At 36.0% G+C, this 288358-nt stretch overlaps 1 protein-coding gene across 1 annotated transcript; it reads left to right on the top strand.

Annotated features, from left to right (window-relative positions):
* The first annotated feature begins 49663 nt into the window (after nucleotides 1-49663).
* KLHL1 (kelch like family member 1) lies at nucleotides 49664-233012 on the top strand. The gene is made up of 11 exons (XM_033053069.2): nucleotides 49664-50186; nucleotides 107597-107779; nucleotides 115824-115960; nucleotides 130536-130732; nucleotides 166375-166587; nucleotides 183794-183980; nucleotides 199354-199578; nucleotides 210952-211114; nucleotides 222960-223172; nucleotides 228001-228172; nucleotides 229162-233012. The coding sequence occupies exons 1-11, from the start codon at nucleotides 49699-49701 to the stop codon at nucleotides 229219-229221; spliced, it is 2238 nt and encodes a 745-aa protein (XP_032908960.1). The 5' UTR covers nucleotides 49664-49698; the 3' UTR covers nucleotides 229222-233012.
* Nucleotides 233013-288358: the final 55346 nt, after the last annotated feature.

Genomic DNA, 288358 nt, shown 5'->3' with positions numbered 1-288358 from the left:
ATTATGATTCACTTGTTATGGGAGATAAAAAAAAGAAGAAAACATAAGCAAAAAACCATTTTGAACATATTTTACCATTCCAAGATGGTATAATGGTTTTATTTCATTTTGTTACTATGACTATTTAATATCTTATTAAATGTTTTACAGTAGAGAGTGAGAGTGTTCTCACCATACAGTTTTGACGGATCTCCTTTACTTTATACAGCATCAGATATGGTTTAGCACTCCTTCACAATTCAGTCTCCCAAACTGAATGAGTGTGGCAGATTTAACCTAACTGCCCAGTCCTCCAGAATCTTTAATTATCTTTAAAAAATGCTTTGCTATATCTCATTATCTGGACATGTCTCTGTCTCCACTTTGAACTCCTTGATCTTTCATCTACAGGATGAGATCCAATTTAGCCTACCAAGGATATAGCCTTTCTAAACCACATATTTAATCTCCTGTATTCTTACAAGTACATTTATACTGCAGGGAGTAATTTGGAAGATCCTAGTCTTTTTGTTTCTCAGATATGTTGCTATGTAAAATAGCTCTTATTTTAATTTTTTCCCTTCTAGGGTATAGGGTCTGTGCTTAAATTATTGAGATGTTAACCTATTATCATATAGTCTGTAGTCTTACAGAGTATCCAGCAAAATTTTCTCTTCTTCTGAGGACACTTTACTATTTTTAGAAGGAATGCTGAAGGTCTGAATTTAGTTGCAAAGGTCACTGATTCACAGATTGCAAAATTGTTAAGTCTAGTAACAGTAGGAAAAGCCTGTTATTGCTGTGTGTGTAAAAGTCAAGTCAGCTGCTGTTGGGATAAAAGCATGAACATAACCAAAGATATTTGCATGGGTATAAAAGAAACTAATAAGAAGACATTTATTGTGATTTCTGCACTAAGGAACAAGAATAAGTGTAAAGCACTAATTTCAGTGTCTAGACAACATCACCCTTGGGCCAGTTCTCTTCATCATCTTCTTTAACAACCTGGACACAGGACCCCAAGGAATATTAAGTATGTTTGTCAAAGACACAAAATTGGATAGAGCTGTGAACTAACTCCCTTGAGGGCAGAGAGGCCCTGTAGAGATCATGACAAATAAGGGAAATGTGGAATCACCAACCATAAGAAGTTTAACATGGGCAAGGGCTGTATTCAGCACCTGGGACAGAGCAATCCTGGTGTGTGTATAAACTAGGGAGCAAGAGGCCGGAGGGCAGCACTGCAGAAAGGGACTCAGGGATCCTGGCTGATGGCAAGCTGAATGTGAGCCAGCAGTGCCCTGGCAGCCAGGAGGGCAAACTCTGTCCTGGGAGGCATCAGGCACAGCATCACAGCCAGGCAAGGGTGGGCATTGTCCTGCGCTGCTCTCCACAGGGGCAGTGTCACCTCAAGCACTGGGGGCAGTTTTAAGTGCCACAACAAAACAAGACATTAAACTATTAGAAAGCATTCAAATGAGGTCTACAAGGACAGGACTCAACGAAATGGCATGCAGCTGAGTTAGGGGAGGTTTAGGTCAGATATCAGGAAAAAATTTTTTATCCAGAGGATGGTTGGGCACCAGAAGGGGCTCCCCAGAGGGTGGTCACAGCATCACTGCTGAGTTCAAAAAGCTTTTGGACTATGTTCTCAGGCACAGGGTGGGATTCATGAGGATGGTACCATGCAGGGCTGGGAGTTGACTCAATGATCCTGATGGGGCCTCCAAATCAGCTGATTCTATGATTCTGTGGTTCTATCCTGGCCACTAAAAGTGTATTGCTTGTCCTCACCAGATTTTGATTTTCTGTTGTTGGTCAGAATTTGTCACTAGTGATATTCTGTAGCATATACTGGGTATATGATATTTATCACAAAAGACAAAGTGCCTTTTCTCAACAGAAATTTGAACGCACACTCTATAATCTTAAAAAAATATTTTCCTTGACACAACACTGTCTCATTCCCAGTGTTCCTCACAGATCTTAAGAAAAGAGAAGGCAAAATGAGGGGACAGATTACAATGAAGCATTCTCAATTTTCTGGTTCTTTAGCAGTATATTTGTACTTCCACTATCCTTTTATAAAATATCATAGTTTTGTACAGCATGTAATTTTCTAGCAAGACACATTTTTGCAACAGACCCCATCAGTGTCTGTGAAGAAATGTTTTAAAAAGTGCAAAACCTATGAATAGGCAGTGACAAGTAAGGAAAAAAGTATGAGAAGCAGCTCTGTGATACTAAGGTGAGACAAGAAGGAGGAGGAGATGTTCCAGTTGACAGATCAGAGAATCCCCCACAGTCTCTGGAGGACATCATTGTGAAACAAGCTGTCTCCCTGCAGCCTCTGGAGAACTGTGGAGGAACAGACATCTACACCGCAGCCCATGGAGGGCTCCCTGCCACCACAAGTGGATGTGCCTTGAAGGAAGTTGCAGCTTGTAGAGGAAGAACCAGAAAGCCATCCTTGACCTCTTCTTTAGTGGAAGAGTATGTGCAAATTTATAAGAGCTGCTAATTCTCATCTATCTATCTAGGTAAGTAAGAAGACAATTTAAGAAATAGAAGCCTAAATACTTTAGCTTGAGGCTCCCATTCTTTCTGCCTTCCCTTTAAAAGTTAGTTTTATGTTTAAAAAAATTCAATATAAAGGTCTTAAGGCTTGATGTTCAGGTTTTATAGAAAATAGGGAGTGAAAATAACTCTTTTCACTGTACTTTTCATTTTCTTTTCACAGAACCAAAAAATAAAATTACTGTTTTCTAAGGACTTATGGAAATCAATTGGTAGAGGTAGTGAGAATGAAGAGTAAAATCTAAAATGAGAATAAAATTTAGGTACCTCAGTTGTGTACAAGTTCTTTGCCAGAAAGTCTAGATTTTTAAACAGACTTAGGACACAATATTTTTCTCTGGCACTATTTTAGTATGTGTAGTACATTAATCTTTAAATAGTTCTATCTATTTTACAGTTATGACTTACATTTTGAACTTTATTTGAAAAGAAATATTTGTGGTTCAGATCATTTACAATTCTGAAGCATTCCAGCTGTTGACAGTTTTTGCTGTCTCCTGAGGGCAGGAAAATAGTCTTTGTACCAATACTGAAACAAACTAGTTGGAAAAAATATTTTTCTTCATTCTTTTCTGTCTATTCCAACAGGCAAAACAACAAAACCACTGGTATGAGTCTGAGTTGCCCTACCACTCATGGATGGCAAACTTGTAGTGGTTAGTATTTTATTTGCACACATTTCTGATGCTGGTTGTTAACTGTTGTGCAGAAGGATCTGAAAAACTATTTTTGATAGGAGGACACTCCTGAATTGTTTCACTTGTCTCTGAACCAGAGAACTAAGCTAGCACTGAATTTTTGAGATCTTGCTGTACTATTCCCAAACTCATTTCCTTAAAATGAATTTTACTTTAAGCCAAAGCACTTCATTACTTCATTATATAATCCTGTTGTTCTTAATGTTCAGGGTACTGTTTAATAACCATAAAAACATACTCCAGTAAACAAGTATATCATCTGTCCAAAATAGTATACATCACTTGGCTTTGGTTCATGGATCATAACATCTGCAAGAAATCCCATTTACAATAAATATACAGGGTGGGGTAACTGGCCACAGGTTTAGGATTCTTTTTCAAATTAATTTTGCTTTGAAATTTAGCTCTTATCATTTCAAGTATGCTTTTGTTAAAGCAATCAACTATTTATTACCTGTACCACAATGAAGAACAATAAACAGTGGCTGACCATCATACATCAATTCTAATAAGAATAATGGTCTGAGCCCCTAGTGTAGCACAGGGGCCTGGTAATAATTCCTTCGCCCTCCCTTCTTCCCTCCCCTCCCCTCCCTGGAATTTCCCAGAACTTCCTGGATCTTCCCTTCCCTCTCTCAACTTGGATATTAATTTGCAAATTGTGAAGTAGTTACAATAAATTACTCTTCCCTATATACCATTTTGAAGCATAAAAATGGATAAATAACTAAACTTTGTGAAGACGGAGCATTTAAAATTGATTTTAAAGTGAGAATTAGAGTTAGGTGCTGAAAATTAAAAAAAAAATTAAAATCATTAAATTAATGGTTTTAAGAGATTTTCTTTGCATTTCTGTATACAGATTATGATCTCAATTTTTACAGAACATACCTTCTGAAAATGCATATTGAAATTTACTACTTTGGATAACAAAAATATCTCCAAAATAAGGAAATTTATTTATACAAATGAAAATATAATATTCTAAATGTTCAACATCCAGTACAAAGGATTGCCCTTACACAAGGCTTTATGAAGATTTCTAGTCTCCCACAAATATAGTAGGGTTTTTCAACTGACTAGAAAATCTTTAAAAGAAAATTTATCTCTGAAAAAAAATAAATAAAGATCAGAAAATTATATTCATCCACATTTACTATATGTTGGTTAATAAATACTAGATCTGTTTTGTGGGTGAATATGCTTCCCATTCACACACACAGATACACCTCTTCCCCTGCAAACAAATGTGTGATTTTGGGTCTCAAAGAGGGGAGTATATTTTTTCTATTAAATAGGTTTTGGTTCTCAAAGTCAAGGGGTATTCTTCCTGGATCTGAAGGTAACAAAATAATTAAATATTTGGTAAAAACTGTCCAAGCTACATCTTCATGTGAGCCATTTAGTCTAACTTGGGTTGCTTACATACAATGTTTCTTTCAAATTAGTATCACAACTAAATAGTTACATCAATGATAGGTCGTCTTTTGCAGGAAGACATCCATGGTATGTTTAGCATACACTTATGGCATAAATTTTTGATTAAAGGATTTTTTCAAGAAATCTCTCTACATTTAATTTTTCCAATTATTTAACTCTGGATTCATTAAAATACAAAACCCCTCTCATTAAAACCAACACCTTGCTTTCCAAATATTGGCTACCACAAATATACAGTAATTTCACGACCATAATGCACACCGGACTATAAGGCACATTTATTTTTGCAGCGAGGCTCCGCCCCCAGCTCCACCCCTGTGGTTGCTGGCCGAGGCCCCGCCTCAACCTGGCAGCCATTGGCCCCCCGGCCTGCCTGTACCCGATGGGACCGGGCTACACCCGCCGCCGCTCTGTGGAGCATCCCCGAGGCCGGGGCATGCCCTCCACTCCTCCGTGCAGCATCCCCGGGGCCCCACTGCTCCGGGAGTTCCCTGGTGCTCCGGGCGACCCGATGCCAGCAGGCTCGCCCTGCACTGCCGCTGACCCGATGCCGGCGGCTTTCCCCCCCCGCGCGGCCTCTGCCCCAATGCCGCCGGGTTCTCCTTGGCCCGGCACTGCCCCGATGCAGCCACCGGGCAGGCTCTGCTCGGCTGGGGACTGTTGCAGGTGGCAAATGTCGCAACTTTGCACATCAGATAAGGCGCACCGGACTATAAGGCGCACTTCTGGGTTCGGGGGAAAGTTTTAGTCAAAAGGCTGTGCCTTATAGTCATGAAATTACTGTACTTGGATTCGATCTAGATAATACAAATCAGTATAAGTAAATTGTAGGTATAACCTTGAAAATAGATTTTCTTTTATCAGAGTCTGTACCAATATCATTCTTATCAAACTTAGTTAAATTTTATATTATAATAATTATTTCTAGAGATTTTGACTTCTAATAAGATAAAAAAACTAGTATGGAAATTTACCTAAGCTTGTTTGCTTTACTAGAGGCTTGTGAGAAGTGAAATGTAGGCAACAACATGGTGAGAAACCCATTCCAAAATTACCAACTGAATGCCTTACCATGACTCGATTTGATGACAATTAGAAAATTCCTAAGTGTTATTAACAAAAACACAGTTTGTTCAAACAGATTTAAACTGAAGAAAGAACTTGAATTCTTTTGTTTGTTCATTTGTTGGATTTCTGGATGTTTATATTAGGAGCATAATCACTACAAATACAGTGAAATAAATATCTATTGATTCCTCAGCCCCATAAAAATGTCCAATAGAGGTTTGGTTTGTAAGTGGCATGTAATAAATACACGCTTAATTAAATTACAGACACATACTTTTGAATGGACAAATAATAAATTTACCCTCTTGAAAATCAGGACATCAATCACAATAGAAATTATAAGAGTAATAAATGAAATTGCAAGCTGGTTTTAATTAAAAGGCAATAGTGTAAATATGTCATGTATATTTTTTCAAGATCATATTGCAGTGCTTCTGCCAAGTATAAACACTATCAGAAAAGCTGAAAATAAGTACCTTTCATTGCACTTAGTTTAACTAGAGCAGTTTTCACAGGAAGCACTTAAATAATCAGCAGTACATCAAAGTTCCTATCAGACCTGTTGGATTAGTACTTGCAAGTTGCTAAAGTATATGAGCCATAGTATAATTTAAAGTAATTTGGTGTGAAAAAATATGTTGAGCATATATGGTGCCCTGTCCATAATTTCTAGCTTGCAAAATAAGAAAATGGTCATTATTATAAATATGCATATTACAGCATATGCAATATCTATGCAAAGCGTGTACCATAAATTCAGGTAGAAATTACCATCTATTAAAAGGCTGATAACTGAAGAGAACAGAGCAGAGGCTGTGCTGCAGCATGTCACAATCCTTTGTCCTCATCTGTCAGAACTCTATTGAGCTGGAAGCTCATTTTAACCTCAATTTAAGTAGTGACTAAGAACACATACATTTAAATAACCTCTCCAGATCTTTCAAGTTCTTCTGTTTTCTTTTAGAATATGGAGAACTTATGCTATAGACCGCAGAGGCACTAAATAGTGACTAAAGGAACTTGCCTATCAATTGCTTAAACGTAAGTAGTTTTCCCATCATCCTTCTTCCATTCTCCCTTGGAAAATCTATAATGTTTTCATCAGAAATAGTAAGATGGTCTATCACAATATCCAATACATGCTATGAATTATGTAGAATAAATATTGTTATCCACAATGTCCTTATTTCTCCCTTTTAAAACTTGACTTTCAGTGGGGAAATTTGGCTATTTAATCTTGGATATTTAGACTCAGTGAAAAATAAGTTCTCTGCTTTTCAAAAGTAAATTGTTAGGAATTGATTGTGAGGATTACTTCTTCAGCAATATGTTTTAAAAGTTATTGCCAAAACTTAGTAGTGGAATTTGGAGCATATGAAAAGTCTATTAAACAAATTAAACAAATTGAAAGAAACTGACCTGATTTGTTCAATAATGTACAGACATATGTATATACACATAAATAAACAGGAGTATTTTATTTCTGTAACCAAATCATCCTGCACAATTTAAGTTGCTTAAAGCCACAGAAATAGCTACAAGCAATTTTTTCAATTGCAACTAATTGAAGAAACTGCTACTACTTACTTAGAACAGAAAATCATATTAGAAACACAATTCAGGCCAAAATATATTCAGAAGCAATATTATTTCAAATTGATTTGGGTACTTTCTACTACTGAAACAGCCAAGAGCTACATTTACATTGGGGAAGATAAGTGAAAAAGTGGCAACTGAATAAAATACTTCATTTGGTAGTTTGTGAGTTGAGGGGGGTTGGTTTTTTTTTGTTTTTTTTTTTTTTTTGTTTTTTTTTTGGTTTGTGGTTTTGGGGTTTTTTTCCTTTCTTTTATTTTGTTTCTAACGTTAGATGTATTTATTAATTATAAAGTTAATTAACCCTATCAGGAGATGTTTATGTTTTGATTTGGGAAGTATATAAAATTTACAACAGTTTTTATAGAGGTTAGTGCCTAGAATGCAACATGAAAAAACTATCTGGAAAGACATTTCTAATGCCAGATTTTTCAAAAATAAACTAATTCACAGAAGGGTGTGTTTCAACCTGGAAATATAAGTTACTAGCTGGACATTTTTGGTTCCATAGCTGTAAATAAGATTTGATTTGGTGGAAACCCCATTGAAGAGAATGGTGTTTCAGAATATTTGATTCCCACAGGACACTATAATCTAGAATACTAGGGAAAAACTCACTGAAATTAAAATTCTCACCTTTTTCAGATGTAATCATCATACACCTTTGTTTCCAGATACTTGGGAATAACCATTTATTTACAGCAGAATTCTTTACATTGCTTTGTACAGGTGTCCGTCTTTTTTCTAAATATTTTTACTTTTACAAAGAATATTGGAAACCAAAATCTATAACAATCAGTATCAGAGCATTAAAAATTAATTTACATGGGAAAAGAACTAGACAGTAGATGAAGAGATGCACTTATTTTTCCAAGTCTAGATTCTAATTGTGAGGTAACTGGCCTTCGAGCAAGATGGCAGATATAAACATATAAGCATGTTGCTCTCAAAATCTGATGAGAGGCTCTGGTTTGATAAATTTTGACTGTGTTCTGGGATTCTGGAAATAATACAAAATGGTCTTTGATCAACAGTGGGAGAAATAGTGAAGTATAATGGGAATACTCTTTAATTAGTGGGTTTTTCTTCTATAGACAAGACCATAAATACTTTATAATATTGTACAAATGACAGAGTAGTTAATTGGACTAGTTCTGAAAATTTTTGCCAGTGTTCAAAAAAAAAAAAAAGCTCATGCAAATGTTAGCAAAAAAATGTTTATCAAAAAGTATTAAATTATAGATTGTAAAGGTTATTAAAAATGCAAAAATTGCCGATGGGAAGCTAATAGGTGGCTAAACATGTATCCACAGGATACATGTCTCTAAAGAAATAGTCTAATACTAAAAGACATTAATTCTTTATATCATAATCTTATCTTTCATATTTGAAATGTGAAAGAAAAACATAATTAAGGACTATATACATATATCTCAGATTCATCTTACATATAAAACATATTTTTTCACTGCTTTTAAGTTCTGCTGACTGCATTGCACATTTATTTGAATGCTTCTTTGCTTCTTTCTGCTGTCAATACTGTGCAATTCATGTCATCTACAAAAACTATGATTTCTCTCACCTGAGTAAATGTATTTAATATTTAGGGTCCCTTTATATTAAATTGACAGAAAAGTAATTTATTTGTTCCACCTAACATTGATTCTTTTGGCAAAGGTAACCTTGAGAAAACTTTTTCTGCTAGGATTCAACTCAAGGATTGGAATAATTGAGAAGACTGGTAGGCACTGGAGCATGGAGAGACCTTCAGCCTCTGTGGATATATATTACAGAACAAAATTATCAACTCTCTAAACTTTATTGACTGTACTGAACAGAATTCTGATTATAACCAGTTTCATATATAGATACTCATTTTAAAGAGACATGGTAAGATAAATCTCACCTCCTGTTCTGTGCGGGTATTTGTATTTCTATTGACTATTTACGAAACCTAGAAGAATTCCAGATGTCTAAAGTTTGGTGAGATGAAGCCCACTCTCAACACTTAGAAACTCCTCCCTGTATACTGCAAAACATACAATACAGCAGTTCTGTAAAATTTGCCAAAGTAATGACTATAGCATTAACTGCATGCAAAATACTTGCACACAGATATTTTCAAGATATTCACAAGATATTCTTCGCATAGGAAGATTTGAAGACTCCAATCTCTTCAGTGAATAAAACCCTGAAAATGTATTGCGTTTTTGAATTTAGCACTCTTACTGTTACAATTATTTAACTTTGCATGGTTTATTAAAAATCATCCAATTCAAAGAGATTGGTAAAGCCAGATAGGAAAGAAAATAAGAAACTGGTTACTCATAGTGTGAGTAGGTAGACAGTGAAAGATTTTTAAAAAGTAAGGAAACTAAACTGAAGCAGTGACAATGAGAGACATCCTGCAAGTTTCCTGCAGGGATTATGTATTATTTAATCAGTGACAAAATTATAAGAGCCTGCACATTTGATGTCTCACCATGGGAACACAATAGCCATTGTGCATGCTTGTAATTGCCAAAGTAACATGGCAAAGAGAAAGAAATACACAGAACAATGTAACTGAGTAAGTAATAAGACTTTTGCAATTATTGAAATTCAGGTGGTGAATTATTCAAATAACCACTTTTATATTGTAAAGCAGCAGATACAGTCTGGTAAACTGCATATATGTATCACTCGTACTCAGAAAATGATTCTCAGAAAGCTACAAATTCTAGTTTTGATCAAAAGTTACTGAATGTCACATAAGAAAGTATAAAAATGTGAATTAGAACATTTGGGTAAAGTATCAGGATCCAGAGATCAAGAAATTTGTCAAAGTTGAAAAAGCACAGCTGAATCTTTACAAAGTCAGCCGGTGCTAACAAATTAATATGAATCAGAGTTTTGTCTATTACTGAGGGCAACTCTGTGAAAAAACCTGCCTTCATACTATTAAACTCCATTGTGCTGCAGGGCATTATTAATACAACTACAGTGCCTTTTGGGGGTCATCCACAGTCAGTGTTAACTCCCCAGCTGTCCCAAGAAATGCTTTAGGAGACCGTAACTGGCACAAGCTCTTCAGGGACCATTCCAGCACACTAACGGAATATAAGATAGTATCCAGGAGCATTTCCAGGAGCTTTATTTAGAAATATGGATGCAACCAAAGGCTTCACTATTGACATTGTTTACCATTTCATTTAATTTTCAACTCTTGACTTGAGTTTAGGCAGTTTGCACAACTGTGCATTCAATAAACCTGTATAGCTGGTCATTCCATGATTTCTCAGTCCAATGCCCTTGAATATTAAGTGTGTATCTTGCTCTCATTAATAGCTTTCTTTCTGGCATGCTGCTTCTCTGTACACTGGGGTATACTAATTGGAAACCACTTCCTATCTATTACACCAATTCATAATCCCAGGCTTACTTGTGAGGTGTGAAGACTAAGGTATGGCTCAAGAAGGCTTCATTAGAAATGCCCAATAGTCCACTATATGATTTTCATTTTAAGTTGCTTAGCAACCTTCCTCTGGTATCCATCCCTGTGTTCAGGATGGCAAAAGGCTCTACAAAGGAAAAACAGATAATCAAGGAACAGGAGTGATATCTGAAAGAAAAATCTGCATGTAAAGGGATCCATTTATTAAACTTATTCTTGTGATTTTTTCATGCCTTTTCATTTGTTCACTGATTATTAATAGAAATGCAAACATGCCATTGAGGGTCTGTGCAACTCTGCAGCTTAAGATGATGCCAGAAATGAATGAATTTTTTAAAAAGAGAGAGAGAGAAAAGGATTTATGTATTACAGTTGTTAAATGCAAAACTCCACCCACTCTTCCCTCTAACTTGCTGGTGAGCTATTTAGTTATTACTGCATGATCTTTAGAAAAGAAAATTTTGAGAGATAATAATGGGCTCATATTTAATGCTGTCCAATTCTTTTTCTCATTGGTACAAGTTCCATAAATGGAGTTCTGGAAACTGGAATTGCTCTACAGCACAGACATACGTATTTACCATAGGATCGAAATTAAAGACACTTTTAACTTTCTTTAATTTGAATAATTATATCAAAAGCTGAATTTGTGGAAAATCTTGCCCAATTTTCTTCAAGCATATATATATCTGGATATAGATACTGTATTGTGCCATAGAATATTATCAAAATTATATCTTTATGCTGATGTATACTTACATCTGGAGTCTAGCAACAGAACCAACAGAATTAACTTACCCAAGACAGTATAAAATCAGTTGTTTCCAAATGAATATAAAATGTACCTCTCTTTGACTGCTTTCTGATAAAGACCATGTGTAGTTCCCTTATGCATTCAACTATAGCCTTCATGCTTTGAATTAGTTTTTTACAGGCACGGGAATGGATCCTTGAATGAACAGTTATAAAGCACAGAGAGCTCCCATCCACCTTCAAACACTTCCCTCTCAGTGACTCCCACGGTTCTTATCTCAGATGTCTTTTCGGTGTACTCACCAATAGTGTAGGGAAGATTAATGTGAAAATTTCTTTCTTATATTGTACAAGATTGAATTTGGCAACGGAAGGCAGTGATCAGAACAAGACACAATAATCTTCAACTATCAGACTCCAAAAATTTAGACTAATGGTATGGAAAGAATTGTGAGCAGGAGGATGAAAGCTATACAAATATTAAATCTCTCATGAACCCTCTTTTTTTTTTTTTATTCATTAGGTATTCCGCATGTTGGAGGGATATGGACTCAATTACTAATAGCTACTGAAAGAATAGGGATAAAATGGGATTTCTGTCAGTGACAGTTTGATTTCTTAGTCTTGTGTCTGAGTCTCTGACTTCTATTTCTCTATCTATTTAAATAAACCTGTAACTTGTGTTAGTATATATTTTGACTGCTTTTGCTGCAAGAAAAAGTGAACTCGTGTAAACTCAGGCTGATGATGAAGGACTTATGGTGCTGACCACCTGAATAAAACACTTCCTGCTTAGGTTAGATAAATCAGTGCTGGCTTCTTGTGGCTTGTGGGCAGCCATCCACAATGATGTGCCACTGGGACCTTGGTCCATATTACTGATTACTTACGGAACTTGAGATGTTTACCTGAACAGATGAATGAGGACACCACTACAGGAAAGGTCAGGCATTGCTGTCAGGTCTGTGAAGAGACTGTGTCCTTGTAGAAATCTGTCACCACTGAATTTTTGCAATATATGCTCTCAGTGAAGGCATTTATTGCATGCAGTACTTCTGGCTCCTATATTCTTATTCTGTGTACAATGTGATAACAGTCAAGAAAGAGGAAACTGTGTCTGTGTATCTTCCCAGGTCCACTCAGAACATCTTTTATATGTTTTTCTTTGACAATCCCATCTATCCCTAGTTAGCCCCTCTCCTTCAGCCAGCGTCTTATATTATAGGTCTTCTTCCACCTTACAGGGCAAGGTGGGAAAACACTGCCATCCTACATGTTTACTCAGGGCAATTTTCAGCTGCCAGCATCTGTGGACTCTTAGAGAAAGAAGTTAAGCATGTGAATCCTCAACCACACTGTACTTCATATAGCAACTGCAATATTTATTGGTTGAACATATGTGATATCTACATGATCTACCTAATTGGTTTTGGCTGTGACAGATGGGAATCACGGTGTTCAGATGTGCTGGGTTTTGCAAACTTACTTTTTCTGTAAGACTAGAAGCTGTAATTCCTCCCTCAGAAGTGTCTTAGAGAGGCAACTGCTTTTTGTCCATGAAAATTGAATCTTCTACTTTCTAGACAGTTCATCTGGGGTTAGGGGAAAGAGGTCTTGCTAGCAGAGAAGGAAAAATAAATCTCCAAGGTTTGTGGTTCTTGCAAAGCAGGGTTGTAGGCAGCTAGGGGGGTTTGTGGAGGTCTGATGCTCCGACCCGGGAAGCTGCCAATCTTCCCAGACAGAAGGTCCCTCAAGGGACTGCCTTCTAAGGGGGTCTTCTGGCAGGTCTCCTAGCCATCAGATAAACCTCAGCAAGATGCAGCCTGTGGCCACAAGTGATCAGCTCTCAGTTATTTCAGCTCAGTCATTTCAGTTCTGCTTGTGAGGCCATCCCAGGTAAGCTCAGGGACAGAGAGACAGGAGCATCATATGGCAATTCCACAGAGATTCCTTTATTATCCAGCAGCTCTGTGAAGGGGGCCAGGGCTGAAAGCTCTCTAGGGAACTGGGGAAAAAGCTGGGGTTTTTATGGGGGAAAGCAAGGTTGGTACCAAGGGGGTAAGACCTATGGGTTACAAAGGATTAACATGGGTACTAAGGCACGGTGGGATCACTGAAGCCTGGAGATGGATAGCTCACTATGATAAGGGAGGATGTTTTCCCTCCTAAGGGGCATATCTCCAGTAGGGTTGAGATAATCTAATCACCACCCCTTCAAGGGACATCCTGTCCAAGGGACATCCCTCCAGGTCAGGGTGGTGGCCAGAGCCGTGGCAGCCCCATTGGCCTCCACACTGGGTAATGATGGATTTGAGGAAAGAACAAGACTGAGCAAAAATGTGGAGGAATTGAGTAGGAGGAGGAGGTTTTAGTGCGATGCCCTGCAGCTTTTTTCCTTCATGTTGTATTGTCAACTTGATAAAACTGAGTCACCTGAATCACTTCAGCTGAAGGCTGTCTATCCATAATGTCTTCCATTGTGTAAATAGGGAAGTAAGATGTCTGCCTTTAGGCAGCTATCTCATGATTAAATGCAGTTTTGAAAAGGCACTAGCAAAAACTGAGATCTCTATTTTTAGGCAACTGAATCACATCCCAATAGAAACTAATGTGGAAGTAGGAGTGGTCATTGTAAGCAAAAGGACCACCATGCAATCTCTCGCAAATTTCCTACGATGATTATGAGAAGAATACTTTACAGGATCACAAAAATATATGATTGCTGTATTCTGGAACCTTCAAGGAAAAGAATCATGGGGAAAAAATAACAGAGGAAACAATCATTATGAATTTAACAATGAGCACCTGAGAGGAACTACAAAGTCTCTCAGTCCTGCTTGGATATTGCATGTAAGAAATGTTATAAGGTGATGTCAATTAATGCATTATAGATGCTGTACAGCCATCACATCTCTTATTATCACATTTTCATTTGCTGCATTTGGCTAGAGTCTGGAACACTGACATTTAAAACTAATCTATTGGGAAAAGTGCTTCTAAGTCTAAAATTAAAATTGTGTGTATATGTTTCAGGAGTTCAGTTGGGAAGCAAGATATTGTCTAGCATCTAAATATGTAATTAAACAAAGGCTCCTTAATTATACTATGCTCATTAACTCATACCTATAATAAATGCCCATCTTTAAATATTTATATGATTGAATTCATGTTGCTGAATAATGTACTTCAAATGATTTCTGTTTAAAACAAAACCATTACTGTGCATATTGGCATTGTAAATCTGGAGAGGTGGTAATAACTCAATGGATTGTGGAGCTTAGGGGTCCTTTTTTCAGATGGACAACTACAAATTATATCAGTGTAATTTTATGTCAAGTTTTTTAATAATGAGGATGACTGAGAATGACCTGCAATAGGGAACCAGGAGATTTATTTGAGGGGACTGTTCTCAATAGAATTTTGGTCAAAGCGAGCCTTGTCATTGCAGATCTGGAAGCCTCAAGGCAGGTAGGTGTTTCGCAGGTGTTATTTTTCAGTATATCCAATCTTGTTTTCAACTACAATGAGGAGATGTATTCAGTTATATGTATGATATATTCATATGATAACAGTTAAGTTCTTACCATTCTTCTATTTTTATGTCCACAGCATCAGCAGAAAACTTCATTTGTCAGTTTGTGTCTTGTTTATGAAAAGGTATGAAATACGATTTGCAAGTTAGACTCAAATTTGTTTTTCAGCTATAAGTGCCATATATCAGGGTATGAGTTCTGAGGTTTTGTGCACACTCAATGCACTTAAGTCATTAGTTCTTGGTGTGGTCTAGAAATTCCCTGTGAAGCTATCTGCAGAGTTGAGATAATGGACGCACTGACTGGAGAGAAGTTTATTACTGAAATTCTAATCATCTTCCCAAAAAAGCCTTAGACTAATTTGCAGAGGTCGTCTCCAGGTCAGAATTTCAAACTGTCCCTAAGACCTTGCCAGATGAAATATGTTGTCTGTATCAGTGTGTATGTGCAAAGTATTGACTAACTATTGGGTAAAAAATCCTGCCTTTTCAGAAACTCAAAATGGTTCCTGTGCAGAACTGACCAACCCTTGTGTAAACAAGACCCCTGTAAACAGTCACTGTAAAGTGTTTGTGCAGATACAGAAATGGTCACGTATGACAATCTCTTGTGGGTACCAAGGATAAGGAGGAGATGTTTCACATATTATTAGGATTGGATTGTACACATCCTGGTCATGGAGTCATGTATGTCAAGGAGCAGCAAAGAGCGGAGCTGTTCCCTCAGCTGAGCTAGAGCCCCGGGTGAGCCAGGCATAGGCTATGGACAGTCATGGACAGGGCCAGCCCCACAGCACCTGATCTAGGCAAGCAGGGCAGAGGTGGAGGCATTCATTGCTGGAGGATGCAGGTGAGGCTGCTGGGGTAACTAATGCACAGTGACTGACCATCTTGTTTGAGATTCCCCATGTAGTATAACTCAGTGCAAGGATCTCAATACTCAGACTTTTTTCTTTTATTTTTTTCTTTTTGTTTGTTTGTTTGTTTGTTTGTTTTCTTCCTGCACTGCTAAAAAAGTGTTCTCTGATAAAGTACTTTATCAGAGTCAGCACTGGGTACCAAGGAAAAATCACTGGAGAAAGCATGATATGCAATCAATAAGAGGCTAACTAGTTCTTGATATAACCCACAAATTTCTCTTTTATTTGAGCCATGTATGTTTTTACAGGTTGTCTTCTAGGTAAAAAAAAAAAAAAAAAACCAAACAAAAAACAACCAAGTCTAACCTGGGCAGCTTAAGGTACTTTTGTCCTTTCTTCTGTTTAGGTTTATTTGTTGCTAACTGACATCATTATCTCTTTGTATTTGCTGATTTTGTTTTTTCAATTTTTTTTTCCCTTATTTTTACATTTTTTATGAGAATGAGGAACTTACTCTTTTTAACCTTCTATTTTATTTTTACTAGACAACTTTTTTCCTATCCTATAATTTAAAAGATGAACTAATTTTTAATGTAAATTCTGTGAAGTATTCAGCAAATAAAGTATCCTATGAATGTATGACAGATGAGAAAAAGTTATTTCAACTTTTGAAACATAAACTGTTGGTAATGTAATTAATGATATATCCATAATTCATATTCTGGAAAAAATACACTGAGATGAGCTTGTTACATTCAATATTTTACTTTAAGACTTCAATAACGTATAAAATATCTAAGGTTACTAGTGTGCTGTATTACTAAGCCTGTTATAAAATTGTGCAAATAAAGCCCACATGGAATTAGAAAACCAAATAGTAATGAGATAGCACAGCCAAATTTCCTTCCAAACTTTTCCAGCAAAGTTGCATGTGCAGGTATCAAATATCAGAATATGTATTGCCTTCCTAGGCTATTGATTTTTCGGTCTCCTATATTTTAGCCCATAGAGTAAGAATAGAATTGAACTTCTGAAATAATAGCTTCAACTAACACAAACTCTGTGTTTGTTATGATGTAACCCTATCCTTCAAGAAAATTTTCATATTTATATCTCTATAATCAGCAGACTTGTTTCACCATTCACATAAAAAATACAAGCAAAATACAGAACTAAACTTCATTTTGTCTGTTTTGAGTTGTTTTGGTTTTTTGTTTGTGCTTTAGATTTTTAGAGTGATTGATTTCTACTTTATCTTTTCTTTCTGGCACTGAAAAAAGCATTAAACTTTTATCAGCAATAAATTATTTCTTTCAGTTGTCTTAGGGTATCTAAGTACAGGTCTGTACTCAGAATCATAGAACTCTTTAGGTGGAAAAGCTCTTCAAGATTCGAAGTCCAACCACTTAGAACACTGCCAAATCCACCCCTAAATCATGTCCCTAAGCACCATAGCTACACCTTTTACATACCTCCAGGGTTGGTGACTTGACCATTCTGTTTCAATATTGCTTGACAATATTTTTGGTGAAGAAATATTTCCTAATATTCAATTTTAATTTCCCCTAGTCCAACTTGAGGAAATTTAATCTTGTTATCACTTGTTATTTGGGGAAAAGAGACCAATCCCCATCTCATTAGATACTCCTTTTAGATAGCTGTAGAGGGCAATAAAGTGCCCCCCTGTCTCCCTTTTCTCCAGGTGAAACAACTGAAATTCGTTTAGATGCTCCTCATTTCACTTCAGCCACTTCACCAGCTCTGTTGTCCTCCTCTGGACATGCTTTAGCATCTCAGTACCTTTCTTGTAGTGAGGGGCTTTCACAGACAGAGTGATAAACTTCACTCATAAGAGCAAAGCAGCAATATACTTTACTGATATAAAACAGAGAGTTGAACAAATTTAAGTGGGAAGTTTAAAAAAATTTGATGGCAAGATACGTTTGATTACTTACTACATAAGGTCAGATACAAATATCGGTAAGACCCTCTCATTAAGTCAAGAGGTTTTGGAAGGAACCTTTTGCTTTTTAAATTCCTTCTCAGAGAGTGATCTAGGTATGGCTGGATTCTATCCTAGTCCCTAATTTGTTCAATGGCTTATGTCTAAAGGATTAGATGTGCAAAATCATTCATTTATAAAACTTGGGTAAAATTTCAAAGTTTAGCAAGCCATTAATCTCTTACCAAGGATCTGTTGTGGCAAGGAATCTCTCAGCCTCACAGAACAGCCTTGAGAGCCATCCCTACTAAAAGGGAGTTGTTCAGGAAAGCTCAGTGGGTCCTGAGTTGTCCACTATCTATAGAGTAATTATCATAATAATGACAATTATTATGTCATTTCTGCATACCAACAAGAGATCTGGGTCACTGTCTCCAGACAGCCCTTGACTACCATGTTGCTATTGGTCGCCTTATCATAGAAGGAGATCAGGTTGTCAGGTTACCTTTCATAAAGCCGTGATTCCTTAGTGTGATCAACTGGTTTTCCTGTATGTGCCATGTGAAGGCATTCAAGATGATCTTTTTATACTGAAATAAGTGCCAATATAAAATAGGCCATTTTTTATCTCAGCAAATCTGCTATTTGAAAGTTCAAATTTAGATATTAACTTTATTCATAGTCATTTCATGTCCATTTATTCTTGCACCAACATTTATCCCCTACCTTGGACAACTCTCCTTTTTAGTTCTGTCTTTTCAAGCTTCATTTTATCTATTTTAAGTGTTAGTAGCCCTTGTAGCTGCTACTCCTCAGTATAACTTTTATAGTCTCCAGTCAAGTCATCTGTCTCTGGGAACAAGTATACACTAGAAAGAATATTGGCTTGAAAGCAACCCTGCATAAAGGGATATGGGAGGTCAACTGACAGCAGGCTCAGTAGGAGCCAGCAGTGTACCCTGGCAGCCAAGATGATAAAATGCATCCTGGGGTGCATCAGGCAAAGCATAACCAGACAGTCAAAAGAGGTGATTATCCATCATCCTGTGTTCAGCTCTGCTGGAACCTCACCCTGGAATGACATGTGTGGTACTGGGCCACACAGTGTTAAGGTAGTCCAAAGCATCCAGAGGAGCTGGAAGGGATCTCCTCTGACGAGCAGCTGAAGACTTTGTATAGTTTAAAGAAAAGGAGGCTGAGAGGTGACCTCTTTGCTCCTTACAGCTTCCTGAGGAGAGGGAGCGGAAGGTGCTGAGCTTATCTCCTCAGTATCTAGTGACAGGAAGCATTTCTTTACTAAGAGAGTAGTCAAACACCGGGACAGATTTCCTAGAGAGGTGATCAACGCCCCAAGAGTGTTTAAGAAGCACTTGAACAATACCCTTAATAACTTTTGTTCAGTAGTAGCGGTCAGAGAGTTGGACTGGATGACTGTTGAAGAGACCTTTAAACTGAAACAGGGTATTCTGTTCAATTCTCTTTTCTAAACCTTTATATAATAATTCTGATACCTACTGGGAGTAGCAGGGTACTTTTTACACTTTCTCTTCATTTTTACCACATCTGTATTAATTTGGCAGAGTACAGTCATGGTCGGGGAAGTAATATTCTGCTGATTATCTTTCAGTTAATCTAGTAGAAATTCACTCTATAAGTTCCTATACACATGACCACACTAAATTTTGGCCCATTTATATTACTGTGTTCTGGAAGTTCATCTCATTATTCCCTTATATAATATTCAGGTCTTGTTATGTATTAATGATGTCTCCAAAGAAATAAGGGTAGAAACAGTTCAAAAAAGACAGAAGCATTGTCTGATATTTTTCTATTTTATTAATGGGAAACAACAGAGAAATAATAAATGTTGGTAAATATAAAATGAAAAGTCTAACATTATTAGAAAGACTATCTTCCCTACATTTAGCCTTATTCTCTTTTCTCACACTGTTTCTCCCAATATTACATCTATTATATAGCACTTCTAAGAGGCATATGGCTTCCACTCATTTATTTCACTACTCTGCCTGAGGATACAGAACTATAGTCTCAAGTCACTTCCTCTACCAATTTTACAATTATGAGCTAGAGAGCATGAGTTAAAAAGTAACATTTGAACTAATCTCTGTTCTTATTCATGCAGACTTGGAAGTTTACGCAGGATAGATTCAGTGTAATCCTTCTAATGGATTTGATAAATACAAGATCAAGCAGAGAATCCCTTCAAGAAAAGCCCTGCTAGGATAAACAGACTACAGGGCGTTTAAAGAACACAGTATCCTGACATCCATTCCACTAACCTTTTTATGGGGTAAAGCAGCAGTCCCTGATAGTGTCTGATATGGAATAACTGAGAGCTGGCAAATAAAATCTGTTTTGCAGGCAGACTTTTAACACGTAACTGATAAAGAAGAAACATCCTTATGTACTGTTATTCAGCCTGGGGCCTGTGTTAAAAAATTATTCCAGAAAAGTCGAGATATGAAATGTTTAGAAATGGATAAGTGGGCATCTGTTTGTTACTGTTCATCACTTTTCTAATTTTCAAGAGCATTTTATGAGTGTTGGTTGTCATGTCCTTAGCACTTGCTGAAATAAATTTAGAATGTTAAAAAAACTCTAGAACTGGAGTTTTCACTGGAGTAAAATGACATTTATGAAGACATAAATTTTATTTTTGTAAATCTTATAAAATGTTTCACCAAATACTCACAAGAACTTAAAAAGAATATGAATTCTCTTTAACAAAATATTTTTTGGTGAAATGTTGGTAAGTGCTTTCTGCTGTTTTTTGAGTAAAGCTGGCAAATGGATTGACATAGTTTCAAATATTAATGTATAAAAACAAAGTTAGAGTTCTATAATATATAATTTAAAAAATAATAATAAAAAAGTAGTTATTGGGTTTTTATGTATAATTGCATTTATAAAATCAAAATACAGTAATTTCACGAATACAAGCCGCACCAATTTGACCAAAATTTTGGTGGAAACCCAGAAGTGCGGCCAATATTCCGGGGCGGCTAATACATGAACAAAATTCTAAAAGCTGCCAACACGGAAGTGAGAGCCCGTGGCAGCCCCAAGCCAAGCTGGAGCCCGGCCGGCCCCGGCAGAGGTGGGAAAGCCTGGCAGAGGCGGGGCCAGCAGTGTGGGGGGCGGGTGGCAGAGCCTGAGCCAGCAGGGCGGGGCAGGGGGGCGGCAGAGCCCGGGCCAGCAGGGCGGGGGAGCCCGGGAGAACTGGGGCTAGCAGTGCAGGGGAGCATGGCAGAAGCAGGAAGGCCGGCGGGTGGGGCTGCCTGGCAGCGGGGGAAGCCCAGCAGAATCGGGGCCAGCAGCGTGGGGGAGCCCGGCGGTGCGGGGGCCTGCAGTGCCGGTCAGGGCGAGGAAACGCGGCGGCGGTGCAGACGGGAGGGGGTGGCTGGCAAGCCCGGCGGCGGCAGCCCGCCGGCAGGGCTAGCGAACGCGGCGTGGCGCGGCCGGCGAGCCCGGCGGCGGCGGCAGCCCGCCGGCAGGGCTAGCGAACGCGGCGCGGGGCGGCCAGCGAGCCCAGCGGCGGCGGCGGCAGCCCGCCGGCCGGGCGAGCGAATGCGGCAGCGGGGCGGTGCTGACGGGAGAGAGGGGCCAGCGAGCCCGGCAGCGGCGGCAGCCCGCCGGCCGGGCGAGCGAACGTGGCAGCGGGGCGGTGCTGACGGGACAGGGGGGCCAGCGAGCCCGGCGGCGGCGGCAGCACCACCCGGCCAGCCCCGCCGAGCCGTGGCGCTGAGCTGGGCCACCCGGCCCCGTCGGCAACCATGAGCGGGCCGAGCCTTCCTGGCCCCGCCCCAAGCCAGTAAAGCCCGCTATGCCGCGATCCTGTTACTAATTGGCCAATTTGTGAAAGCTGCGCACGGATTCTCGCGACGAACGAAAGTGCGGCTAATATTCGGGGTGCGGCTTATCTATTGACAAAGACAGCAACATTGTCGAGGCACCGGAAGTGCGGCTTATAATCCGTGCGGCTTGTATTCGTGAAACTACTGTAATCTATTTTCTAAGAAAATATTTTAGGTTGGGTACATTGTTTTTCCATCCCCTTCTGTTACCACTGAAGGCAAATGAGAGTTTTGTAAAAGACCATGTAGCATAAAAGAGTATAAAATCAAGTACTTCAGATACATAGGACACCAGTAAATTAAAGAAGACATGCAACTTTTCATTTTTTCTGGGTTACACTGGCAAGCCTTTAGCTATGGACTGGTGTCAAAAGAAATATTTATCAACTCTCCTGTAATGATTCATATTAAAATATTGCAGTTGGAACAGGGTATATTAATTATTTTGCATTTTGTTATTCTACAGATTTTGAATTTTGAATGCCATTTTGAGATGCATTTTGTTCAATATCTGTATTGGAGTGAAAGAAATTTGCAATTTGGTAGTATGTTTTATCAGACTTTTTTCTTTGCACTCCTCTTTCCAGTCAGAATGATCTTTGATTTCTAAATCTAAAAGGACAGAATTGCATGCTGAGAATAAGGTTGCTCAAAAAAATCGCTTTGCAAATCATTACCAAATTATTGAATCTGCACCCTTTGTGCTTTGGTTTAGTTTGTGCTGGATTTTTCTTCCTTTCGGGACTTATATGACAGTTATGGAGGTGCTGATAACTACATGCTCTCTGGTAATAAAACCATAGTGTCAACAGAGTTATGGAATCAAATCTCCTGAACTTCACTGCTTGAAGATGACATTGGTAGATAAAAACCACTTTAATCTCAGACACATGAACTTTTTGCTGCTACCTCCCGGGGTAGACCAGGAGGAATGTCAGGCAGTCAAAGCAGCAGCCAAAGCTGTGTGGTATGTGATCAGTGAGCTGGGCTATGGTCTCCTGTGGATGCCACCTTTGTGCCTTTTCTGCAGTCCCATCAGTCCTGTATTGGGCCCTCTCCTCGTGCACCCCAGGAATCTCTCTTCACTCATCACTGTCTGTGTTTCTGTGTGTCTCCACCTGCCCCTTGCACAGCCTCCACTCGTGTCTCTGCAAGCACCAGTCCCACCTGTCTGTACAAGAGTACCTCCAGCACCACACACCTCTTCACACACCTCTCCCAAAGTGCCATTCCTCCGTGTGTCTCCTGTGCCTCGTGGCTCTCCCTCTTTCCTGTACTCATGTGAGCCACAGCACCTGGGGCTCCCCCGCTGCAGTTTGGGGTGCGATGGGATATTTACAGTGGTGTCACCTGAAACCATCAGGATCTCCTCCTTTCGAGCACCTGGCAGCTCCCAGCCACCCAAACCTGTCACTTAGGTCCAATACACGAACACTTAACATCAGATCTTCCTCTCTTTTTTCCTTCCTTCCTCACATTTTTCAGAGCCCAGTCTCATACTTTGCTGCTAAGATTTAAGACTTTCTTAGTGGATGATGATTTTCATTGTTTCTACAATATGTGAAATACTGACTTCTTCCTTGTAGTAGGCAGGTTTACGGTTTTTATACACTCATAAACTAGCTACTTCCTGATCCGAAAAGGAAGGATTGGATTGTGGTGGCTTTTCTTTTTTCTTTTTCTTCCACACACATAACTTTCCTTAAAGCAACAAATTTTCACCTTTTGAGTCAGTCAAAAAAAAGTGCTTTAGAGCAAAGTATTAGCAGCCAGAGCTAAGGTCAGGACAGAAGGTTGTGTACTCTTAAGGTTAGTAGTATCACTATTTTGCAAATACTTGAGATGTCTTGGCTGTTTTTCAGGGATAAGATTGAGCTGGAGAAATACAGCACTAAATGACATTTTTAGCTTTTCAAGCATATCAGATGGTTTTAGTGTATATGTATTTTATAAATAAGACATATTACAAAAAGGAAAAGGGAAAAATTCTTTTTAGGATTGATTGGAACATAACTATAAATAGATTCTTGGTATGTAGTGTTTCTGTTTCAGTATACATAATCACCTTGCTTATGCATTTATTGCTTATAATTTTGTGAACATCAAACTCAAGGAAAATGAAAAAAAAGCATGCAGGATGTGAATTTCCCAAAGTGTCCTTTCTTACTCCTAATGGTTGGTTTTGTTTTGTTTCTATCATGGTACCTGTCTTTCTTTACTTTTTGATGTTCGTTTTAGAGAATCTGTAAATGGTTGGAAGGTTCTTTTTACACTTATTTAGACTCCAGCTGGGACTTTATGTATGAATTAGCTTGAGGCCATGATAGTGAACAAAACCATGAAATATAGAGTGCTCTCTTCACATTGGAGGCCACCTTCTACAGAGATTATGCATAACATCAATTAAAAAGCCAACAAATATTCAGTGCCTGCCAAAAAGGTTAAGAAACCCTTACTGTCAGATGCAGCTTCATATGCATTGTTTAAAGATGTCTATCTATTAAAGAAAAACTGAAGTGTTCTGTGTGAAGCAGTTTTACAGTGCTTTTCTCTCTGCTTCCTATCTTTCTGGCTTACCTGTTTCCTAGAGTCTTAAGACACATGAGCACATGGAATTTTCTACATCTTTGTATAAAACCCTTATTTATATCATGAGGATTTAAGCCATGAATTGAAGATGTTAATTTTACATTTCCAAAAGCTCACCAGCCCTAAAGAAAAGAGATTTGACAAAGCCTCCCTACAGATTGACTGTGACATTCTAGTTCTGGGGTTTTACTCTAAGTGAAAAAGGCAGGTAGACATCTAATTTTTAATTAGTTCTCCCCATTTGGGAGATCATCTCATTTTACTGACAGAATTAGCAAGTGAAATCACTCAAGAGCTGCCATGTAAATGTCCCCTACCCCTAGGGATTCAGTATATTAAATGAGTACAGTGTTAACCTGGAAACATTACTATTGATTTTAAATGAGAGTAGCTCTTAAATTTGGTGGAAAACATTGAATTGAAATGATTATTTGGATGCCATTCTTGATCATCGACAATGGAAATTAGACATATATGTCTCTATTAGGCAGAAAAGAGGACAATTTCTGTTGCCCTCCTGCATTTTATTAATTATAATAAATAAATTATTTTCAGACAAATTTTAGTGTTATCTGGCAAACACAAAGTACAACTTGCAGGACATATCAAAGAATAAAAAAAGACCTTAACATTTTTCTTCCTTGATACTTATGTTTTAACTTCTTTTGCTAAGTTATACATTGCATGAAGTTTTAATGAAATAATTTAGAAAAAAAATATACTGAGATTTTGTTAATTGGTTTATTTTTCCAACACCATTTAATTACAGTAATTTCATGATTATAAGCCGCACCTGATTATAAGCTGCACTTCTGGGTGTCAGCAACTTTTCATTCTTTGTCCATATATAAGATGCACCTGATTATAAGCCGCACATCCGGGTTTCAGCAACTGTCTTGGGTTACAATACAGAGTGTGATAAAACGTATCTATTCTATCACCATCTGTTGAGGGTGGGGGCAGTGATCCTTATCTCAACGGCAGATATTCTGATAATGGGCCATCCATTGAAACCAGGCAGGGCATTGTTCTTTATCTTTTCACAACCCATCCTTCCTCTAGAGAGTCATTTTCTGCTAATGGCCATTGAGTCCCACTGTGGGACTGATAAAATTACTTCATCCCATTGGAAGTTGCTCCAGCCAGGGGGAAGAGTCCAACATTTCTTACCAAGATAAAAGCAGAGGTTTTGGGACACTAAGGGAGCCCCTTTCTCCGCTGGACTCCAGAGGAAAACCAGATTTCTGCACATCACCACTGGACCTTTAGAGGGAAACTGCACCTTCTGCAGGAGCACTGCTTCAACTGAATCACATCTGTCACTGTAGGAGGATGCAGCCACCATTTAATGGGACTGCTACCAACACCCTGCCTGACGGGGTGTCAGGTTGTACTCTGACTTTGTCAGGGTTTGGAGTTTGTTTCTTTGTAGTACTGTATTTCTATTTTAATTTCCCTAGAAAAGAATTGTTATTCAAAATTCCCATATCTTTGCCTGAAAACACCTTGATTTCAAAATTGTAATAATTTGGAGGGAGGGGGTTTACATTCTCCATTTCATAGAGAAGTTCCTGCCTTTCTCAGAAGACACCTGTCCTTCAAACTAAAACAGCAACTTTTCGTTCTTTGTCCATATATAAACCACACCTGATTATAAGCCACACTTCTGGGTTTGGACCAAAATTTTAGTCAAAATGGTGCGGCTTATAATCGTGAAATTACTGTACTCAAATTCAACTGTATTTCTATGGCAAATTTTCAATCCTTGATTTGATAACAAATGAAAACCACTTCTGGAGTATCAGTATGGAAGCTCATTTACTGCAAAATTTACAATGCTTATTTAAATTCTAAATGACTGCACCCTGGAGCCATACGGACAGCTGTCACATATTTAAAGCACAGGCCTCCAAAAGTTCTTAAATAAGGACCCCAGCCTTACTAGCCTGACTAGTCCTACAGATCTGTCATTCTTATCACTCATCCTTTTGCTGCTTCAGAACAAACAATGCCTGGAGATAAGCAGAGATTTGAGTACCTATGCTTCTCAGTCACTATTTAATGAATTGTACTGCTAATGCAAAAGGCTTACATAAAAAGAATCAAGCATTTCCAGATAAACATTAACACTGAAAATGTAATGTAAAAATTCACCACTAATCCCATGTTCTTTTAATGTATTAATATCTACATGTATATACACACATATGCATATCGATTCATACACAATCATAGGCTCATAGAACCCTTTAGGTTAGAAACTACCTTTAAGATCGAGTCTAGTAAATTGTAGCAAAAAATATCTGACAGAATCACAAAAGAAAATACATTCAGGCATAATATAATAGCATAGATTTCCCAATACCCTTCTGTCTTTCAGTCCAAATATGACATATGTCTCCTTAAAATAATTATACATTCTTACATTTAAATACATAAATTACTGTGGGAAGACTAGCAAAAAGAGGTCTTTATTTCACAAATCCAATCTATGGGGACTGCGTCTTCAAAAATCAGATAAGTGGTATGCAAATCTAGCACAATAATGCAGAGGATTAATTTCAAATGTAAGCACTCTAAAAGGATAAATAAAAGTATGGGGGAAAATTTACATATTGCATTTATTATCATAAATGAAAATACAAGAAATACAACAACTCTTCATGAAACTTTGCAGTTTTTAGAAGTTTAGAAAACTAGATACTTTCACCAAGGAGACATTCATCCAGTTTTTAATAGCCTCAGAAATACATTCCTTTCTTAGTCACTAATAATTTTTAGAAATAATTTATAAGAGGAATGAGGTTGAAATAATGACAGTGAAATACAAACAAAATAAAATAATTTTCATTTAATGTAATTTTAAGATAACATTTTTCAAAAAACATATTCAGTTAGAAACTGCATCATTTCTTAGACAGCTTTATTCTATATAGTCCTAAAAAATTTAGGGAAGTGTTCCAAATTTAATTGTAATAGATTTTGATCTTCTACTGCTAATACATTATTAACACCATTAATATTAATAAAGGGGAAAAATAAGACATAATTCTATCAAAAAAATGTATTACTACTTTCTGTAATACTTGTATCTGCTTTCAATGATTAAAATCAAACTTGTCATTGTACAGAAACACTATACCTAAAAATGGAAATTGTTTACAAGAACTATCAAGGAGGATATGAGAACTCATTAAGAGTTGAAAGACTTCTGTTAAACAAAAGCAGAGTACTTTAAATTGCTTAGAAATCAATGTAACTATGTACAGACTGCAAAAATGTATTAGTAAAAAAAATAGGGTTTCAATTCTATAGTGTTCTTGATCATGCAGTCATTTCCAGCTGCAGAATACTGATGTAAATAATTGTCATTTTAATATTTATAAGAAGGTAAGTATGTATATATACCCAAAACCAAACTTATTGGAATCTGTGAATTTAAATTTCTGCAACTTTCTTTTATTTCTTTCTATTGTTGGAAAACAGAGTATAAAAGCAGTTCCTTTATCAAGTTGTCAGATAAATTTGACTTGCAAATAAGGTCCAAAATATCAATATTTGGATGGCCCATGATAAATGTCACTGTGTGTCTTCCACCTGGCCACTACTGGTTCTTTTGAGTTACTAATTTTTATCCAGCTACAACAACTTCTAGCTGAATCACGTTTTATGAACCATGGCTATGTCACAGGTCTCAAATTGTTATGTGCAGGCGTATTTTTCCCATTCACTACAGACTAGCATATGGATAACTACATAGTGAATCTTGATTTTAAAGTATGTACAAACCTTATGATTCACAAATGCTGTGAATAGATCACTCACTATATGCCCTCCTAGCTCTGAATTTCCACAAAGGTACCTTGGTGTGACCTTGGGAACCTTTAAACCAGCACAAGCATCCCTCAGACCTAAAGAAAGTATGGTTGCAGTGCTATTTCCAAGTCATTGGCAGGACTTTGGACTTTTTGAATTTTACATAACTGCTGGGAGACAAACTGTTGCCATATTTCTATTTTACATGATTTCTTTACAGCCAGAGGAGGAGCCCAGACCGTCAAACAGCTTTGCTCCACACTGTACACCAACCGGGTAAAAGTAACATTCTGGACTTCTCAGGAAAAAGCCTTAAATATTATCTTAAGAGATGTTGAGTTGTAGTAGATAAATTCTCTTGGTTTCTTCTTTTGAAGTGGCAATTTTCTTATGCAATAAGAAAAATAATATTTAATGTATTATAAGACATACCACAAGCGTAAAAATAACTGCTTATAACCTCTCAAAGTTGATATGACTTTGAAATTCTGAAATGGGAGGCATAAATGAATGTTAAATTTTAAATGTCTCTCAGTTTTTCAACTGCTTCACTATTACTGTGGATTACTTTACTAGTACTGGTAATATTTTTTTAAGAGAGTCTTTACTATTACAGTTTATAAGGGACAAATATGGTGACAAACTTTGTTGTGGTTTGAGACTTCTATATGGCCATTCAGAAGTCATTGGATTCAGTGCACAACTTCAAGGTTAAAGGGATTGGTTATGCAAATAGATCAAAATGAGACTCCCTGCAAACCTGCACATAAATAAAGCACAATGATACTAGTGATTTAAAGTAAAAAAGAGATAGAAATTTATTTTTTGACACTACATGCCAAATCCATATTTTGGGTTTGGGCAAAGCCAAATCTATAAACCCCAAATTAAGACTTCATTAAGACTGTGTCATGCCTGTAAAATCAGATTTCAGGGGGAACATTTGTTCCAGGTTGCATCTATCAGTAACTCATGCAGTTATTGCTTTAGAAAGGCCTCCATAAAACAGCTCTACTTTCCTGGATACACAGATGTACATATCAGCTTGTAATAGTCATATCTGTATGCCAACAAGAATTCTAAGACTGCACACTGTAGCTAATTTCCACAGTAAATTTTGGGAAGCATAATCAAAATGTGTTGTAATCAGAAGATGTGAAGGGACACGAACATAACAAGAGACTTATCTCTGCCACCGCAATGCAGAGAAAATATATCTATGTAATTAAAATTATCTAACTATAATCTAATGTGGATGTTTGTTTATCAGGATTAATTATAAAACAAATGCTGTTTATGGTTACAAGTACACAATTAAGGACAACACAGTATAAAATTCAAATAACATATGGCATTTGCAGAACCAGCAGTGCCACCAGAAAAAAAAAATACTAGTTGTCATATTTTATTAATCTTTTGATAAATTATTGCTGCATTGTAATTAAATGAGCAAGACAGTCAGCCAACATCATTATCAGAGCTCCTGTTTTCTTTGAATCTCTTGAAACTTAAAAATCCAATTTATGAATATTACATTGTTTTATTGAATGCGAATTACTGTAGAGAGAATGGGTTTGAGTTATTCTCCAGTAATATTAGTCCAATATTGCAATGATTTATGCTAGGTATTAGTTTTGACATGTTTCATATCGTATCTATTTATATGTAGTTCTTGGCAAGAATAACTAGCCCAATATTCCTTAGGTAATGAGCTATTAAGTTCAACAAGTGAACTTACTGTGCCCTTTGAAATATGGCATTCACATTTAGCTCTCATTCATGTCAGAGGTTAATAATTTCACAATTTAATAACTTCCATCTAACAAAGGTAATCAATATTATTTTGTTTCATATGTTGGAAAGAACATAAATTTATCTTGGTAATGTATCAGTAGCATTCAAAATCTGAAACAAATATTCTTTTTAGTATCCAAGGAGTTTTTACCAATTATAATACAACTGAAAAGGAAATGAAAAGCTTGAACACTGTGCAAAGAGAGCTCTAATTATATTCATTACAGAAATAAAACCTGGAGATATAATCCAACAGTAGATGAAGTATTTTAAATTAATTTTGTGTTACAGTGCTGACCACTCTTTGGACAAATAATCAATAAAAGAACATTTAATCCTATTTTAGTGATTCTTCTCATCAACAACAAAATTCAAGAACCTTAAATCTGCCAGGATCACGTACATACCTTGTAAGTGCTGATCTTGCATTTAAGGGAACAAGATAAAAGACATTTTGCCCCAGAATATCTTTGGTATTACCATGTAGAGACAGATAACTATCAGCCTATTTTGATTTCAGAGCTCAACTATAGGTCAAGTACAAACTACAATTACTTCACTAAGAAAAAAAATAATTTCAGTTAAAATGGGTTCAAATAGAAAACTAACAGTTGCAAGAACAATTTTTAGGAAGTTCTTGGAGATCTGAATGTAAAAAAGAGACTAATTATTGGTCAAATACTGAATATATTACACCCAAGAAGAAATTAAGCAGAATTTTAAACTTTGAGGACTGTTCTATATGGTTTTCTTGTTCTCAGTTATTATAAAAATATGGGACACAATTATATTTTAAGCCTCCCAATTCAAAAGCTAAGATGTCCGATCTGCTTATTAAAGGGTAAGTATTTTCAAATTACTTAATTTTGTGCACCTAAATCTATTCAACTGACATAAGGGGTCAGTTCTCACAGCAGAATCCTTTCTGGAAAGGACTCTGGAAAGGATTTATCTGAAATCGAAAGGATTGTGGGAGAAGCTATGGCACATGCATAAATAAACAAGAACAAAACACCTCACAAAAAGAATCCCATGAATTTTTAGCAAAACCACATGATATTTTATCTAAAACTGCATTGACATATGGATTTCAAAGTAAACCTGTCTAATTAAATACATTTTCATGTGCAGGCAGAGAACTACATATTTGTAACTCTTATACCAAGCAAATTAAGATGCTATGAAGGACAGAATTAATTGATATGTGGACAGATAAAATCATCCCATAGATTGCACATGCTTTTCTCTTTTTATCAAGACAAAGAACTATTTTAAATCTCTCTTTTCAAATTGCATCTTTATTCCACAGTAATCTATTGACTGAAGGACAAGGTACATGACAAACAAACAAACAAACAAACAAAAATAAACCCAAACAAAACCAAACCCACCAGAAAAAAAAGTATGTTTAAAACTGAATCTACATCTACTGTATCTTGATAAACTTCTGTTGAAAGGGAAACAAAATTCTTCTTGCTGTGTACTGTATCTTCAGTAGAAGGACTGTTAATCATGTGTGGAGAAAACAGCCACCCTGGGGACTGGTATTGTCTGAAGAGTAATGGCACTGAACAGATACTTCTCACTACTGGCAAACTATTGGCTCATCACTCAGCCCTCTAGTTAGTCTCAAATATATCAATTCGTTTAGGAAGCTAATAGTTCACGAAAAATGACTGGGATTTCAGTCTACAATGAACATATCTGAAAAATAGACTTAAAAATGAGGAGCCACAAGAATATGCTGCAGTGCCTAAATTCCTTTCCAGATTTAATTCAAATTAATTTCACACAACACTTACACTGTTTGTTTCTTTCTATTAATGGAGTATGCTAATCATAATGGAAACATGTTTTTTATAGCAATACTTTGTAAATAATTTTTTTTGCTGTTTCCAAATGAGCAATTCCTAAACAAAGTATATAGAGAGAAATTACATGAAACAATTTTGGAACTACAAGAGAAGAGATTTTGCTTTTAGCATAAGTGAACTAGTTTTTGTCATCAAATTGGATTGACATATTTTGGAGTACACAGCTATAATTGCTTCTGCAAAAGTAATCAAACAAACAAAAATCAAACCAAACAATCAAACAAAAATAATTCCTTATCTTAGTTCCTTATATTCCTTAGAAACAGTCTGGTGAAGAAGAGAGACCTAACTAATATGACTTATCTGGAAGGGAGTAAGAAAAGAGTTTTGAGCTCTTAGAGAACTCAGAAGGCAGTCCTGAGTTTTCTGGCCTATACAGCTTTTGATAAATTGTATTTGAGGATCATAATGAGAGATGTTTGTATGACAGAAAAATATATTATTTTTATTATATGTTGTGTTATTCATTCAAATTTCTATAAAAGCAGAATAAATATTTGGGCAGCTCAAACAAGAATTTAAAAAAACATAATTCAGTGCTTTTTATGATTCTGAGTTGTCTTATTAAATGCCAGGCTAACACATTGTAAACCATTATCCTCTGCTATCAATGAAAATGAAATCCTGAAAAATACTTCCAAAACCTTCTGCATAGATTTTTTAATGTAAATGAAACCACACACTTCAAATTAAATTAAAATAGGAGGAAGAGAGGTTCTATAAATCTTTATCAGTAAGCACATGCACATCTCTAACAGAAGTTTCATTAAAAGGTTTCTTCTGTCACATCTGCTGACACCTTCATTTCTTCCAGCTTCTTCTATCATATTGCCAGAACGCTATTCCCAAAAAGTGCATGAAGATCAAAAACCCTTTAGAACAACAGAGGGAGCATAGCAATTGCTAAATCAAATGCAGGAAGTGGGTTTATTTGCTTATTATTTTTTTTTGTTTGTTTTGGTTTTACTTTCCCTTCTTAACCATTCTTCATCTCTCACTTATACGGCCATTTCTGTAGCATCAATTTTCAGTCATAGAGGACTTTTACTTCGCAATTTCACTTTGCCAAAACTATTCCGTTCATGATGACCTGCAGGGCACATTACCAAGTTAAACTTCCACACACATAGGTAGCTTTCTATCAAGGAGGAATATGACAGAAGCCTAATGAGGTTAGTCTGTGCTTCAATAATTTCTGTTGGACACTAACTTCATTGAATGTAAGCTTTTTGACCAGTTATTCTTTGTAGCATCTATATAAATCCAAATAAATAGGTTATTAAGTTACAAATAAAGAAGTACTGACAAGAGAACTTAGTGGTTGTGGTGCCATCCAACTTCCAAGCACATCTGAGACATCATATTTCTATCTGTCCATAAAATACACTTGTTTAAGAGCTAGTACAGTGCTTAAGAATTTATGCTGTGTAAACACAAGCACAATGCACAGACAAATCAGAGACTTCTGCAAGGTTTGAATACACCCTGAATACACCCTTCTACAGGGTTCAAATACAGGGTTTGGAATAGCAAATATACCTAAAACAGTATGGGAAAAAATTCCTGAACAATAGGCACTAGTAAATGAAATTTGATCAATATATATATTTTTAAAAAATCATCAGTAGAAGATGTGTCTTTAGGTATCCTTCACAACTGTAATTTGAAGAAGAGAAGGAGGACACAGGGACTGTGTTATATCTGTCATGTCATATCGAATGGCAAGGCAACTGATGGTGCCAAAACTTACCATTGACTATAAAGCAAAGCACAGATTTAACTTTCAAAACCACATTTGATATCTGAGCACAATGGATTTTTAGTGTGTGCAGTCTGGAGCTCATTTGCAACTTGCATGACCTTACACTTACTGTACCCTATGTTCTTACCATTTTCTGTCTTCTGGCCACAGAACTGTAATTTAAAATTGGCCTTAGAACCTAAACTACATTTGAAAAAGGACCTGAAGGTAGTACAGGGGAACTAGACATTACAGACTTTGCATTTGCTCTGTTTGTTAGCAGCAAATCCAAAACCACTTTAATTGTGAGAAGAGTCAAGTTCCAGACAATATTTGTACAGAAAATCAGATCCACTGATCGGATATTTCCACACTTAGAAAATATACAAATATCTTTTGGAGTTCAGTGTACAAAATTATAATAACTAATAGATATGTTTCAGTTACATTTTCTTCCCTAAATAAATAATAAAATTCAATGCATAGCTAATATAAATATAATAATTTTAAATTTTCAAAGTAAAACTCGAGTAATTGGTGGTAACTTTCTTTACAGCTAAAATGAAGAGCACTGAAGGAATAATCAATACCTCTGAAAGCAGAATTGACTTTGAGTGCATTTTTAAATTAACTTCTTAAATCACAGTTTGCTCTTAATAACATTTTAACATAATGAAATATTTTATTGTGTTTGCAGTGTTCACAAATGCAGACTGTTTTTTTAATTAGCTAAAATCTTTCATTCTCGTACTTGATGGCAAATCTTCATATAGAAAACATAAATACAACGGACTGCAAAATTCTCAGACACAGTTTTCTAACTAAATTTTTTTCCTTGTTCAAATTTTTTAAGGATCATTTAAATGAAAACTAAAAGTCTAGAAGATATTTTTTTTTTCAAATAAGAGATGTTAAATTATGTTTTTACAGTATGGATAATTTCAGTGAGAAGATTATGTCAAAGTTAATAAAGAAACAAGCAACAAATAAAATATTATGTATAATGATGATGCATAAATATGATAATAGCATAGAAGCAAAATTTTATGGAATGCTAGAGTGTTTGAGAAAAGGAATCAAAGGTTCTAATAGTTGTCTGATATCTCTCAATGCCAAATACTATTAGTGGTATTACCGGAAAAGTTAACTGACAACAGCTATGTTAGGAAGAGGAGCACAAAAGTGATGGGCACTTATCTCTATTTGTGCTATAACAATTTCTGCTTCCACCATTGGCATTTTGGTCCCCTTAGTTGCTTGTGTTAATAGTATAATAAAAGGTCTGTACTTAAGTGTCCTTAGACATGAATACTGGCTTTAAACAGCTGTGAACTTGCATAAAGGGTGGAATCTTGTTAGGGCTGCAAGCCCATGACTATGCTGGTGGCTATAACCGTGTCCTGAGATAAAGCTGACTGAGCCAGACATGGCACAGCATGGGAAATGGCTGGATGTGATAGATAACGGTATGAGAAGCTGAAATAAATTACAGAGAGCACCATGAGGAATGGCATGGGGTGCAGAGGTGGTTAAGGCAAAACTATCCAAGAATTGGCCAAACGTCACAGTTAATTGGAAGGATAACTTGGGAGCTTCAGGATGACGGTTTCTTACAGGCAAGCAGTGGCAAGGCAACTACGTCAGCAATGACCTACGCTGAGGCTGAGGTTACATAAGGAATGGTCACAGAAATAAACAGTTAGGATAAGGATGCAGCTAAACAGGGATCAATAGGGAAGAAGTAATTGAGGTCAGTTAGGAGGAGTTTGGGGAATAGAAAGGGAGGTGGCAAAAGAGAGTCAAGGTAAAGGAAAAATACTAATAAGGTATGTTAATGTTGAAATTGGTGCTGCCTGAGTGTACCTTCTGGGAAGTCCTGCACTTGACCACGTAGCCTAAATTATGACTGTAGACAAAACCTGTTCCTCTGAGTGTAACACAGGAGTCAGTCCCGCAGGAAAGACACCTTAAAGGAGCACACCTGGAAAACTGAATCAACAGCATCTCCACATGAGGTCTTATTCATGACAGCATCCGTATCTGCTCATCACTTCTAACAAGAACAAAATTTTGACAGAAACATGTTTGCACAATTAATGCAATTCATATTTTGGATCTTTCAGCTGCAGACATAATTTGAAATAAGAAAAATGGATCCATTGAAAATATGATGTCAACATTTATTAATTTGGAGGGGTCAAAGCAAAACTTCCCTCAATATTTTTTTTAATTGCTTTTTTTTTTTTTTAATTCATGGTTTGGGATTTGTTAAAGCACAATTAACAACTCATGCTTTCAATAGTACCAGAATGCTGCTTTTTTTGTCTTACAAAAAGATGGAGATAAGAAAAAAAAAGTAAAAGGTAGACAACAAAGACTGTTCACACACATGGGATAGATTAAACTACTAGGAAAATCTTGCCGGAAATCTGAGACACTTGGTGTACTGTACCTGAGGAAGAATTTAAATTAGAATCTTTAATTTATTGTGATTAAATAGCACCTACTCACCTCAATATTTGGCAATGCATGCCTACACATATACAACATTGCTGGACTGCAACTCTCTTAAATGGTGTCAGCAGGAAAGCTATAAAACTTAAGTACATGAAACACGTGCTAGGTAGAAAAGAGAAAATTATTTTCACAAGTATTTGTTGAATTCCTTATTCAGTTTGGCTTTTTTAATGGATCCTTTATGATCAAATGGAGAACTTTAAATATTCACTACCTATTTTTAACAAAATACAGAATAAACTGCAAAAAATTTAATTTACTGAGCTGATAATCAAGTGCTACATGTTATAGAATCCATTGTTTAAAGAAGACTAAATATGTATTACCTTTATTATCAAGTAAATTTCAACAGAACATAATTGTGCAGTCCTTCTGCCCATCCATCTCGAAATCTTATGCTTTCTGTGCAAAATGGTTTTTTCTTAATTTTTATTAAACTAAAATATTTTCACTTCATTTATCTTAGATTTATACCTCTTGCTCCACATAAGGATGAACTTTCGGGAGGAAAAATACAAACTTTCAGAAGGAAGCAGCAGATGTCAACCCCAATAATAATTGATTTTCTTGATTAGAAACAATTAAGTATGGATCTAGAGAAATGAAAGCTCCTATCTCACCTTCTGTAGATTTATCCTTCATTTGCAACATTACGAATTCCAGTAAGAATTTTATTCTATAGGACTTCAGTGTATTCAATAAAAATACAAGCTTATCAAACCGTGAAGTATTTCAAATTTCATACAGTACAGGCCAGATGGAAAAAGGTTATTATGTGACCAAATTATAGGATGCTATTTAATTATTTTAACAGATGAAGAAGGAAGAGTTTGTATGCAGACAGATTTAAAATAGAAAACTCTGTATAATCTGGAATGTTTTCAGTTTTAAATACGTAGGCAAAGCCCTCACTTAGCTGTCTGTTATTGGTTTCTTTTTCCAAGTAGGCATGAGTCATCTTCATTAAAATTGTCATATTTCAGCAACTCTGACACTCAGAGACAGTTTTCAAATGTATCTTTGAAATAGTCCCTTCAATTGCCAAGATGCCATGGAAGTTACAGCTTCAACAGCACTCTACAGTCAACTGATGGGGACATGCGGATGAATGCAGGAATGGTGGCAGTGACTTCAGAACTCAGAAGTAGAAAATGCTTCACAAATTAATTCTTCTCCTTGCAGAAATGCCTTGTGCAATACTCTAGCTTGCATTTCTGTAAAGAAAAAAATTATGCGGGAAAACCCAGAAATCAATCAAAGATATGGATTTAAATGGAAATAATGACTTTTCATTTCTTTCAGAATATTTCAACAAATTTTGTGTTTTGCATTTGTATTCTTACAAAAAAAAATCCTAGACATTTTATGACCCAGTTAAAAAAAAAAAAAAATGTTGCATCATAAAGTCTACTGTAATTTGGTCAAAAACTTATGGTGGGGTTTTCAGGTCTTCCATGAAGATGCCTAACTCATACCCATTTAGAGCAACCTCAAATCCTGTAGACAACACTTTCAGTTAAATCCTTTTTTTAGCTGTTTTATTTATATTTCTATTGTCTTTAGGTTTTCTGTTTATCAGGATTCTTCATATTTTCAACCATATGATAACTTCATATATACTGTAGATGTATCTAAGATGATGACTTACCTTAAAACGTGCTGGATCTCCACAGCTGCAGTACTAAGGCTTACAAAATTTCTGCGTCTTCAGTGCTTTGCTTATCAATTGTATTGAGATGGAAAACATGAGGCAAATACAAGATATTATTATTTCCCATACAATTTAGGTTAATAAAAATGGATGTTATATTGGGATATTTTCCAAGATTTGTTTACTGCCAAATGTTAATGAATACTAATTTAAATTTAATCAGGACAGTATTTCACATAAATTTCCAATTAAAAGGAATGTATTTTTCTATTGCCAAGAGATAAGTGGTGTTCAACAAAGTTGAAAATATATCTAAAATTCAAATTTGATCTTGATACACATTTTTACTAAATACTTATCAAGAGGTACAAAAGCTAGTTTATTTGAGAATGGCATACAATCTACTTAACAAAGAGATTTAATTTATGATTAAATGTTAGGTGCTTTGTGAGTCAGTTTCTCAGTTAAAGGTCAGCTATCATTAAAGGTAAAAAGACAAATATTCACTAATAAAAAAGAGCATATATAACATTGAGGGATTCATTTCAATTCTTTTTTTGAAGATGAGTTATTCCTTTAAAAATATAAAGCATACCAATATTAATAACCTGAAGACAAAATTCAGATAACTATTGAGCCTGAAATTCATATAGAAGCATAGAATGGTTTTGGTTGGAAGGGGTGATTATCTTTTTCTAATCGGCAGGGAACATTTCATTACACCAGGTTGCTCAGAGCTCCATCCACACTTCCAAGAATAGAGCATTCACAACATCTCTGGCCAATCTGCTCTTGTGCTTTGCCACCCTCTTAGAAAAAAAAAAAAAAAAAAAATTCTAATTAAACCTTCCCTATTTCAGTTTGAACACATTCTCTCCTTGTCTTGTCACTAATGCTCTTACAAAAAGTCTCTTTCCATCTTTCTTGTAGGCTCAGTTCTGGTACTGGAAGACTCAATTAGGTCACCCCAAATTCTTCTCTTTTCCAGGCTGAACAAACTAAGTTGTCTCGTCCCTTTCTTGTAGGAGAGATGCTCCATCCCTCTAATCATCTTGGATCTCCTCTTGCATCATGGTGGCTCTCCCCTGAATTCGCACCAGTGGGTCAAAGTCCTTCCTGTACTGGGGACTGCAGAGCTGGATGCAGCACTCCAGGTGAGGTCTCACCAGAGAGAAGGCAGAATCACCTCTCTTGACTTGCCTTTCATGCCTACCAGGGTATCTATAGCTTTCTAGTCTAAGTGTACATTGGTCCATTTCTCATCTCTTATCCACCAGCACCACCTCCAAGTCATTCTCAGCAGGGCTGCTCAGCCCCAGCCTGCATTGATTCTGGGGACTGACCCAACCCAGCTGCACCTTGCACTTCATCTTATTGAACCTCATGACATTCCCATAGGCCCACTTCTGAAGTTTGTCCTGGTTCCTCTGGATGGTATCCCCTCCTTCAGGTGTGTCAACTGCACCCCTCAGCTTAGTGTCATCAAAAAATGTTCTGAGGGTGATCTCACTGCCCACACCATTTATTAAAGTATGAAATAACACTGGTCCCAGTAGGACCCTTGAGGGACACCACCCATCTCTGATGTCCATAGAGACTTTGAGTCATTGACCACATCTGTCTGAATGCAATTTTCCAGTTGAGTCCTCATTCACCTAACAGTCCACCCATCAGCCAAACAGTCAAATCTACCTCTCCAATTTAGACAACAAGGGAAAGATTTTTACTCCTGATTGTCTGCAATGCTTAACTGCTAAATTACTTCTGTCTCCTTTCTACAAATCTGTCACTAGTCATCTTCAAGACCAATTTGTCGTTAAAATGGCTAAGTTTCAGCAGCCTTTCTCCATTTGGTCATGGGCTAGTGATCATTTCCCTGTCTTCAGTAAGTTAACAGTAGCTGAAATAGCCATGGCAAGGGAGGGAATACATACTGTCAGTTTATCAGAAGCAAAAGGATAAGCAAGAAAGAGCTGAGTCATTCCTTAAGGGGCACCAAACATTGATGCTAGGGAGGATGAAGTGTTTACACTTCTACTTCAGCTTTCATTAAGGAGGTTAGGGATTAATGGACATCACACTAACACAAAATAAGGAAAAAAGTTTCTTACAAAGACAAAATAAGGAAAATAAAACACTTCTTAGATATAGGTCAGATGATATTTTACCGAGTTGACGAAATTTTCTGCAGGGGATTTAGAAAAGTACTGAGGAAAGAGAATAAATGATCTTCCAAAATATTAGAAATGAGCAAAAACAATATTTCTTTTTCTTTAAAAGGGAGGAAAATTGTCCTGATAAACTGAGTCCCATTGAAGAAGAATACACTACCACAAAAATATGGAATATCAAAAAATGTTTACTGTTGAACAGTACATTATGCCCTAACAAATTTCATTCAATCAGATACCTAATCTCATTAGTATGTTTGAAATATTAAGGTATTTCAGACAGTGCCTTGTACTATTTTCTTAAATGACCTAGAAAATTACAGTGAAGAAAAATCGGCAGCAAGGTAAGAATATAAATGGTTGGAAAACTGTACTCGGCTACTATTCATTGCATGCAGTAGTACAAGAAAAAATAGTGCGAATGTTTACAAACATATTTTTCTTTCCTTAACTACTGTTTAATTTTTATAACAGAAAATAGAGTACATTCTTCAATTTGCAGATCACTTCAGACCAGACTAGGCTTTGGAGACCACATTAAAATTCAAAGAGACTTGAGAAACTGAGGTTGTTTATCTTCCTAAACAACTGCAAATGCAACGTTTGCTGACAGCACTGCATTTTTAGCTTAAAAGAATAGGAAAGATTGCTGTTGTCTTCACTTAAAAACTACATCCTGATAGTCAAACTGCACATATGAGTATTTGGGGCAAATAAGAAAATTGTCCAAAAATTTACCATAATGATTCCATTACTTGGTACTTTCTTCATTCCCCTTCTTTAGATTATCAGAAATACTAATCCTTCTATTTTTAGGTTTTCTAGGTAGCAGTGCTTTGTACTGCCCATATAACTTCTATCAGACAGGTAACACATGTTCTGATCATCACAGTATCCCAATTACTGACCTTCTCTGCTAATTATGCCTACTTATTAGTTATATGCTGTAGCTATCAAACTGCCAAGCTTGGGTTATAGCAAAAGATATTTCAGCCCTTATTGATACACTTGCAGCTATAAAAAAAGTTGCGTCTATTTTGCATTTAGATTTAATTTATATGTAACCTTATGGAACTACTAAAACCTGCTGAAATAAAATGGAAAAAAAATACTGACTTTCCATTAAAAACCTTTTTTAAAAATCAGAAAAATACCTGTCAGTTATAATTCACTCAACTTTAGGAGAAATTTGAGGGGAGAAGGGGAGAAGAGAAAGACAGTGAGAGAGAGATTAAGTAGAAAGATATCACCACCACATAGATTTCTGTGGCAACCTGCTGGTACTTCTTCACCCCAGTCTTCTGTGGTGGGTACCAGAGTCATTCTTCCATACAAAAACACTTTTGTACAGTCCAAGGCCCAGGCATCAACAGTGCAGAGATGCCCTTCCCACAGCCTGGGTTGAAATACATATCCTTTCCCACAGTTTGCAACAATATAAATTTTTTTTTTGTCTGGATAAGTCTTATCTCAAGTTCCCATAGTCTGCACACTATGGTCTGCTAATTTCAAGTCTTTACCTTTGTTAGACATGGAATTAAAGCCTTCCTGTTTTGCCACTTGTGCTTATCTCACGTTCCTGATATGGTGGCTTATCTTATAGGAACTTTCGTCTTTAACCATGTTTTGAGAAAAGCAATGGTATTCTTTAAGTCCTCACAACATTCTATCTCTAAAAAACCTGTGAGCAAGGGATTAAAAATATGGCATAGTCTTTCAGGTAAAATTAGAGAAAACACAGTAGGAAAACTATTCTGTGAAAAGAAATAAATATAATTATGTGAAACTTCAGATATTTACAGTAAAAAAAAATTTAGAGTGTACATAACCACAGAATCAAATCTTTCTGCTTTTGTACTATGTATTTAAAGCCAGGAAATTGCAAGCAATTTTTGATCTTAAATTGTTATGTTAACAGCTATTACTGTTAAGTGCCATGACATTTGGATGGAAAACTACCAAGTTATTCAAACAATTACAATACTCTAATCTGAATCACAAAGCAATTTTTTCAAGTGAAAAAACCCCAACAGTGTATACTTTGAGACACTCAGTTCAAATGAAAGTGTGAATAAGCAGATTAAAAATAAGCATTCTCAAATATTTGATTTTTTGATTTGGTCAGACACTGAACATAAACAATCAAAAGACCATTTGCACACATAATCATAGACAAAGCCACATCTTTTCAAAAGGAAGGACAGAGAAGCAGACAAGAGCTTATCTTATTGCCTTATATTCAGTGCCGAGGAATTCCTATAAAGAAATAATATATTTCTGAAAAAAATACAGTAACTTCTTGCTTGCTTGTTTTTAATGCATCATTTGATTGTGATACGAGATGTGAAAGAATGAAATACTTTGTAAATAAAGATTTCATTGTCACTAAGAGTTACTTTAAAATAAAAATGGCAGTCAGAGATCTCCAAGACTATAACTGCATGTGTATTTTCTTTTTAGGATTTCCAGAAAGAGCATGAAGTCAGAAGTTGTCCAAACATCCACCATTTCTTGAAAACAACTGAAAAAAAAATCTGTAACTATGCAATATAAAATTTTAAACTGCTCTTACTCATGTGATGACAAGGTACTTGATAGAAGCAACAAATGTCTTGAATGCAACTAGAAAGTTTAATTATCATGGAGAAAAGGCTGGTAATTTTCTAATCTGGAAATATACAATTTTTCAGGGTTTGGGAATCTGGCTACTGAGACTAGAAAATATCAGAAGTACAAGGTACTAAAAGTTTGTTGCTAAATAGTAACTCAAGTGAGAAAATATACCTCTCTGAGGGTAGGGGTTTTACATACCATGAGAGATGGGGAAAATAGGGAAATGCTTCTCCTGTTATTGTGTGTATATTATATTTTCCTATTAAATAAAATAACAAAGAAAATCATAACTCAGATTTATTAAATAACCCTCCTAAAGTTTCTTTTAAAACAATCCATTCACAGAGGGACACTACAAAATATCTCATAAATGGTTTTCAATGGTAAATTTCCCCTGCATTTTTTTTTTAACTTCAAAAGAACTTGTAAGCTGAAATATAAGCATTGTAAGGTCATGTCTAGAACAGTAAACAAAATCTCCCTGTGCCTGTGCTCTGCTCTGTTCAGCCATTGGACCCAAGCCAAATGGCATGGCACCATTTACCTCCATATGCCTAAATGCTCTTTTCCTCCAAAATGCTGGCTGTATTCAAAGTGCCTACTGAGTATACTCCCTGAATTATGTGAACTTCTGAATGAGGTTGAAAGACACTGATTCGTGCAACCAAACAATATTTGAAGACTGTGAAGCCTTATCAGTGTTGACCATCTTATGCCAGTTACATTGGCTCTGTTTAATTTAATTAAGTCTAATATAATTTACTACTACATGTGTAGTTGTAAAATTCCAGCAGTTCCCTTTTTATAGAACCTATTTTGTAAATCATTGGTTTCTCTCTTACTGTGATTTGCCAACATATATTTGAAAGTTTTCAATTCAGATTAAAAAATAAATATGGAATAAAAAATCAGCAGGAAACTGCATATTTTTGAAACAGAACATGAAAGCAAATTGGTTCTAAGAAGATTCTGAGTCACCGAAAAATGACAGCAACTATTATTGAATCTAGCAAAGAAAAAACACCCTATTTTCTTTGCATCAGCATTATTTCCACTGAAATTGATGCCATTCATAGAAACACTACTTGAAGTGTTAGCTTTAGATCAAAACAAAACAACACAGTTATTTGCTGAATATTTGCCAAAAATAGTGATTTTTGTAAGATATTCTAGCACTTAAAATAAATAGTTATAGTGTCTATGTGAATCAGCAATTAGTATGGATGACTGGCCTCCAAATGCTAAAGTCTAAGGATGTTAGGTGGAGTATGGTACAGGAGCAGAAAGGTGTGTACTCTGCCAAACCTGCAGTGGATGTAGTTCATCTGTTTCTCTTGACCATAACAGCAGTTTTTAGGAGAAGGTATGGCATTTTCTTCAAATAAGCAGGATTTATAGGCAGCTTGGCAACCGTGGGTAAAAACTACGAACTTCACAAGAGAACTGGCAACTGTTACAACCAGAGAAATTGAGGGAAATTATTTAGGAATTTAAGAACCTCAGTATCCTTTAACTTCCCTACTTTTTGAAAACAACTGGTGTCATAATTTCATTTTCTCTAGCCTCAGTTTACTTGTGAGTCTCTACCCACAACAAATCTTGTAACATTTACGCTTCTTAATTGAAATTCTCTGACCACTTAAAAACTGCTTTAGGGTGTGTTTACACAACTGTTTGTGACCATGATGAAACAGATTAAGAAATGACTGTCCCTCAAACTTACATAAGTGACTGCTCTTCTAGGTGTCTGCAATGCCGAATAAAATGCATCTGTTCAAGTTGACACTAGGGATAATTCATATATTGTTTTTATATCTGACATTACCAAGGAGACAGCCATCAACAACTGTGGAGAAGCAATTTTTTTTACCAACTGAAATAAATGCAGTTGGTCATGTCACCACACTTTCAGAAACCTAGCCTGTGCTGTGCTAGCTCACTTTTAATTTTGAGAAATGACACCATTTAACTTTTTAAGTTGTTGAAGGCAAAATCAGTCTCAAAAGTTCAATCTCAGTTGAAAACTCACTATTAAAAAAACACACACATGTACCGTCAAGTAAATCACCTCTGGTTTAGTTTTTGTCTGTTTTTATTATTTTCTTGTCATTAGAAAACAATCACAGCATAGTTGTAGGCATGTCTATAGTATTTAAAATATGACTTTGCATACTATTATGGGAGGAAAATCAACTCCACAATTTGACTCAGAGGAATGCCACAGCAATATGTGTATACATTATAAACAACATAAGAATTTGATTTCCCCCTACTACCATCTATTCCCAGTGTTTCTCAATTTACTTATCAAAACAGACTCAGAATATATCTACATAACATAAAAATTGTTCAAAGGCTTTGTTGACACAGAAAGTTTAAATAATAATTCTTAAGCATTACTTATTTGCTTGAATTACCTAGAACATTGACATTTTCTGCACGGAGTTCTGATCTCTTATTGGATGTCCCATCCCATAAATTTTTTTCTCCACTTTCTTTAGCTGCAGTATTCTATAGTTCTGTTCACAGCAATTTTCTTACACCCTCTAGCTTCTGAATGTATAATTACCCACCCATAAAATAAATAGCTTTATAACTGAGGTGAATGTTCATTCATTCATGCAAGAATTCCCACACTGAAGTGAGACTTGTTGTAAAACTATTCATTCTAGCATCATCCTTACCCAAAGCACAGTGGGGTTTGGGGGTTTTTTGGGAGGGTTTTTTTTGGGTGTTGTTTTTTGGGGGTGGGAGGCTTATTGTCAAATAATTTAGTGTCTTCTGGGTTAAAATATGTGACAGGATAAAATTCAGTAACAAAATTATGCTTTATCCTTTCAATTTGCTGAGAGATATATCCCTTTTTTTATTAGCAACTATCATTCCCCAGTACACATATAAGCCCATCACTCTCAGACTCACTTGCTGCATCTTTTGGCTTTATGTAATGCAGAGACTCACATAGACTAAGACTACTCTTAAACCTAAGGGGTTTCTTTGCATGATGGTTCCTCTGTTGCTTGTTTTATCAATCAATAACCAACAAAAACTCAACTTCAGTTCTAATACACCAGTTCTCCCTGAGGTACAACATGCAAATAGCTTGACATAAATCATGTGCTTAAAAATAAACAGTACTCCAAACCTTTGCAATGAAAAGAAGGAAAAAAGAGGGTTAATAAAATCTGACTGATTTGGATACCTACTTCAAACTTCTTTTCTTTGGAAGTGCTTTTTACTACTTGAAAGATTTATTAAAAGGATATATATCCCTAGGCCATTTTTCCTACAAAACATGCGCATGAGACTTCCTTAGGGACATGACTATGTGAATTTATTTCATTTGAAGAGCATTAGAAAGGCAAAAACACAAAGAGAAAGTGTCAGGAATCTGACTCATAACAGGAACATAAAGATTAACCACTTTCATCTGTTTGCCTGACTAATAGAAGAAGAAAAAAGAGCTATGAATACTTTCAAGCAAAGTCTATAAAGTTATTCAAGATTTGAGTGGCAATGAATAATCCAGGGAAACTGCATCGGGGGTGGAAGTTGAGAAATGCTCTTTAATAAACAAAAATATATTGTGATACACAGTGTGCAACCAACAGACAGAAAAGCTTACGTGTGATGAGTATTATTTTGGCTATGGAACACATAAGATATGGATGGAAGGCTGCAAGACATCAAAAGGTTTCCCTTTGACAATTAAAAGATGTCTGATTTCATACTTCTGCTTATATGTCTATGTCAATTCCATATGAGTAGACTAAGATATATTTGACTAGTAAGCTAATTATTTTAGTGTAATTCCTATGAGTAAGTTTCTAGAATTCCAGTACGAGAACCATTTTTTCTTCTTCTGGATGGATAAGCAAGCCTAGAAAAATTACAGAGTTAAGTTAATATTTTTATGTACCAGAAGTTTCAACTAAAACTCAAACATATTTTGTATTTCTCTCATGTGATAATCTAGAATATGTCCTCCCTGGCATATATCGAAAGCATTCACTAGGAAATATGAAATTAAGATTTGTGAAAACCTAATTAAACAAACCTTTTTAATTCTTTCACTTCATGCTCAGGAAGCAATTTTATTAATGAACTATAAGTACTGACAATGACTGCTTCTTCAATGTAGCTGTTTTTGGGGGTAGCTCTTGTTTACTGTATATTGACAAAATAATTTTGGTTGTGGTATGAACTATTATAATCAAGACAGCAATTCCAGATTTCATTTTATGATACTCAAGTGTTCATACAACTTCATGCAGGAAAAAGCAGGCACACATGCCAAATTATTGCATCTCTTACAGTAAAAAATTATTTATGCACTAAGATACGAAGGAATCAAGTACTGTCAAGGAGTATGTCAATGCCTTTACAAGATATATTGAAGACCTGAGATTTTAGTTATTAAAAAAAAAAAATCCAAGACTTTATTTCAGTTACTGACATAACTGAAATAATAGCATATTAATAACAAATAACCTAAAGTATGTTCTACCTTTTTTCTTATAATTGCTTGATAGTTGGTACTGGATGGAAGGGTGATAAAAAAACCAAATCACTTTCTTGGGTGATACTGTAATATATATTCATTGAGTGACCTATTAAGTATATCCAGAAAATATATTTTGTTAGAATGAGTTGTCCTTTATATTTACATATTTAGGTGAAGACAGAATGTCTAACCTAATAATTGTTCACAATTACCATTATCAAATGATCAATTTAAATATTAATGCACATTTTAAAATGACTAAGATTTACAAAATGGTGACGAAATTATGAAACTGTTAAATCAGAGTATCTGAATAAGTCTAATCAGTCGAGAGGTATTAAAGACAAAAGTGATAGCATTCTGTCTATCTATATATTCACTGATTAAAACAATTTTATAGGTAGATACCCCCATCTTTTAGAGTATGCAACTAGACACTAAGTAGCCAGTATTCACTATAGATGATGTCATATATTTAATCATAAGAAATGCATTTCTAGACTCTCAGAAATTATTCAAGTTTCATCTGTCCTATTCTAGATGAAGATTTCTAGGCATTTTTTCCAGCTGCTTTGCTAAGCAGTATATACTCAGATCAGTTCCTAGATAAAAATTAACTGTCTCTTCTGTTTGGTTTAGAATGGTCTTTGTCTCTTTTTTATCATGGAAACTGAGAAAAAAGTTGAGGTGCCAGGGAGTTTTCAGTCCAGCTGTTGTGGCATAAATCAATATTTAAAATGCACAGTGGCAATTTGTCTTCCTTTGAAAGTAGGACCTGGTGCCCTGCATTCTTGTACTGTTAAATCCAAGACTTTATCAGTGTTAAACACAAACCCTAATATTGTTTTTTATCCAGAAGCACTACTTCACACAAAACAGTAATATACTTGAGTCATGAAGTAAATATAACAGTAATAAAATTTTTAATTCATGTTTGATTTTTGTGCTTCCCTTGAGGAATTTTCAAGCTATAATACTTTATGAATGTGGAGTTAAAACATTCCAGTTTGAGGGAGATAATTCCTTCAACCTTATTTCTTGATTTCAGAGAGTTAGAATAACAAACTTTTGAGAGCTCATAAGTGCATGGATAAAACTGGCCAATGCAAAGATTCCTGGTTGAAAATACAATCTATTTCATCATTTTCCTAGGGACAAATCTTAATCTAAAATATTACTTAGTAAGGTACAGGTGAATTGTAGGTATTCTGTGCATCATCTTGTTGCCACCAACTTTTCACATGTGGGGTTTATGAGTCAGCAGGTGACAATATGCAATTTCGCTACCATATCCCTCTCCTACATTTCACCATAAAGCTTTTAATTCTGTAATGATGTCCCTGATGCAGTGTACTCTGTGACACCCCTCCCAAGTGGGCAGATGTTCCTAAGCAGATCTCATGTTGTGAAAGGAACCTCCCTTGGGTTTAGCACTGTCAGACTACATTAAGAGCAGGTATGACAGGTAAGAAGCAGATGTGTCGTGCTATTTTTGTTTGACACACTGTCCCTCTAGCCAATGTTTTCTACTAGTAAGGCAACACTGAGCCAACAGGCTAATGAATGGAGCCTGCAGAATATATCGTTAACCTGTAACCTCATCCAGTCTGCATGCAGTCTATTAAGTCTGTACTCCTATGATTCTCATTTTTGTGTTTACTGCTGCTGATACATATGCTGTTGTACTTTATTTTGCTCCCAGTAATAAACAGCTGTCTCAGAACCAAAATACCAAGGTGAGGAGACCTGCACTGAAGGGAGAAGAGGAGGAGGCTGTGAGGGGTAGTTAGTGACCTGTCGACTTACTTACACAACGAAACCTGAGGCATCTCTTTTCCCCTCTGTTTCTTCACACTGACGGCCCCAAAGCACATCTGCGTCACATGCAAGGGAGGGGGCGGCTTGGCGAGAGGCGCCGAGATAGACAGAAAATTGTATACTGAGGACCTTGACAGCCTCACGGGCGGGATTTTTTTTTCCCTCCTACGTACAGTGCATATAAAGGAGTCCCGATTTTTTTCTGTGCCAGCTCTCAGGCTTTGCCATCCCAGATAACAGCAGGCATGGGGACTCCCCAGAGAAACGGGATGGGAAGGTGGGAGGTGGAGAGAGGCTTCCAGGTGACTTTTTCCTCTCTGTCTGCGCTCGGTCACGGAGCTCTGCGAGACTGAGGAGGTGCCACCTGCCTCCCGCTGAGGCTGCCGCCGCCGCCGCTCTCGGGGCTGTAGCTCGCTCCCCCGTTAATCAGATTAGCGCGTAGTCGCAGCCTCTCTCGCCCGCTCTTCCCTCGCAAGTGTCCGTCCCCCCTGAGAGATGTCTCTCATTTCTGCCTCTCTCTCCTCCCCTTTCCACTGATCACCGTGCGGTTCTCGTCAGCTCTGGGCATCTCTCCCTCTCTCTTTCTGCCTCTCCTGCTGGGTGTCTCTACCTCCTCTTGCCTCTGTGCATCGCTCCATCCATCCTTTCTCTCCCTCTCCGCACTGGTGTGCGCGCATCTCTCTCCGCCCGCCGGCTGCCACCCCTCGCCCTGCAAGCCCAGCGCTGCCCGGAGGAGCCGCCGCTGCCGCTGCCGGAGCGGGGCCGCCCCGCGCTGCCTCCGCCGCCACCGCCCGGCCCTGCCTGGCCGCCGTGAGTCCCGCCTCAGCCCGCGGCCGTCCCCCGCCCTCCGCGGCACCATGTCCGGCTCCGGCAGGAAAGACTTCGACGTGAAGCACATCCTGCGCCTCCGCTGGAAACTGTTCAGCCACCCCTCGCCGGCGGGCGGCCCGGCGGGGGGAGGCTGCCTGCCGCCCGACAGCAGCTTCGAGCACTGGGGACCGAGCCAGAGCCGCCTGCTGAAGAGCCAGGAGCGAGGCAACGGCGTCTTCTGGAAGAAATCCGCCTCCTCCGCCTCCTCCTCGGCGGCCACCACGGCCAGCCCGCCCAACGGGACGCTGCTGCCCGCCGGCGGCCGGCCGGCCGCGGGGCACTGCCCGGGACCGCCGCCGCCCCGCACCATCTTCTACGTGGAGTCCCTGGAGGAGGAAGAGGAGGAGGCGGTGCCCGGCGGGATGGAGGTGGCCCGCGAGCCCGAGAAGCCCCTGGCGCCGCCGGAGCGGGAGGAGGCGCCGGGGGGCTGCGCCGATGGAGGCAGCCGGGCAACAGGTGACGGAGGCGGGCACAGGTAGGGGAGCGCGGCGGGTGCGGCCGGGTCGGTCCGGGGGCTCATCGCGGGGCACTGGCGGGGCTGGGGCGCAGCCGGGCCGGTGTGCTGGCGTTACCGCGGGAGGATGAGGGTCTGGGCACGGGACGATTCCTCTGTTTCACCTGTCACGGTTTGGAGGCGGAGGGAAGGGTGGCTGAAAGGCTGCCGAGAGTCCCAGGAGATCGGGCAGATTCATGGTCATGGTGCCGCGGACCAGGGATGCTGCCCTTCGCTTGCCCCTGGCCTTTCCTCTGCTCCTGGGCTGCGGCTGTCCCTGACCTGTCCCTGTCCCTGACCTGTCCCTGTCCCAGTCCCCACCTCCGCCCCGCTCCTGGGCTGCCCCTGCCCGAGGGGCTGGCCCGAGAACAGGCGCTCTTCAAAGCCGGCGCTCCGCGCTGGGGACCGTCGCTACCCAACTTTCTCAGAAGTTTATTAAAACGCTAGCGGGAGGTGGTGGTATTCAGGGTTATGGAATGACAGGTGAAAGCTCGAAAGTTAAAAGCGTCCGCTTTCCTGAAACTCGGTGTTACAGCCTACCTCAGAGAGAAATGACTTACAAGAATTTTACGGGTCATCAACCGAGCGGCACCCGAGAGGATATAAGAACAAGAAAGACACATCCAGATTCTTGTGTTTCATACAAACGCGTTAATGTTGGGTTGCTTTTCCTTCCCGTTCCCTGCCCTCTTTGCCCCCAGCTGAAACAGAAATTAAAATCCTTATAAAGAAGGAAATGGAGCTAACAGAGTGCTTTCATAAAAACTCTGATACGGATAGTCCTAAGGGTAAAATGATTCATTGCTTTAACTCTGCTTACCCCCGCCTCCCCATGGTTAAGATTACTTCATATTCATTTCCCTTGTATTTTTTTTCCTATGGACAGAAATGTACTGTTCTGTTTCTAAACATGAAAAGAAATAAATTAAATTATTTTTATATTGAAAATAAAACATTTAGTATTAAATATTTTATTACATGAAGGGACAATATTGTGCATGCTTGGATTAGTACAGCTGTAGATAAACATATGTGTGTGTAACTTTGTGTATGCTGCACCTTTTCAGAGAGCCCTAAAGTATATATTCTGTCCTTGAATCTCTTATTGTTTTGTCAGTTAGCATAGTTGGTTTCATAGGAGCTACATAATTTAAACACGTGGAATAGCTGCAAGTGACTTAGGGTATATTTTTAAAGCAAAAGCAATACTGAAGTTTTTATGAACATTGGAGGTTGTTCTGAGCCACAAGAAGGTGCTTATCCTAGGATTCAATTCAAATTGTTATTAGATACACTACAAAGACATGTAAAACACCAACCCTAAAATTATATCGTCAAGGTTTTTGAAGAGGGAATGGGAGGGGTAAAAAGCTGTTAAAAATATACTCTCATTCTATAGACTTTTCACTTAGGTGTCTCACTGATCTGAGATTCTGTAGAGATCTGCAGACTAACAGAAACTGAATTTTAATGGCACCACGTGATTTGTACATAAGAGTTGACTTGATAGAGTGTATGTACTCTGTGACATTATCTATCTGATTACTGCTCTTACTGGTCTTGATTTTCATAATCCATTTATTCCACGGTCTTCATTTATTGCTACTGAAACAACGCATCTAGTCATCAGTAGCTCATAGTCCTGTTGAAGAAAAATGCTCAGATTTGCTCAGATTTAAAATAACTGTGCCACGAGATGTGATTTTATTATTAATGAAAATGCCACCTTTTGAGGTATGAAAATGTTTAAGATAGTTTTAGAGTCTAAGAATTGTCTTTCTGTTTCTCATCAAAGAACCTTTCATTTATCTCTACGAACTTTGTATGCTATGTCAAGAGCTGGTCAAGTGCTGCAAAAATGGCAGTTCTGTGCTTGAAAGTTCTATGATCCGACAATCTTAATAACGCCTTGTAAAGTTACGTTTCACTCATTCTGTAGATATAAGGCTTTATATATATTTTTTTTTCTGCTATTGACATATATGTACAAGTGAAAGTTACTTTTTGTTTTTTATTTTTGGTGTCTACTTAATATTCTTGTACCTCCAAAAGAGTTTTGGTTGGTTTCTTGGTTTTGGTTGCTTTCTTGTTTGGGGTTTTTGTTTGTTTGTTAGGTGGTTTTTTGTTCTTTTTTTGGTTTTGTTTTTTTTTTCCCCAGTTGGTCTTCTCAGCTTGGTACATGAATGTTGTACTGGTATCCTTTTTCAGCTCAGCTGGGTTTGTTTTTCAGTAGAGTTTTAATTACTGTTTCTACATCTAAGCTAAACACTAAGCTGTAGGATCTTGAACTCTCGTTTTTAATTTTAATGTTTTGTTAGATATTGTGGGATTTATTTAATGAGAGATTATGGTTCTGTACTAATAAATACATTCTAGTTTACTGAATCGGGTTTTTTGCATGTTTCTGAAGAACGTTTTGTCATGTCAATTGTACAGTACATCTATGCATAAGTAAGGTTACACGGATAGTCCTACTGGCATTTAGAAGACTGAGGGGTTAGATGAGGCATGCTATAAAGTACTTACCTAATTGTTCTATTTTCCATATTGTATCTTTAAAAAAAATGCTCTATGATTAACAATTAGACCATGTTAGATCACTGTCTGCTTGAAATTGCTTGGAAACATGAATATCAAATTAGTTTACAGCTGGCATGACAAAATTGTCAATAGATGAAGTGGATATTTAAAGATTTTTTTTTTTAATCTTCATTTCCTAAGACAAAACTGTTAGGAAAAAAAATCTGTAATACGAATTTATGATTCAGATTTACAAATCAGCCACAAAATGCTTGGAAAATACCAGTGCAAAGATTATTGATACATCCATCAGAGCCTCAAAGTTTATAATGGAAATTTGACATGATCATGATGGCTTTTTTCAGGTGACATGTTAATCAATCTCCAACATGAATGGGATTCACTTAGTAGGCAGAGTTAGTATTTTAATCCATCCTTCCTGAGTAGGTGGTAGCATGTTTTGCTTGCCTTACACTGTTCAAATCCTGTGAAGATGTAATTCCTCATGAGCCCTTGGCAATGTTCACCGCTACAAACAGTACGTGCCTCACAAACTAGTAACAGATTTATTTTAACAACAGTCCTATTTTACAGTGGAGGGGTAAATCAGAAAGAGAGACAAAAGGAAAAAAAAGCCCCAAAACGTTAAATCTATTGGTTTCAGCGCATATAGCACTCTTCTCCCACTACTTTTCTCTGTTCTCAGTTGAACCCATAAATGATGAGCCCATCTACAAACCAGTTCCAGACTCCTCTGGTTGTGTGCAAGAGGAGTGGAGAACACAGGATTCAATTAACATTTTGTTTAAGAGACAGCTCCGGGAAGAATATGCCAGATTTGTCTAACCCACATACAGCAAGCACTAACAATGCAGAAGTCTTTCATAAAACATAAGAGAGTTTGAAAATACAGCTTCTGAAAGAAGATGGCAAATCCTCCCACCATTAGATACTGTCTAATAGTGTACTGTAAAGCAAGAGGCAAAAGGACTGAGCACTGTGCCTTCCTCACACAACAGTTTCATGCTCAAATATTGAGTTGCTAGAAAAGTAATGAGGAAGCCATTTTACTGTGTTTCTATTGAGTTTGTCAATGGGAAGTAAAAAATTCAGTATTAATAGGAATCTAAAGGGTTAATAAGTGAGAGAATGATTTTCTAATTCAAATATTAACTGAGAAATTCTGAGTTTGCAAGTCTCTGTGATCAAAACGATTTATTTAAATTAAATCATTATGATCAGTGTAGAATCAGGAACTTAAAAATGTGCATGGTTAAACTATATGATCAAAGTTTTTGCATAAGCATTTCTTTTGTATTTTTCTGTTCTGAGCCCACAAATCCCACATTTTGATGCTTTTGCCCATTATTCTCTCTCACTTCCTAGTCTTCCTTTTCTCCTAGCAACCTACAACCTAGTGGTTGGCATGCTGCTGTAGAAATTTACGAATTTCAAACCTGTCATGATAAGCAACATTCTCAATGAAGCTTTATGATTTAATGAGAAAATACTTTGACCATTTAGAAAATGCAGATAAAATTGTCATAAAGATTTGCTACTTGACTACTTCATGACTGTTGTGTGTCTAGTCTCATGACAGGATTCAGGTCTCTGGTTCCTAAGTAAATGGAGTTTCCTGTTTACAGTTTTCATCTTGGTACCTGAACTTACAAGAAGTGTCAAGATACCTTCTTATGTCTTAGTTTGCCCTGTGAGCTCTCACAACTTCAAGTAATTTCACAACTGATTATGGCTGTGACCTTTCTGAGGTGCTACCCACACTTGAACCATAGCTTCTGCTGTGATAACCAGATCCTGACATTAGATAATAAAGAAGTCAAATTACAGCTACCCATGTTTTTATGCTCTCTTATATAGACTGCTTTGTTAAGAATTAATTTAATGCTTGGGGTGGAATATAGATCACACAATTCTGCATTTCTAGGTTATGGAATCAGAGGAGAATAATCCATTTGTTTTTGTCATGAGCCAGTTTTTCAACTTGATTATGAAACTTCTATAAATGGTTATATAACTTGTATGCTTTTATATTTATACTTTTAACTTTCCCAACAAAAGAGTCAGAGTTCTTACACAACACAGGCCACACACCTTTCTCCTCCAAAGCTCTTATACATTCTCAGAGGATGTATGCTTTGTGCATGGGATGCAGAAGAATTAGGTAATAAAAATAGTGCAAGACCACATAGCTGAAAAGTGTATATATATGTGTATGGAATTAGATAAGTTACAAGGAGAATCTAGGTCTAGAATTACCTAACTTTAAAAACTGGCAGTTTTCATTTGTTTTTTAACAAAAGAAGCAGAAGAACACTCAAGTCACTTCATATACTGTTATTTCTTTTGTCCTTCACTTGAATGCAGAACTGAAACTTGAGGATTCACTGTGTATCCTATTGCCATTTGAACTGATAGAATAACTGACATCAAAAGAAAGTTGTTAATTTTTATGTGAGTAATTACAATGGTGATTGTGTACTTTCCCTGCAGAATGATTGAGAAATTCAACAGCTGAAGATATGGCAAGTCTTTAGAGTCTTCCTCTGCATTTGTGATTCTAGTGACAAGCAAAGATTCGTATAACTTTCTTCTTGGTGCTCCCAAACTTATTCTCGCATTTTTCCCTTCTTTCCACAGTCTCAAAAGATTCCCAATTGCCTTCTTCAAATCCTAGGTTCCTTACTCAGAAATCATTACTTCGTTTTATCAACTTCTCTTACCATCTGCCTCATGGTTTTATTTACCAGATTACTTTCTGTCCAGTCTTGACTGTATCTTGTCCTAGATACAGTAATTTCACGACTATAAGGCGCACCCTTTTGAGTAAAATTTTCCTCCGAACCCGGAAGTGCGCCTTATAGTCCAGTGCATGTTATATGATGCACAAAGTTGTGATATTTGCCACCCTGGAAGTGTGAGCCACAATGGGGGGGCGGTGCTGCGGGAGCGCCGAGTGGCGAGGCGGGGCAGGAGCGGGCGACCATGGCTGGCAGGAGATGTGTGGGGAGGGAGGGAGCCAGCGCCGGCCCTGGCGTGGGGGGAACAAGGAGCTGCCGGCCGTGGGGAGAGCGAAGAGCCGCCGGGCGCCGCCGGCCACGGGGGGAGCGAAGCGCCACTGGCCGTGAGGGGAGCGAAGCGTCGCCAGCCGCGGGGGGAGCAAAGCGCTGCCGGCCACGGAGGGACCGAAGGGCTGCTGACTGCGGGGGCAGCGAAGAGCCACCGGGCACCGCCTGCCGCGAGTGAAGCGAAGCGCCACTGGGCGTGGGAGGAGTGAAGCACTGCCAACCACGGGAAAGTGGCAGTGCAGTCCCTGCGGCCACGGGAAAGTGGCGGTGGCGGCACAGTCCCTGTGGCCATGGGCAAGTGGTGGCAGTGGCGGCGCAGCCCTCGCGGCCGTGGGAAAGCGGCAGCGGCAGCACAGCCCCTGTGGGCACGGGAAAGTGGTGGCGGCGCAGCCCCTGTGGCCGTGGGAAAGCGGCGCCGGTGCAGCCCATGTGGCCGCAGGAAAGGGGTGAGAAGTGGCGGCGCCGCAGAGCCGAGCGAGGGACGGGCGGCAGGCTGGTTCCATGGAGCCGCGAGGGGGAACAGCACAGCAGGAGCGCCGAGCTGAGTGAGGGATGGGCAGCAGGCCTACTCCGTGGAGCCGCGAGGGAGAACAGCATGGCGGCACAACGGAGCCGCAAGGGGGAACAGCATGGCAGGAGTGCCGAGTCAAGCGAGGGAATGGCACGGCAGCTCCGTGGAGCTGCAAGGTGGAACAGCACCGCGGCAGCACGGAGCTGCAAGGCGGAGGCGGACCCGCGGCTGTGCCGAGCCGCGCCTGCCGGAACCAGGGGCGGGCAGGAGTGCCAGGGCCCACTGCATGGAGAGGGTGCCTGGGGCTGCCTTTGAAAGCCTATGCTGATCTGTGGAAAATGTTTCCAAATTGTGCACCTGCCAGTAAACTCCACGATTGCGGGTTTCCATTACTAATTTGTTACTTTATTGTGCGCGGCACGGATCTTCGCAGCAAAAAAAAGTGCGCCCTATAGTCTGGTGCGCCTTATATGATCTACAAAGTTGCGAATTTTGCCGGCTCCTGGGGGTGCACCTTATAGTCCGGTGTGCCTTATGGTCGTGAAATTACTGTATTTCCAAAAGTAAAGTCAAAGTTCCTGAAGTTCATTAACAGCTTCTTGGACCTCTTTTTCTTTTGTTTCTCCCTAACTATTTCATAATCTTTGAATTTCAATATCATTTAATCCTTCCTTTCTCTCCTTTGTCATTTTAAATAAAATCCTAATAGAATTCCCATTCCTGTATTTTTACCTCAGCTCTTCATTTTACTTTGTTCTCTGGTTTGGTTCATCACTGGCTGCCAAGTTGATGGTAGAATTTGCTGTGTTTAATGGGTCAGCAAGACACTTTAGTTTGAGTAACTTGCACAATCCGTGATGGGGATTTATCTTCTCTCATCTCATCTTTATCCTAGACGCACATTTTTGAATAAGGTGAATTCTCTTTCAGATGTTCCTATTTCTCATCATTGAATGTAACAGTAGTCTAAAGTGACTGTTCAGGTTCAAATGTTCAATTTAAATGTACAACGTTCAATTAAATTTGATAAAAAGAACATAATTTTAAGTCTACATGGCAAATTCAAACTGTTCTAAAAAGATAGAATAAAAGGGTAGAACTAATTGAATTTATTATATTTTCACAGTGTTAGTAAAAAGCACATCACCCATCTCAATAAAAGTATGGATGCTACTAGAAAACATGAGCCCATTAAACACACTAGGAAGCAAAAGACTTGACCAGTTTTTTGGTTGTTGCCCCTATGTACTTTCAACATTGTCAAAACCAACCGTTCTTTTTTCCTCTGGACTAACTTGCACTGTTTTGCAGGAATATTAAAAAAATACATTAAGAAAAGATTTGGTAGTGAAATTATCAGTTGCACAGTGAGTGACTGAATCAGTGAAATACCTTTAAAACTAAGGACCTCTTAAGGGTAACATCAAAGAACATTGTAAAAGGGAAATGGTTTTCAACCTTTTCGTAGTCAAAGTGAAAGCAAGAACAGAGAATAGCCGTCTTGGAAATCCAATTGATGGTGAATCTTTATAGATAAGTCTGCAAAAACACTCTTGACTTGAATATAATATTTTTTCCTCGATACAACCATCTCTGGAATAATAATGGTAGGAACCTATATAAGTATATATGCACAAATAAATATGTATCACCTGCAATTTCTCTCTTAATATAAACATTATAAGATTTGCATACATTAAAAGTGCATATAGGCATATAATTTATATAGTTTTTAATGAATGAATTAGAGTTGATTCCTTTATAATATTTTTGTGAGCAATGAAGTTCACTTAAATATTGTACATGGAAAAAAATTACAGCAAATTGTTGGAATCTTAAATTCATAAGAATGTTGCAGATACATACAGATAAACATACTCTTAACACATGGTCATTGCCTTCTAGCAGTTACTTCTTATCCTTGTGACACATTTTAAATACCCTGTTGGAAGCAGTTTAAATGTTTGCTCTTTGTTTTTCTATCTCAAGCTTGGATTTTTTAGGTGAAAACTGCTCCTTAAACGCTATACTGTGATGTTTTGGCAGAATTTCCTAGCATACAAATTTCTTGGTGTTGTTAGCACAATTTTTTAGAATACAGAATTGATGACCTAAAGTATTTACACTAGGAGAAGAACTAGATGTTATTAAAAGTTTCTGAAAGGAAATTTGTCCTGTAAAATGTTTAAAACTGCTGCAACTGCCTCAGAAGAACAAGTAACTGTGTAATCATCCCTAGGAATACTGAAAAAAAACCCATCCCCAAATCCCAAAACCTTAACTTTACCAAAAATTTAATTTCAGCAGTATCTAAAATTTCTGATTTTTATTTCAAAAAGTCATAACTTACCAATAATTTAAGATGAACATACATCCAAATTACTAAAATATTGTGACTTTTTGGTGAGAATTTTAGAAAAGGTTATAATTTTGTTTAGATGTTTCTCCATTAGTATTCTAAATATTTTATTTCAAAATTTTTGAAAATGTTACTTTTAACTGTAATATCAGGTTAAAACTTTATCATCATTTACAACTTAAAATAGTCTTTTAAGTGAAAAAAAATTTCCACAAAATAAAAGAAAGTAAGTTTCTCCAAAATTCATGTTAAATTTTAGCTAGAAGTTTCCATACATGCTTCAAGTTTATGCCACATTGTTCTTTCCTTATCTTCTATTTCCAGTTGAAGTCTTGAATATTTGTACTGGCTCTGCTGAGGATTACTGTTAGTTTAGGCCAGTGTAATAGCTCTATAGTCATAATGATATATATTCAAGGCATCAGAGGTGATTGCCATGAGTAGCCTGGTTTTCCAAACCACATTTCTAATCCTGTCTCCTATGTCTTCACTCTTCAATCCTTTACTGCATATTTCCCTGCCACATTTTGGCTATCACATAAACCTTTCCTACCAATTAAGATCCCAAATCCATTATTTCATTTACTCAGGCACATCTTATAACTTGATTTCCATTTTCACTATTTTATGTGGAATTTCATCTGTTCTACTTGATTAATGAAAATATTGCCTTTAATTAATAAGATAAAACAGAAAATAAATGATGAGTATTTATTCTCAGAAATGGCCCAACAGAAATGCACAGAGAATTATGACTTGGTTTAGTGTGGTGTGTATGCCAAAGTTTGGACTTCAACTTATCAAAATGTAACGTAAGGAATAAAACATGTAAGATTATGTAAAATTGAAAATAAGAGGTTTTATATTTTAGTGTTTGCCATTATCTCAAAATTCATTTGAGAGATGGAAATGTCTTTTTCAAAACTTAAAAATTATTTCTTGAATTGAAACCAACAATCTTTATCACACAGGATTGATTTCCTGAATTTAATAAGGCAATGATTTTTTTATTCTTTAATAAGTAGCTGGGTGCAATTCAGTGAACACAGCATCTGCAGTTCATTCTTTTTTTTAACTGTATCAGTCAAGTTTTCTGTTTGACTATGTTTCATTAACATTAAAATATTCAACCTTTTATAACATTTGTGTTTTCCTGTCATCTGTTTTCATCCTTCCTCCTACTCTAACCATATGGAAAAAGCAGCATTGTTTTGACCTTGGTATCTTTTTGGTGCTATGTAGCTTTGCTTTGTGCAAAACTCATGAAGAAAAACAAAACCAAATCAAATTAAAAAATCACAAAATATCCTTGAGTCTGAATGAGTGTAATCAGCAGGCAGCGTCTTTGCTGAATATAGTCCTAGGAGTGAATCCTATTTGGCCTCCTAATTCTTTCTAGAGTTTCTTCAGTGGAGTGACTCATACCTAGAGTGTTGAATTATGTAAGGACAAAAAAGTACAGGATGCACACCTAATACCAAATTCTATTGTTTTGTGTGATTTTATTGAAACTATAGTTTCCCAGATTATTTTATATTCTAGCTGGGAGTAGGAATAGGTTCTTCCAAAACACAGAATTGTTTTATCTTCAGCAAGTAAAGAGAAAACATCATAAAAACCACTGCATCTGAATTTGCAGGAATATATGGCCCTTCAGATACTATACTTGCAGTTCTTAGATGGACTTTTGATTGTCTACAGTGACACTTCTTTTCATGTTCTAGATCAATCAGGTGCATCACCAGTCCGTCTTCAGGCCAATCTGGTTTCACTGCTTTTTTCTCATATTGCTTGTTATTTCTCTACTTATAAATTGGAATATGTAATATTAGTGTACCTCCATCCACTACTACTTTCCACGTGCATTGCTTTATTTTTATTCATGCAGTCAAATGATAATAGTTTATGAATGTCCAGAGGATTAAATTCATAAAATTATTTATATTATAGTTTTATAATGCTAATCATTATGCTAAATGCAAACCTTCTGTGTGTAATATCTAGTGGCTCTATTTGTTTATTGAGTTCTTTTCTGTCAGTTGTTTCGTCATAATTTTGACTATTAGCTTATTTACAAAAATAACCACTTTTTATATCAATTACCTGAAATTCCGAACAAAAATACCCCTTCAAAGTAGCAGTAGCAAGAGCAACTCCAAAGTAAATGAGAGATAAAATATAGGGAAGGAGAGAAGAGAAAGAAGAGAAGAGAGAAAGTAAATAGTGTAGAATAAAATGCTCAATATTTTCAGTTAGTGGGAACAGGTTTTTTACATTATTTTTAGTCTTCTACTGATAGACAAAAGGACTTCAAGCTACTGTCACATCTCAGCAGTTGTTATTTTTAATAGCAAAAGCTTCAGTTAATAATTGTTTGTTAATCAACAATTTCTTCACCAACATATTTGATGATAATTAATCCTCCTGAATTAAGTTTTTGTGTATCTTGACTCTGGTATTTTAATTTAGAAGATTAATGACTTTTGTTTGAAAAGTAATAGTCTTTGAGACGACAGAAATTTAGATGAAAGAGAATGCTTCTGTACACTGTTCATCAGAGATGTAAATGGAATTTATGAAACCTACTATAAAAGGTATTGAAGAGGAAAGCCATGACATGCAAAATTAGGAATAGTGGTTGTATCAGTAGGAATTCTTCATGTTTCTTTTGTACCTTATACTTTCATTTTAGTCAATAAGGACTAAATAATGAAGTGAAGCATATGCTTCTTAAAAATAAAAATGAGAAGTGTTAAGTGATTCACCCATATGTTTATAGGAGAGAATTAAAATGCACAATAATCTTGAAAAAAGTGAGAGACCTATGAAAAAAATGAATATGGAATAGTGCAACTTGCTATTCTGTCACAACAATAATCAGCAGAGATGTGAAATAGGATCAAATGTCTAGATGGCATTCTGCCGAAGTGTTATGCTTAGTATAAAGCAAGTAAAATATGAATCAAGTATTCCATAGTGCTGGTAAAATTTAATTGTAGGAGTAGGTGAACAAACACATAGCGTGTGAAAAAATAATTTTTATTCTCTGACCTGTTTGGGTAGAGCCTCAGTTCTACTGTACTGTCCAGAACAATGAAGAAATGCATGGGTTGTCTGAAAAAATTCCAGGTAAAAAAGAGTTACTAGCACATTAGGAAATACGTTGCACCAAGAAAAGATTATCACAAGAAAAGAAATGTTACTGTATTTTTTAAATACCAAAAAGATTTCCTGGTAGCGGTGCAGACTCTAATATCTGGGAATATAAGATCATCATAAACTAGACAGTCTTGCATCAATCATGACACGTTTAGACATGACAGTCTTTTTGCCTTGAAGAAAGAAGCACATTCAATAACTTCTCCCAAACTGTCAGTAAGTATCTTTCTATGAAAAGGTTGCCTGGAGATGCTGACAAAGATTAAAAAAAAAAATCTAACCTTTTGTATGCGGACTAAAAGTTTTTTATCATTCTGTTTTTACAACAGTCATTGAATAAATCTTCTCGAATTTAAGTACATCTTCTCTAAGATTTACAACTTAATCTGTTTTGCTCTTCCACTGGAGTAGTGTGGTGTGCCAAATCTCATGACTATGCATAACCAAGATCAGTCTCCCTCATTCAGATATTTAAGACAATGCATAGACACATACATTAAAAATCTCAGCGTTTAAAGAAATGCCACTAATCGAAAATGAATGCCAATACTATTATTTGTGTGGGGCTTGTTCTGTTTATTGGTTTTTTGGGATTTCTTTTGGTTTGTTTTTAAGACAACACACCGAAGCAAAAATAATTTAATTGCATGGGGGAATTTATAAACCAAAGCTAGCTGTTTTGAGTCTGAATCCTTAAAAGCAAGATCCTAAATCTCCATCAAGTAAGTGTTATAGTAAAATAAACTTAGCCACAGTACTCATAAAAAAGAAGCTTAAGTATGAAATGAAAACTTGTGCATTTAGTTCACAAAACTGTAATTCTTTAATTATATGAAATTTAGTGTGTTCCTTTTTGTGCTCAAGCTTCTTTGTGATCCCAAGTGATCCCACTCTATGTCACATTTCTTGTTATAGCAGACCTCTTGTTAGGGGTAGAGATGAGGCAAGACAGACTCACTCAAGAGCATAAGAAGGGTCCCAGTTTATTCTCCTTTACAACTTTGCTATCCTGACTCTGACTACAGCAAGCTCCTACTGTAGGGTCTCACTGCAGACTCTGACTGCTGGCTATTTCCTGCTGAACTACGACTGCAAATACTGGTTTGCAGACTCTGAACACAGCTTTCACCCAGCTCAGCTATGGCTGCAGGCTCCAGCAGCAGGCTCTGACTCCATCAGACCCAGAGTGACCTCACAGCAGATCTTTTACTGCAGCAACTCTTCTCTTTGTTTTGTTCTTCTTTGTGTCTCTCTGGGTTGTTCTTTATTCCTCAGGGCTCCTGTACCTCCTCAAAGTCCTCTTTCTCCATGTTCTCTTGCTCAAGGATACCCCAAGCAACCAACCCACCCCTTTTATCACACCTATCTTTATTAGTCACAGCTGTGACCCATTTAAGGGCAAGGCTGTTCTTCTTCCTCTTAGTACAACTGTGACTCCTTGGGGTGAGGTCACCTGTAATCTCTTCTTCTACACCTACAATTTCTCTACATTATCTTTAAAATATTGTGGAAAATATAATGAAATTTGTTGCTTCCAGATAGTGAATTAGATGAAAAATAAAAACTTAAAAGCAATTTTGTATGATTTCCTGATAGCACTAAGTAATGACTAGTGCCATCTCTCTCACCACCATGAAAGTTTACAGGTTGATTTCAGTTTTCCATGACAGGCTTAAAGCATTACTAAAACTGAGATTTGACATAAGATCTTTTTATGTGTAAGATTCTTAATCCTCTTATAGTAAAAGAGTACACATCATTAAGAGTGTAATGCATTGAATGAAACATGGTTGTCTAATCAAGGAGATTTCTGTCAGAAGTGTCCTGTTTTCTTTGTAGTGGTGATGGGAAATGTCACAAAAAGAGGCAGTGAGTAATTAGGAAAGGAAAGAATGTGAGTTATCTTATGAACTGTAATGTAAGAGGCTTATTTCAGAAGGAGAAATTCATTGGAAGGTTTCTTTCCAAGTTTTGGTGGTTAAGAAATTGTACAGATACTTCTTAAATATTTGGTCTGCTGTTGAAATTAATTCCTTTGTGCATGGCACAAGAACATTTTGAAAAGGTCAGTGAAAGAAAAGATACAAAAAAAACCTAAAAAAATGTGAGATTAATTAATCTCAAATGAAATTTGAAAAGTGTCTATTTCTCTTTTCCCCCCCTGCAGTTTAAGTGTTATTTTATAACAGACATGTGTCTAGCCTTGTGTTATTTTGCAAGGTGAAGTCAAATAACATCTCTCTTCAGGGCCTTGTTTTTCTCTCTTGCCTTTTTGTGTAGTCTAAACAGAGCCACCCATGATTATTGTACTGTAGGAAAAGCTCAATATACTTCAGGATCTTTACTTAGCTTGGCTTTTTATGTTTATGAAAACAGAAGTTGAAAAAAACAATCCAATCCAACAGATGGTTTGTGCATTCTGCTACAAGCAGATGATAGATTCTCTCTCTAGTGTATGCATTGTCTACTGAAAATTTTCAAGAGAGTGTGATTATGGCCTAAATTGAGCAGAAAAATGTCAATATGGCTTTTTTTAAATGTATGTTAAACGGTAAGGAGTCTGCATATTTCAACATACATACAGTTGTATGTTTCTGTGGTATATAGAATATAGATATTAGGTATCTATAGATAGTAAGCCAAACCAGAAAAATGCTGATTTCTGGAAGTATTGCTGCCTCCCTTTGCAAATGTCATGTTTTGATTATCTGTTGCAAACTTTGCTGTCAGGGTTGCAAGACTGTAATGAAACTTTTACTTCTGTATGTTTGGGCATATTGAAATAACAAGTAGATAGATCTCACTTTCCTCACTGATTCGTATTGTTTTGTTTTGTTTTTTTTTTAAATATATTTTTCATTATTTAGTCCAAAATTGCCTGCAGAAAAGACAGATAGTAATATTGGCTAAGCAGCAGTTGTAATTACTCCCTTTCCATTTTGAAAGGGTTTTTCTCTTCAGGAACAGAGTTTTGTCTAAAAAGGTCTAAAAAATGCACCAAACTAACCCAAACTTTATGTCATATATGGTAGGCAATTTAAAGACTATCAAAACTCAATCTAAAGCTGGTCTAATTTAAGGATAAATTAACTATCAAAAAGCATGCCTTGTCTTCACTGTGCAGTATTTCAGAAAATCTTGTAAAGTTAGGTGTATTTTTGCCATAACATTTGTCTTCTAATCTCTGATTTCCTTTATCTCATGCTAATAGAAGAATGTCTGATGACTCCACCTGGCAAATGATTACATTAAATTAGTCTATGTAGCAAATTTCTTTAGGCTTGTTTGAAAATTAATGGAAACCAAAATACGTTGAAAGTAGGAACAAATAATCCTTGTGTACACAATTTTATCATTCTAATTCAATTCACTACAAATAGAAGGGTCAGTCAAAAAAGGTCTGATCTTTCTTTTCTGTACAGAAAGCAGGGATGAGCATAAATTTTCCATGAAAATATTTTTGTAATAAAATACTGTTTTAATCAAAAATAGTGGAAAGGAGTTATTCCACTGCTACCATTTATTAATTAAAATTAATAATTAAGATTTTCAGAATTACTATAAGGCATATAAAAAAAGACAGTCTCAAAAAAAAGAATTTTTTTGCAGATCATAGTTAGGTAGTTAAAAATCCTAGAGTATGACAAGAAGTAGTACTAAATTATTCAAATTATATGTTGGATTTAGCTGATAAGGACTTTTATTTTGTAATTTTTGCATTCTGATTCATGAAATCATCAAGGTTCTGATTGCATTGTTAGAATTAAGGAAAATTATTTATCTTAAAATCTCATCAAATGGTCCAAGAGATGATTTCAAATTTAATGGAAGAAGAAGGAAGATATATTTTATTATTAATTCTCAGATCCCAGATCCTATTTTGGGGAATTTGGCCATCACATTAATGTTTTTAAATTGTGCAGTTTTTCTGAACACATAAGTTCTTCCCTGGGAATTATTATCTTGCTCAAGCAATCTTTTGGGTTTTAGAGTCCCCTCTGTTTATATAGACTTGCTATAAGATTGAGAATGGATAAGGATTTCAATAACAGTAATAAGTTTTAGATGGATGAACATACTGTTTCATGTCTTTTGAAGAAATATGCTTAATTAGTCTTATATTGCAGTTTATAATTTACTATCAGCATAATATTTCAGTCTTATTTTCCATTACTGCTAACTACTCAGTGAGCTATAGTGTCAAAAGGAAATGAGCCATAGCAATCTTATAGATAGGAAATAATATTTTTGTTAAAATCATAATGGTGCAAAAAAGCTCAGTATTATTCTTCTGCTAAACCTTTTGTCACATGCTGTGTATTCTCCCTGCTTTACGACCTTTTCAAATGGCATTTCATTTTAAATCTCCACATTGTATTAGAAACTAATTTCTGAGATTAAAACAGCATTACTTAGGTTTTATAATTAGAAAATTTAGGAGAAATGGCATACAAACCAGAGGAACCAGATTTTTAGTAACCTCCTCTGACTACTGTAAACATTTCTTACTATATCTTTTGTGTTTTGGATTACCAGGTCAAAAACAATTTAACAACTTTTCCAAATTTTCTTTGCTAAAACTGCAGACAGTAAGATTTGATGATCCTTTTTCAGTCTGATTAGTTTCTTCAATTTAATTTTACACATCTAAAAGAAAGAAACCTAGTTCAGTATTCATCTAGTCAACATAATGTAATCACTCTTTGAATATAGCTTGTCTGAAAAAAGATGTGTGTGTACTGCACAAGATGAGTCCTCTCTCTGTGTGATGAGAGAGAATCAGGATCACAGTTCTTGAGTGAGATCATTACTGAGGTAGAGTATCTCAATGCATTTTAACCATTTACATTTAGATTACCCATTTTGGTGTATCTGTCTATATTCTGCAGTAAATGGAGAAAAATACATACTTTAAGCCGTGGTTCAGCTGACATGTATCAGATGTCTACAGTAGTATGGATTGGATTGTGCTTAAGAAGTGCTTTGATTTCTGTACTACCCATTCTGTGTTTCCATAAAGATTGTTCATGAATAGAATAATGAAGAATGGAATGGGACAAGGCAGAATTTGAATTGTACTCTGTTCTAATGAGCTTAAATTTCTGGGAAGGAAGCCCAAGCCTCATCATCTTAACCTAAAATGATAAAAAGAATGAATTAAAAGAGGATAAATATTCCTTTTAAGGTAGAAATAAAGAAGACATTTTAGCTACCGTCTTTCATATGTAGATGGAGTTACTTCAAATTACATCTAATACTCTATAAAAGAAGATACTAGGATAAAAATGTAACTCAGAAAGTTTTAAAACAGATAGAAAAAACAATTGCACTGTGCTGCTAAAGAAAATTATATAAAATACTTCATAACAAAAATTCTACAAATTAAAAAAAAATGCAAAATGAAAATGTCAGAAGTTAAGTTACTGTTGCAATTAAAAATGTTATTTTCAGTCTAATGCACATATTTTCACCTATAGAGAAGTAAGAAAACCTCCAACTTTTTAACATTACTAAACCACCTACTGAACCATCTATTTGAATTATTTTTAAATGTGCTTAAGAGTTGCATATAAGAATTTCATACAGAAATATTGTTGAGAGAGCCTGGATGAGCATTTCTGAATTCAAACAGCATGTATTCACATTGAGGCCCAACCTTACAGAGCTATTGACATTTCTGCAACTGGTATTGACTAAAATGCTTTTCATGTGTGGTGACCAGAAGTTCCTGATCAAATTTTGAGGTTGACCAAGACAAACTAATTGAAAGTTTTGAAAGAAAGTTTGTAACAATTTCATTTTATTGGATCTCAATGCCTATTTTTATTTTTTTTTTCTGTTATGCATTGACCAAAAATAAATATAACATGAGAAAGAAGTATCAGCAGCAATAAAATCAGTATTTTTTTTACTTTCTGGTAGATACATTTGCTGTCTTTTAAATAGAAATTATCACAAACTCAACTCTTGTCTTAATATTTCATAACCTTAAGCCTTATAAAACTTTAACTCTGATATAAAATTTTAATAGATAGCAGAAGATGCTGAATAAGAGTGTTTTGAAAGGGGTTCTTTAGCACAAAGAAAAAAGCACTGAAGTAATTGTGAATATTTCATGTTGTAAGAAGTAGATTCAATGTCAACCTTCATTTTTTGAAAAAAAAATCCCAACAAAAGGTTAGTTATAACCTTTGGAAAAGGTTACTTAAGTAATACCAAGCAGGGAAGCATCTGAAACTTTGTGGTTTTAGTGTGCATGTTTCTGATGTCAATTAAAAATATCATCATTCAGGGGAAAGTGCATTTTGAAATAAATATTGGCAAAAACTTTATTCTCCAGAAAGTGTTTTAAACAAAAACAAATAAGGGGGAAATGATTGGTATGTATTTCAGATTGAAGTCTGCAAGCCCCATTTTATTGTAGGAGTTAAATAGTAACATTTGAATTTTCTGTTCGGACTCACTCTACCATTTTACTTGGCTTTATTGGTTCCTCTAAAATTAGAAACCAAAGTAACGAATGATAGCAACAAAATTTAAGAAAATCCACTTAAAGAAACATGCCTGAGATCAAGAGTATTTGATCACAGCTGGATGGAATAGTCCATTTATGCCAAGTTCTTCCAGCCACAGGTAGGTTGCTTAAAGCTATATGTGGTGCTAATATATTAATAAATTATTGGCTAACTGGTATGATTGACGGCTGTCCAAAGTTTTTTGTGTTTCCTATCCTCAACTCAGAAATAGCTTCAAGGACTGATATGAGGGACATTTTGTTTTGAGCTGTCATTTCTTTGCTTCCTTTCCATGCCCCAGTTGCTCTGTAGTTTACAGCACTGTCAAATATGGGTCACCTTATCACTGACTGCACAAGTTGTGACAAGCATTAATATGAAGGAGTCTCATTCAGAGTAAAGGAAACAGCTTCTCAAATTATCTTTCCTTCTTTTTTCTCACCCTTTTTTCTCCTTTTTTTTTTCTCTTTCCACAACATTGAGCTGTATTGCTGTCATAGCCCTGTGAAAATACTACTTTGTAAACTGCAAACATAATAAAATTGCTGGTCATGACAAATGACTCAAATCAGTCTTTCCTATTAAGTCTATGTAATGACTGCAATATGTACTGTGCTATACAGAGGAGTGAGTATAGCCTCTGCAGGACCTAACCTACCAATTTTTAACCAGAAGTAAATCAGACAACAGTGAAGAGTCTTCTTATTTTAGGGTACTCATAAAGTGTCACTGTGCATTTTCTGTGGAGGCAAAAAGTTCCCCAGATTTCTGGAACCTTGTGCTGCTTCTTTGTATGACTTTTTCTTTTATCAGGTTTTGTTTCTAATTTCATTGCATAGTAAATTTCCATGGGGACTTTGAGAAGGTTTGATTCAATAAAATGATATAAAATTGATAAAAATTCAATAAATGATACAGAAACTCTTCATTTTACATCTGGAAAGTGTGGACTTTGGAGACATTACCAATGACTGACAGGGATAAGATGCTCACCAAAGTGTGTGTGCCACATCATCTTAAATGTATGGTATCTGATTCAAGAGGTGATTATAAGAAATATTTCTTTTAAATAATATGACTGTGGTGATACATTATGCATTCTAGATTACATGTACACACATACACAAACAGATGGATTTTCCATTCCCATAGAATAAAGATACTGAAAATCTCTCAAAATGCAACTGTGCCTGTATTTTGAAATATGAAGAGTGGTCTTTATTAAGACAATGCTAAAATAAAGAGGATTAAAATTTAGTTACTGTCATATTACCTTTTTGAGAAGTTAAAGATGAAAACTCATTACCAGATCAAAGATTCCAAAATCTGACTTAATAAGTGGCTACTAGCAGATATTCATATACAGAAATAGTATCAAATGGTGTACTATATTTATTAGAAAAAAAAATTATCCACAATTAATCCAGAGTTATCTTTAAGTGGTAATAGCAAATTTTTAGCCAATTTAGAACCTACTGTTTCCCATATGTGGTGATTCTTCCCCAGTATCCTTGATTCTGCAGTTATCAACACTGAACTTATCTATTTTTGTTATCATTTAAATGTATTACCTAGTCATTTAGAAGCATGAGATCATTCTTATGCCTCTATGATCAGGTTAGATGTGATTATCATTAATAATTTAAATAAAATATTTCATATACTCATTTTTCTTGGGTAAATAATTAACAACAAACCCAGCACACAGATTGTTCGGGGATGTTTCTGTGGAGATCCCTTCAGTAAGAAAAATGACCTTTCATTTCAATTCTTCTCAATTCTAATCTTTTAGCTGATCATTAATTCATTAAAGACCTTCTTCTTCCTTTAAAAGAGGATTGGTTCTTTCAAAGGCACTGATGGGAGGACTTAACCAAAGTTGTATTGAAAAAAAGTTCAGTAATTTCACGACTACAAGGCACACTGGACTAAAAGGTGCACCTCCGGGAGTCGGCAAATTTCGCAGCTTTGTACATTATATAAGGCCCACCGGACTAAAAGGCACACTTTGTTTTTGCAGCAAAGATCCATGCTGCGTGCAACAAAGTAACGAATTAGTAACGGAATCCTGTGATTGTGGAGTTTAGTGGCAGGTGCTGAATTTGCAAACATTTTTAACAGATTGGTGTAGCCTTTAAACGCAGCCCCAAGCCCCCTCCCTGTGCACAGGCCCCGGCACTCCCGCCCACTCCTGGCTGGCGAGGCGGGACTCGGGGCAGCCACGGCTCATACCTCAGGGTTGATGCGGTTCAGGGTGGCTCGGGACCGTCTGCGGCTCGGGGCGGCACGAGGCTACCCACTCCCTCCCTCCCCATTCAGCTCCTGCTGGCCAGGGGCTGCCTGCTCCCTCTCCCACTCGTGGCTCAGCTCACGGCTCGCACTTCAGGTTGGCAAATTTCGCAACTTTGTACATTACATAAGGCGCACCGGACTACAAGGCACACTTCCAGGTTCGGACCAAAATTTTAGTCAAAAGAGTGCGCCTTATAGTCGTGAAATTACTGTAGTATATATTGTTCATATCATATTCATATAATTGCTGGTCCATTTACATACTAAGACTTGTAAGCTCAGGATTTCTTCCTTGTAACCCACTTTGAAACAAACACTTATATATTCGAGTGTATATGAATCATGTTTCTTATTTTTACACTAATTTCCTTGTAATAGGGGTAAGACAATGACTAGAAGTCTTCTTACAGTTTCAAGAGAGTCGAGTCTCAAATAAAAAAATTAAAAAAAGGCATCTAAGGATATGAAGCTAAAAGATTGTTCAGTTTTGGACCTGTCATTCTGTCAAGCTTTTTGAAAAGAGCATCAAAAACCACAAATTCATAATAACAGAAAAATAGAATGTGAAGAATTTATTTCCTTTTTTTTCTGTCATTTTCTATAATTTTTCAGTACACAAGGCAAAGCTAGAGATATGATAAAGACTTAATTTTTAGCAAAAGTTAACCCAAAGATTAATTTTTTGTAAAAATGGATAATTATGAAATTAATTATATTGAATTTCTGTTATCAGATGTTTAGTAATGACTGTTTAAAGCTCAGCAAATAGCCTTCTGGCTTTGTTAGTACAAGGAGATAATGTGACATCTCACACATTGATCATTTGATGCTCAGCGAAGCTCATTTGGGCTACTTAAGTTTTGCCACTTATTTGGGGAAAGGATTAGCTTCCTCATTACATTACTCATATATAACAAAACATCTCTGGGAAGGAAGAGCAGAGGGAAGGAAAACAGGAGTAATTTAAATGTTATTTAAATGTTCTCAGCGTTTGGTTATTCTCCACATGAAAAGTCTGGTGAAGTATGCTAAGATAAAGGCCAAAGCTCAGGACACAGTCCAATCCCAGGACATACCTCAGAACATAAGCATGCCTGTTCCTGACTAAGTTGGATGTCTAAACTCTCTGGGTTCTGTGACTTTTGGTTGGTTTAACTTCTAAGTTACTTAGCAGGAAGTAATCTGCTTTAATGCTGGAATTCTGATAAGTACACCTATTTAATCATATTGCCTCTTGAGTATTCTGTAAGGTTCTAATTTTTCTTGAAAATGTAGGAAAATAGTGTGAGAAAGGGTTTCTCTCTTTTGAAGAGTTCTGTTTAAGTTTGTTTGTTAATCTTTCAATGTCTATGTATGTACAGTACTGTAACTGATAAATAATTGCAAAATTACAAGAATTTGAAGTATGATGGTGAATTACACTGCTAATGAAGTCTGTGCCCAAAACTTTGCTGTGAAAATTTTAGGCAAAGAGAAGTCAAAAATAATTCCTCAATAAAATGTTGTCACCTACATTGTGATTTTTATTTCCTCTTTTAGGAAAGTTTGAACATATCTCTGAGTTACTTGTGAAAGACTGTCTTTATTCTTTAAAGGGTTTTTTTAATGTTATTTGTGCTGACTAAAGGATTATGAAGGTCTTCATAAACTTAATAGGCTAGATTAAAAGCATAATTGGGGAATTATGTAATCACACCTCGTTTCCTGCTCACTTTTAAATACACTTATTAGGAAAAATTCAGAGTAGCTTACAGCAGACAGCTAACATAAATCACGGGCAAATCTCATTAGCATAAATAATTTTTTAGGTTAGTTATATGCAGATATGCATTCAAATATATACAGTAATTTCACGACCATAAGGCGCACCGGACTATAAGGCGCACCCCCTGGGAGCCAGCAAATTTCACAACTTTGTAGATCATGTAAGTTGCACTGGACTATAAGGCGCACTTCCGGGTTCGGGGGAAAATTTTAGTCAAATGGGTGCGCCTTATAGTCGTGAAATTACTGTATATGCATATACCTATATGCCTATATGCTCAAAATATACCTTTTTGTTTAGTGGAAACTCTGTCTGGGAAATTGACTTGGATGTTGTTGCAGTATCCATTCACTTCTACATACTAATGGTCATTCTTCCCCCCCACAGAGGGGTGAAAGACTGGGGAAGAGGAGATTAAACAAGCCCATCCTGTCCTGTGGAGAATGCCAGAAGCTTCAAGCATATCCCATGACACATAACTTGAAAAATTGAATCTGTTTTAGTAACAAATATTTTTTAAAACTATGCTCTGCAATAATACTGTAAATTATTTCTATAATTGATAAAAAGAGTATGACATTCAATGCAAAAATTCCCACGAGCCTGGTAGAGTTTTGAATTAAGAACTCATGTCTAGAAAGCCTTACTTATTTTAAAATAGAGCATGTGTTAGTATTTCAAAATAAATTCAAAGTGTTAAAATTTTATTTTAAGAATAAGATATGTAATAAAATATTAGAAAATATGTTTCTTTTTTTGTCATTGTGCAGTACATTATATCAATATGTTTTACTGAATATATGAAAGTACTTTAAAATATTTATATCATTAAGAATTTATGATCTTTTTATTAATTATGGTTTAAATTAAATAATAAATCACAATATTTGGAAATAACATGCCAATTTTTTTGACTCTCAGAAAAATATTATTTTATGAGTTTATACCAGCTCTGCAATGCTATTAAAAGTACCATCTTGACTTCAATCAAAGAAATATTTTGTTACCTCTACAATAGTTCAAGTTTTAAAATAGTTTCTAATTATATTATTTATTCTATATTGACTGGCAACATTTAAATAAGAATGTATTTGCTTCCCTTAGTGAGATCTTACATTAACAGTATTTTCATTTCAGTTGCTCTTCAGTACATAGGAAAAAACTAACACCTATCTACGAGTCCTTCTAAATGGTAGATCGTTCTTCCAAAAATAAGATTCTTACAAAACAGCAATAATGTTTTAATTCTTGAAATTTGTATTTGCAACTTCTGACTACTGAACCAAACAGAACTGAAGAAGCCCGTTTTCTTTTTCCATAGAAGCTTTACACAACTGTAGAATTAAAAAGAGAACAAATAATTAAGAATTTAACTTTTTAAATGGCTACTAATGTTCAGAATGCTCTGTAAACAAAACCAGAATAAGAATTCACCAGAAAGGTCTCATAAATCTACAAGTTGAAGTCATTCTGTGAAGTACAATGAGATGTTAAATGTTACCAGTGTTTTCAATAAGTAAGGTAAAATGTGTGTGTGTTAAAGGACCAAAAGCATTGTTGGTTTTCTTTATACTGCCAAATAGGGAAGTGAGAGCAAAAGATGTTTCTCTCCTATGTAGCTCCCCACTATGTTCACCAAAGAGCCCATAATGGCCCTTAGGCTTGCCTGAGCCCATGCCTGGCTTTAGGCATCTAGTTGAGGAATAAAAGTGAGGACAAGAACAAGAACTTACCATAATGGTACTAGAAAGAAGAAAAGTATTTCCAGGTAATCTAGCACATTTTCAGTCCATTACAGCAGCTAATTCAGTGTGATAAGCGATGCCTTTCCTCATTAGCACCTTCAGCTTTGTGACTCCTTCAAAGGGAGGCAAGAGAAAAATAAGGGCACACATGGTAGTGCTGTAAAAGGTACAGAATCAGTGTCTCTTGATGGATGTCAGGGTAGGCTGGGAAGTTATTCCCAGCAGACACCTCCTAGCCTATTCACTCTAAGCAATTGCTCTCAGGTCAATATTAGGCCATGAGATGTGGAATCCTGCTTGAAGGAAACATAGTTGCATACTTCCATGAATCCAAGATTATTCCAGAAAATTAGATTCATGAAGAGACGTCTAGTAACAGCTTTGTTTTTATTACAAACAAAAATCCAAATAGGTATAGATTTTTACATTCTAATTTAAGACCATAAATCTCCTGCTCGTTGATGAGAGACTTTCACTGTCAATGATTCTTGTGATTTCAAATACCTTTTTGAAAACTGTGTGAGGTTTTAGAAACTCAGAAACAGTAATGTATTTTTCTACTAATTAAATTGAACAAATTTGGTGTGTCAGCCAAATTTAATTGGGACTGTTATGCATGCATATGGGTCCAATACTGCAAAGCTGTCATCAATTAAGATGCTTTTTGTTAGCATAATACCAGAATAAACTGAGTCAGTGTGCCTCACGTAAACAGGAATAAAAATAGAAAAGCAAATTGATGTCCTCATGCACGAGCATACGCAAAACATTCCAAGGAACACTCTAAAAAAGCACTATTTGGAGATGTCCTGAAATGTTGCAATGTTATTTCTTATTTAAAAGTGGATTGGCATAAAAAAAGTATTTCTAAACTTAACAGCAGCCCTGTGGACACTTAAATGTTACTAAGTTAATAAATCTTAAGTAAATCTTAACTGCCACATATTGGAAATTCTTGAATTAGGTCTGTCCATTAATGTCTTAAAATTTTCTATGCATGGATTGAAGCAAATGAAGTCTCCCTTTTCTTTTACTGTTTTGTTTGCCTTAAGGATTATTGATCAATCTATCAATCAAAAAGCATTGCAGATACCCCCTTAGAATAAAATTTGTAGCTAAGCTTGTTATCCTTAAGCATTAAGCTAGAATTGCACACAGTTGTACTTAGGCAGCTAAATGTCAACATGTCAGTCAGGCATTGATCCATCTAAGTCTCTTCAAACATCTCTACTAAGAGACTTTTGAAACAGAGTCACTAATATTTCATTCAACAAAATAAAACACTTAATTTTTTATTGCTATTATTTTATTGTTTTTAAAATTTTTTTAGAGCAAGAAAATGCACTTTGCATTTTTTATCTCTGATACAGAGATTATATTTTAGAAATACTCATTTGTTTATCACTCTTATGAAGTGATGCATGGGAAATCATAATATTGTCATGTGCTTGTTATATGAGACAGCTGATGGTTTGTGTCCCACCTACTTACTAGCTATATACAAATAACTACTGAGGATGACAGTTGTGGTACTCCCACTTAGCAGCTTTGGTGGGACCCTCTCAGCTTAAACAGAATGTCTTGAACAACATACATTACATGTGAGCAGTTAGGAGAATATTTATCCATTGACTACCCTATATATGGCTCTTTGAGCCCTAAGCAGTGTCTGTAGTTAATGAAATGAGGAATTCCTTTTTGCAGACTTTACACAAATCCAAAGCTCAGAGCTTATATTTCTTTACTTATAATTCCTGTTGCATAGCTGGATATAGGTACTCATCCACATAAATGCTGTTGGATTTTACTATTTTTGTTAAATATATCACTAAGAGTGAGAAGCAGCAACGTAATATTAAATTCAAGAAATATAAAGAATTTTTTTTTCATTTAACAGTCGAAAAAACCGTTTGCTCCAGTTCCTTCTTTATGTAATTTTAAATCTTTTTACTGACTTTTCAGGAACGGTAAAATTTTACTTGCAACTTCTCACCACTGAACCAAACAAAATTGGAAAAGCCAGTCATTTTACTTCAGTTCCTGTGATGTAGACATTTGAATGTGGTTGAGCGATTAAGCACACACTGTAAAAGGAATAGCCTAATAATGCATTTAGAGAGCTTGTAATATCCTTGATAAAGGAAATATCCATAAATATCCAGATGAATACTGCTCTAAGCTCCACTAACAGCTAAGTTCAGGTCCCCCTGTGCAGATATCTAGTGCCATTTGACATGCCTTAAGGTGTCAGAGATATATTCCATGGGGTTGACAGGTGCTATACTGCATCTATTGGAGACCATTCTTTATGTGATGCCATCTGAAGACCAGACAAGACACGTCAGAGCATCTTAGATTGCTTCAAGGTGCAGGAATGTGGGCAGCTGTACTGATATCTTGTAGCATAAAGAGTGACACAGTGATACCTTTATGCTCATGGCATAAAGACTTTTGTCAGTAAGAAATAATAATTTTAAATACACAGATTTGTCTTGTGTTTATTGGTGAACAAGTGTACTACAGAAAAGGTAATTTTATAATCCCACATGTAGCATTACACATTTTGCTAATTTCTGTCTTTTAAAACAGGATAATAAGGTGATAATTAACATATTACAAAATACTCATTTCTTACTTAATACGCACATACAACAGCCTTTGTTTCTATTATTTAAAAAGCAAACACATGACTCCCAGCATATCAAAGAGGAGATAGACTGTACTGTAATTTGGTTTTCACTACTGTAATTTCTTTTCTGGAAAAAAGTCCAGTTATGAACCATACCATACTGTAATTTATGATGACCTAGCACAACTATAGTACTGAAAAAATAATGTTCCAACAGAGGAATAAAAGTTGTTAATTGTGATCATGTAAAGAAAAGAAAAAAACCTTTCTGAAAATATTTAGGATTCATCTGTCACACCTGTTTCCTTTTATTATTTTCTCACCTATATTCTAAAATAGAAAGCAAACACATTATTTAATGTTTGCTGTTTCTTTACATGTTATAAGTTCTTCACTTAAATTGATCACTCCTTCCTGAAGTTATTCATGCTGTATATATACTTCAGATGCCTTGAAATTTCAAATCTAGGGAACAATTTTGTAGATTATTTCACTTTCAATAGACACTCTGCTACAAAGGTTTATTTAATGGGATGCTCATTGTTTGCAAGAAATACAGGAGTTTGTAGGCAGCAAAGAAGTGATGGTTTTATAACAATCGAATCAAGAAGGGGTCATTGCATAGGCTTAAGACACATGGAACACTTACTCAGAATTTCACTGAGATACCTTTATTCTCAATAAATAAACACTGATCTTATAAGATTGTGATCAAGAGAAAAAACTATCCTTCGGTTTGAAGAATAAATAATGTCTAACCAATCTCTTTCATAGATTGACTTTCTCAATTAATTAAAACCCAGGAAAGATTTTGGCACTTCAGCTAACTGATAAATGAACTATTGATATATGATGTAGGTGTAATCTGCCTCTGGTAAGTGCTCAACTGCTCAAAAATCAATCACAGAATAGTTGCTAAAGACTTGTTGTTAGCCAAAAGGACACTTATTACAGTTATGTCCTGAATCCAGTTTCATCCACTATTTTAAGTGGTTTAAAAATAAAATAAAAATAATACAGTCTTCAGGTGAAAGACAAAAGAAATTTAAAAAAAAAATTCAAATATAAAAGAATGATCTCACATTGATTTTGAACCATTTGGAAGAGAAAAGGAAAAAAGAAAGGAGAAATCTAGATTTTGAAGCACAAGTCTCACACACAAACAAATTACCCATGGGTACTGTTTTACTAATCACAGATGTGTGCATCCCGTAACAAATGCAAGGTAATTTGTATTAACATGTTTCTCTTGCAACAATGATAAAGTATTCCATGTTTCTAGTGTCTGTGGCGAAGAATTGAAATTTTGGTCAGCTGATGTGTACTGTCTTTTGGGAACATGTTTAGCCTGAGATAGAGGATTATGACAGATCTCTAAGATTTCATTCACTAAGCAGTTGTGAGTTTTGAGAATTATACAGTCATCTTTCAGCAATTTTCTAGGTTTGCTTAATTCTTACTAGGCAGATGGTTAATTTTTTTTAAAAAATTATTTCATTTTAATATTTAAATCACTTTTATTTTAGCACTCTGTCTGCTGTATCAGAATCATGCATCTTCCCAGTGCAGTTTATATAGAATGTGTTTCTCATGTCTCTTGCTTGGCCAAATGCATCCAAATGATGAGCACTTGTACTGTTCAGCAGAACCCCTCTGACTCACCCTGAGGAATGCACCATCATGTAATTTACAGAGTGCACCAGGAAGACCAGGAACAAGAGTGTCACCCCTGCCACCCATGTTCTGAATTTATCAGACTATTTAGTGTGCAGTTGAACTAATATGCCTTGTGTTCCTAAATGATGTGTGTGCACAAATGCTGTCTTGATACCAGTGCTATTTGAAAGACACAGTCCTCAGCCTTCCCAGCAAACTGATGCTGTGTCTCCTAAGCAACTACTATGACTTGTTTACTCTTCCTGACCTTCACGACCTGCTGTCCAAGTTCACTGTGAGTGGTGTACCTCTGAAGTGGCACCTCCGGGTGCACAGGTCATGTGCATATACATTTCCTGAGTATTCTCAGGTCAATTTAGAATTGTTCTGCTTACTGACAGTAAGTATCATTGCACAAGGAAATGCACTGCAGCAATACTGTGTGTGAGAAAATAAGGAAATGAGATTGGCAAAACAAATCAGTGTCTTACTGTAGCTTCTTTTGAGACCGCGATAGCAGTCTCCCTCTCGTGCATGTCTTTTCTCATCTCTATATCCCAGGTCACACTACATGCTAGTTCAGTAATTTGATGCTGTGAACATTTCACAAGAACTTATCCACAGGTGTCAAATTCACAGCTGTCATTATTTTTATGAGCCATCTTCCCTTCTATAAGTCAGAATCTGTCCTGCAGGCTCACCTTTCTCTCTGCCTGACTATCTGCTTCTAAGGATTGCAAGTAGCCCCTCAGTTGTCCTCCTGAGCAACACTGGCTATCTATGTGCGCTTGTCATTAACTGCAGGAAAGGGAGCAAGAGCTCACCTTACTGAGTAAGACCTCAGACACTGGGACCAGCTGGAAGGGGAAGAAGTGATAGAAAAAATATGTGGTATTGTTACTGTCAAGCTAAGATACTTCCACACAGAAGCTCAAGAAAGGAAAAAGAATTGTCCCTTGAGATTTGTGCAGTTGTAAGACTATCCTCTCTTCCAATTTAGGATGCACTTCTGCATATATGCATGTGTGTATCTGTACATACAAGAGATATTTGTACAGTGCAAGTGCAGTGCAAACTGTCGTGGCAAAAGTCACTGCCTACATCTGGATGAGGTCTGCACTGTTACGAATTTTCTCTAAAGAAGGAAAAACGAAACCTGGAATTAGAGTTTTTTTTTTTCTTTATAAGTTCAGCGTACTCTGACAAAGCTATTTACCGCACAGTGAAAAATCTCTGCTGCAATTGTGACAGTAAATTTATTCCTCTGCTCATCTACTCTCTCATTCCGTACAGACAGTGATGATGGAACTTATTTTTTAAGAGTAAACAATTTTTGTACTTGCCTTTTCTTATTTATATTTTCAGCTTTAGTAGAGTGTTATTTGTGGTTTTTTTTTTTAATGCAGATTTCTGAAATCTTTGCAAGAAGCAATCCTTTAATAAGCATATAGGTTTCTACTTTTTAAGATTCAGCTAGATAGCAAAGCAAACAATCAATCTGCAGATCATCTGTTTTCTCAGTTCAGCATATTTTCCCAAGAATCAGCATGATTTCTGCCATAACAGTACTTAATGAACCTGTACTTCAAAGCCCTACTATTTGTTGTTATTTTGGCCACTGGTAAGCAGGCTATTGCAACTAATGCTTAACTGTGGCCAAATCTATCAGAAGGAAATGACAGTCCATATAGTTTTATGTACTCAGCAATGAATTTCACAGAAGCTTAAAGGTTGTTTTTTTTTCTGAAAAAAATCAATTACGGCTGAGAAATCCTATATTTTTGCTGTTGCTGTTGTTAGATCTATGCTGAATGATTGCCACAAGTTACGAATACACATACCAAACAGAAACTGTTTCATGTATCATAAATGCAGTTTTGTTTTAAAAGAGATTCTAATTTTATAGCTAGGTCATATTAACAAATGTAGATAGTAATAAGTCATTTATGCTACTACTTGTCCTCATCAAACTCATTACTGCAGAGTCTTTCATCCCTTTCCCTAATCAGAAATATGAAAAATTCTCCCAAAAGACCCTCTTCATATCTATTCCTTTTCTAACCCCCACAGCTGAAATTTTCCTATGGAAAAGTAATGAGAACAAGCTCAGAGGACATGAAGTAAACATGCTTTGGAAAGCAAGCTCCAGCTTTCAGTTGTCATTTTATTCAAAGCAGTAACTTCTCATGGTCAAAACATAGTTTAAGTGCATGGAGTTCCCTGTGAAAAAATAATAGAGAACATGGGAGAGTAGAATGAGAAGAAAAAATCAACTTTATGGAACATTTTTGTAAAATTACCTTTTAATTCAAACAAAAAGCAATCAATGGGTTAGCTTAAAATTTTCATCTTCCTTAACTTCAAGACTGACTTCACATATGGTTCTACTGCAAAAGTGTATGCCATATTTTGGGAGAAGGGAGGTCAGGGGCTGCTACCTAAGGGAAGGGGAACAGTGAGCAGAGGGTGATGGGGATGCTGATGGGTACAGCCTTTAAGGAACTGAGTGCAACAGAGACCAGGGTTTGTAGCTGGGTCTGTTGCTAATCCCAGTGCAGCAAACAAGGAGCCACAGCCAGGGTGCTTCAGGAGAATCAAGAATATGAAGAGACAAAGCCAGAGTAAGACCTGGAGACAAAGCTACAGTAGAGACAGCAATGGAGTTTTACTTTTAAAACAATTCCATTACCTCTTTCAGTATTTTAAAATATGAACAAAATCAGCAGTGACTCAGAAAACTTGATTCAAGCCTATATGACCACCAGTCTCTGTAGACATTAGAAGGAAGAGTGCTGCCTTCCAGTTTTAATTTCCCCTTTGAAACAGTCTTAAGGTGCTTGTGGGTCCTTCAATTTAGATCAAGTTCAAGACATTAGAAATAGGCAATCAGGACTACAGGCATATAAAGGAGGCTAAATATATCCATGAAAAATTCTGAGCAGGACTAAGAAACCAGGAAAACAGTATTTTAAATATTAGGAAGAAATATACTTTGCTGACATCAAAACCTGGTTGGCAGGGTATACTAAAAATGCAGCAGTCATACGCCCATGATGCATCAAAATTATGCATTTATAAATTTTCTTTTGTTGAAATGCTATCTGATCTGGTTTTCATTTGTGAGATGTTAATATTGAACTATTAAAAGCACATAATAGATAGCAGAAATAGTAACAATATGTGAAATTCTTGATCAAATCTTTGAATTAATAGTTTTAAAAAACTAATCAGAATGTTGGAGAGTATGTAGATATCGAAGGAAAAGTTTGTTTCTTCTAATAGTTCAAAAGGCCAGCTACATGTTACAGACAAAGTAGTCCCATTTTAATCCTAAGAAAATATTAGAGAAGTTGATATCATATGCACTATGAATTAAGCAATTCAAAACAAAAGAGCTTCATGATAGATAAGTTTTATCACTCAATTAATTATCTTTGTTCAAAGGATGAAATGGGTACAATCTTCGACACATGTAGCATTTTATGTTAGTCTTTAATAAGATTCTAATTTAAAAGAAAATAGTTAAGTATGGGGTTTTTTACCAGATAAATTAAGAATCACTTGTATTGAGTTCATTAATTTTCTCTGCTCTAGACTTTATGCTGTCGACATGCATAAATTTATAACTAGTTTAAAGATAATGTATAAATTTATTGATGTAATCTGCAGGTGGTTCTGAAAATATAGAATCTTACACAATACTTACAAAGTAATAGGTCAGCATCTCTGCTTGTAATGGAATAATGCAAAGGGAATCTTTTGAGTATAAGCTGTTTCAAGGTATCCATCTAAGAATATAAAATATAAAATATATTCCTATGATAGGAAATAGCATCCTGGAAGATAAAAATAAATTAAAGAGAAGATCCAAAATTTCTGAATGCATAAAGAAAATATTAAGTAAGAAAATACATGGCAGTGATAATGCCATCACAAAAGCTACACGTCCTATGTTGGTGTGCATTCTAAGGAGAGCATAGGTCTGAAAACCAAACAAAATAAAGCAAAAAAAATTATAGAAAAAAAAAGAATGATCTGATAATTATGCATTGGGCAATATTAATAAGCAAGGTAATTTATTTTCTTGACTGGAAGAGAGGATTTACAAAGAATTTGATCATGACCTAAGTATTTGTATGCAGGAAAGAATTTTCTTCTGTACTCTAGTGTTCATAAAGCAAAAGCATCACCATGTGATTTCTGATTTTCTGGATTTCAGAACTGGTATTTGAGTTGCCTTGTAGATCCTGAATGCTTTCTAAGCAAGCAAAATAGTAGGAATGTTACTCATTTGAAGCATGTGTATGTCTCTACTGGACTCAGTTGAGTTCTCATGTATGTTTTTCCAGATGATTGTGGGGAGTTCAGTACTAAGCTGCTGCATCATTCCCTTCTGCATCATGTAATGTGTTTCCCTGTGTGTGACTGCATTCATCTTCATGTATGCTGGGGCTCTTGCTGTCTGTTGCGCTCAGGCATGCTTGGTAAATATTCATTTAATCACAGCTTACTGTCATTTGACTTAGTGTAAGTGTTTCTTCCAGGGATGTTAGTAACAGTTTGGACTCTAGAAAATGTTCAAGGAGGCATAATCAAGGAGGCAGGTCTGAATCAGCTTGGGAGCTCCTGACAAATGCGCACAATACATAAATTAATATATTATTAATATGCATGGATTAATATATAATGTGGATTAATATCTATTTGGAGATAATAGTATTTTTTTGTTTATTATTTTCTTTGCATGTTGTGGCAACAATTCAGTTGTTTTGGTTTTGTGTTTCTGATGCCAACAAGTTACATGTATATTGAAAGGAAATATTGTCTTTAATCCAATAAAATGCATGAAGTGTGAAGAGAGCACATGATTTTTTTTCTCCTTTCCACTTCCCCCACCCCATATTTGCCCTGTCACTGTTGAGCTACAGTGTATTAGTCTTTTTTAGAGGAAGAATCCCTTAAATAACATAATTACACTGATTGGGAGAAGTATGGGCTCTGAGGTTTATTATCCAGTTCTGCCTTGTCTCCAGAGAAACAATGGAATATGGAAAAGCATACAAGAAAAAATAGACCACAATTTTATACTTATCTCTGATTCTCATTATACCTTTACTGAGAGACCATTTTTCTAATGAAAAGCATGGGTCTCAAGCCACTGTAAAGGGTTTTCCTTCGGTGATTCTAGAAAAATATTTAGCTCAGCTTTTTTGTTCTTACTTGGTTATCGTTAACTTTGTGAAATGCAAGATTTAAATTAAAAGAAAGGATGATTCTGTTGTTGAAACATTGTGTTAATATACAGGAGATTTAAGTTTAGGTTTTGGCTTTACTTCAAGCCTTCAAGCCTTCAATGTAAGTTTGTGGACTTAATCTCAAAGCTTCCTCATGATCTGTAATATAAAGATATTCTCATTTTTCTTTTTATTATGCTTGAAGGGTAGTATTATTCTAATAACATGCTATATTAAACTCCTTGAAAGTGTTGGAGTTTTTTTTGCCAAATATTGTGAAAGGTATAATTCTTCATCTTTGTAAGCTCTACATTTTGGTTAGCTGCCCTACAATAAAAAAAAAAAAAAAAAAAAAAAAAAAAAAAAAAAAAGAGGGAGAGGCAAAAAAGATTACTGTAAAAGAATAGTTGTTTAAGAATTAGAAGAAATCAGATAAATCCTTCTTTGCGTATCAGAGGATTTTCTTAGGATACAATTATGAATGCTGATTTGAAGACACACTTTGGCATTTTTGATTCTTCTACAACTGATCTGTTAAAACTTGTTTTAAAGACAGGGAGAATCTGAGTCTATAGGATCATATAACCATCGAGTGGTTTGGGATGGAAGGGACCATAAAGACCTTTACTTCCAACCCCCCTGCCATAGGCAGGGGCACCTTCCACCTGCCAGGTTGCTCAGAGCCCCATCCAGCCTGGCCTGGGACATTTCCAGGGGTAAATTGTAGTATTGTGATTTGTATACCCTACTAGTGAAAATGTTAATTATTCTGATAAAATGGCTCTAAGACTGAGGATATTAAGTAGTTGTGCAGCCAAAGGCTTTTTCTCACCATGAAGTTATGTTTAAATTACAATTGGTAATCTTTTAAATATTTGGTTTTTTCCAACATATAAACAAATCAGCAAACTAAAATCTTCAAATATGACAGAATAAAAGTTTGGTACAAGTGAAAATGAAATCTGTGTTTGAAAATAACTGAAGGATACATTGTCATAATTTTTAACTGCTGTACATTGACCTACTTTTTGCCTGTGTATTACATGAATTTGTCTAATTAATATTTGCCCTAAACAAAAGAAAGAAAGGAAAAGAAAAAAAGACCAAACAGATTACACATAAACTTTTTTGTTTCTTTACTCATACTGGAGAAACAAGAAAGAACAATAAGAGACCCACCAAAAGATACTGGAAGGATGTTGGAAGTGGGGCAGATTCTTGAGGAATAAAGTAATGTACTTGGATTGAGATCAATGTGAGTGTGCGTGTAGACTTGTGAGTGTAGACTGTTTATAACTCCTGTTCATCATCTGAATTTTTAATTATTTTCTTAAGGGATTTTCTTAAACAAACAAAAAAAAAAGATGCTTTTGGTTTATTTCAATCGATGGAGAACACTGCTCAAACCTCACTTTCTCCAAAGAGCAATGTTTCTTGATCTGAACAAGAGTGCTTCATAAAGGCGTAAAATCAGACATGAATTAAGAAAGATCATGAAGGAGGAGCTCTACTAAGCCGTGTCATTCAACATTTATGCTAAAGCATAATTGTCTAGAGTATCCACTTATGTATTTAAACAGAACTTTGAATTAGTTGCATTCTGCCAAGCAATCTTAAGGTTTTAAAATGGTTAATTCTAAGTAATAAGCAAGTATTGTGAAGTGATTTTAAAGAAAGGTAAAAATAGTGAGATGATTCAATTGAGCTGAAAAGTGAATACTAAAGACATATCTACGGAAAGGCAGATAGGTTTGAAGAAAAATAATTAGAAAAAGTGATTATGATTAGCAGGATTAAAGTATATTTAAATATGTGCAATATATTAAATAATAAATGTGTCTTTCCAACATTTTTAAAAGAAGTGGGATTAATTTTTTCTGTCAAAGATATGCTTACTATTGACCAGATGGTACAGAACAGCTTAAAGAGCTTTCAGAGATTAATTGTGAATGCCAGTTTGAATCCTTGCGAATATATATCTTATCAATATACATAAAATGTGTGTGCTAAGGAAAAATCTTTTAAAAACACATTAAAACCTTGGGGGAATAACTCAGTCAACTGATGGCTAAGTCTTTATTTCTACAAATTTTAAAAGTATTGTTGGGAGGCTGGGGAAAGCACACTGTTTCTGGTCCTTGGTCTTGAAATGAAGCATCTCAAAATGACATGTTATTGTAATTATTTTTTTTTTTCCTCAACCAACATTAAATTCTGAATTGTATGCATTAAAATCTCGAGACAAATTATAAAGGCAGAGTTGTGAAAATGCAGTGTAGTAGCAATTTCGTGTTTAAGAAACAGAATTTGTAGTGACTCGATTTCAGCTGTGGCTTGGAAAGGTATAGTGAGCAAAAGTAGTGTGAAGTACACTGAAATAGGCTTTTGGTATTTTTCCATCTATAAAGTGGGAGAACTATGAATGGACATCAGTATAATATCATTCCACAGGACAGATGCTGTTCCATTTTTGTTCAGATAAATGTAATATCGCTTATGTGTAAGAGTGTATTTCAAGCATAAGAACAAGTTCCTTACTGAAATTCCTTCTCCATGGTCTTCCCTAGAGCCATAAGTAAGATGTTACGTGATATAACATAGTCAATGTCAGTGGTCAGTGTTGTCTAGAGAGGGCTTCCAGTTCAGAAAAGTGTTTAATCACGTGAACAAGAAACTTTCCTGGACAGCCACAGAACCCAGGGTTTTGGGTGGAAGACCCAGATCTCCCATGGTCTGAGGAGATTCCTCTTACCCTGAGCCATTACAGACTGCTACTCTTAGCAGTTGGACTCAATGATGTTAAAGGTCTTTTCCAACCTAAGTGATTCTATGATTGGTAAGTCCAGAATGGGTATGTGTCTCTTCATCTCTGTTTTATATTTTTGCTAGTCTGGAGTTGTGAGGGTACCTCTCTTGTGCTCTATGGCTGTCTTTTCCAATCCTACAACATGAGGAAATTCAATCTCATTTCTTCCATTGGTATTCCCTGTTGGCTCAATTAAGTGCTCCAGCCTCTGGTTATCTTAATTATTATGAAAAAAACAAGTTTTTCTGTCTTCTACAACTCTACCTGTAGTAGCACTTTTTAGTTTCAATTCTGGAAGTAGTAGGCTTACTGTTAGGCATGCCATGATATCTATGAATGTAATGGACTCTGATTTAGGCTCATATTTTTTGGATTTTGTTCACCCTGCAATAAATTTTATCTGGCATTATTTTCTTACCAGCTTAGCCCTCTTTGGTCAGTCAAGGATGAAGTGATGCAAGGTTACACTGTTTGCTATCTTGGTTCTTAAAATCTGCCAGATCTCTGTTTTTACAGGTCAATCAGCCAACCTTGTTGCACACATTTGCAAAATTTATATAAGAGGCAGGTCACTGCTGAGACAGTATTTCCAGGAGTAAAGAGAAAGGGTAAATTTATGTTTGTTTCAGCCATTGACAGGGCATGGCAACAAACAGCTGATAAGTTCATTAGGGGTCATTTCATATAACACATTATATCTGTGAATTAGTGTCCTTTCAGGCAGCATAAATAGAGCTTGATGAGAAGGCTATATTGTCTCTGGTTTTGTGTCTCTTAGTTTTAAAGGGATTATAACTCTAGAGCAAAATAATTTGGAGTTAGTAATTTATCAATGAGAGCTAGAATTGAATTAAGGTGCAAAGTTCATTTTAAAACATGATATAAATGTGCTCTTCTGTTTCCTTCGGTTCCAAGAGTAGAATAGTTGATGGTTAGCTATGTAAAGATAAGTACAATACCTTGATTAATATGTGTATGTTATTAAAACATCATTAGGACAATAAGAATCTTTTAATGATAGGTGGGTTTGGGGTTTATTTTTAATTGGGAAGGATAAGGATTAGATTTCAGTTGAGTTTTTTAATTACCTCTTTTTTTTCCTAAACAACGTTAGCTTATATTTCCAATTAATTTTTTATTATAAAAGCTGCCAGCATTTAAATGGATTTCCATTTTATCTGAGAGTAGAAATGTTTGGTGTGTAATTGTTTTTTCATGCCAAAACCTTTAAATAGATTAAGAACTGTATCATCCTTTTAAAATCAAGTAAAATCTTTTTCCAAGGATACAAAGTAAATTAATTTTAAAAGTAAAATTTACTTCATAGTCTTATAAAACTTTATGTATCTCAGAAGTTGTCCTACTAGATTTGCGGCTCTGACAAACAGCAATTTGTCTTGTGTGTTGGTATTATAGTTATGCAAAATCTATTCTTAGTCTGCTCATTTTAAATAATTCCACAAATCTAGATGTAAAATACGTCTTTGCTATTCAGTAAGCGCTGGCAGTGAAAAGTGCAACCTTACTAAGTGGATTAATGTTACAAGCTCTGAGAAGTTAGGAGTTCTTCCTTTCCCTTTGCTAATAACTAGCATTCTCTTTTCCTCCTTCCTTCTTGGAGAGGCTCTCTGGGTAAGAAATGACAGTGTGTTTGTAAAGAAGTATGAACATTCAAGAATACGATTATTTTTACCTAAATTCATCAATCTAAGGCTTTTAATGTAATTTAAATTCTTTGATTTTTAAGCGTTATTTTCCATACATTGTTTATATTATTATACTTTAAATTGGCTCCTTGGCTTTGTATACTTAAGTTGGTTGCTTGTGGGCTTTGAAGCTAGTTTGTCTGTAGCTCAGAATAATCTGCCAGTATGTTTGAACACACAGGCTTTCAAGAATACACGACGTGACAATTGAGACAAATCTTTTTTCTTTCCTCCATGAACTTCCAATATATAGCCGTCCTGCTGTCAAAATACTAAACCCTGTTGCTTCTCACCTCAAGCTGTGATGGAACACAAAGAAATCTACTCAATGATCCTGTGTCTTTTCCAACCTAAGTAATTTTATGACTCTGTGTTTCAACTGTTGCAAGCCACAGTTTCTGATACGTTTTGTTTACTAATATGGGTACAACTATTGAAATTTATTACATTTAGTTGCCTAAATTATATTATTTACACAAAATACAGCATTTTACTAAACTTAAAACATGATCTGGTTTATTCTGGCATATATTCCTTCATTTTTTCTTGGCCAGGTGGTGGATTTTTTGAAATACCACTTCATGTGTTGATGACACAGCTTCTCCAATATTAAAATGCAGTTAATAATGATAGATTTTTTTTAAAGAATAATTATGTTGAATGTGCAGACTTTATCAAGATAATATTTGAATTTAATAGAAATATTAGGTTGGTAAGAGTAAATTAGTATGAAGGGTCATATAAAGTCATAATGTGCTACATCACTGTTAATCTTTTAATCCATTTTCATTTAGAATGTAAGAAAACTAGAGCAGTCAGTTGCTTGCATATTTATGACTTTCCTAAATGTATCAAAAAATCATCACATATCAATGCACATAGGCATTGTAAAAAAAAAAAAAATTTTCATTTTTCAGAATTATATGACCAAAAATCTCTGGTTGAGAATAGTTTGACATAAAATCCAATTGAGATAATGCTACTATGAGTTCATTAACTGAACGTGACTGAACTGACATACAGTGCATTACTGGTATCTTCTGAAAACTAATGTCTTAACCATACAATCCTTGAGACCCATAATACCATCTTGAACTGTACCTGGAATTAAACAGGCAAATGAGGCAGCTTACAATGCAGTCAGGGTACAATGCATCCTCGAAAGTTTGGGTTTTTTCCTTTCAAAGCATTATTAAGAGCAACTAACTACAGCTATCAAGGCTAGAGGAGGTGGAAAAGTCATGCTCTGATCTGACAGCTATGGTTATAATTATTGTGCAAAATGCATGTGAAACAGATGAAATTCACAGTGATCCACCTCAAGCTTCTCAAATGATCACTGACCTTATTGAATTCCACCTACATGTGTAGCTCACTAATACTGCTAACAGTGCTTCATACAATTTTGCTTTCACTCCTTCTTTTGAATTGCACTAATTATTTTTTGTGCTAAACTGAAAACTAAATGTGATATGCCAAAACTCTTTGTGAGTGAATGGTATGCATGTGTTTGTGTGTATGTATGTTTGTTCATTTATACATGCATGCACGTATAAATATAAATATAAATATAAATATAAATATAAATATAAATATAAATATAAATATAAATATAAATATAAATATAAATATAAATTAAATATAAATATAAATATAAATATAAATATAAATATAAATATAAATATAAATATAAATATAAATATAAATAGTCACAAATACAAAAGGTATTATGCACAAAAATATATAAATATATAAATGAATATATTAAAGTCAAAGGAAAACTCAGAAGAGAAAATGTTCTGAGACATCAGATGCCTGAATGGTCTGTTCCCTCTTTCCATTCAATAGTTTTACTGGAGTGTGGAAAATGAAAGGTAAAAGGCTAGGTTTTTTCTTTTAGAAAATTGAGCCTGCAGTTTCTATGTCTCAAGATACCACTGAAGGACTGTAAGAAAAGTGTTAATGCTGTATTTGTATATCTTTTCCTTTAGTACTTGAGGAACCTTATATGATACTCATGTGAGGAAATATTGCTTAGCCTGAGGATTGCTGAATTTTTACTGGAGTGGGAAGTACTCTTGTGGTCCTTTTTCCACTAATTGCTATTGACATATTTTTTTCATAACTTTTGATGTGTCTTACATGAAAACACTTTAAATTGATGAATAAAATCAAAGTTCTTTGTGGTGTGAGAGAAAGAATGAGGGGGTCTGTGCCAGCAACTGGAGTGGCCTTTGACCCTAGTATATCCAGGTGCCAGAAACTGGGCACTTGGGATGTCTGAGAATGCCTGCTGGAGACATCCAGAAACTGCATTGTGCATAATTTCTTTCTCTTGGGTTTTATTACCCTCTCTTTTCTGTTAATGACTATATTATTGATAATAGTAATTTAATTGCAATTAATAAACCGTTCTTAACTCACATGTTTTACCTTTTTCTGATTTTCTTCCAAAACCTACTGGGAAGCAGGGTGGAGTGGTGAGTGAGCTCAAGGTGACACAGCAGTGCGCATTCCACCATTTCAAATTTCTAATAGAACCAAAGTATTTTCAGATATTGCAGTTGTATCCTAAACGTAACAACACAGCATTAGAATTGACAAGAGCTTCAATGAAAGCTTTTAAGTATTAAGGTAAATTTGTGATGGATGATTTCTAACAATAGAACATGGAAAAAATAGACCTTTGAGTTCAACTTTTAGTTTAAATTTGCTTTGCATTTCAGCAATGATGCAGAAGATTTTCAACAGAAAATCAACAGTTCTGTCATGTATAATCAACTTGCTAAATAAATTAATGTATTAAATGGTTTCCTAAATATTTTTATAATCTGAGATGCTTACAAAATTATTTACTAAAGTGTTTATTCTTCATTTCTATAGCTGGTTTTTAAATAATCAGAAAATATACTCTCAAGAAAAAAGTAAACAAATAAAACCCAATCTAATGACATTTTAATGTATTTAGTGTAAATGGAATGATATTATGCATGAAATTTTTTCATGATGTACTTGTGCTAGCCATGCAATTATATAATTTAGTAATAAATTTGCATTAAATTAAAACCATAATAATAAATTCATCATTAGTTACTTAAGGAAGGTTAGCATACTATTCTGAAAGTAAGAAAAGTGATAATGAAATGTCATTTCAATAAATTTATTACAGAGGTACTATATAGTGTCAAGTATAATGATTGAAAGCTTTTTCAGTGTTTAGGTGTTCTGGTGATGTTTTAGGGATGTAATTCTATCAGACATACACAAGTAGAACAATCTTGAATTAGCACAGTTTTGGAAGGAAACTCATAGGGTTGTTTTTTGTTGTTTTGTGGAGTTTTTTCCCCCAGCATTATATGTACCTTTGAAATAACTTCTTTTGATGCCTTGTCAGTGGTGGTGTTTTAAATCAGAAAGGTCTGTCCAGAAAGAATGACTAGTATTTTACAATCTGTCGCAATTTCATGTTATGATTGAGAGATTTCATATCATTATAGGATGAATGAATCACTCTTTTTGACAGTGAGAAAAAAAGATCATGTCAAGCACACTGAAAAAGCTGCAATGAAATATTAATCTTGGAAATCTATGCCTGCCAATAGGATAATGCATCTTTGACAGATGCCCAAATACAACAGCTGAGAAACCCAAAAATTAACGGGCATGCACATATCAATATTTTAAATTGAATTCTCCATCACAGCAAGTCTTGGCAGATATCAAAATAATTAGCAGGTGTATTTCATTAATAAAAGTCAGTCTTATACACAATTGTACCTAATTTTGTTATATATGGTTTGCAATGATTGCAATTATTCAACAAACATTTATTATTAATTGCTATATTATGATCACACAGTCTACAGAGAAAATATACAACCAAAAAAAAAAAGCACCTCAAACCAAACCAAAAATAAAACAAAAAAAGAAAACAAGTAAAAAAAATCCTGTGTCTAGTTGGGAATTTACTGATGTGGACTGAAGTTTCTTGAATTTTAATTGGAAGTGTCAATGTTTTTTTGATAAAACATGAAAGAAATGCATAATCAAGCAATTTTTGTAAAGTAATTACAATTAACATTACTTCTTCTTGAAAGCAAATATTGCATGTTGTGAAGTGTTAGACAATTTATCTTTGCTTCAGTATAAGAAGATTTGCAGAAACCTTTGTGTTTTTTTCACAGCACTCCTAATGAAACGTGGGTCATGCTTACAGGGATTGATTTGTCTGCTGAGTTTGTGAATGCAAGTTGCTCAGGTACAGAAAGAAAGCTGTCAACAAAGCTCTCATAGCCTACAGTCATCTCTGGTCAAGAGACTAAGCTGTAACATTGCCAAGTTGTTACATTCTGCCCTTAAGCATGTATATGATTGATGTGTTCCACTTATAAAACCTTTTCATACAAGTTGGATTTTTAAGTGACAACTAAATGAAATGAATTCCACCATTAGGGCTCTTTAACTATGCATTTTGTAAACTACTCATCCCAGGCATCAGTTTCAAATAGTGAAAAATTGTCATATCTATAATCATTCTTAGAGGTAGGCTAGTAATTACAGCATTAATGCCTTCTCTTTTGTCTTACAGCTGCCAAAAATATGGCAACATTCATTCATGACTGGAAATGGCTTTTCAGCAAAATAATCTCAAGTAAATAAATGGATATGGCAGGAGATAATGCTTTCTATAGCTAATGAACATTAGCTGTTGAATTGAATAAATAGTGAACTTACCAGGGCAGTTCACAGGACTAGACAGTCTGTAAAAATCATAGAGCTATTTAAAATGTTTCAGATGTGATCAGTTACTTCTAGTTGGGGGTTTTGTTCTGGTTCTTTAATTTTACCTTTTAAATTTTATTTAATTTTTTAAGCTAAGGACAGGATTTCCTGTTAGTTTACTTCTTCCCTCCCCCTCAGATTTCTGATATGGAGGAATATTCTGGTAGCAAAAATTTGGTGCACTGTGACAAACCCTGATGAGATAAACCCACCATGTCCTTTTTGCTGACATGAGATTACCCTAGAGATATTCAAATTTGAGGACAGAGGTGAGTGGTCCCAACAGCCTTACAGACTAAAAGGAGCCACCCTATGCTAGCATATTCCTTTGGGCTCTATATGAAACATGGTGAGGTCAGACATGAAATAAGATTGTTTTTGTTACACCAATGTGAATTAATTGTAGTAAATTCATTATTGTTGTTATTATACTAGTACGTCTGTAGCTTGACTGGATTTAAAGTGATTGAAGAAGAAACTTAGTTGAGCTTCTATATTGCTGTTCTTTAGATTGCTGAATTTTATTTGTTGAAATAGCAAACTTAATGTAAATATATGTATCTTTGTGCAGCAACAGCTTTTCACTTTTTGGATATTTAATTTGTTTTAAATTTTTAAAATTGTTTTGATTTAATTTAATTTGACAATTTTGAAAGTGTACTAGAAAACACAGGTGAAAACTGTATATATATATACACACACACCTAACTTCCATTTCAACTGATGTAGTAAAAAAACCCCATTCTAAATATGAATCTAAAAGACTGTGCTACCTTCTTGATTTACATTCTTCTTGATCTTTGGCTGTTTAATCCCAGAGGGATATTGGTAGTAGCCTGCTCAAGTCTGAGGCATAAGAAACATGCTCTTTGCAGTAGGAAGGACTTTCTATACCTTCTGGGACATGTGAAGAAACACTACTAAATATATTTTTAAAACTCTATTTGTCTAAGTAGGATTACTTTCATTTAAATAGTCTTTAAAATGTCATTTATTACTGAATTTTGGTAATGCCTAGATTCTTTCTAGTTTAAAAATAAATTTAAGTTTCTGTTGTACTTTATTTGTTTATTAAGGCACTCAGAGGTGTTCTATTGTATTTGTATTTCATTCAAAGAATGACAAAAAAATCAGTGAAAAACTATCTTTCTATCTAATCTTGGCTGTAGACTTAAACAGTGGTATAGATATTTTTTAAGTAGATTGATTAGAAGTATATTTCTGTTCTCTATTTTTATATTAAGCTTCCCATTTCTACTGAATATTAGATTGCTCAAGAAAGACTAATAAGTTACAATATTCAAATGCTATATTTTATAACATTTTAACATTCATAACATTATACAGTAATTTCACGATTATAAGCCGCACCATTTTGACTAAAATTTTGGCCCGAACCCAAAGTGCGGCTTATAATCAGGTGCGGCTTATATATGGACAAAGAACGAAAAGTTGCTGTTTTAGTTTGGAGGACAGGTGTCTGCTGAGAAAAGCAGGAGTTTCTCTTTGAAATGGACAATGCAAACCCCCTCTCTCCAAATTATTATAATTTTGAAATCAAGAGGCTTTCAGGCAAAAATATGGGAATTAGCAATAACAGTTCTTTTCTAGGGAAATTAAAATAGAAATACAGTACTACAAAGAAACAAACTCCAAACCCTGACAAAGTCAGAGTACAGCCTGACACCGTCAGGCAGGGTGTTGGTAGCAGTCCCATTAAATGGTGATTGCAGTCCCCTTGCAGTGACAGATGTGGTTCAGTTGGAGCAGTATTCCTGCAGAAGGTGCAGTTTCCCTCTGGAGGTCCAGTGGTGATGTGGAGAAATCCGGTTTTCCTCTGGAGTCCAGTGGAGAAAGGGGCTCCCTTATTGTCCCAAAACCTCTGTTTTTATCTTGGTAAGAAATGTTGGGCACTTCCCCCTGGCTGGAGCAACTCCCAATGGGATGCAGTAATTTTATCAGTCACACAATGGGACTCAATGGGCCATTAGCAGAAAATGACTGGCTGGAGGAAGGATGGGTTGTGAAAAGATAAAGAACAATGCCCTGCCTGGTTTCAATGGATGGCCCATTAGCAGATTATCTGCCATTGAGATAAGGATCACTGTCCCCACCCTCAACAGATGGTGATAGAACTGATACCTTTGATCACACTCTGTATGTAACATGCGGCTTATAATCAGGTGCGGCTTATGTATGGACAAAAAACCAAAAAGTTGCTGAAACCCAGAAGTGCGGCTTATAATCAGTGCGGCTTATAATAATGAAATTACTGTAACATTTTCATAATAGAATATTATTAATGCAATGTATTTTAATACCTAGTATTGTGATGAAGAGAACATTCATGATATATAATTCTAAGATATTACTACACAATTTCTGTTTTTTTTTCTTTTATTAGGTTATATAATTACAGAACTAAATGAAGTTAGATTCTACAATCAGTGGTCATTTTAATGTGTGTTTCCAGAGATATTGGGTCTGATGGATATCACTTTAAATTGTTGAATGAATAACCTGTAATAAAACCATTTAATTGATTAATGAATGATCTAAGAAGTTTGAGAAATTATTCAGAATTTGGCTTTGACATTCAGATCTTCATGCTGTTTGATAGCTTTATAAAGGTTGCAGAAATTCTTAAAGATGTAGCATTTTTCATTCTTTTAATGAATCATATAAACTTCAGTTTTTTGTCTTTTCAAGTATCTTTGAACTACAATTTTATTTTTTCCCAAAGTTAAAGAAGTTATTTTAAAAAATCCTGTCAATCACTGGTCTTAACTACTGTTTGAATAGTTCTATAATTCACAGCTACAGCTACACTATTCTGTGTAGACAGAGTTTGATTCAGATAGTCAGGGAATGGGAGGCTCTGCAAATTAGTCCATATGCACAGAAATTAGCTTGACATTTGAAAGCACATATTCAGAAAGAAAAAGTGAGTACATACAAGAAAAAAATCAAGTAGACTTGAGACTTGACTAGGCAGGCACTTTTTGAGATGCAAACAGTGACAGTGTGAATTTCTCTGGTTTATAGTGAGCATGATTAAAAGAAATCTTATTCTAGTTAGTAGTTCTTAATTTTGAAATGGTGTGAGGTTCACTGAAGCTAGTTGGAAGTGAATGCTTACAATTCTGTAGAACTGAGAAATTAAGAGATTACATATTTTATAATAAAAGTGGGTATTTTTAAAACACTTGACAAGTTCATGAATATTCCATATGGATTAAAGGTAAAATATAGCAAATAATTGTTGCTACCATGCTTTAAAACTGTCCTGAGACAGTAAGAGAATTTCTGCAATTTCTTTTATGTCTAGTCAGAGAAATGCAAAAGATGTGAATTGGATTTATCTCTATGTATATGACATGCAACTTTGTTTATCTTGTTCTTTATCTAAATATAAAGTAGGAAAAAAAGGTAGTGGCCTCAAAACAATTACTGTGATGTAATAGCCTAAGAAAAAAATGGGAAGAATAAGCAGTAATAAGTGTTGTTACAAAATACTCCTGAACACTCCTCTTCACATACACCAGTGTGTATTCTATAGAATGTAGGTAGAAACATAGTTGTTGGGATATCTAGACATTCCTTTTGTCATCACTGGAGCTCAACTTCCAAAGGAGATTGTTGCTGCAATTTAAGTACTGAAATGTCTAAGGATGAGTATCCACGCTGAAAAAAGATTCTCAGGTTCCTTAAATGTTTAATGCAAAAAGCTAAGTAGCACAAAATGGAGATCCATAAAAGCCATCACACCTAGGATCTCCATAAACTAGCTAATTTAGGGCAGGTGAAAAGCAAACAAACAAACAAACAAACAAACAAACCCTCTTTATATCTTGCTTTTTTTTCATTTGTGTTTCTGCAAGGACCTCCACCTGTGCTGTGTCAGACTAGTAGGCAGGACTATCTCATATCTGTGTCTCTTTAAAGATATGAGAAAAATTTGCAAAATTTCTGATCATAAAACTCAGATTTCTTTGCGCTATGTGCAGCTAATTCTGTGGTCAGAGCACTAATGCTCTGCTCTTGATTCTTTCTCCAGGGAAAGGTCTTACTTAGGGTTTTACAGGCTAATCTGTGAAGGAGAGAGTAAAAGTATTTCAGCTACTTCCTCTTTCAAGGAAAATTAAGAAAAAGGCAGAGGGGTACAAAAAATACCTTTGCTTTAATGGAAAACAAAACAAAACAAAACAACTTGAATTCCAGGTTTTGTTTTTATATTTGTGTCACACTTTGGATTTTAAAAAAAAATCACAATCAGTAATGTAGAAAAAAAAAACATTTTGGTCTTTTTTCAGTTCTATGAGGTAAGCATTAATTATACTGCAGGCTGCTGTGTAGCTCTTTGTAACTATATGCAATATCAAGGCTTTGACTGGACGTTTCATATCTGCAAGTTTGCAAATTAAGGGCAGTATTTAATGTGGATGTGTGTGTACTTACCTTTTTATTTGATTCAGTCTAGCATACTACTCTTATTGTCTGATTTCAGCCTCTCTAGATAGTGGTTTTACAAAATACTGTGGTAGACAAAAGCGATACTAATGTCTAGGTGGTCGTGCTACCATGCATGCATATGAAAAATTCATTAGACCTATTCATATTGATCATAGGATGAAGAACACAGCTTGGTTTGTACTGGGTTAATGAGTGGTAGCGATTATGAAATATGTAGACTTTAATTGCTTGTGAGTTAAATTCACAGTGTTGTAGTGATCCTGCAGTGTAGAAACTGAAACCATCAAATTCATCTTAGACAGGATTCACAAACTGTCAATTTTAATTGCTGTTTTCAGGATTAGCAAAAAATGTACTGACGCTTCAAACAGCAGGGCGAAATCACCTACAATTTATTTCTGTATTTCAGACATATCTTTCTCCCTGATTTACAGGTGCTGTGAAATTTGTGAGAGTCACCAAAAGATATATGACACTTGATAGATCTGTAACAAATAGCAGGAAGAGATTGTATTCTGCTTTCCACTGAATGCTGTGCAAGCTCCATAAAAGCTTGTCTTTCAACAGGACATGGACTGAATCATTCATGCAGTTTACTGAGGGGCAGTGTGTGCACACATGTGTTTTGTGATCTCCCATCTCATCGAGTGCAGTGAGCAGCAGCACTTAACTAGAATTCTAATCCGGGAATTTTAAAAATTCAGCTTCCAGTGATCTTTGACATGATTTCTGTCACAGTCATAATGTTTTTTAAGCTCTGACATGCTACCTATGCTGTGAAATATCAGCGCATTATATAGTAGCACAATTAAATTTTATTGAAATGTATACTAAGCTCAATATTCATAAAATACTTGCTTATCCTTTTTTGAATGCCATTGCCATCACTCAGATATATAACTTCTGTTTATATAAAAGTCACCATGTCACAAATTAAATGCTGGAAGAAAACGTCTCTTAATAAAAAAGAGATCTACATCTTTGTATGTGTTTGTGCACACACTGAATGAGTAACTGTGTCAGCTAATTTACTTTGTTTATCCATATAGATATGGCCATTCATCATGACAAGACAGTTAACACATGACACAAGCATCTCTCTTAGGCATAATGCAGGCCATCCATTTGGAAAGTAGGGCACTGTTACAGAAGGAAGCAAAACCAGCTCTATTTTAGGTGTCTTGCTAGTAAACCCGGCACTGCTCTTTAATAATCTGAAGTTGTATTATCCTGAGTAGCAAGGGATAGAAGAGAGCTTCTATGCCAGTGGCACTGGCACTGATTTTATGAAGCTTTAAAGTGGAAATTGTTGGAGAATTACATACTACTGATATCAGCTGCTAATGGTATTATAGCCAGAGCTGCCTGAAAGATACGGGAGTTTTCCTCCATGGTATATTAGAAGACTCTTCTGTGTGTAGTGTTGGCTTCATCAGTTTCTAAATGTGCAATCTTTAGTGTGTATGTTTGTAAAAATCTCATTCTCTTTGGAAGTATATGCATAAATGCTGGGTGGTGAAATTTAAATGATTTAGGAGAATTGCTTTGTTGCGTTATGTTTGACCACTTAAGTAAACCACAAAGGCTCAGTGCAGTTTGTCATTTGGAATAAAATGTATTAACAACTGGCTGTCGAGGAAACTGAATTTCTGTGCTTTGTGAGAGCATGAAGTCTGTGTTTTTGCTAGCAGAGGTCGGCTGGTAGTGCACAATGGTATGCAATACATTTCCGTGAATTTCTTGAGCTATTAAGAAAGGAAAAGGAATTTCTCTCATTTTCACTATGACATCTACTGCTTGGTTTTCTTCCTCTGATTGTCAGGCAGAGGAATTAATAGTCACTGTGAGCATTTCACATCTGCAAGAAGGCAGAGAAGTACATCTCCAAACTCTTACATTTAACTGCTCTGCCAGTAATATTAGCCTCCTGTACAACACTCTCTACTCTTCGTCTCAGACTTCCCAGGTGATAACTCCCACTGGGAGGACTTCCACTTCTGTAGGCAAGTTGATGTTTGGTTAAATTAAGTTTTGAACTTCTGAGTCATAATAATCCTTTTCATTCAACTTTTGGTTGGTGGAAATGGGGAGTCATAAAATGCTAGAAAATATTTAACCAGAGTATTAAAAAAGCTTTATTATGTCAGTCTGTCTTCATAATGGTGCTGGTGTATCCCCATTGTATTACCAACTGGGTAATTAAAATATGAATGGACTGTGAATGCATGTGAATGTGTGATATTTGTGATAAATGCAGGAAACTTTCCTGTTTTATGTATTCATTTGCCATAGAGAGCCTGCATAGAGACCATTTGCGTAGACACCTGGAAGAAAATTAACCAAATGGGGGGGGGGGGGGTGTTTGTTTGGGGTTTTTTGGGGGATTTTTTTGGTGTGTTGGTTTTTGTTTTTATTTTTGTTTTTGTTTTTGTTTTTTTAAATGATAAGCAAGCAGTCTCACAAATACAAAGGATTTCATTTTTACAGTGGTAGAGTTTCACTTATTTTATTATTTCAATTCACAGGTACAATATTAATTAAGTGAACATGGTGAATGAGGGCAATGATTTTGATGGGATTGGGGAAGAATGGAGAAAGAATGCTTATCTAAAGAAGGAACCTTATTCACTTCTAAAAGAAGCTTATTCATGATCTAAAGCAACATTTCAGCAGGAATTTTGTCTACTGCTATGATAATAAAAGGGAAGAAGGAAGGAGAGCAGAGAAGCTGGGTTGTACTCTGATGAAGTAGGTTCACTTGAGTCTTGAGCTAGAAATAGAGAAATATTGCTGTCAGCAACTTAAGAAATGGTGATTGTGCTTCTTGGTTGTTCTCCAAAAGTGCATGTATTTCAAAAATTAGGTTTCCTGTGACGTTTTTTCTGTATTGTGTTTTCAGGAAGAGCAGGTTGCCTTCTTTCAGGAAGCAACTTGCATTTGACTTAACTTGCATTTTAGTAAAAGCATGCTTCAGGGAATTTTGCATAGCATGAGCAAAACAGTTGCTAAAAACTTTTTCAGCTGGGAGGGTTATATAAAATGGATGGGTTTTTTTTGTAATGGTATCATTTCTGCCCGGGCTATCTTTCATTTTCCCTCTCAAAATGCAAATATTGGAAGGTAAATATCCCCATTAGTAGTACAGACATATAACTTTTCAATAAGTGTAGGTTTATATCCACCTGGTATCTGTTTTCAGGGGTTTTATACTTGTAGGCTTTTTGTTGCCTGTATTCTCCAGATAGAAAAAATAAATTCATACAGCAAGATCCAATATTATAAAAAGTTCTGTCAGCAATGTGAATGTGTAAAATATATCAGTATGTGTCATTAAAATATGACTATGGGTAGCTAGGAGAACTCTGTTCAAGTTAATCATCGGTTTTCCAGGAACAGCGGGAACAAACTGCTCCCTCTGTTTGGGCATGCAAAGCTGAAAAAGCAGTGGATGCAACATTAGCTCTGTGTGGGAGAGTGCAGTCCAGCCAGCATCTTTTTCTGTTGTATATCAGACTATTTTGAGCTAGAATAGATTGAAGATATGGTGTGGGGGCAGAAAGTGTAATTTGTCAAGGAAGTGTAATGGCTGCTAACTTGTGATGGAGGTTTGTAGTGCTGTCATTATTACTACAACTGTCAGGTGCCTGGCACAACCAGTGTGATGAACCTTAAAAAATCAACTTTCCTTCAACAGTTTTCTCTGGATTTTAGGAAATGCTTGGAACTTGAAATAACTTTATAAAATGATCATCTTTGTGTTGAAATGAGCATGAGTGATTTTAGGTATGAATTTTCTGCTGTGCTACACTACAGTAAATTGTTGTATTTTTACATAATGAGAGAAACACTGTGAGATCTTAGTTACATTTCAAAGACACTGCAAGAAACAATGAGTAGATTTGGGAAAGTACAGTAATTTCACGAATACAAGCCGCACCAATTTGACTAAGATTTTGCTCCTAAACCGGAAATGCGGCTAATAATCAGGAGCGGCTAATACAACCTCAGAAGTGCCTGCCAGAGTGCTGAGCCGAGCAGCTGCAAAGTCGGCATTTTGCGATTATTACAAATCGCTACTTTGTTGCACCGCGGGTGGAGCCTGGCTCCGTGTAGGCAGAACGGGGGGCGGGGAGAGAGGCGGGAGAGCTCTCTTTCCTCCTCTGCCACAGCCCAGGGGAGAGACGGGGGGGGGGCCCGGCGCCGCCATTGCTGCAGCTCGGGGAGGAGAGGGGGGGACCCGGGCCGGCCCTACCGCGGCCGGGGGAGGGGGGGGGGGGACCCGGGCCGCCCCTACCGCGGCCCGGGGAGGAGAGGGGGGACCCGGGCCGCCCCTACCGCGGCCCGGGGAGGGGGGGGAAGCCGGCGCCGCCATTGCTGCGGCCCGGGGAGGGGGGGGGGAAGCCGGCGCCGCCATTGCTGCGGCCCGGGGAGGGGGGGGGGAAGCCGGCGCCGCCATTGCTGCGGCCCGGGGAGGGGGGGGGAAGCGCGCGCCGCCATTGCTGTGGCCCGGGGAGCCGACGCAGCCATTGCCGCGGCTCGGGGAGCCGACGGGGTGCTTTGTCCCCGCCCGCCGCCGCCGCGGCAGGAGCGGGGAACTCCGTCCCCGCCCGCCGCCGCTGCCGTAGGAGCAGGGGAAGCTCCGTCCCTGCCTGCCACCGCAGGGCAGCGCCGACCCGGGGTGACCGAGCCCAGGGGCAGCGGCGGCCGGCCCCGAGCTGCAGCACCGTGCTGGACCACCTGGCCCCGTCAGCGGCCCCTAGCGGGCCGAGCCTGCACAGCCTTAGCTCAGCCAGTAAACCCCGCCCTCCCGCCGTTCTGTTAATAATTGCACGCGGGTCCTCGCTGCGAACGACAGAGCGGCTTATATTCGTGTGCGGCTTATCTATGGACAAAAACCAAAATATTTGCCAACACCCAGAGATGCGGCTTATAGTCAGTGCGGCTTGTATTCGTGAATTTACTGTATTTTAAAAATACTTCTTTGTTTGGTGGATATTGTGCAGAATGCAAGAAAACAGAACAAAATATTCAGTGTCTTAGATCCTATCAGGCAGCTTGGCTATCAGTTAGGAAAAAAAAATTACTTTAGTTTTTATTAATATTTAACATTTTTTTAGTTATGATTTAGAGATTTTGTATTTTCAGGAAAAAATAAAAAGTGAGAATATGTGAGAGAAACAGCCCGGTAGATGCCAAGGTCAGTGCAGTTGTGGGAGAAGGTGCTCCAGGTGTTGGACCTGAGATTCCCCTGCAGCCTGTGGTGCAGACCGTGGTGAGCCAGCTGTGCCCCTGCAGCCATGGAGGCTCATGAAGCAGCAGAGATCCACCTGCTGCCCATGGAGGACCTCAGGCTGGAGCAGGTGGATGCCTGAAGGAGGCTGTGACAATGTGGCAAGCCCATGCGGGAGCAGATACCTGGCAGGACTTGTGGATGCATGGAGAGAAGAGCCCACACTGGAGCAGATTTCCTGGTAGGACTTGTGGTCCTGGGGGTCGCATCCTGAAAGTTCTCAAAGGGCTGCACCCTGTGGAAGAGACCCACACTGGAGCAGGACAAGAGTGTAAGGAGTCCTCCCCCAGAGGAGTAAGGAGTGGCAAAGTGTGATAAACTTGCTACAACCCCTGTTCCCCATCTCCCTGTGCTTCTGAGAGGGAAAAGGTAGAGAAATTGTGAGTAAAGTTGAGCCTAGAAAAAGAGAATTATTAAGATACCTATTTTATTTTTCATTATCCTCTTCTTTTGATTGCTAGCAAATTAAATTAATTTCACCATGTCGACTGTTTTTTGCCTGTGATGGTGATTTTTGAGTGATCTCTTGAGTCACACATTAGGTGCTTCTAAAGCTGTTAAAATGAGATCTGAAATTTTGAATTAAAACAAAGCAAAAATACACAAAGAGCAAACAAAAACCTCCTCCAAAATACAAAACTGATCACAAAAGACCAAATTGAATCAATTGTCATATGTGAAACTAAGTGAAGTCAGTTCCACAGACTTGCTCTTTACAAAAAGTAAGCTTTGGAGAATTTTGCATAATTTGAGCAAAAGTCACTAACAACTTTTTTGACAGCAACAATGCATCTTTAAGTGAATCTGGTAAAATTAAAAAGTCCTATTTGATATTCTGATTATTTTTTTATCTGGCATTTCTACCTGCTGAAACTCTGGGCAGAGCCTGTAGCTGCAGATGTGATTGCTGGTAGCAGAATCAGAAGTATAGTTTATTTTTACAAACATAACTTTAGTCTTGCTGTTGCAGTAAGAAAATGATTTTTGCATGTGATCACTAATGAGAGCCATGACTTCTGACAGTCCATCTTAGGACCGTGCAATTCCACAGGCTATTGATTTCTAAGCATTCAATAAGTAATTTTTAGAGAATGAATTGTGTGAAGATTTTTTTCACTCTTACATATGGAATACTTCTGGTTTTGTAATTTATAAATAGCAAAGCAATGTTTCTTTCACTGAAAAACTAGATATATTTTGTTTCTTGACTATGTATTTTGGATATGTACCCCATAATATGCACTAAATTAAAGTGAACAAGTTTTGGATAACTTTGCATGATGAATCCTGCATAAGAAAAAAACTGAAAAAAACAATTAAATAAAACAGGATTTGATATACCAGTAATGATGAAATCATGTGACATTTTCTGGTTAAAGAGTTCTTTAATTGGGGCCAGGGCCTTCAATGGAATTAAGAATAAATGTATTCAAATTGAGTATTTAAAATACCAAAGTACTCTGTAAAATTTTCTGCTATACGCAGTGATATGAATCTGTTGTTTTCTGCACTTCTATAAATATAATTTCCAGAATGGAAACATTTCTAAATCTAGGCCACTTTTTATACAAAGTAATATAATATAGTTTCAAGTCCTGTGAATTCTCTATTTCAAAGTACTTATTTTTTATTCTTTTGTTCCGGATATGGTTTACCTACTGATTTTACTAATTGCTTAAAAAGAAAGATACAGGTAGCTGATTCTCTGTGTGAAGTCACTTTTCCCCTGGCAGTTTCTCTGTAACTCCTTGACAACATTGCTGTAAGCTAAAGGTTTTCATTTCTGTATTCCTCAAATCAGTGTCTTTTTTGTAGTAGAAAAGGGTAATTTTGGAGTCAGATGTTTTCAATTATCTAGGTTTTTATTTCTGTTTACACTATTTTAAGATTTGTGATGTCTCAAAGACTGGGTTTTTCTCTACACCTTCAGGCTCTGTAATAATTTCTCTTATAAGAGCAAGATGCTGTTCTTAGCACTGAAAAATAGTCTGTACATATTTACTATGGATTTGCTGAGGATTTTTTCTTTTTTTTTCCTTTTTTTTTTTAATGCAATATGCATTCTGGTTTGCCATTTCAAAAAAAAAGAAAAGTTCAAGATTATTGGTTATTTGCAATGTTGATAATTTTTGTGAGCCTTTTAGTATTTTCATGCTCTAGTCACCCTTCATAGCATTGCTGTAATCTTGAGAAAGGTTTGATTTTCTTGTTTCTGCACTATTAACTAAGTCGTTTAAAGTGTTTTAGGCTGGACAACTCCCAAATGTTTGAAATTTCCACACTGAGTTCAGCCCTTGCACTTGCCAGCTGAGGAAGATTATTGAAAAAGTCCACCTGGAGTCTGTCCAGTTCACTGATTACAGGATTTTGAAGTACACAAATGCTAAAAAGGGTTTTGAAAGACTTAGGGAATTTTCAGTCAAATTTGTGTTGAAGTTACTGTTGAATGCAATCAAAAAACCTCTCACTCTTTTTGTGGTTCGATTTGCTTGCACCTAAACAAGAGGAATATATGCAAAGAGAAATTGTGTTTTCCATATTGCTGGTTGTCCCTGAGTACCTATGTATGCCTTTCACAAAGGAAATTGGTAATAAATAGTATTTTCTTTAACTAATTCCTACTTTAACAAGTTGCTATCTGATATTAAAGCATTGATTATGCAGACAGAGCATTAAAGAAACAGAGATAACTCCTGAATAGGATAAGAAGCAGGCTTTTTATCTGGGCTTTCTTAGAAAATAAATAAAATATTAACTTATTGTCTTTTACCAAGCTTATTGCTTGTTGTTTTAATGATAAATATTTTAAATATGCTTTGGTCTTTGGTGGCTTGCTTTTGGGCAGTCATTTGCTGACTTGCTAGAATGACAGATCCCTGAGTTAGTGGGTAGAAAGTGTTGCTTATAAATGGCTAGCAGGAAAGAGTGAAAATCTGTGTGTGGCTGTAAACATGAAATGGAAAAGAAATGGAAAAAGAAAACCTGAAATACCTACCCACTGCCCATTCTAATGAGCTTAGCTCTAATGAGTTTATGAGAAACCATCAGTTGATCAAAGAGAGATGTGAAAATAAACTTGGATTTCTGATTAATGGTTGAGGTCCAGGTTAGATAGAAGTACATAAGCAAATTGTGTCACTCACAGAATGAATGTGTTTGTTTTATCCAGGAAGAAATATCTGGCATAAGGTTCTTGACAATATAACAAGATTACCTGTAACAGAATTAAGCAAATGTTTCTTTCTAAATCATCATTTTGTAACTGTTTCTGCTGAGAAACAGAACATTTTTCCAGTTCAGTTTCCTATAGACAGGCTCATGCATATTGTAACCTTTGCAGCATAAAACCCTCAATATCAATTAATTTAAACCAACTGATAATTTTTTGCTATCCAACTTACTCTGCAAAAGTGAATTTACTTATTTTAGATGAAGTTTAAGTAAAGTGAAGTTACTTAATTTTAAATGATAACTCATCCTGTTAAGTTAGTTCCTGTACATGGCACAGAATGGGTGTCGGGGCAGTGAGATACCGAAGTAGCTGCTTTAGCTCCCTGTGAAATTATCTGCATGTCACCTTCAATTATGCAGGATTCCAGCTACTTTAAAGGATTGCTGTGAAACCTGGTGATTCCTGTGACAGAAAGATGGATTTGCCCTTCCTCCTTAAACATGCTGAGCCCTGTACAGTGACTGTAGGAGACTATGTGGAACACTTTTGGAAAAAAGATAATTCAAAAACAAATTGCTAGCATATCACAAGAATTTGGTTTGGGTCTTTTTGGTTATTATTTTTATTTTATAAATGCATTTCATTCTGATTTTTAAGAATTACATGTTTGTGCAATTTTCAAATCATAAATTGAATTTTTGAATTTTTTTTCCCAGCACCAGGAAGATAGACTGCATTTTCTTAAACATCTTTCCATATAATTTTTCTGAATGTAATATCTACTGAATTCAAACCTTAAGTCAGGAAACTGTTGTAGTATTACTGTAAATAAAAAACATTTCTTATGTGCTCCTTAATATTTATAGTTCAATAGAATGTATAAAATGAGATTGGTTTGAATTAATTTTTAATACTGTTACATATGCTGGGCTAAGATAGATTATCTATTGCTCTTCTATCGATTATGTAAACTCTTTTGTATATATCTAGTTGACAAAAAAAAGTCAGCTTTATCTGTGAAATCCTTAATTTTCAGCACTACAAGTCATGTATATAATCTTAAGGCTTTCATCTGAATCCATCTCATTACGTATTTGTAAAAGAGGGTATCATCTGTGTTGAGAACTATTTAGAAATTCTAGCGTAGTTTCCTAGTTTCCTCAAGGACTAGTACTTCCTGACACTTTGATACTTTGATTTTCCACTGTAACACTGAACTGAGTAACTTCAAACTAGGAATAAATGGCTATATAGTGAAAAAAAATTCTCCTGTTTATTTTTCTTTTTTGGTTTTTTTCCCTTTTAAGTATAGACATCATTATTTTTCAGGATAAATTCAGTGTTTATTAAGAAGTATTTTGGGTAAAAAATATGTATCTAATTTTTCATTGTGAAAATAATCAGAATTCATTACAAATTAAGTCAATTAGAGTTTTATTTTTCTTTCCCAAGGGATGTAAAATTAATGTGAATTTTAGAAAGTGAACTAAAGTAGGTGCTCAGAGTCATTGGAAAGATAGGATTGCTTTTTACATTTTTTTCCCAATGCAGTAAGATTTTTCTGTCTTGCACTTACAGTGATGAGAACAGAGAAAGGATGCATTGATTTATTTGTATCAGATTCTAAAAGTTGTGATGGAGTCAACACTTGGTCACATCGTACCAACATGGAGTTCCTCTTCTTGTTTACAGACTGTCAGGAGCCAGCCACCCCTTGCCACCCCACTGTGACATGGATTCGTGTAGCTCTGAGGAATTCTACCAGGCTGTTCACCATGCAGAGCAAACCTTCAGGAAAATGGAGAGCTACTTGAAGCAGCAGCAGCTCTGTGATGTTATCCTGATTGCTGGGGATCGCAAGATACCTGCACATAGGTAGGAGATAGTCATAAAGTACTGAAATTGCAGAAGTAAATCTTTTGGGTATGTGTATTTCTTAGATCAGTGGTTCCTGTTGCCTGTTATGATTCTTTCCTCTTGCTTTAAACACAAATGTAAGTGGCTGAAAAAGGTGGGTTTGAAGATTGCGGCTTTGAAAGTAAGAGTTTTTTGTACAGATTTCAAAAGTTCAAGTAGCACTCAACTAGCAAACTGATGGTGAGTGTCACTGACAATTCTTCCTGCTGTGATGCTATTCTTATGTGAAGAGAGTGGAAATTTCTGAAATGGGATAGCTACACTGAACACAGTATCATTTCTAGCTTAAGATCCTGATCCTCTGATAAGTCTGTTATACAGAGTCTCTCAGACACTTACAGTAGAATACTGAATACTTTCTTCCTATAGCCTTTGCCTTTCAATGAGCTAAAAGATTTCTTTTTTTACTCTTAATTACAATTATTTGGATAAAAATTATAATTACATTAAAATTTCTAAAATGCTATAAGATTGTCTGGTATTAAAGCAGCTGGTATTTATAAAACTATACTTGATTTTGGGCAGCAAAATAGTTATTTTTCATTGAGATCTTTGTCTCAGAAATAGGTTTACGTTTAATTCATGAAAATTAAAATATGGTCCTAGAGTTTAGATTAAAATACAGAGAATAATTCAGAATTTCCAGGTGAGCAAGTATTTTTGCATCTGAACTCTGCATAAGGTTGCAAACCAAGGGTAATCTATTCCCTGCTTATGTCCTGATTTCTCTGGTGAGATACTAAATTCAGAGCAGGATTATGGTTCCCCAGCAGGAAGTCAGGAAAAGAGCCAGTGCATTTCGGAACTTATAAATTAACTTCCTGGTGCAGAGGAATATTTTAAGGGCATCTTGGAAACTTGGACTTTACAGTTTCCTGAGTGAATATTGACACAGAGACTATTCCTGCTACACAAAGAAGCTGGATAGTCTATATTCTAACTCCTATAACAGTAAGTAAAAGATGAAAAGATGCGGTATACAAGACTGCAGGGTCAAAGTTATTGTCCAAAGTAAAGTAAAGCTAAGAAGTAAAACCCGACAAGACCTTCGTGGAAATATTTTAATCATGGGGGTTTTAAAATTATTTTATATCAGTTCCCCTACTGTTTTTAATACAGCTGTTCATATTTGCATATGCACTTTTTAGTAGTAAATTTAATTTCATATTTGTCATTTCAATTCCACATTATATATAGATCCTTCCTGAGCTGGAAACATGCCCTAATAAGAAGACTAACCATGAAATAATATCCATAATCTTATTTATATTTTCTAATAAACTTTTAGACACCTTTACAGATAATTCTCTACTTCTTTGTGGTCTGCAGTCAAAAGTCTGATTCTCAAATAACTGGTAAAGTTTTAATAGTGTTTATTCTATGTTGGTTTAGACAGGTGTGACTGGACAAGCACAGTGAACTGTTTATTTTACTGTAGTCATTACAATCTTAGAAATTACAGATTCAACTCTCCTGGCTCAAAGCAGGATCAACTGCAAGGTTAGACCATACACAGCTAGTTTTTAAATATCATCTCTTGTGGACATTCCTTTCTGGTTAGCATGTTCCAGATTTTATAATCCTCACTTTTTAGTGATCCAGCATGTGTCTTCCAGGGAAATTTGCTTCCTGGTCTTGGTGAGGCAAATAAGTCTATAGGTACCTACACCTTTCTTTTTCGGATGGACATGGAAATTGACTTTTTTGGGCAGTGCACAAAATCTTTCAAAACTTTTGCACTTGCTTCCAAGGTACTTACAGAAACCCTTCTTTACTATCAAATCTGCTGCTGTCTTCATCCGTACCTGACCTTTAGACCTCTCTAATTCAATTTTTGTATGTTGACAAAATGTTTTTATATTTCTCCCACATCAGTCATCTCTGCTTTCATTTTCTATGTACCCCTTCTGTGCATTTGGAACGTAAATGTTGTTCAGAACCATAGTGACATGATCAGAACAGCAGTTGTTTCCAAGGTAAATGAAAATTGTTAATCAAGCAATAATCACATGGCTCAACATAAAATTAAGAATATGTGTTTGCCATCATTTATTTGGTTGTTTTGAGTGAAGGCAACTTACGTGAATTGCACTGGTTTTAGATACTGTACTTGAAATGCTGTATTCTACAGCTGCTGAAGAAACAGTAAAAATGCTGCAAAGAGCTGAAGTTGCAGCAAATGATAGATAGACCTTAATATTTGCACTGGAGAGTTCATCAAAACTTTCATCTAGGACAGCATAAATGTTACAGCATCTCTAAACTCAGACTGTAGTTTAAGACATTTTGGTTAGTAATGCTGCACAAGACAGTATAGGAACTCTATGCTAAAGGGAAACAAAAAAAAGAACAAATGTGATATAAGACTAAAATTCACCTGCCCCTATCCAATTAAAACAACATACTCCCATGTAGCAGAGACTGGGTTCAATAAAACAGGAAATTCTTTAAAACCAGAAAATGCAAAGATGCGCCCTCAGCTTAGAGTTTTGACTTTCATTGCACTTGTTGAGAATCCAAGAAATCTGCTTTTGTTGTTGTTATAATATAGTCAAGTATAGCTAAGTATATAATGAGAAATCCAAGTTCTTATTTTCTGTTTTCTCTTAATATTAAAAAAAAAAATCATAAAGTTTTTTTTTCTTTCTTTCTTTCCAATACTCAAGAAAAGGATCACGTGGGACTCTTACCATGGCAGAAAAGGTAGTACAGAACTATTGGAGAATTACCAATAACAAAGAAATACTTTAGTAAGGTTACCCAAATATTTCTACAAGTATATGGATGACATATGAAGATAAATTTAATAAAACTCCTTCAGGAAAATGCAGTTAGCGTTGTCTGTTTCAGTGCTCTGAGTGGTAACAACTTTTTCAGTGCATTCTGAGTGCTACTATAGAGATACAAAGTTAAAGCAAGTAGTATTAGTAAAATGAGGAAAAAGGCAAGATGAAAGAATAAAGAATCAGGCAGAAAAGAAAGGAGAATCAGGCAGAGAAGGAAGGAAAGTCTAAAAGCAGGGAGTGAAAGAAGAAAAATGCACATTATATAGTCTAATGTTTTGTTTCCTGGCACTAGTCAGTAACAGATGCACGTGGAGAACACACAGTAAAAGCAGTACAGCATCCCTATGTTATTCTCAGATATCTGTAAGGTTTGAGGAACTTCCCATATCAAACATTGCATCTGAACAGAGTTGTTTAACACAACCTGCTGTCCTTAAGTTTAAAATCAATTCATTCAAGTAATATGGTTGGGAAAGAAAATAGCAGTAAAAAATCCTGCTATCAGAGGAGCAGCAAGGCAATTTAGATAAGCTTTTAATATTAACCTAGATTGCCAATCTTGATATGGGGGTTTGGCTTGCTGGCAAGGTGAATATGAGTCATCAGTACCCAGGCAGCAAAGGGCCAACCATGCCCTGGGGTGCACGAGGCACAACATCATCAGCCCATCAACAGGTGATTGATTGTCCCTCTCTGCTCTGTGCTGGTATAGCCTCACCTTGAGTATTGTATGCAGTTTTGGGATCCACAATATAAGGACATCTCACTGTTGGAGTGTGGCCAGAGGAGGCCATCCAAGGTGGTGAAAGGTTTTTAAGGAAAAATGTACAAGGAGAGCAGCTGAGGTCACTGGGCTTGCTCATCCTACAGAAAAGAAGGCTGAGGGATGACCTCATCACAGTCCACAGCTTCCTGGAGGGGAGCAGCACAGGGGGAGGTGGTGATCTCATCTATCTGGTGACCAGTGACAGGACCCAATGAAATGGAATGAAGTCAGGGGAAGTTCAGATTGGCTATTAGAAAAAGGTTCTTCAGCAGAAGAGTGTTAAGTTGCTCCAACAGGCTCCCAGGGAAGTGGTAACAGTTCAAGGAGCATCTGATCATGCGCTTCATCACATGATTTATTTTTGTTTTAGAAGCCTTAAGAGTCCCTTTCCATCTAGAGATATTGTATTGTTGTATTAAACCAGAATACTAATGCTGTTACTTTATGGACTGGAAGAGGGTGCAGTAACAAATGGACTTTGAAGGGAGAAAGAACCTATTCTGTTTTGCTTTGTAACCATTACCCCTTGTCCTGTCACTACATGACCATATAAAGAGTCACTCTCCACCTTTCTTGTAGGCTCCTTCAGGTACTGGAAGGCAGCAATTAAGTCATCCCTAAGTCTTCTCTTTTCTAGGCTGAAAAAGCTGAATTCCCTCAATCTTTCCCTCTGGGAGAGGTACTCCACCACTCTCGTCATTTTGGTGGCCCTGGACTCGCTCTAACAGGTTGATGTCCTTCCTATGCTGTGAATTACACCACTATTCATCGAATGTGAGATTTCATTCCTTTCAGAACTCAGAGTTTAAAATTGCAGCATCTTTAAAGAAATAGTACTTATGAGTGCATATACATGAGTCCGTAGAGATATATATATATAGATATATATATATATATATACATACTTCCATGAAAATTAAAATATAGTGTGGAAAATTTCTAAATATTACCATTTTCCCCCTGGAATCTTTGTAAATGAAAGCTGTTCTTATACAGTACTCCAGGTGAGGTCTCACCAAAGCCGAGCAGAGGGACAGAATCCCCTCCCTCACCCTGCTGCCCACGCTGCTTTGGATGCAGCCCAGGACACGTTTGGTTTTTAGGTTGTGAGTGCCATTGCTTCTGGGTCGTGTCCAGCCTCTCACCCAGAAGCACCCCCAAGAACATTTCAGCAAAGCTGCTCTGTATCAATCAGACCTCTGCCTGTATTGTTACCAGGGGTTGCCCTAATCCAGGTGCAGCACCCTGAAATTGGTCTTGTTAAATTTCATGAGATTCTCATGGACCCAGCTCTTGACAATATTCAGCTCCTATGTGTACTAGCATAATATCCTAGGAGAAAAAATTTTGTCTTGCCTATGAGTTTTCAGTCCAAATAACATCTGATATCCTACTCAGCTGGAAGTAAAATACTATAGGAGTTGTCTAAAAGATTTTAAGTGATCAAGTGATCATTGTTTGCTTCTTTTAATTAATAAATACACAATCAGTGTTGAGGCAATTCTCTGTCTAAGGTGTATATGAAAACAGTTGGGAACATGGCAAATAAATATTCTATAATAAACTGAAATAAAATCTGATATCCTGGGATATAAGACATATAAAAGGTCACAACCCTAATCAGTCATATGGATTACTTATAAAAGTAAGTAACCAGAAATTTATCAGGTTGAAATTAGTCATAAAGGGAAAGAAGTCCCTTAATCTGGAGAAAATCTTTCTGGGTTCACAAACTCATTTTAAGACATGAGTTACCTGCTACGAGTCTCAAGGATGAAAGAGTTTATTATGTATTCTCACTGCCCATCAGAAGTTGAAAAAAGTGACATCCTCAGCCCCCTGACCTTTCTTGATTAATAGGTCAACATGCTTTAAGCCAAGATTTAAGGCTTTTTGGAGCCTTCTGATCTACAGAAAGCAGCAGATCATTACAAATTAATTGATCTCTTCGATTTCTCACTTTTGATCTTCCATCTCAACCCTGGAACACAATAAAGATTTACAAAAGGTGTCGCCTTTCAGAATTAAGTGTAATTAGCAAGTTCCTTTCACTTCAGTTCAACTTGCGGAGCACTTCCCAAGGTAGAAGCTGGTGTATTGAAATCAGTTAACTTTTTTGGTTATAATAGCTGGATGAAATATCTGATTCAGTATTTCTGTAAACTTGATTAACATAAGACACTTTAAAAAAAAATCCTGTTTTTTTATTATTCTGTTCAAATGCTTGTCTTGCTTCTGTGGGTGAGGTGCTAAATCACAGAACCTTTCTGCTCACTTAAACCATCTTCTTTGACAGGTGGTACAAACCAGTAAGGATAAACCTTTAGGAAAAATGGGTATTGGTGAGGACATGTGTCTTACTTATGTATTTATGTATTTATTTATTTATTTATTTATTTATTTATTTTCCCCACTTTGGACTGGCTCTTGTGTGTTTCTGTACACTGAATGCGCCTTTGCAGCTGAAATCCATCAGATAATTTACTTGACTTTCCTCACCCAAACTGTGCAAAATCACATATTTTTATAGAAGTTTGTGAAAGATATTTAATCCTTCCATTACTTATTGTCTGTTGTTTTTTGTTTGTTTTTTTTATATTTAACAAGATATACAGTAAGATTATATAGTAAGTAACTGCTGAATATACATTATGTGAATTCAAAATAAAAGATATTACTGTTTGAAAATATTTCCACTGATTATTAACTGGTGTATTAAAATTTCTTCATTCATTTGTCCTTTTTTGGTTTTTTTTGTGCGGCCAAAGGTTTTGGCCTTGCTTGTGGCAAGTGACCAAGTTGAATACCAATAGCTGAATTTAAATGATAGTAAATCTGAAGCAATTGCTAATGCAAAATGGTCTCAAACGAAATCTCAATCACATACCTAAATAACATCTCTGCAACATCTCTTCTAACACTTTTTCTGACTGCTTATTTATAACTGATTTTATTGTTCATAGATGCTTTAATAAAAGCATCACCAAAATCAAAGAAAGGAAAAATGGTACTAAATGCTGATGATTTTCTATGAGAAAAATTCTCACAGACAGCAAAGATAATAGTATATAAATATGATAGAATAAATAAACAAACATAGAACTAAATGTTCCTCGATGAAAATAATAGTAAATTAGGAGTTCCTCGTGGCAGCACCAAAGTCTATTTCTAAGTTCATCTTTTTGTAGTCATCCATTCTCTTCTAGTCATTGCATAAATATAAATGTGAACTGTTTATGGATTAGGATGTTTACTTCTAAAATTCATGATTGCTATAGTTAAGCACAACATGAAAAGTGATAAAACTACTATATCTATTTAGTCATTTCCCATCATTAGAGGCAAAGATCACATATATGTCTTCAAGCTGCCCTACTTGCTGGTAAAATAGAGCAGCTTAAAGCACCGTGAAATTATGAAGTCAATTCAAACTGTCATATTTTACTTAGTTATTGGGGTGATCTAAGAGAGCAAAGGCAATCAATTACCATGGTGGCTGATAAGAATTAACTTGTTTGTCTTTGCTATTTTTTTTAAATAATAATTTGCCATGATCAAACTGGCTGAGAATATACTAAAGGCTAATTGTTTTTCTTTTGGTTTCCAAGTTCTCCAGTTGTACTTGTTGGGTCTTTTATTAATATGTTTGTGTATCATGTTTTCAAATTAGTCCAGAAACACGACCATTTTTATGGAAGCACATGGTGCACTATTTATAGCTGCACCATATTTCAATCTCAAGATCATCTGTGAATATTCAGTTGTAACAAGATCAAAATGTCACTGTAGATGGTATTTGGAAGAACATCTTAAATCCCCAGTAACGACAGTCATACTTGATACTTGCTGTTGTATTAATTTATCTATATCAGATCCCTAAACAAGAAGCTATGCACATTTTGTAGGTATTTTCAAATTAATTTCCTTGGACATGTTTGTTAAGAAAAACATTGAATTACACAGTGATTCTATTACATAGTTTTAGTGAGTAGCATGCTAAGCTACTAACAGTTTAGTGGAGGGTTTATAGCTTGCTTAAAGTCACATGCTATTATTAAAGTTTATAAAAACATAAACCCTTAAGAACAAAGAAGAGTACCTCTGGAGTCTGAAACGCCCATCATTATTAAGTTGTCTTTGATACTGAAAGATTATCATGTTAATAGTTGGGACATCTGCATGATTGGAAGATTATCAGAAAGACTGAGTGCTAATTTCTATGTCTGTTTTACAGTCATATGCTAAAGTACTACTTGGTTCATATCACAGGAGGCAAACCAAATTAGAATTAAATGTCATTCTGTGTTTTTCTGCCAAAGTGCATTAATAACATATTCCTCCTAATAAATTTTAATGATTATGAAAATATGTTTAAAGAAGTTTATAAATATATTGAAATTTCTAATACATACATCCAAGCAAATTACACCAGTTTCTAACTTTTTTGCAGACTTGTCCTCAGTTCTGTCTCTGACTACTTTGCTGCCATGTTTACCAGTGATGTTTGTGAAGCCAAACAAGAAGAGATCAAAATGGAAGGCATAGACCCCAATGCACTGTGGGACCTTGTTCAGTTTGCATATACAGGTATTGTGGTGCACATATTATATACTTCCTATAGAGGCAGATGTTGATATTTTTGTTTGCTACATTCCAATTAATTGTATTTTTGTTTAAATATTTTTCTTTTAAATCTTGATCATTCAAAAGGCTTATTTACCATTTCTAGGGATGAACTCAGATTGTTATCTTTCATCTCCAAACTGTTCAATATTTCAGACTTGTCGAGTTCAGTAGGTTAGTCAAGAAAATGATATTTTTTTTCTTGGTTTTCAAATGCTTAAAAAGAGTGCCTCATACCCACATAATTCTAATTATATAAGATCACTGAACGAACAATTGTATTTTTTAAGAGTAATTCTATGTTGCTGTCTTAATCAAATCTCAGTTTAAATAATTGCATTAATCTTTAAAAATTTGAAAGGAAAAATAATTTTAAATTTAAGTAAGAAAGTATTTTAAAAGGTTTTATTATGAGCTGGAGGTTTTCACTTTCATTTCCTTTCATATGCTGGTATTCTGTTTTGAAGTGTAAACTTATGAATAACTCACAATTCAGTAACTCAGCTCTCTTCTGAATATATAATTCATTTTAATGTATTCTAGATTTGGGATTTATTCTTATGCAACTCGTTATACACATTGTAACTGAAGTGCATTAATCTGAAAGAACAAATGTTAATGTTACAAAATAAGGTAATTAAAATAGTGGAAATGCCTATAAGATTTGCTTTGAATCACACAAGTATAAAAGTTATACAGTTTTCTATTTGTTTTATAAAAGACATCCTTAAATTGTTTAAATTAACCATATTTTATCATAATGATTCTATCGTATATTTGATTTACATTCAATTTTAAATGGTTACCCCAAACTCTGCATTTTTAATCTACTCTAAATACACATACAATAATTTAATCACAAGTTGCTGCTCGCTTTCATATATTTAATCAGGATATGTGCTGGGTTTTTTTATGACATAATAGTTTTACCATCTTAATAGAAAACAGAAATGACAAATAAACATAATTTAAGCTAAAAATACACTTTTTGAGAATAATGTTTGAGTAATAAATGTTTCGGGAATGTAAGACCAGGATTTATGTGGTGCTATACATGTTAAAAGGCAAATGCCTACTCCCATCAGCTGTGGCTTTGCCACTCAGGAATGTGCATCATCCAGAGGGTTTCAAGGGATCTACGAAATGAAATTGTTCACATAAGAAGGATATAATCTGATTCCTTGGTGAATGAAAGGCATGGGAATACTGGGGCAAAATCAAGAATACCTTGGCACAGAACGGCAAAAAAGACTTTGTGTAATGTTAAATCATTTTGTAAGAGGAAGGTTAAAGAAAGTGGAAGTAAGAGAAGGGACAGTGTTTTTCTCCTGGAAAGAAAACTCTGGAAATACTCAAGTACTGCATGGTTCTTTTGCCTCAGTTTTCACTAAAATATGACCTGGAAAGATACAAAAGAGTTATTATTTATAAGAGGTAGCATGTAAGTGTAGATTAAGAAAACAATGAGATTCAGAAGAAGGGAGGGGAGAAAGATAAACATTTTCAAGATGAATGAAGCTATCTAAGAACTTTACGGTTGTCTCTGAAAACTTTGGAGACTGGATGAGGCAATGAAAAAGTAGAAGAAACAAGCCTCTGCTTACCAAAAAACGTTTAAGATTTTCAGCTTCTTATGCTCCTTGATTTCTCTATGCTATGTGATGTACTCTATTCATTATATGAGATGCAAAACTTGAAACTTTTTTTTTGGTGTAAGGTACATAGGGGCCATACTTCACAAATGGATTAAAAGAGAACTCCACAGCTAGTATAATTCCCATGTTTTCTAATTTGCCTCATATGAATTTGCATCTGTAGTATTCATTCATTTAAACAGTCACACAGTCCAAACTGCCTCAGAAATGGCAACATCATGTACTATTGTAGCATAACCTTGAAGAATTAGAAACTTAAGATGATAACCAAGATCTCTAATGTCTTTCATCTGCAGTGGTAATACACCATTATTCTTTCTAACTCTTACTGGACACCAAATAAGACTTAAAAATGTCTTTGGTTTATGCTTGCAAGTTTCACAAATACTTATTGACAACAGAAGAGTGATGAGAGTTGGGAAACATGAGACAATTTTACTAAATTGTACTAAAAGAGTAAATATATTGGATACCATAGGTAATTCTGGTTTTGATTACTTTAGCTTTTCTCTTCCATCAGGTTTTTTATCCTGACTTATTCTGATCTATCCTTATTTATTCTTAGCTTGTGTTCTTATCTCCTGAAGTTCATCTGGGATTATTTCTTTCTCTATTCCTTTTCTCTGCATCTTAGCAGGCACCTAAATTTCCTAGCTACAATTATGCTAATAAATTATACAATGCAGGGGAAGGTTTGCAGACACTGGAACACAATTGTCTCTATTGATCCTGGCAGTTTTAGCCAAATCCAAATAGCAATCTCTCTTATGGTGGGTATATCTTGGATACACAACTCATCATTAATGTGGCCAACCTTGCACAGAGGGTAAGAGTATTCAAAAGTGCTATGGAGAATTCAGTGATAACTCACGTAATTCGTGAATTCTTAGAAAATTGTCCCAGACTTATTCAATTCATTGAAATTAAATACAGTCTAGGCTTCTCAGTTAATCATTCTGTTTTCCCTTGACCTTGCCAGAGCAAAACCTTAACTTTTTTTCCCATTTTTTCCCATCATCTCACATGACTTATCTAGATTCATAGTTTCTTATCTTTTTTCTTGCACTCTGATTCCTTATTTACCATCAGTCTATCTCATGTCCCCTTTCCCTTTGAGTCAGTTCACTTTTCTTGTGATACATGGATATGGACAAGTGGAAATTTGAGAAAATACCCACTGTTCAGATACTTGGTCTGTTCAGCCTGGAGGAGACTGAGGGGAGACCTCACTGCAGTTACAAACTCCCTCATGAGGGGATGAGGAGGGTCAGGCAATGATCTCTTCTCAGTGGTTATCAGTCCAGAACCCAAGAGAATGGCCTGAAGCTGTGTCAGGAGAGGTTTAGTCTGGATGTTAGGAAAAAATTCTTAATCAGAGGAGATTGGGCACTGGAGGAGGTTCCCCAGGGAAGTGGTCACATCATCAAGACTGACACTTTAAGAAGCATTTGAACAGTGCACTCAGGCACATGGTGTGACTCTTGTGGGTGGTCTTGTGCAGGGCTTAGAGCTGAACTCAATGCTTCCAACTCAGATTATTCTGTGATTATGTGTGGAAACAGGTAGAATTACATGGTGACCAGCAGAGCATCATGTCTGATACAGCCTTGATGGGAACAGCTCCTGAGTGAAGGCACCTGCCACTCTGAGAGTGGTAACAGGAAGACAGAAAATTAGACAACTGAAAGTAATAATTTAAAGATAATAAAGGGTGTTGAAGTTTCTGTGAAGATTCAATGTGAATAATTATGTAATTTTAATATTGTGTGATCGATGTACCTATAAAACAGAATTTGATAAAAGCTGTAAAAATTGGCATGTGTTAAAATATGTACTATAAACTCTTTGTTAGGTCAGTCTTGGGGTTGTTTTGGGATTTTTTATAGATTTATATATTATTTATAGATATTTTAAATATATTTATGTTATATATATTTATATATATTATTTATATATATTTAACTTAGTGTTTTGCTAACAAATTAAAAATGTAATGACTACATATTGTTTTATCTGAAATAAGCACAAATTTTCTAACAACATAGGCTACATTATAATGTAATTACAACTTGTATAATTAAAATGACATGGATTATGTAGATTTATTAGAAAAACACTCCATCAAAATATTTATGCTTGTTGTTCTTTACATAGACTCACAAGGATAAATCAAAACATCTTTGACACTGTTTTTTGTGAAGGATAGGTTTGACCAGTAAAAAAACCAAAAAGGGCCTTTGTTAATCTACCCACACTTTGCTGCATTTTGTTGGTTTATTCAAGTCGATAAAGTATGTTTTTTCTGTTATATAGCAGAACTGCAACTTAATAGGAAACAAAACTTACTCTTTTGCATATCTGCTCCCTGTGAGCCAGCTGAGGAAATCTGAAGCCAACGCTTAGGTGCAATGGCTATGCAGAAAGTATGTTTCATTTTTCAGGCAGCAAGATGATTGATAGCAAAAAAAAAATCTATGATTGAGATCTTAGTGCCCTGGGGATAGATGGATATGTAATCTTTGATCTTTTATGAATTCAATATAAGCAGTTATACAGAAGAGTGTTTCTTCACCTGATTTTCTTAGGTAGTGCTTCTTTCTTCATCTTAAAACTTGAATTTTCATTATTTTCAATTATGCTTTAATAGTTCAGAGAAGATTGAAACTATAGATTGATACTCTGTTGTTTTTCTGCTATTGGTGACTGTGGGAGCCATCCTTTGAAGATAGAAGAGCTGTGAAGTTACTATAGATTTCCTATATCGGAAAATCTAATTAGCACTGGGATATCTAATTAGCATGCATTCCCGACAGTGATCAGAAGAGTAGGTTGGTGCTTTCATACTGTTAATGAAACTGAAAAAGCAAAACCTATTTAAGGAATAGAAAACTAAAAATCCTTCATTTATTTATGCACATCTGAAAAAAAAATAGAGAATAGATCATACATGGAGGAGGGTCAAGCCCTGTTGTATAGCTTTTAACTAGATTTTATTTGGGAGATTCTTTAATTAAAGTACTGTCAAGTGTCTTTCTCAGTGTTATAGCTAATAACACACACAGGGCAGACAGCAGGGATGTAGCAAGTAGGAACATGCCTTTAAGCACAAGGACCTGTAGGTTCTTGCCGCACAGGAACTATATTAATTAAACATCCCAAGGAGGTTTATTTCTTGGTTTTGGTTTGGGGATTTTTTTTTTTTAATTGCTGAAAGTCAGTTGTCTATATGAACAAACATTGATGACAAGTCTTAGCATACTTTTGGCTTGTACCAATTAATAGTGTCAGAGTCCAGGCATTATCACATGCTACTGGATTATGCTGCAGCATGCTGTTTGGATGTGACTGCTATTGTTTGGAGGATGACACTGTTTGGATTAAAATTAAGGTCATTTCATTCTTATTAGCCTCAGTGCTAGAAGGAAGTCCCAGACAAGTTTAACTCAATGGATATAACATAAGGTATTTTTCTAAAATCTTGTCCTGAGACAAATGCCTAGATTTTAGGTACTGGTGACATTTTTTACAGTGTTTCAGGCTACTCTTCTCTAGTATATATTGATCACATTGAGAAATGGAACTACCCTGATATTGTAAAGGTCCTTGCCTCTACCTCTGTAGTTGAGTTTGTTCAAGAGTTATTTTCTCTGTAGTATCACATTAGAGATCTCTGTGAATGTGGACCATGTCTGAGTAGCACTCTTTGGAGGAGACTGTTCCCTGCAGCTCTCCCATTACATTTTCTCTGCCATGTTGACTTTGCACTTGCAGAGAATAAACCCTTAAATTTCCATTCATTTCAGATGGGAGATCATTTGTTCCAGGAACTCTGGGATGAGTGATAAAAGGACAAATTAAGACTGTCAGTTGTTGTGTAATGGAGAGCACTGAAAAAGGTCATATATCGAATTATGTGCTTGTAGTCCTTGAATAAGCTTAAATTCTGGATATGGAGGAACCCCTGTGAAACTTTCTTCTAGAAGCAGATACGTGTCATGATACATGTGATACTTTTCAGCAATCAATAAGAGAGTGTTGCAGAGTTATCCAAAGAAACCTTCTTTATCAGGGTTGCTCCAGTTTAGGAAGTAAGAAGCGATAGTGATGGCATAATTCAGATTATCTGTACATGGATGTTCCACATTGACTACAGTAGTTCGAAGTTTATATGTACCTTTGCTCCAGTTACATTTCAGATTGATGTTTTCATATATAGTGTTTCTCATAAGATTCTTGTTTATACATCTGGATTAAATTCTCAGCTACACTGCCCGTGTGTACAAGACAGGAGTCTTTCAAAGTTCCTCAATGTAATTGTAGGACCAGATTGTTGCATTCTGCCCTCTGTGCATGTCAGCCTGCTTGGAAAAAATACCTTTCTGCAACAAATATTTTTCTGATTCTAAAACAATCTGTGGGCTTTCACATAAATCTGGAATGAACTACAGAGACTGACTGCCTCCTTTTTTTTGGTTTTGTTTTTTTTTTTTGTTGCTGTTGTTTTGTTTTTTGTTTTTTTGTTTTGGTTTTTTTTTTTTTGAACCAACTCTACTCTGAGGATCTTGTTTCCATCTGGAGCAGATTTTTTTCCATTCCTGTTACTGAAACACAAAGTCCTTGCTCATTCCTGGAGCTCTACACTCCGATGAATTGTTATTCCTTCTTTTACCCTGGGTACATCATTAAGGGACAGAATTGGCAATTATGTGCTGGGAACCAGCTGTTGTCTCATTCTTTTGGCAAAGTATATGAGAATTGCTTAGAAAAGAGCTCTGAACTGGATATCCATAAATTTTGGGTATTCAGAACGACCTAGAATATTATGGAGAAATAGATAGTGACTGTATTTTCTTTTACTGTTATGCAATCTGCTATTCTAGAGAAGTAAATAATAAATTCAGGCAGACACAGAGAAGCAATGAGTTTGGAGGGGAAGAACAGAAAACTGAGTGCACTGCAGGATGCATTTTTAAAGCTGTCCATTGCTAGGCTCAAAGTTCTTAATCTCCAAAGAGAGACTAAAGCAAGTACTGAACATTAATAAGGACATGGCTGGAAAGTGAGTGTTCCTTTGGGGTATCATCCCTCTGTGTTGCCATCTGGCACATGCCAACCTGTTGCTTAAATGGCATCAGTGAAGTGACCAGACAGGCTGCTGTAGGACAGTCTGCCTCTTTAATGTGTTTCTTTCTGGAGCTCCTACATTGGAGATCTGTACCCATATCCACTCTCTTGAGCTCAGCTGCCTAGCTGTGTATTTCCAGTTCCAAGCATAAGCAAAAGAATAATGAAAATTGCAATGGTAATTTGTGAAAAAGGTCCTCACCTTTCATGTGTTTACTCCTGTTCCTGCATTGTAAAACACCTTCACTGCCTTTCTGTTCTGTGCCCATCTGACAGCAACTATGATAAAATGTACCCTCAGAACAGGATGCCACTGGAGTACTCACTTCTGCCAGCAGGCAATCCAGCCCAAAGTAGATTTCATTATTCTGTAAGGTGGACTCATAAACAAAAATATTTTCTTGGCAATTGATGCGTTCATTTCTATAACTTTTTGTTCTTTTAACATGGATTTGAACTGCTGTGTGCTACTGTAGCACAAGCTGCCAAATCATTGCCTGAGAAGTTAAGAGGCTTATTCTGGCAGAGGTTAGTGCTCCTGCTACTGAGCTGGCTTCAGATGTGGAGAATAAAATACTGCCCCTTCAAACCTGAAAGCTGACTCCTTTGTCCTTGAGACATTATTTTCCTTGTTGTGGCTTTTTAAATTTTTTTTTTCCCTACCAGAGGCCAAATCTTGACTGGGTTCTGTGTAATAGAAAGGTTGCATCTCTCCGACATGCAGTCAATATTTCGTACAAGTCTTGTGGAATGAAGCTTTTCCCCCCCAACCCCTTCTCAAACTGAAGTTTGCTTTTGTTTACAAACATGAATTGCTGGAGTGGCTTTTGATGTGTGCAGCATGACGAGCAGAACAGACAGTCTAGAAGCAAACATAAGTACTGGAGTCCATTAACTAAAAACAGTTAAGGGAAACTAAGGCCTTATAGATGAAATGAGCTTTCTGGAATAATTCTTGTCATCTCCCAGTCTATTTTGTGAAGGCAAGATTTGTGCTGTTTGAAATTTAAATAGTAAGTGCTGTTTATACTTATGTATTTTTTGAGGTAACTTTTGTCTTGGCTTTTTTCTTCTTTGCTTTAACCTGTGAGGTTTTATTCCTCCATTTATATTCATAATTAAGCTTAAGATTTCCAAATGCAATGACTGTATATTGGCTGCATTGTTGGTGAAAAAATTACTAACATAATGGTCATCTGTACAAGTACAAACCAGTAATATCTAACATATAATTCCAAAAAGGTTGTTGATATTTTTACAGTTTTTTTTATAACTAATGGAAAAAGATATCTTCTATCTCAGATTACTAACATATCTTTCTACACAGCTGATGAAAAGATTTTATGGAGATGAGACTCACAGCTAAAATAATTTGCTTTTTGTCCTGTTATTTACATGTATATCTTATAGGTGTCTAGGTTCAAGTATATAAAGTGGGCTAAGGCACTGAATGGCATAAAGAGAATGTAACATTTGAATGTCTCTTTCTAAAAATCTGATGTATATGAGTTAATGGACAAAATTTCTTTAAAACCTAACATTTCAGTTATATAGCAGAGGTGTTTTGGTTTGTAGTTTTGAGGGTTTTTTTTCAGAACAGAAGATGAAAAGATAACCATGGATTATTTTGGTAAATATAGTTTTCTGATATTTAGCCAGATATTTCCAAGAAGTTTCCTGCTCAGGGGGATTTTAATTTGTTAATAGCATTTCCTTATCACTCTGCAATGTAATTTTCCATGCTATTTAAATAAAGGAGACTGGCAGTACTGATGAAGGATCATGTGATTAGGCCAGTTTAGTCCACTTACTCGAAGATATATCATTAACATGTAAATAATTGTACTAGTAATAGTATTTTAAAAGAGTGAATATAGTTAATTTATAAGAATTTTCATATTAATGTGACGGGGACTTTTTCATTTTTTATAAGCTGCATATTTATGTTTCTGGAATAATTTATGAAATCATTTTATACATAATAATACTTAAATGAAGGGAGCCTGCAAGACAGTTGGAGTGGGAACACATGTACAAGAGCACACAGAGACAGAACAAAGGCTTCAAGCAGTAGGTTTCTATTGGATAATATAAAGAAACTCTTTACTGGGAGGGTGGTCTGGTACTGCAGGAGGTTGCCCAGAGGAGCTGGAGATGCCTCACCCTGGAAGTGCTCAAGGCCAGTCTGGATGGAGGAAATCTGGTCTAATGGTAGATGTTCCTGCCCATGGCAGGCAGGTTGGAAGTAGGTGATCTTTACTGTCCATTCCAACCCAAACCATTCTGATTCTAAACACAATTAGCCATAGAATGCCTTCTTCCTCAAGTACAACTGATGGAAGACAATACAACATAGAATTTATCTTTTGACGTTCTACTACACAGAAGATACTTTTTATGGCATTCTTCATTGACTGGTGCTCATGACTAGACATAAGAGGTGATTTTACACACTGTGTCGCTACCAGGAATTGACTATAACGAAAAGAATTGATCATCAGAATTTAACCCAAAGAGTGTTTCATCACCTGAAGCCTGGTGACTGTAATGATTCCAGTGCTGTTTGGAAGCAGATTAACTGAATTCATATCAACAAATATGAATATCAATAGCATCTCAGTAAGTCAAATGAAGGTGCTCCTTTTGTAGCTAAAATCAAGTAATAGCCGTTCAGGGAGTGATTAATCTCATTCTGCAGTACATGACTGAAACAGAGCAGGTGAAAACCACTCTCAGACCTCCTGTTTCTTTCTGTGGACTGTAAAAGGAGATCTTGGCTGATTAGGTCAGGTGGCTACCTCAAAGTACCTAAGATTTGGAATGATTAAGATAAGCAATGACAAAAAGGTTTATTATAGCAGTGTGAGGCATAGCACCTTTTTAATAAGCTTTTTCAGTTCTTCAAAGGAATTAGATTCTGTTTCAAGAAAGCAATTTCTTATTGTAGTCAATTAATCTACTGTGCATAAAATAAATAAATATCTTGATAACATTCACTGCCTTGTTTAAAAAAAAAAATAATTAGACCTGCTAAAACTGATTAGCCTATAGAAATAATTCCATTTGTCAACATTTTAAAACTGCAACACAACTGATCAAGACACATGAAATAGAGAGGTTAAAAAGATAAATACCTGATTACAAAGAATTAGTTTTAGCCTGTATCTAATTCTGTGACACTTCCTGTGATTTCCCTTGTACATACTTACAACCCTCTTAGGAATGTTGAGAAGTCTCACAATGAATGAATGGGTAAGTGTGTAATTACAAAAGAGAAAAAAAACTACTGTGCAGATGCTGTCAGATGGTATTTTGATGTGTTACAAATTGAAGTTAAAATTCATTGCTTATACACAGAGCACTGGATCTGTACCTACTGAGTTGTCCCACCTCAGGTTCAGTCTGTTCATCAATAGATGTTGGAGGTTGTTTCTGTGATGCGCACTGACCTTATTAACATCATACAAAGGTGGGCAAAGATGCAGTGATTCCCTGTAAACAACACTAGGTTTAAAGTAGTTTAAAGTCAGTAGTGTAGAAAAGAGAATAAAAACCATAAAAAACCCCAAAACTGACAAACAACAAAAACAAGAACAAATTTTAAAAAAAAACCAAACACAAAACCACAAACCACCCCAAGTCAAAACTGTCCCTTAACTTGAGAAAAGGTTTAATGACAGAACAAGAATATCAGAGTATTCTTATATTATCTGTTCTTCACATTTGGTAATGAGGTAATAAAATTTATGTAGTCATTTTGAGACTGCATGCTAAAGGCAGGCATTTTAATTTCTGAATAAGCAATGCACATAAAATTTTTCACAAATACGGCTATAATTTAGAATACAATTAGAATACATTAAAGTTCTTTTGATTGTTTTTCCTCATATTTTTTCATCTTAATTAATGTAATACAAGGGAGATTTTAAGCTCTAGTTAATTTGTTTTTCTCAGACTAAGACACTTGTGCAAGCTTCTTATTGCATAAAAATGTGAGGGGGAGGTGAACTGAAGAAGCAGTAGTATTAATGCCCCTTAAATATCCCATTAAATATTTTTAAATAGATGCTTGGATCTTCTAATTGCCAATATGAAACTGTCTGAAGATTTCATATTTTATATACAGAGCCCCTTAACGGCTTTTTTTTTTTTCAAACTCAGACCATGCTGACCACTTGATTTACCAGAGGAAACTGCATAAAAATGTCATAGCACTCTTCTGAAAAAGAGAATACAACCCTTGTGAACAAATTTATGAAGGTGTCTTGATTTTTAAAAAAAAAAGTAAGTTAGATTTGGAAAGCATTTAGATGGATTAAAAACCTATCTAGCATTGAAGCTAAAACAATGAAGAACAATGCACTCTTTACCTTGTACTGAGTGTACTTTTCTAGCTTTTATCATAGATATACTGAGTAGTAAATTTGTATTTCTGAATTTAGTTAAAATTAAGTCAAGCTATAATGTATTCATATCCCCAGATATACCAGAAGCCATTGTATGTTTAGTTCTTCTATTAAAATATAAAGCAAAAATGTGTTTACACTCTTCTATAAAATGTTAAACACTTTCTTCAAAATGTCCATGTTATTTACATAAAGAAATAGATGATTAATAAAACAGATAATATTCTTTATTGATTTAAACTTAGTTTAATCCTACTATTTTCCAGCTAATAATGTACCAGGACTAATGTACTTTAAAGTGAGCAGAAGATCTCTCAGTTTGAAAACAAACAGATTGAGGTGGTTTCAATTGATTCCTTTGGTTTCTTCTCCTAAGGGTAGCTGCCTTTAATGATAAAAAGGCGAAACCATAAGACTGTTACCTTTCCTCACAAAGTCTGGATATTGAAAATGATTCTTTCTATACTTAGATGAGTTTTGTAGAGCCAGAGACTTAGAGACATTTTTGAGCTCATTGTTGAAAAATCGACAGCATGTAAGAAAAGGAGATGAGATTTGTTTGTTTGTTTGTTTGATTTCATTTGGGTTTTGGGGTGGGGTTTTTTTATATTTCATTTATATTTCAAAGATGTTTTGCAGATTTTAATTTTTTTACTTCTGATACCAGGATTGTGAGTTTTAACCTAAAAATAACTATCTTTTGAATGCTTCCACTTTGTAGAGAGGAACTGTCTTCCAGAGAATAGATTCTGTGTTGAGCCAACCATTACTTGCAGGTATGCAGGAAATGTGGGAGTGTCACTGATGAATATATGGGTCAGCCAAGAATCTGCTACTGAGTGTGTCTTCTGACCACATTGCATAAAGATGTGGTGTACAGAAATTGTGAGAAAAGGTTAGAAAACATAAAGAAAAACTCATGGGACATTAATAAAAGAATAAAAATAAGGAGAGGAAACCCACTGAAATTAGGCTGTATGCTTGATCTGATGCACTGACCTTTGCAAATGGATGTTTTATAACTAAATCTAGTAAAGTATAACTTCATAATTTCCATCTCATATTGAAAGCTCGAGATACAGTGAAAGGAAAAAAGATCACATGTGCAGGGTTAATGTTACTGTGTTTTGGCTTTGGTATTGCAGTATAAAGTGTCTTTTCTTTTCAATGGCATGCTGTTGTGAAATTGAGGATTTTAGAAGTCCTTAGTGCTGTGCAATAGAATTATTAAGATTTTTGGGTTAATTTTTTTCCGTGTGACAACAAATGCAATGTTTGTGTGGTGAAAAGAGTGAGTTTATCTAGGTGTTGAACTGTAATACTCTTAAGAGAAAGATCAATATACACTTAAGCCTCTTATTGTTGGAAATTATTTTTCCAAACAATAAAACAATAAAATCAGAAGTATTTTTTAAAAATTTGTATTATATTTGCACATTTTATTTTCCTATTCTTTTTTCCCAGTTCTCCAAAATATCCTTGTAATCTCTAATTACAGTAATTTCACGAATACAAGCCGCACCAATTTGACCAAAATTTTGGTGGAAACCCGGAAGTACGGCTAATATTCCGGGGCGGCTAATCTATTAACAAAATTCTAAAAGCTGCCAACACGGAAGTGAGAGCCCGCGGCAGCCCCAAGCCAAGCTGGAGCCCGGCCGGCCCCGGCAGAGGTGGGAAAGCCTGGCAGAGGCGGGGCCAGCAGTGTGGGGGGCGGGCGGCAGAGCCTGAGCCAGCAGGGCGGGGCAGGGAGGGCGGCAGAGCCTGAGCCAGCATGGCGGGGGAGCCCGGGAGAACTGGGGCTAGCAGTGCAGGGGAGCATGGCAGAAGCAGGAAGGCCGGCGGGTGGGGCTGCCTGGCAGCGGGGGAAGCCCAGCAGAATCGGGGCCAGCAGCGTGGGGGAGCCCGGCGGTGCGGGGGCCTGCAGTGCCGGCCAGGGCGAGGAAACGCGGCGGCGGTGCAGACGGGAGGGGGCGGCCGGCGAGCCTGGTGGCGGCGGCGGCAGCCCTGCTGGCGGGGCGAGCGAAAGCGGCGCTCGGCGAGCGAAAGCGGCGCTCGCGAAAGCGGCGCAGGGCGAGCGAAAGCGGCAGCGGGGCGAGCGAAAGAGGCAGCGGGGCGGGCGGCGAGCCCGGCGGCGGCAGCCCTGCCAGCCGGGCGAGCGAACGCGGCAGCGGGGCGGTGCTGACGGGAGAGGGGGGCCAGCGAGCCCGGCGGCGGCGGCAGCACCACCCAGCCAGCCCCGCCGAGCCGTGGCGCTGAGCTGGGCCACCCGGCCCCGTCGGCAACCATGAGCGGGCCGAGCCTTCCTGGCCCCGCCCCGAGCCAGTAAAGCCCGCTATGCCGCGATCCTGTTACTAATTGGCCAATTTGTGAAAGCTGCGCATGGATTCTCGCGACGAACGAAAGTGCGGCTAATATTCGGGGTGCGGCTTATCTATTGACAAAGACAGCAACATTGTCGAGGCACCGGGGGTGCGGCTTATAATCCGTGCGGCTTGTATTCGTGAAACTACTGTAGTAGTTTTTAAAGCTATTAATGTAAGAGATTTATAGGATTCTAATGTAAAAATAAAATTTAATATTATGGTTGGGTCGGGCATTATAACAAATTACATATTCCAGCCTAAAATAAATTATTTTTAAAAAATATTTTATTCTGTTTTACCTTTTATTTACTAAAAAGTGTGTCAGTCTGAAAGGTAAGGCTAATGACATGTGAAATTACAAAATTAAGTTCAATATAAGTATTAATTAATGGTTCTTTTCCCTAATATAAATTATTTTAGAGGAACTATGTGTTATGAGAAGCCTGCCATATGTTACTAAGATAACATTAATCCGAAAGTCGCATTACAAATAAGTAACACAACATTTAAAGACTGTTAAGCCTTGTTTTGAAGATGTGTTTAGGGGTTTATTCATCCTATACTAGGCAGTTATTTCAGTATTTTTCAGGGAAGTAAATGGCTGTGAGGTTTGCTCTGCACCACTGAAGATAACACAAGTTTTATCACATATTTCAATGAAAAAAAGAAAAGAAATCCTACAAAAAAACCATGCACAGCCTGGCTGATATCAAGATATTCCAAGTCTTCTCTTCCATTTCGAACAGTACAGTCTCTCTTTTTATGCCTGGTATATGATTGAATTAATAGTGGTTTAGAAAGAAATATTTCTAATACTGTCATTTCCAGGTCACTGGGGTGTTCAGTCAGGGAGATTAATCCTTTTCTTCACATTTTCTGTAGAGTTATTTATAGAGAGCTATGATTGTTTATAAAAACATCTTTTGATACAGCATGTTATGTAAATACTAAGTTTGCATTTGTTATCAATACTTTTTTTTTTTTTCAGGCTGCTTGGAGTTAAAAGAGGACACCATTGAAAACCTTCTAGCAGCTGCCTGCCTCCTCCAGCTCCCTCAAGTAGTAGAGGTTTGCTGCCATTTTCTGATGAAGCTTTTGCACCCATCCAACTGTTTAGGAATACGAGCATTTGCTGATGCACAAGGGTGCACAGAACTTATGAAGGTGGCTCACAACTACACCATGGTAAGGCAGTTTTGGAATATCTAAATTATAATCTCATGAATCCTTTATATCCTCCACAAGTAAAAATACCGTGTTAGATTTTGAATTGATATTATTCTACATTCTATTCTGTATTTCTATGGAACTTTATTTCATAAGTGGTCCTTTTGAAAGCATCGAAGTGTTGATTCCTAAGAACTTCAGTGACAATTGGCCTTCTATGATGGATTCTCTGTTTCCTGGGTCAGAACCATATATTACTTATTTAGATGCATGATCACATACAGGTGATAGTAGTAAAGTATGTAAATCATTATAATACTTTTTAGTCACTTTGGTTTCTGCATGGGAGCCCTATGAAGGGAAGTTTCGTTGAGTAATGGTTTTGGGTTGTTTTGTTAAGAATTTTAGTCGTCCTTTTAGTCATCTGTGAAGTAGATTAAGGCAGGAAGTTCTAGAAATAAGGAATTTCATCTGATAATATTTAATATTTGTCTAGTTTCATCTGACAGAACAGGTATGGAATTAATGTCAAAATTTAACCAGAATCAATGAAGCAGAAATATGCTACTTATTCAGAAATTAAATCATATTGGTAGCCATTTGATTTTTCATGGTTTGACAAAATTAAAAACATCTGACTCATGAAATTAAACTTACATAAAGAGTAGATTATATATCATTTATGAGAAATAATGGTCCCTTTAGGTCTTTATTGAAATTATTATTGAAGTAATAGAGCACATTTCAGTGAATCTAATTCTCTTGTTCAGCATTTAATTCCTTATTTATTTATTCTTTTCTGTAACTAATAACACATTGCAATTCACAGGTTTAACTGTGTTTTTCACCACTACAGTTCAGGTAACTCTACCCATGTTACACTTCTGAAGCAAATTCTGTGATTTCTCTGTATTAGAGGTCCAAGCTAGTCAGTTCAACTGTCTTCTGTCAGTAGAAAGAAATAAGCTCTCAGAGCAGCATTCATGTGATCTTGTTTCTAATGAAATTGTGTTAGGACTGAACAGATGTGTTTTGAAAAAATCCAACCTTTTAATCAATGTATTTCTTAGATTTATATATGACTTTTATATTTTCAGTTTGTTTTGTTGTATGAACATAAAAATAGAGAAAAATACTGATTTCACTTTTTTTTTTAAATTGATTATGCTTCTTTAAAAGAACTTACTGAAATATTTTTGGGTGAATGAGATTAGTCATTATAGTGCATTTGAAAACTTGTGAATAATACACATCTAATGTATCATAAAGTTCACGAGGATCAGTGCCATGACTCAGATATTAGGTATATAATTTATTATTCTTTTAATGCTGAAATCTAAAATCTCAATTATGTGTAATGGGAAAATCACCAACAAAAGATGTCAGATCATAAAATATGTTGTAATTAATAAGCAAGCTTTGATTTATCTTGAAGGGAATTTGCAAGCATGCACAAGTTTTTCTCTTTGCAAGAAAAACAGATAATCACCATGGACTGACAGTACTTTTTCTGACCCAGTGAAAACATAACCCTAAAAGATAAGTTTCATAGTGTGTGATATTTTCATAGGCATTGTGTTACTTTGTTAAGGTGTGAGTCAGCTCACATCTATTTGACTTACTATTTTGTGTTAGTGTGTGTGGTAGATCAGTTGTGAGGAGGGAAGGAGTGCCTTACTGCCTATCTTCACTACAGCACTTTCAATCAAAGAGAATCTACATAAGAGAAAAGTGATTAGTTCTTCTACATGGATACATAACCAGGAAAAACTTACACAGTTCAAGGAAGATACCCTGAGGAGTGTGATAGAGGAACAGAGACCTGGAAACATGAAGAAAGGGGAGGAATGTGATGAGCACAGGCAAAGAGTAGGTGCATAGTCTCTGAGGTGACAGAAGGTGTTATTTTTTACTTCAGACTCCAGGACGGTAGTAAGGACTGTGATGAGAGCAAACATAAAGTAGGACAAGAGGGAATTTGTTGACAAACTCCTCCAGTCTTATGCGGGGGTTTGAGGGGAAGTGCTAGCTATAACAAGGATGGAAAATTCACTCTTTCCTTTAAAAAAAGTTTTTTTGCTTTCCAGAGAACTTCAAGGCCCTTTCTTCGAAGCTTTCCAGGGTGCTTTTTTTAAGAGTTCAAAGTGGTGTATCTCAAATTCTAGCTCTGTGAATCTTCTTCCACAGTGTTATTGCAAAAGCTTGCTGTGAATAGGAAGTAATAATTCTCCCTTAACTCCAGAATCTTGTGCAGTTGTTTGCTTGAGATTAAAAAAAAAACCTCAAAGAAACAATAACTCTGTCCTGGTGTAGGAATGGGGGGCAAGACAAAGTTTTTCAAATAATCTTGCAAAAGTAGATTTATACATTACCTTATATGATGGATTGTACAATAATTTTGAGATGTGGCTCAAGTTGAATCTCATCTTTGAATAATTTTGCTTCTTAGCTAATTATGATTGAAATCAAATATTAATTGATTCATTTGAAAAAAACAAGTAATAAAACAATAGCTCTCTGCCTGCATTATACCTCGCAAATGCTATACAGCTTTTCTCCAACAATTACTTTTAAGTAGAAAGTAATTCATAATTGTCTTCACAATAGCATTTTAATGAAAATCAATTTATTTTCATGAAATAGTTTGCTTCATTGAGTCTCCATAAATTTTTTAATCTTCATTTTTCAAAGAAATCTGCTTGCCTGGTCTCAGACTTGATATTAGTTCTAAATTACACTGTTGTTATATAACTTGCTTTGTGCTTTCACATAACATGTTTTGAGGGTAAGACATTTGAGGTCATAATTTTTTTTATACTGAAGAAGAAAAAACTCCTAAAGAGCAGACCAATTAATTTAAGAATCCTGTTGACAGAAGATATATAATTCCAAACACATTTTCTGTCACACTGAATAACTTCCATTTCCCTAACCTTGAAATCTGTGGAAACAAAGAATACAATTTTTTATTTGCATAGTGCTCGCAGGTATGTCCTATCTAATGTAATTAAAATTTGTTAACTATAAAGTTATATATACCTTTCTATGAGCAGAGGTATAATATCCCTGGTGTTTACTGGGATATTTAGTCTTCAATTTCAAATATCAAATTATGAAATGCAAAATCTAAGGGAGGAAGAGCAAATGTGTTCATAGAAGAGGGGAGGAAGTGAGGAAATGAAGATAGGAAAAACAGTGAAGGAAAATCAGATAACATTTGAAAATCTTAGAAAATACATTTGCCATAAGCAAAATATGAGATTGTTGGAAGAAAAGAGGAAGGTAGATTTCATAATTGGTGAACAATGAACGTTGAAGATTTCTATGTTTGCGTTCCCTGTACTTTTTAGAAATGGAACCTGCATGGCAACATTTTAAATGAAAGCTTTGCAAGGAAGATGTTAATAAGAGAAAAAAATGTAAATTGTTATTGGTTTCTGTTTTAGGCACATCAGAGTTAATGTAATTTGCTTTATTTCTGAAGTATGAAGATGTCCTGCCAGTGTTTTATGGTGTGATTTTTATTTCTAAATTATTTTTAATGAATCTACTAATTTAAATGGCAGCACAAATATCAATGTCTCCTGATTTAAAACTTCTGTACTTCTTAATTGCAATCTGGGTTGTTACTAGCTTGTCACTTTCTGAAAGCTTTCAATCTGCAGAACCATATGTCTGATAAGTTTAAATTCCTAGTTTATTGCCAGAGTTAAGTAAGATGATAGAGTGAAATGCATGTGTGGTATCTTTAAAAAAAGCAACATAAAAGCAGCAAAAAGGAACATATTAATAATCTGAAGCAAATTATTTCTTCTAGCAGTCGTTTTTAGTGACAGTACTTACATCTTCTAGTTATAAGGGGATTCATATGTAGGGAAACTAACCTCTAAAGTCCACAATTTATCAGCTTGCCATACTTGTCAGAAATTTAAGTCATACTCTTGGGACTTATCTGTCTCTTTAGAAAATAGAGTGAAGTGTAATTTGAAATTGTGGTGGCCACCTCGTTGGGATGCAATTATTTTTAGAGTAGAAGATGTTTTCAAATATACTGTAATTTGAACCACTGTGTGTTTATTGCTGAAGGTTTGTAATAGACCATAGTAGATTAATGAAGTCTGTGGCTTTAATACACCATTAGGCCTTCTTACAACAAGTACTTTGCTACATTGGTAAATACTGAAAGAGGAAAAGTAAGTCATATTTTTCCTTAAAAAGATAATTGCAGTTTGGTTTTAAAGCCTGGCAAATTATTGAAAAAAAAATACTCATACTTGGTACGGTTTTGAATATAAATGTAATTTGCTTTCTGTCTCCCAGTAAAAACGATAGTTCTGCTGGTGTTACAATGTATAGATAATGTTTAGAAATTGAGAGTGTTACCTTCCAAGATACAGTAGCAGATGGTTCATCTCATTATTGTGCCATTTGACTTAAACCTGGTTGCTTCAAACAGAAAATTGAAATACCTCATAGATACAGCTATTTAATCTGTCAGTGCTTCACCTCTCAGGAAACTCTACTTAAACCTCAGTGATCATTTTGCATCTTGAAACTGCAATTTGCGAGTTGAAATGATAGAGCTTGTTGCCTATTTTTATTTCACCATATTTCAAAGTGAATTGCTAAACATAAACTTGTAAAATCTTCAAATTACTTTGATGCACTAAGCAGAAGAATGGCCATAAGTAAGAATTCCTTGACCAGAAGAACATAAATTAATAAAGTGATTGATGTGTCTGTAACCCAGCCATAATGTTAGCAATATAAAGTACCCTAACATATGTTACAGTTCCAAGCCTGGGAGATGCAGAATGCTTGCAAGTGTCTTTGAATTAAGTGGTAAAAGGTGTTTAGCTTCTCAGAGATGCAGTTCTGTGCTTTGCATTGCAAGGGTCATTAGTCCCAGCACAACAAAACATTATTCAAACTTAATTATGAGCATGTAAGTAATCTCAGTGACATGTACTGACTCTATATGGACTCTTTAATTTATTGAGATTTCTCATTGTGCTGCAGGTGGAGAAACCATTTCATTTAGTTGAAGTGTATGCCTTATGCAAATTTTTTAATGATCTTTTATGATGAAGAGCTTCAGTGATCATTTTATTAGTTTATGTTTATTATCTACGTTACAAAATTTCACAGTTAAAACCTGTTGGGCTGGAGTGGGGGAGGAGTGATATGTAAATCCTTTCCATTTACAACAGTTTATGCTGAAGCATATTGAAGTATTGTAACATTACTCAATATTCAAATTAGGAAAAATATTACTGATTTATTGATAGATTTTCATAACAGTCATTAATGAATTTTAGTTGTACATTCAGATATCAGGAATTTGTTTCAGTGTTAGTATAGTTCTAACTAAAGTCAGATAGCAAGTGAGGCAAGAAAACTCTAGTATTATAATTTAACAATTCTGTAGTGCCATGGTAAGGAGTATTATTCCTCAACTTCATATTTCCACTAAATCACTCCAAACTGTGCACTGCTCACTCCCCCTTTTCTCTTCCCCTCCCCCTGCAGCAGGACTGGGGAGGAGAACTGGAGCCACAAAAGATGGAGATCATAGGTTGAGATAGGAAAAATTTAAGGGAAACAGCAATGAGATAAGAAAAGAAAGAGTAACATCAACAATTCTATACAAATGGCAAAGTGTACAAGAAGGAGGTAAATTATTCACATGTTCACCATGGGAAAACGCCACAACAATACTCAATTGCTTCATCTACCACACTACCTGACCTGGAAGGGAGCTTCTCCCAAACCCCTGGAAAAAGGAATGAGGTGGTGTAGAATAACCTCGAGGTCCTAGCTATCCTTCCTCTTGGCTACTGCAACAATTAATCCTGTCCTGGCTGAACCCTGTTCTGGCTGTTTAACATCATATATGTACAGGGTCATAAGGTTGCTTTCCACTATTTAATGTAGCTGACCACATGCTGCTCAATAGATACTGATCAGATAAAAGCTTTTTTAACTTCAAAATGTGCTTTGTTTTTGGCCACTTTGACCTCTTTACCACCACATCGGTGACATATGAGTAAACAGACAAGGAAATGGATGGAAAGCTGACGGGACAGAGAGGCTCCAAGACTTGTGATGTGTAGTAAGAAGTCCAGCTGGTGGCCAGTAAATAGTGATGTTCCTCAAGGATACTTCTGGGGTCTAACACGGTCTAGCAACTTCAGAAATTATTATCTGATAGGATGGATTTGTCTCTCAGCAAGTTTGCAGATGTCATCAAACTGGCAGGAGGAGGTGATTGATATGTTTGAACACAAGGCTGCTATGCAATGGGCTGGAGGTACAGAATCACAAAATCATTAAGGTTGGAAATTACCTCCAAGATCAAATCCTGCCTTTGAAAAAATACCACCATACCACTAAATCATGCCACAAAGTGCCACTTCTACTTGTTTTTGGAATACCTCCAGGGATAGCAACTTCACCAGTTCATTGGAGAGCCTGTTCCAATGCTTCAACACTTTCAGTGAAGAAATTTTTCCTGATATCCAACCTGAACCTCCCTTTGTGCAACTGGAGGCAGTTTCGCTGCCCTTGTCCTGTCTCTAGTTGCCTGGGAGAAGAGCCAAACTCTACCTCAACACAAACTCCATTCAAGTAGTTGCAGAGCAGTAAGGTCTCTCCTGAAACTTCTTTGAATCAGGCTAAACCATCCCAGTAACCCCAGTCACCCCAAGAGGATTTATGTTACAGACCCTTCCCTGGCTGTTTTTGGCCACTCACCCCCAAGCCTTCAGGGTTGCTTGGGGTTGTTATGACCCAAGTGCAGGGCCTGCACTTTTCCATGTTGAACCTTCCACCACTGGCCTTGTTCCACTGATCCAGCCTTTCTGATCCCTCTGCAGAACTTTTGCATCCTTCAGCAGATGACACTTCTGCCCAACATTTTGTTTCCTGCAAACTTACTCACGATGCACTTGATTCCCTCATCTTGATCAATAAAGGTATTTAAAAGGCCTGGCCCCAAAATGAGAAACATCAGGAAGTTCAGCAAAGGGAAATGCAAAGTCCTGCAATCTAGGGACAAATAACCCCATGCACTGCTACGGGCTGGGGAGGAACTGTCTAGGAAAAAACTCTGCAGAAAAGATCACCAAGCTGAGCGTAAACCAGCAATGTACCCTTTCTGCAAGATCAACATCCTGGGGTGTGTCACCGAGAGTGAGAAAGTTGAAGAAGGTGATCCTTTCCTATTTGGCACCCATGAGACCAAATATGAAGTGTTGTGTCTCCTTCATGTACTTTCTCAGTACAAGAGAGACATGGATATAATGGAGTTAGTCCAGGGGAGGTCACCATGCTGACTGGATGATGGAACTGTGCATGAGGGAAGTCTGAGGAAGCTGGATCTGGTGAGCCTGGTGTACTGAAAGAGACCTTACTGCTCTCTGCATCTACACAACTGAGGGGATACAGACAAGGTGCAGACTATTGGTAGGGGTGCAGATTAGTAGGCAACAGACACTAATTAGGATACAGAAAATCTCAATTGAATGTTAAGATTATTTTTTTAGAACATTGGGAGTAGTTAAATACTAGGGAAGTAACAACCACTGTAATTTTAGGGATCTGTTCATAGAGGCATTCAAGACATGACAAAATGTTGCTAAGTAACCTGACCTAGTTAAGGCGTGCACTGAGCAGGGACTGTGACTACTGTGACTTAGATGAGGTCACTTTGAAGCAAAATTATTCTTTAAGGCTGTTAAATATATTTCCTGTATGTTTTCAGTGGTCTTAGATATGAGCTGTGTATCCAGGGATGGCGTGAAGCAAAAGTTCAGATTTTTTATATTTTTAATTTTATTGCAACAGATGGATTTCCCAGAGCTAGCATTTAATTGAGTTTTGTTAGCAGGAAGCTATTGGGAGCATGTTAGCAACAAGTTAACAGTAACATACCGAAATTTTAAAACATTCTGCAATTTTCTGGTTTTTATGTTCGTAGTACTAGCTTGGAGTAAAATGTTTAATTACATCTCTGTTTAAAATACTTCCTAGATCTACATAGAATGCTGATTTTAAAGAAAACAGGTCCCTTCACTTGACTAGATAAATTCTGATTTTTAAAGCTGTTATTCTGATACTGTTTAAAGATTGGGTTTTTTCATAAGATCCTTCCTCTCTCTAGCATCTCTGGACAAGTAAAATTAAGTTGAAAATACTCCAAAGACACAAGAATAATTAAAATAAATAATATTACCAGAGAAATTAAAATTAATGGCATTAGGGAACTTACCAATTATGCACTACCAATTATGCCTGACTGGGAAATATATTTTTTGAGGTTTAGAATTTTCTCTATTTTACCCCTTTAAAGCCATACTAGTGATACACAAAAGTGAATAATTGCAACACTTCAAATGCAAGCAAGAGTCACAAGATCCTTGTCACTTTAAACTGGACCACAAAATTTGATCTTTTATTTCGCTTGATAGGATGACTTTCTTAGAATATTTCAGTAGCTTTAAAAAAAAAAAACAAAAAACTAATATTGCTGTTATTATGACTCCTACTCCCAATTTATTGTTTTTTTATTTCTTTTTTGAGAAGAAATTGTCCTTTATAGATCACCTTTCACACTTTCAGTATTTTTAAGATTCTTGTTTGAAAGCAATAATCAGCACTTAGCACAGTGTGCTGCTTTCATTTTAAGCTCTCTTTAGTACAGCTGTGACATAGCACGTTACAGCACCACTCCATCAAGACACAGTTGGAGAAGAGGAAAGTAAGAGTGTTTCAAGAACTAGCATATGGACAGCAAGATAATTAATAGAAAATAGAAATGACAACTGCTGGTAGTAAAATGCTGTGAAATCTACAGGAAAATAGTTAAGGAAATAGTCTATAGTGCTTTAATCACAATTTCATGGCTTCTTAATAATCAGGAACTTCAATTTTGTTGCCTAGATGCTCTATTAAAGAGGTTAGTATGGCAGAATTCCGAATTATTTTTAGAGAGGGCTGCTCTGAAAAGTAATACTGTCAGGTGAATAACATTTTTACATTATACACAAGTCTCAACTTTTCCTATAGCTTTAATTTGTTTTTCAAGTTTATTCTAGTTCCAGAAAACAGAATATTCAGCAGCAATGTTAATATCCCATTGAACTAATACCTTCTATACTTTAGACATAGAATTGCATACTAAGGGTACACTGATAGGTCTCTTCTTCATATGGTAATTCCCTTTGAGGTCAGCAGATCTACATCTCAACCTCTCAAGTGAAGAATATATCAATTTATAAATGCTGCTTCATCTGACTGAACTGTATGGCAATAAACTACTGCTCTTAGAGGTATCTCAGGACAAGCAGACTTGAGCAGACTTAATCTAACAAGCATTGGTGAATGCCTAAAATCAACATGAATCTATTTCAGCATGTGCAGAACTGCAAACATCAAACTAAAAAAGTGCTCCAAAGACAGTAAATCTTGGAGGATTTTCTTGACATTCATGGAAAACAATGGAGATGAGAAACAAGGTAGCTGAATTTTGTAGCTATAAATTCAAACCTTTCAGTTTGCATACCAGGGTAAAATCAAATACCTGGCTTTTTTGCGTATCTTTGGTAAGGTTAAAGGTTGTGCCCCAGTACTGGGGATAAGCATTCTTTCATTGTTTTCATTAATGCATTTAAGGGTGGGTAAATAAAACCCCCACATGAGTTCTTTGTGTGTGTAGAAAAAAAATCGATGCCTAAATTCTCTAAAAATCTATATCTGAATTTCCAGTTCAGGGGTACCAAGAAAGCATGATGTAAGCTTTAGTTGCATTTTCTCTCTGTATTCCCAACACTTTAACATTGAGAAGAGGTCCTTTAGAAAGAAGACTCCCTATTGCTTTCTGTGGGCATCTCAAACAACAAAGAATTTAGTGTGATTGGAATATGTAGCTCCTGGGAGGTGGAAAAGAGCTAACATTGAAGTCATAACTCTGGTAGGAAAAAGAGAAAAAGGAAAGATACAGAAATGAGATATGGTAGAAAAGAGAATCTTAGTCTATGGACTATGGTTGAAGTAAATGGAAGAGTATGTGACCAATAGAAATTATGCTCCATCATCAATAATATTTTCCTTATTTATTGTTCTGCTTTCTGAAATCATCAGTAGCTCATATTGTTAAAATGGCTTGAAAACATTCAGTCGGATCTTATCTGGCAATAATGTGTTCAGTACAATGCAGTACAGATATCTCATTTCTCTGTTGACTAAGAAAGAATTTGCAGTCACACAAAAATAAAGACATTGAAATCTCAAGGAATGGTGTGTTTTTTAATACTTTCAGTATTGGGGAAAAAAAAATAACAAAACAAACACTTCAGGGTAGAAGTTAGTGCTGGTCTTTCCTGAAACAGTATAAGAAAGCGAGGCTTTACAGTGTTCTGACAATGTACAGGAACCCTTCAATACAATAATGACAGATATTAGAGAATCTCAATACAGAGATACTGAGGAAAAAAACATCGCCTGCAAGTATTTCTTCCTAACTGGAGCCAGGGGAACAATAGCGTGTATGTTCTCACTTATCACCATCAATATTAAAAAAGAAAAAAAAAAAAAAAAACATTAGACTAGACAAGACTTTGGTCTTTCCATTTCATTGGCATGTTACTCCAGCCTGAGACCTTTTATGTGCTGGTTCATAAAATATTTCACCTTATTCATGTTCAGAAAACTTACAGTGGTACTGCAAACTTTCAGAAAATTTTTCTCTGTTGTGGAAATATCACAACCTTGCCTTAATAAAGACTTGGGTGACTGGATATAATGAGCCATAGCTGACAATACAGTGACAATACAACTCACTAACAGAGACAGAGTATGATAAGCCTTGGTACAGGCTGTAGGTCAACAAGCAAGAGAAGAGCAAAACGTGAAGCTGCCAGAAAGTTATATCATATCGTCATGGATTGATTTTATTTGTGCCCTATGTGACACCTCTTCAGTAACAGGGATTGGGACCAGAAGGGCAGGGGAAGGGGCATATTATTATGCAGGCATCCAACACTGCAGAAATTACTGCATTTCCCCAGGCTCCACTGTGCCAACTCACATTTAGAGCCAGCTTTGGTAGCTGGAACTGTGTGTGGGCTGTATGTGTGGGAGTGTGAGTTTTTCCTGACACAGCTTACCCACTGCTTTGGTTCAGTTATTAAATTGAACTTTGCAGCATCACACTGTCTGGTGCTCTTTCTCCCTGTCCCCTCCTCCTTGACAGCTGTTCCTGGTGGATTTTTTTCTTGGCACCAAGAAATAACAGACCATCTCATATTGACTAGAAAACATTCTTACCAGAATTACATTTTTTTCCCCAAAAAATAATTTAAAAACTGTTACATTTTTGTCACTCATTTAGACTTAAAGATTTCAAAGACCTTGTAATACATAATAGCTACAAAAATATAATAATATATATAATAATTTTCAATATGTATATATATAATTTTCAAAACTGTGTGCTTTTATCTAAAAATAATAAAAAGTACAATTAAATCTTTATAGAAAAGCTGATCAGCCACATTGAATCTGTTTTTTTCTTACAACCTGTTCTGAAAAAGAAACAATACAACTACACAGCACCAATAAGGTGTGATTTTTATACGAGCAACATGCAAAATGAAGGAGGCTAGGTCTGGAAATAACAGCTGTATGCAATGAGTTACATAATTTCCTTTTTTGCCTCTCACCCTTTCACAATATCATTAATTTCTTTCACTTTCCCTGTGAAACTTTTCCTTCCCCTCTCCTTCCTCCCTCTGTTCTTTCTCTCTGTCTCCCTCCTCCCTTCCATATGTCCCTTTCTTCTCCCTCCCTCTTTCTCTCCCTGCTTTCCTACCTTCACGTCCTCCCTGCTTGATGCTTGCTTTCCTTCCTTTTTTCCTTCCTTCCTCTTTGATTCCCATGCTTTACTCTCTTTCCATACACGATGGGTTTCACCTCTTGGTCACTTAAAGTATACACACCCTTAATATTTGTCAGTAGTAATTCTGCTCTACACAGAGAAAACATAATGGAAACCTTAGAAATTATGCTGGAAAAGCAGTAAATACTGAGAAATCCAAAAAGATAACTGGAAATTACAATGTATGTTAACTTTACTGTTTAGGTATGCTGTTCATTCACAAGTATATATATAATATAAATATGTAATTATGTACATATATAACACATAAGCTGTATTATATATAATTACGGTTGTCATGTTCAATGTAATGTAATTATAATTATAAAGGCATTGATGCTGTGTAAGCACTGCTCAGCAATAGCAAAAACAACCCTGTGTTTTCAATATTGCTTTCAGCATAAATGCAAAAATAGTTCCAGACTAACTTCTGTGAAGAAGTACAGCTCTATACCTGCCAAACTCAGGACAACCAAGAAGTTTGTGAGTTTCTGAATGGAAATGAGAAACTAGTTGATCTCATCCCTTAAAAACCTTCATTAAAATGTTTCCCAAATTTTCTGCAAATGTAACCAGTGATGACATAGAATGAAAACAGTAATTATGGTTGCAAGTGTTAAAATTTTCTAGGGAATGGGAAACTTCTATCAATTCAATGTTCCCCTAGGTAGAGAAGACATTTTTCAATTAACAATTATAGGTGGTCCTCACTCTCATGAAGATTTGGAATCTGGAGATTCTGGTTTTTGTTTTTTTTTCATGATCAGGCTTGTCTTACTACTTTATGATCCCCATTGTATATAACCACACTTTTGTGCATCCTGTGTACTTGCAGCCTAGCAACAAAAGACAACTATTCTATAGAATAAGATGACTGGCTCAAAAATTAAAGGGAAGGAAAGGGAAAGGGAAAGGGAAAGGGAAAGGGAAAGGGAAAGGGAAAGGGAAGGGAAGGGAAGGGAAGGGAAGGGAAAGGAAAGGAAAGGAAAGGAAAGGAAAGGAAAGGAAAGGAAAGGAAAGGAAAGGAAAGGAAAGGAAAGGAAAGGAAAGGAAAGGAAAGGAAAGGAAAGGAAAGGAAAGGAAAGGAAAGGAAAGGAAAGGAAAGGAAAGGAAAGGAAAGGAAAGGAAAGGAAAGGAAAGGAAAGGAAAGGAAAGGAAAGGAAAGGAAAGGAAAGGAAAGGAAAGGAAAGGAGGGAGGAAAGATGGGAAAAAGAAAAAAAAACCTCTTTGTGTAAGTGATTCCTTTAAATAACTTCTAATCTTTTGGAATTGCAAAAGCCTGTTTGAAGATGACTGGATTTCCTCAAAAATTAAAACATGCTTCAAAAGGAGATGAATCAGTTACCTTTAGAAGGAAATAGCCTTACTTGATTCTGAGATCATTATCACATCTAGTACTTCAAAAAGTATTTAGAGTAGTAAAAAATAATGTCGTTTAAATGGGCATAATTTCATTAGAGTCATTAAAGCTAATGCTTGTTTATGCCAGCTGGGAAACACATACTTATAGAATCACCCTAACAAGATTGTTTCAAATTTTTAAAAGGGTATTGCATATTCCTTCATTACTCTCCCTATATTGTTTCCTTGCTTGCCACCCCTGGAATTATTTGTTCAAAATGGTGCCATATTAACATCATACCTGATGTTAACAGCTTTAGCCAGTGTGTTTTACAGGGTTGAACATACTGATATAATCTAAGTGTCCTCAGTAAGGGAAACATTGCTGAGATCAAGATGTAGAGAATTGTGTGGATATTTCTTGGGGCTTTTCTGTGGGAGGAAAAAGTTGGAAAATCTATCACTTAACACAATACTGAAAAACAGAACTTACAAGGATATTCTGTATGACTGAAGCGCCCATAATAAAAGACTGACAGCTGACTCAAGGTTAAATAAAATTTAATTTAATAATTACTCAAAAATACTCAAGCCACTGAAGATTAGACTTGATATCAAGTAGCTGTGTTTCATTCTCCTTTATGTCATTGTTTTGGAGCAGTAGAATTTTCAACTTCAATATGAATCCATAGTTACTAAATTCTCCATTTCTTGTCATAGGCTTGACTGAAAACTCTAGTGCTCAATACAAAGTGAAAGTCATGGCAGTTGTGCATTTAAATTATTTTTTCCCATGAATTTGTTTGTTGTCAATATTTCTATTTCATTCTTAGAACTCCCCCTGGTGGATTATATAAAATATAAACAGACAAACTACAAATACGCCTCTAAGAGGCTAATTTTACAACTTTCAGTGCTAAGGATACTTCAGTATTATTTATCTTGATAGTGCCTATATATATTACTTAACTTGATATTATTTCCCAGAGAATCTGGGAGGTTTTTTGCTTGTCTGTAATGTGGGTGTCTTCTACCATGAAAAGAAAAGTTTATTAGAAAACCCCCAAACACAAAGAAAACCCAGTTCTAATAAATTTAATGGTCTAAAGTCTGTCAAAGATAAAAGGATTGTCAGAGCATTCATGAGAAATACCAGCCGTGCAGAAATTGCCTGGGCTGGTTACTTAACACTAACATTAATTTTAATGTGCCCACAAGTGAGTTAGTTGCATATCCTAGGAAAAAAAAAAAGATTATGAATGGAGGGTCTGAATTTTAAAAGATTCTCTAAGTAAGAAGGACCAAGAGAAGAATGGTAGAGTGCAGGAAACTGTAAGGAACAAGAAAAATCATTGTGATATGTAATTACTTATGTACTCAAGTTAAGACAGAGCAGCTAACTGGAGAAGTTTTTACTTAATGTGTGAAAGTGGATTTTATACAAATAGCAACAAGTTGATTATTGTGACTATCTTCCACAAGTATGAGATCATATGGCTTATTCATTAAAGGAAGAAAGTGAAAAGTAGTAGTGGTAAATGAAGTGGCAGGCAGGCAAATAATATGAATTAACACTTACCAAAGAAATTCTGATAAATTGAAAATGGAAGAATATTAAAATAGTGAAAAATGTCTGTTGGAGACCTGTAGAACTGGATTTTTAAATAAATACATTTGTCATTCAAATTGTAAGAGTGAGAGATTATACAAGGAATTGTCCTTATGGAAGATTTGAAGATGCAGAAAATGTAGTAAATATTGATAATGGAAGTAGAGGTCAGTCATTTCTGGAGACAGTAGTTGCCAGGTTTCTTTACCAAATAATTAATAAGCCAAACCAAATTCATGACCACATGATCTCATGGTTTGAAAGCATTGAGCCATTGGTGCTCAAAGATAAAAATGACTAATGTGATGACTTTAGATAAAAAGGACAAACAAAAAATGGGTAGGACTTAACAGTCTTGATTTCAAAAGTGAAAAATTTATTATAATTAATTATTCAAACAAATAGTTATTAAAAAACAAGATATTGAGATGATCTGGATTTTTTAAATCAAAGGTATAACACAAAATTAGGTATAAAAGTGCTTAAATCTCACATTTCCAGAAAGAAGGGAAATGCTTGCACAGAGAACTCTATAGAAATAAATAATTTCCTCAAACTCAAACCTACAAAAACAACTTAAAAATGAGCCAATAAAATACAAGTAATGGAAAAGTGTAGAAAATTTAGAAATCAGTAAATGCACACATACAGTGGAAAGTGCCAAGAGCAGATTTAATTATTTATTTTCAGCAAATACAAGACAAAAAGAGGATTTTATTTGCTAAATCAAGAAAATAACAGTGTAATTACAGTGAGACAGTGAGTGTATCTACCACTAATTGTATAAATGTCATGAAACTTAACATAAACGTGTATTTGCTTATAATAATTACACTAGTTTCCCACATGTACACCATAGCAGGATGTGCATCAATGGAAACTGAAGTTCTTGAAAGGAAATTTACCACAATTAAGATGAAAGTAAAACTTAGAGTTCAAAATAGATGCTAGTCATCCAAGTATATATATGTGTCTTTTTACATACATATATTTATATAAATCTGTATCTAGATAGATACCAATATAAATCCAAATATCATATATATAAATATAGAAATATATATATGTGTGTATATAAATGTGGAATAGATAAAGAATTCCCTTCTGTGTCAATCTGGGGGTGTGAAAAAAAAGAAAAATACAGTAATTTCATGACTATAAGGAGCACCTTATTTTGACTAAAATTTTGACTAAAATTTTCCCCCGAACCCGGAAGTGCGCATTATAGTCCGGTGCGCCTTATCTGATGTACAAAGTTCAGACATTTGCGAACCCGGAAGTGCGAACTGCGAGCTGAACCAGGACCCACAGGAGCTGAGGCCACCAGGCAGGGGAAACTGGGAACAGGCGTGGCCACCAGCCGGGGAGAAGTGGGGGGAAGCGGCACGGCCGCGGGGAAATGCCAAGAAGCTCTACGGGAAAGCACTGAGAAGCGGCAAGAAAGTGCCCCGGGAAAGCTCCGAGAAGCAGCGAAAAAGCGCCGAAAAGCCGTGAAAAAGCTCCATGAAAAAGCACTGTGGGAAAGCAGCGAAAAAGCACCCCGGGAAAGCGCCAAAAAATGGTGAAAAAGCGCCCTGGGAAAGCACCGAAAAGCAGCGAAAAAGCACCCTGGGAAAGCACTGAAAAGCAGTGAAGAAGCGCCGCGAGAAAGCGGCAAAAAAGCACCCCGGGATAGCACTGAAAAGCGGTGAAAAAGCGCCGTGGGAAAGCGCGGAAAAGCGGCGAAAAATCGATGAAAAAGCGGCAAAAAAGCGGTGCGGAAAAGCGGCGAAAAAGCAGCGCGGAAAAGCGGCGAAAAAGTGGTGAGAAAGCGCCGCGGGAAAGTGCTGAGAAGCGGCATTGCCGCCGGCCGAGGGGAAGCCGGGACGCAGCACTGCCGCACGGTGAGAGCCAGGAGCCGTGAGCTGTGCCAACCGGCGCCGGGGGCGAGCAGGAGTGCCGGGGCCTGCTGCGCGGGGAGGGCTCCTGGGGCTGCGTTTAAAGGCTACACCGATCTTTGGAAAATGTTTGCAAATCGAGCAGCTGCCAGTAATTCGTTACTTTGTTGTATGCCGCGTGGCTCCGTGCTGCAAAAAAATAGTGGGCCTTATAGTCCGGTGCACCTTATATGATCTACAAAGTTGCGAAAGTTGCCGACTCCCAGGGGGTGCGCCTTATGGTCCGGTGCGCCTTATGGTCGTGAAATTACTGTAGCTAATCTCTGGATGCAATGGTGGATTTTGGAATATTTTGTATAATTCTCATGTCACCATTTTTAAAAAGCACTTGACATTTGGAGAGTGTGAAGAGGGGAGACACACAGGATTATAGGACAAGAGAAAATGTCTTGCAATAAATATCTTAGAGTGCTCAGGCTGCTTCAGCTTATTAAAAAGAAAATAAGACGAGGTTCTTGATGACAGTGTATCTCCACAGGGAGAAACTAGTGTGAACTAAAGAGCTCTTTAATCTAGTAGAGAAATCTTAGCAAGAGCCAATTCAGTTTAGATGGATTGGAAATAAAGTACTTTTCCATCAACAAGATTGGCTTAAACACTGGAACGAACTGGGATAACTGCAGAGAAAAGCACTGAATTCTCCATCTCTAAGTATTTTCATCTCAAGGTTGAATATGTTTGAATGAAATTGAAACAAAGCAGGAATTATTCTTAGTCACAGTGTAATTGGTGAACTGTATATGCAGAATATATTTGATACACAAATAAAAAAAACTAGATTAATGACCTAACTAGTTTTCCTGCCTTTATTCTAAGTATCTGTGTCATGCTAATCTATTTTTTTCCTCGTTACTACTTGATATATCCTGTTACAAAGGTGTTACAGAGGAGCATGCCATTTTGTTAAGTCATGAATACTGAAAACTGAATGAAGGGGAATTGTGTGGGACAAAGGCCAAGTTCTCTTTAAGAGGTTGCTCAGCAGAGGGAACATTTTAGAAGTTTATAATGTCATTAGAGAAATTTTGCTAAACAAGGAATCCACAGAGAAGATAAGAAATTTCTTCGCTCAGGGAGAAGCTAATGCTTAGAGACAGTGGACTTCTTCTCAGGGAATCACAGAATAGTCTGAGTTCGAAGAGACCCACAAGAATCATCAAATCCAATATCCATCCCTACACAGGACCATTCCCAAGAGTCACACGATGTGCCTGAGAGCACTGTCCAAACATTGCTTGAACCCTGTCAGGCTGATGCTGTGACCACTGCCCTGGGGAGCCTGTTCCAGTGCCCAAACACCCTCTGGGTGAAGAACCTTTTCCTGACATCCAACCTAAACATCCCCGACCCAGCTTCAGGCCATGCCCTTAGGTCCTGTCATTGGTCTCCACAGAGAAGAGAGTTCTTGCAGTAGGTACTTAGAATTTGTTGCAGCACAGAAACATGTTGTAGTTCAGTCAACAGGAGTAATAAGAGATGGTAGCAGTCTGCCTACTAAGGGAAAGATGAAAGGAATTTCCTTGGTACTCCGATGATTCTGCAGCCTTTTCTAGTATCTAACCATTCTTTTGAAACCTTCATTGTCAAGTTTCATGAAGGTATGACATGCACACATAACTCATGTAGACTAAATGTCTTACTTAGTTTGACAAATACTTTAATATATGGAATAAAAATGTCTGAACAGAAATATGTGAATTCATGTAAATTCCCATAGGGATGCTGGCTATCCAGGGAATGAAGGATTGATTTATATAAGTAAAATATCAGTGTTTCTGATTTCTGTAGAAATAAGCTACTTACTTGTTACACATTAGAAAACATTCAAGTCTAAATTCAGATGATTAGTAGTTTACATGAGATGCAACATTTCTAACTGCTGCAATTATATCCCAGTGATAATAAAGAACAATTTCCTTTTTATTTAAGAAAGAATAGAAATATTTGTTTACATTAAAATGTTTCTAGGGAGAATTTATAAAAGACAGCGCATCCAGATGGTTTGCTATAAGAATACCTAAAACTTCTTTTTTTCTTGCTTACTTGGGAACTTAGCTTTCCATCTGAAAATACAGAGACAGGTAAAACGTGTACAGTATGCAGCATCATTTAAACAGAACTTCAATCCTTTTACAGAATTCAGATGGTAAATTTGGCTTATTATTAAACTAATAGAATCAATGATGATTCTTTTTTTGTGTGTCTTGCTTCTATTACTGTCCTTAAAATATTGTGTCTGGAACACTGTAGAAAAGCAATGAAACAACATTAGACCACCAAAATTTCCTGCTACTTTTAATATGTTTAAATAAATGACAAGATATTAAAAAGTACATACAGCCCACATGTAATTTTCAGTTTTCCTTGAAAACATAATTATTAGTAATGAATAGCCATATCCCAATAAAAAAATATTAGTTCATCCTTGAAAATGTAATTATTAGTAATGAATAGCCGTATCCCAATAAAAAAATATTAGTTCATCCACGAATTCATACTTACACCAGTACACACTTATTATTCACCTTTTAAAATTCAGAATATCAATGAAAAAACAGAGTTTGCTTGCATGACTTGGTCATATTAATGTTGGTTGCCTTATCTAAGCTTGGTTTCCAGGCCTATTCTGCCATCAGTCAAGAAATACAAGAATCTCCATATTTAAATGTCATGTGTCTTCAGTCTCACAGTAACAATAATTACTTAGAGATTAAATATGAAACAATTATTTTTAATGATTATATAAAATATAACTTCCATATCCTCATTTATGGAGATGAGCGAGCAATGCTTGTTCCTTTCAAAGAATGATTCTCTTGCTCATGGTTCATTCAACTCCTGCATCTAGATCAGGGATGTGTGACCATTCTCTAGCCAGATGTAGCCCCAGCACTAAAACTATTCAAATTTCACTCTTTAGATTATTTGTAATTGCAGAAATCCTAAACATCAACAATGGGCTCCTGAATTGTGCTCCAGAGACCAGATACTTAAGAGGTTGTCAAAGTATTTAAATTATTTTTGGTGTTCTCAGATTTCAGTGGAAAAGGTTATTATTTCAAACAAAGACATTAAATTCTAGTGGTGCCACAGTTCTACATAAACAAGGATAGTTACTCCATTTTCATTAGTTAAGTAAGCAGCAATTTCTTATTTGCTATAGTGGTTTAATATTTATTCAGTGTGGTTTTTTGTTTTATTAGGGAGCAGGTTGTATTTTCACTCATCCACTTTCATAATAGGAAAACTATCATGGATTGATTTGGGAAAAGTGAGGTATAAACATTGTCATGCATAATATATTTTCTTCACTGATTAAACTTGGAACAAAAAAATATCCTTTTCATTTCCGTTTAATTTCCATTATATATCCCTTATATATCTTTATGCAACACACTCTTGTTAATAAGAAGAAAATAAATATAAAATAATTGCACATTTTACAGATTTTTTTTATTCTGGGCATTGGCTAACACTTGTATTTATTTAGCCTATATCGTCTTTTTTTTAAGTATGATAAGTGTTATAGGCTTTATAATTATGCAAATTTTATCTAACAGGTTTCTCACCTGCTGAGACTGGAGGTGCCTAGGTTGGGAAAGTTTAGAAGGAGACTTACAGGTTAATTTAGCTACTGAATGCAAGAGACAAAACACTGTTCAATAGTAATGTTAATGCAGATTTAAGAGATTTAATGCAGATTTAACTTTACGTAAGTTAATGTAAAGAATAACTTATTTCCTAGTGTTTTATAAATTTATTTCTTATCTTTTAGATTGTGATCTGTTCTAGGTGGTGCTGCTTTAATGTGATGGCACTACAAAAACATTTTATTTTTACTACACTCAGTGTTCATTCATTTCTGAATTGACACCAAATGAAATTTTAATTTAATCATATATGTGGAGTATTCTGTGCAAGATTAAAGGTGGTTATTTGTAAGTAAAGGAACGTTGTTCATTTTTTTTTTTTTTTCACTTAACTAATTCTTTATGTTATGGAAACAACCTGCAGTCTTGGAGCAGAGCTTAAGCTTTTGTGTCCACTGGAATATTTTTCGTCATTAGAGTCAATAATGAAAAAGGACTCTTAAGTTCTACCACCGTGTTCTGTGATTACATCTTAATTAGATTATTAATTTTAAAAACTAGTCTTTGGGAGGTCACAAAATTTCTTTTTCTATTTATTTTTATTTTTATTTTAGCTTAGCAATTAGTTAATTAGGCTTGTATATTTTGAAAAATTAATCCTGAAAATGTGCATGAAACTCAAATCCTCTTTCTGAACCTTCTCTCATCAGCGCATTTCTGTCAATGTCTGTTACATTTTATTTTTTTACATCTGTGTTAGAATTCTATAGTCTTCCCTGCTGGCGATGAGTTGCCTAGACAAGGTTGCTCAAGAAATCAATCTGATGTGATGTATAAAATAGATGCTTTTGAAAAGATGTTATTAAAAATCAAAATATTTTTCACCTATTTTCATTATATTATTTTGAGGTCCTGACAATTCTGAGATGTCATTTTCAACTTCCTATGATTTAAATTAATCTTTCATAACACAAACTTTCACAGGCACACTGTACCCTTTGGCATAAATACTGTTCTTGTGTACTGATGATTAATAGAATCGCAGAGAATCTCTTCCATTTGTGAAACTAAGCTGCATCTTGGCTTTTTATGTATCACTTCCCATTGCAATTAAGGAGTTGAATTGTGATTTCTGTTTATACCAGTTAAAAAAAAAAAAAGGTAAATTGGCAAAATGTGTTTGTTTATATCTGCAGTTTCACAAAGCCAAATTTTGCCAGTGCACTGGTAGTTCAGTATAGCCTAGTGCAAAGACTTAAATAGATATAGATCTGTCCAATTTTTTTTATTGTTGTAAGAGCAGTATTTTGTGCTTAACAGTAAGATGATTTTTCAGAAGGTGAAGTGTTGTGCACTACTAACATTAACTAAAGAAACATCCCTCACTTCAAAACCTTTCAGCAGAGTTATATCTAGCCAGTGGAGCTGCTGTTTGCAGTAGAGTTAAGCAAAATACAGTAAGGCCTGAGGACAATGCTATCACAGCCAGGCAAGTAAGGAAATTGCTTTTCCTCAAAATACAAAGGTTAATGAGAATTAATAGTTTCACTTGTGCTTCATTAAAGACTTTCCTAAAGGTAATATAGTCTAATTCCCTTCTTCTGTATCCTACATTTAACTAGGTTTTTAAGACTTCTAGCTAAAAGTTCAAAGCTGTTTCTCAGACAGTTATATCCTTTTCATTTTCTTAAATTTCCAGTATGTGCCAAGAAGGTGCTGATACCTCATCTCTCTACATACTTAATTTATACAGAAGGCCTCTTAGTTGGCATGTAGTAATCTTATAGTTTGCTATGAATAAATTCAAGCTGAGTCAAAGCTGTTTTCTTTTATTATATCTCAGATGCTGTATGTTGTTTATTGTTGGCTTTACTGTTTGCAGGAGTGGGGGAAGTTGTTTGCTCTTTTTTTACTTTCATCTAGGGTGCTTTGTATTTTCTGGAATGCTCCTAAAGCTTAATCAGTGTTCCTGCTTCACATGTGAAATGTACGAGAATGTTTTGAATTTATCTTTGCCTATTCTTACATGAGCAATTTTTCTTTAAGATTTTATTTAAAAAAATAAAAAGGTTTTAAAAAGTTTAAAAAAATTAAAAATAAGAAAGTTATTATACAAGTCTTAGATTGCCAAATGGAGAGCAACACACAGTCTACAGACCATCTGAATGACATACAGCTAAAGTCAAGGTTATCAATTTTTAACATTTGAATACTCTACTGCTAATTATTAAAATATTATCTTCTGATGAAGGTGCATCTGTGTAAAGAACAACCATACGCTCAGTTGCATTAGCCAGAGGATTGAGAGAAATTATTTCTCCCCTCCACTCATGATGCCATAATGGAATGCATTTTCCAGCTGGTGGCATTTCAATTGATGAGCAAATTGAACCAGCTATGAAGCTGAAACAGGAAGCACACTATATGAAGAGAACCTAAGCGGGCATTCACAAAGAAAAGACAGCTAAGAGAGATGCAATTTGCAGCTGCCTATCAGGGGTTATGGAAGAGATAAAATCATTCTTTTCTTGAAGGTGCACAATGAAGGGACATTGGGCACAAGTCCTAAGTTGCAGTTTCCAAGCGAAAAACATGTCTTCACAGTGAAAGTAGTACTCATTGTAGCTGTTTTCTCTGAGAGACTGTGGAATCTCTGTGCTTGGAAATACTCCAAGCTAGACTCAGGAAGGCTCTGAGCATCCTGTTTCATCAGTCAACCTGATGCAATTGAGTCTGAATTTCCTACATTCTGTTGCTGTGCCATCAAGGGGAAAATGTAATATTCACATAGCACTTGGATGTACTTTTTTGTGGCATTATACAATTTTCAATTTTCAGTAGAAATTTCTTGAGATTAGAGCTATGATTTAGATCAGGTTCAAAAGCCTGTGGTGGAATGTCTTATTTAAGTGCATATTTATACATGTACATGCCCATATACACATACATTTGTATATGTATTTATACATTTGGGGTATTACTGACCAAGTTCCAATTATGAAAAACACCATTTAATTGATAGTAGTTATAATTATGGACTTGCTACTCATGTAAATGAAATTAAGATAATTTAAAAGAAATGTGGTAATTCTTGTAAATTGTTACTAAATAGTAACCTCTAGACAGGTGACTTTATAAACTAAGCACATTCTGCAGAAAAGTTTGTGGTCAGAGCAATAAAAACTATATCTGGGACTCAAAAAGCTGAACCTATCAGCCTAAGAGTGAAACTGTAAATTCTATTGCATCCTGTAATGAGCCTACTGTAAAGTTAATAATTAGTGTTTCACACAGAAATTATGCTAGATATTTAGAAAATAACAACGTACATGCAATCTCTTCACATAAGGGAAAACTGTCAAAACTGTGGAAATCACTAGCTGTTAGGAAATATCTCCTTCTACTTGGAATTGGACCTGTGACAAGATCATTTCCAAACACAATCAATTTTGCATCAGTCTTGTGCTTTTCATAAGACTGAGCACACTGATTGTTTTGATTCTGAAGATGAGCCAGGTACTGAGACACAGAGCAAGAACTAAAAGTATTGCTAAGCTTCTCTGCTACTCTTCTGAGGATCTGCATTTTAGAGACATCCAAACTTTTTCTTTAAACCTGTTTAATTCAGCTGTAAAATCAATACAGAGTTCATTATGATGGTTCTTAAACTACTTGACAACATATGAGCTACAGCTGTGAAATTCCTAGGGGAGTAATAAACTTTATGTTAATTAGGTTTTGATAACAATTTTAGAAATATATTATCTGAAGAATTAATTCAGAAGTGGACCTGATAGTTTAGCTATTTGCAGTGAATCTTAGAAATGTGTTGCTATGTCTTCCTCATGGAAGTTATCACAATGTACATCCATGGAAAGGATTTTCCAATCTGGTTTTTAAACATTTGTGTTTTTCTCATTACAAATTTTATATATATCAGAATAGATTAATGAATTCTGTAGAATAAATTCCTGAATTAAAATCCACTTTTTTTTTTTTTTTTTTTTTTTTTAACATTTTGGTATCTAAATTGCATTTGAACAACATATGTTCTAAACATATGTTCTTAAATCTTGACATTCTTAATCTGCTGCATACATCAGGAACTGCGGAGATGTGTTGCAACTGACTTATTTATTGTATGCTTGGTAAAAATCTCTTCCTTTTAAGGTGTGAAATCCAGAATATATTTTGGAAATGCATTACATAATTCAGTATCTCTTACTAAAGGTTTTTGTCTAGTACCTGCTGGGGAAAGTATATATACATGAAAATGCAGATACTTTGATTCATTTTCATTCAGAATGTTGCTGTACAATGTAGCAGAAGTGCAGAGTAGTATCTACTGCTCTCTGTTCTTAGGTTTAGCTAAAATTGAGCAGAGACAAGAAATTCCAGAGTTTATCAACACTCCAAATTTTCAGTTAGCTGAAAATTTGCTTGTTTTAAGTAAGGTTGTATTTGCTATGCATTTCTCATAGTAAAAAGAAAAAAAAAAATGTACTGAAAAGGCCTAAAGAGACACTTAAGACACAAATGTCATTGAAAGAGAGAACAGGATATTATTTCCCTCAAGTCAAGAATGGAGATTTCATCAAATCTATTTCAGCCGTAGTTTAAAAGTAAAACAAAAACAACAACAACAAAGAGTATTTCCCTTTTATGGCCATATGCTTAAATTATGTAGTTGGCTGCAAGGGATTCTATGAAGGCAAAACCTAAATAGAGTCAAACTGCTGTTAAATAAATTGAAGAGAATGCCCCAAAGATCTTCTAAGCATCTCATACAGGAAATCACTAAAATTCTTTAACACATGGAGAAGATAGAATATTCACTATTTAAACTCCTTCTAATAATTTTAAAATTGTATCTAGTCACTGGTCAAAAATATACCTCTTGCTCCAAGCCCATGCAGCCCTTTTTTTGTCCCATGAGCATTTAAACACTGTTTATCACCTAGATACCTAAATTCTGTGCAAGACTTTATCAACTATCAATAAGTTCATCTGAATAAATGCAATTTTAAATATAATGGTAGCTTCTAAAGCATAAGAGAATCAGAAGATCCACTACTAAAAATTGAAAAAAATTGTCATGTTATTTCAAATTCTTCATTTTAAATAATGTTTCTATTTCTATTCTGCTATGTTAAGTAGCATAACTTCAGGTGTAAATATCGTGTAATAGTTTATGTTTATTTCCAGAAAAAAAAAAATTATGTGTTTATTTGTGCCGGGTCCTGCACTTGGGTCACAGCAATCTCATTCAGCACTACAATCTTGAGGGAGAGTGGCTGGAAAGCTCCTCAGCAGAAAAGAACCTGCGCCTGCTGGTCAACAGCCAGCTGATCATGATCCAGCATGTGCCCAGTTGGCCAAGAAGGCCATTGGCATCCTGGCCAGTATCAGCAGCAGTGTGGCCAGCAGGGCCAGGGCAATGGTTGCCCCACTGTACTGGACACTTTAAATACCATGTTCATTTTTGGGCCCTTCACTACAAGAAGGACACTGAGGACCTGAAGCATGGCCAGAGAAGGAGCTGGTAAAGGGTCTGGAGCACAAGTCTTATGAGCAGTGTCTGAGAGAACTGGGGTTCCTGGCAAAAAGGAGGCTTAGGGATACCTTATTGAACTCTGCTCCTCAACTGAAAGATGGTTGCTGTGAGAAAGGGGTTTGTGCCTTTGCACAGTAACAAGTGACAGCGCAAAAAGAAAAGGCCTCAAGTTGCACCAGGGGAGGTTTAGATCAAGTATTAGGAAAACATTCTTCACTGAAAGAGTGCTCAAGCATTGAAATAAGCTACCCAGGTAAGTGGTGGACTCATCATCCCTGGAAGTGTTCAAAAGGTGCATAGATATGGCTCTTGGGGATTTGGTTTAGTGGTGAACACAGTGGTGCTGGGTTAATGGTTGGATTCAATAATTTTAGAGAATGTTTCCAATCTTAGTGATTCTATGTATTTCTATGAACTTGAACACAGGCTAATGAAAAAAACACATTAACAGCAGGCCACAACTTTAAAGTTCTATTTGCCTCCTTCCCTTTCCAAATAAAGAGCTTACACTAAGAAATTAATGTGTATTACAGTCAGCTGACAGTTGAGATTATTTGATGTTAGCTTGCACTCTTGGAAAAAGTGAAACATAATGTCTGTTCCTTCCAAATTTGTAATTTTCAAAGCAGCAATAAAAAAGAATAACTGTCAGTATAATCAATATTATGTGCAGGATGACAAATGTTTTACAATTTAATTTCAGTCTAAAATTTGTCTTATGGGATTTGCACAGTAGATTAATATATTTTCAGCATTTACTTAATAGTTTTTTTAAGTGTTTTATCAAACAACCTAATGTGACAAATTTTCAGCAGCCTTATATCTTGACAGTCACTTAAAACCTAAATACAATGCTTGTTTACATTATATGCCATTATTTTTTGGAACGAGCGTGGAAATTCCATTGTTAGTGGTCAGACATCTATGTGTGAATCATTCTATCTTATGAAATATTGTGGAGTACAATAATTTCAGTCATCTAGAAGAGGGCCTATATTAATTGAATTTGTATGATGATGCTGATTTTTGAGCATTAATCTGTGCTTGCAGATTGTAAGTGCCATCAGAAAGCGATTACCGTATGAATTTCTTCTTACTTACTTATAGTGTGGAAATCTTTGGAAGTACCTTTCAGTTGGGAAGTGGTTCTTTCCCAGAATCATGTTTGTATTTTGATGTTTGTCTAATTTTAAATATATTCTCTTTTTCCATATAAAATTCTCAGGAATGCTTCAGTTTATGCTGGATGCTAGTTGAAAAGGTAATCAGAGTTCAACAATTAGAGTATATCAGAGAATGACTCAGGCACATAACTCAGGCATTTCCTGAACTTTGTCTTTTCCCTACGATGGGTTGTTTGTTTTCTAGAATGCTCTTGGCTGGTATATAATTTTTCAATACAGTGATTTACTATAAATTGATTAGAAATTCTAACGTTTTCATATGTCTCTGACACAATATTTTAAATAATTGGTTTCAGTTAAAATGTATAAGAAATACTAAAATAAAGTATCATTTGTAAATGTTTCACTCCTCAAACAGAACTTTAACTGAAACATTCTCCACAAACAGCATACATGACATGACATAAAACACATAAGCTTTAGAGAACCATAGTGAAGACAGAAGAAACATTATTGTTGCAAATCTTTATGGTGTGGAGGGTCATAAAGAAATGCTTTTTTTCTCCATGATCTTGCAATTACCCGTGAATTCATTTTGATTTTAATGGCTACCTGTTTTTGATTCAAGTTTGAAGAACAGGAATACATAAAAAAATTCACTCTAATGCTCTGACTGATGCTCCAATTACGTTTGGAAATGCTATCTTAATTACAGTATTTATTAATCATTTATTAAAGTAGAGGCTTTTATTATAGACATGATCTTGCATATGACTTCAGCCCTTGCTTTTTGCTGTATTCTATCACATTTCTAGTCTAAGTAGGGTCAGAATAAGTCAGTGAATGATTATGAGATTACAAGTATATTTTTAGGTGTTACCACAAAGAGTGTTAATGATTAAGTATCTTGTTTTCACTCCTGAACATTACAGTTACAGGACTGTGAATGAATTGTAAAAGCAAGACCATAACCACTCAGTCCCTTTGGGTTATTAAAGACCCGAGAGATTATTTTGAGGCTTTTAAGTTTTGGTGCTAATAGGCTCATTAATCAGACTGAGAAATTCATAATAAGAACCAGTATGTATGAGTGGAAGACAGACAAGTTCAAATGGGATATTAGACATACATTTTAATGTTCGGAATGATTGCTTCTGAAAGCTAGTGTGAAAGCAGCAAATTATCCATCTCTGCATGTCTTTGAGTTGGTGCCTTTACAGGAAGCAATCTTCAGTGAATCAGATGTTATTAGGCTCAACAGAAGAGTAACTGGGTTTAAACAAAAACTGAAAGGGATTCCAAGGCAATTTCCTGCTTTGAGAAACTGTTTAACACAAAGCTGAAATGAATTGCTGGAATTCTAGAGAGCTGGGCAGCCCTTCAGAGGGACCTGGACAGGTTGGAGAGGGGAACTGTCTGAAATTCATCAAGGACAAAACAGAGTCCTACCTGGAGAGTAATAACTCTGTGCACCAGTACAGGATTGGGACTGACCTGCTGGAAAGCAGCTCTCAGGCCATGAAAAGGACCTGAGCGTCCTGATGGACAACAACCTGTCCATGAGATGGCAGTGAGCTCTTGTGGCCAAGAAGGCCAACAGAATTCTGGGATGCATTAGGAAGAGCATTGCCAGCAGGTGAGGGAAGTGTTGCTTCCCCTCTAGTCACCCGTGGTGAAGCCACAGCTGGAGTGCTGTTTCCAGTTCTGGGCTTCTCATTACAGGGGAGACATGGAGCTCCAGGAGCAAGTCCAGCAGAGGTCTCTGAAGATGATGAACATCTCTGTTATGAGGATGGTCTGAGGGAGTTGAGCCTGTTCAGCTTTGGGGAAGAGACATCTGAGAGAGGACCTCATCAATGTATATAGATATCATCAGGGAGAGTGTCAAGGTGATGGTGTCAAACAATGGGACAAGTGGCAATAGACAGAAACTGATTAGCAAGAAGTTTCCAAATATGAGAAAGAACTTCCTTACTGTGCAGCTGACCACACATTGGACCAGGTTGTCCACAGAGCTTGAGGAGTCTCCCTCACTAGAGGTATTTAAGAACCATATGGACACAATCCTGTGCAATGTGCTCTAAGATAACTCTACTTGAGCAGAGGGGTTGGACCAGGTGACCTTTCCAACCTTCCCTTTTGTAAACTACATCCTATGCTATTACATTGGTTCTAACAGACATGTTCTCATCCTATCCACTGGAAATTTTCCAGAGCTTAATGCTTTAACAGCAAGGAATACTTCTTTTTCTGATTTCCAGTTTTCTTTTAATCAGATTTGATTTATGTGAGTTTTCTGTTAGACTTGTTACCTTTTATTTTCCTTGTTTTCCTCTTTTGTGCCTGTAATCAGCATAAACAAGATGGAGACTCTCTTAGGACATAAATATTTTCATCTTTACATAAATCAGCATTATCATAAATCAACATTATCAACATTATTCTCATACTGAGTCCAAAAAGCAGAACTGCACCAGCTATTAAGAACAAAATTAGCTCCATCACAGCCAAAAGCAGTACAGCAGGAAAGAAGAAAAAGTTGTGCTAGGAGGGTAAGAAACTGAGATTGTCATGGTGACTACTTTCCTGAAGTATTATAATTTAAACCTAGAAAATTGTTATTCTGTTATCTACATGAGAAGAGTTGCATTCTTGCTGTGGAAACAACACAATTTAAACAGCTGGGGCAACTCATATTTTCCATATTTGGGAAGCGCTAGGGGTAAATCTTAGACAAGTAACAGCAAAGCCAGGCAATCACCAGAGTCAGTACCAGTATGTAACCACTCTATACAATACTGCACCATTATGACAATTTGCGCTGTGATTCTATATTTTTGCTTCTTGCAGCCTTTTAAATCTAAAGTGCCTCTGGATGATTAACAGTACCGATCTCTACTGCGATGTACTTGAAATTGTGCTGTGAAACTTTCTGATGACAAACAAATTGATCTGGGCCAATTCGAGTAAGAAAACAAAATCATAGACTGTGTCAAATTGAAAGGCGGTCTCAGGGATCATCTAGTATAACTGCACAGGACAGTCCCCAAGAATCACACCGTGTACCTAAGAGCTTCTTGGACTCTGTCAGGTTTAGTGTTTTGACCCTGAGGAGCCTGTTCCAGCACTCAAACATCCTCTGGGTGAAGAAACTTTTCCTACTATCCAACCTAAACTTCCCCTGGTGCAATTTCTGACTACTCCTTAGGGTCCTGTCACTGGTCACCACAGAGAAGAAATCAGTGCCAGCTCCTCCTCTGCCCCTCACGAGTAAGTAAGTTGTGACTGTAACGATTTCTCCTCTCAGTGTCCTCCATGCTGAACAGACTAAGTGACCCCTGACACTCCTCCTTGAGCCTTTCCTCTCGATCACCATCCTTATTACCCTCCTCTGAATGCTCTCTAGCAGCTTAATGTCTTTCTTATATTGTGGTGCCCAAGCGTGCCCCCAGCATTCACAGGTGAAGCTGCCCCAGTCAGGGCAGAGCAGGACAATCCCCTCCCTGTGCCTGATGAACCCCAGGACAGGGTTGGCCCTCCTGGCTGCCAGGGCACTACTGACTCATATTCAGCTTGCCGTTGACCAGGACACCCGAGTCCCTTTCCATGGCACTGCTCTCCAGCATCTAATTCCCCTATCCATCTGTACATCCAGAGTTACCCCATCCCACACGCAGGATGCAGAGCTTCCCCTTGTTAATCTTTATGCAATTGGTGATTCCCAGTCCTCTGATTTGTCAAGGTCTCTCTTCAGGGCCTCCCTGCCTTTAAGGTAGTCAACAGCTCCTCCTAGTTTTGCATCATCTGTGAACTTGCTTAGTGTCCCTTCCAGTCCTGTGTCCAAACCATTTATGAAGTGGAAGAGAACAAAGCCTAAGATGGAGCCATATGGGGCCCCACCAGAAACAGGTCATCAGTCTGATGTCAAAGATGACATCTTTGTAAGTCAGCTCCCTTAGGACCTGTTTTATAAAATTCTCATCCAAGCCTTTTAGGAGACTTCTTGCCTGGATTATATCATTGTGTTGTGGGAGCTCACAATGGGCTGAAAAGTCCATTCTCCTTAGGGAAGAAGTTACACAGTGTTGTAAAGGGGGTGTAGTCTTATATGATACACAGCTGATACAGAAAATGAGGCATAAAAACAAGAGCAGTGAATTCAATGTAACACAGCAGAAATCATTGCAGACTGAAAGAGCTTGGGAATTGGACCAAAATCTAAATTTTCTTTCATGTCTTATCACTTCAGAAAATATACTACCAATATGATTTAATATTAAAATCAGATGCACTATTTATTAATTTATTTAAATGTTCTTATGGCAATTTAAGTTCTAAACTAAAAGTAGTATGAGTTTAAAATATTATGGACATTAGTGATGTACTAAGTTAAAGCCTAGTATATGGATATCTATTTTTTGGCATAAACATAGTTAAGGTCAAAGCATCCAAATCACAAAAATATGAAACATTTTAAATAAGACCAAAAATATCCAAAACCAAAAAACCTGCTAACTATTTCACTTACTTGGTAACTCTGATGTAGCAAGTTCTGAGGAGCACTCTCAGAATATTGCATTCTTTGTCAACATATGAAATGATTTAATATTTTCTGGTTCTTCATTATAACTGATACATGCTGATTAGTAAAATCAATGAAATAAACATCAATGGAAACTAGCTTTTGCAAGATAATTTGATTCCGTGTGGAATAATAATCATTATAAGTTAAGTTTAAAAAAAAATCTAATTCAATTGTGTTGGTGACATCATTATAAAGATATATGGTATTAAATTCCATTTGGTAATAATTTAATTTTACTAGAGCCTTTATGTTCCTCTGATGCACAGTCTCATAAATACTTGGACCATTACTTATCTCCCTTTAAATATAGATTTGTTTTGTTTACCTTGCTCTACTGTTCTAATACTTCATGCTTATTTAATGCTAAGTTGTGTGCTTCTAAAAAGGTTTAAAAGTGAAATTGAAATTGAAATGCTGTAACTCCCCAGCAATGGTTACTGCATGGTCATTTTGAGAAAGTGGAAGAACAGTCAAGTAACACAGCTTTGTCCAAGCAGGTTCAGAGACTTCCATACTTTCCACTGTAAGTTATATTTTCTGAATGAAAAGCAAAAATCTACTACTCTACTTAATTAAAACATGGAAAGGCTGAGTGAATGATGCATGCAGAACCAGCCCAGTGCATCTTATGAGACTTAGGAGATAGTGAAGACCAATCTACTAAGCCTCTTAAAGTATTAGAGTCAAAAATTACAGGTCCTGGAGACTCATAGGACTCTGTCACATAATCTCAACATGCTTAGAGTTTCAGTGCCCTTGTTCTCATAACAAAGGTTTATCTGCCCATGAGGACCTAGACATTTCTGAAAGCACTTCACTGGAACAGGATGAGAGGAAATGGCTTCCACTGTGCTGAGGGAAAATGCAATTGGATATTAGAAAAAATTTCTTCACTGAAAGGTGATCATAGTGTGGAATCACCACCCCTGAAAGTATTCAAAAACCATCTAGATGTGGTACTTGGGACATGGTTTAGTGGTGAAGATTCCAGTGTTAGGTTAATGGTTGAACTGGAGGATCTTAACTCTTTTCTAGCCATAATGATTCTGTGATTCTACAACTGTGTACCTCAGTTCCTATCTTGCACCTTAATCTCAGGGGAATTTAAAATTTATTTAATGAATCCTGAAAAGATGTCATAGACATCTGTTGTATCCTGTTCCCTTAGGTGCAAAAAGGAAGACTAGTCACATTAAAAGAAAAAGGTGGATATTTTTCCACAATTAGCATATGAGAAATTATTTCTGCTGCAGTGAAACAGCTAGCCATTGAAATATGCTTTGCTGCTCTAAATGAAATTAACCTCAAGGAATTAAAATGTTATCTAGGAAGATTTAACATTCATTAGTAACTTCAGGAAATACTAATAAGTTGAAGGAGAAAGTTTTTACCTCTGAAGATCAAAACCTCAGATTTTACATATAAATCAGAATTAAATATATGACATTTATATTATATATATGAGCATATATGGTATATTTATAATCTATATGTCATATTATATATAAAAACATAATATATATTTGTTGCTTTCAGCAATGTTCATGCCCAAGTGACATGAAATTTATGTAAGTCCAGATGTTTAGAAAAAGAGATTTGAGCTTATATGTTTTGTCTGAAAACTTCATTTGATTCTGCAATCAATACAGGGACTGGAATAAATTATCTTTAAGCATGTATGCAGATAAGAAACAATTAAAGATGACCAAAAAAAAACCTTAATCAAATCTAAAATTATTGTTCTGAAGTTAAAACTCCTGCTTGGAATTTTATTCTCAATAAATTAAGTCCTTTAAGTTCATGAAATGTGTTCCACAATCACAATGCTTCTCTGTAATATTAGGTCTTTGGATTAATATGCTATTGCGAAGTTCGATGTTGGTTCCTATTAAGAGGTAGAGTTATATTTTTTTTTTTTTCATAATGGGATTTAATATCAGTTGAACTGGACTTAATTAAACTTTGTCTTATAAATCATTTTATTGAGAGGTGCAATGAAATTTTATGACTTTATAATTAAAATGAATTAAGCTAGCTTATGGTTAAGTGCCTGCCTACAAACTTGTTCCCTCACATTTCCAAGTTATTCTAAAATATTCTAGCCACACAGTTTAAACTTTATCAGGATGTAATGGTTTAAAACCTCCTTCCAGAAAAATCTACATTTTTAGGGATCTATTGACATTTAATGTAGCTATTTTAAGAAGAACTGAGTCATATTTTGATCAAATTACCAATTATGTTAGGTAGCCTAGCAGCATGGCTAATATTGTCCATGACCACATAAAAATCTTTGATTTTCTGTTGTGTCATCATCTTATATATGTAGAGTTAAAAGTCCAGACACAAACAAGCAATTATAGGCAGCATTGATTGGATTTTGAGATGCTAAAAACTGAATTTAGTGGATATAGCAATAGAATTACCCACTTCCCTCAGTTTTGATGTTCTTACATTTACTTGACTGAGGGGTTGTCATTCTTTCCCAACTTCTCATCTTAAAAATTCTGTCCAAAACAGCACAAAAAATTAATTATTATTTTTTATCTATTAGTATTGCAATTTACTGTTCCCAATATTGTTTTTTACATTTTCAGTTTATATCAATATTTAGTTCTTTTTCCTTGTGCCTCCAGTCTTCAATTACTTCTCTTTCTTCTTATACCTGTCTATGGATCAAGAATATGAAAACACATTTATAATTTTCCACAGAGATAAAGCACCCTAAAAGGAATGTTTGGGAAAAAATATCTGTAGAATTGTGATTCTGCTGTGTCCTGTTGATGTAGAGTAAGTAGTTCAGGGAGTGCTAAATTCAGTCCTCAGGATTCAGACAACTAAATGCAAACTTTTTTTTGTTTTTTCTTTAGATGTTTTATGTAGTTTATAAGGAGGGGTGTTTTAGGATTTTTTTTTAGTTATGCCTATTTTTATTTGTCCTGGTTCTGTCCAGGATAAGGTTAATTTTTGCAGTAGTGAGGAGTGGGGCATAAGTAGTACGTAGAAGTTAGGTTGTGAAACCTAATGTCATTGCCGGGATTGGGAGGGAAAGGTCCCTTGCAATGGGAAGGGGTTCTTTCTAGTCGAGTAAATGTGACTGAGGGATCCATCTGGTATTGTCTGTTTGGGATGGGGGAGGGGTGTGGGGGCTGTGGTTCTGTGTGAATCGTTTCCTTTCTTGTACCCTCTGTCATTAGTATTGTTGCTGTTACTCTTTATGTCCTTACCTCATTGTTGTTTCCAGTAAATTGTTCTCAACCAGTGACCTTTACCTTTTGTGCCTCCCATTTTTGTGCCTCTCCAGCTCACCACAGTGAGGAAGGGAAAAGCAGGGGATCAAGAGAGTGTGAGTGGTTTGGAAAGTTGCAGTGGGGGCACTAAACTAGGGAGCACTGTTCCTAAACCACAACAGTATAATAGTTCTCAATACCGTGATATCATAATTGCTGTAAACTATTTGCATAACTGGATATTAAAAATCTGTTCTGAACAACATGTAAAATATATACTTTAATCCATGGTGTTGATCTTCTCTTCAGCCTTGTCGTATGTGTAGACAGAAAACTAGATATTCATAGTATAACTATATTTGACTGACAAGTTATTTAAGAAATAGTGAAAGAAAGACAGTGAAAATATCCAGGAAAATGTAGTATGTGCATGTAAAGACTTACAATATATTTAATGTGTTCAGTTACAACTGAGTTTATAAAAATTTCAAACAATAGCTATTACTAAGACAATTTTAAATTATGATATTAACCATGTAATCCTCTTATTGTTTAAAGCATATTTTTATATATTAATTGCAACTATAGCTGTTGGTCTCTAATCATTCATGTTATTTTTTCTCTTGAGCTGCAAGGATATGACAGAGCATACCCATATCTGGGTATGGCAGATATTGACTAGTCCTATGGTTTATTTGCTTTAACAGTCATTTTCTTGCAGTATTGCTGAATCTGAAATACTTTTGTATTCTCAGGAGAATATAATGGAAGTTATAAGAAATCAAGAATTTTTACTTCTACCTGCCGAGGAACTCCATAAGCTTCTTGCCAGTGATGATGTGAATGTTCCTGATGAAGAGACCATTTTCCATGCCTTAATGATGTGGGTGAAATATGATATGCAGAGGCGATGCAATGACCTAAGTATGCTGCTTGCTTATATCAGATTACCCCTCCTCCCACCTCAGGTATTTTTAAAATTATGTAGTCATCATCATTATAACAACAAGAATGTCATTGTTATTGTGTTTTTGTGAAAACTCTCATCAGTTTATAATCTGCAACTTCTGAATACTCTGTGTTTAAAAGCAATCCTTTTCAGAATAAGAAAAAATGAGTGGAAACCTTTCACCAGGGTGGTCTTGATAAACTTGAGGATTGGGCCAACATGTTCACAAGAAGGGCAGAGTTGTGAAACTAAAGAGGAGTGACTGCAGGTTTCATAATATACTAAGAAAAATCCAGGCAGAATAATACATACTCTCAAAAAGACCAACAAAACCTAAGCAGAAACAAACCAACACAAAAAACCAACCCAAACACATAGGGTTATGACAGATACCAGCCTGAGGATGAGTCAACAGTATGAATTAAGAAAACTTGTCTCCAGGTAATATGAAGTTATTATTCCCATAATACCTGGTGCTGCTAAGGCTGCACCTACACTATTGTTTCCAATTTTGTACTCCACAATCTGAAAGGCATAGGAACAAACTTGAGAAGGTCCAGGGATGCACTATGTCTAGGAAAAAAGAAACAGAAGAAGTGAGGTTGTTGTCTAGGGAAAAGAAGGCTAAGTGATGACCTAGTAGCATTTAAGACCTGAAAGTAAGATCATGGAACCACATTCTTGAGTGCACCACAAAATGTAAGAAGAAACAAACTTTTAGCATGGACAGTTCAGATTAGACATTGGCTTGGGGAGGAATCATTTGGAATGCAGTGAACAAATGCAGCAGTTTTTTTCAAGGGTAAAGTGACCTTCTTCATTGAAGGTTTTGCTGAATTAGCTAGACCAGATCACTAAATCCAGTCTTGGCAAAGCCCTGATTTGAGTGAGCTGACCTAGTTGACCCCTGGCAGTCATGTGGATCTCCACTCCTATGAATGCTTCTATGAATCTGTGATTCAGGCTTCAGCTTCCCCCCCGCCCTTTTTTTTTTGTTTGTTTGTTTTTTTGTCTGGTTCTTTTTTTGGGATTTTTTTGTTTGTTTTTTAGTTTGTTTTGCTTTGTTTTGTTTGGTTGGTTTTTAAATTTTCTTTTCTTTTTTTTTCCCAGAGAATTAAGTAGCAATTCTTTTCCATAATTCCGTACAATCAATCATTCTCCTTTCAGTTAGTGTACTGGACCTGGCTGGAATGGAGTTAACTTTTTTCATGGCAGCTGATAATGTTCTGTGCTTTGCACTTATTGATAAAACAGAAGGTGAGAGTAACCCACCTGGTTAATCAATCCCTGGGAGCAGATCAGAGTGAAACAACAATTAATGACTGGTGTTTTTAAACATACACAGGTAGGCTTTATTGTAGAGCAATTTGGTTGCACAGAAAAACAGCTATAGCTATTTATAATATAAGAGCATAAAAATATCACTTAAGAAAATGTATAAGAAAGGGAAGGAAAGGATAAGAATAGAAAGACCTCACCACCCACGGACCTCTAGACGAGACTTGTTTGGGGTTTTTGATGTCTGTTGAAGTGATGGTCACCATCTTGGTCAATGTCTCAGATTGCATCACCAGGTTATGGAGTAAATCTCAGTGAAATCCACAGCACACAAAGCTATTTGGTTTATATTCGCTCAGGTAGGAAAGTCCAGGTACCTCCCTTGGAGTGGGGAATTTCAGCTGGATGATGTAATATAGATCATGAGACACTTCAGGAGCCTTTGACACCTTCTAAGATAGAGCTGTCCATTACATCAATTAATTTGGGTCCATTAAGGCCTATTAGGGCCCATCAGCAGAGATTGATACCTTCAGGCTACATGTGAATGCCCTGGTACTTCCCCAAAGGGGAGTTATCACAGCTGGGTCACTTGAGTAAGGACAAAGAGACAGTACTTTGCCTGGTAGGATTTGCCTCTGTCCTTATCTGGTTCAGGACCATCTGTAGCCTGAGGTGTCAGGTGTGCTCTCTCACTTTGCCTAGAAAGTTACTTTGCACATCAGCAGCTTGTCCTTGATTGTTTGACCCTCCAGCATTCCAGTCTCTCTTCCAGTGTCACTTCTGGAGTGCCCTCTTTATCTTATCCCAAGTTCCCCTCACAGTCCAAATTCTGGTTAGTAGGCATATTTGGGAAGATGTGGGTTTTGATGGTCACAGATGAACAGCTGGGCCTTCGCAGTTTTCTACAGTGAGCAAAAGTCCTCCAATGATTTTAGCAATGGTTAAGGCATTAACCATTTCAGGCTCTTATACAGTGCTAGTAACAAATGTTTTGGCTATTGCTGAGCTGCATTTATATAGCAAAGTTGATGACTAAGGAGTTGGATACATGAAAAAAAAAAAAATTAAAAATCTGTTAATAAGGAAATTTAGAAATAAATGTTTTTCAGTGATATACTGGCAATTTGCTTAAACTTTCTGTTCTATTAAATCTAGAAATTAGATCATATACACTGGTGCTGTTCTGCAATTGAAAACTTCATCATAAATGTGGCAACTATAATGCTGAAAAAGCAATGTCTTTTTCAAAATTAGAATTAACATTTAACAGAATTTCAGCAAAAAAATATTGAGGACTGGAAGTGAAGACTAATTTCTTATTACCAAAAGGGTATTTTTTTTCTATTCTGGTTTATACTTAAATATGTATAAATAAAACCCTCTGTCGTTTTCATTGCACTGAAAATTAATTGAAAAGCTCTCTGGAAAGAAGCCAGATCAAAATCATTGGACCTTTGAAAAAAACACAATAAGAAAACAAACAAAACTATTTACTTTCCTTAGTTTTAAATTCCCTTTTAAAAGATGCAGAAATTATTAACAAACTGGAAAGATTGTACTGAGATCCACTTAAAATGAAGGTTTAAATTTATAGTCTGAGTTTCTGTGATACCTCATGTCACTCTCAAGGTGCAGTAATTTTACTGGCAATGAAGTCAGACTTAAGTAGTACAATACCAAACAATGTAATTCATAATCCAGTAGATAAATTTAGGAGAACTATCGAAGTTGAAAATTAAATAGAACCTGCAATGTTACCATAGAAACTTTTTTGCTTCTTTGGTTTGCCTGGAACCATCTTCTAAACTAAATGTTCATATTTCTTCATTCAAGTAAAAAAAGAAGAATTGGTGACATAAGAGCTTATATCACATTAGAATAAGTAATAATATAGGTAATAGGCAATACTTAATAATAGATAATATAATAATAAGAACACCTTTCAATAGATGTTCCAGATATTTTATGTTGATCTATACAGAAAATATAATTTATTCTCATTTTCATTCTTAAGGAATTTGGGGAGATTAAATATTTAGTGATACCCTTAGACCTTGTTAAGGCTGAAGGGTTTTTTTTGGTTATTTATTTGAGTTGTTAATTTACAAGCTTATCAACTATTTTCCCTGTGACTTTTGATAGTATTTTTTGCAAAGTTAACAAACAAGTTAAGAAACAAGCAAAAACTGTATTTAAGCGGACTTTTTGTCAGTTGTTCAAAAAGTATAAGAAACTACTTTGTTGGCTAAATGGTGTTGCTGTTGTCCTCAATTTTCAATTTTTGAATGCACTTTAAATAAAATTATTTTAATGCTAAAAAACTCCAACAAAATTAGTGCATGTAAAACAATACAGAAACACTACAAACAGTTTATATACAGGTGTGTGTCTGTGTATATCTTTGTTTTACATTATATGATAAACATGTACATAATCACAGAATCAGAATGACAGAATGCCTGAGGTTAGAAAGGACCTCTTAATAACCTCTGGTCCAGCACTTCTGCTCAAGCAGAGATAACCTGAAGCCATTTACACTGGACTGTGTCTAAACAATTCTAAGTAATTTCAAGTATTCTACCAGTGCTTAGTCACCCTAACAGTGTAAAAGTGTTTCCTGATGTTCGGAGGAAACCTCCTGTGTTTCAGTTTGTGCCCATTGATTCTGGTCCTCTGGACTCCACTCCATTATATACCTTCTCTTTAGGTATTTATGAACCTTAGTAAGATTTTCCAAAGTCTCCTCTTTTCTGGGATGAGCTGACCCAGCTCTCTCAGTCTTCCCTCATAGGAGAGGTGCTCCAGTCCCTTCATCATCCTTGTGAGCCTTCATTGTATTCTCTACAGTATGTTCGTGTCTCTGTTGTATTGAGGAGTCTAGAATTGAGCACACCTCTCCTGGTTTCACTTCACCCGTGCTGAGACTATGAGAACAATCACTCTCCTTGACTTACTGGTGATACTTTGTCTAATGCAGCTTCAGGTATCCCCTGCCTCCTTTGAGGCAAGAGCACAGTGCTGGCTTCTGTTCTGCCAAGCTGCTTTCCAACTGGGTGGCCCACATCATCTATTAGTGCATGAATGTACATTACACATACACACATGCATGGACATACAAATATACATGTGGATTTATTTAATTATTTTATAGTAGAATGTAATTAGGAACCCTTTTAGTAGAAATGAAGATCTATAGTTGTGGAAAGATAAATCCATTAAAGTATGGTTAGAACAATTGAACGTGTTCTCACCTAGTTCCCTGATGATGTGTGATTACTATTTTCACCTCTCAGGGAGCAAAACAGCTCATCTAAATCCTCACTAATTGTATATAGACAAAAGTCTAATCTTGTCTGCAGCTGAAGCTGAAACATTAACTTCTTGCCATGAAGGCAAATGGAGCAGAAGAGATTATATCTATGTGACTGAATTCTCCTTATCTTTCTTTCCACCTTTCCCAAAACACAATAATTTATTTTATGTTTGAATCTCCTATTCCCTGACTCAAGCTGTACTCTGAAACATTCAATGGAATGCAACAACACAGTTGAGCTTATTCCCATTTTGATTACTAGTGATGTGATCACATTTACTAAGATGAAAAGCTGGTTTCTGTTATTTGTGGGAACACAGTGTAATGAATCTGTTAATGCTGATGCTACAACATGAGCAGAGAATGTGTGCAGTTTCTGTTAGGCAAAACATTATTTTTATAATGTTTTTTAAGAGGGTGAGAATCATAACTGGGTTGCAGAAGGAATTTACAAGCAAGAGAAGTTAACACAGTATGGAGTACCTAGAATAGCATGACAATAAAGATGAGGATGCTTAGTGTTTTTAAGCAAAGATGTGCATGATGGAAAGAGCAGAAATATTTCCTTATATAAATGCTTAAGTTAAAGCTAACTTGTATTCCACCAGTATACTGGGTTTATAAAGGCTGCTGTTTGCATCTGCCTATAACAGTAGATCACTGGTTTAACTAGGAAAGTTAAAAAATAGCATAGAGTAAAGCAGAGATATTGTCTTTTCCTCTGTAACACTTTTAATAATATTACTTTCAGAGGCTTGAAAATTGCATCAGTAGGATAATGCATAGTCTTTGAGTATTAAACATACTGTGGCTCAGATCCAGTGAATCTGTTATAGGCATCTAAATTAGATTTCTTGCCCAGAAGCAGAAACAATGCAGTCCTCATAAAATGAAGTACTTAAATACTGTGTAAGTCTCCGGAGAGAAAATAAACAGATCCACATGAGTTCTTTTATTTATACAGAGATGCTGTGGGTAAACTGTAGGAACCATTGAGCCTTTAAATCCCCTTAGAATTCACACATTACATCTGACTGTACATGATCTTAAAAATGTATATTAATTTACATGTAATAATTGAGTAGAAACACTTTAAATCTTGGCTTAGATAACTGACATGATCATGTAAACTTGTAAATTCCTTCCACAATTCAGCTGGCATTTGGCAAAGAAATATTTCTTTGTACTGCTAAAAAACCCCAATTAACCAGGCAGCTGTCAGACAGGTTCATTAAGTTCTGACCTTTTCAACATATATTGAGCTAGAGGAAACAATTGAAAGTTCCTTTGCTTAGCAAAAATGGAGGGTATCATTCTATGTCAGTCAATCTTTAAATTTGTCTTGGAAAGCAGAGGCAGTCCAAAGGATTGTTTTTGCCTTTTAGATAGTTCTAAAATTTTCCAAAACTCCTGTCAACATGGCTAGGTTTTTTTGGTTGGTTGGTTGGTTGTTTTTTTTTGTTTTGGTTTGGGTTGTTTTTTTGTTTTGTTTTGTTTTGTTTTTTTTGTGTAGATAAATGGCATGTGAACATTTGCAAATAGTGAAAATGGTAACTGTTCAACACAGTTATGTGTGTTGTTCATTTCCAAATACATTTTATTATCAGTAAAGGTTCAGTAAATATACCAGTGAATATCAGTAAAGTTTCAGTAAATGCTTTGAAGCTGTCACGGTGCTGCTCAAATAAAAGAGTGTGACATAAAAAAAATACTATTTTTTTATCCAACACACAGGCAACTTATCTGACTTTTTATTCAGTTTCTCATGATATACTGAGCACATGGTTTGCTACTAAATCTTTTGGGATAAATTTATTTAATGGAAGACTGGATTTTCACTAGTTAAATCACTTCTTCACATGGTCATAAAATACAAACCTTACCCCACTTAAATTTATTCTGTGTTGAAAAATATTTAGAACAATATTTCTAAAACTCTCTGCATTTTATGTGAAACACTTAGGAGAATGTATGTTTCATACATGTCCCCACTAGAATATATAGACTGCGTCCATGTGAAAACACATATTTATGGATAAATTAGATTATATTAACTGTCAAATAAATTAGAAACCCTGGTCATATAAATAAGAGAATATCTTTCCTTGACCTTTGAAATAGCACCATACTTAAATGAGTTATTTTCCTAATACAGTTAGATTCACATAAAATGGTTTCTTCGATTTTGAGAATAAATATTTACTTGTTACTTATGTTTTCAAAAAGTTGTAAGATCTGTAGTAATTTTTTGGCAGGTTTATATCTTTTTGTCTCTTACTGACTGTCAGATTGACAATTATATTGTTGTGGGTTGCCCGTGGCTGGATGCCACTCTACCCTCTCTTCCACAACTGGGCAGGGGAGAGAAAATACTATGAAAGGCTCATGAATTGAGACAAGTTTTGCAGCTAGTTGTTGATGTTCCATAAATCATGCCTCCAGAGGTCATGCAAACATAACTTACTGAACATAGTTAGGACAAAGAGCAGTCGGTGCTTTCAGCAATTGTTAACAACAGGTAGTTTTAAAAGCAAAAAACATTATTGCTGTTGATGTCTTTGAAATCTGTCACTCTTAAGTAAAGAAGAAAGGAAAAAGGGAGGGGTAAGAAATGGGTTGGACTTACCATCCATAATATTAAGTCCCTATTTTTTATAGTGTAGTGCTGTTTTCTGCATTCTTCCTTGTCCCTTGGATTGATTTAACATAATAGAAAAGCACAAAATAAGACACATTTTCTTTTCTAGTTTTAGTTGAGTCATCAACATTTCAGAGATAATGTCTATCTTAAAAGAATTCTTCATATTCAACATTTGTAACATTTAAACATGAAATATACTATCTGGAAAAGGTTCCCCTTCTGTGATGTTTTCTTATCCATCTCTTTTGCCTAGTTCTAAGACTGGAGGTCATATTTTGATTAGGAGAATGTTATTTATGGGGAAAAAATTATTATTTTATGCTCGATTCCTTTATACTTTTTCTCATATAAAATTTTTATAGAAATCCATCAATTTTTGTAGACTACGGCTAACTGCAGTTAAGAGGTAACTGCAGTAAAAAAAAAAAAGTCAACTATGGGCTGTTAGTTGTTATTGACTGAATAATGTTTGTATTCTGTTTTTTAGCATGTCGTGCTTTTACCTAACCTCCTATTTATCATTTTCGGAAGAAAAAAAAATAAGGAATTTTATTCAGAAGAGCTTCAAATAAAGGCATCTGTCTTCAAACAAAAGGAGACCAGCCAACATTTTGTCAAAGGCCAACCTTTTTATTGCTTCTAGTGTTGGGGTATTTTTTTATTTTCTCTTTTTTAAAATGTGATTGGGATTTTAAATTTTTTAAGTTTTTTTATTTTTTTTGTTTGTTTGTTTGTTTTCTTTTCATTTTCTTTTGAATACAATTTGATCTTTTCTTATTTCTATGTAGAGTTTTAAAATTATGGCAAAATATACATATACATTTTTTCCTCAAAGAGTAGAGAAGAAAAAGTACATGGTACTCTACAAGACATGGATGTTACCTAACCTTGTCTAGAAACCTAATATTTACTTTAGGAAGCATTTTATCTTGAAATAAAGATATTTTTCTTCATTTTCTGGAGAATGAGTCTACCATGATGAAGTAAAATGTAGATCTGTGTATTGGTAGAATTGTGTCATAAGCTTGCATCTTAGATTTTGCACTCCATATTTCAGCCTCTCTGTAAAATACACAGATTGATAAAATAATACATCCAGTTGGTAAGTCAATTGGTCAAATTAGTACCCGTTTCAAAGATAGACCTGATTGTACAAGGAGTACAATAAAAGTCAGTATGTGTACCAAAAAAGCATGGGCATATTTACAAACTAAGTTAAAATTTATACAGTGTCATAAAAAAACCCATGGGTTTACTTATAGAAAATAATACTAAAGATTATAATAAATGGGTTTGTTAAATCATAAGTTTTGGAAAAGAGTTAATGTTATGAAAGTGATTTCAATGCCACAGTTTATTTACTTGCCACAGATACTACCAATGAATGTTCCAATTCCATTATTTAGTTTATTTGAGAAGAAGAAGGGGGGGAAAGTAAGTTTCTTTATTTCTGTATCAAATATCGAACCTCAGGGAATGTGTTTGCACATGATTGATTGTGTCTCTGATAAATTCTATAGGGTAATCTGATGATAAGTTAAGGAAAATAATCTTCAATTATGCTATATTAATTTTTTTGGTTTATGTTTTGTACCCTGATGAGGGGGAGGAATAGGCAGGACTCAGTTATAAATAAAGGACAGAAGCCAGTTTAAAAATTCTTCTGAAAATAGAAAATGAAATAATTTTAATGTGTTGGGGAAAAGGAATTACAAATCAATTAAATGCTGAACACATTTCTTCTGTCAGTGACTATGGTCATCAGAAATGCAAGCTCAGTAGATGTCAAAATACAGATTTCAGATGGAAGAAAAAAATTAGATTTTTTGCCAAAATTGCAGTCTGGGACTAATCATTATTACTACTATGTGACTGATCTATTGGCAGTATGTTATCTTCTGTAAACATACAGAGATCACGGACTTTCAGTCAGACTAATGAAAGTCTGTGGTGTCTAAGAGTAAATTCTAATGTAGATTATTTATAAGAGAAATTATTAGCTGTATGTTTCAAGGAAGAACTGGTCTAAAGTTTCTTAAAGATCCTTAAGTCTGCTGCATCTTGTTGCTGAGGAGAAAATAATCTTTGTCTGACAATACAGAAATCTGAGGGATTTAGTATAGTCTTCCTGAGTTGGTTGAGTAGCTGGCTTGACTAACACATCATAAATAATTTAGACTGTAAGCAACACAAATGTTGAATTTCATATACTGAATATTTGTCTTACTACAGAAAAAAGTGCCTGGAAATCTCTTACCTAAAAAAACTTTACTGAAATCATTAATTAAACATGAATAACAAAAAAAGAATTTAAAACGTATCCAGAATGTTCAACAAACTGAAAAAAGATGGTAGAAAACAAAATGAGACATGCTAAATTTGAGGTATTATTAAATGCATCTAATTTTCATTATTTTATTCTGAGACAAAATATTGAAATGATTGTTTCAAAAGCTAGCAAAACCCCAAATAATAAATTAGAAACAAACTTCTAAAGAATTCTATATAAGGCTTCTAATTACAAGTCAAGTGAGTAAAGCAGATGGTTATGTAGGATTTAGCTCAATACATTCAATTCCTAGCAAAACGAAAAGGTCTTTTAGTAATATTGCAAAGGTTCATATGGATAAAATGGGATTTAGAAATGAAGTTGAAACTTCAGCTAAATACAGGATCAGTTTGAGACCTTGTGTTTTCTATGTTTAGAAGGCCCAAAAATGTTAACAACTCTTATAATTTTTTCATTGTTTAAAGCCTAAAGGGGAGTCTGAGGAAAAGTTTAAGTGTTTCAATTTTCTTTATATAAAATTTACTTGCAAATCAGGATCTGTAAAATAAAATTACTCTATTGATAATACCTCAGAGTGCAAAAGTTGGCAGAAAATAATTTCATGACTGGAGTGTATTTTTCTTTCAAGATATAGTAATTTAAAAGAAAGAATAATAAATATATTTGCAGTAAATTTACAATTATATGATTCTTGATGTTGTACCTTCTGTTATGAAAAACTGTCCCAATTTTTAAATTAATCTGTAATTTCTGGTGTATTTTTATGATGACTATTCAAAATTTTAATCTGAACTTTCAAAGGTTTTAATTTTTTTTCTTGTTCTCTGAGTATAATTCTTAAACATTGCAATAATGCCTGCCTAGTAAATAGTCCCAAATATTTTCTTGCATAAACAGTGCAAATATGCTGCTCTTCTCATTTCTGTTATCTTAAGATTTTTCCATGAATACTTAATTTAGTGTGTGTAAAAATAAGATTTGCTGTATATTTTTTCCTTATTTGAAAGTATTTCTGATGATTTAAATATCTTGGTGATTTGCTTTACTTTTTTACTTTATTTTTCAGAATAGTTAATAACATTGCTACTGGAGACTACTTAAATTTCTAATTTAAGCATGTAAATTAATACCTTGCATTGTCAAGAAAGCCATAATGATCTCTTGCTAAAATCTATTCTTTTCATGAATGAATGTTAAGCAGAATATTTGCTTAATATTGTAACAGCAAAAATTAAAGTGATATTGAAAGAAGCAAACCATACTTTAATTCTATTCCCCAGTACATGTGATTAATTTCATAATTATCTTTCATTTTTCCTTGAGTGAAGGAAGAAAGTTAATTTAGAACTAATCCACAGTATTGGACAATATTGGATTCTGATATGATTTCATCCACTTTTACAAGCATGTAAGCACCTTCACACAAAAAGTACGTAGTCTGGATGCAATAGGCAGTCTGGATGTTTAAGACTGGAAAAGCTGATCTTGTGGTTTAAACCCAGGCAGCAACTCAGCCTCACAAAGCTGTTTGCTCACCTCCCACTTGTGGTGGGATGGGGAAGAAAATCAGAAGACTAAAAGTGAGTAAACTCATGGTTTGAGGTAAAGACTGCTTAATAAAACCTATGCATGATCAGTGCAAGAAATTTTACACCAAGAAGGTGTTCAACCATCTGCAGGAAAGCAGGCCTCCATTATATACAACAATGATTTGGAAGGACAGACATAATCACTCCGAGAGTCCCATCATTCTTCTTTCTTCCTCTAAAATTTATGCTGAACATGAAACACCATATGATCTGGAATTTCCCTTTGGTCAATTGGAGTCCACTGTCCAGCTGTGCTGCCTCCCAGTTTCTCATGCGAGGTGTAGGGTGAGAGGTAGAAAAGCCCTTCATCCTGAGTAAGCCCTACTCAGCAATAGCAAAAACATCCCTGTGTTATCAACACTGTTTTCAGCACAAATCCAAAACACAGCCCCATACCAGCTATGAAGAAATATCCCAGCCAGGACCACCAAACTGGTAAGAAAATGTGCTGTAAACTTTCAACTGAAATAGCAGAAATGAGGAAATTTGTTGAAGCGTCTCACAATGAAACAAAAACCCTAAAAAACATTTAATTACTTAGGCCACTATTATGCCTATCCTGTAAGTTCAAAGGTTTTTAACAAAGAAGTTTAAATATGTTAAACAACACTCTTTATATCAAGAGAAGTGTTATCCAACAGAAGTAGCTCAGAGTTTATTCCTCTTATAAAAAAAGAGGTAACACTACTTGGGGGACTTTTCTTTCTTTCATATTTGCAGTGAAACATAAATAACCTGACAGATATTTCTTAAAATGGGTATATTTCTATAAAGTTTTAATCAGAATAGCAATTAATTTAGTTGAAATTTGCAGTTGTGATAGCATTACAGGCATTTCCTTCAACTATCTTATGGTCAGAAAATACAAAATGTCAAACAATTTATTCCTTTCACCGCATTCATCAATAGAAATATGGCAATATTTTGTTGTAAGAATCATGACCCTTACCAGCTTTAGATAGATAAAAAATTCTTCAAATTGGAGCTTTGTCCATAGAAACACAGAATTTCCTAACTAGTGTAGCTTGAGCATAGTAAGACTTTGAAAGTATACTGAAAACTATTTTTGCAGCAAGTTTTGAAGCAGTATTTTTTTCTTTCCAGAAACTCATATGAACCCTTTATTTGCTTTTCATTTTAATCTGTACAAAGAATAATCAAGACCTTACATTTCAGAAATCTATTCTTTCCTGGTAGCAGCATTATTTGCTCAACAATAACCAGCTGTAACAAATCTGTACATGGAAGAAGACTCATAAAAGGACAATGATGGCTAATCAAATTTCTCTCTTGAAAAACATTCAAAATGCAAACTTCAGGTCATTAATTCTTCAAATTTTTGCTTCATATGGTAATGTGATTCTCTGACTGAAGGTTGTCAAGTGACTTGGGATATATTTTGGATCAAGGAAGAAACTTGTGGACTATTTTAAATGAAATGTGCCATGAAAATCCACATTTTCTTTATTCATAATGCATTTAAAGGACTTTGAACTTTGTTCTTCTATTATAATTATTAATACTATTAGGATAATTATAATCCTCTGCTGTATGACATTGGCATGTATGTTTCTAAGGGCACAAAACTCTTTAGGGAGGGAGAATGCATCTAGATACTGGGATAATTTTTAGAGAACTGGAAGTTGCTTTCTGCCTGTGGAAAAATTAATGTGTTTGGGTATGAAATTTAATCCTAATCAGTGGTGTACAGAATAATTCTATGTTGTTAAGGATACTCAAGATTCTAAATCATAATAAATGCTTATGGGCAGACACAGACCACATAATGCATAATTTGGAATAATGCTGTCCATCTTTCGGAAACATCTATCTCTTGTGTTACAGATTAAATTTTTTGCATGTGCTTAGTATTTAATTTTGGCATGCAGGCAGTACTTTCTGACTTTGTTCACTTTTATGGCCCTGATGTCTGTCCTGGAGGACCCATGTTTTTTTCTTTTTAGTGGTAGGAATCCAGTGGGGTTTCACCATCTCCCCTTTTGGAAAATTACTGTGTCTGAGGCGTGGACATATCAAGGTGGACTCTGAGGTTAGTTCATCCTGACTGAGTGAATATTGTCACATGTTGTGCTTTTCACAAGATAGAAAACTCTATCTAAATAATCAGGGAGTATTCTGTGCCTCTTCAGAAGTATAAGGTCACTGTGAAATCTTTGGTGAAGCGGCTCTTTTCTTCTTCCATTGCCTTGTAATCTCTTCCAAGAGTGGAGTAAAGGAAAGAAGTGGGTTTTTTTTCTTTCCACGTGGGTGGTATCCCCTTTTTCCCTAGCAGCAGCTGGACTTCATCCTAGATGACACAGGGTACAAAGGCACTGGTTCCATCTCTCAGATGATCATTTATGTAGAATGTGTGCAACTTTGCTTAATGTCATTGAAATCAAGTGTTCAGATCCCCACAATCATAACTGCAAATCACTGGGATAGCAGAGAGGCTGGGAGAGATCTATCAGGAAGCAACAAATGCAGAGCTTCTCATTAAGGAAGAAAAGGAGGGAACTGAGGGTAAGAGCAAGGCAGGCAGCAGCCGGTGCAGTCCTGTGGTGTCACTGTTGGGCACTGAACCGGTATCCAACTGTTCCTTTTTTGTCATTAGACTTGACTTTCCTTTTGGCAGTACTTGAGTGATTTACATGCCAGTTCTCAAACTGAATGTGCTTCACCAAGTTGAAACATACCTGCTCTCTGCAGCATGGTGCTGAAGTGGTTTGGAATTGGTGCATGATTTGGAAGTACATCTAAGAAAAGACATTTTCGGGGTTTAAGCTGGGAAAAATGAGAAACGTGATGACACAAAGTGACAAAATTCTCAGGATATTGCTAGTCTGAGAAATTCTGGCAATGGTAAAGTTAACTATACTGGAGTAGCATTGATATTGTAGTCTTTTGAAAAGCTGTAACTCCGTGAATTTCCACATTACAAAGCCCAGTAATATTCATTTAATATTAGATACAATTCTATCTTAATGAAGTATGTCATAGGCATGGAAGAGCAAGCTGAACATAATATGGTTTCCAGGGAAACATCCTTATTAACTGAATTTCCTGATCAAATGCATCCTGATTTAATAAAAATATATTGATTGTTTTGACATAATCAAGAAAGATAACTATGGAGCAGAAAAACTTTGAAGCAGATCAGTGAAATTTACGTTACATGAAACAGTTTTACATAACTTCTGGTTTCTAAATTGTAGCTTCAATTTAAATTTTTGTTGTTGTTTTTGTTATTCGCAACTTCTAGCCTTTAGGCGATTCAGAAATCCAGTGTTTATCACAAGTTAGGCCATGTTCTAAAAAAGTTAATAGGAGGAATGAATAATTTATTTTTTTTAAGGAACATGAACAAATGTTTCTGTGCACTTTAAAATTTTATTTCTATTTTTTCTGGTTTGCTGTTTGTTGGTTTTTTTATTATTATTTTTAATTTTCTATTCATTTTTAAGGTGAATTTCTAACTTGAAATTAAAAGAGATTCATCTGGTTGATGAATTGTGTCTCATAATTTTGGGACAGAACAGTGTTCATAGTATTCATGGATTATTTCTTATTTGAAACACCTGGCAACTTAGTTGAAAAATTTCATAGATAAATATTTGCTTTAAGAGCCTAAGCATTTCTGGGTAAAGGAGTGGCAGTCTAAAAAGAAATCATCAAGATTATTGTTGGACTTTGATCCTTACTGATATAAGCTTGCCATAAAAAACTTTGTCATCAATTTTAATAATTCCATTAAACATTAGAAAGTCTACATAACTTAATATTACCTCAAATTTGTGCAGAGAAAACTGGTAATTTGATTTATTAACTTTCTTGTGCCTGTATTCTGTTTAGTTAATGTTGACAGAGTACTCTGTTTCTGTAGTTCTAAATGTATGTTAAATCATTTTGCAATCATCCTGCCTAAAATCTGGACATGATTTGTCTTCAGATCTTTGGCTTTCTAGTCTACTGAATAGTGTGCTGAACACTGTAAAGGAAAAAAAACTACAAAAAATATATGAAAAAATTTAAGATTATGAGATAAAAATTAACCTAGTGTTAGGAAATATGCCTAACACTCCTGTTTATAAGCACACTTTTGATATTTGCATTTAGTAACTTTAATTGAATAACCGGAACATGCACACACAAATACATGGAAACCTTTATCATAGAATCACAGAATCAAAGAATCATAGAACCATAGAATCATAGAGTGGTTTGTGTTGTCAGGATCCTTGAAGATCATCTCATTCCAACCTCTCTACCAAAGCCAGGTGTACCTTCCACTAGATCAGGTAGCTCAAAGTCCCATTCAGCCTGACTTTGGACACCTCTGGGGTGGGGCATCCACAGTTTCTCTGGACAACCTGTTACAGCGTCTCACCACCCTCATAGTAAAAAAATTTCTCCTTATATCTAATTTAAACACACTCTCTTTCAATTTGAAACCATTTGTTCTAGTCACATCACTGCTTGCTCTTGTAAATAGTCTTGCCTCATCATTTCTGAAAGTTCCCTTGAGATACTGGAAGGCTGCAGTTAGGTTACTCTAAAGCCTTTTGTTTTCCAGGCTGAACAATCCCAATTCTCTCAGCCTTTCCTCATAGTAGAGCTGTTCTATCCCTCTGATCATCTTGGTGCCCCCTCCCCCACCGAATCTCTCCAGCAGGTCCATGTTCTTCCTGTACTGGAACCCCAAGGCTGGATGCAGCACTGCAGGTGGGGTCTCACAGAGCAGAGAAGAGCAGAGCAGAGGGGCAGAATCCCCTCCCTCCCCTGCTACCCACGCCCAGGACATGTTTGGTTTCTGGGCTGGGAGTGCTCATGGCTGGGTCATGTCCAGCTCATCCACCAGCACCCCCAAGCCCTTCTCTGCAGGGCTGGTCTTGATCTATTCATCCCCAGCCTATGTTGATACTGAGGGCTGTAGCATGTATGCCTTTCAACCATAGACTCATTTCATGACTGATGCCTAAAGTCAGAAGCAGAAAACAACTGTCTGTATGTTGCAGCTGATAATATTTTAGATGTCACAGAAAACGTGTTATCTGCAAAAGGCTGACAGATTGACAAAGGACATTCAAAGTTCTTCTGCAGCCACTGAAGTACAGATGAATTAGCTGAGAGTTCTTAAAAGGGATCTAGCTTCCTATCTTTAGGCAATTGCAAAACAATTTGCATATGTTTGTGTATATATGTATATGGGAAGACATGCTCAGATTCCAGGAATTAAATTCCCCTGCTTCCAGGCCTTTAGCTGTTTCTCTGAATATTATTTGATTTCCCAGATAGATGTTCTATGCTATCTAGAAATTTACTGCAGTGTGCACGTATGCTGTTAAATATGCAATTAAATCATGCTCTAATTTGAATGCCTTAGGTTATTGGAGATACCTACATGGGTCTGGCAGATATTGCACCCTTCTGGCCTGACATCAGTGAGATCACAGAATCAAAGAATCATTCAGGTGGGAGTAGACCTCAGGAGTTCTATAGTCCAACTTCTGCTCAGAGCTAGATCAATTGTGCGGTTAATCCAGATTGCGTAATTCAATGGAATTTGAAAACTTCGATGGTAATTTACATCTCAAAAGCTAGTAGATACAAACAAGTGAATCAAACACAACATTTACAACTTGCAACCTTCTTTGGAGACATAATAAAATATTCTTTTATTTGCATGCACTGAGCACTGTTGGTTTTGGTGTAGGAAGTTGTGTTGGTTTGGTTTTAAGAATGAGGGATATTGCTGCAAAGAGATGCCTTCTGGATTCTTTCAATGTTGTGCTGGAAACTATTAAAAATAAGTCAGCCTATAAGGAATATTTCATTTTCTTCAAAGCCTTCAGTTAAAGATTAGTAAGACTGTAGTCTTAAGGGCTGGTGAAAGATTTAGTGAAAGGCTTAGTGAAAGCTTCACTCCGTCTTAAAATCCTTTAACAGTCAATTAACTATTTCATTTTCTCTCTGTGTTCCAAGAAAAAATAGCCCTGCAAAACTGTTTTCTAGAATGAAGAAATATACTTGTGGCCTCCATTGTGTCTCATTGCATAGTATTGCATTTCTAGGAATTTCTAGGACTTTTTACTCACTTATTGTCATTCGCAGATATTGGCTGACCTGGAAAACCATGCACTTTTTAAGGATGACCTAGAATGCCAGAAGCTTATTCTTGAAGCCATGAAGTATCATCTTTTGCCAGAAAGAAGAACTCTCATGCAAAGTCCAAGAACTAAGCCCAGAAAATCTACAGTTGGAACACTTTATGCTGTTGGAGGAATGGATAACAACAAAGGTATTATAGGACATTTGCTGCTCTATGAGTTATCAGCAATTTATCAGAAAATGGTGAAATAGCTTTCTTTTCCAAGATTGATGGGGGAAAGTCTGAATCAGTCAAGAAATATTGCCAAGACTTTGGTCCATTGAAAAGCATAATACAATTAGAGAAAGAAACTGAGTTTTGGCTTCATTCTTTGTTCAAAATTACTATCATTTTCAGAAAGGAATTTCACAAAAACTACCTAGAATGATAGTAATATACCTTAGTTATAGATTTCTAGAATTTTTTTTTCCTTTATAAATCAAATGCTTCCCTAAGTTTTTTTAACCTATGATAAAAGGTAGTGATATGTAGTGTATTTGATTCTTAAGTAATTGTCTAAAATGTTATGGATGATTCATGGGTCTTCCAATGCAGAAAATTTTAAGTCTTCTAGAGAAAAAAGATAAGTAGCTTCAACTAGCTTGCTAGTTTTTCAACAGAAAAAGGAAGGTTAAATTACCCTCATTTTTCTGTGAAGTAGGAAGAAGTGGAAATTTTATTAAAACATTTTGTTGTTATTTGTTTGGAATAAGAATTATGGTGATAGGTTGTGCTTTCATTTCTGGTAAATTTAATCCACTGATTTCTTGAATGGAAAGAAACAAAATATTTGAACTAAAAGCTAGCTATATTCCATAAAAGATAGCTATATTCCAAGCTTATATACTCAAAAAGCTTTTTCTTTTTTTTTTTCTTTTTTTTTTTTTTTTTAGTGTTTCACAACTCTATGTCTTGGTGCTGTTATTACAGAAGGTTCTCTAAATAGCTGTGGCAATATTGTTTGCAAAATGCCATGGCACATTTTCCTCATCAAGTTATACCAGTGATTAGAATGTATAACATCTGTGTGTGTGAAAAATAAATGGGTGGCATCAAGAGAAGTATGACAAGCAAGTTGAAGCAGCTTCATGCTAATGGAAGGAAGCTGTGTCTGGGGAGGTTTAGATCAAATATCAGGAAAAGGTTCTTCACCCGGAAGGTGATTGGCACTGCAAGAGGCTCCCCAGGGAAGTGGTCACAACATGAAATCTGTCTGATTTTAAAAAGTGTTTGGAAAATGCTCTCAGGCACATGGTGTGACTCCTGTGGATGTCCTGTGCAGGGACAGTAGCTGGACTTGATGGTCCTTGTGGCTTCCTTCCAATTCAACTTATTCTGTGACTCTGTGATTCTACCCTCTGACCCTAATTTCTTGAGGCCCATGCAATACATGGATTATTGCATCCACCTCTGGAATCCCATAATGACACATGGAGCTTCTGGAGTGAGTCTGGAGGAGGGCCACAAAGTTGATCAGAGGGCTGGAGCACCTCTCCTATGAAGGTAGGCTGAGAGAGCTGGAACTATTCAGCACAGAGAAAAAAAGGCTCCAAGAGAGACTTTATACTAATCCACCTTCCAGTACCTAAAGGGGCCAACAAGAAAGCTGGAGACAGTTTTTGCAAGGGCATGTAGTTGTAGGACCAGAGACAATGACTTTAAACTGAGGTCATAGGTTAGATCAGATATTAGGAGGTAATTAGTTACTGGCGGTGGTGGTGAGACACTGGCACATGTTGCCCAGAGAAGTTGTCCCATGCCTGGAAGTGTTCAAGGCCAGACTGGATAGGGCTTTGAGCAACATGGTCTAGTGAAAGGTGTTGCATATCATGACTCAGGGTTTAGAACTAGATGATCTTTTCAAAACTGTTCAATGATTTCATGAAAATAAGAAATTGTTGATGAAAGAACCAATACATATATATGTTCTTGAAGTAGCTGCAGATTATTTTTGTCCTTTTAATGTTTATAAACAATTGTGTAGCTAAATTTTAGGCATGAATGTGCATGGAATATTGTCTTTGGATGATAAAATACAAATTTCCTCTTACATAGGGCAATTTACAATTACCACAAGCATTCAGGTAGGAAATGACCCAATAATAAACCTAATTTGGACGCAGCTGTATTTGTTCTCATTTACTATTAGTAGCTGTTTGTCAATAAAAATATAGAAATATTTAGGATGACAGCAGGAGGAATAGAACCATTACTACGTTAACACACAGCCTCTTTGCAGACTCAGGGCAGGCAGAAGCAGTTCATTTCTGTAGCAGCAGGAGAAAACACAGAGCAACAGAGATTCAGCCCTCTGTTGATGCAATCTCTGACTGAAAACTACCAGGACTTTTATGCATTTACAGAAGGTAAAAACTGCTTTGAGAATGGGCTCGGTATGGCAGAGGAGCATCTGCCCAGCAGGAGCCTGTGTTACAGCTGATACAATATTTATTCCCAGTAACCCAGCTTCTGCAGCTGTGCTGCCTCAGCTTGCATCTGTTCAACTCATCCCTCTTGTGATCCTGCTGTGTTCTTGACTTGCTTTTATGCCCAGTGAGTCTTGTTTCCACACGTCCATTCAGGAGACCTGAGTGCTGTTTTCCTGCTTTGAAGAGACACAGAGCTCATAAGGCAACCTGGGCTGGGAGATGATGCTGATACTGTATTACCTCTCCTCAGTAATTAGTGATTTATTTTTTCTCCCAGAACTTTCTTCACTGAAAGGCTGATATGGATGGTTGCAATTCACAATGATGTATTTTTAGTACTTCCTGATATTTGCTACCAAATGTGAAACCTTTGGAAATAATTCGATGAGCTAGAAAAATTAGCAATTTATTTACTAGCATATAAAATAGTGGTTAAGTGCAAATATTATGAAAGCATTTGAAGGTTATATAGCTCATCACATAAAAAGTAGCCTAGCATTCTAAGTTTGTTTTGAAATCTCTTCTATAATTATCATCATTTCCATAAAAATGAAGTGATAATTAAGCTCCAGAAAACAGCAACTGGAATTTTGCCTGATGTGAGAAATTAACGCAGCATAGCACTAAATGGATAGAGAGGAAAATAGAAAAGTTAGATAATTTTGTTATTTGAATTTCCTAGACAAACTAAAATAATTTAAATCTCTGTTTCCACACACCTTTGCTTATTTATTAATTTAATTTTAAAGGCGCACATAAGAAACACATTTTCTCAGTATGTCTGCATTAATGGAATGGGATGCATTAGCAGATTGTGGGTATGTGCTTCTGACAATATTCCATTCACTTTACCCATTAATATCATCACACTGACATCTGTAATTTGAATTTGCCATATTTAATCATCTAATAGTATGCAGAAGTCCACATATAGAGCAGGATGTCGGTTTGAAATAAATAATTGCAAGAAGCAGTCATACAACAATTTTTAGAAATGATTAAGCACTAACTTCCTGCAACCATCCTGGAATCCCAAATATAGAGCAGAACCCAATTGGTAGAACATGACGTATATGGTCTATGGATAATTATGTGCAGGAAAATATGTAGCAAGCAGAGATTGGTATCAATAATCAAGCGGTGTTGTAGTGAAGTCAAAATGCTGATTAATTTCTCCTGAGGTGTTCTAGTCTGTCTCATTAGGTAGCAAATAATAAGGGACAAGAAGAACCTGCAGAAAAAGAAAACAGAGCTGTTACAGCAACCATGATCCAAACCACTGGTACGTGTTACTTTTGGAATAGCCCTAGACTAGTTCCTCAAAGTCCTAGATTAGTTATTTTTTTACTGAATCCCAATCTTTAAGTAAATACAAGGGAAAAAGAAATGAAAAGTTGCATGAGCAAGAAACTCTTCCATAAAAATGTGGCAGGTCATTTTAAAAAGTGATGGAATAATCAATTTTATGAAGCACTGCTAATAAATATGTATTTTTCATTAATCCTATGACTAGTTGTAAAACCTGCTGCAAAAAGTACCCTGGTGGTAAACAGGTAAGGCTCATCATTAAGCCGCGTCAAGCAACAATAAACATTCTTTTATTGTTGTATAGATACTTTTTAGAATGATCTTTGCTATTGCCCCAGTAATATTAAAAAAATTAACCTTCTGAAATATGAGAGTGAGGCCTCCAGTCATTCTTCCTTATACACCCATGCTACATATTTTTCCTTTTCTTTAATGTATTTTAATTCATCAATAATTCTTTTTGCTTCACAAATATGGATTATCAAATGTGGTTTATTACATATATGTAATACACTTATTACATATATGCAATTATTTCACAAGAATGCCATCTAGCACAGTTACATGGAGTCACTCTTGTTCTAGCGAATTTTGGAGACATCCTTGTTTTTCTGGGCTTTTTTAGTTTTGATTTTATTTTTTGTTTTGTTTCATTTTCTTTCTAGCAAGACATTTCTCAAAGTGGATTTAATTTAAACTTCTTTTTTTTATTTTTTTCATTCTCATGTAGGCATTTTTTTAAATGCTGAAAGAAATATTCAAAAAGTTGTTGTAAATAGTGTAAAAAAAGGGGGCAAAAATAGGGAAAGATCGTGGTTTTCCTCTTGTCTGTGACTTGAATCTGCCTCTTTCCTCATCAGTTTAGTGGGAATTTGTTAAAAAAAAAAAAAAAGTTTAGTCTATAAAGATTGTTATATGGCATTTTGCAAGTTGCAAAAATTGCTACAAACCACTTTTCTTCACATACATTAAATGTTGGACAGCATTCATTATCTATCCATTTGATGCACAAAACTATTGTGAGGAAACGTCTTCATTTAACTTCCATTTTCATTTGAAATATACAATGTACAGTAACTGTGTTTAATTTTCAGAACATAGGTGCTTAAAGTCCTGTATTATATAATACACAAAATCTACTTAAGAAGATAGAGTGTTTTCCTTTAAAAGAAAGAAAAAATCCAAAGTGTTTATTACTGAATATTTCTCCCTGATGTGCTTTTTGAAAAGTTTTATATAAATATGCATACTTTGTAAATGTACTTAACGTGTGTGTGTATGTATCAGCACTCCAGGAACAGCCCCTGTCAAGCAGGAACAGAAACAAACACACTGTTGTTATCCGTTGCATAAATAGATGTTCACAAAAGAACCCAGAAGTGAGAACTTGATGGTCCTTCTTGCAATCCTACTCTTTTTATTGATAACTTCACATATATGTCATTACTACTCCTCTGTAGGAGTTTCTTCTGCCTTTGGTGTTAATTTGTTTACACCTGTGTTTTCCATGAAGACGTTTGTTATCTAAAAGAATCATGTAGTCATAGACTTAAATACTTCAGGAGGACAATCAGCCAAAATAAATTGTGCCTCTGACATTCCAAGCAGCTGTTTACTGCTTTTTATTTAGATGCCTACACTTTTTCTCTGAAATCTCGTCTGCTCTATTTAAGTAGCAGTTCTATCTCTGCCAAACAACTGCAGTGTTTTCAAATATTAGAAGTGAGTAATTTTACTGAGATAGATGGGAAAGAGCAGCAAAAGGTACTGGGATTGTTTAGGCTGCAGAAAAGGAGACTCTGGAGAGATATTATCACTGTGTACCACAGCGTGAAAGGAATTTGTAGAAAGGTGGGAGTCAGTGTCTTTTCCCAAATAACAAGCATTACAATGAGGAAAAAATGACACCAAATTTCACCAGGGGAGACTTTGATTGGATATTAGGAGAAATTTTTCCACTGAAAGAGTTGTGAAGCATTGGAACAGGCTGCCCAGGGAAATGGTTAAGTCTTCATCCCTGGAGGTATTTGAAGGATATGTAGATGTGGCACAGAGGGTCATGGTTGACCCAGCAGTGCTGGGTTAAAGGTTAGCAATCTTTTCCAACCAAAATGAGTCTATGAGTTTGTGTTTACTCAGTTCTATATAATATATTTCACTATTATTTCTCATCCTTTCTGGAATTATTTTTTTTTTAATTGACCCATTTAAAGGGTGTTTTTTTAACACACATAAAAATGTGTGTTGGCATAATCCAGTGTTTTCCCAGACATTCTCTAGGTAACAACGGAAGACATTGGAAATGGAAAATCATTTACCTTAAATCTAAAATGCACTAATAAACAACCAACATTCCATTAGCTTTAGGTCAACATTGTACCAATGACCAACTCTCTTTTCCTTTTTCATGCTTTCTGGAAGACTTAAATAATAAAATAATAATGGAATATATAAACAACAACACTGAGAAGTTTGCTCTTGTAGGAGTAATCAAACTAGCATAGAAATGTCATCATGCTAGGTTTTCTTGAGAAAATTAGAATGCCAGAGTAAGTGGCAAGCAGGCTATGCTGAATGAATAAGTAAAATTTTAAGTGTCTGTATTGCAAATATGCATTGAAACTTACTTTTCCTTATAGGCTCCTTAAGCAGAAAAATGTAATTTAGCTAAGAAAAAAAAAAAAAGAGAAAAAAAAAGAATCCACCACTTTTTTAAAACTGAAAAACAGACTATGGATTCAACCCCTGGAACCAGTCTTATTTGAGGGCCACCCACCTGGACAGCAGCTTGGCAGAAAAGTGCCTGGGATCATTTTGCCCCAAACATTTGCTTAACAATTGTTCAGATATTTAGAAACAGCAAAATTGCACATACAGATTTGATACCTGGTAACAGATTTAGAGGGTAGAGGAGTTGTCTGCTCCCTAGCAGAGCTTGCATGGGAATTTTAAAGCATGTGCTGCTATTAAAGAGGAAGATATGAGGAGATTACTTTTCCCTGTTTTCATTTGCTTTTGGTTTCTTTTGAAGGCACTGAGAAAGCTTTGCCTCAGTACTCACTGCAGAGGTAAGAGTTGTTGCTGGTGGATTTCCTTCCTGGCAGGTGTTACCATGAGGTCACTTTACTTACTAAGACAATGCAGTGCATCTCTTTGAGATCTGGGGTACGTCAAGAATAAGGAAACAGTCCTTTCCTGTATATTTATAAAAAAAAAAAGATGGGCAAAGGTTCAAATACCCCTCCATCCTTTCTCTTTTCAGTCATTAAATTGCTTCCATCTTCCTCACTCTGGTCAGATCTCAGTGGAAATACTGGTCGGTCCTTTAACAGCATCTCGGACAGGAGATGAAAGGACTCTTTCCTGTGAAGAAAGGCTGAGAGATTTGGGACTGCTCAGCTCAGAGGAGATGACCTCCAAAGATCCCTTCCAACCTGAACTGTCCTGTGATTCTGCAACATGTTAATATAATTGTAGAGTAAAAGTAGAGCTTGGCTAATTACTTCACCAGAGGAGTATTAAATACACTGGCTAATTACTAATGAGATAATTAAATGTATAAATCACACTACAATTCTCGTCCAGTTCTTTCAAGTATTAACATGATTACTTCCTTCTTTTCACTCCTATGATTTTCAATATGTTCCAAAACATTCAGTGTCATAGGCAAATCAGCAGCTTAAGTATTTTGATTTAGCAGTGCATTTCAGAATAGAAAAGGAAAAAACAACAACCCATATTTTCACACCATCTGGTACTTTTTCAGTACTTATTTTATTTTATATCACTAAATTTCTGGCATTTTTTCAGCATAATTATCTTCTGAAACTGCTGATTCAGTTACAGTTTTAAACAAAAAGAAGATCCTGAAGTGACCTATTCTGAAGCCTTCATGGCTTCAAATGTGAGAGAAGAACCAAAGTTATCACACAAAAGATAAATTTTATCATCCCACAAACTTCTTGTCAATCTGTTCCCCTGGAATTCACACCTGTTGGTACATACTATGGGATTACGCAGATAGCATGAGAGGGTTGTGCATCATGGGTGTGTTAGGGGGATTATTAAACTAAGAACAATCCTCTGTTCCTCCTAATTACTTTTCTGCAACTTACTCTGTTGTCTGACATTTCCAGTGCATATATCTTATCACTTATTAAAATACACAAAAAGGCCAAATAAAAAAACCCAAAACAAACAAAAAATGAAAACAAAACAAGAAATAAAACCCAGAAAAACAAAACTAGAAAGCTGTGTGTGTGAGCTAGAGAAGATACATGCCTGGCAGATGGACAACTTAGAGAACTTCTACGCTATCAGAGACCTTATCTTTTTCTATTCACTTGCCTATTTCTGTTCCCTGATCACCGCAGTTTCATTAATGGCTGTCACTACTGGTACTGGCATCAGAGTAAACTACAACAAATTCTGAATCTTGTTCTGTAAATAGTTCAGATCTGGAACCACCACCACCCTCAACAACCAACCAGTGTGGATAAGGCTTGGAAAATGGTGACAACTCCCAGTGTAGTCCTCCAGCTCTATCTTGCACCTTCAGCCACCTCACAAATCGCCTTGCCAAATTCTCAGAAATGCTCCAGAAGTCTCTATTGTCAAGCACAAGAACATCCAAGTAATCTTTAATAGAGTCTTCACTTTATTTTTAATACTCTAAACTAGAAAACCAAATAAACACAATTACCTTTTTGAACTACAGGTTGCACAGTATAGAATCCAATCGGCATTTTCTGGTTCCTTCCTGTAAAGGTTAGGAATAGCAGCCTATGCAGCATGTTTACCTTAGAGTCGAGTAATTGCAGCAAAACAGAGTCTCTTGGGAACTGAGTTAAGGGCTAAGCAGTGTGGATGAGCATCTCTACATCTAGAATGAAAAATAATGAAAGAAGGCTGAGGTTTATGAGAAACTGGTACTGTTGCAGCACCAGACTGCTCAGTTCACATTATTTAACCAAATCATGATCAAAGAAGCTTATTGATTTAGTTATGGTACATAACAAACTCCCAATCATATGAAGCATGTTTAGAATAAATATCAATCATGCAGTAGATAAACTGCAATACTACACGCTTGCAAAATATGAATTTACGTCTTTAAATATCTTAACGTTCTTCTTGACCAAATCCTTCTGTGTTCTGGTCACAGACACTCATGTACATAGACATACAAACACAGATATACAGCTTGTGTAGGTCATCATCACCTGCTTCCCACTGGTGAAAGCTCCAGTGGGTGCACACCCCTCCTGCAGAATATGTAGTTCCCCTAGAATTTGAATTTGTTCACATGTAGAATTCTTTTTTTTTTTTAAATTTTTATTAACACATTATTTGCACAATTTTCAGTGGGAACAGAACTGTTTTTAAAGAAGAGGCATGAATGTGTTGCTGAGCAAAGGTAGTCTATCATAATGCATGACATTAATCATTAATAAAAGGAACTTTTGTAAGTTTTAGCCTACATAAAAATACATAATGAACCATGAATGTTTTATGTAATAACACATAACACTTTGCTATAACACAAAGTGCATAACATCTGAGACATTGCATAAAATCACTGTTGAAAAGCTGTCAGTTCTGATATGCTCAAAAAAAAAAAAAAAGATTAATGAAAAAAACTTGTATTGGTTTTAGGGAATTCTACTCATACACAATGATTGAACATTCCCAATGATTCTCTGATTTTTATTTCATATCAGTATATGGAAAATCCTTCTGACATTTTAAAGCATGCTTTCAGAAAAAAAGAAATTGTACGATTCTTTTTGTATATGTGTTATAGATTTTGGAGTGCTTAAAGGAATTTCCAACAGTCTTATTATACAGTAATGAACTGCTACCCTATGCTCCCATTTTCTGTATAGCTGTTTCTTTACCAAAATACTCTCCTTGATATCTGCATCAGTAACCTCCTTAGGTCACATTTGTTCCACTTGAGTCACCATCTTTTCAGTTCAAAATGTAATGTTGCAGATCACTAGATCAAGGTCATCACTCTGCACCTACTCACAGCAACATCTCTAAATCTTGAACAAAATGATCAGAGTACATGTCAGCAACAGCTTTATTAATAGCAAAATCAGCAGAAAGTCTTACAGGGAAAAAATTAGAAATTTTCTGATGATAAATGTAGAACTCCTACCCTTCTTAATGGGTTCAAATATGGAATCATTCTACCAATAAGGAAAAAAAAAGTTAATTTTATGTTGGAATATTTATACTGAATACAAATATAGTTTAGCAAGGGGGAGATTTTCATCTGCTTTTGCAGTAATTTTCACCTTGTTTATGTGAAAAGTCCTGCATTTTTACCTAACTATAATAAATACATTGCATTCATAGTCGCAGACAATCTTCATTACTTCATGTTGCCTATGTCAACTGGTTCAAAAATAATTAAAAATATCTTTGAAGGACAGGTTTCTAGTGTTTTGGTGTTTGACTTAAAATACTGGGTTGCAAATAATATTGCTGTCCAAATATTCTTCTTCATTCAATGACCTTGCTAAATTATTAGTCTTCAGTCATTAACTATGCAAAAAAATGTGAGAATGGCAATCAAGTTTCTACAAAAATCTTGATTTATAAGTCATTAGCAAGGAAATGAAATTTGCTTAATTTTAGAAAATGACAAATTTTAAAAGAAGGCAATTAGAGGATCATTTGAAAGGTTTCACCAAAACAATTTCACAAATTCACGTGCTTAAAAATGACAGCTAAAACAAATAAATAGAAATTTCTATTTACTGAAATGCTCTGTAGATAAAGGTGAAATTGTGAGAGCTATTTTACTGTTTCATCAGAAACATGGGGTGGTTGGATTGTTTTCATCCCTGCTGCATACACAGAGGAATGGTCAGCAGCAGTTGGACATTAATGCAAAATTACCCTGATCATCTATGGCATTTAATTTCTGAGTTTTTCTTTCTCTGTAGGTCTCTCATTACTTCATAAACCTTGATTAATCAGGGTTTATAATGCCCATATGCACAATACACAGAACTAATTTTGTCTAATGCCCAGCTGGATCCTAAGCAGAATTTAAGTTAGTGGGGGAAAATAAAAGGTAGAAATGTACCCAGAACATGAAGAAATGTCCTTCTGTTCTCACTAGAAATTATTTGTGCTGCTATAGTCATGGAAGAGGGGGTTTTTTTAATTTACTGCACACTTTTCTTTATCGTGCAACTATCTATTAAATGTATTCTGTCTCACCTCACTATGTTTTTTTCATATACTCTCTCTTCAGTGCTGCATCCTGAAATTAGTCAGTTCTAGAGCTCTGTCCACCTGAAAAATAACAGTTTGTGTGTGTGTGTGTGTGTGTGTGTGTGTGTGTGTGTGTGTGTGTGTGTGTGTGTAGAGGAATTGTCTGGGTATGTATTACTTTCACTGTAAAATCTTCAATATTCTGTGCATTTGTTTTTCTTTCATCTTTATAGTTTCATACACACTGTCTTAAAGACAGTCTAGTAAGTAATTTATTTCCTCTTTGCCATTAGACCACTTAAAAAGCACTAGTGATATACAAGTGAAGGAAAAAATATTAAAATAGATTTTAAAACATAATTTAATATATTTTAATATACTTTTTAATATAGTTAGTATTTTTTGGGTCTATGTGTGTGTTACTTATTTTATTGTACTCTATCTGGTTTGTTTTGTAGAAAAATATGTCTGTCTCTATTATAAAGATATGCTTCAGCTCAAAATGAATAATGAATTCTTCCTCTATTTATTTTATTTATGTCTTCACATTATGTCTGCATCTTCAATTTCCATACAAATATATACCAGTCACTTCCCAATTGCTTCCTTCCATCCTCATATTCTTGGAAAATTGGATTTTCTGGTTTTCTGAAATATATAATCACAATTACTTTGGTTTGTTCATGACGATTAGAAAAAAGTCCTTGTCTACAGATTTCTGACATTGCTAAGACATCCTTTCACAGCCTGCACAGACTGGGGTAAGCAGTATTTACCAACACAGCTCATTTCTTTGAGTTTACACAGTTTGGAAATTTCTTCAGTTAGGAGTTGGCTCTGCTGACTGCCATCCACTGGTTATGGCAGTGGGGAGAGAATTTCTGGCATGTGATGCTACCAATTTTTGCTTGTTGCTGGAACCAGCATCTGCATGAGTGACTGTTCCTCCTCTGCACTTCGGCATGGTCGTTTAAAAACCTAGATACTGCTCTCACCTGAGAAGTGATGAAAGTTAGTAGGGATAATTCCATATAGGGTACTCTATATTCCTTCCAGATCTGGCAGCAAAGAGTGACTCATAATCCTGCAGTGTAGCTATTGATTTTATGTTCTCAGCACTTGTGAGGCCACACCTCAATCCTATGTCTGATTCTGGGACCCCTCACTGCTAGAAGACATTGAGCTCCCTGAGTGTGTCCAGAGACGGGCAATGGAAGTGAAGGGTGTGGACTCTAAGTCTTGTGAAGAGTGGCTGAGGAAACTGAGGTTCTTTAGTCTGGAAAAAAAAAAAGAAGGTTCAGGGAAGAGCATTCCACTCTCTACAACTTCTTGAAAGGAGGTTGTAGCAAGGTGGGTGTAGTCTCTTATCCCAAATAACAAGTGATAGGACAAAGGAAATGGCCTCAAATTGCACCAGAGGAGGTTTAGATTGGATGTGAGGAAAACATTGCTTCACTGAAAGTGTTACCAGGCATTGGAATTGCCTAGGGAAGTGACAGATTCCCCTTACCTGGAGGTATTTAAATATACGTAGATGTGGCACTTGGCGTTTAGTGGAGGATTTGGCAGTTCTGGGTTAAAGGGTGAATGATTTCAAAGGTCTTTTTCAACCTAAATGTTTCTGAAATTCCACAGTTCTGTGATTCGTTTAGACTTCTGGCAAAGACAGACCTGCTACCCAAAGTCATAAATATAATCAGTTGCTTAAATTCTAAAGCAGATTTCCAAGAATTTTCTGCAAAACCTTGATGTTTATGGATCTCTTAGCTTCAGTAGCCTTACCGTAAGTCAAATCTTTAAGGTCAATATAGAATTAGCAGAAAAGACTGAGAGAGAATCTAAGAATGATATTGCTCTTATTTTGAATTAAGATTTTTAAAAAAATGGGAAAATAGATGTTTTGTAGTCTTCACTCAGTGACAGGAGATTTTAGCAAAGTAGCTCAAAGGTGTTATCATCAAGATAAAGCAATGGCCTTGTTGTTTGTGCTGTGTTTGATGCACTCCTGGACACTTTAAAGCTTCTACTTTTATTCTGTTTCAGAGCAAATTTGTGATGTCGACATTTGGCAATGTAATAATACTTTCATTTGTAGTATTATATGCAAATATATTCAAACTATAAAATATATGACAGATGAAAAATCAATATTCCAATATGGTATTGATTTTGTATACCCAGAAGACCTGACCCTTAAATAGCTATGCTAATTCGTCTAGTAAAATCCTATTGGTGTCAAGATTTTGCCTCCTCTCCTAGGTGAAGAAAATCCTTTTACTTTCAAGGTCAAAATAGTTGAGCTAAAGAAAAGAACCTATTCCTTTGTCAGAATTGCCCAGTTTTCTTCCTGGGAAAGGTAGAAGCTTATTGTCTTTTAAAGTCTAAGCTGTGTGAATATTTTACCACATGTACAGAAATGAAGAACAGTGTAAATGTTATAAAAATAAATTACAGTTAAACTACAATTAAAGATATCCTAAGTCTCTGCTGATGATACCTTTCAGTTGTTCCACCACCTTTTAGTTTAAAGATTTTTGTGTTTTGAATGTTACTGTAGCAGAATCAATGCAATCAAAACAATTACTGTTTTTTAAGAGTTCTTCTTTTCTTGTCTGAATTGCAGTCTAGAATGTATTGTATTTGTGTTCCTGATTGTAATGATTTTATAGGACTGACACCTATTTCACTTTGTGTTGGTGATTTTTGTCATTATTCTCATTGTCATTTTTATTGTTAGTAGTATATCATCCTATCATCCTCCTCATCATCATCATCATTAAAATTTTTTAAGGCACTTTATTGGATAAACAGATTAAGCAGTCCAGAAACTCCTGGGTTAAGTGCTCAATATGTAATAATAAAATGTAATAATAAAATATTGTAGAAACTCAGACTTATCCACTATTAGAAAATATGTAGCTGAGCATAATTCAAAGACTCTGTTATGCAAGTAAAATTTTCTGAAAACAGAATGACAAAAACTTTTAAACTGTACTTTTTACCATTGAAGTAAGCAGTTTTACAGAACTCATGTGCTGCAATTCTAGCTTTTAACATGAATAGATTCAAGATATAAAGCATTACAACTTTATGAATATGCCTCATTATAATATGTCATACAGTATCTCTAAGAAACTGTATCAAATAAACTGTATATTTTGTTCTTTCAAACCTAAGTATTAATGAATTTACAGCTATTTTAAACTAGGGTCAAAAAGATAAGTACAGTAATTTCATGATTATAAGCCGCACCATTTTGACTAAAATTTTACTCCCACCCCGGAAATGCAATTTACACTCAGGAGCAGCTAATATGTGAAAAAAGTTCTGAAATTTCCAACCCCGGAAGTGCAACCGAGGTGCCGAGCCGAGCACCTGCCAGTAAAACCCGGGATTGTGCGATTGTTACAAATTGGTTACTGTGTTGCGTGGCGGGTGGAGACAGGCTCCATGCTGGCAGCGCGGGGGGTGGGGGAGGTGGGGGGCTCCCTACTTCAGGCAGCGCAGCCCAGGGGAGAGGCGGGGGCTCCCGTCCCTGCCTGCCGCTGCCACCAAAGGAGCAGGCAGGCTCCTTCCACTCCTGCCGCCGCTGCCGTGGGTGCCGGTGGGCTCCATCCCCACCGGTCGCCGCTGCCACGGGTGCCGGCGGACTCCATCCCCAACTGTTGCTGCTGCTGTGGGTGCCGGCAGGCTCCGTCCCTGCCTGCTGCCACCGCCACGGGTACCAGCAGGCTCTGTGCCCCCCTCTCACCGCGGGGCAGCGTAGGGCCAGAGTGAGCATGCCCAGCGGCAATGGCGGCTGCCCCAAGCAGCCCTGCCGAGCAGCAGAGCCAAGCTGGGCCTCCTGGCCCCATCGGCAGCCCCGAACGGGCCGAGCCTGCACGGCCCGAGCCGAGCCAGTAAACCCCACCATCCCGTGATTCTGTTACTAATTGGCAACTTTGTTGCACGTGGGTCCTTGCTGCGAATGACAGAGTCGCTTATAATCAGGTGCGGCTTATGTATGGACAAAGAACGATATGTTGCTGACACCCGGAGATGCAGCTTATAGTCAGTGCAGCTTGTAATCATGAAATTACTGTATATTTCTCTAAATTGAATGCAAAATTTCCTTCACATATCTTGTGGTTTAATAAAACTGGGAGTTTAATGCATCCAGTTGTATTGTACACTATTGCTCCTCTGCTATTCTTATATACAAATTGAATTTAAATTGTGTCTTTTTTTTTCCAGTTAACAAAACTACTGCTTTCAGGATGTTTGTTTGAACTTGCTTCATTGCTTCTTAGTTCCACAGAATGAATGAATCCTAAGAGAATTATTTTCCATGGAATTATAACATTTTATTATATTAGTTCCAAAGAGTAAAGCTTCATAATCATGTTGATTTTTTTTTCTGTACAATTCTTAAACATTGGAAGTGAAGCACTGTTATGTGTATGATAAAATAAAGCACTAGTTACATTTCAGATGAATTATTAAGGTATTCTCTTAAGCATCAATTTAAATGCATCTATAATTTTGATATTTGTAGTTCTGCTTTTATGTCTCATCAGGAGCTACAACTATTGAAAAATATGATCTCAGAACAAACATATGGATTCAGGCTGGAGTAATGAATGGCAGGAGGCTTCAGTTTGGTGTTGCTGTCATCGATGACAAGCTGTTTGTCATTGGAGGCCGGGATGGTTTAAAGACATTAAACACTGTTGAATGTTACAATCCAAAGACCAAGGCTTGGACCGTGTTACCACCTATGTCAACACATAGACATGGCTTAGGTAAGAAAAAAATATTTTTAAAACTTGCCAAATTTTTTTTATCCATGTAACTTTTAATGGAAAACTCACTACTTTGAAGCTGTGGTAGCATTCTGACCAGTAGCAATAACTGGGCTTTGCAATATTGTTGTTACAAGGTATAGAAAACTGAACTGTTCATTATCTGTTCTGCTAAAACCCCATGGTGTGATAGAATTATTAAAAAGTCATGAACAATAGAAATGGAGGACACTGTTATGACCTGCTCCAGAAGGCAAGGATAACCTGGGATCTTGTTAATAGATCCCTTGGGTCAGTTAGACCACACTGAATGATTGGTGCTTGTAAATACACACGTGTAGATTTTATTTTACAACTATTTGGTTGCAATGGGAAGCAGGTATGTAGCCATTTTGGTTATTATTATCTGCAGTAATATAGCAATACAAAAACATAAAAATAACATTTAATAAAATATATGTGGAAAAGAAAGAAAGAGAAAGAAAGGAGAAGAGTAGAAAGATATTAACACCTGTGGATCAATGATTACACTTGACTGTTGCAATTTAGGAGTCTGTTGTTTGAAATGATCAACAGTCTTGATCCATTGGGAATGGGGGAAGCCCACAAAACACAGAATTCAATGGAGGGGAGTTTTACACTGTCTTTTGCAGCACTGTATATTATGTGTTGATCCACACTGAAATGAGACTGGGGCTGCTTTCAGGGGAAGGTGTTCAATGGCTCATGACAGGGCGGCTGCCTCTCACATCAGCACAGCTGAGCCATCAGAAGGGGTGAATACTCCCATACCTACGTGTGAATGTCAATGTTCCATGTGAATCTGACCTTCCAACGGGGTAAGATGGCTGGAGAGCAGGAGGAGGAATTTTGCAACTGAACTAGGTTGTGTAAGGGAGGACATTGGCATGATAAAAAGAACTATCCTGTCTCCATGAGGTCTACTTCTTATTGGCCTCCAGTGGTGAGTGGTCTCCCACTCTAATTTATGCAGACCAGAGGATTCACCATCACCCTCCCAAAAAATTCACCTCCTACCCCTCGGGGAGTGTAAACTCTAGCCCAGCAAAGCACCCTACCACCTCCACAAATGGGCAAATGTTTGACCCATTAACCATTAACATCTCAGACTCTCACAGACACGTGTAGGGATGAAAACATTAAAAGTGGGAGAATTGTGAGGAGAATGGCAAATTTACTCAAGTGACCTTGCAGCCAAGGAATGCCAAGTCCTGGAGAGTAACAGTGTGGGAACCCCATATATGTATATTATGCCTACTGCTGTTTATCTCTGTTTTGAGAAGTAAAATTTCTGTGTAGAGATAACATAGGTGTTTGGAGAGGCTTATGGACATGTTTGATCTCCCTGTTTTGGGAGAGATTAAAACTCAGAAGTCAGAAAAAGCCCTGAGGAGATCACAGGGCATTGGTAAGCTGTGTGTGCATGGGTGCTTGATAAATAGGTGCAAACAGCAGCTCAGCCACCTGCTAGGATTGGACTAAGTTGCTGTGTTCCTGCTTGGGTGTCTGCCTGGGTGTTGCTTTGGAACCCTATGGTTAGGAAGGTAATAAATAGAAAATAAATTTCTTCTTTGCATTTTAGCAGTGGTTGTGTTGAGTAGTCCATAAAACAAATGGAATATGAAATAAGACACCAGAAAGTTGGTGAAAGGCAAAAATGAAATATGGCAAAGATGACACCTGGCAAATGGGAAGACTAAATCAAAATCCACATAGGAAAGGAAGAAAGAGACTGAAAGAACAAAGATGCAAAAAATGTAAAATGGATTGTTGTTTATTAGTTCAGCAGTTTTATGAAGCAACTCTGTATCCACTTTTTCAATTTTTGTGCTGAACTTCATAGACTACGTAAGAGAGAAAAAGGAAAGATAGAACCAATGATAGACTAATAAGAATTTTAGATATCAAATCCAGTGAAACTGTGATAACAAAAAAAAAACAAACAACAAACCCAAAAGCTAAAAAAAATTGGTACTTGGGTAGTCTTTACAAAAGAAACAATTTAAGTGCCACAGTGAGAAAATTAGGCTTCCAGTATAATTAAGGAAATCTTTTCAGGTAGGTGTTCTAAATTGTCTTGTTCTTTTGATGTACTATGTAAAGCATGTCTAAGCTTCTATTTTAGGTTTTGGCTTTGAAAACATACTGATCTCACTCTCCATAGTCAAACCCTATTTACAAGGTGGTCAGCGTGGGAAGGAGGCTGACAGAACATGGTTTTCCCTCGTAAAATCCTGTACAGTTTAGAGTGGAGGCAAGTCACATAAGATATAGGCCTAGTGTAGATGGAATTCACTCTACTCACAGTGAATAGAAGACCTACAGAATTTCCCATTCTCAGTTTATACAGTGGATTAGGCTTCAACCTATTGTTCTGAAGAAATTAAATATGTAATTTAAGTGAATTTTAAAGGACCTAAGGGGTATGCTTGAAATTAGAGTGAATACTTGCTTAAAATGTAGTAATAAAACTGGTATGTGCAGGAATGAATATCTAAAAGACTAAGTTCAAAACTCAGAAAGGGAAAGAGAATACATATACTTAGGGAGTTATAAAATAAAATATCCCAAAATATCTTAGATGTTGCTGGCAAAATATCAAATGGCACTAGGCATGAAGGCCTGTTTCTATATTGCCCTGAAAGGGAATGACCCACTGTGCTTCTTAGACCCAGCCTGATTTTCAACTTTCATGCTTACTGCTCTAGTCTACCTCATGAGTCAGAGGAAAGGGAAAAAATTTACTTGGCAAAAATACAGGAATGCCTCATACATTTCAAGTAGTAATGAGAAATAGTCATAGAGGGAGATTGCGGAGAAACTGAACTATCAGTGTTCTTACTGCACAGTAAATCTCAGAAGTAAAATAATGTATAAATATAAGTCATAGAAATAATATAAAAATATAAAAATATAAAATAATTCTTATAAGCCACATTGGTTTTAGATCACTAAATGATAATTTAGAAAAAAATATCGACTTTTAAAAGTATTCAGGTTCAAAAGTATTAATACATATATTAATACAAAAGTATTAATATATAAAAATATTTAATACTTTAAAAAGTATTAATATATAAAATTATTTAATACTTTTAAAAGTATTAATTGATTCAAAATTAATGAAATGCTTTACAAGTAATGTTTGTGTTTTCAAAAGAAATTATTGTTTATCAAAGTAGTTTTACATTGTGTGAAAGCTTAGGGAGAACTCCAAAATTTTATAAATCTAAGAATCTGTGTAGGATTCAGCTGCATAGGTAGGTATATGTACTATGGACTAGAGCAACCAAGATGGAACAATCTGAATTCTGTGGGAAAAAAGAAGTGTGGCATGTTTAGGATTAAATGGTTTGTGGTTTGGGAGCAGTTACTGCTTCTCAAGGTGCAACAAATACCATTGAGTAGAATAAAAACTGAGAATCTGCTAATGTAAAAATAACTTAGATTCCAGTTACACTAGCACTTTTAAAAATAAATCCAAAGATGTTGTATTTGTTATTTATGCCTGTATGTGTGTATGATTTGAGAGATGTCAAAAACATAGATTCTTGAAAAACAATTTAAGATATACAAAATGAAACAAAAAAAATACATTAATTTTTTATGAACACTTCTATTTAAATAAAGCTAACACAGTAATGAAGTGCATAATATCTTAAAGAACTAGCAGTAACATAGTAACATCAAAGGAACTGCTTACCAATTTAGTAATTTCTGGGAGAACTATTCCTTCATAAAACAGTAAGTTGAAAAAAAATTATTCTGTATAATAACATTTTTCTATATAAATATTGACATGAAGCAGATATTTTTAATCCCATTGCTCTCCCTTGGTGAAGTAACTAAAGTAATTTCTAACAATATTTTTTTTAAATTTTAATAGCTTTTTAAAATAAGCCTGCAGTGCAATATCAGAAAAAATATCAGATATTAGAAACCTTAATAGATCCATAATAGCGAAACTAGTATCAGATTACACTGAAACAAGTGAAGAGAAACACATGGGTAACACATATTTGATAATACAAACTTATAACAAACATTGAATATTGCAATAAAAATTATATATATTAAAGGTGCATTTTATGAAACTCATATGGAAAGCAATCATCTCTGCTTTATTTTGTGCCAAATAAATTTTGTTAGGAAACAAATTCTTTCAAGAATGCTGCCAACAGATTTTTAAAACGGTTCCACCAGAAAAACATCGACTGCAGTATTCATGAACAGAGTAGATCAGACGCAGAACCAAGAGGCAAAACTATTAACTGTACATACTGTCTGAGTTTTACCTCTTTCATGAAATGTAATATAATATTGATTATTGCTTGCTCAACAACAAAAATCTAGTGATGAATGATACCTCTCTTTCGACCTAATTTGAAAGATAATTTTGAAGTCGGTGAGAGCTGTACTTTCATCTTCCCTTTTAAAAACTTTTGCTATGGCAGTTAAGCAATGGTGTTACTTTAGTTAGCGCTTAAGCCCCAGTAAATACTTGTTTGTCTGTGGAGTTACAATCTATCAGAAAGCATTCCAGGAAGAGTAGAAACCATTAAAATAGACTAGGAATATAAAAAAATACCCAATATAGCCTTAACACTCTGATCCATGGTAACTGTAAAATAAACTATAAAAATCTGGAAGATAAAAGGTATCTTTGTTCTTTCTCCACTATCTTGCATGCTAGCTTCTTCTTTTTATGTATCACCATTTCTGGCTACTAAGGAGCCAAAAATGGCAAATTTACATATTCCATTAACATACAACAAAAAATAGATATTTTTTCTAGGTCTAGATTTTTTTTTTTTTTTTTTTATTTTTTTTTTTTTAGTTTTACAACATAATAGATCCAGATTTTTTGTATGTTGTCTGTATGAAAAAGAAACCATTCTATGGAGAGTAGAAAGCACAGAGCTGCAGAGACAGATGCATGAGAATCTGAGATCCCATTCTGGATGTCAGAACATATATGAACCTGGAGGACAGGGGTGAAAGGCAGGAAGAAAGGTCAGTAAAACAAAGATAATTGAATTAGCATTGAAACCAGAAGATTAGGTCATACCCAATTAGTATGACAGAACTGTAATTATTTATGACTAATTAATCTCCCAATATTGTGGTGCAACTATTTATAAATAAAATAACTTTTGAATGAGATAATAATATTTTTGCATAATATTTATTACACTGCCAAACAGCTAGATAAAGAAAACTTTTCCAGATACTAGTTTGTTAGAGCATGCAGACAACTGAAAATATCATAGCACTTCTTGCTATCACATATGTGATACTGACCAAGTTCTACTGAGCTGGACAGCGATACTCCAGATTTACAGAGCCATAGTATGGAATATAATTTTGATCAGTTGTGGTCAGCTGAGAAAGGTTCATGTCCCATGAAATTTCAACTTGAGATTCTAGTGTAAATATCTTATTTTTCTGCAATGGTAGATCTTTCTGAGTACACCAGCATCTCATAAAAGCAATGCTATAGTTAAGATGTATGTTCTCCATCTTTATGTGGTGGTTTCTGTGCACCTCCCAAAAAACCCAACAAACAAAACCACCCAAACCTATCAGCACCTAAGCATTGAATGGAAGAGTTCCACAATAGACTGGCTTACCACAGCACAGCAATGTTCTGATATAGCTGTGTTTTTTACTCCATAAGCAGCTGTTAAGAGATTAGTTTGAGACTCTTTCTTTTAGACAACATTGACTAGTGCCATATGCCTCTGTGTAGTTAAATTATTGTTATTTTTCTATGTGAAATCTCAGGAAAAATATGCCATTCTGACTTGTTTCACTGTGGGTTGCAATAAGGCCTGATGGTTTTAAAGTATTTTCTCTGCAATATTGATTAGTATGTATATTAGAATATTGCTTAGGATTTTTCTCCTAATCATGGGGAACATTAGAGGGACTTTTTTTCTGAGTTATTAAGTACCTTTTCTTTGTACTTTGCACCTTTACCAAGTAGTAGATCATGACCCAATTCACTAAAGAGTTACAAATCATAACAGCAACACTTTTAATACTTTCTGAGTCATGTTCTCAGGATAATAGTGTGGCAGAGTTGAGAATCTAGTGTCTTATCTACAAAACTGAATGTAAATAAAGGGTCAGGTAGATCTTTGCTTCTATAAATTTGCTTTATATTAGTAACTTAGTGTAATGTCTTCTGGCCCAAGAGGGCAGTGATATTGCTATAATTTTTTTAAATCTTGATACTTACTTGTGAATTTACAAAAGAGTGTATATTTTCAACATTAAGTCACTGATTATTCAATAAGAATGGTAGGTCAGATCCAGTTCTCCAATTAATGACACAATAAATTCCAAAACTGGCCTATGACAGTCCTATATGCAGCATCCAAAGACCAGTGTTTGTATTTCGCACTCAGATAATATTATGACTTTCAGAACTAATTAAAAGATTCAATTCACCATTTAATTAATGATGCATAATTCAAAGGAAATTGGACTTAACTTTTTTTGATACCACTGCTGTGGAAGTAAAGTGGTTTAAAACTTAAAGAGGGAAATAACAGAATAAGTAAAAGCAGCAATAGTAATTACAATTAATACAAAATTGTATAAATATGTTTCTGTGGATGTGGGTGAGAAAGGAGATTCTTAAAAATGTTCTTCTACCTGGTCACTAAATAAATCCAGAGCTTAAAAGGGTGGAATAAAATCTGGATGTTATTTGATCAAGTTTCACACTGGGATAACAAAGCACTGATTTTTCCTCTTACCTTCAATTTCATGCTATAGTGTATGCCTGTTGTCCTCTTGAAAGGTAATGTCCTTATTTAAAATAGAAGTTGGATACAAGTATATCCTTGCCAGGTAAAATTTCATATCTCTACAAATATCAAAATGAAGAGACTACAGTAAAGCTAGTGCCACAGATAATTTTTTCTTTGACATTTTGTATCCAAATATCTGTATGAAACTATATTTACAATTTTTTTTTTAATTGCACTTTTTTAGAATTTCACTCTATAAAATTAGGTCAATCAGGCAGAGAAGGAAGTGCAGAATTGAAAATATTATATGTAGTACTCCTTTTTTTTTTGTAGTATTGCAGAAAAGCAATTTAAAATCCCATTCCAATCTTCAAATATAAATAATTGGAACTGTACAGATCAAGTACCTAATTAGGCATAATAGGGTTTTTGCTACATAGCTTTGCGAAGGCAATCAAAAGGAAAATGCCTGCCATTGCAAACTAGACTATTAATTATTTAGATCTCATTTAGTTTAGAAAGAATACTGTTTGCTTTTACAAATTCCTAAGACAAAATGCTTAGAATAATTATTTTCCAGGTACTTATTTTGTTCCGGAAAACATTAAGGTTTCTCTGCTCTGTAGTTACTGCACTTAACTGCTCAAGATATTGCTGAAAATATATCTCCTCTTAAGAAAACAAGTTGCTTACTTTCTTAAAAGGCATGTTCATAGCTGGTTCAGCTATGCAACTGTATGAGAACTAGGAAAACCAAACTGTTCGTAGTGTCAGGTAAATGAAAGCAATTAATCAAAAGATGGATAGAACAAATTACTCCCTCAATGCCAGAATTATTTATTTTCTACAAATTAAAAAAGTAAGATCTGATTCTTCCAATTTCCAGTTTCTTTGTTCAGATAAATAAAAACTTAGGTTATTTAATGTCATTCTCTTACAGTAAAATACTCCCATTCTGAAGGTATTGTTACATTTGTCAGAAAACAACAAAGTACTAGTGGCATGTGAAAAATTAAATCCAAGAGAATTTTTTTTTTTTATGTGCTTTAAACTGGTTTTGCCAAATTGTTGAAGATGACATACAGGAGGAAAATGTACGAGGGCCTTCTGTCCTTTCTCTTCTCTTAGCAAACTCTACTGAAAGAGCTAACAGTGTTATTCTTCTGTGCAATTTCCTTATTGGCAAAACAAAATATGTCAGTTTACTCTAGGATACATAATGAACATGAAAACACGTCTCATGTAGTTGAAATGAACTCTGATCTTCTGACGCACTGTTCAGTATCTTGACTACAAAAAGATGAAAAATCTTATCTCATGAGACCAAGCAGAAATTGGCTGCACCATTAAAAAAAAAAATAAAAGGTATATAGAGTTCAGTACCTTTGCTCTTTAAGGAGGAGGAATTCTACAGTGTGTTAATAGGATTGGAAGTCTGACATTTTAGCACAGACTACTTACAGTGAATTTAATTCTTTTCTTCTATTAAAACAAATGACCTGGAACATTCAGAAAAGAGAATAGTCTTGCTTCATCAATTTTACTGGAAAATATTTTGCTTTGTGATATTGGGGAATGTGTCCCTCTAGATTTGATTGTGGTTTTGCCATTTGCTGTTATCATGGACTGTTCAGTAATGTCAGTCAGAGAAAACGTGTACTGCAATCCATCCTGTGTGATAAGGAGGCTACAAGCAACACCTTTGGGACTACCCTTTAGTCCATAAAAATCACATAGAAGTTCTGGCACCTAAGATGAGAATGAATTCAAATGCTTGAATTCAATCCTTGGTTATTGAATTCTTCATTTGAGACACATATAAGTCTCTCCAATATAAAATGTGCATTTATATACTTAGGTGAGATGATTACATTATCACTACTACACATTAGAATATTTTGAAACATATGATCCAAGCACTGCCTAATGGGCAAAGAAAATATTTCTGTGTAGCTTAGAACATTGCCAACCTAGCTTTTTAGAAAACATAAGAATCAAATGTGGGGCTTCATAGATATGAAGGTCTAAACACAAGTAACAGAGATGCAACCCAGTAGATGCAATAGTTTGTGCAGTGGCTTCCAGAGAAGGGCACCAAAAGCTACTGAGGTCAGTATATTGATTTCTGCAATGGGGAAAAAATCTGTAGTAACTGTGCATCTCACAGGGTTCTATCAGCATTGTATAAACTCAGAAAATTTCTCATGAGAACTGAGAAACCATTGAAGACTATTTTCTGTAAAAAGCTGAGTTACTTAATGTTATTTTTCTCTCTTTGTAACAAGAAATGCAGAGAAAGTAACATTATATTAATGCAATGAGCTTATCAATTTTCATTGTCATTAAAAGAATAAAGCAAAAATCCATGAAAATGCAGGAAGAATAGTATTGTGATTAAGGGGAAATCAAATTTCCTACAAAAAGTGAATTAAATAATTGTAATGGCTTAATTTCCAGCGGAAATACATGAGAATAAAACTCAACTATGAAGGACTTGAAAAAAAAATTAAATACTGAATGAGATAAAAAGAGTGATTGAGGAAAACTCTTTATATCCTAGTGAAAGTGCAAATAAGTTATCTGAGGAAGTAAAAGCTGGAAATTTAAAAAAGTATGAGACATGTTTTTACGTGCATCATAGATTCCTTGTGAAATTCACTGCATAACAATGCAACGCTATTTATATTTGGTGAGAGAGGGTTTGTGTGTTTGTCTAGATACCAATTATGTGTGCATGTTTGTGTATAGAAATGTTTATCCCCCTGAACTTTCTTTGATTATGATTCATTTTTTTATCCCAAAAACAACTTGATTTTCTACTTTGCATTTAATGAAGAGTATATAGATTAAAAGCTAAGGAGAACTGTGTTTTTAGTAAAAACATAGTAAATAATGTTTTTGCAATGTAAACCTCTTTGTTCAGGATTTAAGAACATTTAAAAATATTAACTACTATGGTAAACAAAAAACCACCCCCAAACTACATATATTGGCATATAATCCCCTAATTTTTATGTGACCACTGACACACCTTCCCACATGTTGTTACTGGCTGTGTTTTGAGGTAAGATATTGAGCAATATGGCTCATGACTTCAATTTAATATCTACTTTAATATTTTGGAAAAAATTTAGCTGGGACGTGATTGAATGGAAAGAATTTCTAGGCAAGGCAATGAAAACAATTGCAGAATAAGAATAGAAAAAGAAAAGTTTCAACCTTAATTTGGAGATAAATTTTTCTAAGGGTTAGTAGAGTTTTTTGAATTATTTTATTTTTTAAGTTAAAAAATAATGACAAATGAAAACCAACACCCAATGTGCAGGAACACTTTCTGTGAACACTGAGATAAAATATATTCAAGCTCATTGATAAATATAGTTTTAAAGTAAAATAAGCTTTTAATGTATTACTTTTCTGAAACAGAACAAAACATTCCTATACAGAGAGTGGAAAATTCACATTGTTTACAGTTGGACTTTTCTGCAAGAAAAAACAAAGCCATTCTCTGAAACTTTAAAGATCTCTTGTTTTCTGACTTTTTGATGAGTTCAAATTGTGTGAAATGGAGGGAGGTAAAAAGAAGACATTGACTTAGAAATAGGACAGGATTTAGCCTGAGATTTTTCAGAGCATTGCTCATTTGGAATCATGGATTCATAGAATGGAATTACTAAGCTCACTGTCTTGTAACAAATGGTGCTTAGCTGTAACTTATCTTCCAAAGCCTTCTAAGCTTAGCTGAAGAAACTGTGAGATAGAGAATTCAAGAATTCCTTTGGCTGGGTGATTCAGACCTCTCATAGTTAAAAAATTGTTTCTTATCAAAATATTTTCAACTTCAATTTTCAAACATTGCATTTTATTTTTCTTTAGTAGATAAAAGAATCCTCATATATCCAACAGTATTTTTTGTGAAGGTGGGTAATTATTTCTTGCTTTTTTTTTTTTTTTGATAGAGTAAAACTGAGGAAGCAGCTTAAATTTATGAGTCTAATTACATACTCAAGCCTTCAAATGTGTTTTTTGATTCTGTACCAGTCCATCAATCTTCCCACTACTGAAAAATTGTGCATTTTCTTCTACATGATTGACAAAAATGGTGAAAAAACAGACTTCAACCCCTGTAGAAACAATTCCATTCAGTGAAATCCCCCTTAGGCTGACAATAATCACAGATCTATCTAACAGGTATTCAGTCCTTACTTTATTGTGTGCTTTACTGCTATTCTAAAAAACTACTTCATGGTCAGAATGTTCTGAGATACTAAAGGGAATAGAGAAATTTAAGAGAATCACATCACTGACAGGTTATTCTCTGAAGCAAACACTCTTCTTAAGAAATGAAATTCAGTTTGTTTGACAAGACCTGTTTTTCATACAACGATGTGGAGTGGCACTAATTTTATTCCTGTTGGTTAATTCTTAATTGAGTAAGTCTCAAATTGGTGCTTCTATTTTAATGTTGAATATATAAGTTCATTTGTTGGTTGTGTTTTGGAAAACAAAAAAATTCATTGATTCTGCTTTTAAATTTTTGCTACTGATAGAGGAAACATAATTTTTTCTTCTCTCACTTTCTCCTCAATTTTAGGAGTTACAGTGCTTGAAGGGCCTATTTATGCAGTGGGAGGACATGATGGTTGGAGTTATTTGAACACAGTTGAGAGGTGGGATCCTCAAAGTCAGCAGTGGACATTTGTGGCAAGTATGTCAATTGCCAGAAGCACTGTTGGAGTAGCAGCATTAAATGGCAAGTGAGTAGGGTATGCTTACACAATTGAAACACTTATTTTGAAAACCAATGAAGCTTAATTGTCATTGCTTTCCCTTGCTAGGTTGCAGTGGCTTTGAAATGTTCCAGAGTAGATCAAATGGTCAAAACTGCTTTAATAGACCTGTTATTTTACAAGAAACTGGTTTCAATGGTGCATAAGCCACATAGCAGACTAGCAGAAGCTACATCTTGACAATTTACCCTGGATATATTGATCTAAAGTCATAAAGAGCTGCATATGATTATGCATATATATTCCAACTTTGTTTCTTTTTCACAGCTGACCATATATTTAATGTTTCTTATTTAATAGATACTCAACTGAATTTTGCGTGACTTATATCAAGTACTTTTAAATTGAAAGAGATGTTATCTGTGTCCCAGAAAGGTAGGATGGACAGCACTGAAAACCGAAAAGAACTGCAACAAGTAGAAATATGCCATAAATTTTTATTCTCTTTTTTCCAAGTAACCATCTTTTAAAAATATCCAATACGCCAAGAACTGCAACTTGAAAACATTTGTAAGGACTTTTCAACTTCCCAGTGCCATTCTTGCTACATTGCTGTTCCACACAACTGACATGTGTTGCATTCCTCAGGATACTGGAAATGGATGTCTCATTGATAAACACAATGTTGAATTTAACTTTCAGCAAAGGAAAAAATATTTTAGTATGGAAGTTCTGAGGATTTTTTCCTTGGTTATTCATTATGATTTCTTTCTTCTGCAGTAAATTAAATAAGTAAATAAATGAAATGCATTAGATGGTCTTTGAAATGAGAGAGTCACAAACTGTTCTATGTGTGTATCTCTCACACTACTTTGAGCACTTTACATAAAATGGATACTGGATGCTAAATATTTAAAGTGTGAGTTTCTTAAGAGACTTGAAAAAGTATAGCCTCTGAGTTTTGATGTGGAATACTATTCTATTTGTGATGTTCCATTGCCCTATGGCTGGCTTAATTTGTTTTCCATTTAAATTAATTTTAAGCAGAAAAATGAAAATGTGGTTTTTTTCTATCAGCTCATGATGGAAAAAAATAAAAAACCTAAAGCTTTTGTATTCTGATCTCATCAGGCTCTGACTGAGGTGATTGATTTGTATGTAATCTTTATTAGTTCCCAATGTATTGAAGTGTTTCTGAAGCTCACTTGTGTAAACAATGCAAGTAAACTATCAATTATTTTGCTGCTCAAACAAATTGAAAACCATACTGTCTGAATTTGACAAAACAGGGTGTACATAAATGAATGTTATTGCACTGAAATACATTTTAAATTTAAACTGAAATTCTTATATCAACATCTTTCCTAAGACATGCAAAGGTTTGTGTCAACATGTGCATCATTCTATTTTGAGAAATATTTAATTATTGAAGCGATAAAATCCTACTGAATTTCTCAGAAATTCAGAAAAATAACTATCTGAAATTGCAATACTGTTTCACCCAGGAGGGCTTAATGGAGTATCTTCCTCTCCCCACACAAAGGTCACCTGGTTGTTACTTCTAGATTTCCCGGAATAATAGGATACAATTGCTACTATTCTTCAATGAGGAACTCGGGCAATATTCATTTTCTTAAATGTCTTCTAGTTGTCAGGAGAGCTAGAACAGCTAATGAAAGATAAAGGTGGTTTTCTAGATATAACAAAAACACATGACAAATTTATTTTACCAGCATTTCAGCATAACAATTTATCTGGTGCTACATATGAAATAAATCCTTGAGATTAAAAAAAGGTGGATAGGGATTAGAAGAAGACAAGGACTGTATGCAATCACTAGGATGTCAGTTACCCCTGGAATTCTTTAATGATCAGTCCTGGGTTAAAAGAGTATAACAGCAACAGCATGTTAGTTAAAATACCAGAACATAAAAAGGGGCACCAAAGTGAGAAATATCATATGGTTCATGCTAGACACATGAATATAGAAGTATTTGGATGACCTTAAGAAGCAACACAAATAGAATGTTTAGTAGTTAATGTGTGAATTAGTATGCCTTGTGTTTGAAGAAAATTAAATTAAGAAGTAAAAGAAGAGGTGAGAAAAGCTCTGTATGTTGTTAGCACAGAAGAAGAACAGAAGAAATCCAGTAGGGGGGGAAAGGAAATACCGCTGAAGAACACATAAAGTTTTATGTATATTTTATGCAAAGTTTTGGAAATATTTATGTTGTGTCTATTCTGGTCATCCATGTTGAAAGACAGTCAAGTGAAGTTGCTAAGGCCATATTATTTATACCATGACTATCAAGAATGTGTGTCATACCAAAGAAAAACAACAGAACCGATACAGTCAGCAAAGAAACAGATACACAAAAGAGTTGCAATTAAGTGGGAAAATAGAGATTAAATAAAAGTATTATGGTGACAATAAGATCATGTCCACAAAACTCTCGTCAAGTTCTAAATGCCTGTTTATTGGTTCATATAAAGGGTAATATTATGTGTTTTTATGCTACACCAACGACTGAAATCTGAGAATTTCCCTTTTTCAGTAATACTTTTGTTTTCCCAAGACTGCAATAGTACCATTAACAATGAGTGCTGAGGCTTTGGAGATTCCATCTCCTTCATCTTCATGTGTTTCTCATAGTCAAACAATAATGCAATGCAAGAGTGGAGTGTGTTATCCCTACTAGATATAAAAATTATTAATTTTTAACTTGATGTCTTTATCAATTTTTAACGTATTTTGGTAGGTGTTGTAGGACTTGCCATGACTGAATTTTTTTTTATATTGATCTATTATATGTTCACAAATACTGCATTACAGAAAATATCCTTTCATTTCTACTGGTATGTTCGAAATTATCAGTATTTTTTGAAGCAACTGTAGCTTTCATGGAAGAAAGTGTGGCCCTTTAATCTTTATCCCTTTAGCAAGTATCAGTAAACCTGTGTTACAAAGGGATGCAATGCTCAGCTGTTGATACAATCCGCATGCTGACTTTAAATGGTAGAACATCACAGCAGTGCCTTGAGTGTCAAAAATCATCACTTTGACACACAATGGCAAGTAGTTCAATTTCATGCTAAGATCTTGTGGAGTCATTGAGAAGGAGTCCTGCTCTTTATTGGTTGCCACATCCTCAAATATGTGCTGTAGTGAAACTTGGTATTTCCCCCTGCTGCTGTTGTTTTTATTAAATACCACACACTATTGTTGATAAATGATAGATGACAGAAGGCAAGGAATTGTTTAATCTTAACTTTTAGAAATACAACTGTGTAGTATTCTGTTAAATAATATTTAACTTTTATTTGAGGAAAATTTTTATATGTATTTGTTGTCTCTGAAGGAAAGTAAAAGAGCAAGGAGAAATGCACCTGACCACTTACCACTTGCTATCACAACAAAATAGACTTGACTTGGGGAAAATTACTGCAATTTATTAGTAATAAAAATAGATTCTGGTTAGTGAGAAGCAACCCCAAATTTTAAAATGCCACCTTTGTTTCCCCCTTCCCCAGGCTCAATTTATGTCTAGTATAACCTTATAGCCCCACTCCTGACTGATGCAGGGGGTTGGAAAATGGGGTCATACCATAACTGCTTCTCTCTGCCACTCTTTCCTCATACATTTCCCTTGCTCCATCATGGGCTGTCCATGAGCTGCAGTCCTTTGGGAGATATCCTCCTATTCCAATGTGGTGTCCTCAATAGGCTGCTGTGCCTGTGCCTGGTGATTATCTTAAGCAAGAAAACGCAGTGCTAATAGTACAGGCAAGGTGTATAAGCTGACTCAGAGATATTTTCTTTTACAGGAACAGACCCCTAAGCATAGATCCTCTTAATCCAATCCAACATGTTTAAAATTGGAGTTGCTGTCAAGCCTCATCTCTCTCCATCAATTATGTTTCCATCCTTTTTCCTGTTTATCTTAGACACTGATATTTTCTTTTCATCTTTTTGTTGAAAGACAGTCCAACTAAAGAAACAGTGCTCTTCTGGTTGTGTCCTTGAAGTAATTATTTATTATCAATTGGTAATATCAAATTTTGTCTCTTACTTAACTCTAACAGCTAGAATTTAGATCAGATTTCACATTCTATCAATTCTACTGAAGTACTGATAGAATATACTAATTCTGATTTTTAAAAAATGTCTTTGTATATACACATTTATTATTTTTCCCTTCACATCCATGAAAATTGATTTGTTACATTTTCAATTTTACTAGTTGGGTAGAGAGACTTTAATAACTATGCAGGTTTTGGATTTTTAAATAGTTATGTATCTATTTATATTCAGTTAGATTCATTCAGTTTCACCACTTTTACAATAATTGAGTTCATTTAGTAATGGATTTTCATAAATTGGGTTATTGTCTTGGCAGTGCTTTCCCAGTTATTCTCTGTTTCATTTTGAATGGGAAATATAGAAAGCTAGCCAATAGAGTTGTTGGCATATGCACAGCAGAATGTTTTGTTTTCTGGTCATTTAATGAGAAAAACTGGAATTAAACTTGTGCTGTTTAGATCAATATTATGCCTACTGTAAATAGCAGTTGCTTTAGTTTAGTATGGCCCTTATGGCTATTGTGCACTATTACAAAGTAACTATCAGAAAGTTTAGCCTACTGAACCTAAATTTTAAAGAAAAATAGCAAAAATTCAAACCAAATTAGTGTGAGCCCAATAAAGGTTCTTGAAATCATCTTGCAGTTAGTCACTCACCAGGAATATAATTGCTTTGGACTGACCTTGGATAGATAAAGGTTAATAATTCCACAAAGTCCCTAATAGTAGCTCAGTACTTGGCACAAGAGAATTAGCAGTGTATTACATTCATATAACCACCTACAAAACTTGATTGTGTGGCTGATTACAACCTCCTCCAGAAGTTCTGCTCCTTTGGTTTTCATGCATCATATAATAAACTGTCTGTGGCATTTTCTCTTAGCAGAATCATTAAGGCTTATTACTAATTCAGTGCCCCGGTCTAATCTTTTGTACTTTTGCACACAAATTCATATTTCCTACACGGGGGTCTCATGCAGCTCAGTGAATGTACCATTTAATTCAAAGTGCATCATATTTTCTCTTTCTCAAGTAAGATTTAACTTGTTATTTTACATCTATTCTGTAAAATAACAGATTCTATATAGGTTTACTTTTTTTTCCTGTGGGCTAGGCTAGCTTTAAGAAGATACCAACTAGATAAATATATGTCACTCTAACAGGAGAACAGTGAAAAATCATGAAATTTTACTGTAAAAGCCACTGTTTTTCCTACAGTCCAAGGCAGATGCACATGCAGCTAGGATGCCTTCTTCTTTAGAAGTTAAGTGATTTATAGGAGACACAGCAGACACTAAAAATTGCTGATCTGCAGGATGGGAACTTGAGCCTATTTTCTCTGGCTATACTGTGACCAGCATCCCAGATGCTTGGACCACCTTTCTATTTTGAATATTTGCTTTACACCTACATCTTTTAATGTGTATGCCCACACTATGCCTTCTCTTCATCCATCTCCCATACAATAAAATTTTCAGACTAGCTGGCTGTTGACTTTTGTACAGCTGGTATAACTGTAATTTATGATAAAGTCTGTCATTCAGGTTTTGCAATAAGAAACCATTTGTCTATATTACATTTTTGTTTCTGTAAGTTTTGTAATGAATGATAAATGTTACATAGATATGAATATGATCTTGTATGGCGTGAATTAATTTGGACATGTATGTGTACTTCAGGCCAAACAGACATAGTGAGTTAATTTACTCAGTCCTAATACCTGGCAGAAAAAGGCAGTATGTCATTCCATCTAATTCAAGCTTTTAGATGCAACATATACACCAATCTAGACAGGGGAAGCAGTGTGGATAATGCCTAGGAAAATTCACAGCCTATTTTTTAATTGTGCAGCTTCCACAATTAAGCACAGATTAAAACAGAACCCCAACATTTGGCAATCACAGGTTTCTCTCTTTTGATCAAGACTGAAAAAGATATTAATATCTTATATTTTTGATTATGACTGAAGTTTTGCTTTTCATTATCTTTAGTGGAAGATGAAGTATGAGAATCTGAACCTGTCTCACATAGTACTTGGTGCCTATATGCTGGGACAGGGAGGAAACCCTTGTGCAGTGGGGTTGGAGCAGTCTAGAGATCCTCCCCACACCAAGCATAGGCATTAACTTAGATTACAGACACAGATGTGTACACATATGCATTCCTGTGTGTTATTCACATAATTATTTCCACATATGTGTAAATCTGGAAGGATATTTAAATACACACATCTGGCTGAAATTAAAAAAAAACTAAATATTAATTCAATATTCAACTAAATATATTTATGGGCAACAGCTCTTACAACAGTTACCAAATATCTACTATAAACAGCATAATAGAATACCAAGCCACCTCCACTCTTAATTTCCTATTTTTCCAATTTGAAACTTGATTAACTTCTTGGGGTAAGATGGAATTTCTTTTGACTCACTAGACCAGCTTCAGCTAAATCTTACATCATTGTCTGAATTTGTTGAACTGAGAAGGGTTTGTTCACTGTGAAGATCACAAGCTAAATGACCTAAGACTTTTTTGCAAGTCATCCGTTTAATTGCAATGCACAGATAATTTTCATACTTCAGCAAAGACCAGGGAACTGCTCAATATTATTAAATCAAGTAAGTATTAATATGCTTTACTCGTGTTTTTTAAGGCTAAAGTAACACTTCAAAATTTCATTATAAACTAACAAGACAAGAAAGTATGACCAAAACCACTATATTTCCCAACCTTTTGTTGCTTGAAGTTTCCTTTGCTCTTATGCCTTATTGGTGATTCACTTATTCCTTTACCTAATCCATTCGAACTAAGAAATATACCTTAATTGGCATACATAGTTATTGTCATGTAAGGAGAAAAAAAATGTTTCAAAGTGCATGCTTTCTGCCCATGATATTCTCACTAACTACAAGAAAATCTGTATGTTAAGAATGATGTAGATATTTTGCATTATGTTAAAGTACATCAGTGCTTTTTTTTGTAAAAAAATTCATGCTACCACAAGTCTGCTTTCATCTGCATCATCTACCTAGCCAAACTGTATCTCAAATTTGTCTTAGGAAGTTACTAGCTATTATTAACACATTTTGTGGAACTCTTTTTCAATAGGAAGAGTAACAAGCATACTTTAAAGACTAGTTTACGAGTTATCAGCCTTAGAGGTTTTTTTATTAAAATTTTGTCTCTGTTCTAAGTACATTTTACTCTAAATGTACTTTGACCTATAAATTGCTTTATAAATTAATTTGAATCCTGAGAAGTTATTTCAGGTTATTTTATGAAATTTTTTAGGTTGCTGCTGTTTTATAAAGATGGTGTTTATTAACTTCTGGCTTAATTCAAAGTCTTTTTTCAGAAAAACAATTATTCTGTATCCTACTATAGGGAAAACAAGACTCATAGTGAAATTATTCTTCCTCAACTGTGTATATATTTTTAAATGTTTTAGTCAATATCATTTAAATAAATGGATACTGAGACCAAAAAAATGGAACAACTATAATGGTCTAAAACTATTAAATTCACAAAAAAAATCATAAACATTATCTTAGTCTAGCACAAAGTAACACAGATTCACTAAAAATTCTTATTTAATGACAGGTTCACTATGTATCTTTTAATAATAGAGCAAATAAATGGCCTCATGCTGTAGTAAATTATTAATTTAAAATTACTATCTTGCCTTACCTATTTTATAAGTCAAGAATGTTTTTTAACTGGTGGAGTCTGCATTGAGTCAATGGTCTTGAATGGAGAATCTAGCCTACATAATTCTGATCAAGATTAAAACTGCTTGAAACAAGTTCTTTCTATTAGGAAACTAAAATTTCCAGTGTAGGAAGTCGAGCATTTTCATAACAATGTTATCCATGCAAAGGGTGTTTTTCTCTCAATATTTTATGTTACAGAATTATAGAATGGCTTGGATTGGAATCCCCTTTTGTGGGTAGGAACACCAGCCATTACATCAAGTTCTCAGGACTCTCATCTAACTTATCAGTAGTTAAAACTGATTTAATTCCAGGAACTTACTCTCCACTTCTTTGGGAATCAAATTCCATTTTTAATTTACTTCACTACTGCATTACAAATACATGTAGTGCCCTTTCCAATTTACACACATAAATAAGACTTCAGCAATGCTTTCCATTCAGAAAATTATTGTACTTTCAACTTTTGTCTCTGAACTATATTGGCTTAATCAATGCAGCATGGATAAATATCTTTCCTCTCCTATAGTCTGATTACTAGGCCAGGTATGCACTGATTCAGCAATACAGTAGTCCAGCACCAATGAAAACTATTACTGTCCCTCAGTTCTACCAAGCAGATATCTTTTGTGCCTGAGTAATTCTCTGCTGCTCTTTCAGACACACTGAAAGGCCAGAAAAGGGTACAAAAGACCTAAACAAAACCTGGGAAAGGTCTTTGATATTCACAGTGAAAGAATATTGAAAGGGAAAACCTCATTAAGAAATGCAGCAAGGGCATGATTCAACTGGTTTCATAAGCCATACCCACCTCACATCAAAGGCAGTCTGGTCTTTTGAGCTTGGCTTGTCAAACTGAATTTAAAACTGGCTCTTCTGAGTAGTTATCAAAGGTTTGTAATGGCAGAACTGAGATAAATGCTTTTGATCCAGCTGGTCATGATTTCTCCTAATGTTTCCTACTTTAAAACCTCTACTTCATTTTTCTAGCCAATTATCCATAGAGTTATAAATATACGAATGTTCAGGAATCTCTCTGCATCTTAGTAAAAGAAGTTACAAAACCCTGAAAAGACAGAAGAGGCTGAGCTTGGCCTAATTTCATATCTATGCACAGTGTCTGAATCAGCTGAAATGTAGACCATTTAGGAATAGAAATCTATAATATCTCTACAGGCAGAACTTTCACTGTGGAGATAAAAGTGCTCAGTACTGAATGCTTTCTTTTCTTTGCTGATCTCTCTCTTTAAGCAGAGATAGATGACTATTTTTTTAATAATATTTTTAATTTTGATGGGATACATCATGAAGAGTAATTCAGCTAATTCAGAGAAATACATTGTATTTTTCCCTATAAAAATGTTATTAAAAACTTTTTGCCAATCTAGATAAAGCTGATTTTTTTTTTCAATTTGGAGTCATCGAATAAAATAGGAGACCCTAAGCTCTAAAAATGAAGTAAAACTACTAAATAACTTTAATTATAAGTAGTTAAGACATTTCAGATAGCTTTACAGTATCCTGAATATTCAACACCTGTTGCAGACTTGATCCCCAGTCATTTTGGGCCTTTGTGAATATGGATTTGGAAATTTGACTAAAGACTGGAACAATTTCCAGCTAAAATGTTCATGCTCAGACACAACCAGAGCTTTAAAGCAATTACTTAATTTCCACCTTTTACTTGTCTGAACTATTTTTATTTCACCTTTGTGAAATTAAAAAAAAAAAAAAAAAATAATGATTCCTTAGAGAAAAGAGATAGAAACACAATCAAACTCTAAAATGTTAGTTCCAAAATATGATTTTGAAAATGAATTTTGTTCTGAATAGCAGTGAGCATTTTAGCAGAAGACTAGGTGGTCCCAATCACTGGCTGAAAGTTTTATCAACTACTTATGAACAACATTTGCCACCTTCTTACCAGCAACTCAAGAGTGCCTTCAGCTGTATTTTATTAGCAGTCTTAATTGGAATAGCCGAATGAGAAAGTATGTTTCACTTCTAGTGTGCAAATATCAGCTTGTTGATTTATTTCAGTTGAAAGACAATGGAATAAATTAGAATTTTTTGTGCCAGAAGAAATATCAAAGCAGTGGGGATTTTGACTAGGGGTACACAAGATTATTTGCACTGAATTATGCAGAAGTGTTGGTTCTTTGCATTTTTTAAATGGTGTTCTTTGTTTGCATGTCCAAATATCTACTTAGAAATATATTTGAAAATCTCAGAAGTCTTAATCATGATTTATATTTTTGGAAATCAATTCACTTACTGACATGTAGTTGTCTACTGACATTTAAATTGCTTCAGGTTGTCAGCAGTCATAGCTTTTTCTACTGTACTATTTTCCATATCTCTCAGCCTGGAAGGAATGTCAACATAACTTATATGTCACAAAAACTGTTTTATCACTGTCTGTGGGTAGCTGAACCAAGTTACATCTTTGAAAATAAAGATAACGTACTTACAGTCACCTGTATGCAAATGTTTATGTTTACATTCATATCACTGTAAATTTTTTTGGTCACATGTTTAAATATTTTTTAGTGCTGTTCTTTAGGCTCAGCTGACTACTCTGAGCATGACAGCAAGTTAGGCACTGTAGACATCCACAGATTAACACAGTTGTGTCACTTAATACTGATTTAATTTGTAAATATCTGATAGTCATAAATAAAGTTAAATGTATTAAGTCTGGATCCAAAGAAATAGTTGCAAAAATGTGCATTTGCTTTAGTATCTCTCATAGAAGAATATGGATTCTCCTGGGTGCTTTAGTCAGAACACAGGTATGCCTGTCAGGCACTACCTAAATGTTCTCAGGCTTCAGTGACATATTTAGTGGTTGTACAGCACTTCCTTATTCATCAGCATTCATGCCAATGAAATGTAATGGCAAATGCACATTTAAATGGTTCTGAATTCATGGAGTGCTTAGGACAGTAAAAGCTTCCAAATGAGTAATTGCTTTACAGAGACAACTTTCACATCTGCAATTGCTTAGTGGTTGGACTTTAAAATAGCCTGTGTTTCTATTAGTTAATCTCCAGGCACTGTATAAAAGGCAACAGACTGCAAAAAGATTCATACAGAATGAATACAGTGTGGTATTAGGGGAAACGAACAATCAGAAATCTTTCCTCCTGGGACCCATTATGAAGAGTAGAACGAAACAAGTTTCTTGCCTGCAGATACTTACAAACACAACATCATTTTTGTTAAACCACACTTTTATCATTTCAAGTTTAAAATACTCTTCAGAAGTTGTCCATGACTTTCCAATATAACTCAATCCTCATAAAACATTCTGATGAAGAAAAACAACACACAGTGCTTGGGGGTTATAATTTTCTTGCAAAGTAGACATGTTGCTGTTAGTGTGGATAAGAATTTTTTTCAGTGTGAACAAGAGCCTTGAAACTGAGGTAGTACTTTTAAAAATACATGTTTAAAACATAACATCATAGTCCTATGTGCAACGCATTTCATATTTGATCTTTAGTATATTCTAGGTGTAAAACTTCTGCTGAACATGTGTTCCTATTGATAGATCTTTATGTGGAATTTGTTTAATATCAGATCTAGTTTTCCATATTGTTTGTGCTTCTTAATACTTCAATGCACAGCAAAAACAGAGAAACTATAATAAATGGGTTGCGTATTTCTTATTTGTCTGGATTACCGGTTATAAGTTTGCACATCCACTTCCATCTCATAGATTATGAGCTTAGGCAGCAACCCTGCTTACATGATTTTTAAACATGTAGAGACAAATCTGCATGTCATTTGTGGTACTTTTGACTGTATATGCAGTAATGAAAGAATGAAAATATTCATTAGCAGAAAGAAATAGCTTCCTTTCTCTTCAGATAGACAAAGCACTAAATAGCACATGAGTTTGGCAATAATATTGAAAACATCTGTGTTTGTTCATTATATGAGATTCACATGATTTAAAAATATATAGTTTCTCTTTCCTTTTTTCTGATGTCAGATTAAAAACAGATATTCATTTTCATTTCTGCAATTCTGAGCTCTTTTTTTCTCAACATTTTTATTTGTGTGGACTTTCTTAGGTTATATTCAGTTGGAGGTCGGGATGGAAGCTCATGTTTGAGTTCAATGGAATATTATGATCCTCATACAAATAAATGGAATATGTGTGCCCCTATGTGTAAGAGAAGAGGAGGTGTAGGAGTTGCTACCTGCGATGGCTTTCTTTATGCAGTTGGAGGTCATGATGCTCCTGCTTCTAATCACTGTTCTCGACTGCTGGACTATGTGGAAAGGTATCAAATTATACATGCCTTTTTAAAAAACACAAAATAGTATCTGGTAGCATTATTTTCTTAGTTTTGTGGTGGTAAAATTAAATAGATGTTTTTAACCAAGAAATGTCTAATTAGTACCTATTTGAAAAATTCCATAAAGGTCTGTGAAAAACAATCTCTGACACTTATTGCCATTCCTTTTTATTCACTGTACTGTTATATATTGCCACAAACACAAAAAATATACTCTTTTCACATCCCATTTAAGTACTTTTAGGACACTATATTATGCGTTGCAGTATCACAAACTAAAAATTGAAGGGAAAAAAGCATTTCCTTGAAATTATTTTATAACAAAATTGAATTGTGTTTAGAACATTTTCTAATACTAAAAACATAGCTAAGCAAAAAAGAAATAAAAAACTGTTTAAGTGATAGATATTCACAGTAGAATGTATTACTTCCTTTAGCAAAATTACCACTTTCTAATGTGGTGACATAAGCTTAATACACTATATTTACAGTACTCTGAATTTTGCAAGTAGATTTTCTTCAAATCCAATAATATCTTGTAGGACAGTACAGCACAGTTGAAGTGTATAAAGCATTCAATTTAAAGGTATTCTTAAAATGTTTAATTAATATTTGATTTTTTTTTTTCTGTTTCTGAATGCTATAAAATAGAAGAAGGAAAATACTCACTCCAAATGTGAACAGATTGCAAAAGTTAAAGTAGATATGTTTGAGTAATTGGTTTATCCTAATGTATAAGCTGGGAAAGATTTATCCTGTTATTTATTTTCTGAAGGGATTAATTAAACGTTAGTTATTTCTTCTGCTGAATCCAGCTTGGTGCTCAATATTTAATTGAAAAATTATAAGTTAAAACTCCTGATGTTATCTATATGATTTTGCTCAGTCTTAGACTCATTGCCATCTCTACTGTATGGAAGCAAAGAGCATGCATTGCCACATTCTTCTTATCTCCAACAGAAGTATAGTTAATCAGAAATCCCATGATGCCTGTACTTACAGGGCCTATGCTTGTGGACCTCTATTTATAAGAAACAATAACAAGAATTTTCAATGAAATAAATTTATATTTAGACTACTAGCGACAGTCTTAATAAGTAAGAGGCCTTTGCTTATTTGCTACTACTTCTGCTTATTGGTACTCAAAAGTGAACTTTTATTTTTCATTCTCTGAAAAAAATGGTAGCGTTGCAGACAAACCATACCCCATCACATTTGCCTTTCTCATGCAAAAATGAACTAATCCTATCCTTATGCTGTTTGATGTACTGGTATTATAATGACAATATACAGTGTACCTCACCTAGGTATTTTTTCCACTGATAGCAAAAGGTGTGGATAATGTACTTTGTCAATAGTCGTCTTTGAGAATAAAAGTTAGGACTAACAAACAAGAACTTGTAAGATTATTAGTTTACATTGAATGGATGTGAATTTCCACTGAAATTTCTATTTTCAAAATAGAAAAGCCCCTCAATATCTTAAGAAAATTAAACAATAGTAAATGATAGTAAGTAAAGAGGAGGTCTATTAGTCCGAGTTACAGTAATTTCACGACTATAAGGCACACCCTTTTGACTAAAATTTTCCCCCAAACCCGGAAGTGCGCCTTATAGTCCGGTGCACCTTATATGATGTACAAAGTTGCGACATTTGCCACCCCGGAAGTGTGAACCGCAATGAGGGGGCGCTGCCGCGGGAGCACCGAGTCGCGAGGGGCAGCAGGAGCAGGTGGCCACAGACGGCAGGAGCCGCGCGGGGAGGGAGGGAGCTGCCTCCGGCCCTGGCGTGGGGGAAATGAGGAGCCGCCAGTACGGGGAGAGCGAAGAGCCGCCGGCCACCGGAAAGAGGTGGCGCAGCCCCTGCGGCCACGGGAAAGTGGCGGCGGTGCAGCCCCTGCAGCCACGAGAAAGGGGCGAGAAGCAGTGGCACCGCCGAGCCGAGCGAGGGACGGACGGCAGACCCGCTCCACAGAGCCGCGAGGGGGAATGGCACGGCAGGAGTGCCGAGCCGAGCAAGGGACGGGCAGCACAGCAGGAGCACTGAGCTAAGCAAGGGAATAGCACGGCAGCTCTGCTGAGTTACGAGGGGGTGCCTGCCAGCACCGGACGTGGGCGGGAGTGCCAGGGCCCCACTGCACGGGGAGGGCGCCTGGGGCTGCCTTTGAAAGCCTACGCCGATCTGTGAAAAATGTTTCCAAATTGTGCACCTGCCAGTAAACTCCACGATCGCGGGTTTCCGTTACTAATTCGTTACTTTGTTACGCGCGGCACGGATCTTCGCGGCAAAAAAAAGTGCACCCTATAGTCCGGTGTGCCTTATATGATCTACAGAGTTGCGACATTTGCCAACTCTGGGGGGTGCGCCTTATAGTCCGGTGCGCCTTATGGTCATGAAATTACTGTATTTTATATCTCTCTGAAAGTTTTTCTTCCTGCAAATATCCAAGGCCTGCTTTTTAACTAAGTCTCTTCTTCAGGAATGAGTCTGCTTCACTCCTTTTGTCATTCTGATGCAGCCTGGTAGGATGTGCTTTGTTCCAGTACCAATTTGCTCCTGGAAGACCATCAAACCAAATATTTTGAAATTAATTTTTGAGATTATGGAAATATAGTGGCAGTAGATACGTGTTATTTTGATACTACTGCTAAAGTCCTGCTCAATAGTAATTAGGTTTTACACTTTACTCTCTTCTAAGGTTGATGCAATATTAAAGGATTTCCTCTGGATTCAAGCATTCTGAAATAAAATAATAGTTACATTTCACTCATCTTCACAAGTTGTCAAAATGCAATCTTCCATTCCTTTTTAAAGGCAAAACAACTATTTTCTTCATAAGACTTATAAAATTTTCAAGATATTTTGGCAGATTTCATAAAGCAGCTTTCTTTTTCAAATGCTACTCAAAACTTGACAGATGCTAAAAAAACAGTCATTTGACCTATAGTTTTTTCTCCTTCATCTTACCTTGATTTCAAAATTGATTTTTTTTCCACATTCCGGAGCTTTTATCGTAACCCTGCTCAGCCTGGGGCATATCTAGTTATTATAAAGATGACCTATAGAGTTGCTTTTAGCAGCAAAAAGGATGTAAGAAATCTCAGGTATTTTCCTGGCAATTACAAAACCAACAAGTTCTTGTGCAGTTCTGTTTTGTTCACAGCATTGAGTTATAAGGATTCATTTTGGCCTTGCATACCTGTTTATCAGAAGAAGAAGAAAATAAAAAAACGGTCCAATTATGATGTCAGTTGTATTGTTTTTCAGCTTTAACTTTTGTACCTGCTCACCTTGGCCCTTGTAATTTAAGAGCAGTGTATGAAGGCGTGCATTAAACATTTATTACCTTTAGGCAAGTGAAGATACAATGCACACTGGTGCATTTCACTGGATGGGAAACTGTTTCAGCTGGAGGTATATGATGATGTTGTTGAAAAACTTGCAGAGTCTTTGAAAAAAATCCAGTAATTTTTTTTGGCTTGTTACATGTTCATTTCTCTTCCACACATTCAAGCAATATTTTGGAGTATTTTCCTCTAAAGTTAGGAAAAAGATTTATTATATAGCTAGATATTTGACATCTTATTTTCTGAGAAGTCCCCCAGATGCCAGGATTAGCAGCTAGCAGAAAAGTAGATTTTTTCTTAAAATGTGTTTACATCTTAAAGACAGTATAAACAAGGTTACAGATAATTCTTTGATTGCTCAGTTTAAAAATCATATTTATGTGCCAAAAGACTGTTACAAACAAAACACTGTAGCATTGTTGTTTCAGTGTTTGTATTAAAAAAAAAAAAGAAAAAATATGTAATATTTCATTGTTCAAATGTGTAGGACTTCAAACAGTATCCTTAAAAGTTTCTTACTGTTAATATGATGTACTAAAATACTTACATTTAAGCAAATGTAAGTTTAAGCAAATTAATAAAGTCAGATGATCACATGATTCTATTGTGTAATAGACTTCCTTAAGGACAGATGAAATTAATTTTATTATACTGTGATACACTATTGTATTTTACTAATATTCAACAGTCTAAAAATGAGGTATCTAGCATAACCTAATATTCCAGACATCCTTGGTAACAAACTATCAAAAGATAAATAATTTCTGGTTTATGCATGTCCAAAAGAGAATGGAATGACTTCAGAAATTAGACAATTTTACCTTGTTAAGTAATATCTAAATGAAAACCTAAGTTATATATTTGATTTTAAAATTACCATCATTATAAAAAAGGATTTTTACTCTCAGTTTTAAAAATTCAGTATTACTTAAAACCAGTATTACTTTCTTTAATAGAGCAAATATCAGGAGGAGACACTTACTCTAATGCAGTTAAGCATTAGAATACATAGGGAGGTTTTTACTGTTGTATAGTATAATTTCAGAAATTAAAATATAGTGAAATTTAGTTTTAGAAATATTATTTCTAATATTTTTGATGTGCTACAGGAAATACCCTATTTAAATGGATACATAGCATAAAAATAAAATTTATACACCCAGCCATTTAGATATTGCTCATGTATCTTTCTCAGATCGCTTTATGACACGCTATCCTAACAATATCTTAGTTTATTTTAGAAGGTTAGCGGAGCAGAAGTTTCTAATCAACATCTAGAGGGTTGAATTAGGAACATAATAAATCTGTATCTTTTCTTTTTGCTGTTAGAAAGAATTTTTTTTCATAGGATGCTAAAGTGTTTTTTTTTCTTCCCCAGGATAAAAAGAACTATATGCAAGTGAAAATCAACATGAATTTATGCTTGTCTTCTCTCCACATACCCAGTTTCATTTTTCTTTGCTCAGGTATGACCCAAAAACTGATACATGGACAATGGTGGCTCCACTGAGTATGCCTCGAGATGCTGTTGGTGTTTGTCTCCTTGGTGACAAATTATATGCAGTAGGTGGCTATGATGGTCAGTCATATCTGAACACTATGGAAGCATATGACCCTCAAACAAATGAGTGGACACAGGTAATTACAAAGTTAATTTTATATATGCACATGTGCACACACACATATACACACATATATGTATGAATCAACCGTTCTAAGTTTCCTTTAAACTTAGTGCAGAAAGGTGAGTACTCTGAAGTCACGATCTTATCCTAAAATAAGCATTTAAAATAGGTGTGATGTATTATACTCAAGAATACCTATTTCTTTTTATGATTGCAAGGGGAAACTTCTGTTGACAAGCTTAAATGTAGACATAAATGCTTTAAAGTTAGTGCAGAAACCCATCTTTTTTAATCTACTATGAATTACTGAGAAGAGCATTTTTATGATGTTCTGTAGAATATAAGAAATTAACTTGGAAGAATTCTTTTTGCAAAACCACCAGTCTATGTTAAAAAACATTAACAAACATGCTTGGAAAGGAGTTAGGAGATATGTAAACAATGTTGTGATTTATACAATTCCACTAATTACAGTTTGTTGTGAGATACATGTGAGCTGACTCTACTGTGACTGTTTCAGCAAGATTCAGTCCCCTAAGGGTTTCAGTCCTTGTTTTGTCTTGAAAATGGTTTAAAATTGCTAAACATATTCTAAAGGACACACGAAACTGTTTGGGAATACTGGAACCATACATTTCTGTATTGTTAGGTTTCACCTTGCCTCAAGGACTAAAGTGGAAGCATCAACCACAGTCTACACAATATAGAAACCCCTTGCATCTCAGTGGTTCACAAAATTGATGGTAACTCTAAAATTAATTCCTGCTTTCTGTTCTCACACTTCCAAATGAAAGATGTCAGGTGTGAGTAAGTAATTTTAAAGTACAATAGTAACATAATATGGGCTTGATTTATTTTTAGCAAATTTTACTCCCATTAATTTTGACCATTTAAAAATAATATTGACACAGCACTTTGACAATCTTTGTATGGCTTTTCCTGTTTGGCAATCTTTTGCATGTTCTTTTCCTATTCAGTTAATTCATGTCTGTTTTTCTGCAGATGGCTTCCTTAAATATTGGAAGAGCTGGTGCCTGTGTTGTAGTCATCAAACAACCATGACTTTGTCAGCACTGCTTAGGATTTTACTGACTGTGAAATTGTTATTTTTCTATGAGACAAAGACAATGGTAACTTCACAAGAACAAGGATTTACACAGTGAATACACTGTTGATCACAAACTTGAGGAAGTTTAGAAGTGACAAAGATTAAGTATTTATGCCCTATAAAATCTTAAAACCGTTCACAGTCAGTGAACAAGAAAAAAACCCCAGAGTATTGTAGGCGTAAATATGTGAATGTAGAGTAGTAAGTTCAGGTATTGTTCTCATGAATTTGTCCTGGAGAACTGGATAATCATGGGAAATCTACACAAAGAGGGGAAAGGAATATGAGAATAGTTTTCATGACTGCAAGAGAACTGCAGAATCATGGAAGTATATTTAATCAATTTTAAACTGTGTTTTTTAAAAGAGAAAAGTGGATAGTAATATAATTTTTTTTGCTGTTCAGGTCATGTCTTCAAATGGTTTATGGTCTTCTCATCTAAATGAGCAGTTTTTCTTTAGTGAAAGGAAGAGGCCAAATGGTCTGGATATTCATTGTGACTGAACTGTGACTCTAGAGTCAGAAGAAACTCAAAACTAAAAGTTGACATTTTTTGCAATTTTAGATTGTACCTCCTCAGCAGTGCTATTGCATCTTATAAATGAGTCTACTGGGGGGGAAGTTTGTGTGTTTACTCAACTAATACATAAAGCAGTCCTGGGGCTTTGTTGCAACTAATGGCAGTCAAAGAAGCAGTTACATAATTCTTTCTTATATTCAATTTAAGCATGTGGACTGTAACACATTTTTAATGTGTTTAAACACATTGTTTAATGCATCTACTGCATGTTGGAAGCTCATGACAAACTGGAAAATTGATCCCCTTATTTCACTGCATCAAATTAATGGATGAACCATGACAAGAACAGTCTATAAAGCCTCCTCTAATATTTCAAGAGGGAGAAAAATCCTACATTTTAATTTTTTCTGATGCTTGTACATACACAGTTTTGCCAACTTAGAGCTGCCGATTTATGACTTTTCACTTATGACTGAGAATTACTGCAAGTCAGGAAATCATAATAAATGCAAGTGGAATAAGGAAAATGAGACCATTTGATATGATAAAATTTGTATGGTAAATATACTAGTGTCATCTGTGCTTCCCTTTAGGGTTGATAATTTCTGCCAGTAATGATAGTTTGAGCTTTTGCTTTGGCAGTAGATTTGATGCTGATGCTTTCTGTCTGAATCAGTTGGAACCTGAGGCCACTGCTGGAATATGAAATTCTGCTGTTCAGGGATGCACAGCTTCTGGGAACAGGGCACCAAATAAACTTCTGTAAATCTTTGCTGATCCTATAGGAAACATTTCGAAAGTAGAAACCACAATCCACTGCCACTAGAAATTTTGAGAAGGAATTCTGGTTGCATTAAAATGAATTTTCTCAGTGGAAAACTCTGCAATCATTTGAGATTAAACAATATGTAGAGCTTCCATCTTGGGACGTTTGATTCGAAGATGTGTCTTTCCTTCTAACAGCGCCATGCAGAGGTCTTTGTTTACTGATGTAAGCTGAATTGCAATTCTGAAACCTAAGTATATGGACTTAAATCTCTTAAATATTTCTCTGTCCTAATTTGGAATCAGCTGAAAACACTTCAATATTAATTTTCTCCAACCAGTTGCTGTTTGAATTGCATATAATCTTTCACAGACAGGCACGTGAATTTTTCTCCAACTACAATTAGTTGTTGAATAAAAAATGTCACTTCTCTAAACATTTTGCTTTACACAAACACAAGTTTTGGAGACCAAATGAAGAAGATTCTAGATTATAATTGCGGATTATAACTGTAATTAAATATAGACATTGGGCATTCAGTTCTCCTACGGAGATAGCTAAAGAACTTAGAAATTGAAGTCTAATTCTATTCCCATAACTTTATTTTGATTTCTTTATATTAATGCATAATAGAAATACTATTGCTCTACCTATACACTGATCTTCAATATAGGATTATTCCTATTAATTTCATTCTGTGGCAAATTTGTTTTAAGTGCCTTGATCATTATTTTCATCCATTTATCATCAATTTCATTTTTGAGTCTCAATTTCTTTTCCACTTTTTCAATTTGCTTTTATTTTACAAAATTATTCTCATGTGAAATTTTTCAGTCTCTTCCACTTCTCTTATTCTGAAAGAATAAAATTAGTATTTGTTTTATTTTGACTATGTAAAATCCAGCCACAATAGGAACCAAAATTTGTTTTCATATTCTTTATATACAACTGCTTCAAATTCTTCTAAAAAGAATGTATGAAAAAGATTTTTTTTTCTTACTATTATGTTTACTTTTATTTAAAAAAATAGTAATTTTACCTTTGTTTTCAAAAGAAATATGTATAAATCGAAGTACTACATAATCGTAGTCTTGATTTCTGTGGTGGATTAAAACCCATTTTTTATGTATAAGGGTTAAAATCACTTCTGATGCACTAAATAGGACTAAGCAATGTTAAGTTTACATGAAAAGTGGTTGTCTTTTCAAAAAACAAGTGACATAGTTGATCTACCATGGTTTCTTTTGTCTCACATAGTCTCTTTGATTTCAAAGTAAAAAATCACAGTGAAATCAGAGCTGCAACAAACATTAATTTTAGTGAAATCAATGACCAAATTCCTCAAAAAGTTATTTTGAAGTTTACTAGTGTTCTAGCTTAGTAGTCAAATTTAATATTCTATTAATATTCTGGTTCAATATTCTAACTATATTATAAAATGTTGGTTTTTTCTCAGTCTTTCCAATTTTTTTTGAGAACATCAACCAGTTTAACTAGAATGTCGACCAGTTTAACTAGAATGTCTGTGTTTCACATAACCTGAATTACATATTTTTATTGTTGTCTATCTTTAATATGAACATCTTTTCCACTAATCAAACACAAGTAAAAGTAATTAAAATTACAGTCCTCTGAAGTAATTAACATTAAGGCCCTCTGGGACTGCTGAGACATCTTACATTTCTCTGTTCTATGTGTCAAAAAGTCCTTTTTTTAATTTATTATTGATTTTCTAGAAATTTTATTAACTTCCTTTTTACTGCCACTGGTTTTGAGATAGAAAGAATGCCTAGGTTGTGAATGTTAATTTTTTTTTTTATATATGGATGAATCCATACAGATTTTTGTAACAAGTTAGAAAAAGCAATACTGTTCAAAACTGATCATTCTTGGCCTGTGGCAAAGAAATCGAAGAATCATAGAACAAATCATAGAATGAAGATCATCTGGTTCCAACTCCACTGCTGTGGGCAAGGACACCTTCCACTAGACCAGTTTCTCAGAGCCTCATCCAAAATGGCCAAATTTGCTTCTTGAGGTGCTTATAGAAGCAATACCTAAAAGATAAAACAAGCAGGTTTCCCACAAGAGGAAAGTGTTACAGGTGTGGCAGTCCAGTGAATATTTATTAATAAAAGTATTTTTAAAAATCAAAGGAATTACATTTTTGCAGGACTTTAATTGGTGATTTACGTAAAAAAAAAAAAAAAAGAAAAAAGAAAAAAAAAGAAAAAGAAAAATACCACAGCATATTATCTCCGTGTTTTTCAAATTAATTAATCTTTCTGATTTGTTTTCTCTCAAAATGCTAAATGGATGCATTTCAACACTATGCTTTTCTAGGCACTCTGAAGCTATATTAATATGGAATAATTCCAGTTGAATTAAGTAGAAAAAAAACCCAAGAAAAATATATACAGTAATTTCACGAATGCAAGCCACTCCGTTTTGACCAAAATTTTGCTTCCATACCGGAAATGCGGCTAATATTCAGGAGCGGCCAATATCTGAATAATTTTCTGACATTTTCAACCCCGGGAGTGCAAACCAAGTCAGTGCAAACTGCAAAGTCGAGCTCCTGCCGGTAAAACCCTGCATTTACGCGGTTGTTACAAATTGGTTACTCTGTTGTGCAGCGGGTGGAGCTGCTCTGTGCAGGCAGCACAGGGGATGGGGAAGGCGGGGCAGCTCCCTCCTGCTGGCCTCACGGCTTGGGGGAGGCAGGGGCTCTCTCCTGCTTGGCCCCGTGGCTTGGGGGAGGCAGGGGCTCTCTCCTACTTGGCCCCACGGCTCAGGGGAGGCAGGGGCTCTCTCCTGCTTGGCCCCACGGCTCGGGGGAAGGCGGGGCAGTTCTCTCCTGCTTGGCCCTGTGGCTCAGGGGAAGCAGGGACTCTCTCCTACTTGGCCCTGTGGCTCGGGGGAAGCAGGGGCTCTCTCCTGCTTGGCCCCGCGGCTCGGGGGAAGGCGGGGCAGCTCTCTCCTGCTTAGCCCTGCAGCTCAGGGGAAGCAGGGGCTCTCTCCTGCTTGACCCCGCGGCTCGGGGGGCTCCCGTCCCCGCGTACCGCCGCCGCAGGAGCAGGGAGGCTACATCCCCGCCTCCCATCACCGCCGCAGGTGCCGGCGGGCTCTGTGCCTCCCCTGGTGCCGCGGGGCAGCGCCGGGCCGGGGTGACCGAGCCCATTGGTGGCAGCGGCCAGCCCCGAGCGGCCCCACCGAGTGGCCCCACCAAGCTGGGCCACCCAGCCCTGTTGGCAACCCCAAGCCCCAAGCCCTCATGGCCCGAACCGAGCCAGTAAACCCCGCCCTGCCGCCGTTCTGTTACTAATTGGCAACTTTGTTGCACGCGGGTCTTCGCTGCGAACGACAGAGCGGCTTATACTCAGGTGCGGTTTATTTATGGACAAAGAACAAAATGTTTGCCAACACCCGGCGATGCGGCTTATACTCAGTGCGGCTTGTATTCGTGAATTTACTGTAATTTTTAAATTATACTTTTGACGTGTTTCTACAAATAGTGAAATGTTAAAAAATCCATTTTTCAAAATGAATACTAACCTTGTGATCCTCTACTGCTTCTGAAATAGTTGATTATCCTGCAGGTTTGGACTATTGCTTTTAGGTATTTTTTTATAGTTGCAGTTTTTAATTATTGACAATGATGGATTCTAGAAATATAATCCATATTAGGAACTATCTACATCAAAAAATATCAAATCATGACTATTTTTTAGTGGAATTCTTTAGTACTGACATTATATGATCCAATTTTATAGAAAAGTTTTGCAATGTTATCAAATTAAAAAAAAAAAGGTGCAATATTGTTGCATTGGCTTTAATTACAATTTTTCAATAATTATTCTAATATATGTTCTTGCAGTCAAAATACTGATATTGTCTAAAAGTCAAAAATAAATTAGTTAAAATCCTACTGCATACAGAACAGACTATTCATATGAAACTTTCCCACTTATTAAGGCAATTTTAGGTTGCTTTCTGGGAGTTGCCTGCCTCATAATTTTACTCTGTTAAGTTAACATTAATTGATGTAAGGGAACCATTTTGACATAGACATAGGATCATTTCCTTGAGTACCCTTCTCTTCTACAACAACCTTCTGTCAATTGACAATTATTTTTAAAGTACTTAAGTTAAAATATATCTAGAGAGCTCCACATATTATTCAGATACTTTCAATATGTTTAGAAGGCCCGTATAAATTCCCTTAAATATGTTTACATCTTAAACACTTAGTTTTACTACAAGTAACTCACAAAATAAATTTGAGGTTATGCAAGTTTTAATGGCTCAGACCTTGATGTCCATGAGCAAACACCAGAAATACTGTGCATTGTAATTAAATCCAATTTTTCCACAGGAGAATTTACATTCTGAAAAACTTTCCTTATTATTTTGCCCACAATGAGCTGGAGAAAACAAAATGTGACCTATGACCTATATTATCTATGAATTTGCATTAATTATTTCATGAGAAATAAATAGAGAAAGCATTTCCACAAAGGCTTCATAAAAGCTCTTGTAACTGTTATCAAGTAGCAGTAATAGATTGCATCATTTAAATTCTTGAAATATCAAATTCTAGGATTTTTTGAATTTACTGTACCAAGACAATGTGCACACACTAGGTAATTCAGGTTCACTGCCAGCTCAGAATCTCAATATGTTAAAGTAGTAAGTCCAGATATATTTCTTTAAAAACAGATTATCCATGCAATGTATCCATTCTAACTTAAATGAGAATGTATAAAATATTCAGCAGCACAATAATTCTTCAGCATTGTTCTAAATCCAGTGTAAAGCTGCTCAAATTGACATAACCTTGCAATTCATTGCAAATTCCCTCATTATAGTTCTGCTTCGTAGTTCATGGGGACTGGGTACACTTCGGGATGGAGAAACCACTGAAAATCGTTTAATCAGAAAAAGTTTGATTTCCATGTGATTTCCAGCTGTCAGACATTAAAACATAAAGAAAATTACTGGCATAGCTAAGAATTGTAGTGACAGGGAACAATTCAGTTTCAAATCACTGGCAATTCACAGCTTCACCTTGGGGAATCCATGCAGCTGCCAAATTCATCACCCTCTAAGAGCTGCAAAAGTAGTCAAAGCTGAGGTATAAGCAACTTATTCTTCTATCAGCCCATATTTTTTTCATGTTTCACATGATGACATGATGCTTTAAAAATGCACAAAAATTTAAATAATGATGGTAATAAGTCCTCTCTTGCCAAAGTCTAGTACTCCTCAGAATTAGGTGTGTGAACCAGGTTCATGTTCTTTGCTTAGGTGGCCTGGGTTGTGTGTTAAGTCTGGTGACTTCTTTCGTGAACTCTTTCTAGTGTCCCCAACAAAAGTATTAGAAGAGGGCTACCTTTGATGGCCTCCAGGAAGAAATGCTGTTCCAAAGCTGAAGTGTTTCCATTAACTAGGAGAACATTCAGTTTAGTTACCCCAACATAAGTATTCTTTACCATGTGAGATGCCCAAAATTATCTGAGTCATCAACACTGGGCTGGCACATATGACACAGGTGAATGATGTGGTAACAGAAGTTTGAATGGGTTGTAAAGTATCCCAGATGATATTAGATACCTTTTTGTAGGCAAATAGGATCAATGATTCCTCATATATCTATACATTTATGTATGCATGTACCCCCGCTGCCACTAGTTATTTGAAGTTATTATCTTACAACCCACCTGTGTGATGGGACAGGCTGAATTTAGAAACATTTTACTTCAGGTTGCTTAGTCTTAACAATATTAACCTTAGCTGTCCAGTGAATGATACAAATAATGAACATTATTAATGCTGGCAAGTATGGGGAATGCTAACTTGTTGAGATCCTCTTTATAAGGAAAATTAACTTTTTTTGCATCACTTCAGTGAAAAATTTGTTCTGTAAGCAAGTCAGAAGTAAATAACCCTTACTCAGCAGTTATTGAAAAAAGTCATCTACATTAGTTGCTATTACATATTAGTTGCTTTTTTGTTTGATTTTTCTATTTAACAGTAACATTTTTTCTGAGTGCACTTCTGCAAAGGTTTGGGTGTGGCACATTTTAGTCACATAGTGGAAAATCTCACATATAGACATAGTGTTAAAACAGACTATTTGGCTTAGGTTTTGGAATGTTTGTTTTTTTTTTTTTGTTTGTACCTCTGTATATTTTCCAGGATATGAATTAATTTAAAATGGTCATTTTTTCCACTTGAAAGGTAGAAGAGAAAGAAGGCTTGCTGCAGCAGGCTGAATGAATAAATATCCATTTTGTAATAAATAGGATTCTACTGTGTAAATGTCCACGTCAGAATTATGCATCCAAAATATTTTCTTATAACCAGAGTAGAAAAATCACTACTTCCAGGACATGATTCATCTCATTAATAGTGTGAAATAAATCACACTTTAAAAATGTGTTTCTCTCCATTGACTGCAAAAGTGCCTAAAATGACTAGTTCAGACAGAATTACTTACTTTGGATAAAATGCATCTCTACCCTTTGATAAATGCCTAGAAGGAATTGCCCCCACAAACATTTATTTCCAATAAATATGACAAGAATTTAATTTAGAATTTAACTGCAAGACTCAAATATACATTGAACAAAAAACAATTTCCCTGTTCTGAAAACACTCCTATGATATTCAGAGCATGTATAATTTGGAGCTTTCAAATGACATGCAAAAGAAGTAAAAGATATTTCTTTGTTAGCCTAGAGGGAGAAAATTGTTCAGCAAATTGCAGCTGCAGCTCTTGGTTACCTAAATTTTAGATATCCTAGATTTGAGGGATAAGCGAGCAATTTAATACAGTAACCTGCAAAACATATCTATGTAATTAAATTTCAGAAACTTTCAGACCGTGAAATAGGATTATTTAAAAACTTAGGATTGTTGAAATCAATGGATATCATTATTCCAGGCCTTTGTGTGGGACGAGGAAAACTGGACGAGAGCAGACACCTCCCATCAGATGGCTCATCTCATCCAAATTTAGGCATACAGAAAAATCACCTGCTTGAAATGAATTGTTTTCCACTTTGATTTATCAACGTGCCAATGATAATAACCAGATTTAGGCACCTAAATAAGTAGAAATACCAAAAACGAAGTGTAAAAAAAGTACCAATAGTATGATCTGTCTGAAATTGTAAATCGCTTGACTTGCTTATAAATTTATCCATGTTATCATTTCTCTCACAAGTAGTTTACTCCATACCATATATTCTTTGACAGCTCTATGTATATAGACAATTAAACAGGTATATTTTGCGTGATCAAATTCGACTTTTGAAATAACATCCATTGTACAGCTATTGCAGCTGAATTTCTAGTTTCTATGGAAGTTCCTGGTTTTGTGCAGTTCCGCACAAAGTGCAAAAGCTGTGGATTAATTGCTTATTCCATTATAAACTGAATATTTAGCATATTCTAAAATCATGGACTATATTATTTGCCCTTTAAAATCAGATGCTTAATTTTTATTTTATGTTTCAAAATTGTGACTATATTTAACATAGGACATTTTTATGCAACACAAGTTTATGTGTCTGGAACCTTGCAGAAAAATACATTTCAGGGTTCTACTGGAATAAGATTACAAAACACAAGAATTTCTATGTCACATGCTTAACATAGCTTTGTTTATGTTTAGTTGACTTTAGGGAACTGACTCAGAGTTATTAAACCAAGATTTTGGTTTAAATAATTTAAGAATAAACTTGGTTGACTGCTATCTTTCCCTCTTCCCTCCTAAAAAGCAACAACAACAAAAAATCAACAAATCTACCTACCCTGAGAAGTTCTATGTCCTTTCTAATGTCATTGTATATTCAGTAATTTATGTTGTCATAAATTATGATTAATTGTAAAATTAGAATTAGAAAGAGGAAAAGCTGCTACCAAACTGATAGAGAAGTAACTGTTATACACAGATTGAGGGTCTTCATTAATTGGGGAAATAAAAACTTGGTTCTAGAATGGTCTAGTAAACACAAAGTATCATCAGACTTATGCTAATGGGTGACTTATTCTTTAACTAAAATGCTTCTTCATTCACCTTGCATACAAAAAGAGCTTGTATCAGATTATGGCTTCTTCCTCTGAGGAAGAGACTGGAAAATGAGGTCCGAATCTTTAATGCGAGGGGGACATTGTTAAAGCAGGAATGATATGGTTAACAGCATGTCACAAATATAAACTTTCCAGTGCTATCATATGAACATGTAACTGTTTGCTGATGTATTATAGGATTTTTGCATCAAATGGATCAAGTCAGAAATTTTGAAGCTTTAGTCAAAGACAAAATCAGTATTGAAGAAACATCTTGGGATGTTAACATATGAGTGGACTTAGTATGGAAGGGGACTACAAAGCAAAATAAGTGTACAATGTTTTGGGATGTAAGACAATAAATACATTGAGAAAATGTATAAATATGGTTGTAAATACATTCAATTAAGCTGTCCTAAATTTTGCAATATTTGCAGAGCAGTTTACTGAATGCTATGCTTTTACCATGGTTCTGTTATATCTTGGACATGTATGTATAGAATGCAAGTGATGACAATAGAGCACAATGTTAAACTCTTAACCTGACTTTGACACAAATTGTTTCTAAGAAATTTGGATCTTGAAAATGTCACTGTGCACAAATAAACATGCCTGTTTTTATGTATTGCAGAGGTGATTCATTCAAGTGGATATGATAACATAATTAGTGGTTTAGCTAGCATATTTTAAAATTGCCCATACAGTTTCACTTCTGTAGAACCAAAGGGCAAGAATCTTAAGACTCAAATAAATATTATTATTTGCTGTTTATCCTTTACTTAAATTGGACTATCAAGAATATAATGGGATGACAAATAACATCATTACAAATTCAGACTTTCAATCTTTTTTATCACCTTCTGTTGGAAACATAATGAATGAACTTCTTTCCCTCAAAAAGAAAAAGAAATCTACAGGCAGAGCTATGTGATTTAAGTAGAGTAAGATCATGAACTACAAGTGAGTCTTATATTCTGTTTAATATGATCATTAGGAAAATAAATTTTTAGTGGAAAGAAATATACCAGTTCAGAACAGCTGTCTTGAGTCACATGTGTTTGAAGAGTTTTCTTGAATCACACACATTTGGAATGGTTTAGTGTCCAAAATGTCAACCTGGGGTATAAAATAAATCTCTGTTAAAGACCTTGGAGTAATTAATATTTCTTGTGTCTATGTCCAGATTCCATATTTGTTCTAAATTTATCTTAGTGTGAGATCCAATTACACTGTACTGTCTGGGTAGATACTTCAGATTGACAGATTCAATAAATTTGTTTTATGAGTTTTCTTGTGTAATTTGGGAGAATCATGTATTCTCTGTTTTTTAAATCCATTCTCTCACTCTGTGAAAAACAGATGATATTGCATACTTAAAATACAGAGGATTAATGAGAAGGTACACTAAAATATGCTGAAGAAGATGTGAGAGGGTTGCGTGACAGATAGGTTGAAAATTCTGCCAAAGTCAAATTTTAATTCAGACTACTGGAGCACAAAGAATTTTCATTAAATAATTTCAAACTCCTTGGAGAGACAAATACTTTAGACATGAGTGCATCAATAATCAGAAATTTCGAGTAACTAATATCAAACTTTCTATGGTGGACAGTTTAAATACAGAAACTTTGCTGAGAGTGTACTTCTTTTTAATATTTATCTTAACCTATTTTCAATGAGGATTGAAGTGTCAATTTTTTTTTTTTTAATAAACGATGCTAGATGGTATTTAAGCAGGAAATTCTTTTTGTGTTCAGCTGCATTTAACTTTGGATACAATGAACCTTTGACACATAATTACTTTTGGTCTCAATATTTCTCTTGAGTAATATACTGTCAAAAAATGGATAATTGTTTATGATTCAAATTAATGAAAAGGAGGGTGTCAAAAGCAGCCATACATTCTGCATCCTGTTAATTCATGGAACTTTTGATCTACCAATACAATAAATGGCCAAACTTGTCTGACCTGTTAATATAACTTTCCAAAAGAAATACAGTGAGGCTTGAGCCCTGATCATAAACAAGATAATATAACAAGGTTCTTAGAATCAAAAGTCATTCTCTAATAGGAGGAGAGGTTTTATTTAGTAAACACAGATATTGAATTATTTCATATTTTATGGTGTAAGATTCAGATTTGAATCCTTGTATGAAAATGCGAGACATGCAAACAAATTACATCTCTGGTTTCTTACTACTTAATCTTTTATGCATACTTTCCTCGCTTTTTCTTTTTACCCATGTCAGTTCCAGCTTTATGTCCCATTCATATGATAATTTTCTGTCTTTTAATAAATGCTTCTCTTTTGTGTTTCCCTTGTTTTCCCAATTTTCTTCTTATTGCAGCATTCTACGTAATGTCTGGGAACTTAATTTTTCTTACTTAAAATCATGGGTTGCAATATCTCCTTCATGTCACTTTTAGCTGGAGCTCATAGATTTATTCTTCTCAGTACTTTTCCTTGAAATTCCTCTTTTTTTGAGTGTGTACATATAGATTATCAGGGAGTCCTTCTTGCATTGTACTGAAAATTGCTATATTACAGCCATCCATCCTTCAAAATTCTTTCCTTTTGTCCTATTATATGCATTGGGAAGTTATATTTATTTTTATAAAGTTTTATAGTAATATTGACATATAAAAAAGAAAGTTATTGCTAATTATACAGTCAAAAAGGTTTTGTTTTTGTTGGTACTGTTTAGAGCCAAAATACTCATGCTGCACAACACATTGCATAATTTCCCTGTCAGAAATATTCCATACATGTAAAAACCAGTTATTCTGTTCATTTTCCTCTGATAATTGTGTTTAATAAAACTGTGAGGAGTTGGACAGGGGGATTCAGACTCTACAAGGGATTCTTGTTAGGCACGCTGAAATTAAGAACTATAACCGCTGGCTGCAAAGAAAAGTCAGGAAAAATTGGTAGACAACAAAGAAAAAATAATTATTTACAGGGTCAGACTAGGCAGGAAAAAATACATTTAGAAGATTTAAGGAAAAAAATGAAGACAGGAAAAAAAGTTTAAGTAGGAGAGGACTAAATTTATGGAACTACCTTTTAACAAAAGTGCTTAGAAGTTAGCTATAGAGTCCAAAGAACATAAACCCTACGTTTTTTCTATACCAGATAATTTTAGCACATTTTGGCCAGGTACCCTGTGGCCGGTGGTGTTTCTGTTGAACCTGAGCCGACCACTTGTGTATGTTTTAGAGTCTCTGTGTTCCAGCCTGAGCACCGGAGAAAGAGTCAGGAGGTGCCTTCTGTTGTTTCCAGAGGTGGTTTATTTTATCTAATCTAGAAGTTCTTTCCCTGACTAGCCGCAGTCCTTCTAGCTAGTCAGTCCCAGGTATACTCCGCCTGCCCCTCGGCAGGCATTAACTTTTATACTAAAAACTACGCAAACATTTTTGCAATTATCTTCCAATACCGATAACTTATATTGTACAGTCCAGTTCTACTCTAAACCAATCTAAAAGTGCCAACATCACCTAAAAGATGGATGCTAGGAAGAAGGAGGAAGAAGGACAGAACACGCTCAGATTCCTCCATCTTGACCCCAGACCCTTATTGTAAACAAGCTTAAAAACCTACTTTTTCACTTTATAATAATCTAACTCACACTCTACTTATTTTTTGTGACTTATAATTCTTCATGTAAGGGTAGTAATTTTTCCCAGGGAGACAAATCAAAGGCACAGGGGTTTTGGGCACTTTGCCCAGGCTCCTGAGCCCCCTGCCTGGGTCTCGAGCCGTCTAGGGAAGTCAGAGGAATGTCCCGGGTTCCCACAGTCCCCAGTTGTCTTGAGAGGACTCTACAGCTTCAAAAAGTGAGTTTTGGAACTTTGGCAGTTGGAGGTACCTAAAAGTGATGCCATTCCTTACAAATTGTAAATGTAAATGAAGATTCTCAATATTGTAGCAGCTTTTCTAAGAACATCCGCAAAGCTCTCTTGTCCTTTTTTCAAAACAATGCATTATTTCTTCTGGAAAAAAAGGTGCAGAAATAAGTCATGTTGGTAACTTGATCCAGAATTTCCTTTGCCTCAAGGACTGAAAACAGTGTTACTTTATGAATTCATGATACTACACTCTCTGTAGCCTCATGTCTAACTTCAACTTTTGCTGTACTCAGCAACCTTGCAGCTGGTGCCCAAACTATGATGAGGGGATTTCACAGAACACAATCTCCACATTGCTGCAAATGTGTCATTAGGCAACAAAGAAGGAAAGGTTCATTGATCCAGAGAGAGAGCATGAGCATCAGTGTGAGAAGAAATATGACTTTCTAATCTATTAATCTGGTCATTCTTCATACAAAATTTCTGGGGTTTAGCTCTGCATAAAATGTTTCATATATTGCATTTTGTAGTTTATGATCCTTTAGCATTAAAAAGATATTAGGTAAAACAATCGTCAATGAAATGTAGTCCTGGATCTTCCCATTTTCAGACTTTCCTCTCATCTAATTTATGTAGTTCTAATCACTTACATGCTGATTGGCTATGTACCCTTATTTCTGCTCCTGATCCTGGGCAACTATAGGTACATGAGCTTATATTTACAGTCTCTGTGCAATTATATTCTTGCTTTACCTCTTTAAATTACTTAGGGCAAATTGATGAAAAAAAAAAACCACCTCAGATATTTAATTTCCAGGAGATTTATTAAGAGAAGTTCTAAGTAATTTTAACACAGTCCCACAGATCTGCACTGTATCAGAGGAGGTTCATGTATGACCAATACATATTTTATAAATCTATTCATTAAAAAATTACATAGCTCCCCCCATCCCTTTTTCCGTGTAGATGTGAAGTTTAAAGTTCATATACTATTTGATAGCCTGACAATTTCTTGAATGGAGAAGCACAGCAAAAAATGGTAGGTTAACAACAAGAAGTCCTACTGTGAATCTAAAGGAATTTCCAGAATTTTAAAGGTCCAAAGAAATAAAACTGTGGATAATTTTCTTAAGACTAAGATGGTATCATTGAAGCAATGGAAATAAATTTGCTTGACTTTATCAAAACTAGAAGATAAGAATTTATTGTGCTGAATATGTTTTCTTGCATTTTCTAACCTACACTACTAGGATCGGGAAACTGGTAAATCTCTAAAGCAAAGAAAGATGCAAAACTTGGCTAGTAGGCTAAAAAAAAATTATGCATAACCAAATGGAAATTATTAATTTCTTTGTATCAAAATCTATGATGGCACTTGTCTATAATGGCAGCCCATGTGTGACCCACCTGTGGCCACTTACCTGTGGCCCATGGTGAGTCAAAGAATTAAGCAGCTCTAGGGGTTGTTTTTAATTTTCATTGTGTTTTATACAGGCTATCTAGTTATATTACCTACCTATAACAATCTACCATACTCACGCAGGTTTTATTGGTGTTGGGTTTAAAATATAGTTATTTAGTATAATTCGGAATATTAATGAACACAAAACTGGTGGGGTCTTTTTTTTTTTTATCTCTCTCTTTTTTTTTTTTTCTTTTTGATGGTATTGCATTGCAAGTCAAAGATCTTCATCAAACAGGCAGACATAAAAGAGAGGCTGTCTGACCACAGGCAGATTACTTCAGAGTCTGACAGATGCCTTCATCTGATGGCTGATACCATTCCATCAAGATACATTTGTGGGGATGAATTACAAATTCAAATGCTAAGCTCAGCCTGCCTGAAATTGCCTTTGAAGAGTTTGATGAATACCATGTCTATATAACATAAACACAATAGTGATGGCTAAAATATCTCAAGATTACCCTAGTATGACCATAGACAAATATCTAGAATTTCATTAAGTAGCTTTGGCCTGTGTTGAGCAAAGAGTTTAGGCTAAACATCAAAGGGTTTCTGCAGCTGATGTTATTGGTAAAATAAAGTAACAATAAAAATTCCTTTATGGTGTCTCCACTGTATAAAAAAGATTGAAATTAAGGGCTTTCTGTTGTATCATAAAGAAAACATGGGTTACCTGATGGAAATTACAGTAATTTCACGATCATAAGCTGTACCATTTTGACTAAAATTTTGATCCCAACCCGGAAATGTGGCTTACACTCAGGAGCAGCTAGTATATGAAAAATGTTTAGAAATTTCCAAACCTGGAAGTGCAGCCGAGGTGCCAAGCCGAGCACCTGCCAGTAAAACCTGGGGTTGAGCGATTGTTACAATTTGGTTACTGTGTTGCGCGGAGGGTGGAGGCGGGCTCCATGCCGGCAGCGCAGGGTGGTGAAGGGGGGTGTAGGGGGGTGGGGGGGGGGGGGGCGGGGGGGGGGGGGGGGGCCCTCCTGCCGGACCTGCAGCTACAGGGGGAGGCGGGGGGCTCCGTGCCTCCCTCCCACTGGCATCACGGGGCTGCGCCAGGCCAGGGCGAGTGATCCCGCGATCATTACTAATTCGTTACTTTGTTGCACGCGGGTCCTCCCTGTGAACGAAAATGTGGTTTATAATCCGGTGTGGCTTATACATGGACAAAGACCTAAGTGTTGCCAGCACCCGGACATAGCTGGAAACATATCATCACTGACTTTCAGTTCTTTTGAATGTTTCAAAAAGAAGAAGAAAACGTGCCTGTAAGAACACAGAAATGGCTGCACTATTTATGATGAGAGATCCATTGACTCTATAATTTCATCTTTGAGTAGTGACCACCACCCAGAGCTTCAGAAAAAGAAGTTTATGAGATTATACTGTCACCTACCCCTGCCTAACTTCTGTCACTGTATGGAAACTTGGGTGAACAACACAAATTTTTGTGTTGTCAAAAAGAAAGAATTCCTGTGTTGTAACAAAGAAAGAATGGCTGCTCTTTCCTTGTCTTCTCAATCTCTTTTCATTTTACTTTACTCATCATTTTACATGCTTTACTATCTTTCATCCATGGCATCTTTTTTCTGCCTAGACTTATTTTCTTTTCATTTTATAATACTCTGTAGCTTCAGTTATGTTTGTCAGCCTGTTACTGCTTTTTAAAGGATATTTTACTGTATCGTATTAGATATCATGGTTCCTGAACTGGATCCCATATTTTAAATGTATGTCCTGGGGGTGCAGGTATATTAATTATTGGTATACATTGGTATATTAATTATTTTTTGCTTTATTTTAGTAGAAAGATGTGAGATACATACTTCTCATGTGGCTACACATTGTAATTATATTGAAGATTGAATTATAAATATTACATAATATTTCTTTATAAAATTAATTAGATTTATTTGCAAGATCTCTTCCCTAAGAATAAACAATTTATAGATGTTTGTAATTTTTAATCTAAGACCATTTCCCACACAGGATTATATATATTGACCTTTAATTTTATCTAGCTTTTTGCTAATTCATTTGAACACTCAATTCAGGATTTAGTTTTACAGTCAAGTATAATTTTTTATCACTTGGAAGTGTAATAATCCTTCATGCATTTTCATTTTTTATCCCTGCTGCCATCTTGCTTTCATCCTGTGATGGCTTAGCTTCTTTAATAAGTTCTACAACAACACCTTAAAAGATTTTGGAAATCAAGGTGCACTTTTTTAAAAAAAAAAGTATTTCAAAGATTTCAAATTTATTTTCCCAGTGTGACTTCCTTTGAAATAGAAGATATTGACTTTTCTTGATTTTTGTAAGCTGATAGTTTTATTCTTTACCACATTTTCTAACAGTCACAGTTATGTCAATCTCAGACCTAATTGTGTGCAGCTATTCATATACTCTTATTAACTCATTAATCTCTTACTAACTCATGTATTACTTTTCACATATCATTCCCAAAGCTAAATTAAATCCAGTCTTATTGTTTAACAATTTTATATCTGGCTTCCTTTAACACTCTCATGTGAATCCCATTTGCTTCTGGGAATTGAATATTGTTCTTTATTGATTAACACTTGGTCTGTTAAGGTAATACCTGTCTTTAATGAAAGTTCTATCTCAGTAAAGAAAAAATTCATAGTGGCAAATTTCCAGAACTCCTCCATAAGAAATGCAAACTACTGAAATAGTTACATTTTCTACAAATGTGGAGTTTTCTCACACCTCTTGCATGTTCTTTTATGTCATGATCATTAGTGGACACGGTAAATTCTTTTGCCATTCTTCTGAATCTGAGAAGTTTGAATTTGTTTCTGTTAATAAGTTTGAGGAACTATTTTCTCAGATTTTCTTCTGGCCATTTTTGTTAAGGATTTATATTTGTCTCTTCTGGGTTTTTTTGTTTGTTTGTTTGTTTCATGATAGCTTTTACCAAGTGAAGATTTCTATTACTTTACACACATACCTCCTTTCTTTCAACAGTTTTCATTTTTTGAGTTGGTTTTGATGGGTGGCAAATATTTCCATTGAAGTGCCAATGCAGTGTCTTTCATTATATATTTCACTTCACTTTCACTTTCATTAAAAACGGTCATATCACACAGCTGCTTCTCACTAATACATTACTAGGCCATTGCAAAATGTTTTATGAAAATATTATTTTCTCCTTCTGCCACAAAGGGCTAATGACTGCTAATACTAATGGATGGTCCTTAATATGACCTATGAAATATCTAAGAAATGTCAACAAAAAGTCATGGAAAAAGTGAATAGTATATTTTAATTTTCTGAGATTTACTCATTAGGATGTAAATTTTAAAGTCATATAATAGACCTTTATGTTCATGTTACTCTTGCCTCTTCTTTTCAATTATGTGACATTCTCCTAGTATTCCTAGTAGCACTAGGAAGATACTACTCGCTTCACGTTGGTATGATAAGCATTTGAAAATATTGCATAGCTTCAAGTATGTAATATTTCACTTGTAAAGTTTTATATTCAGAAATGTGGTAAAAGTGATGTGTCAATTTAATGACATTAATCCCTGCAATATCAATTACCATTTCATAGGAAAAAGTGAATTTTCAGTAGTAGGCATTTTGATTTCAAATGACAGAACACTGTAATGCTCACAATGGTTTCATAAACCATTGTATCAAAAAGCAGAAAGAATTTTGTTTAATTTACACAGAAATTATTAAAAATATGCCAATAATGCAAGATAAAGGGTTGAAGGCTTTTAAACCCTAATACAAGACAAATATTGTGGTATGAAAACCTTTGCTGTCAAAGTTAATAATTAATATTGAACAGGCTTCTGATGCATGAAATACACAACTTTTATCCTAAGGTTCAGATTCCAAAACAATATAGTGGCAATCTTTAATAATCAAATTTGTTAAATTTGACAGCAGATCTCATGACTCAGATCAGCTTCTGATTTCAGTCATTTACAGTAATGAAAACTGACAGTCGTAAAATTAGTCTCTAGAAATGTTCATACAGTAAGATAATGACAACTGGAAATTTCTATGCAGTGATTTGTGAACTCATTCTTCCATGACTTATACCCGGCATTCCTTGATACTACTTCCTCTTCCAAGTAATGAATGGCTTATCTGCTCCACTTGGTCAACAAATCTTCCTGATGAAAAATTTTCCATAGCAGCAAAGTGTATTATACAGGAATTGAGTACTTAAAATAGTAGACATATACCTTAAAAATAAAACTAGAATGTAGTATTATTACATTTCCGAAACAGGAACATTTTCTTGTGTCTCTTCGTTATAGAAGGGAGTAAAAAAGTTCCTTTTTCTTGTTGCAAGACAGACATTGAAAGTAAGACTCCACTACAGGGAAAATCTGAATTCATGGAGACTGTCATACAAGGAACAAAATTGAATTCCCTTGGAAGAAAAAGGAAGGAAATTATTATGTCTAGGATTTTCAAGTGTAAACCTAAAAGATGCAGATGCATGGGATCCACATAGATTCTGAAGTACCATGATACTCTGTTTTAAGAAGAAGGCACTGATTGGAAACTGTAAGTTTTCTCTTTGATAGCTTTGGTCCTCTTTGAAATTTTAGTTTCAACAATGGTAACCACAGTTTGAGTTTTCACTTGGAGAATTAAGATGACAACCAGCAGCGGAGGATTTAAAGCATTGCTACTGATCCTGAATAGCAAGATGAGAATGTTTTTATGTGAAGTTGTCTGAAAGACAGAGACAAAACTTCAATAATGGTCCTGTAATGACTGCGGCCTTCTCCCCATTACTGTAATATCATGGACACACATAAGACTAGAACCCTGAAAATGTTGTGCAGTATAATACAGGAGTCTCTCTTGGATATTTCCTTAGTAGGAGCTTGAAATATTAGTCAGATGATCATCCTCTGAAAAGCCTGAAAGGTCAGTAGAAATATGAACAAAAATTATTGAGATTTTTTTTGGTTTGCTAAAATTGTTGAAACAACCTCTAAAAGCAAAACATTAAAATAAAGTAAGTAAATATGTAATTTGATTGCAGAATTCAAACACAGGTCACAGAAATCATTTTCTAAGGGGAATATAGGGGTTGGTAAGAAAAAGCATATATATATATATATTTTCAATCAATGCCAAGAATTTCAGATTTCATAAATGTTTTTCCATAGCTAAATCTTGGTGAGGTGAGACTCACTTTTATTTTATAGATTTAGAAAATATTTAAATGCAATTTTTATAAATGTTTGTTTGTTTGTTTTGTGTAGAACTACAGTAAAGTCACTAATACAAGCCGCACTGAGTATAAACCGCATCTCTGGGTGTTGGCAAATATTTCACTTTTTGTCCATAAGTAAGCCGCACCTGAATATAAGCCGCTCTGTCGTTCGCAGCGAGGACCCGCGTGCAACAAAGTTGCCAAATAGTAACAGAACGGTGGTAGGGCGGGGTTTACTGGCTCGGCTCGGGCTGTGCAGGCTCGGCCCGCTAGGGGCTGCTGACGGGGCCAGGTAGCCCAGTCTGGTGCTGCTGCTCGGCGGGGCCACTGGGGGCCAGCCGCTGCTACCACTGGGCTCGGTCACCACGGCCTGGCGCTGCCCTGTGGTGGCAGGCAGGGACGGAGCCCCCCCGCTGCCTCCCGGAGCCGCGGCAGTGGCAGCCTGGGTCCCCCGCCGCCTCCCCGAGCCGCGGCAGGGGCAGCCTGGGTCCCCCCGCCGCCTCCCCGAGCCACGGCAATGGCAGCGCGGTGCCCCCCCGTCTCTCCCCTGGGCTGTGGTAGGGAGCTCTCCCGCCTCTCTCCCCACCCCCCGTGCTGCCTGTAGGCAGCCAGGCTCCACCCGCAGTGCAACAGAGTAGCGATTTGTAACAATCGCAAAATGCCGACTTTGCAGCAGTTCAGCTCGGCACTCTGGCTGGCACTTCTGAGGTTGTAAATGTCAGAAAATTATTCGCATATTAGCCGCTCCTGATTATTAGCCGCATTTCCGGTTTAGGAGCAAAATCTTAGTCAAATTGGTGCGGCTTGTATTCGTGAAATTACTGTACTTTTTATACCCATATATACAGTAATTTCATGACCATAAAGCGCACCGGACTATAAGGCACACCCCCTGGGAGTCTGCAAAATTCACAACTTTGTAGATCATATAAGGCGCACTGGACTATAGGGCGCACTATTTTTTGCAGCGAGGCTCCACCCCCAGCTCCCCCCACGCGCTTGCTGGTTGAGGCCCCACCTCCACCCGAGAGGGGTGATGCCACGGGCCCCGGGGCCTGCCTGGACCTGGGAGGGGTGGTGCCACGGGCCCCCGGGCCCACCTCCACCCGGTTGCCGTGGCACTGCCGGCTCCCCCCACAGCTCACAGCTCACACTTCCAGTGCGGTAAATGTCACAACTTTGTACATCATATAAGGCGCACCGGACTGTAAGGCGCACTTCCGGGTTTGGGGGAAAATTTTAGTCCAAAGGGTGCGCCTTATAGTTGTGAAATTACTGTAAATACAATTATGGACTATACATTCCAAGTTTCTGGTTGAAATTAAAACAGATGTATCTGTGCTTCCAGGGTAGTCTCCCACAGCTACTTACCTCACTTTTGAGGGAGACCATGTACTAATGTATAACATGTGATAAGTCTGAAAATAAAACTGTCCTGATTAATTTGCCATGACACCTAATAGGCAACCTGACAAGATCTAACAACAGAACGTCGTAAGTATTTTAAAAAGGATGGACTGTGTATATTTCTCGTAACAATTTCTTACACAAGTTTCATGAAGTTACAGTTGATGTTTGTGTCCTAAGAATTTTGTAAAGAAAATCTTCAATTTTGTTATCTTTAATCTCAGAAACAAATGAACATAGTGGCTGGTAGATCTTCTATGACTATCCATAAGCACCAAATTTTGCTTTTCTGGAAAAATAATATAATTTAATTCTATGATACAAGGTTTCATCTAAAAATGAACTTTTTCTTCTTGGTCTTTTATTTGGTAAATAAACTGATGGATTAGCATCTACTATAAAAAATATGAAATATTTACAATTCTATATTAATTTGAATTATCTTGGAATTCCTTTAACTCAAATATATCATGCAACTATAATACCTTGTTTAGCAGATACTTAATACCTGGCCATATTTTAGAAATGACCCACAATCAATCTTTTGGGTTTACATACATATAACATACAATAGTTTGATTAACTTGACAACAGCTGTGCGAGTTTCAGAGTTTCTGAACTCCTAATTAACAAGATTAATAAAATTTTTAATAATTTGGATAATTTGGGGGGGAGGAGGTGGGGATATGTTGTTTTTTCCTTCTCCAACATCCTGAGGTAAGAGGCTTTATTATGCATTGTCTGAAGATTAATCAACTCAGCAACAGCACACACAAAAAAAGAAAACTTTACTAATGTCAGATAAGGATACTATAATTCTCTGGGTCTCAGAGAAAAATAAATTGTGGTACTTACACAGAAGTGTGTGTACAAGTCTTTCTTAAGTTGTATTGAAATAAGGTAATTGCCAGAGTAGTATACTTCTCAACATTAATACCTGATCTTCAGTTATGGTTTTGTTAAATTTGTGAATTTTTCTTTCTTCTACCTTTTTTTTTTAATAGTGTTATTATTCTTAGTAAGTACCCAGAAGGAAATCCATTGGCCAATATCTCACAAATAGATCATAGTTTCAAAATAAAAAATAGTGAAACCAGTGAAACCTCAGTCGAAGGACTGCATGCAGCTCTGTCCTCATCTCCCTTCATTTGCTGCCACATAAATTTTCTTAAATTTACATTTTATTACCTTTGTCCTTCAGAACCTTTATCTCTGTAGAGGAGCACATTCTCCGTTAATAAGGAGTAAAAACTGAATACAGTCCCCGTGAGTTCCTGATCATCCTGGGCATAGCCCTACATATAAATGTGGATTTAATACTGCTGCAGTTCACTGAACTTCCGAAAAGATAAATGTTCCCTACACAGACTACTGTGATGACTTTGACATTGCTGGACATATATTTCCACAGGAATGACATTCACAGAGGAGACAAAAGAAGGATTAAACATTATAATTGTACTTTGACAAGAACATATGACTTCTGGGATGGATTAATACTCCTGCAAAGGATTTTACTACTATGCCTGACAATACTGCCTCATGAACTTTTATTCTGGGTGCCTTTTTTTCTTATGCAGTAAAATGACGCATGAAGCCCTCTGAAGAAACGTTTATCTTTATTCCAAGAAAATATACTGTAAATTTATAAAAGGTTATCCTGAACTTTCTACTGCCAGTAGAATTTGGTCATCTCATCTGACCTTATAGCAGGTCAGAGATTTTTACTTTTTATCCTGAGTGACCTCTTCTTCTGCCTATTATTCTCAGATAACTGAAATTTAGGTTGTTTTTCTTTTCCTGCTATATAAGTCTGAAATCCTGGCAGTAACACTGCCTTCAATGATCTATCTTGAGTAATTTCAATCAGATTCTTATTTACACAAACATTTAAAACAGAACTATCTAGGTTCTTTCATAGAGAAGATTACCAGGGTATCAAGATTATCAGAAGGGCTTTAAAATAAAATGACCAAATCCCAAAGAAACAAGAAAACAAAATAAAATTTAAAAACACCAACGCACTCCCTGCCCAAAACCCAAACTAACCTACTAAAAAAAAATGAAGCAAAAACAACCAAACCAAAAACAAGCAATGAAACAAAAACAAAATAAAACCCTACAAAAATAAATAAACCGAACCCAAACAAAAAACTCAACAAAACAAAAATCAAACAACAACCCTCACCCAAAAAAAACCTCCCAACATAAATAAAAAAACCCAAAAACCCAGAGCAGAAAATCCAAAACCTATTCTCATTTCATTATATTACAGAAAGACAAATCACAGTTTTCAGACTAGATTTCCAGCTTTAGGGTTACGGTTAGTGTCTCAATTGTTCCTTCAATGAAAACTGGCTCAATACAATTTCTCTTGGTTCCTTTGAAACCATCTTCTGTTTGTTGTAATTCTTGTCCAAAATCCTGTTGTCTGCCTCCTAAGCAATGTCTTAGTCTGTGCATGAGGAGCAAACTCTTTGTCCTATTCTAAACTATCACAATATCTCCTTTCACTGCCCCAGGAAACAGTTTTTCCCAAAATATGCTAAAATAGCTATAGAAGTTCATCACATTTCCGTGGGCAGCCGGCGGAGTTCCACCCGACCACCTCATTCTTTCGTTTAGGTAATATAATACAACACAAGGAGAGTAAATAAAGATGTCATCTGTCATATTGATACTGCAGCTATGTTGGTCTCTCAGAAAAAGGTGTGGAGCATCAAGTTAGCTGTCTACAAACAAAATTCTGGTTTTACTTTTTACCAGGGCCGGTAGTGACAGGACAACAGACAATGGTTTTAAATTAAATGAGATTTATACTTGACGTGAGCAAGAATCTACTATAATGGTGGTGAATCACTGGAAGAGCTCACTCAGAGAAGGTGGGAATGTCCCATCCCTGGCAAGATTTAAGATCGGGTTAGATAAGGCTTTGAGCAACTTGATTTGGTGAATTATGTCCCTGACCAGAGCAGAGGGATTAGGACTAGATGATTTTTAAGATTCCTTCCAAGCCATACCTTTCTATGATTCCATGATTCCATGATCATTTGTCTCTGACTCATGCTGTAAATGAACTATTCATGCTGATTTACAAACATAATAACAAATAAATATTTGCATTCAATCTTATCATCTTATGGTCCTGTAATTTTGTGGGTGATACTTATTAAGAAAAAGGTATTTTGATGGATTTTCAGATGTTATGATAAGAATTTTAAAAACTTTCTAAATAATCTTGAAAATTGTAATGATTACCTGAATAAGAATTTCTTAGTTATATTCCCGGAAATACAATTTTCTGTCATTATTAAGATTATTCAAACCCCTATTAATCAAACACACACCAAAAGATCATCATCCCAGAATGCAGTTTGATTAGTGTCAGGATTTCCCAATAGACACTGCATCAATGCTTTCAGACAATGCAACTGGAAAAGAAATCTCTAATCACAGAGGAATATGTCTACAGCCATGCTGCAGGTCTGTTTGAAGGAGATACTTTGAGAGCCATACACTGAAAGAAAAAGATCATTTCAGCTGTGCAACTTCAAGGCTTCTCTAATATAAATCAGATCTTCACAAATACTAAGGTCCCAAAAGACAGAAAATGCCTTTTGGCAGGGAAAATTAATCTCCACTTTGACAGAGGCAAGTAAAAACATTAAAGTTTTAGTTGTTAAGCAGCAGTATGATGGTAGCGGCCCAATGTATAGACTGACACTATATTAGAAGTACGTAATATTAAAAGTAAATAATTTATTGAAATTAAAACAGTGTTCATGCCAGGTGGGATTTTTTGTTTTTTTGTTTTGGTTGTTGTTGCTGTTGTATAATCTGAAAATTTGATTAAATGATAAATGTATTTGTGCAAGCATTCTCTACCACTCAGATCACAATGACACCTTAGTAGCTAATTATATTAGTATGTGATTATGTACATAAATGATGCACATTTTTATCTAGTAATCCTATGTTGTTAAAATTCAGGACAATTTCTAACATGTTCAAAATTCACTTACAAAAATTGCTGCAGAATTAAATATATTATTAATTATTCATATTTTAATATCTGTGGGGATTGAAAATAAATCAGATATTTTCTTAAAGTGATAACAGGACATAAGTCATCAGCAGTGCCCAAAAAACACACAAGGCCAACAGAATCCTGGGCTCCATAAGAAGAAGGATGAGCGAGGTGATCCTTCTGCATTAGTGAGACACATCTGATGCACTCGGTCCAGGTCTGGGCTCCACTGTGCAGGGCAGACATGGACATGCTGGAACAGACCCAGTGAAGGGATCATTAAAGGACTGGAGCATTTGTCACATGAGAAGAGGCTGAGCTATCTGAGACTGTCCTGGGGAAGAGAAGGTTCAGGAGGTCTTACCAATATGTATGAATAGTTAGTGGGAGAGTTTAAAGGAGAGTTTAAAGAAGGCAGAGCCAAGCTCAGTGGTGTCCTGCAACAGGATAAGAAGCAAGTGGCATACATCAAAATAGAAAAGATACAGCTCAAATATTAAAAAAAAAAAAAAAAAAATCAGTGAAAGGATGGTCAAACATTGGAACGGGTGGCTCAGAGAAGCTGTGTGTGTGCCCAGGTTTTCATGGGTAATATTTTAATGCCTAACTGATTTGTATTCTCTATTCCTTTGCCCAGACATGAAGCAAACCCCTCCAGATATTTCTTAATTGATCTTCCCAAGTATAGTGATGTTTCTTTTCTGGAAGGGTCTTTCAGGTTTGAATTCTTATCAATCCCAGGTAAAACTGTTGAAAGCCGCAGCATTGATTCGTTCATTTAACCACAAATGTGCTGAAAAAATACTGTTCATTTTCAATCAAATCTCACCTGAATTGAGTGGAAACTAATTAAATCTTTCTGCAGGAATTCAAATTTGCTATATGGGACTAAAATGACAATCTTCTAGTTTATTTTAGACTGCATAATGATATGATAATTAACATGGGAGATTAGGATTTTTTTCCCCTGCAATTTAGGGATTAGGAAAGGCTAAAATTTAACAGACTGAATGCAAAATACATTTTTTCTATGTTTGAATTGACTATTTTTCTTTCTTCTTCCAAGAACATTCAGTTTTGTACAATTGTGCTGCATTATTTTGGTGAAAAGAAACAGTTCAGGTAGAATCACTACAGAAGTTGACAGTTGCACTAGAGAAGGGAAGGCTTAGCTGAAGAGTTATCAAATCCAAACAGAAGACAATATAAGCTGCAAAAGAGTGGAGCTATGTTCATAAGCTTGCCTCAGGCAACACAAATGTTCAGTTCTCTTTTACTCCTTATTTGCCACAGAAAGGGAATATAAAAACTAGGAAAAAAGAAATCTTCGATCATACTTTATTCCTATGGAACCTTACTGTATCTAAAATAGTATGATCTCTACTATTTGTGATGGGAAGAGTGATCTCTGGAAAGTGTCAAGTCTGTTCAAATCCCCAGAAGGGAAATTTTCATATACAGTACTTTTGAAGACATCGCCATTGGAAATGCTAATCCTCTATGGCACAGCTAGGATTTAAATATCATTTTGTTTAGGTAGTTGGCTTTAATACACTTCAGCTGCTGCTGGAGGGGGGACAAAGCATGCAACATTACCAATACACATTAGAAGTGTGTATTCAGAAGTGATCTTCCTGAGCCATGGGAGGAGTTAGAACCTGCTAACCCCCAAGTAGAGATCTGTTACATTGGCTGAAATATGGAGCAGTTGGGGAAAAGAAAGCCACCTGCACCAAAAATCTTATTTTTGACGAGCCAAATCAAAATCAAGGCATAAAATAGGAATAGTTGTATGATCTCAAGTATATAATAAATGGACATGGATTATTTGTGTATTCAACCTTACTGTGATTTCCCCATTGTGTTTGCAGGGCAGGCAGAGAAGGAGCTCAGGTGCACAGTGTACATTTAACCTCTTTTGCTACCCATTCTACCAGTGAGACAGAGCAACAAGTGTAACAGGCAGCAAGTGAAACAGAAAGAGGAGGGAAAAGGATGTGACAGGTGAAGACAATGTTGTCAGAGGCAGCATGATGCATAGCTGTTAAATGAAAACATGCTCTGAGATTTTGAAAGATTAAAAAGTGATAAAATTGCATATTGCACAAACAAGGACTCTACAGCCTTAGATCGTCTAGTAACTTTGCATACAAGCCAGGCTGAAGCTGTCTAGCTCAGAGAATATGCTCAAATTTCACCATCTGAAGCATTGCTGATGGAAGCGTATTTAATAACCAAGACTGAAGAATGATGTGTGCATCCAAGAGGATTTCTACTGAGACACTTGTGTCTGTTGTGAGATGCCTCTAGCAGCTGACAGGCCTGGCTATGTTTATGGCCCTGGCCCCTTAAAGAACAAGAACTGGGAGCCATTTGAGGAACTTTTCTGAGAGCAAATTATTCTTCCTGTACTTGAATGTGATCTCTCTCTAACATCAATAAATGAACAAGTGTCTCCTTGTTACACCGTAAGCATGAACTGATGCCACCTGTTAGCTGGCATAGATTTACAAACAAGGACTAATTGTCCTGAAACTGGTGTGTGACTTATCAGAGAAGCCAGAGCTGCACAGTCCAGAGAGCAGGGGTCTGAGAGCTGGGTACTGGAGGGACAGACCAGAGGTAGCAGCCAGTCATTGATGGGACCCATGCTTGTGTGTGTGCCTCAGGGGGTGGTATCTGACCAGGAAGCGAGTAAGAGCAGGATCAGGCCATTTCTGTTGCTCACCCTTATATCAGTGAAGTTCAAGTGTAATGTGCTGCCAGTAAAGGCACTGCAGTTAATCAGTCCATGGGCTGAGGTGTGTGTTAGCACACATACAGGTCCTGCAGTCCATCAGATTCAGTCAGACCTTAAGAATTTGCACAAACGTTGTTCTCTGCTTCTCCATGACTGAGCCAGTGAGTCAGAAGTGATGCCAAACTTGTTAGCAATCCACAGCTACTGCAATCCAGAGACACAAGCTGGGAATTTAGATGCTATATGGAAAGTATTTAAGTAGAGTGAAAGAATCATAAATTAAAGATAAAAATTGAGGTTTTGACTTAGTAATGTGTTTCTTTAAACAGATGAACACCTGTTTAACAAACTGTACCAGTGAAAATTAAAACTTATGACAAAACCTTTTATTTGATTGATACACAACCCTAAGCCAAACATATTAAATATTTTTCTTTGTTATTAAAGTAGGTAATATTAGTTTCATTTAATAGATGAATTTGGAAACAAAATTTATTGCTATTGACTGTTTCTGTCAAGCATGATTAATTCTTTCACACAAATAATTAGTTATTTCTGTATATGTGAAGATATCGCATGCAGAATGAACTTAGGTGATTTTAATTCATTTAATTCAAATTCATATTTCAAGAAGTATCTCAAATTGAGATAGCAGAATATTTTAGTAGACAAAAATCCATCTGTGCTAAAACGTATTTGGGAGTAGTATATTTTAGCATTATGATATTCCTCCTAAATTACAAAAGAGCTGTTGTTGAAGCTGGCACTGGGTTTATGAGGTAAAATGACAAATCCACATAAAAAGTATGTGGTGCAATTTCAATTATATATGTACAAATTTTTATCTTACTTACTGTAAAAGATGTTTCTTATTTCCAAGTAAAAGAATACAATAAAAAAATTACAGTTTTAAAGCACAGAACATTAAAAAGTATTCATATTAAATAAAATGTCAGAAAAATGAAATGAAATGAAATGAAATGAAATAAAATAAAATAAAATAAAATAAAATAAATGGTTTTATAATCAGATGCTTGAAATCTTAGCAACTGCATCAAACATTCCTTAGTTATTAGATAATGCCTACTAAACTCTGCAAGCACACATTTTTCTTCACTAGCATCAGCTAGTTTACATCAAGACTTTTTTGTCTAATATTTATTTTGCTTGCTAGGTTGGTTGCTTCCTTGCTTCTAAGAGCACACTTTAATAGCATACTTCATGTTTTGGAGTGACAAATGTCATAAGATCAGGTTTGCTCAGTAAATGAAAAAAAAATCTTGCACTTCTGTTTGCTTCAAATTCATTCCCTTGTACTTTGAGAGACGAAAAGACAAGCTTAGAGTAATTTGAGGATTTGAGATATATATCTTGTAATACCATAAGCCTGTAAAATATGAGTATTTCAATACAGATGCTAGCTATTTCACAGCTCAGTTTTAATATCATAAGGTTAGGTGCTAAATTTCTAAAGCAGTGCAAGGGGATTTATAGGTATTACTACTGGATTTGAAGGGAAGTCAAAGGTTTAATCCTGATGTAAATCCCTCCTCTGTTTAAAAAAAGCAAAACGAAACAAAACAACCCAAAAAGCCCCCAAAAAATCCACTCACTATAGATTTCTGAACAACGAACAGGATTTTTATGTAGCAAATTTTAACCTTGGAGGAAAATAGAACAATCCTGTCATCTCATGCTTAGTTACAGTAATTTCACGAATACAAGCCACACCAATTTGACTAAGATTTTGTTCCTAAACCGGGAATGCGGTCAATATTCAGGAGCGGCTAATATGTGAATAATTTTCTGACATTTACAACCTCAGAAGTGCCAGTCGGAGTGTCGAGCCGAGCTGCTGCAAAGTCGGCATTTTGCGATTGTTACAAATTGCTACTCTGTTGCGCCGCGGGTGGAGCCTGGCTCCCTGCAGGCAGCACGAGGGGCAGGGAGAGAGGCAGGAGAGCTCCCTACCACAGCCCAGGGGAGAGACGGGGGGGCCCCGTGCCGCCATTGCTGCGGCTCGGGGAGCAGAGAGGGGACCCGGGCAGCCCCTGCCATGGCTCGGGGAGGGGGTGGGGCACCCGCGCCGCCATTGCCGTGGCTCTGGGAGGCGGCAGGGGGCTCCGTCCCTGCCTGCCACCACAGGGCAGCGCCGGGCCGTGGTGACCGAGTCCAGTGGCAGCGGTGGCTGGCCTCCAGTGGCCCCGCCAAGTGGCAGCGCTGGGCTGGGCTACCTGGCCCTGTCAGCAGCCCCTAGCGGGCCGAGCCTGCACAGCCTTAGCTGAGCCAGTAAACCCCGCCCTGCCGCCGTTCTGTTACTATTTGGCAACTTTGTTGCACGTGGGTCCTCGCTGCGAATGACAGAGCAACTTATATTCAGGTGCGACTTATTTATGGACAAAAACCGAAATATTTACCAACACCCAGAGATGCGGCTTATACTCAGAGTGCGGCTTGTATTTGTGAATTTACTGTATTTTAACAGTATATCTTGTTTCATCTGTTCACCATAATATGAGTTGAAGAGAGCTTTCAGGTCTTTAAGAACGTTATTCTTGGAGTGAAAGAGCTCTAAATTCCCACATGTAAGAAATCGGACAAGGATAGCAGGAGACCAACATGGTTGATTAAGAACCTCTCAGTCAAGCTAAGGTGTTAGAATGAATTACACAGGGATATTTGTTCTGGGAAGAATATAGGGACTTTTCCCAGATAGGTAGGGATGGGATTAGGAAAGCTAAAGTGTAGTTTGGCAAGGGATGAGAGGAGTAATAAGGACTTCTAAAGATACATTGATTAGAAATAGAAAATTAAATAAAATATACAGTAGTTTCACGAATACAAGCCGCACGGATTATAAGCCGCACTTCCGGTGCCTCGACAATGTTGCTGTCTTTGTCAATAGATAAGCCGCACCCCGAATATTAGCCGCACTTTCGTTCGTCGTGAGAATCCGTGCGCAGCTTTCACAAATTGGCCAATTAGTAACAGGATCGCGGCATAGCGGGCTTTACTGGCTCGGGGCGGGGCCAGGAAGGCTCGACCCGCTCATGGTTGCCGACGGGGCCGGGTGGCCCAGCTCAGCGCCACGGCTCGGCGGGGCTGACCGGGTGGTGCTGCCGCCACCGCCGGGCTCGCTGGCCCCCCTCTCCCGTCAGCACCGTCCCGCTGCCGCATTCACTCGCCCGGCCGGTGGGCTGCCGCCGCCGCCGCCGCCGGGCTCGCCGCCCGCCCCGCACCGCGTTCGCTCGCCCGACCGGCGGGCTGCCGCCGCCGTCGCGTTTCCTCGCCCTGGCCAGCACTGCAGGTCCCCGCACCGCCAGGCTCCCCCACGCTGCTGGCCCCGATTCTGCTGGGCTTCCCCCGCTGCCAGGCAGCCCCACCCGCCGGCCTTCCTGCTTCTGCCATGCTCCCCTGCACTGCTAGCCCCAGTTCTCCCGGGTTCCCCCGCCCTGCTGGCTCAGGCTCTGCCGCCCGCCCCCCACACCGCTGGCCCCGCCTCTGCCAGGCTTTCCCACCTCTGCCGGGGCCGGCCGGGCTCCAGCTTGGTTTGGGGCTGCCGCGGGCTCTCCCGTGTTGGTAGCTTTTAGAATTTTGTTAATGTATTAGCCACCCCGGAATATTGGCTGCACTTCCGGGTTTCCACCAAAATTTTGGTCAAATTGGTGCGGCTTGTATTCGTGAAATTACTGTACTCTCCCTGGTAAATAAGACAGGACAAGAAGTGACAACAAACATGGAGAAGGTTGGGACATTTTTTTCCCTCAATTTTCAACGGTAGTTTTTTCCCCAATACCTCTGAAGTCCCTGAACCTCATGGCAAGAATAATGGGAATTAAGTCTCTCCCACCATAAGTGAGGATCATGTTCAAGACCACCTGAGGAATCTAGACATACACAAGTCTGTGGGAGCTTTTGAGATGCATCTCAGAGTCCTGAGAGAATTGGCTGATGCAGTTATTAATTCATTATCCATCATATTTGAAAAGTTGTGGCACTAAGACAAAGTCACGAGTAACTGGAAAAAAGGGAACAGCACACCCAATGTCAAAAAGGGTAAAAAGGAGGCCCCTGGGAACTATTGACAAGTCAACCTCCCCTCTGTAGCCAGGAAGATCATGGTACAGATCTTGCTGGAAGATACATCAAAACATATGGAAGACGAGGAGGTGGTTAGGGACAGGTGACATGGCTTCACAAAGGGCAATTTGTGCCTGAATCATCTAGTGGCCATCTATGATTGAGTGAATATATCAGCGGATGAGGGAAAACTACATATATTTTCTATCTGGACTTCTGTAAAGTGTCCAGTGCCAGACTGAGTGGGGTTTTGAGCAATCTGACCTAGTTGAAAGTGCATCTGCCTATAACAGGGATACTGGAACTAGATGAGCTTCATGGTCCTTTCTAACCGAAATAATTTTACTATTCTATGTATAATAGTAATAATAATAATAATAATAATAATAATAATAATAATAATAATGATAATAATACTTATGGACTCTAAAATTATTAATGATGTTTCATCTTCAGTCATTGATGAAAAAAAAATCCATAAAAATCTGTCAATAGATATGTAGAAATTGAAGCACTTTTGTTTTGTTCTTTTTTTGGCACCATATTTTTAATCACTAGAAGAAGTTGGGTTCCTTTTCGTTAAAAAAATTTCTTTGCCCCAGGCTTCCCAAAGCAGACTCTCAGACATTTGATTCCAGGAAAAAAAAAAAAAAAGTAATAATTTAGTGTTACAGAAATAGGAACAGCTTCAACTGGGTGCCTCCAGAGAGGGACTGAGAACAAAGAAACTCCTGGACCTTTATAATCTTACAGTCTGTGCTACTGATCCTCACAAGCTCTTCATGCACTTTACATGTGATTCTTGATCAAGTGGTGAGTTCTGGTCTGTGGTCTTCTTTATGCCCTAGTGAATTGTATCTCTGTCTTGTGGTAGATCATTATCTTTTTCTTATCTGGACAGGTTATGCTTCTGATCACAAGCATGGCTTCCTTATCTCCCCATTTACATTACCTTCAGGACCTCCATTTATGTAACAGCTCAAGGTAAGTTAGTGGGGGCTGGGGGCTTCCTGCCTAAGGCTTCAGCAACTTTATCATCTTGTGCCAAACTTACTCAGACAAAATAATGCAGTTAAAAGAATTAAGTTAGCTAAAACGTATTTATAACATCTCTGTGTACACTCTTCCTGTGAAAGGTAAGGGATGCTTTGTTTTTAAATGCACCTCTTCTGGTATCATCACTTTGATGAAGGATTTATTGCTGAGAAATCAATATAATGCCCATATTTGCACACTGGAGGTGTGATTCCTGCAGTATCACCCTGAGTGCTGCACCCTGCAGTGCCACCCCACTTGCCAGAGAACAGCTGCTCAAACTGCCCCATGTGTCCTGCATGGGGAGGGCTGGGGCACTGCAGAGTGATTTCCAGGATTGTCAACACAGGTTTGACTGCTGCTACTTCCTTTACAATGTCTCTGAACGCTGTTTTTTCTTCAAGTTTCCTCTTTGGTTTGACAAGTCACTTGGTAGTTACTACTTGCTGTTTAAACCAGTGGATTGGTAATTTTTCCTTTTCATGTGTAAAAGCCTGTCTTTGGCAGACACTCTCATGGGAGTTTTGGTTGTGTCATTCATTTGCCCTCATTTCTACCTTTACATCTTGGTCAATCATGGGCTGTGTGAGCTTCCCTAGAAATTGTGTCCTATACTAAAATAATATCAATAAAATTTTTTATAAAAAATATTGTTCAGACTTGTTAAAAGGTCATTTGACATTTTGAAAAGTCTTTTCCATGAGATCACCATGACATGGATAGACTTAATAAGAAGCAATACTTTTAAGCATCAATATTTCAGTAATGCTTATAAGAAGTAAACTTGAGAAATTATTTAAACCTAAAATATGAGCAAAGGTTTTAATTTACAGTAATTTCACGATTATAAGCCGCACCATTTTGACTAAAATTTTGGTCCGAACCCAAAGTGCAGTTTATAATCAGGTGTGGCTTATATATGGACAAAGAATGAAAAGTTGCTGTTTTAGTTTGGAGGACAGGTGTCTGCTGAGAAAGGCAGGAGTTTCTCTTTGAAATGGAGAATGTAAACCCCCTCTCTCCAAATTATTATAATTTTGAAATCAAGAGGCTTTCAGGCAAAAATATGGGAATTAGCAATAACAGTTCTTTTCTAGGGAAATTAAAATAGAAATACAGTACTACAAAGAAACAAACTCCAAACCCTGACAAAGTCAGAGTACAACCTGACACCCCGTCAGACAGGGTGTTGGTAGCAGTCCCATTAAATGGTGATTGCAGTCCCCTTGCAGTGACAGATGTGGTTCAGTTGGAGCAGTGTTCCTGCAGAAGGTGCGGTTTCCCTGTGGAGGTCCAGTGGTGATGTGGAGAAATCCGGTTTTCCTCTGGAGTCCAGTGGAGAAAGGGGCTACCTTATTGTCCCAAAACCTCTGTTTTTATCTTGGTAAGAAATGTTGGGCTCTTCCCCCTGGCTGGAGCAACTTCCAAGTAGGAATGCAGTAATTTTATCAGTCACGCAGTGGGACTCAATGGGCCATTAGCAGAAAATGACTGGCTGGAGGAAGGATGGGTTGTGAAAAGATAAAGAACAATGCCCTGCCTGGTTTCAATGGATGGCCCATTAGCAGATTATCTACCATTGAGATAAGGATCACTGTCCCCACCCTCAACAGATGGTGATAGAACAGATACCTTTGATCACACTCTGTATTGTAACGTGCGGCTTATAATCAGGTGCGGCTTATATATGGACAAAAACCAAAAAGTTGCTGAAACCCAGAAGTGCGGCTTATAATCAGTGCGGCTTATAATCGTGAAATTACTGTATTTTCACTGAAAGTTGAATATGTACAAAAAATATAAAAAAATAAACCTTTAATAAAGAAAGTAGTATCTGTAGAAATTATACTTCTTACCGACAATTCCTGATACCTGAAAAAGTAAATTTTAAACAAGTTACTTGTTTCACTTCTTCATAAATCCCAGATGATTCAGCGGCTTTTTGTCCCTCCGAGAAATCACCTTCACTGATTATGAGTTTTATAGTATTATATGAAGGATAGTTTAATCTTTTGGGTAACTCCAAGAGCATTCACCAATTTATTTCTGACTTACAGGACTAATCCTGAAAAATTTATTTAAACCTTTGAAAAAGTGAAATCATGTTTTGGTTGCCTCCCAGTGCTGGAAAGGGATGCGATCATACTCTACTTGAGTCTTTGCCAGAATAAGATTAATATCTTCCTAAAACATTTGAGTGATGAACCTATAATGAGAGGGAAAGTGTTGCCTTTTCTTATACCACAATTCTGTTCCAGGAAAGAAAAAGCACCCAGAAATCTTGCATATTTCAATTCAATAAAATGCATTTAATTATATAGTTTTATACATATATTTTTCTTAGATGGTGTTTCCTCTTTCCTCAGCAAAAGCTAATTTGCAAAAGCTGTAGGGCTTTAGCCAGCATCACTAAATGAAAAATCACCTGCATTACCCTTGCTCCAAAATATTTTCTGGCTCTCCATAGAATATACCCATGCAACAGACATCAGTAATTTCAGTCCAAATTAATACCACTTCTCACTCACATCTCTTTTACTAACTCTTTTTTCATAAGTGGTAATTGTTGCAAAACGGTTTTGCACAATGTAAGCATCTTTGTAATGAAGCACAACTAATAGAACATGACTCATGTATTTAAAAGTTGGTAGAAAATAATTTTTCTTTCACGCTGGGTTTAGAAGTTAGTGACTTCTACTGACTTTTATTAGAAATTATAAGGCTCCTACCATCTAATTTTAATCATCCAGTTGTAATATACTGACACCTCTGCTGCTAATTCTCTTTCACTCTATTAGCTACTTGGGGAATTAAGAACTAATTTCCAAATCTCAATCACATCTCAGTTACATGTTTAAAGTACCCGAAGCAGATAGTGTGAATAACCCCTTATCTGTTTCTGCTGCCACTCAAAACATGTGCTATCCTAAGCTGGCACTTTCCTCTCCTCTCTCTTCTGTGCACTAAGAACACTGCTTCTCAGAGACAGGGAGGAATTACTAACCTTTCATTTAGTTGGTGATTTCAGAGCAGACTTCTCAAAATCTGGGATCCTATGGGGTAATACTGCATGGTTGTATTAGCATTTTGTGGCTTAGGTAGAGAGGTTTTATGGAAGTGGCTTCTGTGAGATGTCCAAAAGAGCTGAAGCAAGGCCATCCCATCAGCACTGGTGGTAGAATCTCCGGGATAAACTGTTAAAGGGCATGGAAAAAACTGTGCAATTACAGCAGAGAGAGGTGTGAAAACATATGAGAGAAGCAGACTTGCAGGCACCAAGGTGAGTGAAGGAGGGGGAGGAGGTGCTCCAGCACAAGAGATAAGATGCCCCTGCAGCCCATGGAGAAGATCATAGTGAGGGAGGTTGTCCCCCTGCAGCCCGTGGAGGTCCATGGTAGAGCAGTGATCCATTTGCAGCCTATGGTGGACTCCAGGCTGGAGAGACTGATTGCCTGACGGAGGCTGTGACCCTGAGGGAAGCCTGCACTGGAACAGGCTCCTGACAGAATTTGTAGTCCCATGGAAAGAGGATCCCACACTGGATCAGGTTTTCTGGCAGGACTTGTGGCCCTGTGGAGGACTCTCACTCAAACACACTCTTCCTGTAGGACTGCATCCCATGGAAAGGACCCATGCTGAACAGTTTTTGAAGTGTGGCTGACAGGAAGGACTCACATTGGACAAGTTAATGACACTCTTCTGTGTGAGGGACCACACATCTGCAAAGGAGTGAGGAAAAGTAAGGAAAAAGAGTGAGGAGACCTCCACCTGTAGAGGAAGGAGTGATAGAGATGTGTTATGAACTGACCACAACCCTCATTCCTCATCCCCCTGCACCACTGGAAGGGAGGAGGTAGAGAAAATAAGGAGTGAAGTTAAGCCTGGGGAGAAGGGAGGGACGAGACACAAGGGGAGTATTCTATTATATTTCTCATTATCCTACTCTGATTTAATTGGTTAGAAATTAAAAACGGTTTCCCCAAGTCAACTTCTTTTGCCCATGTTAACTGGTGAGGGCTGTCTCCCAGTTCTTATCCCAAACCTCGAGCCTCTTGTAACATTTTTTTCTCCACCTATGCAGCTAAGGGGCAGGGAGTGAGAGAGAGAGACTGGTGCAACCCAGGCATCCATCCGAGATGAACCCACTCCAATGTGATATAATACTGGTACTGTGGGATAGATAACGTAATCAGATAACTAAAAGAAATTACAGTAATTTCACGACCATAAGGTGCACTGGACTATAAGGCACACACCCCAGGAATCGGCAAATTTCACAACTTTGTAGATCAGATAAGGCACATCGGACTATAAGGCACACTTTTTTTGCAGCGAGGCTCCGCCCCCAGCTCCCTCTGCATGGTTTCTGGCTTAGGCCCTGCCTCAACCCGGCAGCCATGGGCCCCGGGCCCACCTGTACCCGGCAGGAGCGATGCCTCGGGCCCCCAGGCCCACCTGTATCCGGCGGGGCCAGGGCATGCCCACTGCCCCTCCGTGCCACCTCCCCGGGGCCGGGCTGTGGCTGCCGTCCCTCCGTGCTGCCTCCACGGGGCCGGGGAGTGCCTCTGGAGGGGCTGTCCTGCCTCCATGGGACTGGGGTGTGCCCGCTGCCACTCTACCCCGCCTCCACCTGGCAGCCATGGCCCTGCCGGCTCCCCCCATGGCTCGCAGCTCTAACTTCTGGGTAGGCAAATTTTTTGAACTTTCTCCATCAGATAAGGCGCACCAGACTATAAGGTGCACTTCCGGGTTCCGGGGAAAATTTTAGTCAAAAGGGTGCACCTTATAGTCGTGAAATTACTGTAGTTACAGATTCTGCTTTTAAAGGATTAATCAGAAATAGATTATAATCCTTTTATTTGAAGAATAAATCTTTCTCCTATTTTGCCCTCTATCTATGTGTCAGTGAATGTGGAGGCAAGTGAACAAACTTTTACGAGTTGCTGTATGTGGTATTCATCCAAGTAACTGGACTCTGATCATTGCCACTTCCCTGGCAAGCAAACATACTGTTCTTTCTGGGTTATATCTGCCCTGTTGGTATATTGACAGAAGAGGGGAACATTTTAGGGAAATGTAATTTATTCATGTATATTTTTAGGTGAAAGTGGAACAAACCCTAGCATAGTTTTGGATTGGAACAAGAAACACTCTGCCTGACAATTTCTGGGCACAGCTCAGGAGTTGATATCAGCCAGGAGGCTCTTCCATATTCAGTTCGGATGTTGCCAAATTTTTTCTGAGGTGAAGACGGATTAATAGAACAGATATGGGCTGTTGGCCTGAGTGCCAGAAAAAAAATCTGGGCATGTTTAACTTACTGACAGATGAAGTGTTAATTTACATGGATTAAATCACCCTTTGGAGGTCTTCAACAGTATATATCTCTCTTGTAACATCATTATAAATGTATATGTGGAACACAGCTGAAGAATATGGTATCTTATGATTCCACAAATATCATAAAATCAAATAGAGAATTTCATAGTAAAAAGCAGAAAGATTTTCTATAGAAAAGGGAGAGAAAATTTTGGCAGACGTCGAAGATGAAGAAGACAGAAATAATAAGAAGGTTCGTATATGTCACCTATAAAAAAAAATTTAGTTAAGGACTAGCCTGTATCTATAAAACTTACTCATTGGAAATTGATAACCTATAACTGCAGAAATAAGTGGAGCTTACAGTTGCATTATACTCACAGAGAGTATAATGCCATGCCTCATTCAGGAATTCCATAATGAGGAATTCTGAGATAACTAAAACTCTGAATCTTTATGGTTGAAAAGAAACCTCTAAGATCATTGAGACAGACCTTTAACCAGCACTATCATTTCCCCACTAAGTCATTTCACCAAGTTCCACATCCACATATTTTTTGAACACTTCCTGGGATAGTGATTCCACCAACTAGCCTTGGCCTAACAACCCAGCCTGTCCAGATCCCTCTGCAGAGCCTTCCTACCCTCCACACTCCCACCCAGGTTGGTGTTGTCTGCAAAATGACTGTGAATGCTCTTGATCCTGTCTTCAGGTTGCTGATAAAGATGTTAAACAGGACTGGCCCTGATACTGAGCCCTGGGGAACACCACTGGTGACTGGTCACAGGATATATATCCTGTCACCACCACTCTGAGCCCAACCATCCATCCAATTTTTTACCCATTAAAGAGTACCTCTGTATACACCATGTTAAACCAGTTTCTCCAGGAGAATGCTGTTGGAAGAAGAATCAAATATTTTACTAAAGTCTAGCTATACACTAAACGCTTTATCATTAGTTAAATTTAAGGGATATTTATTATTATTTATTATTTATTTATTTATTTATTTTTTACAGAAATACTTAAAAATATATATTTGTTTATTTTTTCTAGTTTTCAGATGACAACTAACAGTATAAAGCACTATGTAGGAGCCAGACTAGGCCACAGAAATTTCATCAGGCAATAATTTTCTGTATTTTACATTTTAGTGAATAAAGGTTCTTAATGTAAGTCATTTTAGGTCCAATGGTCTTTCAACATCTTCACAAATATCTTGGATGAAGAATTGAAAGATATAATCCATAAATTTGCCAATAGCTGCCTGGGGACAGGCTGAGCATTAGTCAGCAGGTGGTGAACAACTCTTTGGTGCATCACTTGCTCTTCTTGTGTTTTATTACTTCATTATTATTTATTATTCATTACTGTTTTTAATATTATTATTATTATTGTTGTTATCATCATAAATGTTGTTGTTATTTTTTGTTTGTTTCATTTATTGAACTGTTCTTATCTCAACCCAAGAGTTTTTACCTTTTTCCTGATTCTTCTCCGCTACCTGGGAGGAGGTGGGAAGTGAACAAGTGACTGATCCATACTTAGTTGCCCAGTGGGGTTAAATCACAAAACATATGTCCTTGTAATCCTTTGGATAATTATTTCTTTTTCCTTATCTAAAGAAAAAGATGAAGTAAAAATGTTCTCAGCTTTTCTGGACTGGAATAATTATGATCAAAAAAGGAAATGAAGAATGATATCCAGCTTCTGAACTTTAATTTGAGCTCTTACAAAATTCCATGTAACACATCTTTCCCCAAACAAAACTAATTTTGCAGGAGCAAGTTGGGATTGCTTTCTTTTTAGAGGAGCAAAATTCTCAAGAGAAATCCTGTGCATATGAAACGTCATGTGATTTGTTATCTCAGCAGGCATCCCAAGATGCCTTAAACACAAAAATGGAAGTTGTTTAAAGATGAAGGTGGACTCTATCTTCAATTAAAAAAAAAAAAAAAGAACAAAAAATTAAAAAAAAAAAAAGGAAAAAGAAAAGATTATCCACCCAGACCACACTGAAAGTAGAAGAGGTGTATGTCAGCTGTTTTGTAAGTTTGAGAGCTCAGAAGTGTGGCGGCTTTTACCTCAATCAATTATAAGTAGACTTGAATAGAAAATGGTTTTCCATGAACAGAGAACATTTGCAATTTGACAAAAAAGAGTATTTTTAGTGAAAAAATTAGGTAACCCCAAAGTATTTTGAAGTATCAAAACAATAGACTCGGTATTTAGATTCATGTTTAAGTCATGGGTCTGAGTGAGATAAACTGTGGATCTAAAGGTGGGTTTACCATATAATAACATATAAAATAGCATAGCTGTGTGCTACTGGATATTCCTGTTTCTCTATAGAAACTGTTTTTAAACATCAACAATGACATAGTTTAGTAATACTTTACCTGAAAAAACTTAACTGCATCTGACACATTAGTGAAAGCCACCAGTGATTCAATCAGAATTTAAAAAATAATCTGACTAAAAAACCTCCAAACTCTGAAAAACACATTTTTTCCTTCTCTAAAAATATCCTTTGAAATAAGTCCTTTACTGAAGTAATAAATGTTAAAATTTACACTAATTTAAATTTGGAGAAATCTAAAGTATAGTTGTATTTGAACTACTATTTGTCAATATGGCTATTTGTTGTCTATATATTGCCTCCATATTTTATTTTTATAATTTAGCAGATTACACAAATATAACAAAAAGGTATTAATTATTTAATCTTTTGGTTTATTAATATTTATACCCACTCCTCAGGAAAAAAGTTCCTTTGGGACAATTTTTTTGATAAGGACACTGTAAACATTGATGAAAAATAGTATCTAGATTGTGGGTTATGACTATACTAGCTAATGTTTAAACTTTTACATTTGTATTAAACTATTATGCATACAACTTGCTTAATTTACTCTTTTTTTCTGATTTGTCGTATCCTAAGGAATATGAAATTAAGGCAGTGCTACTTATCAAATATCTAATAAAATATGAATATTTCAATTGCATTTATGAGTGGATGAAGTGATTATTCACAGTAGGTTGGCAATTATAATCAAACACTGTTTTTTACTACACAAGGGAAAGGTCTTCATAATGTTAAGTATCAATTCAAATAGAAATAATGCTATATCAAATATATTATACTTCATGGACACTTGATTCTTCACCTTTAGAAGATAATAGAAAATTCAATTATACCTGGAGAGTACTTAGAGTATATTAGCTTTGAATTTTTTCAACAGTCAAGAGGAAAAATTACTTAGATAAAGATGGGATTTCACTCATTTAAATGAAAAAAAAAAAAACCAAAAAAACTCTTTCTCAAATGGGGAAAAAAAACCTGCTAAAAATTCCTGTCCCTGATTAAAGTCCTTGCATTTGCAGATTTGAAATAGATCAGTAACCTTTAAAAAGTGTCTAAACGAATCCCTCTATGAGGACATGTAAGAAACGTCTAAAGTTTTGGTGATACAGCAGGATTTCTTTAAAGACAAGCAGCTAGAGAACTGCAAGACTGTGGCCAGAGAGTTTTTGTGCAATCCCCACAGGGTGTTCTCAGGTGTTCTCATCTTAGGACAAGCCACATTGCCCAGTAGAGGTGGCAGGAAGGGCCAGGGTGTGTGTGAGACTGACACAATGACCTGGCCATCGTTTGCTGCTGGCACAAAGACTAAACATGAAATTTATCAGAGTGAAACTACGTGGGCAACATTTCTTGGAAAGATTGTGGTGGCCAAGGTGACCTTCTCAGAACCCTTCAGTCCTCTTGGACAGCCCCCACTGATGAGAACACCAGTAATATAGCCACTAAGAAAAAGTACTTGGAACGCTCATGTACAAACTGGTTTCTATACAACTATGATAATTAAAAACATCACTTTTCCTATCTTCATCTTTACGTCTGGAAAAAGGACAGAATTCTCAGCTATCAACAGTCCAGAGAAGTATCATCTGACCTATACCCAATGTCCAGATAAAGAATGGGGCATTAATTTAACGTCTCTGTGTTTTACATGTTGTTTCATTTCTGTGAATATGTTACAGTTACTATTTCTCTAATTTTGGGAAGGAAACAACATGTTCTATCTTAGCATTGCTGTAAAAATGGAAGGGTAGTGAAAAACAGAAAATACAGTTTTTCCAAAGGAAAAAGCCAACCAGAGATTTGGGTATGGAGGAGACTTGCAGGTTATGTAGTTTGTGTTGAACTTATTTCACCATCTCTTCTGTCTCCTTAAACTGCCTCAAGTGAACATTTCTCTGAGAGTTTTAATAACAGATTTTTCTGTCCCTTGGGTACAATAAGGTCTTAAATACCATACCATGACATGAAGGAGCATCAGTGAATCCCAAGTCATGGAAAAAACTAGAAAATGCACTGATATCCCATTGTGTTATGCCTCCTTATCTTTCACAAGGTGAAAGTACATACAGGTTATAGTTTAAAATTACTTTTGATAGACAATAGTTTCCTCACTAGGGTCTTTCTGTCATGAACTCTGTTAAATTACTTTTATCTTAATGGTTTGAAGAATTCTCTGTAGTGCTTATTTAATTGGAGAGTTTCTGATTACCTTTTGTAAACAGCTTTTTCTTCCTTCTATTAAAATATAACTACCAGATATTGCAAGGCCACATCCACCCTAGAAACTCCAATATACAGTAATTTCACGAATACAAGCCGCAGCAATTTGACCAAAATTTTGGTGGAAACCCGGAAGTGTGGCTAATACTCGGGGGCGGCTAATATATGAACAATATTCTAAAAGCTGCCAACACGGAAGTGAGAGCCCGCGGCAGCCCCAAGCCAAGCTGGAGCCCAGCCGGCCCCGGCAGAGGTAGGAAAGCCTGGCAGAGGCGGGGCCAGCAGGGCGGGGGGCAGGCGGCAGAGCCCGGGCCAGCAGGGTGGAGGAGCCCAGCAGAACCGGGGCTAGCAGTCCAGGGGAGCCCGGCTGCACAGGGGAGAATGGCAGAAGCAGGAAGCCCGGCGGGCAGGGCTGCCCGGTGGTGGGGGGAAGCCCAGCAGAATCGGGGCTAGCAGTCCACTGGAGCCCAGCAGAACCGGGGCCAGCAGCGTGGGGGAGCCCAGCTGTGCAGGAGCCTGCAGTGCCAGCCAGGGCGAGCAAACGCGGCGGCGGCGGAGCAGATGGGGGGGGCGGCCATCAAGCCCGGCAGCGGCGGCGGCAGCAGCGGCAGCACCACCCGGCCAGCCCCGAGCGGCCCCGCCGAGCCATAGCGCCGAGCTGGGCCACCCGGCCCTGTCGGCAACCATGAGCGGGCCGAGCCTGCCTGGCCCTGCCCCGAGCCAGTAAACCCTGTTATGCCGCGATCCTGTTACTAATTGGCAAATTTGTGAAAGTTGCACATGGATTCTTGCTACGAACGAAAGTGCAGCTAATATTCAGATGTGGCTTATTTATTGACAAAGACAGCAACATTGTCGACACACCAGAAGTGCGGTTTATACTCCGTACGGCTTATATTCGTGAAAATACTGTATTTGATTCGAAAGGTGCAACATAAGCAAAAGACAACATTAAATGAGTACGTAGTAATTTTCAGTTTTTCTCCTTGGCAGGGACAAATCATACTAGAAAATTTTCCTTGTATATCCATTCAGGATGCCCCAGTTCCACCTTCGCAAAGAAAGTCTGCTGGAAGTAACTCTTTCATATGCACACGTTTTGCAGTCAGACAAGTAGGAATCAAAGAGGAAATTGTATGAAGTGGAATTTTTCTGAAAAATATAGAGAAATAAAATAAAATAATAACTATGCAGAGCATAGTGAGAAAAAGCTATGTTTAAACCCACAAGGCAGAGGAAGCCAAAGAGGAATGAGAGACATGGTATAACCGATGTTAAATAAAATTAATGCACAAAGAGCAAACTACATAAAAATATCCATGTATTTAGTTCTTTCTATTTTGACTGTTATTCAGTGAGACTGCTCGGAGACATACCCCTTTCTTTTTAACTGGAAAACACTTAGTGGAGCTATCTAGTTCAAAGAAAAAGAAAGTGAGGGATCTTTCTCATAGTGAAGGGTGTATATTATTTTTATAATTAAATGCAATTTTATTTTAAGAAAAAAAATATTTTTAAAACTCAATCATTATGTTTGTTTTACTATGGTCCTTTAATCATTTAATATTTCTCTTTCTTTTTCCATTCAGTAGTAAATATTTTCACACTGGAAGTTGAGCAAATATTTAAGCCTTTTTTGTGAATATTCCATGGTCCCATTGCAATTTGGATGAGCATGTCCTAAACTTCAGGGTGGAACTCTGCTTTTATGAAATGTTGAGTGCAAGTAAGAAGATTTACTATTCTATCCATCTACCTATTTTTCATCTATCTACATGGCATGTGAATGATATACAGGTCTTTAATCTAACCTAAATCATCAGGTAAATTTTTCAGCACATACCAACCTGCTTATTTTCATGGACATTTAGCATATTTTGTGAAAATAATGTCTCTCTGTAGTTCAGTGGAGATCTTGGGCCAAATGACTTTAACAATTCTCACTAGTGAAAAGAGATTAATTATCCTATAACACAGATACAACATTTATAAAAACATGCCCAGCAGAGGGTGAAGTTGTGGCCTTTTGAAGCATAAAATAACGTAGAAGCAGAGGTCTGACTTTATTTTTTCTTTTCCTTCATTTTTAGATGATATGCTCTTCTAATTTTTTCAGCTTTATTAAACATACCTATTTCTGCATCTGTTACAATGTGCATTTTCCCAATAACTACCAATGTGCTAGGATTCTGGATCTTTAAGAAGGCTACAGTCCATAGAGTCTACAATATAAAATAACTTTAGATAGACAATAATTTGAACAGCAGGGCCTTTCTACTGTGAATTGTGTTAAATTATGGTTGTTTTAATGGCTTGAGGAATTCTCTGTAGTGCTTATTTCGCTGAAGAGTTTCTGATTGCCTTTTTGTAAATAATTTTAGCCTCCTTCTATAAAATGTGCAGGTAGTTGTCTTTTCCAGATGAATTTCCACAGTTCATGGCTTTTAAGATTAAAAAAAAATTCAGTCACTTCTGAATCACTCATATCTTTGTAGGATATTATCAACTTACTTTGAAGCCTTTTGAAAAGTAGAGACAAATTTTCAAAAATACAGAAATGTCTCCAGTAGATTAAAATCTGTATACAATTTCATTGAAACAAATAGGACAAATTATGTCTATTTTAACCTTGATGAATTATTAGTACCAAAAAAAATCTAATAAAAAGAAAATACTGCATACCCATACCAATGCAATTGTTTTTCCCTGGAGAAAATTATCATTTACTGTACTGCTTTTACTACGACATCTCATAAATGTTTCAGTTAGAACACTTAAGGTTTGAAATAGTGTTTCATGTAGTTAAGAATTTGTAGTTCAATTAACTCAATTTCTGTTATAAAAATCCATTTAACTTGACCCTAAGTGTCTAACTTAGGATACAAAAATAAAATAAGTGAGAATCAAATATGAAGGTAGGTTTTTCTATTAAAGCCACCAAAGATGACTGGCTCTTTCCTTTGAATAGATTTGCAAGTTGAGCACTTCTTTAACAAACTAAAGATCTTTACTTAAATTATCCATTCATTAGTATTTCAGCCTATTTTTGGAGGAACTTTATAGGATTTCCTAATCTATTTATGTATTTTTATTCTCATATTAAAGTGCTAGGTAAGTATGAAAAATCCTCAGTTCTGTGTCACTAGGTAAATTCCATTTTACAGTTGAAGTTGAAAATGTGACATGGGCAGAAGATACTTTACCAGTTTCCATAAACAAACTTGAAAACTATCTGAGCCGTTTACATCTCTGCAACAGAATTTTCAGATCACATTCATAGCTAATGGATAAACAAGCAGTGGGTCAAATACCCAAATAAAACTCCTGTGTCTCTGCAAATCATGTGAAAACCCTCATTGCCATTAACAGAATAAGGAATTCAATTCCAAATAAGAATACTCTTCCTAGCAACTTTATGTGAATTATCTGTCCTATGGTACAATGTTGTATTAGGAGTCAGTGCCATGTAATAAAAACTACATTTATCTGCTGCAGCACAATTCATCTAAATAATCCGACTAAACTTGCACTCTTCTAAAAAGATATTACTTCATGGTGACATTTTTACTTATTTTAAAGTTAATGTTATTTTGCAGTGGTTAGGGAAAGATTTACAATGTATAAATAGCAATTTTTAATACTGTAAATATATATATATAAAGATTCCATTTCTTATTTTTAAAAACTTTTAGAGATAAGTGTAAAAGGAACTTGATCTGCCAACTTAATTGATCTTTTAGGCTTGATTCTGAAATATGAAACAGCTGACTTTTCATTCTTCCTCTTCACTCATAACCAAAAATATTGCTAATCTATCAGATCTGTATATATCAACAAAACTAGTTAGTACACATTAAATCATCCAGGTAAACACATGCACATGTAAGTAAGAAAGTAAATAGTAAATCATTACGTACAAGGTTATATTCATATTGATACACAAAACAGTGTGTACATATGAGCTTTTTTCAGAAGATTCTATTGCTAATCTGTGTCAAGAGAGAATAAAATCAATAGAACAAACTTGCTGTCACTGGTTCTAAAGAGAAAGAGACATTCTAGAGGGCTGGGAGAAAATCCCAAAAGAAAAAAAAAAAAGAAAAAAAAAAAAGATTGTGGTTTTCCTGACTTAAAATTGAACATAAGCTCATAGTTCTGTGTTTTATCTAACAAGAGTCTTGATGTAAAACTTCACTTACAGAAATTTATAGTGAGCAAGTCTTAACTATACACAGGAAAGTATTTTTATTAATATCATTACAAAATCTACAAGACAAAAAAATTAAAAGACTGACTGCTGGTTATTAACTTCAATTTTATTTATAGTGAATATTTTCTATAAAAAAATAGGCTGTTTTCCAGAGAACTGCAACCAGATTCTGTAAAAGTTTTATGAAGTCTGTATATATGGATCCCACATGCATCATAAATTCAATGACAACACAGTTTCTTTCTATATTCTTTACTTTTCTTCTTTTTACTGACACAGAAGAGAAAGAAAGGCAACTTTTAAAAGAACTATTTTAAAAATCTATTACAAAAAAAAATAAAATCAATGGTTCCCTCAATAAAAGTCATGCAGGCAAACAGAAGACTGGAATACTTTGTGAGTGACTGTACATCAGAAGGAAAAAATCAATAGTTTCCGTAAAGAAGGTATCCTCAGGGACAGAAAGCTTCAAGGTATGAATTGAACAGTAGCTTCAGCACTTGGAATCTGTAGAAGTGATACATTTTCTAATCCTGGACCAAGAGTGGGTAAAAGAATACACTGTTTCAAAGTTTTAATGATCCAGGGTGAATATATTACACTATCTTTCCTGCTGAGCTGCCTGAACCCTACTTTACTTGTGGGTTATGTCAGAAGGCAAATCAAGTAATTCAGAAAACCTCACATCTTAGTTGGCAATGCTGAAATGATGTTTACCCCTACTTCTGGGTCCTTTAATGTTTGCTAAATTCTCAGATACTTACCTCTGGCAGCAGTCTGATATTTACTAGCAAAGATTTTATTGGTAGGAAGGAAGAAAAAAAAAAACCACAGTAGTTTTTGTAAATCTGTTTTGAGCATTAAATCCACTTTGAAGTACAAAAAAATTTGCCAAACCAACACAGGACTTCCAGCTGTCTAGGGTTAAGTGTTTCCACTAGCTGGTAATGTCCTGACTCCACATCTTCATTATCTATTTCTCTTTCCCCTGTTCCAGATTCCATGAAAGAAAAACTAGAATTGAAGAGTAATAGCATGCCTCAGCTGACAATATCACACTCTGCTTGCAGGGAACTAGGATGGGATAACTTAGGCATATACTTGCTGTCAAATTTCTTCATTGTAATTGTCCTTCTTGAAAAGGTCAATCCATCATCCATGTTGCATAGTTTTCTTCAAAACAAAACAAATCACAAAAAGATGAATTTGAGAATATAGCTAATTATTCTCTAAAATCAGCAAAAAGAAGTTCAACCTGGCGGAGGCTCTTATGTCTCTATAATATTACAATATCACGATTTCCTAGAAATACAATAAGAAAAGGCATTGAGAAAATAAACAAATGGACTTACATTGAGAAATTTCCCCAAGACACTAAACATATACTTTACCTCTCAAGTAAGAGTTCTGTGCAGAAAGAAAGCAAGGAAAAGCAGGTGACTAGAGAAAATGAAGAAGAGAAAAAGGGTAACAGTAAGATGAAGACAGAAAGAAAAAAAAGACAAGAAAGAAAGATTGAAAGAAAAATAGATGAACAACAAGAAAGATGGAAAGAAAGACAGATGGACAGGCAAATGAGCAGATAGAGAGGAAGTAGGAGGGCAGCAAGGAAGGGAGGAAATGTGTTATATTATTTTAGACATTTTAAACTGAAGAAGTTATGTCTTAGGGTCCCAGGAAAGCCATGAGGCTGAGAGGACTCAGCAACAAATGTCCAGTAGCTTGATCATCTGGCTTTAGAGATTACCTAAGAAATATGTTTGGAAACCATTTTGATATGCCAGACTGTGAGGGGAAACCCCTTGGGTTCACTACATTTATCAGTACACATGTAGCTGTAGTGAATATTGCATAGGGATACTAATTAATATCCAAAATAATTTGAAGAGATTATTTCAAAAAATAAAGGTTTACCTTAGAGATGCATAATTGCCGCCCTTTATCCATAAAAGTAGTGAAGACAGAAATGAAAGTCTTTGAGGGGAATAAGCTATCTGCCCTTCAGATGCACATACCCAACTTGGTGAGACAATCTTTTGTCATCAAGTTTAAAGTGAGCTGTGCGTCTGTCGAGTCTGTTAGACATACACAGGCAATATCTGTTCAGCCTGATTCTTTTGTCATGATAAAATGAAAAGCGCTGAAGAAGATCCTTACATCTCTGAGAGGCTCCCTGCAGATCTGTGAATCCCAAGCAGCTGCAGGGGTCAAGCAACATGATTAAGAGCAGCAGAGTATTTTAAGTTTCAGATTTTTTTCTTCCAAGAATGCCAGTCAATTCATACCAACATATTCACTATGGTGCTTCAGAAAAAAACACACACATGGGACACATGGCATGTAAAATATCCTTGAATCTATGTACAATCTAACCATAAAATAAGAAAATCCAGAAAGATCTCATGGTTACATCATAAAATTTGAATGACTCAGATTTGTCATGTATTTGTCACTCGCCTTTTTCACTTCGTTTGTATAAACTTACTGCTACAACCTAATGCTTTCATATTATTTAGCATACACAATAACTTCCAGTCCTTATCTAGAGTTCTTTTCATGTCAAAAAATGTACACAAAAGTTCCAGATAAACAAATATTTATGTATACTTTCCAACCATTCTGAGGGTTGTCTTGGGTTTTTGTTATGTGCTGTGCTAGTTTTGCAGGTTTTATCCCTAATAGTTGGACTGATCTAAAATTATAAGCATCATTATTATTATTATTATTATTATTATTATTATTATTATTATTATTATTATTATTATTATTATTCAGTTTGAGGTATGGTTTTTCAGTTGGAGAGGAAATCTGATCATGTTTAAGTACTAAGTTTTTTGTCATGTCTTTCTAAGGTGCCCATTTCTCTATTTTCAAAATGCATTTGGCAATGTAGCTAGCACTGTAATTGATTAAGTGACTGCAAGGCATGCTGAATGTTTTTCATTCTTTGAGGAGAAGCCTTCAGAAGTTTTCCTGCTGTACATCTCCCGCTGTGCTGAATAATAATTTTGGTTTGCAAAATGGAAGTGATAATGATGAGTCTTGTTGAAATTCCCGATGGCTGTTTACCTAAGCAAAGAAGGGAAAAAAAACCCTTTGGTTATTTAAAATTTTAATACAGTATTGCCAGAAGAAATCGTGACATAATTAAAATACTAAATAATGTCTAATCTTGCAATGTAGGAGTTTGCTGAAATTCACACAGTATGTTTTTAAAAATAAAATATAATTCCATAATATGCAGTTGTGAGACTTTTTTGCTGAGCTTTCCCAACATGATTCAGAAATTTAATGTTGCTTTCTCCAATCATGAGTATTAATCCCAGAAATGTAAATATTTTCAGACATAAATTATAAAATCTATCAATTAGTGTCAGGATACTTTGATACCCTATTTCTGTACGGTGAATCTTAAATATTGGAAAAGTACAGGAAAAACAACGTAATAAAAATAATCTAAATAATTTAATTCAAATTATGAATAATTTCATGGTGTTTAAAGAAAATAAAATTTCTTTATTTCTTAGTACCTTAATATTTCATAAAAGAAATTGAAAATATTCTGTGGGTTTCTATAGCCACAGAATATTATATCAGATAACACAAATCTGGAGTCTGCTCTTGAGCTCTCATTTTGAGTCAGTTGCAGTGTATGCTTATTTACTCCTACACTGTCCTTTTTAATGAAGAATCACATTACCTTTAAGAGACAGCACAACTGCAGTTCTCAGAAAGGTTCATTCCCCAGGCACCCTCTATGCCAACAAAATGGAAACATTAGTCCCAAATTATTCCCTTTACCATGCAGATTACCAAAGTATGAGCCCTTAAAAACCAGTACATGTTCTCAAATACAATTTCAAGGTATATAATGTACATTTTTGGTATAATGTACTAGTGAGTAGTGATAAAGCACTTAACTCAAAAAGTACTAAAGAAGTGATGATTGTTCCTGAGGGTACAGAGATTCTCTGGGAAAGTTCTTTGTAGTTGAATATGGCCGGTCCACCCTGATAGATCTTAACTGATGACTGCAGACACAAGAAATTCTAAGAAATTTCTAACAGGAGGACTAGGAATTTATCCAACGTGCCTTTAGTTACAAAGGCATGGATTGTCTTGTGAACTGTACTACCATATTTGAGAAAGGTTCATACATTTTCTATTAATTATTTAAAGTTCTACAAAATAGCAGCTGATACTTCAGATCCAGCTTTTTCTTTACAGATTTAACAATCTGCAGAGCCACCAGAATTTGCAATTGTGTGGGAAACAGATTCATTTTATAGAATGATACATTAAATGTTACCAATAAATAATGCAATTGCTTTCACAGCCTTGGGTGTCTTGGATTTCTCAGAAGTATAGAAATACTAATAACTACTTGAACAATTTATGTTATTGTTTGAGAAAGGATAAGCTTTTTTTTTCACTGTGTCAGCACAGCCAATTTTAATTCTAAAGAACAGTGATCTTAAATAACTAGAAAGAGGAGGGGGGAGGCGGGCAACAAACAATGAAACCCATAACCAGCACCAAACAAAAGAGACATATAGAATGGCTGATGTAAACTGCAGGATTATGTAGCTGAGGTGGAGTTCACCATCTTGCAGTACGATTTTGTGTGGTTTTGAAAAAATAATAAGTAAATTTCAAGATCAGAGACAGGAATATAGAGTAATGTGAAATTATTAAACAATATGCAAGTGAGTTTTTAAATACAAAACAGTTAAAAGATCATATTGTTATCGCTTGTTTTATTTAATAGAGATATCCGTAAAACTGCAAGTTTTTAGATATCTTAATTTGCATTTTGGAGTTTAACAAATTTTACAGTGATATTTCTTGTTGTGATAATATTGTCTACTAGGAATATTGTCTAATCCTTTCTTCAGTGAGTTTTTCAAGACTGTACTTTTAAAAGTAAATAAAAAAAAAATTAAGTTGTCAAACATAATTACACCAAGAACACAGAGACACAGACCTATCACAAATGAGTAGAATATTTAGTAACTGTTGTGTCTAAGAAATCAGCTCCTACATATTATTTTCTCAGTCAAATAAGTCAAACATGAGTTAATCCTACCAGAATTTGGTTTTGTTATCATTACTTAGAAAACTTGTGAGGTCTGCTTTGTAGTAATATTTCTGTTAAAGGTCTTATAATGAATTCAAAGGAAAATATTCACAATAAAATAATCAGTTTGTTGTAAGGATAAGAAACATACCCTTTATTTCAAAAAGTTCAAGTCCACCTCCCTTTTTCAATTTTGAACAGAGTTTTAAAGAGCAAAATTAATTTGTACTGCATTTTAAAGTTATTCTTTCATTTGTATAATGAGTTGTCTGTAAGAAAAACATAAAATAGAAGCTATGTGAACTCAATATAAATTTTTTTCCAAGTGAAGGATTTTCACTTTTCCAAGTGACTCATTATAACTTCAAAATGTACTTTCAGTGTAAAAAATATGCCAGACTTTGTTTTATGTTTTCAACATGAGAACATCTTTGGAGGTAATTTTAATAGGAGAGACTTATGTTCCCTTTATTTTTGGGTCAGAAAGCAACTCTCTTGTGTCCCTCATAAAGCTCTTGCATGCAATGTAATAGATCTGTGTCAGTGGTACATCTCACCTGATAGAAATATGAAATTAAGTGTGTGCAAAATATATGCCTAAAACTGTATCGAAGAAAATTTTGAAGTACTCTGTGTTTAATTTGGTCCTTCTATGTTGTGATTTTCCTAGATCTGCAGCTGATCTTGCCACATAGAATCAAAGAATTGTTTAGGTTGGAAAGATCTTTAAATTCTTGAAGTCAAACAATTGTCCAAGACCACCACCAAATTGTGTCCCTAAGTGCCACATCTACAAATCGTCTAATACCTCTAGGGATGGTGACTCAACCACCTCCAGCCACACCTTCCTAGGTCCATAGCATTGGGTTGTTTGCACCTAGTGCAGGATCCTGTGCTTCATCATGTTCAGCCTCACACCATTGCCTTAGCCCATAGATCCAACTTTTCCAGTTTCCCCTGCAGAGCCTTCCTACCCTCCAGATGAACATTCCCACCCAAATTTGTGTTGGAAGCTTCATTCTATGTCCTGTCCCTGTCCTCTAGCTCAGATGTCTGTGTGCCCAAATAACAACTGATCTTGCTAGTAAAGGCTGAGGCAAAGAAGGCATAAAGTTCCTCCCTCAGCCGTTCTCTCGATCTTTATCACTTACCAAGTTAATTCTTATCAGTTTTGTGTAATTACATGCCTATATTAGTGCAACAACATAGTAGTAAATTATTATTTCCCTAAGAAAGAGACTTTATTAAACAACGAATATTTGGTGCGACTATGCTGTCCCATATTACTAAAATAAATCCCAAACAAATACCAGGGCATACAGTATGTATAATAAGGGATCAATGGAAACTAACCTCTTTTTTTTTTTAACTTGAAAATGGATGGCAACGTTTTGTTAAGAATTTTATGGATTTCACAATTGTTGTCGCTGTTCAGGGTTGAGTTCTACTCTAATTGCTGTTTTCACAGAAGCATTTCCAAGTCTGTTTTCTTCTTTGCTATTCTTTATAATATTTCATATCTTTTCATACCTTCTGGATTCTATTAAAAATAGAGGATCAGAACTGCATACTCTATATTATGTACCAACATAGACATATTAATATATTTTCTTTTCTTTTTTTACCTTGATAAAGAAATATAATTTTCAGTCAAAAAGCCATAATCAGAGATCCTCAATGTATGCTCAAGAAAGCTGGATTATATTTTCTAATGTGTATTTCTTGAAAATTATATTCACAATGTTTTGTCTCCATTTTATTTTCTGATAAATTCATAGTAAAAAATCCTTCAATAACTCACTAGTCTTTGACAAAATATATTAATTTTGTCTTTAGTAGTCCTTTTCCAGATTATTACTTATAAATTGCATATTTTTCTAGATGTGCTCATTCCCAGCACTCAAATATCCTAATGGGATTGCATTGGTGAATTTCTTTCAGTGTGAAGTTTCTTATCTACACCCACTAATTAGTCTCCACTCTTTTCACTAGTCATTGTAGAAAAATCTTCTATTTCACTGTATCATACATCATTCTCTTCAGGTAAGGTCATTATCTAGCATGCTTACTAACTCCTTCAGGGAAATATGGAATATAGAGGAGCAACCTTATATACTTCCTTTCATAGATATTAAGTGCAACTTAGGTTTTTTCAAGGTAAGATACAGAATAAACTGATATATTGCAGTAAATAGAAATAAATTCATAAAGATTGATACTGTTCTGATAAAAAGTTTTATTCCACATCAGTCATATCAGCTCATTTTCTAGGCCCCCATAGCCCAAGAAATGCTGATCCATAAATCTTCTCTGTTCAGGATGTCTTATGATTAATTGATTTTGTTGTCTACAATAAGCTAGAAAACATGCTGTTTAACTATTTTTCCAAATCTTAAAAAAAAACCCCAAAAACCAAACAAAAATACCCCTTATATTCACCTTCTCTAGGAGAACAATGACATCTCAGGAGCATATCTATCCATGCCTAGACTGTACGACTTTTTAAAATCACACCATCTTGTGAAATATTTTTTTGCTTGTACAAAAAATTGTAATGACTACATAAAAACATTATTTAAAAAAATCAAAGAAAAAAATATGAAGCAAAAAAAATCAAAATGGGTAAAAAAATCAAAATTAAAGAGAAAATTATTTCTTAGTTTAAGAGCTGCATTACTTGGTTGTACACTTGAGATCATGATCTGAAAGTTGCTCTACCGGTTTGTCAGTCTTAAGCCCCTGTACAGTTCTCTAGCAACCAAATGTAAACTGCTGCAAAGCCTGGATGGGCAGCTGTGTCTTGGGGTTTATCAGGCACAGCATCACCAACTGGGCAAAGGAGGGGATTATCCTGCTCTGCTCTGAGCTGGGGCAGCCTCACCTTGAGTGCTGGGGGCAGTTTTAGCTTCCAGAAAAAGACATTAAACTATTAGAGAACACCTGAGGGAGGGAAACAAGGATTGTGAAGGACCTTGAGGAGAAGCTCTATGAGGAGCAGCTGAGGTCACTTGGTCTGTTCAGCCTGGAGAAGAGACTGAGGGGAGACCTTGTTTCGCTCTACAACTTCCTCAGGAGGGGAAGAGGAGAGGCAGACATTGATCTCTTTTCTCTGGTTACCAGCAACAGAACTCGAGATGTGAAGTTGCGTCAGGGGAGATTTAGGTTGGACAGTAGGAAAAAGGTCTTTACCCAGAGGGGGTTGGAACAGGCTCCCCAGGGAAGTGGTTGCAGCATCAAACCTGCCAGACTTCAAACATTTGGACAATACTCTCAGGCACATGGTGTGACTCTTGGGGATGGTGCTGTTCAGGGCCAGGAGTTGGACTTGATGATCCTTCTGGGTCCCTTCCAACTCAGGGTATTCTATTACTCTGTGATTTTATATGACATTTTCCTTTTTTGAATTTCAGAAAATCATGGTTTTCCCCATCTATTGGAGTCAGGTAAGTGTCAGTTTGATCCTTCACATGAGGGAGAATTAGGGGGAAGAATCTTATCTCAAGATGAGTATTTCATGGTATCTATTATTTTCAGTGATAGGTCATGGTCAGAAGTGTTGAAGGTTGATATGGGACATTAATGGCCCTTAGGATTTCTATAGTTGAGATATCTGCTCTGACTTTGACATGAGAAAATTAGAGTGGAAAAGTATCTTCCGATTTTAGAAATTTAAATGTCAATGTCTGCATACAGAATTCTACATTGTAGATTAAGCTAATGGCTCTCTGGATCCTTTAACTGTTGATTAGTGACTTCTTTCATTTTCTAGACTTTGTTGTTTAGTATTATTTGAGATGCCTTTGGGCATCTTGGCCATCAATTGCCACGTGAAAGGGATACAAATGCAAAAATAAATCCTGCCTTATATGTGGTTATGAATAGCAATGTACTCTAGGACATCTTAAATTTCAAGATACCCCTACATGAAAAGAACCATACTGATTTTTTTAAAATTTTCATTTGGCATAATCAGGGAGCCAAGTACAGTCTTACTTTTGGCAGTCTGTGAACTGCATCCCACACCTGCCACCTTACACAGACAAAATAAGGTCCTTTTCTATTCAACAAAGATTAATAGAAAGCTCTGGAGCGCAGCTTGTCTCCTCTGAGGGCATCAGAAAGTAAATAAGCATCTGGAGTTTCTTTTTCTAGGCCTTGGCTGGTAAAGGTTATTAGATCAGATGTAGATATGTGATATCTTAGATGTAAAACCAATCTCCTGCGTATTCTTATCCTGCTCTTTATACCCTCACTTAGTTTTCGGGAAGAATCTTTGAGTGAAACTCCTTCCAACACACTTCATGACAAAGAAGAAAGAAATGGCTTGGAACAATTCGCGTGGATTTGCCAAGGATAAGTCTGAATGACCTGATTGCTTTGTAAGACAGAATGACTGGATTTGTGGGTGATGTGAGCAGAGAAGGTGCAACTTGAAAAGCAGGCCCTTCAACACAGTGTCCCACCACGTTCAGGATATTATAGCATGGATGGGAAGTCTTGTAAAGAGCTGGCTAGATGATTAGTCTTTGCAGATATCACTAATGGTTTGTACTGTCCTAGGATGCAGTAATCAGAGGATGCTGCAGAAGCCTGTACTAGGGCCTGTCCTGTTCAGCATTTCTATCAGTGTCCTGGAGGGAATGACAGGGTGCTTTCAGCAAGTTTGCATGTGACATGAATCTTGGAGGACATATATGCTTAAGGGCAGGGTTATCTTTCAAGACAGACAGGAAGGAGAAATTAATGAAGTTCAACAAGCACAGAGGCAAAGTCCCTCCCCTGGGAAAGAAGATGCCTTGACATCAATACAGGCTGGGGAAAGGCTAGTGACACACCTTCTGGAAAAGGTTTTTGGGAATCCTTGGTGGTCAGCGGCTGAATGTTACCCAGCAGTGTGGTCTGGATGCAGAGATAGCCCACAGTCTCAGGATCGTGTTAGCAGAAGCCTAGGTAGCAGATAACAGGAGGCGCTTAATTTACATGTTCAGCACTCAGACCATATTTAGAAAACTACAACTTGTTTTGGACTCCTGGCTCCATTGGCAAGACATTGGCGGAGTAAAGCAAGTTTATCAGACAGAGAGGAGGTTGGTCAGGATGGGAACACATGCCTGTGAGAAGATTCTGTGAAAGACAAGTTGGTTCAGCTATGAGAAGAGACCCTATGGTGGGACCTCACAGAATTCCTGACATTACCTACAGGGAGGTTACTGAGAGTATGGAGCCAGGCTATTCACAGTAGCACATGAGAAGAATATCTTAGACAAAAGGCATAAATCCAAATGAGATAGGTTTACACTGAATATAAGATGCATCTTTTTCCCCATTCACAATGGAATGAATAGCCCAGAAATATTGTGCAGTATCCAGCCTTGAAGGATTTCTAGATCTGACTCAATAAAGGCCTGAGAAACCTGATTTAAACTCACAGTTGACCTGCAGTTACCAGGAGGTTGGACCAAAACTTCTTTAAGTCCCTTTTTGCCTGTTAACCTAGGGCTAATCTCCTGATACATGTTCCAGATTTATGAAAAAACATGGGAAGAACATTTTTATATCTGATCCTTTGTTTTTTGCTTTCTCATTAAATTTCAACTGCTTTCAATATAAATTCCTGAACTTATTATCTTACTTGATTTTTATAGTTGAACAAACTGAATAAGAGTCCTCTTATCCTAAAGTAGATTAGACAAATATAAAATGGTAAACGACCATTGATTTAAATGGAGACTATGCACTGAAAATATTTTAACTCTAGGAAGATTAATTCCCATCCAGAAAGATCTAATTTTGTCAGTTTACCTCATGTTTTGGAAGTTATCTATGCAATGAAAAATCAAAAATTTGAATTCAGTCTTAGGTTGAAGCAAACTTCTCCATGCACTGAAAGTTCTGAGGAAGTTTTGCTGCCTTACTACAAGCTGGATCTTTCTTAAAAAAATATTATTAGTATATTATAAAGATTTTGTGAGAACAAAACCAGATTGCAACTATTTTGATTTTATGACTTATTATATCCAAATTATACAAATAAATGCCTGTTTAATGATTTAGTAAAATGCATAAAAGGACAAACAAAAATAAAGATTTATTTTGTAATTCTCCTTTAAATTGACAAGCATCTAATACTTTGCTTCCAGTGCAGGTATGACTGTCAAATAGTATCCTGAATAGTGACTCCTCTTATACACATGCATGATATGACACTGTAAATTCATGTCTGCTGAGCCTTGCAGAATGAATAGATTGATAAAAGCTATTTTCAGCCAAGTCCAAATACATAAATGAAAGAATGTGACTTCATAAGAAAAGTTGCCATTTCAAACAAAAATGATTGTCATCTTCATTGTGAATAAAACACTCATTAAAAGAAAATTTCTGCTTAGAGCAGAGGAAGGACATAATTTAAGTAACAAAATAATATAATTTAACTGGAGGAGAAGATGTATTATGTCAAATGGTTCATCAGTCTGTGATTCATAATTATCTCTTGTCAAGTTTTCGATAGGGTTTTGCCTGATTTAGTTTTAAATGTTCAAGAGAAATAATGTGCTTCATTTCCCACAGGAGACATTATTGGCTGTGAAAGCTCATTTCAAGGAATTTTTTTCAAGTTCAGTTTAATATTCACTCTTCCTATAAATAACTGGGAGTTAGTATTGCTATTATTATTGCTGTTGATGTCATTGTTATTATGATCTTAAGTTTTACTCTCTTC

Source organism: Catharus ustulatus, chromosome 2 (genome assembly GCF_009819885.2).
Source record: "Catharus ustulatus isolate bCatUst1 chromosome 2, bCatUst1.pri.v2, whole genome shotgun sequence".
Taxonomy (NCBI): Eukaryota; Metazoa; Chordata; class Aves; order Passeriformes; family Turdidae; genus Catharus; species Catharus ustulatus.
This window is presented reverse-complemented; position numbering and strand designations above follow the sequence as displayed.

What these genes read in the sequence shown, in the direction of transcription:
- KLHL1 (XM_033053069.2), top strand. Translation starts at nt 49,699, where the DNA reads ATGTCCGGCTCCGGCAGGAAAGACTTCGACGTGAAGCACATCCTGCGC. An exon ending in TACCCCTCCTCCCACCTCAG is followed by an intron (nt 166,588 to 183,793) that starts GTATTTTTAAAA and finishes TGTCATTCGCAG; the next exon opens with ATATTGGCTGACCTGGAAAA. An exon ending in AAACAAATGAGTGGACACAG is followed by an intron (nt 228,173 to 229,161) that starts GTAATTACAAAG and finishes GTTTTTCTGCAG; the next exon opens with ATGGCTTCCTTAAATATTGG.